The following is a 256,696-nucleotide window of genomic DNA, read 5'->3' as shown; positions in this document are numbered from 1 at the left end:
TCACAAATGCTGGGGTTTGGAGATCCGGATCAGGACCTGTGGGCTTAACTGGCTTAATAGATTAGAAGTTAAAGCTTGGGTGCCTTGTGAACGCTCCTGCTCATCTGGGCCTTACCTGGAAAAGTAGCACGGCTTCTGTGGGTACTAGTGGCCTGAGACACAAAACTCAGAATTGGAGTCAGAACCAAATAAATATATCAAGGTTTTTACCAAGGTAGAGGAGGGATACAGGAGGTAGAAGAGGAAGAGAAATATTAGAACACAAGGTCATGCAATGAAATTGGAGGAAAGTTTCAGAGGAAATTTGAGGGGAAAAATAATTACTTCACAAAAAGGGTACTGGATGAGTGGAATAGCTTCCCATCAGAGGTGGCAGTGGCTAATACAGGAGAGCAATTTAAACATGCTTGTGATAGACCTAAAGTTAGCCTTACAAAGAACTAAGGATCAAATAGCTACTCTTTGTATCACTGGTTTCACAAAGAAATATACTGGTGTCATTCTTTTGGAAAAAACTGTGAAATGTCATAACAAAGTCGATCACCTTGGTAAGGTGGAATTCCACACTTTATATGCGTCATTTACTAGAGGGACAGCAACAAGCCATCAAGACCTACACATCAAGCCATGAGATAGGGAGAGAGGGGACATGTTTCCTTAGGGGGAGATGCTACCTTACTCCAGCACAATGGCAAATCATTTTTATTTTATGCAAGCTACTGAAACCATTTTAAAGTTTAAGAAATTATGTGATTACAGACACTGCAATCCTAAGTCAAGTCATAACCTTAATCAAATTATTGGAAAAGCAGGCCATGGAAACCCATTCCATTAAGATCCTGCCACACAGTTTTTGTGCTTACCTTAATGCCAGTGAAAGTTTGGATCTCTTCAGCTATGGATGCAGCAGAGCGTTGGCAACTTTAATGCACCATGCGCCTTAGTAGCCATTGACCCAGCTTTACGTGGTTGTCCGTTGTTGTTCCTAAACGCTTCCACTTTCTCATAATATCACTTACAGTTCACCATCTAAAATCCAGCAGGCATGAAATTTCACAAACCATCTTATAGCAAAGTTGGCATCCTATCACAGAACCACGCTAGAAGTCACTGCGCTCCTCAGGACAACCTATTTTGTATCACAAATGTTTGCAAATGGAGACTGCATGGTTAGGCGCTTGATTTTATACAGCTCTGGCAACCAGTCTGATTGAAACACCTCAATTCAGTAATTAACAAGTGTGACCAAATACTTTTGTCCATACAGTGTATGTTTGTCAGTTACCATGTATATCTACATCCAGTTAGCATGCTTAGCTGCATATTAATATCCAGTTTGAGGTTGTAATGTTGCATGTAGAATGCTTACAGCAATGGAAACATCGAGAAAGGAAAAGTTTAAATTGTGATGTGCCCATGGTTTGGTGAGAGCCCAAAAATTGTAAAATCACCACAATGATTGTTATTTTTTCGGGTTAATGTAAAAGGTTTAAATCAATACAGAAAGAAACTCAAGTGGGAATGTCCTTATTTGGCAACATCAAGATGACCTATGCCACGCAGTGTGTCATACCAATGTTTAGCACACTCACTGTTTGATCTTCTGCTGTCAGATGTAGAAGAAGTTCAGGACTTTGGTGGTAGCAGATGAAGTGAATATGAAGGAAGCATTTCAATACCTCAGCAGTTCTCCAAAGAATTCCTCAGCAGTTCTCCCATTCAATGATCCGAAACGGGACCTCAATCTGTCAAAGCCTGATCTAATATGAGCAAAAAGGACCTCCAAAGCCACTTACACACATGTCCATATAATCTTAGTGATCTCAGTGAGGAACAAGGGAAGAAGCTTCATCAAGATACAAAAGTGATGGAGGAAACTCACAAGAAATGTATCAAGGCAAATGGCACATTCAGAAACATGATGGCAGATTAATGATGAAGCCTCCAACATGATTATCCTGGTGATAACCCACATAAAAAAAAAAATCGCACCAACAGCATTTTACTATGCATTAATTGTACTTTTCCACATCAGCATATATGTTTATCTGTTATACCCCTGATGAAGTCACAGTGAGTGACGAAACGCGTTGGGCCAATCAAAACATTTGACATGCCTCTTTGACGTCACGGGATTTCCCGCATGTTCGTGTACACAACCAGCACGGCTGGCTCCGGTGAGCGTTTTATCTGGAGAAGCACATGACGGGACACAGAAGGGATTTTTAAAAAGATACCTTTTGAGGACTATTACTTCACATGGAATGTGAGTTATTATTTTTAAATGTTCAAAATTAAAGCTATTTTATCTAACGTACTACACTATCATATGCATCTTGTCTTCCCCTCCCCCTATGTTTCAATACATGAGCACATTTAACATCACATGCTCCGGTGGAGATGGAAGCCGTTTGAACGCCATAGTGTGTATATCGATAACCATATGAAGGTTAAATACTCTTTGGATTGATACAAATCTAGGATTCGGATAAGTTGGATTCAACTTTATTTGGACTATACAGAGACTTGAGTACAATATCACGTTTTTATCTTTGCTATCCACAGAAACTATATAACGCATTATGATATTTATGTTATTTGGTAATATCTAACAGGTATTTAAGCACTAATTTTCTGACTCAATCTGGGAAAGCCCAGTTTTGAGTGGTGTAAACATCAAAATTAGAATTCATTGCCCTAGTGTTATCTTTAATCCTCATCCCCTGTATTGCGCCGATTCCACAAACAACTTGTTTTCCATTGTATCTGAGGAGTGTCAGGAAATCCTCACCCTGTGGTTTTAATGGCAGTAAACCCAACTCCCTTTCCCCCTATCCGTAAAAAAGGCAGCTAGGAAGCGCTCACCGAATGAAACCTGCATATGGTTAATTCCAGTGAAAGTTTCTATATTTTCTGAGCTACATCAGCATATATGTTTATCTGTTATATTATACAAAATAAAATGCCATTATGTATTTCATGTGTATAATTTTGTATGATTTGAGACAATTTCAATGTGATTTATAAGCTGGCTCTACCTGACCGTTAAAAATTTGTCCTTTTTTAATGTTTTTCAATAGGGTACCAATTAACTCAAAAATTATAGCCAATCTAGCCAAAGCGTCATATTCGGAATCTGCACTACAAAGTTACTCCAAAATCACTGTTTTATGAATGGCAATAAAATTAGTGTTACCACGGTTATTTTTTCAAATTGAATCGGAGAGAGCAAATACAACAATGGCAGAGTTACATAATCCTTCATTAACACGAGATTGGAAACAAGACCTCAACTACAGACAGTGGTGTTATACCCTGCAAATCATAGGGATATTACTGCATTCATTCATTCAGAAACTCTATATCTTCCATAGAGCGGGCTTTTTAAATTAATGCTGATCAATCAGTCTTTTGGTCAAGAAATGTTGTGCTTTGTAGATTGTAGATCCAATTACAAAATTTCAGAGGCAAAATCAGAGGCATGCTCAGTGAAGTACGTGTTTGCGTTTTGCAGAGCATGCCTCTGATTTCTTTTATTTAATATATTCTTCACAATCTTCCATTGACAAATTCTCGATCAGAACAGACTAGTATGCTTAATTCCAAAGTCTCAGTTTAATTTTAGGGAGACAGCAAGTCACTCCCATCATTTAAGAGAGTTAAGAGGACTGTCAGCTTTCGGCTGCTACTCTGTCAGGGAGAATAGAATAGAATAAAACTGTGATATACAGGATCAAATAGATCCTCCCTGTTGTGATTGATTTACACTCTGGATATAATGATATCTATGATATATCAAAGTGTCATGTTGCATTAATACTTTGTAGCTGTCAAGGAATTGATATAATATACTAGTCGAGTAAGTGAGGTATTAACTCAGAGATAAAGACACGTACTCAGCAATTTTATTTCACTTTTATTTTCACTATATTTCACTCAATCACTTGCTTTTGCACAAATTTTGCTGCACCTCTTAAACTTGCAACTGCTTTCTTCGCTTTTGTTTGATATTTGTAATTTGACTGGGAGGCAGTACCTTGAACTTCTTGGATATGGAGATAGGCATTAATTTCTGAAAATAATAAGACATATTAACAAATAACAGTCCCATAATCTATACTAGTGCGATAATAACTTCTCTGGTATAATAAAAATTTATTCCAAAACTACTAGGGAGATCTTTGCCTCTCTTCTATATCACTGGACCTGTAGAATTCTTCCTTACAATACTTCTTGGGTGCCAACCATCGGCCCGTTGCAGCAATATCAGTAGACCTCTAAAAAATTTAAACATTTGTTAAAAGGTTGGAGTTTTCTTAAGCTCGTGTAAAAGGTTACTCCATAAACCAGACTGGATGCTGAGTATGAAGAGTTATTATGGTTCACATCTTATCAACCTTAAAGGTACTGGAAGCTTTGTTGAAGAGATAAAGTTCACAATCTTATATTGTGCAAGATGGCATTGTCCTTGGAGCCACCCACCCATATGCTGAAAAGGGCATGCACATAGGTTAACAAACCAAGTACTTTAGCAATAGGGACTGTCCCTTTTGTGGCGTAAGTGCTTACTTTGGGCCCCCACAAGAGCCAACATTTTTATTGCTGGTTGTTCAACTGGAGAATAGGGAAGGATGTTAACAAATGAATAATGAGCATTTGTAAAACAGTGGTCATCTTCCCCAATAGTGACAAATTATCACCCTCATCATTATCCTCATCAAATAGGTCTACAATCAACTACATTTTCATTTGTAAATAGAAGGTACACCAAGTAGATACCCGTTAGGCAGCATGTGTGACACATTGGAGAAGGTCAGCAGCAAATACATTGGAGAGGGTTAGCAGCAATACATTGGAGAGGGTCAGCATCAAAAACATTGGAGAGGGTCAGCAGCAATACATTGGAGAGGGTCAGCAACAATACATTGGAGAGGTCAGCAGCAAATGTAGTGGAGAGAGTCAACAACAAGACATTGGAGAGGATCAGCAGCAAGACATTGGAGAGGGACACCAGTGGAAGCATCAGAGCTCATTAGATGGACAGCGTCAGCATCAGTAGACATTATGGCACAATGTTAAATGGTGCAAGATGGAATTGTCCTTGGGGCCACATACATGTCTTGGACAGCTACAGGATTGACATCATATGTTTGGTGGGCAGCAGAAAAGGGTTTTAAAGTCGACAATATAATTACATTAACAGTTTTATTAGGACATAAATTGAAATGTAGACAGTATGTTTTAGATTGACAATTCAAATGTAGACAGGACTATTAGGTCGACAATAATATCCTTAACCCTAACCCTAGCCCTATCCCTAATCTTATCACTATTCCTATGCCTATCACTAACCCTATCCTTATCCCTAACCCTATCCCTATCTCACACTGCAACCTTAACACTAACCATATAATACTATTGACATTTGAACTGTCAATCTAATAATACTGTCCATTATGTGAATTGTTGATCAAATAATAATGTCTGTGCCTGAATTGTTGACCTAATGTTGTTGACTTGCATTTTTTTTTCATTTGCTAAGACAGTTGCTTTTTGAAAACATATGGAGACTCTGCCAGAGGATCAGGTGATTACCAAAGTTATACATCATCAAGGGCTTAGGAGTTGTTATTGAATCTCCCTAGCCAAGATATAAGATTTTTTGACTTTGATAATAGGAACGCCTTGTTCAGAATATATAAAAGTCTTTCATATGGTCAACCACTACACTTGATTACTGATGTGCCCATGTTTACCATAGAGGTATTTATTCTATTTAGCTGTTGAACAGCATATTATATTAGAGATGCTCAGGCTCAGTTCGCCGAGAAACAAACCCACCCGAAATTAGCATATCCAAGTACCGAGCCGAGTCGTTTTCACGTTTTATCGGAATCAAAAACATGGCAGAACGTCATTGTTAGGTCATCAAATCTCGGATGTCGCGAGTTTTGAAATCTATAAATACCACCTTCCATGGCGACCTAGCGCCATTTGAAAGAGGGACATAGAAGGGGTAGCACACTGTGTAGAGCAGTTGGGCGGCAACATAGATAGAATTGAAAGAGGATGGGGTAGCAGTGTTCAACAAAGTCTACAGTGACATTCAGGAGAGCTCCATTGCTCCATTGCTATTTCTCATTGCAGAAAAATACAAATACTAGTGCTGGCAGGCTTGGTCTAATTCTGCAGTCACATTCTACTGTGTTATATAGGTAACACACAAAGAGGAGAGCTCCATTGCTCCATTGCTAATTGTCATTGCTGAAATTCAAATACTAGACCTTGCAGGCTTCTCTTCTGACTTTTTTTCAAATTGTACGATGTTATATAGGTTACACACAAAGAGAAGAGCTCCATTGCTCCATTGCTAATTGTCATTGCTGAAATACAAATACTAGGCCTGGCAGGCTTTTCTTCTGAATTTGCAGTCAAAGTGTATGGTGTTATCAAAATGGATTCACAGCAGTACACAGAAGAGCAGGAGCACCAAGCAGCTGCTGCCACCAGTAACGATGATAGTAATCCCTGTACATCATCTGGTAAAGCCTATGTAAAAGTACATAGTGTTTTTAACTCAGATCAAACAAAAATGTAAAAAAACACCTTTTACCTTGGTCCAAAAAAAAAGAGCTGTAATCCAGGCAAAGTTATCTGCAGAAAAAAATAAAATTGCCAACAGGCCATTCTACACACGCAGTGGCAAAGAAAGAATGAGGCCTTCGCCTTTCTCTATGAGTGCTAGTTCTGCAACTGTCACTGAGCCATCTTCTTTTAAGGTCAGTTGTGACCAAGCAAGACCTTGTCATTTGGACTCCAAAAGTGGTGCCCAAATACTTTTATGTGTAAAAGCCGAGCTAGACGAAAACAGTAAGGCATTAGAGGAAAATGTATGTTCAGATTCAGAAATTACACAAATTCCTGAGGAGAGTCCATCCATGAGTGCTATGTGTAACCGTGACCATTCTGATAGTGTACCCATAAAGAAGGGCCCTTTCAGCATTTCTTCCACTTTGGAATTGCAACAGGATGAGGGGGATATTTCTGTAGCCGACGAGGGGGCTAATGAGGATGTTGATGAGGATAATGTTGTTGACATAAGACCAAAAAATCCACTTCTTAAGTGTGGAATTATTGTTACCCAAATCCAGACAACAGTTGTCTAGCCATTTGTAGCATATGTAAAGCCACAGTCAGTCGAGGTAGGGACCTTAACCTTCTAGGAACCTCATCCATATTACGCCATTTGACGCGAGTTCATGTCCAGGTGTTGGGAAAATCAGAAACTTATGCTAAAAAAAACAACAGGCAGTCCATCATCAGCTAGGACCCTTATCTCACCTACATCCCGACGCCTGCATTCTACACCCACAACACCGTCCTCGTCAATATCCTCAGTAGCGATCAGATTTAGTCTTGCATCCAAGTTGCTAAGGCTAGATGACTCTCCACTATCCTGGATTCCTCAGAAGAATTCTTGAGTGTTAGTCCCACTGCTGCTGCTGCTGCTGCTGCTGGGGGTGAAGCTTCATCCCAGAAGCAGACCAAGAAGAAGACTACTAGTAGTTTACAACAATTGACTGTTAAACAATCTTTTGCAAGAGGAAGCAAGTATGAAAGCTGTCACCTAGTCGCAAAGCGGATCACAGACGCCATGGCAACTATGCTAGTATTAGAGCTGCGTCCAATATCCACTATTAATGCAGCTGGTTTTAGACAGTTACTTAAGGTCTTGTGTCCCCGTTACCAAATTCCATCAAGACACCATTTCAGTAGAAAAGCTATTCCTCACCTCTACCAGAAGGTTCGTAAACATGTTATTATTGGGCTGCAAAATGCCATTCTACTCACTGTACACTTAACTACAGATATGTGGACAAGCGGAACTGGGCAAACTAAAGATTATATAACTGTGACAGCCCACTGGGTTGGTGATTCGTGTTCACCAGCAGGAGCAGCAGAAGCACGTACCCAAGTACGTCATATTTGTCAGAGGCAGGCTACTCTGTGTATCACCGGCTTCACTAAGAGGCATACAGCTGACAATCTGTTACAAAAACTAAGGGATGTCATTGCAACATGGCTTACCCCGCTTGGACTCTCTTAAGGATATAACATTTCTGATAACGCCACACCAATATTGTGAGAGCATTACAGCTGAGTGAATTCCATCACATTTCCTGTTTTGCTCACACAATAAACTTGGTGGTGCAGAGCTTTTAAAAAAAATGACAGGGACGTGCAGGAGATGCTGTCTTTGGCCCGTAAAATATCTGGACAGTTTCGGCAATCGGCAACAGCGTGTAGGAGATTGCAGCAGCTGCATGAGCAATTTCATTTGCCCTGCCCCCAACTGAAGCAAAAGGTGGTGACAAGGTGGAATTCCACCCTGTATATGCCTTTGCAGATGGAGGAATAGCGAAAAGCCATCCACGCTTACTCCGCAAGCCATGACATTGGCAAAACATGGGGGAATGTATTTTAGTCAAGAGCAGTGGAGAATTCTTTCCGTGTTGTGCAAGGTGCTGAAACCATTCGAAGTAGTCACCTGTGAAGTGAGTTTAGACACTGCTATCTAGAGTCAAGTGATTCTCTTAATTATACTTTTGGAAAAGCAGCTTGAGAAACTGAAGCAGGAGATCAAACAAACCAATTAAGTTAAGTATGTTGGACTTGTAGTTCAAGTACTTTATTCGCTTCACCAGGATCCAAGAGTTATCAAAATCTTGAAATCGGATCACTACATTTTGGCGACTGTGCTTGATCCTTGGTTTAAGAGCTACGTCTTCTCTTTGTTTCCAGCCGACCCAGATCTGAAGAGATGCAATGACCTCCTGATGAGCAAGATGACAGCTCAATTGTTACGTGCCAGAACGACATCTCCTCCTTCAGTTTCTGACTCAACTGCTGCTAGTAAAAAACTTAGCTTTTCCAAGAGACCCAGGTATGATGCAGATGACTCAGCACCAAATTTTGACATCTGGTCTGGTCTAAAAGAATTGACCAAAAAACTTAACACCTCTGCCGTATCTCCACCTGATTCTACTATCAGCATCCAAAGGATGGTGGAGGATTATTTTCACAACAGCATAGAATTAGACACATCAGACAGTCCCTTTTCATACTGGGAGTAAAAAAAAGGGAATTTGGAGACCCATGTACCAACTCACTTTGCACTGCCTAAGCTGCCCACCCTCCAGTGTGTACTCGGAAAGAGTTTTCAGCACAGCCGGAAACCTTGTCAGTGATCGGCGTAGGAGGCTACTTCCTCAAAATGTGGAAAAGATGATGTTCATAAAAGTGAATTTCAAGTTCCACGAGGAAGGCCTTTCCCGCCAATTACATCAAAATACTGAGTCTTCTGTAATGGTGGATTGCAGCGGTGATGAATTAATAATATGTGAGGATGATGTACACACGGATCAGGGTGAGGATGAGGCTGAGGATGATGACAACAACATCTTGACACAGAAGAGTTCATTAACAACACTGTTACTTTAGGTGCCTTAAGCCCATTGTTAGCTTGTTTTGTGGGGACCCAAACAAACCAAGCACTTCAGCCACAAGGAGAGGCACTTTTGTGGCTGAAGTGCTTGGTTTGTTAAAGTGTGCATGTCCTTTTTAAGATCCAACATAAGGGTGGGTGGGAGGACCCAAGGACAATTCCTTCTTGCACCACTTTTCTTTTCTGCCACTGCTGTGTGCCAATGTGTCCTAGATGTGCTAGGAACTGCCGTGTGTTTGAGTCATTGCTCTGTTGCTTAGCATCAAGCCAGGTCTCTGTAGTATTTGTCCGAAAGTGTTTGAAAATAATATTGTGACCTGTGAGGTGGTCAAAATTGACTGCAAATGACTTGAAATTCGTGTTATTGATGTTAATAATAATGTAGGGATAAAAAAAAGAGCAAAATTAGATGATTTTAGCATGTTTTACCAAAAATACAGATCTAAAACCAAAACACACGAGGGCGGTTTTGCCAAAACCAAAACACGAAGCTAATCCAGCTCCGAAACCAACACCAAAACCACTTCACGGGGGTCAGTTAGCATCTTTATATTATATATGACATGAGAGGAGTTCTTTTATGTATGTGTAATAGGTTTGAATAAAGTTGTTTTTATACATATTCATGAACTCATACACCTTTTCTGGCTCACGGGCTTCTTTGCATCTAACGCTATTTTCAATGATTTTTGATATTTTTTTGAGAAGTTCACAGGCTCCTCTACAGCTGCAGGTGTAATTTAGCCATCGTTCAGAGTTTATATATATTTTATATATTTTTTGGGGTTTTCTCAGATTCATATATGAGGCCCAGGTTTCTTTTCGTCTATAAAATTGCTATCGACATTTGAATTGTCCACCTTGAATTATCCAAATCATTCTGTGAATTGGCGACCTAATAATACTGTCCACACCTGAATTGTCGACCAATGTTGTTGATTTTATGAATGTTGAATAAATAAATGTTTAGGGTCAAAATTTAAAATAGTGCAAAATGAAATTGTCATTGGCCACACCCATATACCGATATGTTAAAAAGGACATCGTTTAACAAACCAAGCACTTCAGCGACAGGGGCTGTTATTGTTGTGACTGAAGTGCTTCATTTGTTTGGGCCCCCACAAAAGAGAACATTTTGGCATTTGGTTGATGAACTGGACAGAATGGATAATGATTTTATTTTTAATTATCAAATTACTAATGCGCATTTGTCTAACAGTGGTCATCTTCCTCTATGTTGATGTCACAGTCGAAGGTCTGGGAGGACCCATTCGGTCTGCTTGAATTGACGCTAGCTTCCTAGAGGCGCAGAGTCTAACGGAGAGGGATGTATTCGCCAGGGACCCCTGCAAGGGAGTTTTGACTTCTCGGCTCCCTATCCGTAGTTCGCGGTTCTCAAGGAGGGCTACAAGCGAGACCTAGAGGAGAACCTGGTAACTGGAGCAGGAAGGATGCTGATAGGAGAAATTGGGAAGAGATGTGAGAGCATCTGGTGGAGCGATGATCTGCAGGTTGATATGGCACAGAGGTCTTGTGGAGTGGGAAGCCCTTGGAGTCAGGATCTTGAGGAATTGCGACAATCTGCAGCTAGATAAGGCACAGAGGTCCTGGAGAACTTGAAAGCCTCTGGAGTCAGGATCACGTGTAGGTGTAATGATTTGCAGCTAAGTAAGGCACAGAGGTCCTGATGAGCTGGGAAGCCCCTGGAGTCAGGATCATGAGTAGGTGCAATGCAGCTAGATAAGGCACAGAGGTCCTGGAGAACTTGAAAGCCTCTGGAGTCAGGTTTACGTGTAGGTGTGATGATTTGCAGCTAAGTAAGGCACAGAGGTCCTGGGGAGCTGGGAAGCCTTTGGTGTCAGGATCAGGAGGAGGTGCGAAAATCTGCAGCTAGATAAGGCACAGAGGTCCTGGGGAGGTGGGAAGTCCCCGAAGTCAGGATCATGAAGAGGTGCGATAATCTGCTGGTGGATATGACACAGGTAAAAACCCTATCCAGTAGGATAGTGAACTGTAACACCAATGAGCAGAGAGCAAAGACCGGTAGTAACACTCTGCAACAGGATAATGAACTGTAGCACTGGAGAGCAGATAGTAGAGACTGGTAGTGACACTCTGCAGCAACAAGAGAACCGGAGCCAGACTGGAACACATCTAGACAGGTGAGAAGACCTGAAGATCTGGCACCCAGTTAAGGAGGCAGGTGCTTTAAATAGACAGGGCTGACAGGCAATTAGCCAATCAAGTGAATGCAGGGAGTATTGAAAAGACCATGTGTGCGCATGCTCAGTTCAGACCAGCAAGATGGCACCCATAGGGACCCGATGAGGAGAGGAGAGCAGCTGCAAGAGGTAGGTGTGAACACTGGACCCCGACCAAGTGTCAGCGGTTCCGGTGCCTGACAGTTGCCAATGTCAACATTCTCACCATCATCCTCATCACTGATGTCATAATCATCATCACACAACATTAATTCATCCCCACATTTTTGATCACTCACAATGTTCCCGCCTGCGCTAATCACTCTTTCAGAGTACACTTAGGAGGATGGGCAGCTTAAGTACACTATAGCTAGATTGTACAAGGGGCTCCAAATTTCCTTTTTCCCTACCGGAATTCAAAGGGACTGTCTCAGATGCTAAGTTCTACTTGATCATTAAAGCAATTCTCCACCGTTCTACTAAGACACGCTTTGTCCGATTGAGACACACTAGAGGTGTCAATACATTTAGGCAATTGTTTTAATCCTTTTTAGCCTGACCAGATGTTATAAACTTTCACATTGGTGTGCTACTGTGTTGTTGACTCATCATCAGTATCAGAAAAGGGAATTTTTTTTATGGCAGTAGCATTTGGATGAGAAGCTGAGCAAGGGAACATGTCACGTGAAACTTGAGTCAACAGCTTACTCACAAGGAGCTGTTTACACTGTTTACATCTGTGAACATTTGAGTCATTTTGAAAGAAAGACATTACATTTGACTTAAACCTAGGATCAAGCATGGTTGTCAAAATGTAGTGATCCAATTTCAAGATGCTGTAAACCCTTGGGTCCTGGCGAAGTGAAAAGAGAAAACAATCCACAAGGCCAACATACTTTGCCAAATGTCTAAGATTCATCTCCTCCTTCTGCTTCTTGAGCTGCATTTCCAGTAGTTTGATTACGGGTAAGACTTAACATTTGTTAAAATTTCAAATGGTTTCAGTAGCATAAAACATTAAGGATTCTCCAATGTGCTGGAGTAAGTTAACATGTCCCCCATCTCCCAAGCTTATGGTTTGATGTGTAGGTCTTGATGGCTTGTTGCTGTTTCTCTAGTCGTTGCTGCATATAAAGTGTGGAATTCCACCTTGTTACTACATCATGCTTCAGTTTGTAGCTGTCACGTGCACTAGGAGTCTTTGCCCAGGATATCACCAGATGATGTTCTTACCAGAGTAATATGGCTGGTACTATGGTCCTCTGGTAGCAGGGTGACAACGGAACAGGAGAATCAGCAGATGGTGAGAGAATGCTCAAGGAAAGTCTATGACTAGCAGCAACTGGTAATGACTTAGATGTATGAACACGAGGAACCAGATGGACAAGTAAACGTGAGGAGAGTCAGTGGTCTGCGTACAGCAAGTTGTACCACTGCTATAGTGAGGAGGAATGTCCAGGAGTAGAGAGGAGGTAGTGAAAGTCAGTGGTCTGCGTATAGCAAGTTGTACCACTGTCTATAGTGAAGGAATGGATTCCAGGTGCAAGTAGGTAACAGGGAAGTCAGTGGTCTGCGTACAGCAAGTTGTACCACTGCTTATGTGAGAGGATACTTGAAACTGGTGTCAATGGGAAACAGGAGTCAGTGGTCTGTGTTCAGTAAGTTGTACCACTGCTATATATATGTGAGGAGGGGCACGAGGAGATGAATGGAATGCAGAGGATACACGGGGCACACGGAACTAGATCCCACGATGATAACCACAATACAATAAAAACTGACAAGTGCTGCTTGAAGTATACAAAGTCACTATAGAGATCCAGGTAATAGGAAACAAAGTCAATAGTAACAATAGCTTCAGTAGATGGAAGACTCCGGAGATGAACACAACACAGTCCAGATGGATATGCAATACAATAGCAAAGTCAATGGAAAGTATGCATACCGCGGTTCAGGAGAGCAGGCTGTCAAGGAGACGAGCAGGGATACCTGAACGGCTGAATGCCGGCAGGAGGAGAGACCACTGGAGGATGGAAGCGGTAATCAGGTTGGTGCAGCACACGGAAGGTAACCGATAATCAACGGAGCAATACTCAGGAAGCAGTAGTAAGTAAAACTGGAAACATGATGAACACGGGAGAGTTGAGGCTGTCTGGTATCCGGCAGTAGTAGCGGAGGCAGCGGAGGAAAGGCACGCTGAACACAGGAGAGTAGAGGCGGTCTGGAATCCGGCAGTAGTAGCGAAGGCAGCGGATGGGAGACTCGCTGAACACAGGAGAGTAGAGACGGTCTGGAATCCGGCAGCAGTAGCAGATAGGAATCAGTGGAGAGCTGACACGATGAACACAGGAGAGTTGAGACGGTCTGGAAACCGGCAGTAGTAACGGAGGCAGCGGAGAGCAGACACGCTGAACACAGGAGAGTTGAGGCGGACTGGAATCCGGCAGCAGTAGCAGATAGGAATCAGCTGAGTGCAGACACGATGAACACAGGAGAGTTAAAGTGGTCTGGAAATCACAATCGTAGTAGACAGGAATCAGCTGGAGCTGAATACACGAGGAAACACAGGAACACCTTCAGAGGCTCATGGGGAATGAGACTCCAAGATCAGGCAACCAGGTAATGATTACAGGTGGTTTAAATAGGGAGGGTTGCCTGATCATCCAATCAATTAAAAGCAACAGGTACTGAAGGTTTCATAAGGGCTGCACATGCGCAGACCCTCAGGATGGCGGACGGCCACAGTTCCTAAACACAGGAGAAATGGCACTCACAGTCCGGTGAGTGACAGTAGCATGGCTGATGATATTTTTTTTGCAGCTGCTGCAATGTTCTACATGTGTTTGCTGAATGTCTAAAATGCTCAGAAATTTTATGGGCAACGAACAGCATCTCCTGCACTGACTTCTCATATTTTAAGAAATTTTGCATCACTAAGTTTATTGTGCAAAGCATGGCACGTGTTGAATTTCACCAAGTCGTAATGCACACCCAATGTTGGCTCCGTTATTTGCAATTAGGAATCTTGAGGAGGTGGGACATTTTGCTATGACTTTCCTGAGTTTTTTCAACAGATTAACACCAGTAGGTTTCTTTGAATAATCTGACATTGCGTGCTAGCGTTACTATGCAGAAAGGATGAGGAGGAGGATGGTGAAGCTACCTGCCCTGCTGCCGCTGATGGTGATACACCTACCCAGTGGGCTGTCACGGTCATTGTTTGGCCAGGGCCGCTTGTCCACATATTTATAGTTAAATGGCACGTCGATACAATGGCATTTTCTAGGAACTGAATGTATTTTTGCTTAAGCTCACAGTACGACTGAGGAATTGATTTTCTGGAGAAATGAAAGTGAGATAGCATGGATACATGACATCAACTACTCATCTAAAACCTCATGCATTAGTGGTAAAAATTGGCCGCGCATCTAATGCTAACATAGCTGACATAGGTTGCTAGTGATTTGCTATGCAACAGGATGTTGACTGTCATACCTCTTGGAGACGCTCGCTTCACAGACCATTGTGTAAAAATATGCTTAGTCGTCTTGCTTCCCTTCTGTATAGATGCACCCCCCCCCCCCCCCCACACACAGCAACAGCTGTTGCATACAAGAAAGAGTCTCTGGAATCATGAATTGCATTAGGGTAGTCGTTTGGAAATTAATAATAATAATTGGAAGCTGGACTACATACTAATAATAATGATGAAGTTGTTGACACACGATGAGGATTGCAACTGTCTATCCTTTTGCCTGGTAGATGATACTGGGCTGCTTGCACCTATACACAATTTGCCACATTTGGAAACACGACTTCAATGAACTTGCTAATGACGTAATAAGGCTGAGGTGATCAATAATAAGGCTAGATGATCAATGTCCCTACCACTACTTATTTTGGCCTGACAAAGGCTACAGATACCTTGACAAATGTCTGGGTTTAGATAAAAATATTCCAACCAGAAGAGGTGCTTTTTCTTATGCCCTGTCATGATAATGCACTTATCATGGGTGTGACGATTATGTATTATTGTTATTTTCCCTTAATATTCAGGTATTACAATGTATATTGTATGTAACCTTGTAATGTAATCTCAACGTGTGTGCTTTGCTAAATGATATGAGTCTGAACCCATACAAGTGTCAATAATCTTTTGAAATTAACCAGACCCAGTGACAAGCCCTGTGACATTCTGAAAATCAATCTGTCTAACCTCCAAAGGTGGGTTAAAAAAGTTTAAAATCTTTTGTCTAAGACAATAACGTGTGCATTTTTTAAGAGGGGACCTGTCAAAGGTGAAGTGTGCCATCCTTCTCCTACTCCTCACATCCATATTTTAACTAGTAAGTTAGTGATTCTGGTATTATTTCCTATTTTATTTCTTATTTGTGCAAGTTATCTTGTATGTGTTGCTATTAACTGTTTTGTAATTAAGTCTTAAAAACATTTTTCGGATTAAAATAAATGTAATCTAGCATATTCTCCGTGATTGTTTGTGAATTTAAAAAGCCAAGTGAGGCTCATGCTACATGTGTATGTGATTTAAGTGTGAAACATTAATAAGTGGCTATGGTGAACGCAAGGACGCCATAGTAAATTCTTTGTGGTGGAAGAAAAGGTGTTGTGGTGAAATGAGGTATTAATATTACCTCAACCAGTCTGCACCTCGTTTGTCACAAACTGTGGACTATAAAAAAATATACTTTTTCTAGGCCTCTGGTTCCCTATATTTGCCAGTCATATTTATACTTGTATATATTCTATTTGAAAGTAGTTAAAATGTATGCTTACATGTTTTTCTTATCTTGCAGACTAGTCTGTTGCTTCATCCTAGGCAAAAGGATTATTGTCCACCAGTCTTGTAAGAATGTACATCACACCAGGAGGTCTCATGTATTAAGATAGGGAAAAGGTCCACAGACAGAGCTCTATGTTTACAGAGGACTGCATTGTGTATTTAAATGTAATGTGTCTGGATTGTGATCTCTCCAGTTTAAACAAACTCTGCTGTATAGCCACAGAACAATACCTATCCTTAATTGCATCAAGAGTGGCTCATCTGCTATCTCTTTGTCCGTATGTTTAGCCAGGCAGGTCATGAAATTGCTGATGAGGACATTTTTGGGCTTAAAAGAGAGCTCCAGAGGACAGCAAATTGGCATTCACTACCGAGTATTAGCTGAAGTCAGGCTGGCGTTGAGATCTAGATCTCTGCCCCTGACATGAAAGTGACAATCGGTCCCTGGAGTACTGACTTGGCCCTGATCTACCACTCCAGGTCTTGGGGAACTGTGTGCCCGCCAAAAGCGGAGTGACAGTGACTCATGACCACTACCTTGCTAGTAGCCTCAAATGGAGAGAGGGGAAGAAGCTTGAATGGATAGACAGCAGTCCCTGAAAGTGACAAGGATACTGGTGAGGTGTTTTATACCCTGTACGTTGTCTGTGCCAGACTGTAGTGTCATTTATTGCAAGTTATTATTTAAATATGTTCATTTCTGTTTGATGCTACCATTTTGTTAAATAAACTTATTTATTTTATTTCGGATATTTGCCTGGGTGATTTTGAACCTTGGATAGGTACCGGGTAGGCCAGCTGTGCCGCACAGAGGGTTACCTTAAACTCTGTATCTTCACAGGTGTATTCATTGGTAAGTGACTAAGGTGACTCCAGTCACGGCCAGCTGTTCAGATTACTGTATCTGAGACAGGCTGGGCTTTCGTGATAATGGGCATTTTCTGGTGGTAACAATCATCATCATTCTCCACATTATCTCGACCATGTACAACACATACATTTTCATACACAATTATCCCCCTCATCCTCTTGCACATTTGCAACTTCCAAAGTAGCATACTCAATTTCTATGTGTAAATCATCATCATCATCAACAATACTACTACTACCCATACTCACATTTCCAAATGGGTGAGGACTTTTCAAAGGAGGCTGCTCTATAATGACAGTGTTGGAAATAATAAACCTCAGACTCACATATAGCACTCATGGATACCCACCTTAGTCTCTTCTCAGGATTCTGTGACTGCCTAGTTGTTCTTCAGCCTCAGTGTTATTTTCAGGCACTGATTTAACTGTTTTCGAGGTTAAAGTGACAGACCTACACTCTGAGCGACAAGGAGGTGCATGGAAAGATAAGGAAGATGCACGTGTTGTGCACTCTGTTTGGAATAGCCATTATAGTACATATACCAGTACCAGCAGTAGCAGAACCCCTACTAGTAAACACTGGGCATAGTCTGAACCTTGTCTTCCCACTACGGGGGGTGTATGGAATGTTAGTATTTTCTTTTTTTTTAAAAAAAAATCATCACATTCATCAGAAACTTGTCTCTAGCTCCTGCTCCTTGCATCAAGAGCTGATGTTTTGAGATTGGATTTTGAGGACACTTTCATCAACTTGCAAACCTGCATTTACTAATAGAGCTCATACCAGTAAAAATACTACTACTGCCAATTCTGGTATTGGCTGCTCCTGATCTGTACAGTGAGCCATGGTTGCCAAAAGGAGTAATGCTACTTGAACAGGTTGGAGCTACGTGTAGCTGCCTGCCACCACACTAGGGGAATGCCCAATGAGATAAGAAAAAAGAGGGAATATTAGCTTACAATTTTTATGACACTGCTCTACATTATACTTTCAATTTATTAAGATTGTTCCTATTTGTTAAGAAACAAAATGTATGTTTTATTAGAGGGATGTGCTGCTCAAAGACAAGAACACCCTGCTTAGTTTTTTGCACACCATCATTCCACCATTGACTGATTTCTTGGAAATTTAGGAAACCAAATCAAACGATGTGATGTGCTTTGTCCCATAAAACATGATTGTGGGAGCGTACACAGTTTGCAATATCCGACCAAATCGTGGTTTATTGTGTGATCTGCACAATATTTACATAAGTGAGTACCCAGCTTACCTCTTAAGGAGACCCAAAAATAATATACCTTATAGAGATCAGACATGAAAAGGGAATTAGCAATACAAGCAAGTAAGCAGAGTAGCAGCATTTAGTGTACAAAAGCTACTAAAACATTGGGACATAGAATGAAACATTATACATTTTAATGTTAAACATTATAAAAACAGTAGTTTTAAGAAAGATATAAAATAACTTAAGTGTTCTGACATGAGCTACATAGTTATTAAGGGAATGAAGGTGTTACATTACAAAGAAATGCTGGACAAATTGTATTTATTTAGAATAGACCTGTCTAATATGTATAAATCAGGCCAGTAAAAAAATACTCCAAAAGTTAGGAGCCAGAGTCAACTGTTAGGAACCAGCTACTAATTGTGAGTCACATTAATAAAGGTATATGCACAATATCAGGTACAATATACAATTACTGTATACAATACTAACATCGCAGAACATACTTAATATGACCAACAAATAACTTTGATCCATTATGTATTAACCATCCAAAAAGATCGGCATATTCTTCCAGCCATGCATCCAGGTACTGTACATAAAATATCAACCATGCGACTATTAAACATAAAATACCAGCCATGCATCCATACATATAAAATGCCAACCATGTGTTGCAGCGCATAGCTAGACATATGTGGGTCCAACAGCAACATTTTGTTCAGGCTTCCAGGTATTGGCTAAGAATGAATACAAACACATGTGGCTTTGACAGGGAATACACCCCCACCTCCAACTGTAGGACTCATAGCAGCTGCACCCTCTAATGCTATTAGCAATTCCTTTCCATGCATCCATACACATAAATAGGCTAGAGAGGTGGAAAAATCAGAAGAGGCCACTTTGGAACTAGCCCTTTCATCTAAAATACAGCTCAGTTTAGTTTCAATAGGTTTGTGACGCCAGATACCGAATTCCCAAAATAAACCTCCAGAAACTGGCTAGTCAAGATCTTCACATTTAACATCCCCATTTCCTTTAGAGCTGAACATGCTCACTGATATTTGGTTTCTCTCAGGTCTTATGTGCATGGTATAAGAGCAGGAGAGGGCTGTCAAATTTTAGCCTTGTGGACAAATCTATTTTATAGGTAAAAAAAATGTAGGTGGCCCAGCTCAAGGTATCACACTATGGCACTGGCCCTGAAAAGTGGTAATGGAAGATTTATTAAATGGATTTTAAAATGTATTAGTGGCCTTTCTTACAAGGATTGGATAGTATCTGTAGTTATACTTTGAGGTAGAGTGTAATTTCCACCCTTTGAAGCTCTATTAAAAATCGAATCATGTATTTGTGTGTCAAGTGAGCCTCTTATTGTGCATCTTCCATCAGAGCAAATTCACAGTTACCAAAATACCATTTAGACTACTGGTTGCATTTTGCAGCTTCATAAATGACCATTGCAGACTTAGGGCTACATTTACTAAGCTGTGGGTTTGAAAAAGTGGGGATGTTGCCTATAGCAACCAATCAGAATCTAGCTATCATTTTGTAGAAGGTACTAAATAAATGAAAGCTAGAATCTGATTGGTTGCTATAGGCAACATCCCCACTTTTTCAAACCCGCAGCTTAGTAAATCTAGCCCTTAATCTTTTCTAAAGACAGGGAAGCATCTCTGACTGTCTGATCATAACCGATGCTACAACTTCTACATCGCTGTTTCATCTCTATCATGAGCTCCTCGAAAACCTGTCCATCTACACAGGGATCTTCAGTGAGAGGATCATCATCAGCAGCAGCAGCCAATATATAGTGGCAATGATTGGAAACTTCCCACAAACTCAACCATAGCACAATCATCATCCATGGTACGCCCACGCAAATCTTCAGGTACAAGACTAAAGTAGCAGAGGACAGACTTTTTTTCAAAAATCGCACCTTCACTCCTTCAGCACTGCTCTCAATCTGGCTGAACAAACATACTTTTCCACACAAATATACTTGCAATCCTTCAAACCCGCCTCCACTTTCCACATTTGATTCCCTGCTTATCTAACTCTAACCACAGCATTTAATGTCCAAAATATCACCAACAAAAACTATTACACAATCAGATGTGACACATCACTTGATCCATCCTTTCCTCCCTGCCCAACTTCTGACCCATTGTTTTACGGTTTCACTATCACCTTTTCGGAAAACTCATATCCTGCTACAGGCTTCAATGCCACATGATCTAATGCTTCATTAATAAGATCAAACCCTCTCTATGAACCAACATCTACAAATGTCTTTTAACCTAAATAGGAGTGGAACTCTCATTGTTATGCCCCATAGCAACATTTTTAGAAGGCACTACTATTCATCCCACTTCTCAAACTCACTATTTCCAAGTTACCTTCTACTATTTCTACTATCTCCAAAATCATGCCATTTCCACCTGAGCAACATTTCCAGAATATGCCCTTTTGTGACATAAAAGGCCTCATCTCTGGACCATGCCCATAAAATGTCCTTTATTTTGTATTGCAATCTCCATCTTCTGCCCTTTTTACGGCTAGACTATCATCCTGCAATCAAACATGAAAGCAATACTCATGTGCACCCTTCTGCACTATTCTAGTGACCTCCAAATGTCATCATCTTTCATAACGTTTTTCCCATGTAAGACTTCTTCTGTGTTGATTGCCATTTATATAATGCACTTCACCGCCAAATAAGTCTCTCTTCAACTTTCACAACCATTAAACACTTTATGAAGACTCTCTTCAAAGAAGCCTTTACATCTCTGTATTCATTTTACTCCTACTCTAACTAAAGCTAGCCACTCCCACACATAGCTACACTCATTTGTCATGTGCTCATCCACACCTTTTATATTGTAAGATCATTGGGGCAATCTTTCCTATACCTTCTCTTTCAATGTCATGAATGTTACTTGATTATAACACAATCCCTGAATGTACAGCACTTTATAAATGATAAGACTAACAATAAACTAGAGATGTTCACAGGCCCTTGTGTGTTTTGGTTTTGGATCTGTATTTTTTAGAAAAATAGCTAAAATATGCTAAAATCACATAATTTTGCTAGTTTTTTGTTCCTATATTATTATTAACCTCAATAACACTAATTTCAAGTCATTTGCAGTCAATTTTGACCACCTCACAGGTCACAATATTATTTTCATACACTTTCAAACAAAGACTGCAGCAGTTCTTGCCAGTGATAAGAAGAAGGCCATTGTCATGCCTGGGCATAAGACCAAAAAATCCACCTCTTATGTGTGGAATTATTTTTACCCAAATTCTGACAACAGTTGTCTAGCCATTTGTAGCATTGTAAAGCCACAGTCTGTAGAGGTAGGAACCTTAACCATCTAGGATCCTCATCCATTTTACGCCATTTGTAGCGAGTTCATGGAAACCTCTTGGGAAAATCAGAAACTTATGCTAAAAATATAACAACAAGCAGTCCAGCATCAGCTACCTCCCTTCTCTCATCTAGATCCCAGCACCTGCAATCTACACCCCCAACACCTTCATCATCAATATCCTCACAAGTGATCGGAGTTAGTCCTACATCCAAGTTACTAATGCGAGATGACTCCTCCCCTATCCAGGACACCTTGTGTGTTAGGCCCACTGCTGCTGCTCCTGCTGACAGGGGTGGATCTTCAACCCAGAAGCAGACCAAGAAGAAGACTACTAGTAGTTTACAAGAATTGACTATTAAACAATCCAGTATGAAAGCTGTCACCCAGTCACAAAGCGGATCACAGACGCCATGGCGACTATGCTAGAATTAGATCTGTGTTCAATATCCACTATTAATGCAGCTAGTGTTAGACAATTACTTGAGGTATTGTGTCCCCGTTACCAAATTCCATCATGACAACGTTTTACTAGAAAAGCTATTCCTCACCTCTACCAGAAGGTTCGTAAAAATGTAATTATTGGGCTACAAAATGCCATTTTACCCACTGTACACTTAACCACAGATATGTGGACAAGCGGAACTGGGCAAACTATAGATTATATGTCTGTGAATCACCACTCTGTTGGTGATTCGCCTTCACCAGCAGGAACAGCAGCAGCATGTACCCAAGTACATCACATTTTTCAGAGGCAGGCTACACTGTGTATCATCTGCTTCACTAAGAGGCATATTATTATTATAATTATTATTATTATTATTATCGTAGATTTGTAAGGCACCACAGTGCTCCACAGCACCGTACAGTAGGGAAGACAAGGACATACATAAAACAAGACATACGTAAAACAAGAACAGACAAGGCAGACAAAATTAATGGAGACATGAAAACAAAGGGTATGGAGGACCCTGCTCATTAGAGAGCTTACATTCTAAGTGGAAGAGGGCATGGCTGAAACAAGAGGAGCAAGTGTGACTGAGAGTGGAGATGTGAGGGTGCATTAATGTGAATAGTGTTATCGGGGATAAGGTTACCTCTAAAAAAGAGATGGTTTTTCAAAGAGCATCTAAAGATTTGAAGGCTATGGAAAAGTCTGATTGAGCGTGGTAGGGAATTCCATAAGTGGGGAGCAGCACGGGAGAATTCTTGAAGGCGGGAGTGAGAGGTGGTTATCAGAGACGAGAAAAGGCGCAGGTCAGAGGTAATACCGCTGACTACCTGTTTGAAAAACTAAGGTATGTCATTGCAACATGGCTTATCATGCTTGGACTTTCCTGAGGATATGTGATTTCTGATAACGCCACCAATATTGTGAGAGCCTTACAGGAGGGGAATTCCATCACATTCCTTCTTTTGCTCAAACAATCAACTTGGCAGGACAGAACTTTTTAAAAAATGACAATGACATGCAGCCGATGCTGTCTGTGTCCCGAAATATTTAGGGGCATTTTCGGGATTCTGCAACAGCATATAGGAGAATGCAGCAGCTGCAAGAAGAATAGAATTTAGGGGGAATATACTTTAGTTCAGCGCAGTGGAGAATTCTTTCCGTGATTTGCAAGGTGCTGAAACCACTCAAAGTAGTCACCTGTGAAGAGAGTGCAGACACTGTTAGCTTGAGTCAAGTGATTCCCCTAATTAGACTTTTTGAAAAGCAGCAAGAGAAAATAAAGGAGGAAATGAAACAAAGTAATTACGCTAATTATGTTGGACTTGTAGATTAAGTACTTTATTCGCTTCGCCAGGGTCCAAGAGTTATCAACATCTTGAAATCGGATCATTACATTTTGGCAACTATGCTTGATCTTAAGTTTAGGAGCTGTGTTTTTTCTTTCTTTTCAACTGACCCAGATCTCAAGAGATGCAATGAGCTCCCGGTCAGCAAGCTGACAGCTCAAGTGGTACATGACACTATGACGTCTGCTACTTCAGTTTCTCTGGAAATTGCTGCTAGGAAATAACTGAACTTTCCCAAGACACCCAGTGGTGATGCAGATGAGTCTGCACAACATTTTGACATTTGGTCTGGTCTAAAGAATTGTCCAAAAATTGTGACAGCTATTCCGTAAAAGGAACTACAAATTCCATGAGGAAGGCCATTATTGGCAATTACATAAAAGTACACAGACTTCTGTGATGGTGGATTCCAGCGGGAATGAATAGTATTGTTTGAGGATGATGTACACACTGATGAGGCTGAATATGATGATGACAGTGTAGACTGCAGGTGCTGAGATCTAGCTGAGGGAGCTAGCTGATGCTGGTATGCATGGTAATATTTTGGGTAGTATGGCATGTTGGCAATTTTATGTGTTTCTACAGTAAACTTTCCCCTTTATTAGAGAGGTGTTTTTTTCTTTAAAAAGGTACAAGCTTTTTATTTACATTTTTGTTTCCCTGACTTAAAATCACTATGCACTTGAACATAGATGTTAGCACATGAAGTAGAGGGATTGGTATCATTATGACTGAGACTGGAGAGTGACAAGAACAATGCCACCCCTCCTGTTTCTGTATGCGTTATGGCACAGTAGAATGGAGACTTTTAAGAACACTAACATCCCTATTATTACAATTTCTGCTTCAGCACTGGACCCTGCCACCTCTCCTGTTTCTGAGTGAGCTAAGGCACAATAAAATGTATTTGCAGATTTAGACCAAGACTGCCAGCCCTAGTATTTCTATTTCAGCAATGACAATTAGCAAGGGAGCTCTCCACTTTGTGTGTTACCTATATAACACAGTACAATGTGACTGCAGATTTACACCAAGCCTGCCAGCCCTAGTATTTGGAATTCAGCAATGACAATTAGCAATGGAGCAATGGAGCTCTCCTCTTTGTGTGTTACTTATATAACACTGTACATTATGGGACTGCAGCTTTAGCAGACCAAGCCTACCATACCTATTAATTCTTTCTATTTCAGCAATGACAATTAGCAATGGAGCAAAGGAGCTCTCCTGAATTTCACTGTAGACTTTGAAGAACACTGCTACCCCTCCTCTTTCTATTCTACCTATGACGCTGCCCAACTGCTCTATAAACTGTCAAGAACTGTGCTACCCCTTCTGTGTCCCTCTGTGAAATGGTGCTGGATCGCCCTGGAGGCGGTACTTATAGATTCCAAAACTCGCAAGATCTGAGATCTGATGACAGAACAATGATGTTTTGCCTCATTTTCAAATACAAGGGTGCGCGAAAGTACCAAGCTGACTCGGATCTGCTAAGTTCCGGGGGTGTTCGGTTCTTGGGGAACCGAGCCTGAGCATCTCTACAATAAACAGTTATAGTACTTTTGCATTTGCAATCTACATGTTTAAGCATTCATTTGTAGATTCTACCACTAGAGGACAATGCTGCCTTCAAAATACAAGACCTTTAATGCCACTTGGCAATGATAATGTATTTGCAGTAAAATAGTCAGCAAAAGAAAGACAAAAAAAAATCAAGACTATTGTTTTTTTATATATACAAACTATTTACATTAGCAAAAACATTTGAATTGTACAAAGAGTATATATCTAATATAAAAATACTACAGGATGTGTGCTAGAGGGAAATAGTACAGATGAATTTAAAACAATATACATTGTATGATTATGTTTTCTCTTTACAAAGACTTCATTGCCAAGCATATGTATCTATATATAAACAATTATAATGGTTAAATGAAAATAATTGTACAGCACTGTTTGTTCTAAATCATTGCCATTATTCTGACACCACTCTGAAATACTGCATGCTATGAGAATCTACTGACTTAAAAGAGGTACCAAAGGGGGTTGTAACATTATTCAGTCCTTCCTACCTATTTTGCATCAACCATGCCCACTGCCCCTGTGGCAACTTAACCCCTCTCCTGCCAGTCAGGCTTCACTAAATTGCACAAAAATGTGCTTCAGAGCCCTCTGGCAACAAAAAGGTTACATTTACGTTGCTGCCTCCTTCCTAATTATGCTTTAAGAACACACAGGCACATATAAAAGAAACTTGGCTACTGTCTGGGAGCGCTCCCTTAAACACAGCCCCCTTTAATTATGTGAGGTCAACGCTTTTTTTTAAGACTGCAGCTGCCAAAAAAATCATCCACTACATAGATTGCTTAAAAAGAAAAATCCTTGCAAAGTACAGGTCCTAGAAACATCAGTATCGTTGTGCTGAAAGCAAGCACCCATTTTAAAATCACAGGGAAGATCCAACAACTGGAAGTCAAGATCATTCTTTGAAAAGAACAGGTATGTATACATTCCTTCTGTTAATGCATGTTTTTAAGAATAAGTTACAAAGGTCAGGGAACTAATTAAATTATGTAGTGTTTTCTGCTTTGCAGATGGGCATTCCACTTTTTTTTTGGAAAAAAACTGCTTCTGGAGCAGAAACAATTGTGCCCTGTAAACAGTCCTTTTACCTCATCCACCCTCATTTATTCCAAAATAAACGATAATCAGCATATGACTTTAATTAATATCCCTCTGTAACTCCACTTACTGTGTGAGGTAATAACGCAATGTAATCACCAGTATTGTGTTATATCAATGGCTCTGTTTGTTCTCTTATTATTTTTTGTAAGGCAACATGACCAGACCTGTAATGCATGGCAGAAATGTTTAGTGGTTCCTATACCGCCTGAAGAAAAAATATTCTATAAGTGTGAGTTGCATTAAAGCTGTTTGAGCTAATTTATATAATTCCACTATATTATGTGCATAAAAAAAGTATATTTTCGATATATTCTATTGTTTGTTAGTACTACTACTAGCTACTTTACCAGTTTGACAGTACAAGTCCAACTGTTACTTTAATAGAGCTAACTGTAATGTACCTCCATATAATACATATTTAAATATTGTTAGTACTGCTCCAATATATAACTGTACCTTTTGATGTGACATCCATATCACCTTATCATACTACTACAGTACAAAACAAAACTTGTTATAACTTGACACATGTAACTAATTTATAGAACTTTTCTTGTTGCCACTCTATATAGCTCCACATCTTACACGTTTCTTGTCTTCTTAAGAAATTCCAGTTTTCTTTGAAGTTTAACCTCTGTCCTTAATTAGACCTGAGGAATGGGAGGACAAGATAGAAAGATTGAGGTACTTGACAGGATGTCGATCAAGATAATGAAACTTGCCTGGGAATTAGGCAAAGATGATCAACTCTGTGTAATTGTGGGCATGTACAAAGCCCTCATCAACTAATTTCAACTGATGATGTTTCATAGTAAAAGCATCACAAAGACTAATTAAGATCTGATAGATTGTGTTCGTCACAATGAATAGGCCTCAACTGGGAGTCCTACTTGCATGATTTCAATAAGAAATATGGAAAAAAAAGTATTTTCATCTCATGTATCCATATCTATTCCACAAACATGTCTACAGTATATATTGTTGAGTGCCTCATATATAAAATACATGTGATACTCAATTGTACACTGTGTGTGTAGTAGTCAAAATTACTCTATCATCATCATCATTTATTTATATAGCGCCACTGATTCCGCAGCGCTGTACAGAGAACTCATTCACATCAGTCCCTGTCACATTGGAGCTTACAGTCTAAATTCCCTAACATACACACACACACACACACACAGAGAGGGAGACTAGGGTCAATTTTTTGATAGCAGCCAATTAACCTACAAGTATATTTTTGGAGTGTGGAAGGAAACCGGAGCACCCAGAGGAAACCCACGCAAACACAGGGAGAACATACAAACTCCACACAGATAAGGCCATGATCGGGAATTGAACTCATGACCCCAGCGCTGTGAGGCAGAAGTGCTAACCACTGCGCCACCGTGCTCTATTAAAAGAGACAATAAAATCTCAGACAAAATGGTAAAAGTTCCAAATCCTTAAAGGTTGTATTCCAGGATCATGTTACTATTTAAATTGCTAAGAAAGCTCTAGTGGGCAGTATGCTGAATGGAGAGCAAGCTGCCCACTTGTCTAGCTATAAAACAAACTGGGTATGTTAAACATTTATGAGTTGGACATACATGCTTGCATATATCTAACATACATTAGTATCACATGATGTGTGTGCAGAAAAACCTGAATACTTCTGTATTTAAAAGACAGCCTTACTGAAACAATAAAAGTTAGGGGAAGTTTAAAGCAATTTTCTAGGGACAAATATGCAAAAAAAAGTGACTTCCTTTCTGTAGCATACACTTGTGGGAATACATTTACATGCTAATCTTTTAGACCTGGCCACATTTTCACAGAAGTGCACTGAAGCTTTCACATTTGGGATGAATACTGTAGGCCCTGTCTGAAAGTCTAAATGGCTCCTAACACATAACTGGAATCCCAGACTGTCACTGACATCTGGGAAGGTCCTGAGAAGGAGGAAAAATGCTGCCGCCATCTATGGGGCATGTGACCTCCAGGCCTCATTTCAGTGACTACCTCTATGACTGCTTTTTTTTATTAACGTTTGTGTATAAGAGTTTGTTCTGAAACCTCAGTAATTACCATGTGTCAATGTAGAAATGATTAAATGCTACATTTGCATTCCTATTGCCCATCTGACACTACTCTAAGGCGGACTCCTTCATAAACAGAGCTTAGACACTGATAACCAATATATGAGACCAGGGGGTAAATGTATCAAGCTGAGAATTTCCCGGCAGGTTTGAAAAACTAATCAGATTCTAGCTATCATTTATTTAGTACATTCTACAAAATGATAGCTAGAATCTGATTGGTTGCTATAGGCAACATCTTCACTTTTCAAACCTGCCGGAAAACTCTCAGCTTGATACATTTACCCCCTGGTGTTGGAGGAACATAGGAATCAGGAAAAGTGGTACTGATTTTTTGTGACCTATAACTTCTATTATGTATGTATGTGTCACATCTTTTCCCTGTAAAGTACATGTTTATTATGATTCCAATTTTTAATTAAAAACACTAATATTTTCCTAATGGTGCAACTATTTTTCTTAATATACTTTACATATTAATAAATCACTATGTACTGTCCAACATACAAAAATACTCTTTATCCAAAGACAAAAAAACTGCACATAAGCCGAAGCAGAATTCTAAAGTTGCCACGTAAAGGTTGATCTTGTCCCTTGGTGTGAACACCAAGTAACAGGATCAGTGCCAAACTTGTCCACACACATAGGTGGTCAAATTGATCAGATCACTTCCAACATGACTGGAACCTGCTAGTGTGGTTGAACACAAGTCGATAACTGTCATCTTCCAACTGCATTTACCAAAATGCCTGATAGATTACTATGGGGACTGCCATGTTCTGCAATGCATCAAGCTTTGATAAGCTTCGAATTGCGCAGACAGGTAACGCCATCTCAGGTTGGTGTTACCTGTCATTTCCTATGGAATACTGCTGAAATCTCTTCGTCTTCGCAGAATCCGAAACAGTGTTAGTTCATTACACTTCCTCCTATCACTGGCAGCGCCAAGCAGGAGAGGGGTCACTTCGCCAGGGCTCCCAGAGTAGCCCTGACATGATGCAATCAAGCAGTGCATAAATATGCATCACTGTGATGTGCAGCGATGCATATTTAGGTGCACCGCATCTTATTGATGCAGACCTCTGTATGTACTGTGCAAGTGCAAATGCATTCCATATGCACAGGAAATTACAACATTTGGATGATATTGGGGGCCTAATATTACATACGAGAATAGTTCACAATGCTAGCGCAGCAGACAGTAAAATTTGGGCCATTGTTTTAAAGCAGGCAAACGTATGTGAACGAAAAGAAAGTCAGTATGGAGGGAATTAAAGGTGTAAGGTGGGGAAAAAGTCAAGAAAACAAAGAATTAAAATAAAATATGTAAAAGCAACAGATTTTAAAGGGTTTTGAAAAGAACAGAAAGCAGTACCAGAGACAGTAGAATATTCTATGGGAAATACAAACATATCACAAAATCATTTCCTCTTAAGATTCATCCCCAAACTTTTCTCATTAACCTATGTGTCTCTATGTATCTATCCTAGTCAAATATATATAGACCTATTAATAAAAGGAAGCAGCTGTTTATGTTTGAGACAATGAGGAGTGAAAAACTTTTTTTTTCATAGTCTCCATCGTTCTCCACATGCATAAACCCCAGCTTGCCAATTTGCTTTTCTATTCACATCTGTGTAAGCAACAAACCTATCTCTCTCCTGAATAATAGCATCAGAATCAACTCTAAAATCCTAGCTATTGGCTCCCCTCCATCTGGTATAATGACCAAGCGGGATTGATCCCAGGATGGAAGGTGAGATACAATACAAGAAGTGATGCAGACCTGATCCAAATTATTAGCTCTGAAAAAAAAATGTTCTGTCATTTTCTATCTGCACGTATAGAAGGCCTTTGACAGAGTAATGTGGCAATTCATGAATCATACCTTGCAAAAATGTTGTCTAACGGGAACTTTTTGAATGGCATTCATTCCTTATACACCTCTCCAAGTGCTAGAATAATGATCAATGGTGGTTCTTCAAGTATTCATATTTAAAATGGTACCCTACACAACTGCCCTTTGCCTCCCCTGATAGTTGTCCTGAGATTAAACCTCTAGTGGTCCTAATTAGGTCCGCTAGGTTGGAGACACTAACTTTAAATTCTCATTATTTGCTGATGATATTCTCCTTACTTTAACACAACCAGAAAGTGCTCTCCATAAATAATATCAAATGATAGATGTGTAAGTTAATCATACTTGCCAACTCTCCCGGAACGTACGGGAGACTCCCGAAATTCGGGTCAATCTCCCGCATCCCGCTGCAGCCACCGCTAAATGACACGATTCAGCCAGAATCGCGACATTTTGGCCCCGCCCCCGCGACAAAACGGCATTTTCGTTGCGGGGGGCGGGGCTAAAATGACGCGATTTGTCTTGCCCTGCCCTGCCCTGCCCCTCCCGCCCATCTCCCGGAATCAGAATACAGAAAGTAGGTAAGTATGAAGTTAATGTTTCAGGTTACAAAATCAACTTTATTAAATCAGAGGCTATGATGCTACATATCCTTGAGGAGGTCAAAATAAATCTCACCACAGCATTTAATTTCAAAATAGTAACCTAATAAAATCGGGATCTTCATTACTATGATACCCTCTATCAAGCAAAATTTCCCCACCTTGTTATATGGCTTCACTTTTATCACAGAACTTTGCCTCGCCAACACTATCTCCTGGCTGAACATTGAGACTAAAATTCTGGCTCGCTCCTCTCTTTCCCCAATCTGAGGCCTCTCTAAATTGCTTAGGCCAACCAACATTAATTTTTTTCTTTTTTTCTTTGCACTAAAGATTTGGGACTTGTGTGCCTTCAAGCAAAAAAATAACACTCACCCAGTAACTTCTCGATTACTCCCATTTGGAATAACCTATCTTTCCCTCCTAGCTTGAATCTTGGATCCATTCAGGGGGTAGGTTGTATTGCTTATCTGACAAAAGGCTCCCCTCCTATTCTTAATTTACAATCCAACAAAAAAATGCTCTGAAGGTTATTTGAATATTTACAGATTAGACACTTCACCTTTACGCTCCCTCCTCTTGAACTTTTTCAAGCTCCCTCCTCATTAGAGAAAATATGCCTCAACTCTCCCTTACATAGAGATATGATTTCTCTGTTATATAACATATAGATATTAGCACAGATTTTCAAAGTAAGCACAACATGAATAGGAAAAAGATCTCTGCCCCCCTACTGAACAGGATTATTGCAAAAAAATAGGAGACAGGACAGCTCAAACCTCTATATCAATGTCAATCAAATAGACAGCCTATAAAGTATATTACAGCTGGCACTTACTATACACCTGATAAATACAATAAAATGTTTTCTAACTCTGACCTGGCTCCCTAGAGGATTTGTTGCCACAGGTGTAGCCTGTCCAAAGATATCTCTCTTCTGGGACAAGGAATACAATCTCCTGACTTTATTACTAGAAGCACCTATCCCTAAAGATCTTTCTTGTATCTTTCTCTCAGGCTATCCTCTCCAAGACATAGGCTCGTATCTGGTAAAACTTGCCTACCACATACTGGATGCAGAAAGATCTGTAATAGGAGCTTGTTGAAATTGAAAATGGTGTGAACTTCCATCCTGTTTCTTTACTTGCATGTCGTATGAATGTAGAAGATCACTTACTACCCTACATGATAAACTGGAACTTTTCACTCCAGTTTGGACTACCTCGATTTCTCAAGAAAATCAAAAATGACTATGTTTTCTATATGTCTATTATTTTGTTTTATACTGCTGTCGGCTGGGTTGTAATCCCTTTCATTTATAGGGAGGAACACATTAGATGTAATGGGTGATGTGACAACAAGCCCCATTGCCAGTGAAAACTCTCATTCTTGCCATCAATAGGACTCTTTACCTTTTCATATGTAGACAACTGTGTTTGGTGCATAGGTGACAACCTAACCTATTTCAACCATATTTAATTTAAATGGTGAAGGACATTCATGGTTGGCAGCAGATTTCTAAGATTTCTAGAAAGATGAATTGATCTTTCTTGTCTCCAACTTCTACTGTCTCTTCACCCATACCACACAACTGGTAGCTGCACAGACATGACAGATGCCAATGACAATTAACATTTGTGGCTGATAATGCTTCTTACAGTAGCCAAACACAATTTCCCCACCACCAGCTACAATGTTTTATTCCACTACCTTATGTATAAATTGTTCCCCACACCTCTTAGATTGTTAGCCCATTTGGGCAGGGCCATTTTTTTATCTTATGTTTAATGTCATTGTAAATTATTTATCTCTATCATGATCCCCTCAACATACAGCTCTGCCATATATGTTGGCACTTAAATAAAAGATAATAACAATTTCATATGGGAGACATCAGTACAGACTACCTTACTGAATTAGAGCAGACTGGTATCTATATTGGTGTGAGGGGGTAAACGAACGATTTCTAGAGGGGGGGTTCCAAATGCCTAAAGCATTGCAGCTAGGTGTGACAAGCCCATGGATCGGGACTTAATTAGCACTCAACCAGCAACAGTCTGTCTCACACAGAGCATAATGTATGTAATACTATAGACATATATGCACAGTTATTTCCTCATACAGTGAGTGGATAGTGAATATAATACAGTATCAATGTACACTGTAGATGGTCTATAGTATAGACTCAAACTGAGAATAAAAAAAACCAAATTTTTAATATCAAACATATTGCTCTCATAGAAATAACACAAGTGGTCAGGAAGAGGTTAACATCCCATAATCAAATGAGCTGATCCACACTCTTCCACCTCATGTTAACACATTTGTCTTGCTGTTTTCCAGTCCACTGCACTGATTGAGCGCAGATTGGAAGGAGGAGTTGCAACAAGCACATCAGCTCTGATTTAGCCATTATAAAGTCTGTTGTGGCCTCAACTCTTGTAAAGCAGTGTTATAACATACCTCCCAACAGTCCCCATTTTGGTGGGATGTCCCAATTCGCTGGCTGCAAAGGGGCGGGACTTTAACAAAAGTGGAGGGAGCTTTACCCAAATTTGTGCATTTGTGGGCAGAGTTATGGGAGAACAGGGATGGGGAATATTTTGACCGAATTTCATGATGCTAAATATTGGGAGGTATGGTTATAATGACTTGAGATGCAGGCCGGCCAGGGCCAGGGGGAATTCTAGGCAACCGGGCTCAGTGTGTGCCTGACCTGTTATTTAAATGGTTATGCGTTCCTCTCTGGCTGATATTCGCATTAGAATTAATATAATATTTAATATCTACTTACAGGGCACCACATGTGGTCCCCAGCACCATACACAGAGCAAACAACAAGACAGTACATGTTATAACAGTACAATATAGTAAACAAATAATACTGTAATTTCCAACACAGCTACTAATAGCCTGGAACAAAAGTTATAGGTAATGAGAACAGAAGGGAAGAGGGCCCTGCTCACTAGAGCTTACAATCTAAAGGAAAACTGGCAGACAAATGATTGACACATGGGGTGAGCCAAAGGAAGGGGATCTGAGGACAAGAAGCAAGAGAGGGGGAGATGGAGGATGAAAAAGGATGAGGTGTACTACATGGTAAAATGGTTAAGTGGAGGACTGGTAGGATTTTCTAAATAGGTGGGTTTTCAATGACCATTTGAATTTATACAGGCAAGTTGTGAGATATGGATGACATCAGCGGGGTTGGTGGTGCTTTGGCATAGGCTGAATCTGGGACAGATATGAGGGCAGGGGGTGAGGATGGGTATTGGACAGGAACAAGCAAGAAGGGAAGGATTGCGGGAGGTTGGCGTGGAAGGATGAGGATGCAATGACAGCAGCCTGATGGAAGGCAATGTCCTGGTATGTGGAATCAATTATGGATGTGAAGTAGATGGAGGGGAGGGGAGGGTAGTAGAGGGCAGAGGGAAAAATTGAAGGTAGCGAAGAGATGATGGGGAATGGAGGACTGAGAAGAGATGACTGATTTTAAAAAGGACTCTTTTTCAGAGAGATAAAGCAGAGCTATAGAAGGAGAGAATGAATTTGAAATGCAGGAAGTCCACAAGAGAGCATGACTTCCTCAGGTATCGCTTGGCTACACAAGAGCTTTTTTGAACTCATTGGAGTCCAGGGCAGGGGTGTAGGTGCTGGTGTAGTGGGAAATAGTCAGGTCAGGGCAGAAACAGGTGAAAATAGGGAGAGAAGTGAGTCCAGTAAGGAGGAGAAAGTCTTTGGGTCAACAGAATCAAGGTTACGCTTGGTGAGATTAGCCATGGGAGGCGGAGGTGGTGAAGAGGGGACATAGAGTACCTTGCAAAAGTATTCAGACACTTCACCAACTCCCTCATTTTACTGAATAACAAATCCTAGCTGAAATTTTGCCTCTCTGATATTTTATTTCAAAGCACTTAAACTCAAAATTGTTTTTATGTTAAATTATACATTGTTTTATGTTACATAAACAACTCTGTTGTGAAACCTCTTGTGTAAAACATTGACAGCACTGCTTATAGAATAACTCACATTATAATGTGGTTAATGGCCCTTGGCAATCAAGATAAATATAGGTTTTTGTCTTTATTACCTAATTTTTAAGAGTATACACAGTCTTTCTATGCCACGACACTTCATCATGATACATTTCTGTGCTGCAAGTAGACTTCTGTATCATCATACACACTTGTACAGAGGTGTGTGCGTAGTTTATCCCCTTTCAACACTGACTAAAATACTGATGACCTAAAGCCAATTACATACTACATGTCTTAGGAATTTAGCTCTTGGCCATTCCTGTGTTTTATCAGCTTTTCTTATCAGGCTTCACTCCCCAGCCCTTACAGAGAAGCATAATCACAATTTTTTATTATATTCTCACATCTATATTTTGTTCCTCACAATCATAAGAAAACTCAGTTTAAGAGGCTGCTAGCACATATTCCACCTTATAATGAATGTATTTTCTCTAAGCTTAATCAATAAGTTTGCAAGATCTTTACCAGGAACCAAATCTTTGTGTAATTGTTTATATTTGTAAACTGCCATTTGTATCAGAGCCCCTTCTATATATTGCAAAACTATTAAAAGCTCTGGCTCAAGATCCCAAAGAGAATTAGTAGTGATCACGTGTTTCTTCCAAGGATCACTCTAAAATACCACTATGAAAACTTATAATTATACTTGTGAATATAGAGGGCTAACCAGGGCCGCCATCAGAACCCAACCCCCCCCCCCCCCCCCCCCCCCCGTGAGCGCCCCCTTCCCGATGAGCGAAAGCGCAACACAAACTTACCTGGGGGCCCGCTGTATTGCAGTCCGCTGGTCTCCGCTACTTTGCGCTGATGTCACCGTGACAGCCAGGCACTAGAATGCGATCGCAGTGGCGGAGGAATCATTGCCCTGCGATCATGTGATCTGGCTGTCACAGGCTATGTGTGCCTGCATGAGATTGTGTACATTCCTGTCTATAAATACCTGACAAATTTATATGTTTCTTTGTATGTATAGTAGTGTGTAGATGTGAAATCCAGGCCGGATTTGTGAAAAGGCCACATAGGCCTTTACATAGAGTGGCAGGTGTGGGTTTCTGCTCACTTTCACATCATCGTTTTTTGTTTTTTTCATTATTAGTGTATGAACAGTATGTTATTTGTGAAATGTAAATCCATACCTGGTTTAATCAAAAAAGAATTACAGTGTATGGGCCTGATTCATCAAGGGACCTAAACAGTGATTTTGCGCATACAAACCGCAAAATCACTCTGTGCGTACTCAAAACTGGATCATACACCAGAGAATGCATCCACGTTCATTCCTCTTCAAATGCCAAGGACACATACTAAAGCCTACGATTTCAAGCAGTGGACAGGGCGGGGAAGGGGCGTTCACCCATAGTCAATGTACAGTAAGGGCATGTCAAACTCGAGCGCATGCAGTCATGTCTGATTCAAGCTTTGGGCGTCTCTAAGGTACTTGTTTTTCTGCTCTATCTCTTGATGCAGCTGTAGGGCTAATCCTGATCAGTACTGATGACAGTCTTGTATGCATGCTATAACGTGTGTTTGCAATCTGGAGCAACTGTAAAAATGTATTTTATGCTCAGTAGACATTAGGAACATTCTAATAAATGTATTTCATGTAGAAAAAATAAATAAAAACACACTTTTTGTGCAACTGTTTTATCATTAATGCCTATATTATTAACAGGTGACATTAATTACATATTTTTTCGTTTTTTCTGTGCATTCGTTTGCAAATTTATAGTCCACCTAGGTATTGGATGTATCCTGCAGGGTCTTGTGTAGTAGATCTGAAAATCAGCGCTCGTATCTTCTGAGACAAACGCAATTTGCGCTCTGTCTGTGTGCCTTTATGAATAAGGCCCTATGTAGTTTGTGTCTATATATAATACTGTGAATTCATATCAGTGATGTAAGGTATAAACAGAAAACACTGCCAGCTGTGTGTTTGTGTATGCTGATTTGTGTACATAGTGATGCACAGTCTACAAGTATTATGTATTGCTGTCTCTCACAATTTCCTGTGAGAAATTGTGATGCCACATTTTCTTTGCATATGAAATTACACTGTTGTAATTGATTGAGGTGCAGTGCATGTCATATACAGATTGTAGTTCATGTTGAAGCAATTTTACATTTATATAACCACTAGAATATTTTGGTACTTTTAACCTAGAAAAATAAAAGTTTATATATCCTGATTCACCTTTAGCGTTCATTGCTCCAGTGAATCGAGAAGACAAGATAATCCATAAGAGTGAGATAACTCCATAATATACTCTGATTATTCATGTGGTGTGTTCTATTCAGATTAAAGCATTGATTGTATTATTGTATGCAGTGTTATTGTAAGGGAATGCAGCTCTTTTGTAGGACAGCAAAAATATGGATGCAAAGCACATTCTTTTTTTCACACACAAGCGTGCCTTTTTTATTACATAGCACATACTATTTATAGCAATCATTATGCACTGCCATGGCTCATTTGAGCAGTGACATGCTGATGTTTGGCCCATGAATGCAATGCACATGTGTGTGCAAAGGTAAAATGCTCACACAAAGTGTTGTGTCACATACTCTCTTAAATCATCTGTACATTTTTTATTTTAAAATAACTGTTAGTTTGACTATCTTTCATGAACTCTATGGGGTAGACTCAATTAGCCACGTTGTTCTTTAGAACAAAGAAACCGCGGCATTATTACCGTTACCACACTAATGTCTGTGCAGTATTACTGTTACTACAGTAATTTCTCCACTGATTTAAGCTCACAGCTCTATGAGCCGTGACCAAACATTCGCAGAGAGATTACTGTAGTAATGGTAATAATGCACGGGCCACGTTGTTTCGAACAATGTGGCTAATTGAATCTACCCCTATAACTCAAGACAGCAAAGAAACATTGGGTATTGTTCATTTCATTTTGAGTTTTTTATTATATTAATGTCGATTGATGCTCTTTCTCTATAAAAATGTGCCTAAAACAAACAAAAGTAATCCCATTAAAATTGATGGCTGAATAATGATTATTTCCACCTTCAGAAAATAATCAGAAGGTGGAAATAAAAAGGCTTTGTGGACCCCCACTGAATTAGGTATATCTCCAAATCTGTGCAATCTCCATCCCTGGGAATTAGTTTCAATATCTTGTCTCAGGAAGTAAAATCTCACCTTGTGTAGTTGTTGTACTATCCCACATTTCATATTGACAGAAATATCCTTCCATCATAGTGAAAAAAAAATTGCTTATTTCACATGTTGTTGCGCTAATCAGTGCTCAACTACAAAAAAACAGGTGCAATCATGGAAAATGATGTGCATGATGTCACAAAGCAGGAAGGAACAGCTTTAGTATCCCAGACACACATTTTCCCATGTTCATAATTTATACATCTGTACTGTTTCCTGATCTGCTCTAATTTATTTTTGCTTGCCTCACTTACCTAACTTCGCCAATAGTGAAATAGGTCACACCATTTTACTTGGTTACATGTATACTTGGTTGCTTACACATATATAATATACTGTACGTTCAACATTTCATTCTCAAAATCAATTTGCAGCTAATTCAGAGGACAGAAAAAAAAGGTTGAGGGCTCCTTCACAAACATCAACTGGGGAAATGGGTAAAAATGCATGAAAACTATCATGTATTTTAGTAATAGGTTTTTAACATGCTTTTCATATATTATATTATTATCTATTGTATCTATTGTACTGGTAGAACATGTTAACATATATAAGAAAATAAGCCATTCTACATTCCAAAATCGTTAAGTATGTTGATAACATTTTAGAGTGCAATAGTGGAAATGGCACAATCAACTCCCATTTTACTTTTTATATTTTATTTTGTTTTAATCTTTTTTTATATTATTTATATTATATATAAAAACAAAAGAAAAGAACAACAATAGGAACATTGGATATGAAAAGTATCTTGTATGTTTGCAAGCTATTTAATAAATATTTAATGTTTGCATTACTTTATACATTAATAGATTTAACATGATATAGTATGTAAATAGCACATTCTCAATAAAATTTCACATCATGCAATGCATATTTATAACATATTAGGTCATACTTGCCTACTTTAAGGCAGTGCAGTCCGGGAGAGGGGCGAGACTAGAGGGCGGGAGAGACGGGACGCGTTCAGTCCTGTCGTTTTGGCCCCGCCAAATACTCTGACTAGAATACTCTAAAGAGTATTCTAGTCATGAATATTAACAGCCAAATCATGACAGTTATTCAACCATGTTTCAACAACACCAGTGAAATCAAAACTGGAAAAAAATCAAATAGCTAAAGCTCTGTCATTTAGCTTTCAGACTGTGACTTTTGTTTATTTTGTGGGTGGATTTCATTGAAGTCGCTAATTCTATTTTTAACTGTTGCAAATACATCTAACTGACAGCTTCTATAACCTTCATTCCCTCCTATTCAATGCACTCACTACTAACCCTGTTTCCCTATGTGACCTACATGCTCCACTATATTCTAATTTGTCCTTCCCTAAACACTGCTCCAGCCATCTCAGAAACATGTTCCTAAGCATAGCAGCTCCCCTTTCATTTAGGTGCAATTCATCTTTAGACTAATTACTTTGAACACCATCATGTTTAACCATATGTCCTTGCACACTTTATCTAAGGTGGGCGATAATTGATCAGAGGAAAATGCAGGATTTATAGATAGGGGTTTACACTCCACGTCGCTGGTGGCTATCATCATCATCATCATCATCATCATTTATTTATATAGCGCCACTAATTCCGCAGCGCTGTACAGAGAACTCACTCACATCAGTCCCTGCCCCATTGGAGCTTACAGTCTAAATTCCCTACTATAGACACACACTCACACACAGAGACAGACAGACAGAGAGGGAGAGACTAGGGTCAATTTTTTCATTGCAGCCAATTACCCTACCAGTATGTTTTTGGAGTGTGGGAGGAAACCGGAGCACCCGGAGGAAACCCACGCAAACACAGGGAGAACATACAAACTCCACACAGATAAGGCCATGGTTGGGAATCGAACTCATGACCCCAGTGCTGTGAGGCAGACGTGCTAACCACTAGGCCACTGTGCTGCCCTGGCTATTATTTTAGATAGCGCTAAGCTGCTCTCCAACTATTCTAACCTACTTCAGATACACAGGCAATGCTGCATACACAACTGTTAGCTGTACGCAGCACCCCCTTCATGAGCAGAGCTGTGTGAAGTGGGACTCGGGGCTGACCCACCAGAATCAGGACATTTGGCAGACTGTCCTGCTCTCTCCTACCTGTTCTTGCTGTTTGCACTACTTGTTGCCTCTCTCCGTGTCTTAAGCTCAGTTGTTTTTGTATGGATCCTAGAATGATGGGTCCCTGTTTTGAAAACGGACAGGTATATGAGATACAGAAAGCCTAGCAATGAGTGAACACTGTATAGGGCTCCCTCCCTCTATGCAGTACAACATTAAATCAACCATGTTTCATTATTAGTTCCCCTTCCTTGTAACCAGCCCAACTGTAAATTAATTTAATTCCCCTTTAATAACAAAAGACTTATTTCTCCCAAACAACCCCGACATTATATTACTAGTATTCACATGCTTATGGAGCAGCTGTCCAGGCTTTAATAAATTGATAAATTTCTCCATTACTATATCTCTTATCGCTGCAAAATAGAGGCGATAAGAGATGATAGCTAACAGCCAAAATTTGTGAAGGGTTAAATTAAATATAAATAAAAAGCTTGGCTTTTCACCACAATGTAATAATGTCCTGGAGGAGTAAGAGTTACCTATTGCTTTGCTGGGCTAGTCTATACATGCATTATATTGAAAAATACACATAGAAGCTCCAAAAGTATCTCTGTAAATAAGTTTTTATCAATTTGCAAATAGAAAACAATATATTGGAAAATTATATTTAAAATAGGCTGTTCGTCAGCTATTCTAAAAGGTATGCCACACCATACAACGACACAAAAATATCACAAAATATTGAAGTCGGAAAGCAGTTACCGTATATACTCGAGTATAAGCCGAGTTTTTCAGCACATTTTTTGTGCTGAAAAAGCCCCCCCTCGGCTTATACTCGAGTGATGCTCCAGGACAATGAAAAGTCCCTGCTTGAGGTGGCCGGGGGCAGCAGAGTGAGGTGCCGTACTGAGCGCAATGCAGGCTGCAGCAGAGCGGGCAAGGTGGGTGGTGCAGGTGCGGCCTGTGCAGAGTGACCTCTGACATCACATCACACTGCGCAGAGCCACGTCGGGAACTGCTGAGCACTCGCTCAGACGCTCTCTCTACTACCTCCGAGGATTACCGTCTTCGGCGTGGAATTAGCGCTGTTGTTTCACACGGGGATCCCCTTTTCTGCCACCTAGGATACATCTTAAGAGAATCGCTGGACTTCCCTACCTCTTTGTGGACTATCAAATTCATAAGACTGTTCTTACGGGACCTACTAGATAGACTTCATCACGTTATTAGCAGCTCAGCCGGGCTCAATCACGGAAGTACCCACTGGATACATTATGCCATGCACTGGACATTGGTTTCTTTTATATATAAATTTTAACCTTGTGCCTTATTTACGTGGTAGCATTATCACAATTTTATCATAATTCTATTGCATTTCTCCTCTTTTGATTGCATTTATCCTCTTATATTATGTTAAATTAAAAGTCTGGTCAATTTTCATATCTACATTTGTGTTTTTCTATTTCTCACCAGTATATTAACTATCAGACCATACTTTTTTTCTATATGATCTAAATTTGTATATTTTGTTTGCACCAAATGTAAGGCAGCCACCCCTCCCCCATCATATATTATCCTTATAGTGATTCAAACCCATTATTCATGCCAGAGGACAATTGAGCGCTATTATTATAAAGATTCAGCTGCAGTCTAATCCCAAAATCCCGTTGATTTATATTATTATTTATTTATGAAATAGCAGCAATCTCCCTCTCTCCTTCATTAGTCTAGCAATCTCCCTTATTTCAACTAGCCCACATTACACTGTTACATTGTAGTGTGGGGAAGTGATATAGTGTGGGGAGGTAGCACAAGGATGTAGGGCATGATTCAGACCTTATCGAGGGGCCAGCATTCAGTTAAGTTATCTATTTTTATTTTTGAAATTTACCAGTAGCTGATGCATTTCCCACCCTAGGCTTATACTCGAGTCAATAAGTTTTCCCAGTTTTTTGTGGTAAAATTAGGTGCCTCGGCTTATATTCTGGTCGACTTATACTGGAGTATATACGGTAATAATATCTTAATAAAGAAATCTTTATCTAGAGAATATCTTTCTAATGTGTACTACAAATTAATAAATGTTCATTTTAAATGTAATGATTTTAACAATATAGTTGGAGCCATTTTCTTTAGCTAATGATTTTGCTATATTTGCAGTAGGTAGATTTAATATATTAATAGCCTTCAAGCTTGACGCTTTCGATAATTTTTTATATCTTTCTATATGTTGTGATCTTTTTCCTGGTTCATACATGTGCAGTACACCTGAAAAGCTTTATTTAGGTGTGTATATATATATATATATATATATATATATATATATATATATATATATTTTTATATATATATGAATAGAGGTGTGTCCTGAATGATGAGTATAATTATTTTGTATAATGTACAGGGGTGAGGGTGGAATTAAATATTTTGGGGAAACAATTTTTATCTGGATCTTGTTGTTTTGCGTACTGTAACGCAGCTCTCAATATGCGGTCCTTTTATCTGGCTATGACCAAAGCAATTAGGGTGACAAGGGGCTTTGTTGCTAAGTGTGGTGTCAGGGTCTTGATGCTTAAGAAGCTGAATTATACAGATGAGTCGTTCTTCAACTGTTTGTACTGTGCATATATGTTTTCTGCATGGCAACCATTGTTAGTGCCGTACTGCTTATGACAAAATCTGTATCTATATGTATGCTCCTTTATTTCCCAAACTCAGGGGTACTGCAGGAGTATATAACTGCAGTGTGGACATTGAATACTGGTTGTATTGTTCCCATACACTGTGGAACTAGTAGCGCTATATAAATAGCTGATAATGACGATGATGACCATCCCCAGGGAAACCTTTAATGAGACTTCACCTTTGGCATTTCTAGTCTTTTGTGGTCTTACGTACTACACCATAATCACTCTCTTGCTAGAAATCTGTATTACATCTATCAGGGCCGGACTGGCCATCTGGCACTTCTGGCATTTGCCAGAAGGGCCGATGGCTGTATGGGCCGGTCCGGTCCCTGCGCTTCCAGTCCTTTTTTTTTTTTTTTTTTTTAAACTTCCGCGCGGCCGCGCTATGTGACGTCATGACGTCACGCAGCCGTCTAGCTGCCGTCGGTCTGTTGAGCGCGCAGGTTGTTGAGGTGAGTTGGTGTGTCCGGGGATAGTGACAGGTACTGCAGGGGAGGAGGGGGGAATGAGTAAAAATAACTGCAGGGAGACTGTATGGGAGAAGTGATTGAAAATGTCTGCAGGGGGAAGGGGGGTGTGAGGGACAATGTCTGCAGGGGGAGGGGGAGTGTGAGGGACATGTCTGCAGGGGGAAGGGGGGGTGTGAGGGACAATGTCTGCAGGGGGAGGGGGAGTGTGAGGGACATGTCTGCAGGGGGAAGGGGGGGTGTGAGGGACATGTCTGCAGGGGGAAGGGGGGGTGTGAGGGACAATGTCTGCAGAGGGAAGGGGGGGGGTGTGAGGGACAATGTCTGCAGGGGGAGGGGGAGTGTGAGGGACATGTCTGCAGGGGGAAGGGGGGGTGTGAGGGACAATGTCTGCAGAGGGAAGGGGGGGGGTGTGAGGGACAATGTCTGCAGGAGGAAGGGGGAGTGTGAGGGACAATGTCTGCAGGGGGAGGGGGAGTGTGAGGGACATGTCTGCAGGGGGAAGGGGGGGTGTGAGGGACAATGTCTGCAGAGGGAAGGGGGGGGGGTGTGAGGGACAATGTCTGCAGGAGGAAGGGGGAGTGTGAGGGACAATGTCTGCAGGGGAAGGGGGGGTGTGAGGGACAATGTCTGCAGGGGGAAGGGGGAGTGTGAGGGACAATGTCTGCAGAGGGAAGGGGGGGGTGTGAGGGACAATGTCTGCAGAGGGAAGGGGGGGGTGTGAGGGACAATGTCTGCAGGAGGAAGGGGGGGTGTGAGGGACAATGTCTGCAGAGGGAAGGGGGGGGTGTGAGGGACAATGTCTGCAGAGGGAAGGGGGGGGGGTGTGAGGGACAATGTCTGCAGGAGGAAGGGGGGGTGTGAGGGACAATGTCTGCAGGGGAAGGGGGGGTGTGAGGGACAATGTCTGCAGGGGGAAGGGGGGAGTGTGAGGGACAATGTCTGCAGGGGGAAGGGGGGTGTGAGGGACAATGTCTGCAGGGGGAAGGGGGAGTGTGAGGGACAATGTCTGCAGAGGGAAGGGGGGGTGTGAGGGACAATGTCTGCAGGGGAAGGGGGGGTGTGAGGGACAATGTCTGCAGGGGGAAGGGGGAGTGTGAGGGACAATGTCTGCAGAGGGAAGGGGGGGGTGTGAGGGACAATGTCTGCAGGAGGAAGGGGGGGGGTGTGAGGGACAATGTCTGCAGGAGGAAGGGGGGGTGTGAGGGACAATGTCTGCAGAGGGAAGGGGGGGTGTGAGGGACAATGTCTGCAGAGGGAAGGGGGGGGTGTGAGGGACAATGTCTGCAGGAGGAAGGGGGCGTGTGAGGGACAATGTCTGCAGGGGAAGGGGGGGTGTGAGGGACAATGTCTGCAGGGGGAAGGGGGGAGTGTGAGGGACAATGTCTGCAGGGGGAAGGGGGGTGTGAGGGACAATGTCTGCAGGGAGAGGGGGGGTGTGAGGGACAATGTCTGCAGCGGGAAGGGGGGGTGTGAGGGACAATGTCTGCAGGGGGAAGGGGGTGTCTGGGGGACAATGTCTGCAAGGGGAAGGGGGGTGAAGGACAATGTCTGCAGGGGGAAGGGGGGGTGAGTGACAATGTCTGCAGGGAGATTGGGGGGGTGAGTGACAATGTCTGCAGGGGGATTGGGGGGGGTTGATTGACAATGTCTGCAGGGGGAATTGGGGGTGAAAATGTCTGCATGGGGGCAATGGCTGTAGGAGCGGAAAAATAAAAAATTGCCAATGTGTGTGGGGGTACAGTATATGACTGTAATGTATGTGGAGCGACAGTATATGACTGTAATGTGTGTGGGTGGACAGTATATGACTGTAATGTGTGTGGGTGGACAGTATATGACTGTAATGTGTGTGGGGGGGGACAGTATATGACTGTAATGTGTGTGGGGGACAGTATATGACTATAATGTGTGCTATTAAGTGAATGTGGGGCTGTTTGGGGAAAATTAGGTATATTTATTAAATTAAATTATAAATTATTTAATGCCTGAGATGGTTGGGAAATGGTTATTTTTATTAAATATAAATGCTATTTAATTTCTTGCTGGGGTTGATTGGAGGGAGGGAAAGCAGTTTATTTATTAAATGAGAATACTATTAATTTAATGTTGGGGCTGGTTGTAGGGAAATAGGTCTATTTATTAAATGTATATACTATTTAATGTCAGGGCTAGTTGGAGGGAAATAGATGTATTTATCAAATGTGAATACTATCATTTTAATGTTGGGGCTGGAGTAAGGCCTAATTTTAAAACGTAGGTGTTATATTGATTTAACACCGCTGCTGGTTGGAGTTTTCTAAATTTCATGTAACCATTTTTTTTTTTCAAATGGGGCCCCCAACATTCCAGGATCCAGACAAGCAGCAACTGATCTAAAGACACCAGCAGCCACAAGTGGAGACAATGACAAGGCAGGTAAGAGAGACCAGGACATTCTGCCAACTGCCCTGAATTTGGTGGGTGACTGTCCCGCTTAGTCAGGATTTGGTGTTAGTACAAGGACAATTGGGAGGTATGTACTGCTTCACATTGTACTGCTTGTGAAGGCAGAACTGTGTGCTCCTAATAGTGCTCACAGTATTGCCTGTGTATTTGTTGAAAATGTGTCTAATAACCAAATTACATCATAGGAGCCCCTCTGTCTTAAGTGCCTAGGGCCCCCTGAGCCTAAGTCTAGCTCTGGTTAGCAGGAGGGAGCGGATAGCTACTCCCAGTTCCTGGATAGGACACAGCCTGCAGAGAAAGCCGAGGAGCTCTAAGTCTTATGAGATTTATTAATCTTGTGAGACTAAGAGCTTCCCTGCTCACTCTACAGGAAGTTCCCACTCTGATGGATGTCAGCAGCATCAGAAGCATAGATAAGTGCAGTGGGCTGGGGGTGTTGTAATGTGTTTCTGGGGTGGGGTGTGGTATGATAGGGAGGGCCTGATAAATGTAATGTTTTATTATAATGTATGTATCAATGTCCCACGTTGACCATGCCCCCAACATAATGTGGGTACGCCCCTTCTGGCGCCGCTGCTGCGCAGCGGCACACAGTTTTGTCCTGCTCATCAACAGGGATGGGCCTGTATACTTGAAATGCCAGGGCTGATTTTTAGTCCCAGTCCGGCCCTGACATCTATATATACATGGACTACATTGGATAAATTGAAAATAACAATTTATTTTACAATCATGTTTCTGTTATTTATTATATAGTGCTCTGTGTAACTAGTGTGCACTTTGCACTATAAAAAAAAGACCACAAATATGTGGTCCTCCTGATATAGTGAAAACCATTTACAGGCTAGTCAGAACAGGGCTAGAGACTCTGTACGGAGGGAGGCTGCAAAAGACAGCATGTCCCTTTCCCTCCATGAGGCTACCAACCACCTCGGGCTGCTGCGGGGCCAGGCAGGGGTGGGCTGACAAATTTCAGCCGGGGGGGGCGCACAGGCAATGACACGGCCGCATAGCGTGTCATGTGATGGTAATATTCAGTTTATGCGGATGGCACCACTTGCATCCATGGGGGAGGAGGGTTGGCGGCCAGCCCAAACAGCGGTTAGACTGAGCGGCCCATTGGGCAGATGCCCCCCTTCCCCCCTGGCCCAGCCCGCCTCTTGGGGCCAGGGCTATTAACAAGATTAGGATCCCTGGAGAAACAATTGTAAATAACAATTTTAAAATAAACTTTTTTGAACTAAAGTGACACCTGAAAACCTTATTTACCACTTTGTATCAAGTAAGATCCTCTTTCTTGATTTGATGTAGTTCAAATCAGTGGTCGAAGTGGAACTTCGGAAGTGGCAGTATGGAAATTTAGAAGTGGCGTAATGGAAATTGTAATCGGAATGTAAGGGAGTGGAATGTCATAGTTTTACAATTAAAGCAGTAGGAGAAGTGTCAGTATAGCATGCCACTGTGTACTGTATTTTTTTAGTAACAAAAAGAAAAGTAAAAACCCTAAACAATTCTCATAATAAATGACCCATCTACTCACTACGAACCACTGATGTGAAATGATGAAAGCAGGATTCACCGAGACTCCCCCTCACTGCTAGCCAATCACCAATTGCTTGTGATTGGCTGGCAGTGAAATTGAGTGTGGGATCATTTTGCAGTGGTAGGCTGTAATGCGTAGGTGGGATGTCTTTTTTTGGAAGTTTTTTTACCTCTTTGGACTACATTGGATCAATAAGAAAATATTTTATTTCCACTTTGGACTACAAATCAAGAAAGAAGATATAGTTTATTATATTTTTAAAAGTGGTGGTTTTGGAATGTCTTTTATACAATTAAAGTTTATTTGAAAATTGTGTCTGTGTGGGGATAGTGGGATGGGGAAGGTATAAGGTGGCTGTGATTGGTGCATATAACATAGTAGTGAAGTAAGATTTATAACAATATATATAAATTTAGAGGAAGAGACCACAGTGATTTGTTTGCATAGTATGAGCTCTGTGTGCCCTCCCAAACCTGTCTCATGAGCTACTGTGTAAATGAGCATATACAATGTACACTTAGCTGTTCATATCAGTTGTCTAATATTACTTAAGTTCAGTGATTCTTTACAGCTGTGCTCCTGAGCATGTTTATTATTTCATAGGGCTTTTATGGGCTTAGCTGCATTGTATTTTCTCACATTTTAAACTTGATAATTATCTTTTTACCTCAATCTTGTTTACTTATTTGTATAAATGTTGTGTGCTGGTTTAATTAACTTTTTTGGGGGGGACTTAACCAGTCAGTTTTTGGAGGTTTTTCGATTTACTACAGGCCAAACCGCTATTAAAACAACCAGAATGAACATTTTTTAAAAAGACCACTTTACAAATCTCAGCCAAAACAAAAGAGGTGGTTGTGAGAGGTGAGATTGCTCAAACTGCATGCTGCTTGTGATAGCTGGCCATTCAGAACATAAGAGGAAGCACTATTGACAATGATGACATTTCCTGATTAGCTGGGTAGTGGGAGGAGCACACAGTGGTGTCTTGGGAAATAATTCTGTCACTGTGGGTATGGTCCTGGACTGTACACGTGGGTAATGCTTTTCCTCACTTAAACTTTCCTCTGTCCTGGCTATCTCTTGGTTGTCGGCATAAGTAACCAGTAGGCCACAGCACAAACAGGTTTTACTCCAATGTCTGTTACGTGGAGATATCAGTCTTGTTGGGCGCCAGACCATCTCTATACTGCAAAATATAAACTTTTTTTTCACTCCTTCTCCGCCAGCACCATACTTGGGTTGCAGATAATAAAGTAATTATATACATCTCCAACCTCCTCCTGCACAGTTCTTAGGTGCTTGAAGTGCAGAGGAGGAGGAAGGAGGCACTTGAAAGAGAACATGTCCTTATGTGACATTATCCCTTCAGTAGCCCTACCTTCTTGGTGTCACCTGCTCTCTAGTTCTAGGTTGCCATTCAAGGGTAACTGGGTAACTGGACAACAACTCTCCATGCCGCGGTGAACTTCAGATTCTGATTTCTGCATGTCACTAATGGGAAATTTCCTTTCCTTCTACTTACCTGGTCTTTGACTTGTGATTTGAAGCCCTTTGTTAAAGCTTGGTTCCATGTATGGGGAGCAGTTTGACAGTGAGAAGGGCATAAGGACCCTGATTTTCCTATACTTTTAGTCAGGGGAGGCCTGTCAAATTTTAGCCGGGGTGGGGGGGGGGAGGGGTGGGGGGACCAAGACAACTCAGCAGCCTATTAGTAACATTTTAAAGGGAAAAAAATGCAGGTGACCCAGCCCAAGGTAGCCCACTGTGGGACTGGCCTAGGGGACATATAACCCCCTGCCCACCAGCCCAGCCTGCCCCTGCTTTTAGCTTGTAACCTCTTCACTGCTGAGTATTTTCTGACTCGTGTGCTGAGCCTATTTTCAATATCAGTAATTTGTTTATGCAGTAGTCATACTCTGTGACTGGATCACTTATAAATAACTTATGGTATAAATGTATTTATTTTTGATATTGTGTATATTTTGACACAGGAAATCGTTATTTCTGAGACCAGGGTAGAAAATACGTTTTTTCTGTTTTAACCTTGCTAAAGAAAATACCTTATTTCTGATGTATATATCTGGGGTTTGAACCTTTCTTTGGGAATGTGTATTCTGCAACTGTCTGAAGAAAGTATTCATGTTAATTAGTCCCTTTGACTTGCTAGTAGATTTCCTGCCTCTGAAATAAAAAGCAGGAAATCACAGCAATGTTTTTAAGATATCACAGATAAGTGTTAATATTGTTAGCTTTGAATTGCATGTAAATTCATGTTTGGATAAATAGGTTACATCCTGATTCTAAAAATAGCTCAGACCTCGAGGGGGTTGGCTAACCCAGTGAGGCTGTGTTCAAATGTGTATAAAAACAGCACTGTTTTGTATTAAAAGTTGTTCTTCTTGTTTCATTTGACCTGATCACTGGTACCTTTAACCAATGACGAGCAAATAAACATTATTTGCTTCAAAGACCTGCTTGAAAATATCATCCATGCTGAAAATCCTGAGACCTACAGATTAGACCCAAAATCGAATCCGTCCCCGCATGTTTCTGAGATTTGGACCCAGCTTTTCCGGTACCACAGCTCTGTCTGCTACCCTGCAGTTCTGGGCACTGTGATAGGCCAGGGGGGATCCATCCACAACAACCCTGATCCATAGTAAGAGGTCAGGAGTACCAGCCCAGGTACACCAGCAAAGGGGTACCCCAGCAGTGACAGTTACCCAGAAGAAACCCGGTATTGGTTGCCGGTTAAGGAGTCCAGTGGTGGCAGCATTGTAAGCCCCTCCTACTGTGGAAAGAGGGTGCACTTGGGATAACGTAAGGGAACGATGGCAAAGTAAGCCAAGCCGGGTACCAGTAGCGACAGACACGGTGACATAGGCGGTCCATCCTGTCACGTACACATTTTACGTTTTGTTTTTTTTAGGAGACTTCGAAATTTCAGAAAATACCATTAGTTTGCTTATATTTCCTGAGAAAGCAAAGAAAATTTACCCAAAATGCTTTTTTATTGCAATTGTAATAAAGTATGCATTTATTTCTAAACACCACCAAGAATTATTTTGCCTTTCCATTAATTAGTTTACCTTTCCAAAACAGCAAAAAGCAGCATGCTACACATATGTTTTCATAATTAAACCTGCAGTTATAAATGATAAAGCTTTTGTTTTTGCTAGTTTGAATGAAATGTATAAAATGGTAAGGAATAATATGGGTTACGGAATACTATTATGAAAACTAGACAAATTACCACATTGACTTGTAGTACCCCTGAGTTTATTAAAACTAGGATGGGGGAGATCTGGGTATTATAACCCTCCATCCATGGATTCTTAAAGCTTTCTGTAGTGTAGGGTGTTATTGTCTGGTGATCACCAGACAATAACTACTAACGGGGCACGTCATTTGAAAAGAGAGAACTAGCCTCTTTCTAAGAGCTAGGATGGGGAATATCTGGGCATCACATCACCTATACCCCATTCCTGGGCTGCTTAGTGTTTTCTGTAGTGCGACTCCCGTCTTTCAAATGAGGGTATATCTGAGTTTATTGAAGCCAGGATGTCATCAATCTCTGTCTTCTCCTGACCCAACCCACAGATATTACCAGTGCGGTATGGGTAGCATGATATTTTACATTTTGAACCCCATCATTGCTAAAGATGTGTGAGACTCGTCTTTAGCATTTTATGGCTATATGTGGAGGATGAGTCCCCCTCCTCCTATGCAGGCCCATCTTTTCCATTTGGCACGATGGGCAGGTGCCCGGGGGCCCCACGGGGCATGAGGGCCCCATAGGCAGGGCTCTTAATTAGAATAAATAATCCTGCAAAAGAAATAACCTGCAAAAAAAACCTTCAAGGGTCACTGAACAAGTACATCTATCTATCTCTATCTCTATATATCTATATCTGTATCTCTATACATCTATATATATATATATATATAGAGGCCCCGGTTCACTGCTCTGCCCGGGGGCCCATAATGTTGTTAAGATGGCCCTGCTCCTATGCCCTGAATGGTTTAATGATCCCTGTTTCTTGTACGTTCAAATATAAATTTATTTTTCTGTTTGTTATAGTTTATTAATGTTATTGCTCTATGCAGGTTTGTATTGTATATTTTTACATATCTGTAATAGTAAAAATGTTATGAAATATCCTATGATTGCATATCTGATTCCTTGAATTCAGTTTTTCCTTACTGCTGCACTCCTGAACATGTGGTAATGTACTTTATTATTGGCCTTTTGTGGACTTAGCTGCAGTGTATTGTCTTACAATTTCAAGACTAATTGTCTTTTTTCACCTAAATCGTGTTTACTTATTTACATAAAAATTGTGTACTGGTTTCATTGAGGTTTTCTGGGGGACTGGACTGTCTTTCTTTTTGTGAAGCTGCGTACTTTGGTTTCCAAAATGCATTAAAGCAATCACACATTTTTGTGATATTTACATGTTGCTATGAACAGGAATCTGTGGATTTAATGTGCAGTTGTTATGAAGACTGTCACTAGCTTCCAGTTATCTGTAGATGTTTCCTCCATCACGATTCAGGTAGTGGAAAAATACAAACACAAGTCAAAGCACAGATTCTTTCATACATTGTTCTAGCAGATTCTACAGTTCTATTTAATAACTCAATGTTTAGACACACCCTACTGCAGTCCACAGGTACAGATATGCATATATGTTAACAGACATGACCCCATAATGATACAGTTCAGTGATGTATACAGGAAGTCACTGCCCAAAAAGACAGACAGTCTTTCAGCAGAGTAGGGCTTGTGAACAGTGAGACTGTTGTATTAAACAAACATACCCTTCCATGCCTACCCTACTCTCAGGCCCTCCCCCTAAAACAAAATATAACACAAAGACCCTCCTTTCAACACAATGGCACATTCAGTACACAGACAACCTGAGCCACTGCTGTACATTTGCAATAAAATTAGCAAAAAACGATAAAGGAAGACACAAGTAGGGTTAAGTAGAGCTAGAAAAGTACATTACATAATTTTGCTTACAGTCATAGAAGAAATGGTGCAATATTTAATGGGAGCGCCATAGATAACAACTGATGATCATATAAAGCAGCATAAAGTGTAAATCAAGACAGGAGGACAGGCTACAGGTACATTTGGTTTTATTCATCACATTGGAAAATAATTAAACACCCACAAAAAAAAAATAATAATATTTTGTCATAATGACTTTGCTGTAACCTTAATATCATTTTAAATTACTATTTCAATGCTGAAGCATCAGTGCAGGTCCATCTTTCATTTGAAACATTTTTTTTTATTATTTGCAACATATTCTACAGAGCTGTACAACATTGTAACGTGTAACAGAAATCACAGACAAACATACTCTGCAACAAGAAGTCTGGGAGTTTGTAACCACATGAGCTTACTAGCTTAATGGAATAGGGAAAACGTGTGATAGACAGAGACGGTCTCTGTCAGACCATTCACTGAAGAGGAGAAACTGAACAATGGATTAGAAGAAACCTCCACAAATAACAGGAGCACACCTGAGCGGAAAAGAAGGTCGCAAACAACATGAGTTATAAAACAGAGGAGTAAAGGAGAAGATGGGGCCTACAATGAAAAATAAAAACTACAGGAATGAAAACAAAACCACGGAAACAATTTGCTAATGAAAAATAACCTGTGGATGGGTTCATGGCATAGTTGTCTACTCTCCCGGAATGTCCGGGAGAGTCCCGAATTTTTGGGAGTTCTCCCGAACTCCCGAAAGAGAAGGCAAAAATCCCGGATCCAGCTGTCCTCATTGTTATAGATGGTGGGGGCGGGGCTAAACGCACCATCGTGGCCCCGCCCCCTGCTGCGATTGGCTAGAATTGCTTAAGATTGAAGAGGCAGAGCCTAAAGATGCACCACACGTGGCCACGCCCCCCTCGACGGACCCCCTCCCCCTGCCTTCAAAAGTAGGTAAGTATGGTTCATGGTGAAGTACAAAGAATGCTGTAGATAATATTATGGAAGCTCATTTAGGGCTTGATTCATTAAGGCAAGCTAAGCAATGTAAATTACATTTTTTTTAAAAAAAAATCCACGTAAATCGAGAATACACACGTCCGTATTCATCTAGGAGCTGATCTGAGGAAATGACTCTTGTTGAATACGGGTCTAGGTATGCTCTGCTCTGACATACAACACACTGCAGTCTAATACATATGTGGAATATAAAGTTCCAAAAGAGCGCACAGAAAAAAAAAATTTTTTTCCATGCAATACTTCTATCTATCTATCTATCTTCTAATCTCTCCTGTACATAAATGCATTTTTACAGTTGTTCTTGATTGCAAAAACATGTTCTAGCATACATACATGACCGTGATCAATATTAGTTGACACTTACACCTGACCTGGGGCTGTGGCAAGTGATAACTCAGAAAAACATGTATCTTAGACATGCTCAAAGCTTGAATCGGACATTGCTATGTGCATCTCATTCCCTCCCCATTCCGCCTATGAAATTGTAAACTATCCTAAGCGTTTCCTGAGGTATGGTCTGGTTCTGGGCATGCGCAGTGCAATTTTATGCAAAATATGCCACATATCGCCGCTTATGTTCCTTAACGAATTAGTCCCTTATTGTTCAGAAAAAACATATATGTAGAATGAGTCATATATATTTCAAGATGCATCCAGTTAAAAAAAAGTATTTTCGCCAGGTGTATATACTTCTAACAATAGAGTAGAGATGCGACTTGTCAGTGTTAGTAGTAAACACTAAAGTCACATTACCCTATTTGTACACAATATAATAATGTAATGTAATGATGTAAAGAATTCTCATATACAGAATATTGTCTTGACAGCTATTAATAAATACGAAAGTGTAATTAATTACAAGCATGTCTACATCTGTTATTTACCCCTTTAAAATCAAATGAGAATATTTTTTCCTGCAGTATTTTAAATGTAAATATCAATTAAGTATTGCTAATAGGTGGCTGTGACATTAACAACTATAGCTGTGAATTTAACAACTCCATTTCAGCTGGAGGGATCAATACACAATCAGCCAATCAGAAGTGGCGAGATAGTGCTGTAGATAGTCATCTTCACTGTGTATGGGTCTACCAGTCCTCCAGTACATGCAAGAGATATGCCTCCTGAATTACATACTTGGAAATGTGTCAACATCTAATTATGATGCACTTACGTGAATACGCCCTTACTGTAATCAACTTATACTTGCTCCCCCTTTGGAAGCGCCATATACCACGATTTAAACATTTGTGCTTAGATTTCTGCCCAAGCCCATAGGTTGGGCACAACACAGGTGTTCAGAGCAAGAGGATGGTATTTGCAGTAGAGCAGAACAAAAGATTGTGCAGCCTCAGGGGATAAGTTTTAAGGGTGTTCCTTGCAAAGTATGAAGTAGACCCGCCGGTGCTCTTAGGTCTGTGGGGCAATGCAGAAATAAGAGTTCCATTTGCATAGTGAGTGACTATTGAAAGTATATAAAGGGGTTGAGAGGGGCCTTCTTTGCTGCATAAACAGGCTTTTAGCTATTTCCCCTCCACAGAGCAGTATAACAGTAATGATTATTTTTAAAGTATGTATTGTCACTATTGATTATCTTTTAAATAATTATATCCCTAACGTGCCAGGGGTCTCTCCAACCAAATTGCTCTACAATCCTCAGCCTCACCCACATCCTCCTATCACCCCCACATACATACACCCCTAGCCCCCCCCCCCTCGTTCTCTACAAAACACCCATCTCTCCCTCCCTGAATCTCAACACATCTTCCCCCAACCCCCGGTTCTCTCCAAGACACCACTCTTCACCCCTGCCCTGAACATTGAATAGAAATATTAAAGCATATAATACTCTGACCTATTAATACTGACTGGGGACAGAGCACATATCGTGGTAGGTATGAATTTATTATGGTACGTCTAGGTCTCCTTACAATTTTGCTTTGAGACCCAGACATTTCTTGTTCTGGACAAGTCTGCCAAGGGCATAGTGGCATTAAGTGTAACATTAGATTGACCTCCAGTATTATGGACATTGTTTTGTTAATTTGAAAAGAAAACATAAGTCGTGGTTTGCTTGCACTATGTCTCTTGGACTGTGCCTCAATAAGAGTTTACCTTACAGCTACAAAAGCATTATTTGTTTAATTCATATCATAAGCAACAGTTGCAAACAGTGAGTGAAAGACAACAGGCAGAGGAGTATGTTATAATACTTGGCTTCAAAATGTTTTAGGGCTCAAAGAGTACATTGAAGCCTCTCATCTGCCAACCATTCTGATGCAACAGAAAACCTGCTAAAAAAAAACCCACAGAAGTGATCAAAAATGGCAGTACCTGCTGCCATTTTTAATCACTTCTTTTGCACATCTATCACTGTCACTATTGTTTTAAAAATTGCGCTATTTGTGGCACCTTAGCCATTTTAGGGAAGATTTTTAATTTTTTTTCAATAAAGTATTTTGTTTTAATCATTATTATATCAATCAATGAGTGCCCCTAGTTTCCATGTTCCCGTTCTTTGCTTTTTGTCACAAACCTGATACACAGTAATCACTATACACAGATCACACACAAGATAGACACTGTTACACACTAACATGCCTCCCTCCCAACCAACTTTTCTCTAACATGCCCAACAGCTTTACTATCCCACACCCAACTCTGCCCACCAACTTTTTCTTGCCTACCAGATTTTCTCACACATGTCATCCACGGGCTGACAACCAGCTTTTCTTACACAAACCACCCTACCTACCAGCTTTTGCCTCACATGCCACTCTGTCCACCAGCTTTATCTCCCATGCCACCGTCTGACCACCAGCTTTTCTCACACATGCTCCTGATATATACAGACAGAGCAGCAGGAAGGACCAACCCTGCTGCTCTATCAGCCTAGTTGCTGAGTTGGCAGCTTTTCATTAACCCCTCTTGTGTCCAGACCTCTGCATTGTGGAGGTGCTGGGTGGGCACTCAGTGACACCCCCCCAAATCCTGGTGCCCTAGGAAGCTGCCTTAAGCTGCCAAATGGTAGCACTGTTTTGTTGCACATTCAGAAATGGCCATTGTGACTGGATCACGTATCAATAACTTATGGTATAAATTTATTAGAAGGAAATAGCGCAGGGCGCTTTTTTATATTATTGCAAATTAACTTCTTTTTGATATTGTGTGTATGTTGGTAAAGGAAATATCTTTATTTCTGAGACCAGTGGAAGAAATTTGTTTTGTGTTTTAACTTTGCTAGAGGAAATGCATTATTTATTAGGTATATAGCTGATGCAATAAGCATTTGTTTAGGAAGTCTTTTGTGTAATTTGTGGTAGGGAAAAGACTTGTTTGGGGGTTTGTAACTTTTTTTGGGAATGTGTTTTCTGCAACTGTCTGTAGAAAGGACCCATGTTAATCTCATGTTAATTAGACTTTTTGATGTGTGAGGGTCCAGCACCTGAAGGCACAGGCTTTAATTAGACTTGCTGTTAGATTTTCTCTGTGTCTAAAACAAGATGCAGGAAATCACAGCAAGTTTTAGAATATCACCGATAAGTGTAAATATTATTAGCTTTGCATTGCATGTAAATCCATGTTAGGGTAAACATATTGCATCCTGATTCTAAAAAGAGCTCAGACCTCAGGGGGCTGGCTTACCCTGTCCAAAAACTGTATAAAAAGCACTGTTCTCTATTGAAAATCGTACTTCTTGTTTCATCTGACCAGCTCCCTGGTACCTTCAACCAGGGTGAGCAAATAGAAATCACTTGCTTCAAAGGCCAACTTGGAAACTTATCTGTCCCTGTCCTGTGACCTACAGATTGGACCCAACTCTAATCCATTCCCAGCTTTTTCAGAGGTTTGGACCCAGCGTTACAGTACCACCGCTCTGCCTGCTACCCAGCAGCTCTGGCCAGTGTGATAGGCCAGGGGGGATCCATTCATGGCAACCCTGATCCATAGGAAGAGGTCAGAGGAAGAGGGGTACCAGCCCAGGTACACCAGTAACGGGGTACACTAGCAGCATCAGTTACCCAGAAGAAACCCGGTTCTGGATGCCGGTAAGGAGTCCAGTGGTGGCAATATTTATAAGCCCCTCCTACTGTGGTTAGAGGGTGCTTTTGGGATACTGAAAGGGAACTGTGGCAAAGTAAGCCCAGCCGGTTTCCAGCAACAATAGACAGGGTGGCATAGGAGGTCCATCCTGTCACAGCCATACTGTCTTAAAAATGGGACAATGAGTCCCTTGGAAACCCTCTGTTAATCTTGTATTCTTTTTACAACCAGATGCATATAATGTGAACATAATAGCTTAGACAAAAGGGAAATTGCTTGTGAACTCCTAACAGGGCAATCAATAATATAAATTCAATCTCATAAATAATTAAGAATAAATTATATATTTGGAATGCATTTAAAGAATATGGCATAACTTACATTTACATAGAAATGTTAATTTTCTAAGAAAACAAAAACAGGTTTAGGTGAGGAGTCTTCATAAAGTCAATGTTGCAAGTGTAGGGAACGCTGTAAGTGACTGATCCTCTCACTCTGGGGTATATTTATTACACATGGAAAAGCCCAATCTCTAAGGTTTTTACTGGAGTTATGGCTTTTCCCTATGTATCAAAGACTACCACTGTTCTATGAAAAGCATGGGGAAGCCTATTTAATGTACATGTACCGTTGGAGTACAAGTACTGTCACAACCCTCCATTCGTTATTGACATCTCAGGATGGCGATAGCAGAAGATAATGAAAGGAAAAATGCTTTATATATTTGAATGCAGCATTTTTTCTGAAGCGAAATATTTAAAAATAATATTGTTTTTATTTTTTAGATATTGTTAATCCTTTTATTTTTGTATGTCTCCACAAGGCTAAGCTTTCAGTTCCAGAGTCAGCTAGCTGTGTCATCCATACGCATATACTCAGGTGATATTTTAATAACAAGCTGCGGCAATAACAGAAATTTAGAACAATCAGAGTGTCTCTCTCTCTCTCTCATGGTTCATTGAGTTTAATAGGGTTTACAATGAGTTGCATTGCAGAAATATTTTAGTGTAATCCTTTCTCTCTCTTGCAGATTTCCCAATTGCTTATAAATATGATGACAATCTGATTGCTGTTTATTATTCATCCTTTATTTATATGCACATATTACAAACATCTAAAAGTACAATTATATTTAGCTAAACATGGCTAATATGTTGAAGCAGAAGTATTGTAATTGTCTGTAATATTTCTCAGTCACAAACCTTTTGTATATTTTTCCCACTCCCAATTTCACTCTCACCCTGTGTGTCAATACTTTCCTTTTCTTTTCCCTCTTTCAATCTTTCCCACGCTCTGCTTTTCCTCCCTACTCCTCACATCTGTTCCTAATCTTTTTTCCCATGTTCTCCTTTTTCTTCTCCTCCTTTCCTCCCTGCACACTTCTTCTTGCCTCTAAGGCCCAGCTAACTGAGTTTGTATTTGTAGCCAGCTCTAAAACCTTGCTCCAGGATGTCTGAAGCTCCCTAGGTTTAACCTTTGAGCTGTCAGGCGCTTCCAGATTTCAACTTTCACTCATTTTGTCTATGTATATGTAATATATTCAGTCTCCCATACTATAGATATTCCAGATAATGAAGTTGGTATGAGTTCATCATCATCACCATTTATTTATATAGCGCCACTAATTCCGCAGCGCTGTACAGGGAACTCACTCACATCAGTCCCTGCCCCATTGGGGCTTACAATCTAAATTTCTTAACACACACACACAGACACATACTAGGGTCAATTTGTTAGCAGCCAATTAACCTACCAGTATGTTTTTTGGAGTGTGGAAGGAAACTGGAGCACCTGGAGGAAACCCATGTAAACACGGGAAGAACATACAAACTCCTCACAGATAAGGCCATAGTCGGGAATTGAACTCATGACTTCAGTGCTGTCAGGCAGAAGTGCTAACCACTGAGTCACCGTGCTGTTCCAACACAACTTACCTGACCTCTGCACATCCAGGTGCTGCTTGCTCACAAAAGAAATATTAGTTATCAACTCTATGTAGGGGGGAATTGAATCGGTCGCATTACTGCTGAAAGTGACGCGGCCTGCACTCTATTGCCGTTAATACAGTCATTTCAACACGAATGTCCACGGAGACACATGTAATGGTAGGAAACTCGGCTCATTTTTCTTCGCACTCCATAGAGGTGCACAGAAAAATTAGTGAAGATTTGAACCGTAATCCAATGTGCACAACCGAACATCGCAATGATTTTCGCATAGCACACTATCTCCCCCTATGTATTTTATTTCCAATATATAATGTACAATAATGCAAGAGTGTAACTATAAATGACATCATTTTTATTAGGCCCCACCCCATAAAGATACTCTCATTGTTTATGACTAAAGACAGATCTATATCTGCTATTAATACACAACAGTTACAGCTTTACCAACCTGACATGACAGCTTAGTAGAATGTGAAAAGCCGAGCATATCGTAATATAATAGTATAAGGAGACAGGAAAAACACAATATTTCTTAATAGAATAGTAGAAGAAGATGGTATTGGATACATATGAAGCAGATGAAAAGAGCGGCCTCAGAAAGATTTTAGGATGACAGTTTAATAAAATATTCAGAGGGGCAAAGTCCATATAACAGTACAAGAATATGGCTCTTAATGCATATGAAGCAATTAAAATGAGCAGCCCCAGATCAGGGGTTGAAGTGGGCTGATATACGGTGGTATGCCATACGTGTCTTCTGCTACTGCCCTTATTGTAAAACTATCACATTCCATTCACTTATATTCCCATTACATTTTACATACTGCCACTTCTAAATTTCCACTTTGACCACTGCCTAGCATTTCTTAATATTAATAGTACAAGAAGATAGTAGTACTGCCCTTGTGTCCTCCTACCAACCCTTATGTTGTAGGTTACACAGGACATTCTTAGTTGTCTTTTTTGCTGCCAAAGTTGAATGATGCATAAATAGATTATTCTTCTGCTAGACTAATGGCTGCTCCTGGGCATATTTTCTTGTGGATTAAGGAATGCAATGGCAACATGTTTGCTAACCATTGGAAAGGTTCTTTGCTGGCAAACTTACAAAATAGTAAAAATAGTCACATCTATTGTAAAAAGGGGTACAGAAGCTTAAAAAAAGGGGGACTCATAGCCTTATTGTCAGCCAAAACCAGCGGCTGCCTGGGCTGTGCGGCAGAGGGGGCATCTGCCCCCAGGGCCAGTCCCATATTGTGTTATCTTGGGCTTGGTCACTGGGCTACCTGCAGTTTTTCTCTTTACCATGTTCCTAATATGCTGCCGAGGCTAAAGTTTGTCAGCCAGGCCTTGACCAAAAACATTGCTGTGGTGAATGTTATCTAAAATTTAGTACGGCCACAAATTATCATATTGTTTACTAATTTCTATTTTTTCTTACTGACAAGAAAACTTTGACATTTTTCTACTGACTGTTAATAAAGGTAATGATGGCTTCAAGCATGAATGATAATAGTTATTTCATTACAATAAAGAAGTCTTGAAGAACATTGAAGTATTAGGATTTAATTAACATATATGCCATCACTCTGTAGGCCCATTCCATTCAGTTCACAACAACTTCATGTGCGACAGGCGCGGGCTGGCAAGATGCAGCCCGGGGGGCGCACAGGCGGCCGCATCACATGACACGTGATGCGGCCGCGTCATGTGACACGCCCGCCCGTGCGCTGAGGTGGCCGTATCGCGTGTCATGTGATGCGGCCGCCGGTAATAATTAGGTTATAGTGCAGCCAGGTGGGGGGAAGGGGGAGCTGGGCAGCCGGCCCTAACAATGGATAAACTGAGCGGCCCGGGGGACCAATGCCCCCCGGGCCAGCCCACCCCTGATGTGTGACCACCACAGTAAGCTTAATAATCCTCAACATTTAATATTAAATACTCTAAACTTTATGTAAAAATATGTGGCAAATTAATCTAAAGCATACTTGCCAAGTGTTTGCAACGCAGTGCTGTTTTATTCGATGCTGCATTCTCTGTTTACTTGTGTACAGCCATCCCCACTAACAGCAATGAATGCACTTGTTAATGAATGTCTAGCGTGATCACATGTGACATGCATTGTCACTGTCAATTATTATATTTATGATTATTATTATTATTATTATTATTATTATTATTATTATTATCATCATTTATTGTATGTAATCATTAACATCAGTCCCTGATCTAATGGAGTTTACAATATAAATTCCCTACCACACACATACACTAGAGTCCATTTTATCAGAAGCTAATTAACCTACCAGTATGTTATTGGGCTGTGGGGGGAAACCGGAGCACCCGGAGGAAACTCACACATGGGGAGAACATACAAACACCACATTGCTGGGAGGCTCCTAACCACTGTACCACCATGATGTACATTTAACATTACGGCAGTAGGTAACTGGCCATATTAAACATTTTAATTACTAAAGCAGTTCCAGTGAAGCCGCTGAAAATTAATTACAGTAATATAAGCTTTTTAGACTGTTCTCCCAATCACCTGCATGTTAAAAATTAAATATAGTTTTATTTAAATCCGTTTAGAGCTGTTCCTTATTTACCCCTCTGACACCACAGACCTATCTAATTGGTATAATCTATTTTACAATGTGTATCATTAATTAGGTCCGTACAAACCAAATCTCAAATGTATCTTGACTCTCTAATCTCTGACAGAGTAGGTTGAAATCAGAGCATGTGTCTGGCTGAGCTGCCTCCATCCAGATATAATAATCATTTTGACATCTGGAGCAGATCATATCTGCCAAAGACTCTATCCCAGTCTACACTAAGATAGATAAGAGCCATGGAGATACAGGAAGAGGTTACACAGAATTACTTGGGGAGCTGTAGGGTGAGGTTAGATAGAGTAACAGAGGCTATTGCAGGGACAGTTATTATAGCAAAGATTTGTGATTATACTATATTAATAGGTAATCATTATTTGAAAATGACATAAGAGGCAACATAAACATAAAACTGCCTTACAGTTATTTTTAAGTTTAAAAACATTTTTATATATATATATATATATATATATATATATATACATACACACACACACACACACACACACACACACACACTACAGTTTTTATTGAGGGCTACACAGAGCATCCAAGGCCTTTAGGTGTCCTAGCATACAGAAAGCTATTTAGACCACAACGAGAAAAAAGAGTTCAACTGCAGCTGTTTGGCAATCATGACATACAAAAAAAACATTATTAATGAGCAGTTTATTCTACAGTTGCAATGAAGAGAGTTGCTAAATAAAATAATTCCAGGGCGATATAGGGAAAGACAGGTCATTTTAAATGTACTTGATTTGCTAAATGTGCTAGATTTTAGGCCAATTTATGGAAACAATTCTCTACAAAACAAGAATCCCTACATATTCTAGATTGAAGGTCATATGTCTCTATTTAAATATATATTGATTGTGCATTGTTCATAGGAATTACATAAATTGCTAATTTATATGGTATAAAAAGCTTCTCTTTTACAGGTCACTGACAACAAACTTAAGGAGCCAAATTATTCCACAATATAAATATAGTTCTCAGAAAAAGAAGACAAAGAATACATAGACAAAAAGCATTGTAAAGGTTGGTGGAGATGCCTAAACACACTTTGGGTTAGTAGTCCCTGGAAGAAGGCCAGAGGGATAGCGTCATGGTGAAACTGGGAGTTAGAGCTGAGCCGAAGAAGACCGATTGTCATGGCAATTATTTGGGGACTGCTGGCTTTAGCATTCACCATGACTACAGTAAGGACTTCAGGTTTCAAAAGACTCAGAAATCAGAGTTCAGAAGGTGAGAGATCAATAACTTTTTCATCTCTGTAATTTCAAAATGTGAAAAGTATTTATTTATGTGGAATGGACTAAAGTCGGCCACACATGGGGAAAGGTCAAATTGAACTGATCTTGTCATTCAGAGGATGAGCCAACTGACAAGATTGCAGATTACATCTCTACTTCCTCTCTGTTGTGTCCAATCAAGTACAAACCATACAGAGTTGTATCATAATTCTGGGGTCCCATGTGTTACAGAGGTGGGCAAATTTTGTTGAATGTTTGTGGATTAGTGCACTTGTGCAGCCAACTGTAGCCTTACTAATATAGTCAAATTAAAAATGTTACCACCTTTGCACATCAGCCCTTAATTTACTGTCTTCATGTAGCAAAGAGGGGAGGTCTATCTGCCATCAACTGTTGGGAGCTGAACAGTGCAGGTTATCTGAATGCAATTCACAGACTAGGAGGACTCCATCTAGGCTGATTAATACCAAAAAAGTAGTTCTAGTAAACTGCAGTGGCAGCCATTGTTTTGTAGTCCAGCATCTGGCTTCAGGTGACAATGGAGTCTTACGATGAGGGACTTCAACCTATTTGCTATATGACAAGTGTAAATATAGAAATAGGGGGTTGTCCAAGAGTGTGCAGCACTTTTTAATTGAAACTTCATGAAACACATAACACATGATGGCATAATTATATACTAACCTCTAAACTTTGTAACAAAGGAATAATGTATTTTGTTCACTGTCCACAGCCTGCCACATACAAAGTCATAAAGCAAATATTATTTCTGAGGCCTGTGACTTGAATAGGAAACAACTTTTCTATCCAGAAAATACTTACACCAATGTGGCAAAAATATTATAATTGAATGCATTTTATTGACTGGTAAAAGAAATAAGCTGTGGTCCTTGCCCATCAGGCATTTAGACAAGTGTAGAATATTCTGACATCACTATTACCATAGGATTCAATAAACCCATAGTGAATGTTGCCATGGGTACATAGCAAGTGCCTGTGTTTATGTACCATGAAGGATCTCTAGGAGTTGGTAAAACTGAGACATATTGGATCTCTATGTGTAGAGATGTCAACTAATAATCAGGGGGGCAATTCATTGAGAGTAGTAGAGAGCTGTGCCATGTTATCATAGACACATGACACATAACATCAATAGCATTGCCAAAGAAAAATGTGATTAAAGCATTGCTCAGAGTAATCTAGTTTTACAAAGGAAACTGTACAAAACATGTTATTTTCAAAGAATATAATTTGTCTATATGTCAGTAATATTGTTTCATCTGATGCAGAGCTAAAGGATAATCATTGGTCAATAACTTCAGAAACTGGATAATATTAAAATTATCTGAGTAATATTGGCTTGATCTATTTACTCATTTTAATCATATGCAATCACACTTGGTTCTCCTATGCAATCACGCTTAGTTAATGTAAAATTTTAAAAATAAATAAATTGTATGTGCATTTTCAGCAAAATTGTCAACCCACGTGCTGGTCACACACCCTGTGATGTGATGTATGATCCCTGAGAATAATAAGATTGCAATTTACTTATTTTTTTTTAATTTGTTACTAATTTATATAGCACAGTCATATATGTGGTTTTAAATGTGAATAACAAGAGAACTTAATCACTTATTGCTTAAAATAATAATACATTTTTAAAGCCTGGACAGATTGAGAAAGCAAAATAATCAGTAGGAACATTTTGATAATAATTACCCTTATATTATAAATTAATTATTACAGAATTGTGTCTGGTCACCCTATCCTTTATGATTCATTTTGGTCGTTGATTTGACAATATCATACACCTTGGCTAATATTCATCCTTTTGTCTTTTGATAATTTCTAAATTATAATAATTTATAGAGAAAAACAATTACTAATGTTAAATATATCTACTATTAGAAGACATGTATCCAAAAAAGGACTAACCCTTCATACATGCTACAGCAACAGTACACCTTGATGCTAGGAGAAACCTTAGACATTTTTTCTACCATTAGTACAGTTTGGTCCTATAATCATTTTGTAAGTTGTACTTGCTATTGTGCTTGACGTGGTGCCTTGTAATTCAGCCCAAGTCACTGCATCGTTGGGATGACAGCAGCCAGTGAAGTCCTCTCCTCTGACCCAGCAGATTTCCTCTCCTGTCTGAGCCATTATGAGATCGCCTTCCCTGCCCAGGTGGACCAGAGTGGGAACTTCTTGACCTACGACCTTCGCCGAGCACCTCCCAGCTTCCGCAGATCTCGGCGGAGCATCCCTGATGAGTCCGAGCGTCAAGTCTTCTATCGGTTACAAGCTCACAGGTCTAGCTTTCTGCTCAATCTTACTTTACAAACAGATCTACTGGGACAACACTTCACTGTCGAGTACTGGAAGAGTGGGGGACTGGATTGGAAGCATGAGCTGTATGAGGACTGTCATTACATTGGGCACATACAAGACCAGCAGTTGAGCTCCAAGGTGGCCATTAGCAACTGCAATGGACTGGTGAGGATAGGGTTAAACATTAACAGGAGAACTGAACAAGTTTGATGCTGTTCATAACTGTAGGCAACATGTTTCGCTGGTGGGCAGGGAGTGATTTTGCAGAAAATTTTTATCCATCTGCAATATTGCATTTCATGGAGCAAAACTAAAGGGTTAGGGATACTGATGACCAAAGAGGCCCCATTAAAATTATGTATTTAATAAGCTAATGAGTCAACCTTGGCTGTCTTTTTCTATGCCAAGCAAAATTAATAGACTGAGTCAAGTTCCCCTCAAATTTATCTTTAATTTTTTTTCTTCCCCCAAGCATCACTTACTTTTGATATAGAATGTTTGTATTATATAGCTCTCTTTGTTTTTTAGCTCTAGTTCCTGTAGGTGCTGAGATGTCTTGGATCTTTTCAGATGACACATTGTTTTTTTGTTTTGAGGCTCAAAATATCCAAAGAGGGTCATTATTTGCTTCATTCTTAAATATAATGATTTTCTCTTGGAGGAGTAACTGGGCTTACTCTAATAACATAGCTAATAAATTGGTTTGTTGAATCTAAACTTGGACTCCAGTCCCTTTGTTATCACCTCTTTGGTCTTTTTCTTCCCTTTTTCTAACCCAGCTCGGAGTGATAGTGTCAGGGGAGGATGAATATATCATTGAACCACTACCTCAGGGTGGAAACTATAACAAGACCAGTGATGGGACCCCTCATGTGGTGTACAAGCGCTCTTCCTTGCAAAGACAGCACCTGGATGCCGCCTGTGGTGTAATAGGTAACAATTTTTGCAACATATTTTTTGGCATTCTTGGCAGAATCAATTCATACACGTACTTTATACTGAGCTCCATACTTTATACTAGTTACTTACTTATCTTAATTGCCACTTGTCACTACAAGCTGCGTGAGAGAGGGAGAATGCTGGGTCCCGGCGCTGCGCGGATTGGTAAGTTTATGTTTTGTTTGTTATTTTTCTGGCTGGCCGCGGCAGAGGGGACAGAGTGAGAGGGAGCGTGACAGAGGCCAGAGGAGGGGGACAGAGGGCAGAGGAGGGGGACAGTGTGACACAGGGCAGAGGAGAGGGACAGAGGTCAGAGAAGGGGGCAGCGTGACAGAGGCCAGAGGAGGGGGACAGCCTGACAGAGGGCAGAGGGCAGAGGAGGGGGACCGCGTGACAGAGGCCAGAGGAGGGGGACAGAGGGCAGAGGAGGGGGACAGCATGACAGAGGGCAGAGGAGGGGGACAGCGTGACAGAGGGCAGAGGAGGGGGAGAGCGTGACAGAGGCCAGAGGAGGGGGACAGAAGCCACAGGAGGGGGCAGCGTGACAGAGGGCAGAGGAGGGGGAGAGCATGACAGAGGGCAGAGGGGGACAGTGTGAGAGGGGGCAGTGTGAGAGGGCAGAGGGGGCAGCCTGACTGGATGCAGAGGGGGCAGTGTGTCTGGATGCAGAGGGGGCATTTTTGCATACAACTAAATAAGTATTTCTGCCCTAACCTAAATACTTGTTACATTTTTTTGACCCAACTACTACTAAAACAGGACTGCTCAGTAATTATTTTGGAGGGGTGCCTTGAAAAAATTATGTATACTCTAAGGGTGCCGCGAACTGCAAAAGTTTGAGAACCACTGCTTTAGACCTTTTTTTGAAAATGTATGTAGGCATGGAGATCCATGGTTTTACAATACATAACTCCACATTGGCATATAGATTCATTCAATTGCTTATCAGTGTGCCAACATGCAATGTATCTGAGTATTAGAGTTTGTTTCCAAACATTTCATCATCATATAGAAACTTTGTTTTGCTTCCTTCCAGATGATAAACCCTGGAAGGATCGCCATTGGTGGCTAAGAAACCCAAGGCCTCCACCTTTAAGACCAGCATCAAATCACACACAACGTGGACCTCTGCCATTTAAGCGATCAGTGAGCACAGAGAGATATGTGGAGACATTGGTTGTTGCTGACAAAATGATGATTGGTTATCATGGGAGAAGGGACATTGAGCAATATATCCTGGCTATCATGAACATTGTAAGTATTACATCATACTCATGGAACAGATAATACCCCATCTGCAGAGTTATAACTCATTACATTTACCACATGTTCAGTCTTCTTTTTGCAGTAATTTTAAGACTGATCTTTTCTTGTTTCCTGGAGGTCAGGTTGCCAAACTTTTCCATGACTCAAGTCTGGGGAACATTGTGAACATTATGGTGACACGGCTAATCCTTTTAACAGAAGACCAGGTGAATTAAATATATATATATATATATATAAATAGAAATTGATAGAAACTAAACTAGACTTAAACCAACCAGATTTTACTGTTACCCATTCATATCAAACTGGGTTGTTTCCAATGTATTGAATGTACTTTAAATATCACTATGGCTTTGGGATGTGTTTTCAAGTGCCAAGCACTTCTGTTTTCCATTTTTGTGTCCCTTTGCACAATCTCTCAAACTTAGTCTATGGGGTGTATTTATGAAAAGACAAAGCGCCCTTTTGCCAGCAAACACAGGGTTATTGGTGGCATAGGGAAGCCTATTTTTGAAATATTGGTATATCAGGATAACATTAGCAGAACAAAAACATTATAAAAGCTTTTTTTTCTTAGAATAAAGCAGTGCATTTATGTTTAAAACATATTTCATTATTAAGATAAATCAAAGAATGTTATTAGTTTATGTTTAAAAACCATTATATATGTTGTATATTATATATAATTTTGTTTATATGTTAGTTTGTGTTTTTGTTTTCTTAATACTTTGTTTAATTTAAAAATCATTTAGCAAATCTTGGCTTTCAGTTTCATTGTGTTCGCATGAGCCGGCAACTATTGAGACTAGCTAGGCATAGTAATAAGTTAGCTATTACCCCTGCAAGCCAGGCCGTGTATGCAGGCCAACAGTATTTTTTTTTATAAATGTGGGCAATCTAATTTTATAAATATTACAGTAATTGCCACAATGGGGGAATATTGATAGCATTTTGCTACACCATGGCAACCAAACAAAGACGTTTTTTCATTATTTAACTTTACTACTAATAATAATTAATAATAGTTTAATAATAGCTAATTGCCAATTGACTGCTGTGCAATCTTGGTAAAAGAGCCTTAAGGGGGTGACTTGGATGCAAGGGCATTTGTCCTTCATAATTTTGCTCATCATGTAAGTAAGCACATCCAGAAACAAAATAAGTATTCTACTTTGAGATGCAAAATTATGACATCTTGCTTTGGGTTACACATATCGTTGAAATGCATTCCTTCCCAAGCGTAAATAGCGTGTCTGCACACAACAAGTGCATTCTTTCTAATTAATAATGTGGGTTGCTGCTTATTTGCCCCAGGTGCATCTATATGCTATATTTAAGGTTGTACGTATCTAAAGTGCCGCCAAACTCGAAATGCAGACATGGTAATGTAAGAGTTCAGATGCATATTTGCGCATATGCAAACAGGTAATTTTTACCTTTATCTCTAAATCACATCCTTAATGCTCAAAATTTATCACATTGACCACTCAGGGTATTTCTTCCAGTAACTTGACAATAAAATTATGTTTGCATCCCATACAATCAAAATAGTATAATTTATTATGTAAATATCATGTATTATTAACACATTACCTCATTTAACAGCCCACCCTGGAGATCAATCATCATGCAGGAAAGTCCCTTGACAGTTTCTGCCGATGGCAAAAGTCCATTGTTAGCCGCAATGGAAATGCAATCACAGAGAGCGGGATTGCTGATCATGACACAGCTGTCTTGATAACCAGGTATATAAACTATAAATGGAGGTTAGAAATGTAAGTAATCAGTTACTTGTACTGCTCGAGATGCTATTTGGGTCGTATAATCGGCATTATAGGATACCAGAGCTCAGTTTTAGATATACTATTCTAAATATCTTACCTAAGTATAATGGATTTCAACTACTATCATGTACATTGAACCACAGTCATCCAAAGCTTTAAAATCATAAAAATAATAGAGTGCTATAATAATACCATTCTTTCAAGCATCCATATAGTAGCACTAACTATCCAGTTTATGGTGACTGTGTTTATATGTTTTTCTTTTAGATATGACATTTGCATTTACAAAAACAAGCCATGTGGAACACTAGGTAAGATATAAAATATTACATTGCTTTTTTCCGTCACCACAGTCAGAGAGTTCTCAGTTAATCATTTTTCTTCTTCAATGAAATTATTTATTGGCAATAGGTGTCTTTCTGTCCTTCTGTAAGGCTGAAAAGTCATCTTGATTGAATGATAACAGTTAAATGGAGTAACAAAAATACTTGTATATGTGATGTTTATAATATAATAAATTGTTTCATCTAAAAATCCCAAAGTTTTCATTTTTATAAAGTAAGATTTTTATACAAGAAGAATAGAGCTAATAATAATTACCTGAGACCAACACACAGATGAGAAAGCCATTTTGTGGACTAAAGGAATTCTGAGTGATATGAAGATACTAGTTCCAAGCAAACGGCAAAGAGCAAATACAAAACATACGTTCTAGAGCAATTGACTAAAAAACTACCAGGATGGATCAAAGAGTTTAAGAACTGGAGCATGTTACATAGTGTTTAAAGTGGGCTGCCATGCTTGCGCCCAGATCATTTGTGTTATCTGTATTTGATCTTCTCCGTTACCACTTAGGTTTGGCACCAGTGGGCGGCATGTGTGAACGAGAGAGGAGCTGCAGTATAAATGAAGATATTGGCCTGGCTACAGCCTTTACTATTGCACACGAGGTGGGACACACGTGAGTGATTTCCATGTATTGTTTTTTTGTCTTCTCTCACCGATCACTATCGCTGAAGCAAACAGCAGGTTAATCACTGTCTATAGTGTCTAAAATAATATTTTCTTCCTCTGCCAACCTCAGTTTATAACTTGGAAAGTAATTGTCAAGGTGAGTAAATCTTTCATTGCAAAATTATTCATATCTTTTGAAAACTGTAAGCTGGTCATTTTATTTTATTTGCCTATCTCTATCAGTTCTACATATACAGCCTTTTTTATATGGGATGTTATGATTGTTTTTTTGAAGTTTGCAACATTGTGTTGCCTATGCCGGTAGCAAATATGCCTTCCTGGCAGGTGTATATAAATTATAGTGGAAGAACCAATGAATAATTCATTAATATAGATCTTTAGAGTTAATGTATAAACATTGTCTAAAACAGGGCTAATATAGTTACCCTTTAAAAGATCAGGCAATAAAGATGAGTAATATAAGCTAGTTAGAGCTGCAACATGGTAATGTGTTGTAAGTTCAAAATGTCTTTACAATTCAAATCAACCTGGTCTGCTGGGGCTAACATCAGCTTCTAATGAAGGTTGGAGAGTCTGAAGTACATGATCTGGAGGAAAAGAAAACCAGGGTCGGACATTATAGCTGGTAAAAAGTCACCACATAAGTAATGAAGCTACTTACCAAATCATTAGTGCCACCAAGTGCCAACTGAAACTCTTCGGCAATTTGTTATTTTAACCCTTAATGAACACAGCCATGTGCAAATATTGGTAAATCTTATGCACTGACTGGACAAGTGGTGACTAAAGGGTAAATTTATCAAGCTGCAGGTTTGAAAAAGTTGAGATGTTGCCTATAGCAACCAATCAGATTCTAGTTATCATTTATTTAGTACATGTTGCTGGGCACTTGCACTGAGTAGTACCCTCTGCCTTTCGGTTACCATCAACCTAATCAAATTGCACATCACTGTGCCAGGTTGGGGTAGACTTCACAAACAACCACAGTTTGTACATTGGTGCCAATAATCCAGTGAGTATCACCACTATTTATATTTTGTCAATTTTAGTGGTTGCAATCCTCTTTACTGAGCTTTTCCTGACTCCAGTTCACAACATTTCCATGACAATTAGATTGTATCTGTTAGAGTAAAGCAAATACATCTTATGAGTACCTTATCTGAGAATTGCACACCAATCAGTTTTGCTAACTGATTGGTGTGCTTTCATTTAAGAAAGTTCCCTTTCTATAAGTATGGCATCCCCTTTAGCTGAAAATAAAGAGCTATTAATTATATTTGTGAAAATTAGCAAACTTTTGTTTTTCTCTCTCTTTTTAAACTTGCTTATTGAATTTACAGGGGCTTTAACAGGTTTCTATGCCTTTAAGGTCTTTTCAACAGTAAGAGTTTAAGCTGTAATATAAGTTAGGTCACTCTAACTCCCCTATAGGTAGTGCTTCAGCTTTACTTAAAGCTTGAAACCTTAACAATAAAAGAATGCAAATGATATGCAAATATCAGCATGGTGGCTTAGTGGTTAGCACTTCTGCCTCACAGCACTGTGGTCATGAGTTTTATTCCCAACAATGTCCTTATCTGTGTGGAGTTTGTATGTTCTCCCCTTGTTTACGTGGCTTTCCTCCGGGTGCTCCTGTTTCCACCCACACTCCAAAAACATACTAGTAGGTTAATTGGCTGCTATCAAATTGACCTTAGTCTCTCTCTCTGTCTGTGTGTGTGTATGTATATTAGGGAATTTAGACTGTAAGCTCGAACAGGGCAGGGATTGATGTGAATGAGTTTTCTGTACAGCGCTGCGTAATAAGTGGCGCTATATAAATAACTGGGGATGATGATGACGATGAAATATAAGTGCTAACACTATTCTGTATAGTCTTTTATGCTTAACGCAAGGTCAAAAAGTTTAATCATGATATACGTGCCTGTCTTTCCCAACCCCACCCCCCCCCCCCCCCCGTTCCCCCTCCTTAACCCGTTTTGTTTCCTGTCTCTTTCCTACCCCTTCCTTCTACTATAAAACTTTAAAATAAGAGGGGACATCTTGTTGTCTTAACACAGTTGGTTTTTACTTGTTGTTGGCTCTTTTCTATGCTGTTTCCTCTTGTAACAAATAAAGAGTTTAAAAAAAAAAAAAGTTTAATCATTAAAGTAACATAAATGTATTCACAATCAGAAACACATTATTAGGGAATTCTTCAATTTTTCATTCATATTCGGTAGTTCCTGTCCCAGTGCAATCTACCCTGACTGTCAGAGAGCTGAAGCAGAAATAACAGAGAAGGAAATAGCCAACACCATTACAAATATGGAAACCAGCAAAGCTCAGATTCCAGAAGGCTTCACAGCCACCTTTTTCAAAGTTTCCAAAATATACTCATCCTCCATTTGACTCTCTTATTTATCAGTATCCAGAAATACAACCCTCTTTTCAAACAAGCTTATGAGGGCAGAATAAATTATTACTAAAGAAGGGAAAGAACCAACTAACTTCACCGATTATGGGCCTATATTGCTGTTGAACACAGACGTCAATATTAAAGCCAACATCCTTGTGACTCAACTGAATTCAGTATTAACCTAGCTAGTTAATAACAATGAAGTTGTATCGAGAGACAGATGCAAGACAACAAAAGATGATTGGTCAGTCTTGTTCACACCATTAACTCAAATAAAATTTGTCTGGATGGAGATAATGTGTATTATAGGATCAGTTGTCCTTCATGCTTAAGACACTGCAGCAATTTAGGTTTGTGTGCAATTTCCACAAGGACATAAAAGCCTTACATTTCATCCCTTTGGCTAAAGTTTTGTTGAATGAGACCTCTTCAAAACCCCTAAAAATAACCAATGGTACAAAACAGGGGTGTCTGGTTTCATCTCTACAGACATCAAAGGGATTTTGGTCTGGCGATTACAAAATATTTTTGTTTTCCGACAATGAACTGCTTACGTTATCATTCCCCTCACATGACTACCAAATCTATACAAAATTATCGTAACATATAGGGCAATCTGTACATATGGGGCTATAATATTAATTACTCTAAGATTAAGTCCCACCCCACCTCATCTGGAACTTCTGAAATCCAATTTAAATTTGCCTGGTGGCAAAAGCAACTTAGATCCTGACTGGGGAGAAGAGTTGTGAACAAAATGAACCTGCTGCCAAGAATTCTTTACTTATTCCAAACACCGCTAGTTAAGGTGCCTGAAGTCACTTTGGATCAGCTGCATAAATGGTTTGTGCAATTTGTCTGGAAGAATAAAATCCCAACAAAAGATTTCCCAAATTTAAGACAGTCAAAGATGAATGGAGGTTGGCACTTACAACGCATAAATCTGTACGAGCTGGCCTCCCACCTTAGCCAGTCAATGACATGGTATGCCCCTAAACACACCCTGAGTTGAATAGAGCTGAAAACTACTATTAGCAAGGGGACATCTGCACTATCTATTGGGGATGACCTCAAAGCACAGGTGTCCATCAGCCCTTGTGCACCCAATTATTAACTTCTTATGTTAAATATGAGACTACTGTACGCAGCACTTCAAATTTATCTCACATCCCTCCCTTCTACCATATGGGACAACCCTAAATTTCCTCCTCTGTAATCACTAGTCCTCTCTACTCCATGTCTCAATAAAGGTGTCAGTCACTTTGCTGATAGATGAGGCCAATGCAACCAAAAATGTTAGGTGGAGTCACAGCAATGGTAGGTGTAAAAGTGGGCAAAGCATGCTAGTGGAATTGAATATGTGGGGAATATCATGGGAAACGTTTTGTATGTGGAAATGAGAGGTGGTTACCAGAGATGAGACAAGGTGAAGGTCAGAGGTAGATTTAAGAGTGCGGAAGGAAGAGTATTTTGATATGAGATTTGAGATGAGGGTGAGTAATTTGAATTGTATTATGGAGGACACAGGGAGCAAGTGTAGGGATTTGCAAAATGATGTGGAACAGAGAAAGAGGAAGATCAGTTTTGCAGCAGCATTTAGGATGGATTGAAGTGTGCAGATATGAGTGTCAGGAATGCCAGATAGCAGGAGATTTCAGTAGTCAAGACGGGAGTGTTATGCCCACAGGAGTAATAACCCAATCAGTCAGGATTTACACATGCTTTCTCTAGGGTGCCGAGTCTAACAAACCTCTGGGTTTTCACCAAGAACCGTCACTAGGTGGAGTGGGCTTTGCTGTGGAAGTTCGCAGGTCATGGTCCATAGAGAAACCCCTGACGTAAAAGAAGATAATTTGGAGAAGCTGCGGTAGAAAGGTGCCAATTGCCAGAGGAGGAAGCACAACAGGTATTGAGGCTCAGAGGAAAAATCCAAACCAATGTCAGGATAGCTGGGTCTGATACACAATCGGGCTGTGCAGTACAAGGGAGAATGGAGAAGCCGGAGTTAGGACAGAGGCCAAGTTCAAATGCTGAAAAGCTCAGAATACATGGTACTGAAGAAAGAACGTAGTCAGGAAGCCTGGTCATACACTGCATAACTGAAACACAAGCACAGGATACACATGAACAAACTGAACGCTCGGAACAAAGAGCTGTGTCAGACGCTGACAGAAACTGTTGCTCTGACACAAATCCTGTGTCAGAGCTGGGCTACATAACAAGGAGATCTGTATTCCTCGCCTAGGCAGTCACATGACCACACTGCAGATATCAAAAGTTGGGCTGCACGATCGGCAGCAGCTCAGGAGCAGGAGCTGGGACAGGTAAGTCTCTTACAGGGAGATGATGAGAGGAGAGAATGGATAAGAGTTTTGGTAGCATATTGCATAAGAAAAGGGTGTACTCTGTCAATGTTTTTAAGGTAGAATCAACAGGACTGAGAGAGAGCTGGATTTGAGGACTAAAGCAGAGAGTGGAGTGTGACACCAAGACAGGAGACTGAGGAAATTGTGGTGTTATTGACAGTCACTGAGATGTGAGAGGAGGTGGTGATTCTGGCAGAAGGGAATATAATAAGCTCTGTTTTGGACATGTTGAGCTTTAGGTAGTGTTGGGAAATCCATGTGGAGATAGCTGAAAGACAGTTGGTTACACAAAACAGTACAGAATAGAGAGGTCAGGGGAAGAGATATAGATTTGGGTGTCATCAGCAAAGAGTTGGTACTGGAGGCCAAATGAGTGAATTAGTGCCTCTACAGAAGAGGTGTACAATGAAAAAAGTAAGAGGCCGAGAACAGAGCCTTGTGGGAACCCAACAGTAGTGGGAGTGGAGGGGAGGATGTGCCAGAGCTAGAAACACTAAAGTAGCGGTTCGATAGGTAGGAAATGAACCAGGAAACAAATGTGTCACGAAGACCAATGAAGTGAAGGGTGTGTAGGAGAAGAGGATAATAAACAGTATCAAAATTAGAAGAGAGATCCAGGAGAATGGGTGTGGAGAAATTACCCTTAGATTGCGGTAAGTAGATCATTGATCACTTTTGTGAGAGTAGTTTCAGTGGAATGTTGGGGGTGGATTGCAGAGAGTGGAGATTGGAATGAGAGTAGAGCAGGTAATCCAGCAGGAAGCAGAAGACACGAGCAGGAGAGCTAGGAGTCTGTAGCGGGTATGGGAACCGCCGATGAGCAGAGCAGGTAATCCAGCAGGAAACTGAAGACACGAGCAGGACACAGGAAACACCTTCAGAGACTCACAGGGAGTGAGAATCAAGATCAGGCAATGATACAAAGGCCACAGGTGCCTTAAATAGGGAGAGGTGATTGATCCACCAATTAAGTTAAAAGCAAGGTCATAAGAGTTCAGGGACCCTGCACATGCGCAGTCCTATCAAGATGGCGGACGGCCGCGGCTCAGGACAGGCACCGGCAGGAAGGAGAGAGAACCACGCACAAGAGCAGAGGCACTCACGGTCCGGTGAGTGACAGGTTTCTTTAGAATTGGTGAGATGAGCGCATGTCTAATGGTTAATGGAAATGTGCCATTGGAGAGAGACAGGTTGAAGATGTGAGCTAGAGGTGGGCATGCAGTGGAGGAGAAGAAGCGAAGAAGTTAAATATCTTGTCGAATGATGTTGAATTTGTCTTTTAAGTAGGCGGCAAAATCATGGCCTGAGGGAGGAAGGGGGTGGAGGTGGAGGTGCAGGTGCAGGTGGGCAGAGAAGTGAGTTGAAGGTGACAAAGAGACGACGTGGGTTAGAAGACTTGGTGGATGTTAGAGAATTGAAGAATGTTTGTTTGGCAATTGAAAGGGCAATGCTGTAAGATGAAAGGATGAATTTATAGTGGAGAAAACCAGGATAGAAGTGAGATTTCCACCAGTGGCACTTTGTAGTGTGGGAGTACTTCTGCAGGAAGCATGTCTGTTTGGTTTTCCATGGTTGAGGTTTGGATCGTCAGAGTCTGTATGTGGTAGCTGGAGCTACATTGTCTTAGACTGAAGTGAGTGTTTTGTTGTAGAAAGAGGCGGCCTGATTAAGGCAGGACAATGCAGTTATAGGAGAAATAAATTTTAATGAAGATGAGAAGTGGATTAGGTTAAGAGTAGTTAGGTGTTGTTGTGTACGTGTGGATTTGGGTGCAGGGAGAAAAGCATGAGGTAATGTGAGGCTGAAGGATAGGAGGTTGTGGTCGGAGAGTGGGAATGCTAAGTTGGTAAAACTAGAGATAGAGAAGTAGTGGGAGAAGACAAGGTCAAGGGAGGGTGCATCACAATGGGTGGAAGATGAAGTCCACTGGGAGAGACCAAAGGAGGAAGTAACTAAAAGAAGTTTAGTGGTAGATGAGACAGTGGGATTATCAATTGAAATGTTGATATCGCCTATATGAGAGTAGGCAGGTCAAGGGATAGGAGATAAGTGAGTTAGGCCATAAAGTTGTCAAGTAATTGGGAAACCTGAACCTTGGGGGCGATAAATCACAGCAACATGAAGGTCGAGAGAATAAAATAGATGGTAGTGTGGACTTCAAAGAAATAAAATTAGAGTGTGGATTCAGAGGGTATGACTTGAGAGATGCAACTTGGAGAGAGTAGAATGCCTGCTCCACCACCTTGTGTGTTCTGGGTCTGGGGGTAAGGCTGAGGGAGAGTCCATCATAAGAGAGTGCTGTAGGGGATGTAGTGTCAGAGACGGTAAGCCAAGTGTTTGTAACGGCAAGAAGGTTGAGGGATTTAGAAATTAATTGATCAAGAGTGCATTCAAGTTTGTTACATACAGATCTGGCATTCCATAGTGTACGGTAGAAGGGAAGAGAGGGTAGTGGAGATATGTGGATAAGGTTGGTGGTATTGCAAGTACGGGGTGGAAGGAAATGTTTGGAATAGAGAGAGGAGTGTGAGCAGAGAGTGAGGATTGTATGTAGTCCAGGGTTAGGTGAGATGTCACCAGCAGTCATGAGAAGGAGCAGGGTGAGGAAAAGGACATGCAAGGAGGATTTTTGGGTTTAAGGTTTATTTCTATTTATGTAGGCTGGTGAGTGTGGTGGGTGCAGTAGACAAAACAACTCATGTGTGCAGACTAGTGAGTGGGGAAGTAGAGAAGGAGAAATCACAATAGGGGACAGAGAAATAGGATATTTGAATTCATGTGATTGCCATTATCAGATAGATCATTCTAATTGTGGTCTCATTCATCATCAAACTCCCACTGGTTCGAAAGCCTTCCTAGCCGTATAAAAGAAAAAAAATCACATTGCCTCTGTCTACCTGTACGCAAACATTGCCTTTACTCCAAAGAAGTTCCACTCTCCCAAAACCCTCTTATATTTTAAACATTAGTGTGATTACTTGCAAACACTAGCATCTGCAATTTTAAAAAATGATTAAACAGAAATACTCCCATGAATACATCATGCAAACTATATTGCAAGACTATTGAAGTTATATGCAGTGTAATGCTGCTCTGACTTAATGGGTTAACCCTTCCCCACAGGTATGAGTAAAGTTAAACAAGGGATAGTCTAAGCGCAAAATTGTGTAAGAGAGAACACGTGTAAGAGAGAGGTAAATGAAAAAAGGTTGTCTAAGTCTTGTACTCATATATCTTAGTATTGGAATCAAGAATGCATTTGCATACATCAATTCTTGATTCCAATAATAAAATATTTGAGTATAAGTTAAATATCCTTATTTTACTCACTTCTCTCTTATACATTTGTGCACTTAGACTATCCCTTGTCTAATGTCCTGAAATAGCCTAGTCAAAACCGAGATCTCAATCTTAAAATTGCTGTCCACTAATGATCACCATCCAACCTGATGAACCTTAAACAACTTTTCCAAGAAAAATTGGCTAAAATTGCAGTGTCTAGATATTAAAAACTGATACACTTACCAATATAGAGCTATAATTGCTGCTAAAGGTGTATTAACTTTTGAGAAAATAAATAATGTTGACTGCATTTATCTCTGCATTTATACACAGTGGGCCTGATTCATTAAGGAAAGGAAAGCAAAAATGAGAGTAACTTTGCAAAACCATGTTGCATTGGAGGGGGAGGCAAGTTTAAAATGTGATGGCAGATTTATAGTAAGTGTAAGACATGTTCTAGATCACCTTTAAATTTCAATGCACAAATAAAGCAAATTTGCACCCCTTGCATTTTAACATGGTTTTGTCCAGGAGAAACCTACTAATTTTTTATGCCTTACTTTCCTTAATGAATCAGGCCCAGTATATTTCTACATATTTATAAAAGCATGTTTGTGGATGTACATATGTTTTTTTTACACATTTTTACATATAATATAATGTATAATTGTCATATGTTTTAGACAATTGCTATCCTACTTTTTTATTTAAATAATAGAACTGAAATAATTAATCTGTGTTAGTCCCATTATGCATCTCTCCCTTATTTCACCAACCTCTTTTCCCATCACTATCCTCTTCCCACTCATAATTACAATTTCCCCTCCTTAAGCTCTTTAACTCCTCTCTCATTCTTATGCCTCGCTTGTCACCCTTCCATCTTTCAATCCCTTCATCCTCCCCCTTATTTAATCATCCTCCTTCAGCATTATTCCCCTAGTATCATTCCCCCTTTCTCCCCACAATATAGCAGTCTCCCTTCTTCAGAATTCAGCCCATCACATGTGCAGAGCAGATTTTTTCTGTAGAACTGATAACATAAGTAATGCCAGAACGCTACTTAAATGATCAGTTCTGGACATGTGTAGACTTGTAATGGCAGTGTCTTAATTAACTCTTTAAATAACGCTCAAACTCACTTATGGTTCAAGCAAAATATATTATTCAGGGTAACTTATCTGCATAGAGCATAACTACTTACGTAGTTTTTTAAACATCTCTAAACTACTAATTGCTTTTGCACATTTTGTGATATTTTATTATCCACCTCTAACTGTGCAATCTTAAATCGCTGAGTGTCACAACTTTCTGGTGACAAGGGGTTAATCAAAATTTCTCAATATCTCTCTTTAGATTTGGCATGAATCATGATGGTATTGGTAATGGCTGTGGATCTCGAGGTCAAGAGACAGCCAAGCTCATGGCAGCTCACATTACTATGAAGACCAACCCATTTGTGTGGTCTGCTTGTAGTCGGGACTATATCACCAGTTTCTTAGAGTAAGTAACTTCATAAGTTTCTCCTACAATCTATTACCATTTATTTCTAGTTCTGGTCTATCTTGTCTTACAAAAATTAAAATGTTTCCTTTGTACAATTTACTTTCATAGGTTGCACTATTACGTACAAAATGTGAGATTTAGACTTACATTTTAGTAGATGACAGGGAATAGATTTAATTAATGTATTGCATAAACAAAGCTGCAAATATAGTCCCACTCTGTTTATAACCTCACATCAAAATGTACAGTATAGATTACCAAGGGAAATAATTCAATATAATGAAGAAGAATTAAGTGGATGATAAGTAAGTAGCTATTGGAGTAGTTCAATGGCAGTGAGAGACTTGCTGAAGACCCTAGTTTGGTGCCATCGCTTTGTGACTTTACACATTATTTTGTCTTCCTATACCCCAGACCCCAAAAACTTAATTGTAAGCCAGGCATGGGCTGGCAAGTTTAAGCCCAGGGGGCGCACAGGCAGCCGCATCACGTGACACGCAAAGCGGCCGCGTAATTGATGACGCGCCCGCATCGCGTATCGTGTGATACGGCCGCCTGTGCGCTGACGCGGCCGCATCGCATGTCATGTGATGTGGTCGAAGGTAATAAATAGGTAATATTGCATCCAGGGAAGGGGGGGTGCCGACCCTAACAGCGGTTGGACTGAGCGGCCCGGGGGGGGCGCTGCCCCCCGCCCAGCCCGCCCCTGTTGTAAGCTCTTTATGGCAGGAATGCTCTTCCTGACAAATTCTGTGTACATTATTGTGCAAATGTGTATGTATTATCCATATAAAAACAACACATAAAAATAAATAAGTTCTATAAGTAAACTATGTCTCATATAGAAATGCATTTGACACCACAATCCTTCCATATTAATTTGATCGAGTCTGGCATCACTACCCTGTTTTTTTGTAGACTTGTTCCACAAGTTGAGCAAAACACTTATCACCGCACCAAGCTTAACCCCTTGTTGATTCGAGAAATCTTCTCATCTCATCATTTGGGGAGGTGCTCCTACACAGTATAAACATATATACCAGAAAAGGAAGGAGAGGGGGGAATGGGATAGGGAAAGTGTGTATATAGGGCACTCTTTTAATATTTGGTGTAAAATAAGTTTCTGTTAAGAGTAATATCTTTATAAGAATACAAGAAAATACAATTAGCGAAATAATAAAAACACTAAGTGAATGAACATATTTACCAAAGACACATGGTGTACATACTGTTAAGAAGTAGTAAAAATACTACTGTGCTGTCTCACTGTGTTCTAGAAATAATGAATTAGTTACAGTGTAGCGATATCACATAAACTTCATATGTGTGATATTCTCAATATACATAGATATGTTAGTCTCGCTCAGTCATAAATCAGATATTCCATGGTATATTGGTCTGTATGAGCAATAAGACACTATGTATCTTTTTCCTACCACTGTATACATCCTATCAAAGACCTCATACTCACTCCTAGTGGTGAGTCTCAGTATTGTACTGGTGGCTGGTTATATAACTATTACAATGTGATGACATATACATTTACCACCACTCTCCTATACTCAGACATATATACGTGGGTTAGGCAATTTCTCCCAAATTAGTTAAGAGCTTTGAATAGCCCATCCAATATAATAAGGTATAGTGTTTTGGGTTTCAGTCAGTGGCTTAATATTAGGCACCCCCTAACAGATTATATCTATTTATCCTACAGTTTATCTGCTTAGAAATGTACTTTGTTGTCTATTAGGGGCCTATTAGTGTGAGTCACTTAATAATGTTGTTGCCTCTTGCAGACAGACTAAAGTAATATACAGCGTGACCCCGCTAGACTAATAGAGAAGAGTGCTATAGTAGACTAAATGCATTATGTTGATCTAGTATTGTCAAGTATAGCACTCAGTTTGCACTCAGTATCTTAATATAAGGCACCACCTAATAGAATCTGTCCATTTCTCATGCAGTTAGTCTGCTGTTAGATGTGCTCTGTTCTCTATCTTAAGCCTGTTGTCAGCTGGGCTGGAGAGTCATTATAGCGTGAGTCGCTTGATATTTTTACTGTCGCTTTCAGACTATCTATAGCTATTGATAAAATAGTAAACATCAGTGAGCTCAGCTAACGCCAACGCGCGTTTCGCTAAGAGCTTTATTGATGAAGCTATTAGCCAAACAGCATTGCATCCGTGTTTTTTTTTACTCTCTAACTAAATGGATAGATCAGGGTTGATCAGTAAATATAGCTTATTTAGAATTTAGCAAAACATTTGGTTAAAGGACAGGGGACATAGGGACATAGAGTTAGACACATTTTATGTGTAAACCCAAGACATACAATGTGTCTAAAATAAAAAAGATGTATTTAGGTATGTATGGAAAACTACTCATATTACATTAAATGTGTCTGCTAAATGAAGATACTTTTAAGTGTTTCATATGCTTTGTGTATAATATGCTTTAAATGTATCATCATGTGGTTGAGTGCCAGTCATCACAGTCAAGTTGATGATGATGACCGGTGTTTTAATGATGAAAAGTAAAAGATCTAAATCAATCATTAAAAGCAAAAAACGGGGTACCCCACCCCCAAAAATGTGCTACCATCTTAGCCTGGTAGGGTAAAGGAAACTTCTGGATGGGGTCCCTCTGAAATTGCCACTATCAGAATTAGGCTATGACAGGCTGGGCTGGTGACACTATGACAGTGAAACCTGCAGCATGGGGTCCCCCTGTCATAATATCACTCAACCCCAGCCTGTTCAGCAGGGAACTGAATTTCCTAGGGAAATAGAGCAAATCAGCCTCTTACAAATGTTTTATATATTTTAAATCCCATTGGTTTATAAGCTGAACAATTGAAGAGAATACCCCACAGATTTAGATGACTAATAAATGGGTAATAGAGGGTGTGATGATCATCATCAGCGCATCATTTTCACCAGGGGTAATTCCACCTCTTTCCGCATCTCTAAGCGTAAACAGTAGTAACTCTAAGATGCACTTACGAATTTTTCATGTTCATGGAAATATGTATTGCACACAAAAAACAGACTTGTGCCCATTCGCTCTAAAGGAGGCCCAGAGCGTTATAGTTATTTAATGGTGTTGAAGGACTGATAACCAGTGGAGTTCTTCAAGGATCACTGCTGGCTCCTGTTTTGTTTAATGTAATTATTAGTGATATTACTTGTGGTCTGCATGGAATCTTTTGCATATGATTTGTAACAGGGCTAGTATTCTAGAATGGGTAAAACAAATGAATAGTGATTTAGAGAAAATAGAGGCTTGGCCTAAACTGTGGAATTCTAAATGCAATACAACAAAATGTCAAATAATGTATACATGACGCAAAAGTCTACAAGCAAGTTTCAGATGATATGAAGACAATTAAGCAGTATAGTTCAGCATTGGACTACTATAGTGTAGTCCAGCCAGTAGAATACTTGGTTGCTTAGGAAAGAGAAGGGCTAGTAAAATGTGCATGGACTACATAGTGCGAAGCATATCAGGAAAGACATTAAGAGCTAAAAATGTACAGGGTAGACAAGAGAAGGAGCAGAGCTGATATAAACATCAATGTCATCAAATGATTGAATGGTAGGAAATGTGTAGTTCATTCATTCTTTTTATAATTAATTGAATATGTACTTGGCATTCGAAGTTCCAGCGCAGGTCCTATATATTCTGTATCATCAATAATAATGGGTGAAATTTCCTTCTAATGTTGTAAATACACCGGAAAGCTTTATGTTGGTGCAGTTCCACTGTAATTAGAACATGGAGATGTTCTCTTGGCATTTTATGCTTTGTACATAGACACATATAATGAAACCTTCTCTCCCTCTGTCCACAGTTCAGGACTGGGCCTCTGTTTGAACAATGCTCCCCCACGGCAGGATTTTATTTATCCCACACAAGCTCCAGGACAGGCCTACGATGCAGATGATCAATGTCGTTTCCAGCATGGAATTAAATCCCGCCAGTGTAAATACGGGGTAGAGTCCTTTCCTATATTGTCTTGCCAATTTAGGGAACTGGAATTTAGTGCTGACATTTAAATCTTTTGTTAACAGATCATAGCATTTTCTATCTGAATGATTTTAAAAAATTAAATAGATTTTTTCATTAAACACATATTGTGTTATGTACAGTACAACAATAACCAACTTTTTTCATGACTGTTGTAATGGGAGGGGGGCTGGGCTGTCATTTGACTCTGTATTATTTAAAACTTTATTTCATTGCTTAATTCTGACTTAACTTGCTCTTTGTCGTTACTGTGTTTGGTAATTGTTCTACATGTTGACCTGTCTCCTACACACACTGGACATATCTGCAAATGTAAGTCATGAACAATACTCAGGTTGTGTCTCATTGATGCCTAGGCTAATATATTGTATTCTGATTTAGTGCACAAAATGGATATCTCCACTATGTGCAGGTGACAGGCAAACTTTAATAATTTTGGTATCATTGTATGATTTTTCTGTAATTTCTATTGCATGAAAATTGATAATAGCTCACTCTGCCCTTATTCCTGGGTGGAGCAAAGTAAAAGTTAAAGCTGGCAACACACTGTCCAGTGCTGGCATTCAGCCTCAGCGATGAGTGACAGGCTCATCTTCCAAATTATCCAATTATGTTGGTGGCCAAATTGGACAGATCCTCACTCAGGCTGAGCAAGCAGGTCACATTAGGACCAATTAGTGTGATCAACAGCTGGCCGAGCGGGTTTTTGACCATGTCTAAAAATGACCCAGGTGCTTTGTTGATGCTAATGTATGTGTGGCCTTTATATGACTTTGTAAAATCACATTTACAATATAGTATATTATAATGAGTTAAAGCATATAAAAAAATATCTCCTCACTTTTAATCGAGAGTTTGAAGAGCTTTTACTAACACATCTATATCAAAGTCTCCCTGCACCAAATGGTGCAATGTTTCCATTGAGCGCTTCCATAGATGTACATTTAGTTTCTACCAAGCACTAAAGCTTCTGAACATTGCAGGCAATTTACAAAATGAAGCCAAGTATAGAGAAGTGACCACTTGTTAGAAAGTGTGTGTGTGTTTACAGGTTCATTCAGTTACATTATTTTTGGACTGTCAGGGGGGTATTCAATTGTCAGCGGGTGTCAGTGTCAAACAGCTTTTAATAGGTTTTAAAATGCACTTTTAAAATAACACCCATGTGTACGGAGCCTTATGGTTGAAAGTTCGTTCACACCTACACGCTCCTTTCATTTGCCTAAAAAGTGTATTAATAATAAGATGAATACTTTCCTATGGTCTTGTTACCATCATTGCACTCTTAAAAATGTTACAACTTGGCACATCCTAATTTTCATATGTTAACACGTGCAACCAGTATAATAGATTGTATTGGTAAAGGTTCATGGAAGATGCACTAGAATATGTTTAAAATTGGCTTTTTTTTATACATTTTTATGCATTTTATTAAGTTTCCCAGCACCTTTGTCATAACAAGCAATGAGAGCAAGATTTAATATCAGCATCAGTCAAACTCCAATATGAACTATTTTGCAGAGAGCTGCAACATTAATGTAACAATGTAAAACAGTAACCTAGTCTTTACCTGTCTGACAAGTCCTAATGTAGTGAATAGAGAAGTGAGAAGGATTTGAAACCAAATTGATACACTCCAGCTGAAATCTCCAGCTCACCAAAGAGTAAGAAATAAGTCTAATATATTCTTCTTTGTTTTACCAAAAGCCAGCAGAAAAGTTAAATACTAATGAACTAGTGAGCGCCATGCAGATTATATTGCTGATCATTGTTGGCTTGCTGTGCACTCACTCTAGTATAGAAATCCCAGCATTGCCACCAAGATAGCTGCACATGACATTAGAAAATTTAAATATTTACAATGGAGAACACCCTTAACCTATTCTATCAAAAACATAGAAATTCAAAGTCCTAAAATTAAATAGATATTCCCAACACAGAGTTTGAGTTTAAGGATGGGGACTTTTTTTGTAATCAGCCAGGCAGCATTGAAATCATGGAGACAAGGGAGTACTAGATTCAGGGAGACCAGATTCCACCCTGATGTATATTAGACAATGTAGAACTTCCTCTCTTCTGTACATTATTCAGAATTCTCTATTTGCTGCTGGAGTACGGTGAGGACAAGTAGGACATTCCCTGAATGAATTCCTGCAGCAGATATCACTTGCAATAGCTACCACTGTGTATCTGCCATAGATGACCCAAGTAAACGGGCCAAGAAACCTGTTTAGAGTGATAAAATAAACAATTTAAGAAAAAAGTTTGTGGAGCCCCCAAGAGAGCAGAGTCATCTGGACTAATTCTCTCTTTGCCTTCCCTAAAATCCAGCCATTTAATGAAGTGTATTTTCTGTTTGCAGGAAGTTTGCAGTGAATTGTGGTGTTTAAGCAAAACCAGTCGTTGCATCACTAACAGCATCCCAGCTGCTGAGGGCACTATCTGCCAGACAAACACCATTGAAAAGGGGGTAAGTAATGCTATCCAAATAAAGTAACTTTCAAAACCATAGTTCATGTTGATGAGAAAGTAACTCCCTATAGTAGACTGACAATATATGGATATATGTGATTAAGAACCTTCTGGATTTTGACACTGAAATTTTGTATCTTCTTTTAATTTCCTATAGTTTAGACTAGAGTTACCCGGTTAACAGGATTAGTAATAGGAAGTAACAGGTGGCACCTTAAAGGATGCATACAGTGACTTTTTCAAGTTGAGCAAAATTTAAGTTGTCCTGGCTTTTGATTTTAAAAATATGATCATCTACATATAACAATTGGATAAAAGGAATATAGGTCAAGATTTGTATGTTTCTATTCCAAGGATTTAAACCAAATACAAGATAATATAGCAAAGGACAGGGATTAGAGACCATAACATTTACGGGATACATGACTTGGACAAGAGGACAATCCTGTAACGACTATGCTCTCTCCTCAGTGGTGTTATAAGAGGGAATGTGTTCCATTTGGGACACGTCCCGAGGGTGTGGATGGAGCTTGGGGGCCCTGGTCTTCATGGGGAGAGTGCAGCAGGACCTGTGGAGGGGGAGTATCTTCCTCTATTCGCCACTGTGACAGCCCTAGGTAAGTCATATCAGCTTCAGATATTATCTATATTGTATATAAAGTTATCCTCTTGTTATACATTGATATACCTCCATAGGAAATTACTTTACCAGAAATTTTGTTTGGAACCAAGTCCCTAAGATATCAGGGGGTAAACGTATTGATCTGTGTTTCTGGCAAAATGCCAATATTCTGCAATATTGCCAGGCAAAGTTAAAACGGCTTTGACTTTAAACAAACTGCTTCTTTAAATTTGCCCGGCAAAGTCACTGAATAGCGGCAATTTGCCAGAAGCGCAGATTAATACATTTACCCCCAGAATTGGAAATATATTAGTTATTACTTGCTTATTACTAATATAATTGGGAAAAACATAATTATGTCTTCCAACTCTACATTGGATTTCAGGCCAACTATTGGAGGAAAATATTGCTTGGGAGAGAGGAGGAGATACCGGTCATGCAATATTGATGTGAGTATGGTAGAATAAATTCAGATGCATACAAAATGGGCTCACTCCAATACACACATAGATGGTACACGCATTAATTCTTGAACATTTATGAACATTTTTTATTATTTAATAAGATTATGGCCTTATATCTAACATGCTGTCATTTGTTCAATTTAAAAAACAAGAAAATCATATGAAAAACTCAATACATCATACAGCAATAATATCAAATTCACTTTGTGTTTTGTCCTTCAGAATGCAGCGTGGTACATTTTGGTCCATCAGCAGACATTTATTATATCTAATACATTTCTAGACAAAACAGGAAAGTTATGTTTACATTTTGTGCATACAGATCTGTCTATGTAAAATATAGATGTACCACAGACCTTGTAAACATTTAGGAGCAGCACCTCTAGATGACAATAGGAGAATATTTCAAGCTGTTTTCAATAAACATTTTTTTATTACTCCTGACCTTTCATCTTCTTTGTGCTTGCCACACATATCTACAGCAGCTCTAAAATGTGTCTTCAACAACTGAATTTATTTTATTTGGTAAGTTACTTGTAAAGTGCTCCTTATACACTGGACTCCAACAATCAAATGGAGACAACTATACAACTAGCTTCCTTCTTGTTGCTTTCAGTCAATAAGCTGTCATTAAACCAGGAGCCTAATTAACTCTCCAGCACAAACTCTAGAAAATGAGTAAGCAGTAGAGTGTAAGTGCTACCAAAATTGAGCATCTGGCCTATGTACTATCAATTAGAATGCATGCCTGCATTGTATTCTAGCTGTAAAAATTGAGGTCTGCATTGTATATTAGCCATCAATATGGAAATCTGAATTTTATATTTTTTCATCAGAATGGAGATGTGTATTTTATAATATCTATTAAATAGAGGTTATATTTGCCATCAGAGCGAGTATCTCCTTTATTATTTTGTAACCAGATTGGGTCCTAAATTGTATGCTATCCATCAAAATGGGGTATACTTGGCAAATTTACCAGAACTATGAGCTCTGTATTGTGTCCTGGCCCCTGGAATAAGTGTCTGTATTGGATATTACCATTCAGAATTTGGTCTGTGTTCTATACATGCCACAAAAATCGAGTCTTGCCACCCAAACAGGCTCTGTTTTGTAGACATGTTCCTAGAATGGTTCTACATTTTATACTAGTTAATACATTGGCCCTGTATTTTTCGATCACATTGGCATACCTCTAAACTTTGGACTGCCAGGAATGGGACAGAGAGCAAGGCCATGTCGCAGTGGGGGTGTGGAAACATCTCAAAGGGGCCATGGCCAACCAGGGGGCGTACCTAGCACTTTTTTTTATCCTCCTTCTCCTTCCTCTCAACCCCCATTTATTGCGTGCAACCCCCATTCATTGCTGATCTGCTATGCATTATTTAGAGAAAAAAAGGAATGCTGGAAATTGTTTTTCAGTATACCTTTCTAATATGTTTCAAGTTATGTAACTTAATTACTTAGAGGAGTAGGGATATTTCAATGTGCTGCTGTTGTCACACATAGGGTCAGATTCAATTCAGCACAAGGTAATGAGATGTGTCTCCGGAACAGTCCGCAAATTTTTACAGAAATGTTTGCCAATTTTTTTTCATGTTCCATAGTAGTGCACAGAAAAATGAGCTGAAGTTTCTTGCCGGCAATTGGTGCTTCTGAACATTGAAGCGATGTTCAGCGGCACCTCGCAGAGAATTGAATTTGCCCCATAGTATTTGCTTTAACTCTAGATGATTTGTATGTCTCTTGTTCTGGAGACACTATCATTTACATTGCCTATCCCAGCTGGTATCAATTAATTTATTAATTGTAGTATAGTCCAATCGAAAACTTGCACTGTACCACAGTCACACGCTCACATGGACCTGAATCTGTGCGGAGGAACCCTCAGGGTGATAACATGGTGCATAAATTCCTCTGCACACCAAATAGGTTTATATTGCTTTTTTACAAGCTTTTTTTCTTGCTAGCTTTAGGTCTGATCACATAGACCCTCACTTTTGGAACTACCCTCTCCACAAGTAACTGTTTCTAGGACTTTCATTTATGTTCATCAGCTATTCTAAGTCACTCCCACCCTTGTGCCTTTTTTAGTCTAATTTACCCTATACTACCTGCTTGCTTCAGAACTAAATCGATAAGCACTGTCCTCAAAATGGGTTTTACCTCTCACCAATATGCACTTTATAACTCCCCTCATCAATGATTCCTGGCTAGTTGTCCATAACCAAAGTCAAATAAGGCAGAAAGCCATTCAACACTCTGTTATTAGCGTTACTTCTGCCAGTTACACAAATTTTGTCAACATCACCCCAGATACAGTACAGACCACTGTCTAGGATACTCACTAATCAGTAATCAGAGGTGAGTTATCAGCTTTACCTCTCACTTTTTTTTGGAACAGTCGCATAAGCTACACCAAAAGCGATGATTTTCTGACAAAATTTAAACAAATTGTGGACCATTATGACCCCAAATATATTTATAGAGTGTGAGTATGTATGTGTATATCACAACCAGCCAGTGTGTATATGTCAACCAGCCAGACATTAATTAACTTAAATGCATTCACATTTAATAAGTAGACCAATGTTCCCCCCAGTCAGTGCTAACATAACAAATATAATGATATTAATATTAAAAAATACATAGTTGTTAGTACAAACAAAAATGTTGTTTTGTTTATCTATAATTATTCTAAACTGTTAACTGTGATAAACAAGAAATTGAATAACTAAATTTAACTTTTTTAAGGAGTGTCCAGCTGGGTCACATGACTTCCGGGAGATGCAATGTGCAGAATTTGACAATGTAGCATTTCGGGGGAAATACTATTCCTGGAAAAGTTACAAAGGAGGTAAGTATCTCCAGTAGGGTAATGGTCTGTGCCCTGCCAAAAAATATGAAAATCAACCATTATTTGAGCACAAAAATAGTCAAGATACACTAAACAATATTCACCAAAAACAACATATCTGTCTGTATGTGTATATATATATATATATATAAAAGAAGTTTGTTTGTTTGATTATTTGTTGGCGAATATCTTCCTCAGCTCTCAACGTAAAGCTGAAAAATCTTACATAGTTATTTAGTGTCGACAACGCCACAATGCAAAAAGCGACAGAGCTATATTGAAAACATAATTTTTTGGTTGGAAACAATTGTTTGACTTAGCAGGAAACCTTGCGACCACACAACATAACGACAACACGACAAAGCAACAAATCTTATTTTCTAAATAGCATTTTTGGTCTATTTACCAAATAATTGGCTAATACACAAAAACTCCTACACATTATAAATCTTGCGCAATGCCGGGTGACCCTGCAAGTATTTTATATATATATATATATATATATATATATATATATATATATATATATATATATATAGCTCAGTAATCTGTGTTGCACAATCATGAATAAAAATAGTAAATTTGTCAGGGCAGATAGGATGACACATATAAAACAAAACAAAATGTTTCCATACAAAAAGTATGGACAAAAAGGACATTTTAATGCAATACTTTTTTTTGCTGTTGTCTAGTACAAAAAGAGAATCTTGACAGGAAAGACTTTTAACAAAGGTGACATCTTAAGTTAATTTTACTAATTTATTTCTTCTTAGTCGTTGTGATAGAATAAACCCCATATAATAACAGAGGAGTTAGATTAGCATTCCATTGCACAATATAGTTTGTAGTATTCTAATTTATAATAGAGAGAGGGAGAGAGTGGGTGTGTGTGTAACTTGTGTCTGTATGACGTTGTACCACTATTTAATTCACTTTATATTCTATTTTAATTTGATACATAATCATTATGCAAAACTGCAAAAATGCAAATGGTGTTTTCCCCCCTTTTGTGATTTTATGGCCCCTTGTTATGTGATTGCTTCCAGGACCCGAGAGCCCGCTTTAGCCCAGATGCTATTTCCCCTTCACTAACTTGCAAATGGCTGGTGTAGAGGTGACAGCAAGCATTCCCCTTAGGCTGTGCATGCAGCACTGGTTTCAGTTGATACTGTGTGTACAGACTAAGAGGTGTGTGATCCTGCATGTACCCCCAACCGCCTACAGTCCAGCTCAGTGTGGCTATTAATGGGTCGATGGGGTCAGTAACCAATCTGCCCAGGGCCGTCTTTCCCATTGGGCACAATGGGAAGGTGCCCGGGGGCCCTGCAGCCCAGGGGGGCCCGTCGGAGACAGCAAAAAAAAAAAAAAAAAACCTGGAAAAAAAAAGACAATTCTTACCTTGCGGTCAGCTGGCGATCCGGCTCCCTCCATGGTCTCCTCCTCCGTATGGCGCTCGTCATCACGCCCGCCCGAAATCCATTGCGGAGCGCGACGGAGGAGGAGACCAGGGAGGGAGCCGGATCGCCAGCTGACTGCAGGGTAAGTATTGTCTTTTTTTTTTTCCCAGGTTTTTTTTTTTTGCTGCCTCCGACGGCCCCCCTGGGCTGCAGGCCCCATATATATAATCATTTTTTTTTTTTTTGTATATATAGGGGCCCCGGTGCATTGCTGTGCCCGGGGGCCCAAGATGTTCTTAAGAGGGCCCTGAATCTGCCCCACCATTATTGCCACCATCATCACTAATATGTACATGCTTCCCTCTCAGGGACCTTGTTTGTGAACATTCCTGCATCAGAAAGCTCATAAGTTAGGTTGTTAAGATGGCTGTCATTCTGCTGCCTCTGCTGAAAGGAGCCAGCTGGATAGGGATGTTCCTTGTTATTTTCCCTAGGTAAGGGCTATGGCTCTGTAATGGTATAACTTATTTAAGACATAAATTAGGTTCAGTAAATCTCCAATAGCCACATTTGTGCTGAAAGCATGCGTGTAACATTTCTTACCACACGTGACTGACCCTTACTGTGTCACATACAATCAGTAAGCTGTGCAAAAATATACTTCCAAGCTTTCCATTAGTTACTGCATCATGAATACTTGTGAATGTTCATAACAACATTTTTCTGCACTGACAGCAAAAGTGAACAGCCGACAACAACTGGACAATGAAGTTAAATGTAACCTTGCTTTATCAAGTATTCTGCATCTGCCCTTCTCCCCTACAAAAATAGTGTTCTGTGTTCTTTCTCTTTTCACACCCATCTGTCATGCCCCCCTCCTGGATTCACCCAGCCAGTGTTCTGAACACACCACCCCCTCCTCTTACAGCCTTGCTGGGGAATTTTTCCCCTGGGAGATTCCACACATTGATTCTAATGTGAAAGATTTAGCTAAAATGCTCAACTCAGCGCATTCCTGCAGGGAGAGTGCAGAGGTGCAAAGGGGAAATGAGGCCAGAAGCAAAGCTTAATGCACACCAGATGCAACTAAATTCCTCCAGAGATCAGAAGTCCAGAGAACCGTTTTAATACAGGGTGAAACTATAGGGCTCCCCATATTGATATCCAAAGATCAGTATGTGCTGTTTTTAGATTTTAACATAATCATTACTTTTGAAGTATTTGGATTACAACAGATAATACATTTGTAGTCAACCAAATCCATATAATGCATAAACCACATCTGGACTTGGAATGAACAGGCTTCTCTGTCACAGAGAATGAGGCCCAAGACTATTTTGAGTTAGACCAGGCAACGAGACACCTGTTGTAGAGGTTTGGGAAATATCTCACAAACTAGTTTTACTGAAAGAGTAGACTTTATCACCACAAATATAGAATTAAAAAGACATACTGTCTTTTTAACATAAAATAGTGTTGCTGATGTTAAACATTACATAAGCATTTTTCTACTTCAGGCTTATGCGATGAAACAAGGTATTGAGACTGTGTCATCCACCTTGTACCTTACTCCGCAGTTGCTTTTGGTGCTATGTTTGCTTGGGGTAAAGAATACTGTGCCCTGATGTGGGAAGGGCAGAAGAGGACAACAAGACAGAACCCCTGCCAAACTGTTCTGATTTTGTGGGACTTTCGAGCTCTCACTTTATTGCTCAGCTGATGGGGATGGGGTTCCAGAGCCAGCCATTCCTTAACAAAGAGTTGGCTTCAGATAGAGTCTTAGAAAGGGACTGTAGGAGATCAGACATAAGTGGACAGACTGCAGGCCAGTGTAGCAGTGCAAGTTGTGTACAACAAACTTGAATATGGCAGGCTACAGGGAGAGAGAACATTGACTAACAATGGGAGAGGAATGTGATGAAACAAAGTATTGAAACTGATCCATGCACAAGGTACCTTGTTTTGCACAAGGCACAGTGACTTTTAGTTCTATGTTCTCCAAGTGTTCCCATGTGTGAAGTTAGTTGGGTACCAGGCACTTTCAATAGAAGTTAAGCCCGCCAAGGACCCTCTTGCATCACATGTCAGGGACATGACGTTTATGTTGTGTGTAAATGTAATTTTAATGTTTGATATTTACAATGTTCTTGAAAAATGTAATATAATATAATGCATGTACCCAATTTGTTGTATGTGTGTTTTAGGATCCAGGGAGTTTCTGGTGACTGAAACCTGGAGACTGAGAAACAATCTCAGGGGTTAAACTGGGGGAGGTAACTCGCCCTCACCAGGCAACAAGGTTGAAAGGGCATTGTTCCCTTTGAGTACTATCCATTATCTTAGAGTGCTCCCTTTCAGAGCTGAAGGAACTGGTCTTAGCTGCAACCAGGGGAAACCAGGTGATAGACCTCCCTGCTGGCCAAGGCTGTAGGTTACACTCTCAAATATGACTGAAGCCAAGGCATCATCCCACCCTCTCCCAATGAGGGTGGGAAATGGGGGGGGGGGGTGGGGGATTTAAAAGTCCCATCCCAAGGGAGGCAATGAAGATTGGTATGGAAGTTCAGTCAGCAGTGATTTTATGAAGGACTGGGGATTGTGGTTCCCGCAGGTCTGAACTGTCATGTCCTGTGGGCAGACAAAGGCAAATGGTATCAAATTGGAATTCTAAACAGGATGTGATTGATGCAGATCTACTATCAGAAGAAATGACTCCAAGATACCAAATCATTTGTAAATTCTTCCTGTGGCCTAACTTTGCAGTGGAAACACAATTTTACAAACCCAACACAGACCCGATTTTATTATTAATAAATCCAATACAAATTTACAGATTTATAGATACCAAACAGCATAGGTCCAGGGCACTAACTGAGCTGAAACTGATTTCCTCTCCTCTGCTCGGCAGAAAGCTTTATTTGACATATGTGCTGCTCTTCATCATACTTTTTATGAATATGTGGTTGATCACTAATAATATTAATTGCAAGTTGCATAGGTCCAGTGCATTAGCTGAACTGAAACTGATCTCCTCTCCTTCTCTGCATGGCAGACAGCTTTATTTGACATATGGGCTGCTCTTCATCATACTTTTTATGAATATGTGGTTGATCATTAATTATATTAATTGTAAGTTGCATTTTGGAAACTGAATTATATTTTTCTATATAAAATATAGCAAGCCATCAACCTTGTGTAAGACAACATGCTGAGCGGTTCTTAAAAGTCTATTCAGGTGTCAAAACTCCATCCTTTTAACACAGAGGTGGGCAGAGCCATCAAATAAACACACACCAATACTTCTGGCTTCACATTTTACACCTTAGTTTACAGAGTAGCTCAAATTATCAATGGATTCATTTGAAATACAATATTTACACAGCCGTCACTAATGCTTCATTCCCCCCAGTTATGTTATTGGTTAATCCTTATAACTGTAATTCCTCTATGTTCACTACACATGCTAAAAAAATATGTATACAAGATAGATTCCATTTATTTTCAGCCAATGGCTAGGTTCACTGTGGGCATTGAGGTAAGAAAGTTAATACAAATAATGCTTACATAAAGAACATTTTGTGACATTGAGACTGAAGTCTGTGGTATTGCTGCTTCTGCTGTCAAGTAATATAAATTGTTTTGATTGTAGGTGGAGTGAAGGCTTGTTCATTGAACTGCTTAGCTGAGGGCTTTAACTTCTACACTGAGAGAGCCGCAGCTGTAATCGATGGGACCCCTTGTAGACAGGATTCCTATGATGTTTGTGTTAATGGGGAGTGCAAGGTAAGTACTTGATGATACTAGTTGGGAACAATAGGCAGTAGGATTATTTGATTATATGAAATATTAAATTAGAATTTAAACTTCTAAAAACAGTTGGAATAAATTATTACAAGAAGTAGATCTAAAATGAAAGATGTGTTAAAAGAGATACATCTAACTTTACATGTTACTGTAAAAATATGAATTAGGACATAAATGAAGTGAATGGACACAATTCATTTTCAAACATAAGTCCCATTATATGCTGTATTTTGCATAAAATTGCTTTGCGTATGCTCAGAAACTGACCTTATGCCAGTGAACATAAGTGCATATATGAGGTTCAGTGGGGAGGTGGGGGGGTGTTCGAGCGCCCAAAACGCAGCAGGGTAAAAGGGCTCCTGTTCTCGTGTGCCGGGTATTCGTTTTACTGTAAGGTAAAGGGGAAAATATGGGAGAGGCAGCTCCACAAGGTGAGTGCACCATGGGAGCAGCCCTCGCCGGATTATACTCATGGAAGTGTGTCTATGACGGCGACTCCCTCTATTCCTGCGGCTTCAGGAGTTCTCACTCCGAAGACCTTGTCTGATGACCAGTGCCTGTAAAACAAGGGAGACCAAGACACACAGAACAATCCCTTCCCCAACACCCCAGGTACTCTGGAGAAAGAAGCTTCTTTCGTCATCCACGCAAGCCTTGAAGAAGTCTGAGTTAGAGACACATCTTTTATTAAAGTTAAAAAGATGCACACATGACACACATTCTGCAATCAAGAATAATATTTTTGATAAACATTATGTAACTGTAGTTATACTTTTACTATGCTATGTTGCTGATGATTATTTTTTATCACTGTACCTACTCATTAGTTACTGTCTCACTCATTTTATGTGTAATGCTATATTGGCCTCAGCTTAATGTTTGAGGTCTATTTAGATACAGTGCTTGGTCTGTGCACTGAATGGCTTGATCTTATCCAATTTGGCTACCTACATGTGTGGCTAAATTGAACACTGTTCTTGTCACTTAGCATTCTGGCTAAGTAACAGGATCGACTAGTGTTGGATTGCGAAAGACCTGATGAGTTAATTGGACATTTATTGCTTACATGTTGTTGGCCCACTTCCTTTATTTAGTATTATGTATCCTGACAAATCATCTTTGAAACACATGTTGAAATCAGAGGATTGCTGCAAATTTTGTTTATGTACATTTAGTATGATCTCAGGGTTTGTACATTCCAGTTCCCTGTACTGGTGCTCTGCTCAATATTTCAGTTATCTTTTGGGCAGCTTAGTTACATAATTTATATCATGGATTTTTTACATTCATAAATGAGTATTTACTTTAGCAACTTTAATTTTACTGGATCGTTGGACCGATTCATTTCTTTTTGAATAGATTCACACTATTGGATCTTGTTGGAAAATATACTTTGCAGAATGTGTCCCACCTCAACATACCTGGTGGGGGGGATTGGTATAAATTCACAGTTAGTTTAGTCTCATCTCTTTATTAACACACTGTCTCCATCCAAGTTGTGTGCCAATTCCTGAGGGACCACTACAGGACGCACCGTACCTTTCTTCCCCTCACATGTCCTCAGCCGTCCGGGTCCACTGGAACTCTGTCACTCCACGGGCCTCCGCTCATGGCCCGAGCCCCGGCTATTAAACCCGCCTTGTCCTGTGCTCAGGACTATAGGTGCCCTTCCGGACGGATAGATGGGCTTTGTAAGCCACTCTCAGTAACTTACCCACTTAACTATCAAGGGACCAAATGTCCCCTATGCTACCCAGGGACCTAGCGTCCTGCTAGACCAGGGCCTAAGGCCCACTACCAACTATAAGTGCCTACTGCCCTGCTAAGCACCAGGACCTACTGTCCCTCTAACCACAAGGACCCAATGTCCTTTTTACAACTACAGGGCTGCAGCCCTGCTACTCTGTCAGGAGGCTAGTGCTCCCCTAATTTAGAGGTCTGCGCCTCTCTACACTGAAGGGCCTTGCGCCCTGCTATGCTCTCAAGGGCCTTGCGCCCTGCTATGCTCTCAAGGGCCTTGCACCCTGCTACACTCTCAAGGGCCTTGCGCAGTGCTACGCTCTCAAGGGCCTTGTGTCCGAAATTTACCTCAAGGCCTTCTGCCCTGTCTCGCACCAGAGGCCTTGCCCCTTCCTAGCTATGGGCCTTGTGCCCAGATAAACCCTAGAACCTGCTGCCTATCCTCACTGGGGCCTAAAGCCCAGACTAGCCTATGGGCCTTGTGCCCTGCCTGAACCAAGGTCCTAGTGCCCTGCCTGAACCAAGGGCATTGTGCCCTGCCTGAACCAAGGGTCTTGTGCCCTGCCTGAACCAATGGCCTAGTGCCCGGCCTGAACCAAGGGTCTTGTGCCCTGCCTGAAGCAAGGGCCTCGTGCCCTGCCTACACCACGGGCCTCGTGCCCTGCCTACACTAAGGGCCTCATGTCCTTTCTACACTAAGGGCCTAGTGCCCTGTCTACACTAAGGGCCTCGTGCCCTGTCTACACTAAGGGCCTCGTGCCTGATAATAAAACCTACCTAATGCCTAACTGCCCTGGGCCTTATGCCCACCTAGAGCAGCACGGGCCTAGTACCCGGAACATGCCCACGGGCCTTATGCCCGACCTAACCGACTATCTTTATAACCACCTGCTCCGCTCAGAAATCTATGCTTGCCTCGCCGTCTTCTGGTCTTCCAGACCTCTCCAGCCGACGGCGCCTCTTTTCCGCTTCAGCACTTGTGTTCCTGCTGTCTTCTTGGCGGGGGCACTCTTAGCCCTTACAAGGGCACCACACCGGCTAGCTCTCCTTTGGCTTGATACCGGCATCTTCTTTCTTCTTTCCGGTAGGCTTCTTTTGCGGCGTCTCCCTTTCTTCAGGTGCCGCTCCAGCGACGTCCATCTCGCTCCGCCGCCGGACTGTTCTGACAAGATGGAGGCACCCAACGGGTTATAAAGCCGTCGCCGTGAGCCCTGATTGGCTTGCAATGGCACCAAAAGTTCAAATGGCCAGAGGCAAGTCAGCATTAACTCGCCTGTCTTGCCACTGATTGGCCAGCAGCGGGAAGTGAGCCCTGATTGGCTCACTTGCCCGCGGCCACTGGGACCTGCAAGGAAAGGAATGCCGCTGGAATGCCGGAACGGTGAGTAGCTTCCTTCTTCTTCCTGTTTCACCCTCTTAACGGGCACCTCATACACGGGGCATCTCTCCACACATGCAATTCAAGTCTAAATGCAAATGGCACTTCCGACAGCCTACGATTTGAAGGGGGAGGGAAAGGTATATATACATAGCCAGTGTACAGAATGGGCATGCCAAATCGAGCACACATACATTTGTTCAATTCAAACTCTGGGCAACTCTTGAGTATATGTGTTTTTGTCATATCACTTGTACCAGCTACAGGGCAGGTGTAAGTGCTGACTGATAGTGATGATTGACGCATTTGTATGCCAGAACATGTGTTTGCAATTCAGAGAAACTGTAAAGATGCAATTCATGTACAGTAGGCATTAAGAACATCCTGATATATGTATAGAATGCTTAACAGTTGATATAATAATTATAACCACCTAGCTCTTATCCTTAACACTATAATATAACTATATAATTTATAATATAAATAAAGGACACCACACATAATTTGTTGGCAATTAAAAAGTAATTTATTTAACCAAATAAACACACAGTATGGTGGGGGGGAACACTGTAAGCAGATCGGCAAAGTATCAGTGCCAATCCGGATGTCCAATCGCGGGTCACTTACCTTCTGGACATCAATGACTTATACACCACTTTTACCCATATCATTTCTCTTAGGGACAATAATCCAAGGCATTCCGGAACCTGAACACTTCTGGGCTAATCATAGCACACTCACACCCTCAGATGCAGTAGTTGCACCTAACCTAAGCCAACTATTCAAAGGGAAATGGGTTCCAAATGCCTCAATACAATTAATGTGCACCCCACCAACCCTGCTTGCTGACTGTACAGTGTTCTCTTGCAAAACCAAAAGCTGCACCAGCCGTAGAACCATGACCCTATCAATAGAGCTTGGACACCACGGAGCTTCACACACCACCGGGTACCAAGCATAGAGGATGGGGGAGCACCTCCCCACCGTGGGCAAAACCAAAGGATGGCGAACTCCAGAGCCTGCAAACAGGAATGGGAGGAAAGGCAGCTTTACCTGGATTCAAGTCCACTCCTCCAACTTTATATCCTTTCTTTTAAGTCTTACACCAATGACACCCACATTGGGCGTACCCAGACCTTACCTTGTTATTTAACCCTTAGTGAGGGCCAAACTAATTATGTACACAAATCTCAGCTTTTAATTTCCCTCGGGTGTAATTCCATCCCTCAGTTATAATTTCATATAAAAAAAAACCCAACAAAAACATTTTTTTATGTAGTTTTATTAATGATTATAGTAGTAAGAATTAATGTATTTTTTTTACTGCAATCTGATGGTACTTTATATTGCATATGTGCATTGTACATATCCTACAGTTTGTTTTGTCTGTCTGCATACGGCAAGTACCATATAGCTGGAGCGTACATCTGCATACGGCAAGTACCATGTAGCTGGAGCGTACATATACCATATTCAAATGGGAACATTTCTTAATATACGCTTGTACTTGAATATGGGAGTTTGTGTGTGCAATTTCCGTACAATTTTAGATAATGCAAATTGTGTTCACATTGCGTTCCAAGATGAATCAGGCCCAACTTGTTTTATTAGTTTCATACAAATAATATATAAGTTATCAGTGTTGTAAAATATCTAGTGAGGCGTACACAATCTACACACAAACTATTTTACACAATAAGGCTCATGTAGAGTATGTGCATTTTTTTGAGTAAAATGTACATTTCCATACTTTTCACCGCCACTAAAATGCAGACTTAGCTGAATCTTTGCACTTATGACTCCTTACTATTTGAGAGGCGGAACAAGGGAGGAGAGGGATGAGCCAGCATAGAGCAAGTATAGTAAGTACGTGTTTACGTAATTGCGGAAAAATCAGAGGTGGAGCCAGTTACAGATATGCCTGTCAAGAGGTATATTTGTTGTGGGTGCTCAACCCCTGGCAAAAGATCCATAACCCCCCAAGTGATCTAAGCACCAGCACTCATAGCCTGAAGTGGTTATCGCTATTGTGAGGGGAGGAACAGCAGGTGTCCACTCCACAAAAGCCACCACCAGCACTGGGATATGACAGGACTGATCACATTATATCAGGAAAGCCTGCAGCATAATTCAGACCCAGCCTCTTCAGCATGGGCTTCCCTCTAGAGACAAACAACTTAATGCTGAAAGTACTGGGGCTCCATCCAACAAGCGGAGTACTTAAATAGTAAAATGTTGCACTACTGGTCCCAGTAAGCCCTGGCAGCAGTAATCTGTTTACTCATGCTGGCACTTGAACTACAAATGCAAACATAAGCCATGGCTGCAAAAGCATTTTGGCACTTGTAGAAATACAAGCGCCAGCATGGCCCACTGTAAAAAAACACAGGCGCAGGGAAAAAATTATTTATTTATATAAATACTCCCCCATTTCCCCATTCACCAATTCATTAATCACCAAATACCAGAGTCATCCTCTTCTTTTGTCAAGTTTTTAATCCACAGGAAGAAAATAACTAGTGGACAGCTCTCAGCTGCTTCTTTCAAGGGCCTGTTAGCAAATAACCAACACAGAGTGACTTTCTCAGTGAGGTTTATTGTGGCTAGACCCCACATGGGATCTAACCACTCAGACAGGCTTTTTGACATTTTTATGGATATTTTGTAAATCCTGTATCACTCCTTAAGGTTTACACAGCACAGGGTTTGTAAATTTCATACTAAATATGACCACGGACTCACATGCACTTTGTTGCATGGTGCATTTTAGTGATATCATATTGTGTTCTTTACTTATTCCCTACTGGAAGGCAGGTCAAATTAAATGAATGTGAGACCTGACTTAGGCCTCCATCGCATGGCAGAGCTACAGTTATAGATTAATGTTGAAATGTGACAGTAGCTGCTATTTTAGTTACTGTTGGTTCCAATTTAAATTGGGTTGGGTACTAACGACTCCATATACCCCGACTGCAATTTCTGTCAAGTCTCTTTTACAAGCTGTTGGGGGAAAACACTATCGGTAAGCCCTCCATCGGTCTTCTCATGTAGGGCAAATTGCAGTCGAGGTATATGGAGTCAGTGAAGTGACTACCACTGTTTAAATTAGCTCTTAATGGCTTGATGACAATGGGAATTGGTCAGTAAGATGTAAACAATCTCCAGTCATATTTGGGTGAAACTCAGTAATATGTGCCTAATGTAGAAATTATGTTAACAAGAATAAAATGTATTCAATTCCATGTTTACACTTCACTGCAAAAATCTATACATACTAAATAAAATATATACAAGCCCTTTAAATTCCATATTTTGCTTGTTCATGTCTGCAAATTAAACGCATAACGCATACACACAATGTTTGAGCGCCCTCTCTGCATGGTTATTCCTTCCATTACAAACATATAGGGCCTGATTCATCAAGGCATGTATTCTAAGCGCAATCCTCGTTCAATATAATACGCACATATTTAGGCTTTGCCTACTCCCAAATTCATCAAGGCACGGATCTCAAGATACGGGCGTAGGTCTGCTGTGCTCTACTACACAATATGCTGCAGGATACATCCAATACCTACGTGGATTATAAATTCACAAAAAAACGCACAGGAAAAAAAATACTGAATTAATGTCAACTGTTAATAATAAAGGGATTAATGATAAAACAGTTAAAAAAAGTGATTTATTTATTTTTTTTCCTTCATATTTCCCCTCCATGAAAAACATTTATTAGAATGTTATTAAGGTCTACTGAGCATAAAATACGTTTTTACAGTTGCTCATGATTGCAAACACATGAAATAGTATGCAAACGAAACTGTCAATACTATTGATCAAGACTTACACTAGCCCAATTGCTGGAGCTAGAGATACGGCAGAAAAACAAGCAACTTAAAGACGCTCAGACGAGCTGGATTCGGACTGCGTGCACTTGAGTTTGGCACGCCCCTACTGTAAATTGACTATGGCAAAACGCCCATTCCTCGTCCCGTTCACTCCCTGAAATTGTAGGCTGTAGTAAGTGTTCTTTGCGTATGAACACACAGAGAACAAGGCTGTGTTCACTGATGTATCTCCTGGTCCTGGGCATGCGCAGAGTGATTTTGTGGATGATTTGCTCAAAATCAGCAGATAGGTGCCTTGATGAATCAGGCCCATAGTTCCTATGTACAGTTTTGCCAAAGATATGTTGATTGCTCCTACAAAGTCACAGATGTTTCTGTGTTCCTATGCAAATGCTACGAAAAAAGTTAAAAAAACACTATGACCAAATATTTTATATTACTAAAGACTTTTCCCCAACACAATTCCGCCCTTTTATCCATATAAACTAAAACAGTAATAACAAATTATGCATATATCCACCAATATCCCTTTTACTCAGATATTCATTACAGCTTATCTATGCCATAATAGTTTAGTCTATAACTATAAATTCACATCATTCAGGTAATTTACTCATAAAAGAAGTAGTAACAGATTTATAATAGTTATAATATATAGAATATACCATTATGGTAGGTAATAAATGGAAACCACATATTCTAAACTATCAGGCAATACTTGATAATCCGCAATATATTTTTTCTTTGTAATCTAGCATGTAGAACTGTCTTGATTTCTTTAATATTAGCATGTGGGTTGTGATCGGATCTTGGGATCTGATGCCAAGGAAGACAAATGTCGAGTGTGTGCTGGTGATGGAAACACATGCGAGACAGTCGAGGGAATCTTCAACCAATCACTTCATGGAACAGGTGAGAGGTTATACTCAATTTTATGGGCTAACTAAAGTTGTCCATACATGGGCAGATCAGGCTGCTTGGCCCATGCCCTGTGGAAATCCAAATTGGACAGATCCAACCATTTGACATTCAGCCCAAACATCTGGACCATTGCACACACTGTCTTTGGGGTTATTACCCAACAAGATTCTCTGCCATTTAACATTTGATAGAGCCTAATTAATCAGATACCTAATAATGATAGTAATTATTTATTTATATAGCACCCTTCTCCAAATAGGACTCAAAGCACTTTTATTGTTGCATAGAGTGAGGCAGCCATCATGGGGCACTCAGGTGCTTATCTGTGGAATCATGCACAACAGTACCTGCCCCATTGGACCTTACAGTCTAAATTCCCTATCAGACACACACACTAGGGTCTATTTTTGTCAGAAGCCAATAAACTTAACAATATATTTTTGAACTGTGTGGGAGAAAAGAGGAGTACCCAGAGACACAAACACAGGGAGAACATACTTCACAGAAATAGGGCCATGGTGGGAATCAAACCCATGACCCAAGCGCTGTGAGGCAGCAATGTTAACCACCGTGACACTGCCTAAAACAAACAAATTGGTCATCCAAATCACATATTCCATAACAATCTTAACAGCAGAGTGATCATTTGATTAACATGTCTTCAGTGGATTAGTTGCACAGTGATCTTGTAAAATATTTCAGAGAAAATGTATATATATATCTGTATTTGTCGTATGTAAGAGTGTGACAATCAGATGCAGTGTGAATGTGGTGTTGAGCTTATATGATTGAGTGTTATGTCCAACAACTCTTTTACAGCTTATTCCCCCTTTCTCCCTCCCCCATTTCTCAAGGATATGAGGAGGTAGTCTGGATTCCAAAAGGCTCTGTCCATATTGACATTCGACAACTCAATGTATCACAAAACTACCTGGGTAAGTAGAATTAATATCTACACACTGTTAAAGTAACTGAGGCCTTTAACACCATTAACTCAGTACATCTAGGTTGATTAAACTGGTATTGAGATAATGAGCCAAATAATTTAAAAAGAAAACCCTTAATCATGCAGTCAATTTAAAACACAATGCTATCGGCTTTCAATAGCTGTGTTCTTTTTACTGGTCAAGCATTGAGTGTCCATATTAGGGATATCCACCTCTGACGCAGATAAATATTTTTGGTTAATGATGGTGTCTATAACACTGTTATCATCATCATAGTCTATTTGTGATGAGCTACAAACCAAACCTCTGCAGCGTTGGACAGACAGAGTTACAAATCATACAAACTGCAGTTGCACAAAAAAACAACAAGTACAGACAAGGAAAAGAATGGAGGTGCAGACATTAGACAAAGGGTAGAGAGGGCCCTGCTCACGCAAGTTTAAAGTCTAGAGGAAGTAGTATCAGGTAGGGGGTAGGATAAGTTAGAATGAAGAGGTGGTTTTGAGAGAGTGCTTGATACTGCTAACCATGAGAGATACTAAAGAAAGGGTAGTGAAACTAGGAGGTGGGAAGGTGATGAGCTCCATGTTGGACATTTTGAGTTTTAGGTAGCATTGGGACATCCTGATGGAGATGGCAGAGAGGCAGTTGGGCACCCAGAATAAAAGAGGAGGAGACAGGTAAAGTTTTGTGTCATCTGAATAGAGGTTATAGTGGAGGCTGAAGGAGCATATTAGTTCATTGAGAGAATAGGTATAAAGAGGGAAAGTCAGGTGGCCAATAACATTGAGGAACTCCAAAAGATATGATAAAATGATAGAGGGAGGGGAGGATGTGCCAAAAGAATAGAAAGGAGCGTTCAGAAATTAGGAGAAGAACCAAAATACTTGCTGTGGAAGCTAGGGGAAGGAAGGGTGTTGAGAAGAAAAATGTTGTCAACTGATTTACTGAGACAGGGCCAATTAAATCAGTTTATCAGTTTATTGAACATGGATGACATCTGGGTCTGCACTTTGTATACTGCAGTGAATTGATGTAGGGCATACACATAGCAGGGGATTTTGGCTGCAATGTGACACCAGACATCACATTGCCAGTTATTCTGGTAAGAAATCCCCGCTCATTTTTCCTCGCACTTCTAAGGGGTCTGAAGAAAAATGAGTAGAGATTCCATCCTCGTCATCAGCGCAATGTGTCTCTGTCGAATTTTCCAGAAGAGACTTTGCAATTAATTGAATCTCCACCTTAGTCTGAAACACTGATGCATACCACATACCCCAAAGGGTGCATTATGGACTGCAAGGAAATTGTTATGTAGCCCATGGGAAGCAGCACAGATACAGGGGGCCCAGCATGTTGACACTGAAACACTACTGTAGTGTTTTTGTCCCAACAACCCAGGTCCCCTGTATCTATCTTTCATTGTATGGGAGTGTGAACTGACCATTTGTCAGTGAGGTCAGTGTGTCGGCAAATCAGAATGAACAAGCAACATTCTGATTCACTGCCAGACCATCCCTGTACTGCTACAGGGCTTAGTCTGGTCATATTTACTAAACTGCAGGTTTGAAAAAGTGGCCTATAGCAACCAATCAGAGTTTAGCTGTCATTTTGTAGAATGGACTAAATACATGATAACTAGAAGCTGATTGGTTGCTATAGGCAATATCTCCACTTTTTCAAACCCCCCAGTTTAGCAAATATACCCCTAAGTCACGCTGCTTAGTAGGTCAGGTATGTAATGTGCAGGGCAATGTGTTGCTACAAGGGGCAAAGGGAAATATATTTTTACAGAGGTAACTAAAGGGGTTGCATTACTACAGAGATCTGCCTCTCTGTTGCTACAGAGAAAAATTAAATGTGCCTCAATGTGTGAAGAAGCAGAAAAACCTTTAGAACTGCACTGTGCAAAAATGTAATCTTCACGTCAAAGCCCAAACTCTGACTTCTTTAGTTCCTCCACTTTAAATTTAAATAAAGTTTTTATATTTTTCTTCTAAAATACTGCTTGGTTTAGCTCTATTCATGGCTTAAATAAATCATGACAGTGAGGCAGAGCCATAACTAGAAATAGACGATTTAGTGCCCTAGGCAATACAGAACACTGGCGAATCGCTTCTCCCCTCTCTCCACTAATAACTAATAGGTGCTTTCATGCAAAATGAAACGTTGCATATTTTCCAGTTTACACCCATAGTTTCATAGTGAAAAGGCAATTAAAAAGGATACACAAAGTCTTATAAAGAAATTCCAATATATATATTATGTATTTGCAGTTTTAAAAGTATATTGTTTAACAACTGGATAATTAAATTAAATATAACAAAACAATAATTACGATATTTTTATTCCAGCCCTGAAAGCAGAGGAAGGGGGTGAATATTTTATTAATGGCAAGCTTACCCCAGACACACCAAAGAGATTTGATGCAGGTGGGACAACCTTCCACTACAGAAGACCGCAGGATGAGCCAGAGTCATTAGAGGCTTTAGGACCTACTAATGCAACAATAGTTGTGATGGTAATTGCCATTTACTTCAATAAGGAAATAGATGAGATATGGGTGCATGGTATTTTTTGCTTTTTCTAATTCTTCATTACTTTTTGTTACTTTTCAGATGTTTGTGATTTATGAATAACCTATACAAGCAAATTTATGCTATTAATATCTAGTGCTCCATGGGCTCTATGCATCAGCAGTTGCGGTGCTGCTAAATATGCATCGCTGCACATCACAGTGATGCATATTTATGCACCGCTAAGATGCACTATGGCGAAGTGACCCCTCTCGTGTGAACCTTTTTTCCCTATTTACCAGCAGCCTAGCGCTGCCAGTGATAGGAGGAGGTGCTGTGGGCATCATTGTATCAGATTCTGCGAAGCCAGACAGTCTTCAGTAGAATCCCATAGGAAATGACAGGTATTATTATTATTATTATTATTATTATCATTTATTTGTTAGGCGCCACAAGGTATCCGCAGCGCCGCACACAGTATACTAACAGTAGACTATACAGGGTGAAACCATACAGAACAATGAACAAAAAGTACCAATACTTCAGAAACTCCGGCTAGTCATATGCAGTAAAGACGGAGCGGAAGAACAGTTAAGGAGACAGGAGGGGAGGGGGCCCTGCTCATACAAGCTTACATCCTAAGGGAGGGTAAACAGACCAGGTACAAGAGGAGCCAGTTGAGGCAAGAGGAGAGAAGGGAGGACGAGCAAAGGGGGGAGATGTGGGTTAAGTAGATGGTTGGTAGGCTTTGAGGAAGAGGTGAGTTTTGAGTGCACGTTTGAAGGAGCACAGATTAGGAGAGAGATGGATGGAACGAGGGAGGTCGTTCCAGAGAAGGGGGGCTGCACGGGAAAAGTCTTGGATTCTGGAGTAGGAAGAGGTGATAAGGGTGGAGGAGAGGCAGCGGTCGTTGGCCAAGCACAGGAAGTGGGCATGAGTGTGAATGGAGAGGAGGTTACAGATATAAGGGGCAGTAGAGTTGGAGAGAGCCTTGTAAGTGGTGGTGAGGAGTTTGAAAAGGATTCTGTAGGGGAAGGGGAGCCAGTGTAAGGCAAGGCAGAGAGGGGAGGCAGAGGAGGAGCGGCGTGAGAGGAAGATGAGTCTTGCGGCCGCATTGAGTATAGAGCGGAGGGGGGAGAGACGGGAGTGGGGGAGGCCAGTGAGGAGGAGGTTACAATAATCAAGGCGGGAGATGATGAGTGCGTGGATGATAGTTTTGGTGACATCCTGAGAGAGAAAAGGACGGATGCGGGCGATGTTGCGTAGTTGGAAGCGACAGGCTTGGGCAAGGGAATGAATGTGGGGGGCAAAAGAGAGAGAGGAGTCGTGGGTGACACCCAGGCAGCGAAGTTGGGTGACAGAGGAGATGGTGGTGTTGTTGACGACAATAGAGAGGTCATCGTGGGATGGGAGACTGGGCGGAGGAAAGACAATGAGTTCAGTTTTAGAGATATTGATTTTTAGAAAGCGCTCGGACATCCAGTAGGAGATGGCGGAGAGGCAGTTGGATACCCGATACATCATTCTGAGATGGCGTTACCTGTCTGTGCAATGCACAGCTTTTCAAAGCTTGATGCATTGCAGAATATCACAGTACCCATATTAATCTATGAGGACTGTGATGCTGCACGGTGTTACTCTAAACAGAGGAGATTTCTGTGAAATCTCCTCCGTTAGGAGGTTAATGCATAGCAAACATATTTAAAATATGTGGAAACAGACATCTTTTAAGTGAAAAATTAGCTTGATGCATAGACCCCCATGTGTGTTAAATATAAAACTGAAACACTCAAAGGACTGTGAGCTAATGATAACCCATAGCATGGCATTATGTGTGAATTTTCCTTATATGCCCACTATGTCTCTCTTGATCATTCCACATGAGATTATATATTTTCCTGTCTCTTGCAGGTTATGGTGAGAGAGGAGCTGTCTGGCATTCGCTACAAGTTTAATTCCCCAATCAGCAGAGACACACAGGGTGGGTACACTTGGCATCTCACCCCGTGGACCAAGTGCTCTGCTCTATGTGCTGGGGGTAAGCTAAAGAACTATTAGTGATAGAGACTTTAGCAGTGTCCCAGACAATACTGGATTCCAACTTTACTATCTCTGCAGGGGTGCAGTTGCAGCAGGTCGTATGTAAGAAACTGGCAGATGGAGCTATTATCTCTGATGACATGTGTGGTGCACGGCAGAGGATGCAGGAGAAGCAACGTCCATGTAATACTGAGCCTTGTCCCCCTGAGTGAGTGAGCCCCAGGGAGACTTATCTGTATATTGCTTGTGTACAGGTGCTTGACAATGGGATATTTTTTCATCAAGAGTGTGAATTATATAGGAGTAATAATTTTAAGGGTCTATATATATTAAAGTGTGGTCTATTGCACCAGTTTGTCTGTACATCCAATATGCATGATCAATGTGGTTTGGGAACTCAATGAAAAATGTTTGGCACATTTGAAAAGTAGGTTATAAATTGGTGACATACTGTTACATTTGACCTGGATTAATTTTAGAGATGGGCGGGTCCGCTTCCCCGAGAACCGAACCCACCCGAACTTTGGGTATCCGAGCACCGAGCTGAGTAGCTCGGTACTCTCCCGCCCGCTCTGAATCCAAATCGAGGCCGAACGTCATCGTGACGTCGTCGGATCTCGGGGCTCGGTTCTCCCGATACTTCAACATTATAAATACACGCCTCCACAGCAATCCATCGCCATTTGACAGAGGGAGAGAGCAGGGTGTAGTCACAGGCTGATTAGAGCAGGGACAGAGAATCCAATATTCTGATTCCAATTGTTGTAACAAAAATCGCTAGAGAAGAGAGGAGGATAGAGGTTTTTTTTCTTTTCAATATTTGGCACTCTCCAGTGCTTTTGGGGTGTCCCCCATAATTGTGCATAAATATTTCTGGCTGTCAAAATTACTATCTGTCAGCAGTATCTACCAACTATTTTTTAACACTCCCCAGTGCTTTTGGGGTGTCCCCCATAATTGTGCATAAATATTTCTGGCTGTCAAAATTACTATCTGTCAGCAGTATCTACCATCTAATTTTTTGCACTCCCCAGTGCTTTGGGCTCAGAATGGATTCAAAGCAGTCCACATATGATCAGAATGAGCAACCAGGTTCTGTCACCAGTCCTGATGTTAGTGTTCCCAGTACGTCATCTGGGCAAGGCGATGTCAAACTACACATTGTTTCGAAATCAGTCCAAAAAACAAAAACCCCAAAAAAATTTACTGTGTTTAAGGGAAAAAGGAGTGTTACTGAGCAAAAGTTAAGTGCCGATAAAAAAAAAATTGCCAACATGCCATTTTACACACGCAGTGGCAAAGAGAGAATGAGGCCTTCACCTTTGGCTATTAGTGGCAGATCCCAAAAGTTACCGAGCCTACAATTGGTGCACAACTACTGTTACTCGTCAAAGCCGAGCTGCAGATAACAGTAAGGCATTAGAGGATAATGTTTGCTTTGATTCAGAAATGAAACCAATCCCTGTGGAGAGTCCATCCAACAGTGGGATGTCTAATCGTGAGCATTCTGCTGATGTGTGCCTTAATAGCCCGAGTGTAGCCGGTGATACACAAATTAAGGATGCCACTTTGGAATTAGAAGAGGTTGAGGGGGAGATTTGTGTAAGCGACGAGGGAGCTAATGAGGATGTTGATGAGGATGAGGTTGTTTGTGTAAGTCCTGCACCAGTGGCAGCAGTTCTGGCACGTGACAAGAAAAAGGCCATTGTCATGCCTGGGCATAAAACAAAAAAATCCACTTCTTATGTGTGGAATTATTTCTACCCAAATCCAGACAACAATTGTATAGCCATTTATAGTGTATGTCAAGCCACAGTCAGTCGAAAGAGGGACCTTAACCATCTTGGAACCTCGTCTATGTTATGCCATTTAACCAGAGTTCATGGCAAAGTGTTGGGAAAAGCTGAAAGTTCTTCCCAAAAAATTACAAGCACTCCATCATCAGCTAAGACCCTCCGCTCACCGACATCCCGACTGCTACAAAATACACCCACCACACCATCCTCATCAATATGCTCAGTAGCGCTCGGAGTTAGCCCGGCATCCCACTTATTAAGGTTGGATGACTCCTGCACTATTATTGATTCCTCTGAAGAAAGCATTAGTCCCACTGCTGCTGCTGCTGTTGCTGCTGCTGGGGGTGAATTGTCAGCCCAGAGGCAGGTCAAGAAAATGAGCAGTCCTACATTTCAGCAATTAACTGTGAAACAATCATTTGCTAGGGGAAGCAAATATGACAGCAGTCACCCAGTCGCCAAGAGAATCACAGACGCCATGGCTGCAATGTTAGTGTTAGATCTGCATCCAATCTCCACAATAAATGCAGCTGGTTTTTCACAGTTAATTGAGGTTTTGTGTCCGCGTTACAGAATTCCATTGCGACACCATTTCTCCCGTAAAGCAATTCCACAACTATACCAAAGAGTGTGTAAAAATGTAGAGATTGCACTGAAAAATGCCATTCTGCCTACTGTCCACTTAACCACAGATATGTGGACAAGTGGAAGTGGGCAAACCAAAGACTATATGACTGTGACAGCCCACTGGGTTGGTCATTTACCTTCACCAGCAGGAACAGCAGCAGCATGTACACCACTATGTAACATTTGTCACAGACAAGCCACTCTTTGTATCACCAGCTTCACTAGCATACAGCTGACAATTTGTTACGCAAACTGAGAGATGTGATTGATACATGGCTTATACTACTTGGACTCTCCCCAGGGTATGTCATTTCTGATAACGCCAAGAATATAGTGCGAGCATTAGAGCTGGGTGATTTCCAACACATTCCCTGTTTTGCTCACACCATCAAATTGGTGGTGCAGAGCTTCCTACAAAATAACCGTGAGGTGCAGGAGATGCTTTCGGTGGCCCGTAAGAATTCAGGCCATTTCAGGCATTCTGCCACAGCATGTAGGAGATTGCAGCAGCTCCAAGAGCAGTTTAACTTGCCCTGCCACCAACTTAAGCAAGAGGTGGTAACTAGGTGGAATTCCACCCTGTACATGCTTCAGAGGATGGAGGAACAGCGCAAAGCCATCCAAGCGTATTGCACAAGCCATGACATTGGGAAAGGAGGGGGCATGTATTTCACTCTTGCACAGTGGGGAATCCTTTCAGTGCTGTGCAAGGTGCTGAAACCATTTGAAGTTGTGACGTGTGAAGTGAGTGCAGATTCTGCTAGTTTGAGCCAAGTCATTCCTTTAATTAGGCTATTGGAAAAGCAGCTTGAGAAACTGAAGGAGGAGATGAAAGCAAGCAATTCCGCAAAGTATGTTGGCCTTGTCGATCAAGTACTCAATTCGCTTCACAATGATCCTCGAGTTATTAAGATCTTGAACTCGGATCAGTACGTTTTGGCCACTGTGCTTGATCCGAGGTTTAAGACCTACATTGAGTCTCTACTTGTAAATGAGCGAGATGTGAACTTTTGCAAGGAGCTATTGCTCAACAAGTTGGCCGCTGAACTGGGCCTCGGCTTGACAACGTGTCCTCCTTCACTTTCTCAAGCTGCTGCTGCTCGTAAAAAATTAAATTTCCCAAAAAGAAGCAGGGAAGACGCAGGGGGCAGACCAGAACAATTTAACATTATTATTATTATTATTCTTTATTTATATGGCGCCACAAGGTGTCCGCAGCGCCGTACAATATACAGTACAGACAGAATACAAGGGTATGACAGTACAGAGTAGAACAAGTATCACCAAGACTTCAATATCTCCAAGCAAAGCAAATAGAGTGGTGTAGGAGAAGAAGAAATGGTATTGAGACAGAAGGGAAGAGGGCCCTGCTCAAAGGAGCTTACATATTAAGGGGAGGGGAGAACATCTGGGCTGGTTTGAAGGATTTTTCAAAAAAATGTGTTACTTTGCCCATAACTCCATCCAATACGAGTATAAACATGCAAAGGATGGTGGAGGATTACTTTCAAGAGGTAGTTGATATGGAAATGTCAGACAGTCCCTTTGCTTACTGGGAAGAAAAGCAGGCCATTTGGAAACCCATGTACAAACTTGCTTTGCAATACTTAAGCTGCCCACCCTCCAGTGTGTACTCTGAACGAGTGTTCAGCACAGCAGGGAACTTAGTCAGTGATCGCCGTAGAAGGTTACTTCCCAAAAATGTGGCGAAAATGATGTTTATAAAAATGAACTACATCTTCCATGAGGAAGGCATTCACCATCCAAGACATCCAAGCACTGACTGTTCTCTAATGGTGGATTCAAGCGGCGATGAATTGATAGTCTGTGATGATGACGTACACACTGATGAGGGTGAGGATGAAGCTGAAGATGATGACGATAACATCTTTTTAAAACTTTATATGTAAGTGTAGGGTGCAATCTACCCCCAAAGAGGAAAGGGACTTGTGGCATTTCCATATCACGTACCCTCTTGAAAGGCTGCTGTTTGGGCAATTTATCCTTAAGGGTAGGGTGTCATAGACAGAGTGACCCCAAACTGGCTTTGTCCATTTCTCTTAATATTGTACAGTCTATAACGGCCGAATTTTTTTGTATTTTCGACAAGTGGAGGGGGGCCTAGAGAGCCAGAAACCAAACTTGCTTTGTCCATTTCAATTAATATTGTACAGTCTATAACGGCTGAATTTTTTTGTATTTTTGACAAGTGGAGGGGGGCCTAGAGAGACAGAAACCAAACTGGCTTTGTCTATTTCAATTAATATTGTACAGTCTATAACGGCTGAATTTTTTTGTATTTTCGACAAGTGGAGGGGGGCCTAGAGAGCCAGAAACCAAACTGGCTTTGACCATTTCAATTAATATTGTACAGTCTATAAGGGCTGAATTTTTTTGTTTTTTAAATAAGTGGAGGGGGGCCTATAGAGACAGAAAGCAAACTGCCTTTTTCCATTTCTTTACATATTTAACTATAAGTGTAGGGTGTAATATACATCCAAAAATGATGGCTGCATTGCCAATATGCATAGATGGAGAGGAAGACAATCTGTTTTGTGTGTAGAATAAATGAAAGCCTACCTACCAGGAATTAAACTGTTTTTTGGATGATTTATTACCTCTACAATTAGATTACTTATCTATGAAACTAAATTGGGTTATTTTAGGCCCAAAACCATTGATTTTCCAACAAAATAGCAAAACAAAACCAAAACCAAAACACGACGGTAATCCAGATCCAAAACCGAATCCAAAACCAAAACATGGGGGTCAGTGACCATCTCTAATTAATTTAAAACTTTCCATTTTCTCCAAATATACTGCTCATCGCACCTTAATACTATTTCACATAAATCTGTAAAGTAAGGAGACATTCGGGCTAGCAATATATCAATATTTAATTTACTTTGTTTATAACATTTATTTGTGTGCATATTTATGTACAATGTGCATTATTTGACCCTAAAAGTCGCAACTTATTTAAAACAAAATGATGTCCACTACCTCCAAGGTTATTTAAGCTTTAGCTTTATTTGAGCTGTTTAATAGCTTTGTAGAGCGCTTTGAAATATGCACAGGCTCCACCCCTTACTAATCATTTAAATATCATGTTCAACAAACTGAGATCAGTTTTTTAGGATTTGGGCAACTAGTCATGAATTGGGAGAATAGTTATGTGCAATGTTGTGCATGTTCTACAACATTGAGGAATGCCCAGCTCTACTCATTATGAAATACTCCAGACCTGGCCATCCTGTGGCTCTCTAGGTGTTGTAAAACTACAAGCCCCAGCATACTTTGCCCATAGATAGCCAACCTATTCCTGTCATGGCATTCTGGAACTTGTAGTTTCACAACATCTGGAGAGCCACAGGATGGCCCGGCCTGATATACACAATGGACCTGATTCATTAAGGAGAGCAAAGCAAAATAAAGGAGTAACTTTGCACCTTGGCAAAACCATGTTGTATTGGAGGAGGTAAATTTAAAAAATTGGGACAGATTTATAGTTTGGATAGGGCATGTCCTAAATCAATTTTAAATTTCAGTGTAAAAATAAAGCTATCAAGTATTTGTGTTTTACATGAAAAAAAAAGGCAGTATTTTCTTTATGTGCAAAATAATAAACTAATATGCACCCCTTGCATTGTAACCATAGTTGCCTACACTCCCGGAATTTCCAGGAGACTCCCGAATTTCTAAGAGTCCTCCCGGGCTCCCGGGAGAGAGCAGGGCATCCTCCCGGATACTAAAATACCTCTATATTAATGTTCCGGGGGTGGGGCTTATAACAGAATCACACGTCATTGTGTCCCGTCCCCTGCTGTAATTGGACAAAAACTGTGATGCCCATTTAGGGGCCAAATGACACAACCCCCTGGGCCCCCAACATGCCCACCTCCCCCGATCTCCCGGAGTACCTCTTGCCAAAGTTGGCAAGTATGATTGCAACATGGTTTGTCCAGGACCAAATTTACTCCTTTGTGTGACTTGCTCGTATGTTCTTTCTGCAATGAACATAATTTTACCAGTCAAATTCATAAACAGGTACATATAAATAAGCACCCCTTTCTTCAACTAGTTGACTGACAGCAATCATAGGCCTCTTGATCTGTATCTGTTCATAACTGACCCTAGTGTCCAAGGAGTGGATGAAGAGGGCACCTTATTAGAAATATATAATTTTCATTTTGCAGAAGGACTTCAGCTTTACACCAGCTCAGCATTGGTGGCATTCGGATATCATTTACACTTTTAATGGGACTCATTTCACACCTCCATATCACACCTCAGCAGAGATGCACCTTTCTATGCACACTCCAAGCAATGTCCCAGCAATGTCCCGATGTCTCCTCACTCTCATGAGTAAAATAATCTATAAAAAATGCAAAACCAAGCAGTATTTTAGGTGAAAAATAGAAAGGTTTATTTTATTATAAAGAGTGTTATAAAAGTGATAGGATGTTAAATTTTATTATGACATTATACACATTTGCACTGTGTGCCCCTTCAGAAGCTTCCACTTCTCTGCACACGTATGTGTACTTCTAGGTTGCAGTGACATCTAGGACCTTATTAAGAGTCGGACGCAAAGTCCGTTTAAGAAGTGTAGGAGTGGGAGTGTGCCGCAGCTTGGTAGGGTAATACCCTACCGAGCTGCGAGCAGTTCCTGCAGCTAGCTAACGCTTGCGCCACCTTATTTCTGCCGCACAGCTTTAGCCCTGTTTTGACGTGTGTTGCGTCTGCGCCTCACTGCGACTAGGATGTATTTACATGGTCACGCCTTACACAATTCCACGTTCCTCCCATTCTCTCATAGTGAGTTGCAAGCTGTCGCAAGTGTTAATTTCGTCCAAGATGTAGGCTGATTTTGTGCTTTGTGCACATGCGTGGTAGTGCTTTTTGGTTAGATGCGCCTAAAACGGACTTTGCGTCCGACTCTAAATGAGGTCCCTAGTGAGAATGAAGGGTAGGTGTGCATCATGAAATGCACTGAGTGCGCCATCCATGTGCATGGTGCAAAAAAGGGAATTTGTGGTGCACTTCAGAAATGATCTCTACTAATTAGAAAGATATTGTGATCAAAAACTGCTTCCCTACATAGACGCCAAGATGCTTCTTGGCAGCTATCTAGTGAAGCATTTTTTTTACCTTAACGGACAGTTGTATATTCTGTTAATGTACAGTTTTTCAAAAGTAGCTGATCTGTAGAGTATACAGTACATGGAAGACTACATTTCAAAGAACAATACAGCTAATATCAACAGAAGCCATATCCTACCTTATTTCCAGAGTCCCTCTTCTCACGTGCACTCTTTTCTTAAAGAGGTCTTAACAAGCCCTATTACATCATAACATTGCAAAGAGCATAGATTGTAAACTTGCGAGCAGGGCCCTCTCACCTCTTTGTCTGTTTTACCCAGTTTGTTTATTACTTTACTGTGTTTGTCCCCAATTGTAAAGCGCTATGGAATATGTTGACGCTATATAATGATGATGATGAAAGAGCGCTACACATTTCTTTATTGAACTGTCATTTGAGGAGAGGATTGCTCTCTAGTTACAAACAGATAGCATCTGATTACTTCACAGTGCCTAACTCACATATTCAACCTGTCCTTCTTCACTGGCACCTTCTCCTCCTTTCTCAAAAACACGCTTATCTCTCCTGTGCACAAGAAACCCTCTCTTGACTCTACCTCGCTCTCTAGCTACTGCCCCTTTGCTTCCAAACTACTTGAGCAGCTTGTATACAATCTACAATGAACTACTCATGACTAAATTGAAGGGTCACTTCTCCCTGCTCATCATCCTTGACCACTGTGCCACTTTCGATACAGTCAACCACCCTCTTCTCCTTGACACCCTTCACTTCCTTGGCCTTCACAGCAGTGTTTCTCCTGGTTTACCTGCTACCTTTCAGTGCCTTTACTACTGACATATGCTTACCTCCACTTCCTCTATCTGTTGAAGCCCCTCAAGGCTCTGTCCCTTGCCCTTCGCTTTTCTCTCTTTACACAACTTCTCTTGCTGAACTTCTTTGACCTCCTCTACCAATTCTTTACTGATGACAAACAAATCTAATTGATCTCCTCTGACATCCATCTCTCTTATGCCATGTGTAGAACTGTCTCTTTGTCTTCTCCATCTGGATGTCCCAATTCTATCTAAAGCTCAATATGTCCAAAACAGAGCTTATCATCTCTTCCCCTCCTGTAGTGTTACAACTCCTGCAACCCTTAACTGTAGACAATATCATTATCTCCCTATTCCCTAACCCTGGTGTTTTAGTGTAATCCTTGCCTATGCCTCCAGCCTTGTTCTACAAATCTTGTACTCTCTAGTCACCCCTTTCCCATCTTAACTGCTGCAACTTCTACTATCTGGCCTTTCTTTCACACATCTTCCTCCTCTACAATCTGTCCTAAATGCTACAGCAAGACTGATCTTCCTCTCTTGCTGCAAATCCCTGCCCTAGCTCCCTATTTCCTCCAGAATTCAATTCAAGCTTCTCACAGTCACCAACTCCTCCCTTCAAAGATCTCTGACTTTGACTCCTTCTTCCTTTCTTCAATCTGAGCTATGCCTCTCCTGCTCTCTGGTACCCACCTTTCACTCCTGCCGTTTATTCTACCCCCTCCTGATACTACTCCCTCTGCATGTTTCATCAGCTCCAGTTGCATGCCCACTCCATGTCCTTCTAACTCTTACCGTTTCAGCATTTCCTTCTCCCTCTAGATTGTAAGCTCTCCTGAGCAGGGCCCTTTCTACCATTTGTCTCACATCTGCACCACCTTCATTAAACTCATCTGTACTTGTTCTTCTTTTATGTGCAATTGCATTTTGTATCATTTGTAATTTTGAATGTCTGGCGCTGTTGAGTCTAGCAAATAAACAAATATTCTAATCACTAAATACATATAAGCTAGAGTTTTTAATATATAATGTATAGTATGTATGTAATGTATAGTAGAGAAACAGGTAAGTGCTGTGAAGATGATACTCTTTTTCACATTTGATTGAGAAGCAATTAAAGGTTGTTTTTTTACTTTTTGACAAACCCTTCTTAAAATTAATCTTCAACCATGTTATCTGCCCCACTTATATTCATTGCCCTCCAGCACCCACAAAAGGCATATCTGTGGATATATCTACATCTAATTGTTTCACAATTACATACTTTACTTTGCTTATGCTTGCTCACCATCATTCTGCCTCACTAGGTGTAAAGAGAGACAAGTTAAAAAAAAACGCAAATATGAATATATGGAAGAATGCGTGTGCATTTTTGGTGCATATGCGCAGTACGGAAATGCATATCTTACACGCAAAACAGTTTACATATATGTAACTATTTTTGAGTCCCTTAGACAGCAAGGACTGTAAGCTGTAAGCTGCATTTCACGTCAATATGTAAATGGTTTTGAAGGGTTTTGATACAGATAGGTGAATGCAGTGATGTAATATCTTTTAGTAAGTACAATCTGAAATTATAAATGGGTGTAAAGTGGGAGATAAGTTAGCTGTATATCTTTGAAAGTATTTGCTTCCCGATGTGTATAACACATTACAAAACTTGTGTTTATCAATTTCCATGTGTACTAAAAACTGTCTCTATAATAGGTGGTCAGTTGGTGGATGGTCTGAGTGCAGCCGGAGCTGTAACTCCGGTGTGCGCACTCGCAGTGTTATCTGCCAACGTAAAGTATCAACGGGGAAGGAGAAATCTCTGGATGATAGCAACTGTACACCACCTCGTCCTACCATGCTGGAGCCCTGCAACACCAAGGCATGCCCACCAGAATGGGTGGCACTGGACTGGTCTGAGGTAACACGCTGTGCTTAAAGTGGAAATGTGAGGAATTCATTTTCTTGGATTGTGCACAAAGTACTGTAGCCTGCAAGAGTCTATGGGCCTGAGTCATTAAGGAAAGTAAGACAAAAAAAGGAGTAAATGTTCTCCTGGCCAAACCATGTTGCAATGCAAGGGGGTGAAAATTAGATTTTTATTTTGCACGTAAAATAAATACTGGCTGTTTTTTCATTTTGCACACAAATACTTGACAGCTGTATTTGTACACTGAAATTTAAAGTTGATCTAAGGCATGCCCTTTCACAACTATAAATCTTACCCACATTTAAAATTTACCTCCCCCTCAAATGAAAAATGGTTTTGCCAAGGTGGAAGATTACTCCTTTTTTATGCTTTGCTCTGGCCCTATAATTCTAACCTCTGTGCACAAACATCAGCATTGTAATAAAGCGTCCTCTTGTTTGTGTGTTGCAAAGGTTAAGTGCAGGATATCTAGCTTAAGCCGGATCACTCCCTGATGTGGTTATTTTAGAGTAAAACTACAGAGTGCATTAATCTTTGATAATCAATGTGCACAGTTTGTGAAATAACACTGTGTTAGCTGCAGTGCTGTGACTGCAACAAGGTATGTGTCTCAGCTGGCTTCATATAGTGTGAAATACTTGTCTCCAAATGTTTATATCAATGAAAACAAGGAGATGAGAAAGATATCATGATATGACAGGCTTAGGTCCATTTGTTGCTATGGGCAAGAAAAAAATTAGTAAGCAGCACCGTTTTGGCAGCGCTGACCTATACAGCAGCCGCGGCGCTGCCAAAGAAGCGTCCGCGGCGGTGCTGTATACAATACAGCACCGCCGCGGATGCTTCTTTTACAGCGCCGTGGCTGCTGTATAGGACAGTGCCGATATGGTGGGCACTGAGTTAGCGCAAGGGGGGGGGGTTTCTGGAGACTCAGAAACCCCCCCTGCGTGCGCCACTGCATTAACCAGATAAAAAGATTCATTTTAAAAACAGAATATACACGTACCAGAAGTACAAATTAGTCAAGCATTGAATGGACAATGAAATGGCTCCTACATCGACAAAGCTCCGTAGGCAGCCTGGATCCAAACCACCTCTATGCGTTTTATCTATGCAGACTTCGTCAGGAGGGGTAGATCCACACCCAAATAGAATACCTTTTATAGGCTCAAACCAAATTAATCACAGCTGAGTATCAAAAATCACTGTGAGACATGCCAATGCATAATATAAACATTAAAAGATGGATAATAGTGCACAAATACAATAATAGTGTATCAGTTACATTGAAGACATGATTAGTAGGTGGACTAACAAAATATATATAGAGAAATTTTACATATCAGAGCCAGCATTTAAAATATATATATATATATTTGTCCCTACAGTGCACTCCAAGCTGTGGTCCCGGGTACAGACACAGAGTTGTCCTTTGCAAGGCAGGAGACAATGATAACACCTTACCCCCTGCCCAATGCCGAGCTGATGACAAGCCTGCAACTACCATGAGATGTACCCTGCAGAGGTGTCCTCCACCACGCTGGGTGACAGGTGATTGGGCTGAGGTATGGTTTACAAAATAAAAATGATTACATCCTTCACATACTTTATTTCCAGTCTGCTAAATACCTACTGCAATGTTTATTTAAACCATTGTTTGTCTCAGTGTTCAGCCCAGTGTGGACTTGGGCAACAGAGACGATCTGTACAATGTGTGAGCCACACAGGGCAGCCGTCAGTGGAATGCATAGAGTCCCTGCGCCCCTCTGCTATGCAGCAGTGTGAAAACAAATGTGAGGCTGGACCTTCTGACAGCCCAGATGGTAAGACCCTCTCAGTTTCTCCAGAAAATCTTACATGTCTTTGCAGTTCTTCCTCTATTTTTTCGTCGTTACTTTCACTCAGTTATTATTTCCTCTTATGTGCCCCACTTCTGTGCCCCAGTCTCTCTTCCCTCCCACAGCATGACACTCACCTCCTATATACATTTTTTCCTCCTTCCTACATGCATCAATAGACCATTTTCTCCTGTTCTCCCTGCCTCTAATATTATTTCCTCTTACTCTCTCTACAGAATGTAAGGATGTCAACAAAGTAGCCTACTGCCCCCTGGTGCTCAAATTTAAGTTCTGCAGCCGACCCTACTTCAGACAGATGTGTTGCCGGACCTGTCAGGGCCATTGACTCTAATCAAGAGAGTCCTATTCTTTTATCTTTCTTAAGTTCTTTCAACCACCTCCCACCTTTCTTTTTGTTTTCTCAGACTTTGCTCTCCTCACTCCAAAACTTTTTCTAGTCAACTTTCCTCTTTTTTTTTATTTGTAACTATTGCTCTGCTGTTTTCACTGCTATTGCTCTACACTATATTTTTATTTTTAATTTCCCAAACTTACTTTTCTCTTTATCCTTCCTGTTACTGCAGTCTCAAACCCTTTTCACTCCCTCATACTTTGTTTCCTCTTTTTCTACTCCACTCTTCACTTCCTCCTGTTTGACTCATCCTCCTTCTTTTTCACATATAGTCTGACATGCTCTGAATTTTCTTTCTTATATCCAGTCTCATCCAATGTCCATGTTTGCCTATTTTTCACATCTCTTGATTCTTGGGGCACAGGCATACTATAAATAACACAATTAACACTTCACTATCAAGGACACTACTGCTGGAAAGCATGAGGTAGTGTCCGTGGTTTATTGATGGCTTAATAGAAACAGATATTTGTAATTCTAGAAGAGCTATTAGAGATTGTCTCTATTTTATGGGATCCATTTTGAATTATCCACTAGGTCAAAAAGACATGGTAGAGGACAATATTGCTAAAGATTCTGGGTTCTGCAAACATCAATAGAAAGTTCCTGTCTCACCCAGGTGTAGACTTAAACAACACTTGTGGATTCCTGGACTTAATGTTGTGTGATATAAACTAAATAATTCTAATATTCTTTACATTTTCAATTTCTAAATCTTTAGGGAATTATTATCAAGTTCTGGATATTACCTCAGGTACCCCTAAGGACATCAGCAAAAAAAGAATTATCCTAGCTGCAAATTGGGTGGGGTTAAAAATGGTACAATCATGTTTGCCAGTAGATAGTAAACAGGGGGCCAGATATGTAAACTGTATTAGGCAGTACATTAGCATGCCCAATTACAACTCCTGAATAGTACATACAACTTCATTTGCGGACATTTGGGCCATTCACTTATGGCCACTAATTAATTGTAGCCAAATTTTACATAATATATGTCCATTGGTGCTGCTTGGGCTACTTATATAATGCAGATTTTTATTTGTTATTTACCTGAAAATACTCTCTATGTGATTACACATATTTCTTCACATATTCATTTAATAATATGGTGCCAAATTTATATAAATAAGGGATAATAGTAATTTAAAAATGGTGCAAAGTTTATGTAACTATAACAACCAATGGAAAATAAGATCTTATATGCCTCCAGGTAAACAATGATGAAAGCTAATATCCAAGTGGTTGTTACAGGTTACAGCAAATTTGTTCTCCCTGACCCTTGTTATTAACTATGCCTGTGGTGCACATATACAAAATCAGAAATGTAAAACTGTCCTTCGTCTCAGGGCATTCGTGCTCCATTTTCATCCTTAACTTTATGTTTTGTAAAGATTCATTAGGAGCAACTGCAACTAGCGGTGCACCAAATCCCCAATTTGGTTCAGGATTGGGCCAAATACTAAGAGCTTATAGCAAGTCTTGGTTTGGCTGAATTCATCAAATTTAATTTGTAAGAGAGTTGTAACTTCCATGAGCTAGAGTTACATATAGTATTTTATCATGCATACTCATGCCACTAACGTTACTATTGCAAGTAAAGTTTGGTTGGTATTTGGTTGAATTTTTTTCAGTGTTTAAAAAAATCCTTAAATATGGATTTGGTACATCACTAACTACAATTCTGTAAAATAATTTCCATACAGCCTGCTTTCATTTACATGGTTGTGGAAAAAGAGACCATAGTGCACATACAGTTATGAGTGGTGCTTTTTTTATGCATTTTTTTTTTTATTAATATCACAACTACTTGAGTGTAACGGTTTTGTTTCATTTTACTTGTAAGGGTTTGGTTTACTTTGTAGCTGACTGCTTGATTATGGCAACAAATTTGTGTCATTGTTTCTTGCTAAAGAGCATTGAACAGTTCATATGACAAAATGAAGTTCTTTAATTGGATATCTGAGTACACCTACTCTTTCTCCGGAGCAAACAGCAAGATCCAAATCTAAAAAAACCCCTGACATTTTAGATATTTCACCAATATTCTTCCAATTATGTGAATGTATAACATAAACGTATCAGTTGATGTAACAGGTAGCTTGTGTGAAGTATTCCTTCTAGGGTATGTATTTTGTCATTAGTTGCTGTGATGCTTTAATGGGAAAATGATTTAGTTTTTGAACACAGATAAAAAGGGAGGAGGTAAATTTAAAAAACCACAGCATCAGATTAGGTAGAATAACATTGATACTTATTTTTGTCAATTTCAAGTTGGAAGCTACATAAAATAACCGTTATGTGTTAACCCTAAAAGGTGCTATATTGCTTTCTGCTAAGTTTATTGTTTCCTAAAGTTCTATAGCTATAAGTGCAAAAACAAGTATAGATACATTTCTTTATTATACTTAATGTTTTTATGGTGGCTACATCTTTTTTTAACATCTTAAGATATTACTTATTGTGATGGAATTACATACATACCCACAATCTTTTGTCAGAGTATATTCTTTTTAGGCACCAATTGAACAAATAATTTGTTGCAACTTAAACCCTGCTGTAACTCTTTGTGATAATTAGACTGCTTTCAGACTGAAATAATCCTTTGTGTCTTTGCTGAAAACTCAGGTCTCCTGTTCAAAGCCTATTGCTACTGTTTGTGATGAACAAAATGTTGTACAAGATACATTCAGAAATATACATATTTTACACTCTTACACTCTGTTAGGTCATTTACATTTAAGATTATGTTAAAAAAAAAAATTATCTGACGTTAAGCCTTAAATGTATTTTCTCTCCCTGCTTCTCACTAATAAATAATGTTAATGTAAATCATTTAACCCCTATCCTCATGGAGAGAAAATAAATATATTGGTTTGTAGATGGCTGCAAATTGAAAGTTTGACTTACACAGGGTGAGGAACCTTATTCATTTCAGTGTTGCAATAAACCATTTTTTTCAGTATGTAGACACACAGTTATGGTGAAATAAGGACCATCTTTGTCCATCTGGAGGCAAATGGGTTTTTTTTTTTTTTATTTCAAACAATACTAATTTTCCTTGAAATAACATTACCAGAACAGATTTAAAGAGGATGATTAATGACCTATTTGTTAAAAAAAACAGATGTATAAATAGGAAACTAAAATCTCCTTTGTCTCAGTGAATCTGCATTGTGATTCTTTTATTAGTCTGTAATCTGAAGAGATGGCGTATAACTGGGATGTGATGGTGTAGTGTAACCAACTGGCTGGGCTAATGCAAACAACAGCAGGATGAGAGTTTTCACAATATGATAAACACTGTAATCTTGCAGCACTACAAGCAATCCTCTTCTGTTAGCGAGATGGTTACCATATGCCTTCCCATAGATCATCATCATTTAATTATATAGCACCAGAACCCTGCAGCACTGTACAGAGAACTCACTCACATCAGTTCCTGCCCCATTGGGGATTACAGTCTAAATTGCCTATCACACAGACTAGGGTAAATTTTTTAGTAGCCAATTAACCTACCAGTATGTTTTTGGAGTGTGGGAGGAAACAGGAGCACCCACAGGAAACTCACGCAAACACAGGGAGAACATACAAACTCCTCACAGATAAGGCCATGGTCGGGAATTGAACTCATGACCCAAATGCTGTAAGGCAGAAGTGCTAACCACTTAGCCACCATGCTGCCAGATACAGTTCATCCCTCTGACCGGGGTATATTAAAATCTGATTTAGCAAAATCGCATCTTGTTTTGCTGTTTCTGATGCATTTTCAAACTTAGGGTAATGTTTTAGTGTCATTTCTCTTTGAAAACATTAAATCTGAAACTTGAAATAGAGGAAACGCAAGTTGTGTGCTTTGCAATGAAATTAGTACAGCAATGTAGTAATGTACTAAGAACAATGTTCTGTTTTCACATGTAAAATAAGACGTGGTTATCCAAAGTTTCATAGGGGTGATTATACTGGAATTTATTCAAATTGCATCCTCCTTGAGCAATCTGTCTATAAATTATGAAATAAACCCCAAAAATCCTGAATGCTCGGGTGATGAGTGTATATAATACAAACCACTTTTTACATTTCTAAAATCCCTAGTCAGCCCTAGCGTGTTAGAACTGACTTCCACTAACGTGGGGGATGGGGGCAACAAGAGTAGGGCCCCCTGCCAGTTGATACCAGCACCAGCCTGGTCAACATGGGGCTGTTTCCTCCTCCTAAAAACTACCAGCTCTGCTCTGAGAACTCTGGAGCTCAGGTAGCCCTTGGCAGTTGGTCCTGGGATCAGGGGCTGACCTAGACTTTATGGTTAGGGGGGGGCAATTTTGCATAATCACACCCCTCCTTTACTCTGATTGGCTGACCCGCCTTAAACCCCGCCTTCCGCTCGCGATTGAACCCACCCCTTCCCGTTTTGCTTACTGCTGCTGGGGGGGGGGCGAATGCCCCGATCACCCCCCCGGATCCGCCACTGCCTGGAATAATGTAAAATATTAACACCCATGGGGGTATGTGACAGAATAATAAATAATAAAGGCGCTAGGTGAGATGTGAATCCAAAAATCCAAAGTGTATACAGACACAAATCTGAGTGAGAATAAAAAAAAAATCACACACTGTGGGCAGCTTCTCAATCTTAGCACTTATTTGCAAGTGCCCAAGCACCTTAAAGACATGAGATGGAGAAAAGAAGCGCCGCACATTGTCTACCTAAACCAAAACAATCAATTATTTTCCAAACACAAATAGTGTAGCCTCGTACCAAGTGGTAAGAACAATAACAGCTTATCTGGTGATTGTAATCCCTTCTGGATAACTTGAAAGTTGTATCTTCTTAATATACAATATACAATATAGCAACCAATCAGAATCTAGCTGTAATTTTGTAGAATGTACTAAATAAATGATAGCTAGAATCTGATTGGTTGATATAGGCAACATCTCCACTTTTTCAAACCCGCAGTTTAGTAAATATACCCCTTGGAGTGGCAACTTTAGTGTAATGTGAAAGAGTTCACAAGACCAGTGCCCAATCTTCTAAAATAATAATAAATAAAGTAATAGTAATAGTAATAAGTAAATTGTAAACAAATACACATTTGTGAGACAAAATTGAATTACATAAAACAACCCCCATATGGAAATTCTTTGCAATTCAAAAGGAAATCTTGTGAAGTATTTTGTTATTCTAAGCGTAATTGGGTATGAACATTAAAATAAATATATGGAGCAAACTTCTCAAGAGGAACACCAAGTACTGAATCATTTTGTCCTGAAATAGCTGTCAGTGTCAATAGCCACTCAGCGAATCACAAGTGGTTAACATTGCTGGCCGCGATATGACCGGCTGGCAAGTGGGATACCTTATATTCCAAAAAAAAAAACCTTAACCCCTGTCTGTGTTTACTTTATTCTGCTACAGTAGTATAGTGTACCAGGATCTTACCCCTACCATTCTTACACACTGACCACATGTGGTCTTATCCCCACTATAACAGGGGGACCCCATCATCATCATCAGGTATTTATATAGCGCCACTAATTCCACAGGGCTGTACAGAGAACTCTCTCACATCAGTCCCCGCCCCTTTGGAGCTTACAGTCTAAATTCCCTAACGTACACACACACATATCGAGAGAGAGACTAGAGTCAATTTTGATAGCTGCCAATTAACCTACCAGTATGTTTTTGGAGTGTGGGAGGAGACTGGAGCACCCGGAGGAAACCCACGCAAACACAGGGAGAACATACAAACTCCACATAGATAAGGCCATGGTCAGCAATCAAACTCATGACTCTAGTGCTGTGAAGCAGAAGTGCTAACCACTGAGCCACCGTGCTGCAGGATTCCCTGTTGTAGTGTTATCCAGGCCAGCTTGTCAAGTGTGGTTTTGGTTTCTTCTCTAGCAGGGGGAGCCGATGATTGTTGTCCTGTTGGTTTAGTAGATCCAGGTCAGAATGTATATAAGCATGTGGATTTTAAAAGGGGCATGTACATGCTCATCATTTTCACACCATATTTTACCATGCGGTTTGGTGTTTTCAAGACAGACAGACATTGAATGCAGTTTTAGAAATATGACACGTTCTGTAGTTTTTATTTAAAACCTCATTCAGAAACAGATTTTAATACATTACTGGCTTCAGTATGAAATGTATGTATAGAAAGAGTACATGAGGTTACCAGCAGCTGCTATTCACTAGTGGCAGATCTGCCGGACATTCAGGGCCATTGTGGTTTCAACAGACATGGTTTAATAACATGTACAGGCGGTCAGCAAGCCAGCAGAAGTGTTGCTCAACTTAAGCCACATCTGCTAGTTGTCTGATGATGACACCAAAGGAACTGTACTAATGACAGTTTGCATCATTTCCCCAAACTATGCCAGTTTTTATTACACGTATAAAATGCTGCTGAATGTGTCTTTTCCCCCTTACTTATTATAGGAAATAAGGTGGAGGCAGACCATTAATGGTATATAACTTAGCAGAGTATTGCCAGGCTCCATAGCAAAGTTTGGGTAGGGGCCTGTCAATACAGCTGTAACCTCACTGGCAAGAACTCACTTTGCTCTAAAAAGGGCAGAGAAGGAGCCTCTTCTGTACATTTGCAAAAGAGGACTCTGCTCTTTTCATCACAGAGCAGTATCCTGGGTTGGGGGTGATGTGGGGGCCCAGGGGTCTGGGTGGGGTATCCTGCAGCGGTCCTCAGACTGGGGGAGGGAGCACGGGCATTGCCGGGGCCCCTCTCACCCCTCTGGGCCCCTTATCAGCATGGTAGTTCTGCCACTGTAACTTAGGTCATTTTCATTTACCCATATACCACTACTACATATGATAATGTTCTGTTCCTTTTAACCCAATTAAGTTTCCATTTGCAATAATCTGGGCTGAATGAATGAACTACTGTTAAAGATGACTTCAGCCCAGGCAATTGTAAATAAAAAATTAGCGGGAAAACAGAAGCCGAAAATTGCTATATGGTAGAAAGGCGTCATGCTGGTTAGTCCCAATTTATAATTCCTTATTTGTCAAAGCCCTATTTTTTTCTGTTTATAAACCCATGACTTCCTGATACCCACCATTAACATATTTTGCTACTAATACTAATACAGGGAAGAAGGATGTATATTTGCAAATCTGGGCATAATAAATATTCTTTTAGGCCGCATAATATCCCCAAAATATGAATGTCCTTTTTTCTACTCTTCAGTCTTTCATCTACACATGTACATACCCCACCCCAAGCAAAATAATATTTTCGAAAAGCTGAAAATTAGAAAGAAGGAAGTGGCTGACTGACAGAGAGAGGAACTTTAGCAATAACTAATTTTCACTAAGCTGCGAACAGACTTCTTCAATCAACACTTGGATTATGATGGCATTTTAGGGTCCAGAGGACTTAACACAGCAGAAGCAGAATCAAGCCAGAAGGAATACAACTGACAATGGTAGTATGCTAATTATTTGTGCAACACAGAATAGAAAACATACTGTAGCTCTCAAATACTGCAGCTCTCAAATGACAGGCATGAAAGCTAAACTAATGTAAGCATCATAAATATGGATGAGAGTGAGGACATGTGATTTCAGAGAAACCACTGAATCACGGTAAAATGGTAGTGAATTATCTTTCATTCCTATACATGCGTAGATTGTCAACAGGTTGTCGTGTCTGCAGAATGGACTGTGTAACAAAGGGAGGGTTATAGAAATAAGATTATCTCAATTTGTCTGTATCTAGTCAGTGCAAACAGCAACTTTACATTTGAGTGTCATAGTCATATTTGTCTTTACTTTGTGATTATCAGCTTTGTCACAGAGAAAACCACACTGTTTTTTCATACATTTTTATAGCACTAAACTTTTCAATCGACAAGTTTGTTTCTTGATAGTGAGATATATGAATCTGAGGCAAACCTTTTTTTTGTCATAATAAAGGTGATTCATCCAAAGGTTGGTTACAATTTGTATAATGCCCTCTGGAAATGTTTGTCAGTTTTACAAACAGGCAAAATTGAATTTCAAGTTGGTTACTTATTTTGTGTATTTTGCTAAACAATTTTGTATAAGAGGAAGCTCTTCAGCAACTTGAGTAACAAACATCCAACATACTTTTCCATTCCTTCTATATAGTACATTGTATAATACAAATTTTGAATGTTATATTTATACTTAGATTATGTCCTCCTGGTGATAGATTGCTAGATACAAAAGAAGGTGCAATCTGTTTGTAGTCGATATAACCTGCAACAGGAAACACTGCAGTTCTGCCCTAAATATGCTGGTTCAGTGATTACTACAGGTATTTCCTTTAGAGAAATGAGAGAACAGACCTTGCTGATGTCGTGATGTTGTAATGTAGGTATATTGCTGAAGACCTTAATTATTTCAGGTCCTTCATACCAGCAACAATCCCTTCCACCACAATGGAAGTCATTTACAAATTGGAAAAATGTAGATGCACAGCACATTTTTATGTTAAATGTCAGATATATCTGTTTGACTCCCATGCCCTGGTGCATACTCCATTCCTGTTTCTGATGTTAAGCACACACAGATGCTATGGGAGACATTTGGGAGATAGGTAACCACATGCTGGACAAAGGCCTGCATGCTATCACTTCTGGATCATCCACTTCATTCATTACAACATTTCTATCTAAAATCATTGGAGCTTTGTTTAGATCTTTATGAAATCATGAGAGAAAGAAGATACCAGGGTTGCTTTATTTTATGTGTCATAAATGTAGATGTTGATGTATGTATATATAATATATATATATATATATATATATATATATATATCATTATCATCACCATTTATTTATATATATAAATAACTGATGATGATTAGAGTGCCGCTGATTCCGCAGTACTGTACAGATAACTCATTCACATCAGTCACTACCCCATTGATGCTTACAGTCTAAATCTTCTGACATACACACACACACAGAGAGAGAGAGAGAGAGAGAGAGAGAGAGAGAGAGAGAGAGACTAGGGTCAATTTGGTAGCAGCCAATTAACCTACAAGTATGTTTTTTGGAGTGTGGGAGCACCCGGAGGAAACCCACGCAAACACGGGGAGAACATACAAACTCCACACAGATAAGGCCATGGTCGGGAAATGAACTCATGACCCCAGTGCTGTGAACCAGAAGTGCTAACCACTTAGCCACTGTGCTGCCCCATATATATATATTTATATATATATATATATATATATATATATATATATATATATATATATTTATATATATATATATATATATATATGCATTAATGCTCTGCATATAAATTAAGGCTAGATGGCACAAAAGTGATCATATTGAAATAAGTGGGTCAGACCCGAGTACTGCTGTAAATATCAGGTAATTTTGCTGTGGATTTGGCCTTCCACTAAAACAGTAAAGTCTCTTTCTGTCCAATATCAAGCACATTACTATGGTGAGCCATAATTTTTTTTTTTTGTGTGTTGTCCATCATTAGAGCCCAAATTGTCCCTCTTTTTCATATTTACTACAAAAAAAAATTATATCCACTTTGTTGCTGGCTAATTACTTTTAGATTTTGTCATTTGCAGTATTCACAGTGTTGCAAGTTAAATTTATTTTACAGTGACATCAAGAAGTCTGTGGAGATGTGTGGACGTCTCTGTCCATCTACATATCTTCCAATCTATCATATGGCCAAAAAGAAGCACAACAAGATTTGTAGAAAATGTTTTCGTTTTGTTTGTGATAATAGGCATAACAATGTTCGACAGAAGAACTTAGCACTGTGTAGATCTTGTTCCTGGTAATTGTGAGTAAACTGAGGCTGTATTGGGAGGTGGAGGAGAGGGTGGATATGAGGTGCAGGATATGGCATGAACAGATGTCTTGTCAGATGGTGGCAATTCAGTTAGTATTGGTGAACAAAGGAGAAAGTTGAAGGTGGCAAAGAGACAACGGGGGTTGGCCAGCATGGTGGATATTAGAAACATGTAGGTTTGCTTGGTGAGAAAGAGGGTGGTGCTGTAAGAGGACTCATTTGTAGTGAAGGAAGACAGTGTTGGAACGAGATTGCCTTCAGTGGTGCCCAGCAGTGTGCAGAGCATGCATGTGGCGGCTGGAATTACCTTGGTGACTGTGCTCTTATAGCAAGAAACATTCATGTCAGGTGAAGATCTTTAAAATGTTCTTTCCCTTCTCCCATCCACACAAAATTCTATATTTTTTTTACTTTTGGCATAACTTTGAAATTGAACTTAATGTGTTACCATGAACAGAAGATTGTCAGTGCAGCCCTGTTCATGGTGAAGTTTTCAATTGATTAATTTTATTTAATTCTAAGTAACTCACCTTAAAGACAATATTGGCCCAGGGCAACATTTGTAATGTATTTCTCTCAGGTCATCTGTCTTTTGCTCATCGTATTCTGGTGTCTACCACTGTATACTGCGCCTTGTGATATGTTATCTACTACTGTTTAAAACGTCATGAATGGTATAAGATAGCAACAAAGATTTGATTACTATAACACATAATCATTGGCTGCCTAAAGTAGGTGTTTTGTGCAATCATACCACCCTATGTATCATAGTTGTAACCCTTGATTCATGACAGCCAGAGCAAATGATTCAAGATTATTAGTTTTACCTCACATTGTTTCAGCTGTATGCTGTCATATTTCTGAGTAATGTAGAGTAAGTGGCTAATTTTTGCACACTTACTTGCATAGGCAAATCAGCAATGTCTGAAAAAGCAATTAAAAAAGAAGACATGGAGCGAATCTGTAAATGACAATGTCAGCCTGAATTTGTGCACCAAGATGGAGTAAATCTTTCCCATATTGATGGACAGGACAGGGTGAGAGAATAGTCATCATTTCATAGCATGGACTAGGCAAAATATGTGCCTTAAGATATATAAGGGGAGATTCAACTCTAAAAAAATCCGCAAGGTGTCTCAGTAACACCTCGCTCAGATTTTTTTCACATAAATATCCCTCATTTTTGCTTGCACTTCATAGAGGAGAGCAAGAATGAGCGGATATATTTACCGTATAAACACAAAAAGCACTGGTGCAGAGTATGACCTAAGTGATAGAAAGGATAGAGTAGGGGTGAAATAAAAGAAAAAATGATGGAGACAAAAATAAGGATATAAAAACTGTATTATAAACAACAAAAAAACACACAAAAACCAGTGCACTGGTACATCTCATGGTATATCAAAATGACCAAACATGAATCATAACATATTAATATAGGTTGACTGACTTAACAGCTACAACCGTGCTGTAACATGCAATCCTGTGTTGTCAGAATGCATTCAAATATAATAATACCTTAGTAAAAAATGTAGAGCAAGCAAAAAGTATATAAAGGAAAAATCTCTGTCAACATAAAAGGTAGTTACTCAATGAATTGGTGCAAAAAATTCTGAGGAATAACTTGTGTAAAGCAGGTGAGAGTGGAACATAAACACTCCTTTACAATGGATAGCGCATCAACGCAATCATGTCTTGATTGATAGTAACCTGGCTAACATAAAACAAATGCAATCCAAAAACATATATGAATGTGGGACAGAAATCACTCGCCCACGCAATCTGATAATGATATGTTGAAAGAGGATGTTACCAGTACTTTGCCGGCGTTCAATGGCGATTTTCCGCCTATTTGCTGACTGTCCAATACAGTGTGTCCTCTCTGTCAATAATGTGCTTGGAGAAGATCTTACCAGTAGTGTGCTGGTGTTCAATGGCGATATTCCGCTTAGCTCATAGCTGTCCAGTATGCTGTACACTGTAGCCTATCTTTGGGCTTCCCAGTGGGCGGATAGACGTATAAATGGTAAAAATTCCTCAGAACATCGCGGTCAATTGAATTCCCCCCATAGATCGACAAAAAACGAGATCCCTTTTTTACAAAACAGGATATTTAAATGAGGTGGCAATGCAGATATTTGAAGCCATATCTGCCTTTCACAGGGCTTTTAGTACCTCAATTCAGCCTTAAAAATATGCCAGAATGAAGTTGCAATACATGATTTTAACTATCCAAAACAAGAACATTGTAAAAATTAAAACTAATGAAAGGGCTGGACAAATGTTACAGTAGGTAGTACTGTGTGATGACATTTTTCACTTGTCCTGGCCATGCGAACAAAACAACCAATTTCCTCCTGATAGTGTGGCCTTCCCATCCTATAGTGCTGCCAAAACACCTGTATCCTGCAAGGTTTGAAGACATAGGTGCATGCTTCTCCCATATACATCTACTTTGGCATTTTCCAGAATACTGCAGGAAGGGAATTGGGTGGGCACTTTTCTTGGGTGGGAATTGAAAATGTACTACCTGTTATGTATCTGAAAATGTACTACCTGCCAGGGACATCTTAACAAGATTATGGGCCCCTGGGCAAAGCAGTGCACCGGGGCCCCTACATATATAGATATATATATAGATATAGATGTATAGAGATACAGATATAGATATATAGAGATAGAGATAGATAGATGTACTTGCTCAGTGACCCTTGAAGGTTTTTTTTGCAGGTTTTTTCTTTTGCAGGATTATTTATTCTAATTAAGAGCCCTGCCTATGGGGTCCCATTGCCCATGGGGCCCCCGGGCACCTGCCCATCGTGCCCAATGGAAAAGATGGCCCTGCTACCTGCTATATATCAACATGCAATTGTGCAAACATAAATAAGCTACAATATATAAATGAAATACCTGGCAAATGAGCACAATGTAAACTCATTTTATAATTAGTTTCACACCACCAAAGATATGTACATGTTCACTTCCAAAGGAAGTGAAGTACTAAATATAAAACCGGAAAAATTAATTGGGCAGATTTATTAAAAAAGATTAGAACCAGGGCCGGATTTACCGCTAGGCAACCTAGGCACCTGCCTGGGGCCTAGCAGCTCTCTGGGGGCCCAGACGGGGGGGTCAAGGGAGAAAAAAAAAAAATTGTCCCCTCCCCCGACTCGCGACCACCTCCTTGGCATCCTTACACAGGAAGTGGAGAGTCCTGCGTTCCACTGTGGAATTGTTTCAGGGAGGCGGGGGGGGATGGGGGGGCTGGGGGGGGCGTGGTTGGGGTTGGGGGGGGGGGCAAACCAATATCTTGTCTAGGGCACCATGAGGTCTAAATCCGGCTCTGATTAGACCTGAACCTAGTACAGTTTAGAAAATGAATGCTAAAGTTTGGTTGCTATGAGTTCCCTTTTGGAACTTTGAGTACTTTGAATTCACAATTTTGTATACTGTATATTCAAATATTTATTGATTAATTGAAAGTGTAGGTGTTTTGACACACCGTTACTGTACAATGACTATGGACATATGCCCCTTCCATACCACATTCCCTCCCTAAAATTGTAGGCTGTGGTAAGTATCCTTTGCACGTGAAGATGAGTTGGAAGTTGTTGTGTTCTGTGGCGTATGATCTGGTTCTGGGCATGCGCAGAGTAATTATGTGCATTATATACAGAAATTCGCCAGTTGCACTCATTGATGAATCAGATCTTTGGCCATAACTAAAATAGCACAATACAAGGGCAGCCATCCAATTAAGTCTCTGCTGTCATCTTAGCACCGATCTATTCCTTTGGCACTGCTATGGTGTTACACTAAGCCTCCAGCAGTGGGACTCAGTACAAAAATGAGTATTGGTAAATGACCTCCCACAATACATTTATCCTTATAAAATGCTTGAAATATAGTAGTCTAACATAAAGGTTTCTCCTATTTTTTTCAGCCCAGACTAATTAAGTCAATTTCCACCGATCCTTAGGGGTTTCAACACCCAGATTCCTTCTTCTGTTTCTTTATTATTCTCTTACTATTTCATGGTATCGTGATGACTCCTCTTTGGTTCTTGTTCTTTTTTTTATATGGGTGACTTGCCACACCAATTATCAATATGTCTCTTGTGCAATATCTCCCACCATACAGCACCTACAAAGATGGCCTCCCACTTGACCTATTCTTAGCCAGAAAAACCTTAATTTCAGAAGTTTTTCTTTCATATTACCCCTACATCATTTTCCCCTGTATGTGTACATGATCTGCTTTCCTACTGACTGCTTTATCATGCCTTATGACTTGGTTTCATGTGACATCTATACTGAGACCAACTACTAATTTTAGCCAGAATTATCATACCACTGCCCAGATATAATTTTGTGGTTGACCTCCACATCATCAACACAAAACAAGACAAACGCAGCTATCCAAGGTGATCCCTTTATAAGGACCTCTAATCCCCCCCATCAGATATAATTTCCATTAACATTTATTCAGTTAATGTGTATTTGGATACACAAAATACTCACGGTATAAAGGAATATTTCTTCATTACAAGTTTAACATTTCTACTTTTGCTAACTGTCTCACTAGTTTTACCATCACAATATCATTACTTTGTTGTACCTTAACTTTATACTTTTATAAATCTTGACTGTTAACCTTAATGCATATTTGCTAACTTTTTAAATCTGTCCTCCAGTAAATTCCAGAGGACAGTTCATGTGGCAGGGGGTAAGAGGGGGCGCGGTGATGTTGTATCCATATATCATAACGAATTTCGTTAGTTCTGTGACTCTGAAACAAAATATTCAGTCTCAGAACAAACTAACAAATTATTCCATCTAGAGCACTCTCTACATTTAGTCACCAGGACATGTTCATTGCCGGCATCAGTTGAAAATACCATGACCCTGTAAACTCTATGGAGATGCACACACACTACATGATCAGAAGTGATTGGAACAAGATTATTAAACAGACCAACCAAATTGGCACTTTGGAACGACTGTCGTCCATTGTGTAAGTATACACAGTAACGCATTATTATTATTATTATTATTATTTATTTATAAGGCGCCACAAGGTTTCCACAGCGCCGAACACAGAACAAACAATGGACAGTACAGGGAATAACAGTACAGAACAATAAACGAGTAATACCAAGACTTCAGATGCTCCAGGAAAAGCAAAAATATTGAGGTTGGAGCAGAAGAGAAGGTAGAGAGACAGGAGGGAGAAGGGCCCTGCTCATAAGAGCTTACATCCTAAAGGGAGGGCAAACAGACAATCGGCACAGAGGGAGTCAGAGGAGGGGAGCAAGCGCACCCTTTTCAAAGGAGGAGCCAGGAGATGAGAGCGAGCAAGGAAAGAGGGTTAAGTGGAGGGCAGGTAAGCTTTGAGGAAGAGATGAGTTTTGAGTGCCCGTTTGAAGGAGCACAAGTTAGGGGATAGACGGATGGAGCGAGGGAGGTCTTTCCAGTGCAAGGGGGCAGCTCGGGAGAAGTCTTTAATTCTGGAGTGGGATGAGGTTATTAGAGTGGGGGAGAGGTGACGGTCATTGGCCGAGCGCAGGGACCGGGCAGGAGTGTGGATAGAGAGGAGATTGGAGATATAGGGGGCAGTAGACTGGGAGAGGGCCTTGTAGGTGAGGGTAAGAAGTTTGAAAAGGATTCGATAGGGAAAGGGGAGCCAGTGAAGGGCAAGGCAGAGAGGGGAGGCAGAAGAGGAGCGGCGAGAAAGGAAGATAAGCCTCGCCGCCGCATTGAGTATAGAACGAAGGGGGGCAAGGCGAGAGCGGGGGAGGCCGGTGAGGAGAAGATTACAGTAGTCCAGCCGGGAAATGATGAGCGCGCGGATAATAGTTTTGGTAGCTTCATTGGATAGGAAGGGCCGAATGCGGGCAATGTTGCGAAGTTGAAAGCAACAGGATTGGACAAGAGATTGGATTTAGGGGGTAAAAGAGAGGAAGGAGTCGAGGGTGACGCCCAGGCAGCGTAGTTGGGGGACGGAGGAGATGGTGGAGTTGTTAACAGTGATGGAGAGATATAGATGGGATAAGGACTTAGACGGAGGTAAAACAATGAGTTCAGTTTTTTCAATGTTGATTTTGAGAAAGCGAGAGGACATCCAAGAAGAGATGGCAGAGAGGCAGTCAGATACCCGAGAGAGGAGGGCGGGGGAAAGATCAGGAGAAGAGATGTAAAGTTGAATATCATCGGCGTATAGGTGATACTGAAGGCCGAATGAGGTGATGAGAGCACCGAGGGAGGAAGTATAGAGTGAGAAAAGTAGAGGGCCAAGAACAGAGCCCTGAGGGACTCCTACAGGGAGGGCAAAGGGGAGAGGATGAACCGGACATAGATACAGAGAAAGAGGGGTTGGCGAGATAAGAGGTGAACCATGTAAGGACAGAGCCAGAGAGACAGAGAGAGTGAAGTGTCTGCAAGAGGAGGGGGTGGTCCACGGTGTCAAAGGCTGCGGATAGGTCCAGGAGGATGAGCAGGGAGAAGTGACCCCTGGATTTAGCAGAGAGGAGATCATTAGTTACATTAGTCAGGGCAGTTTCAGTAGAGTGGAGGGGGCGGAAGCCAGATTGGAGAGGGTCAAGGAGGAAATTGTCAGAGAGGTGACAGGTGAGGCGGTTGCAAACAGTTCGCTCGAGAAGTTTAGAGGCGTAGGGGAGAAGAGAAATGAGGCGGTAGTTGGCGAGTGTGGTGCGATCGAGATTAGGTTTTTTTAGAATAGGAGAGATGAGGGCATGTTTGAAGGAGGAGGGGACGATACCAGTGGAGAGAGACAGGTTGCAGAGGTGAGCTAAGTAAGCGCAGACAGTGTGGGAGAAGGAGCGAAGAAGGTGAGAGGGGATGGGATCCAGGTGACGGGGGAGAAGAAAGAATGAGTGAGTGGACTTCATTGCCCGTAGTAGGGCGGAAGGAGTCCCAGGGTGGGATAAGTTGGGAGGGAGGAGCAAAGAGAGGGGCAGGAGAGGAAAGGGAGGAGGAGATATCGAGTCGAATGGTCTCAATGTTGGAGGAGAAAAAGGAGGCAAAATCTGTAGCAGAGAGGGAGAGTGGGATAGCAGAAGGGGGAGGGGTGAGGAGAGAGGTGAAAGTGGCAAAGAGGCGGCGGGGATTAGAGGACTGAGAAGAAATGAGGGACTTAAAGAAAGATTATTGAGAGAGGTAGAGGGCGAAGCAGTAGGAGGAGAGGATAAACTTGAAGTGGAGAAAGTCAGCCAGGGAGCGAGATTTCCTCCAAAGGCTTTCAGCAGCACGAGTGCACTTCTGGATGAAGCGGGTGAAATTAGAGTGCCAGGGTTGGGGAATTAAGGGGCGGCAGCAGACAGAAGTGGCAGGGGCAACAGCGTTCAAGGCAGTGGTGAGAGAGTGGTTGTAGAGAGAGGTGGCGTTATCAGGGCAGACCAGGGAGGGAAGAGGGGATAGTAGAGTTTCAAGAGAGGAGGAAAAGGGAGTAGGGTCAACAGCAGCAAGATTACGCCTAGTGAGGGTAGTTTTAGGGAGAGGGGAAGCAGGGGAAGAGGACAGATTGAAGGAGAGTAGATAGTGGTCAGAGACTTGGAAGTAAGAGTTGGAGAAGTCAGAGATATCACATAGATGAGAGAAGACAAGGTCAAGGGAGTGACCAAGGCAGTGTGTGGGGGAACAGATCCACTGCGTGAGGCCAAGGGAGGAAGAATGGGCAAGAAGTTTAATGGAGGCAGGGTCAGAGGGGAGATCAATAGGGATGTTAAAGTCTCCAAGTATGATGGAGGGGAGGTCAGAGGAGTGGGGAAGCCAAGCAGCAAAGTTGTCGAGAAAGAGGGAAGTGGGGCCAGGGGGGGCGGTATAAGACTGAGACACGGAGGTGAATGGGTGAGAAGAGGCGGATAGAATGGACTTCAAAGGAGGAGAAAGAGAGGGAAGGTTCAGAGGGAATGACCCAAAAGGTGCAGTTAGGGGAAATCACCTGGACGGTCATCCGGTCTGGTGGAGTGGGTGAATAAAAGGCCACCGTGGGAGAGAGCAGCGGGGGAAGCAGTGTCAGCTGACTAGAGCCAGGTTTCGATGATAGCAAGGAGGTTAAAAGAGTTGGAGATGAAGAGGTCATGGTTAGCCGGCAGTTTGTTGTGGATAGATCTAGAGTTCCAGAGGGCACAGGAGAACGGGGGGGAGTGAAGAGGAGTGATGTGGAGGAGATTGGCAGGGATGATGGAGCGAGGGGGAGCATTAAGGTAGGGATGGGGAGGGAGGCTAGGCGAGAGGATGGGAATAGGACAAGGGCGTGGAGGCATGGTGAGAGACTGGAGACAATGGGTGGTGGAAGAAGCAGGAGGGGGAGTCAGAGAGGAGAGGTAGTGGTGAGGACAACAATAGGCAAGCGGTTGTGCAGCAGGCTGGTAATACAATGAATAAAAGTAATAAATGTAACAGGAATAAAATGGAATAAAATGAATAACAGTAATAAAAATAAGGAGAAAAAGTTGCAGGCAAAAACAATTACAATTAGGTATCGCTAAAGAAAAAAGGACATGGTGAAATACTAGGCAAAAACAATAGTAAGCGCAGTGAAAGCAAAAAGGCAATGCTAAAGACACAATACCAGGCAGAGAGGACAGGGAACACTAGGTACAGGTGGTGATTGATCACTAGTAGTCCAGAACAGGAGAGTCCAAAGCAGGAGAGTCCACAGGAATCGGTGCCCTCAAGGTGGAGAGCAGGAACACAGGTGAGTCCATGGGAAAAGTTCCAGAGGGTCCAGGGAGGGGTGCATTTTGAGTCCAGGAGCGAGTCCAGGGGTCCAGGGAAAGTCCTGGGTAGCATGCACAGGGGTAAAATATGGTCCGGATGGGTGAGAATATCCAGAGGGGAGCAGCAAATGAGGGACTCTAGGTGGTGGGACCAATAGGTAGCCAGCGGGGCAGGTGGGTCGGATGGTGGTAAGGTGGCAGAGAGGAAGCCGTGAAAGGGACCAGGTAAATACTGGGGTGGAGAGAGGAATGGGGCAGATGGAGCCCACAATAGATAGGCTAGGAGAGGAGGATCACTAGGCATCCGCTATCACTGGGCATCCGTGGGGACAGGCAGCGGCAGCAGGGAGAGACACATGGCCCTGGAGTGAATGGAGGCAGCGGAGAAGAGCAAGCCCGAGCCGCGGCCTAAAGTAACTGAAGCCGGCTGAGCGGAGGAGGTGCAGCATCAGGAGCTGGAACGACGAGAAGCTGCAGAGTCAGGCGTTGGAGCGACAAGGAGGAAGAGGAAGCAGGACATCGAATCAGGACACCAGAGCAGGAGACAACGGAGGCAGCAGGCCATCAGAGGGGGACACAGCAGGAACAACTTGCAGCTTGAGGAGGAGAGGCCCAATCCGCATCCTGGAGTGGCAGCGTTAGTTATTACTCAGCGTCGTCGGGATCCGATCAGCAGGCGGCGGCAGAACACTGGAATGCAAGCCTAGGACGTAAGGCAGGAGGACGATTGTTGGCAGGAGACCGCAGGAGAAGAGGTGAGAGGATCGCCCATAGAGTAGGTCCGAGCCGGGGGCTGTAGTGGGCGGCGGCAGCCGATGGACGGAGTGTCCAGAGGAGGATCACATCACAAATATCGCCCATGGATGGGCAGACGAGCAGCCGTGGTAGGCAGAGAGATAGGCTGAACGGTCATTTATTGGGTGATTGGCACGATAATCTGTTGAAAAACCTCCAATGTGTACGCAGCCTTACATTTCTGACCTTAAGATTAGAGTGTTTAGAGAATAGCTACTAATGTATTAGCATTTACATTTACATATCATCATCATCATCATTTATATAGAGCCACTGATTCCGCAGCGTTGTACAGAGAACTCATTCACATCAGTCCCTGCCCCATTGGAGCTTAGTCTAAATTCCCTAACATACACACACAGACAGACAGAGAGACAGAGGGAGAGACTAGGGTCAATTTTGATAGCAGCCAATTAACCTACTAGTATGTTTTTGGAGTGTGGGAGGAAACTGGAGCACACGGAGGAAACCCACGGAAACACGGGGAGAACATACAAACTCCACACAGAAAGGTCATGGTCGGGAATTAAACTCATGACCCCAGCGCTGTGAGGCAGAAGTGCTAACCACTGAGCCACCGTGCTGCCCACATCATTTGTATCTTCATATCCTTAAAGTCTCTTAAATTTAAATGATGTAGGAATTAGGAGAACCATTATTTTAGAGCATAAACTCTCAGTGTTAAGGAAACCTTAGCAACTTGATAAGGTCTCCTTGAAGCCAACAAAAGAGTTTAGAGCATTTTAACGGTCTTTTCACCTATCTCACTCTGCATATTCACTACTGGCTGTAGCCTTCACATGCAGCACATACTGCTTTATCTCATGTCAACTATTACTGAACCACAGTATTGTAACATTATCTACTTAATAATCATGATTGCATAAGATATACAGTAGTAGTTACTTAAACTATGTAAGACTTTCTAAGCATTGACAAATATAGCATGATCTTGCATATATTGGAAATAAAGAAAACTAAAAATAAATAATTTATGTGTAACACTAAGGACTACTTTTGAGTCTGAAGCATACTGCTCTCTGAACGTAAGCATAAAAATCATGTTACAAACAAAATGTATTTACATGTGTATGTTGAACCACACGCATCTCAGAATTCATCCAACTCAAAAACAGCAGTATTTCTGTGTCAAGCGTACAAATTCATATACTAATGCCCCACGATAGGTTCAACATGTTTAGTAGCTTATTAGAAAGTTGCATTACCCTCTTTGTGCACAATATAATAATGTAATGAAGTGTCATGTAAACGAGGGAGAATTGTGTCTGGACAATAAATGTGCATTTCCCATTTCTATTTAAAATGTAATGAAGTCCAAATACCCAACACGTCTGTTGTTTATTGCTTTAAAAATCAAATGGAAATCCTCTTCCCAGCAGTAGTCCAAATGGAAACGGCAAACAAGCAATCTAGAATACTGTATTTTACATCTATAGCCACAATGTTAATGAATTAAGTACTACAGCTGATTAGAAGTGCTGATGGTGTCATTATCATTATCATCATGAATCTTTGCACCAGGCCAGGGATACCTGTAAATAATACGCTTCCTAAAAACATATGTGTGGATGCTTCCAACTCAAAATAGAGGCCCTATAATTAGTAAATGTACTACGGCCAACAAAGTAATAAATACACAATTACTAGCATAATGCAGAATCTCCCCTATTCTATAAGTGTTGGGAAATTATGGCCCTGGGACCTACATGTGGCTCTTATGAGGTCCACATGTATCTCATTTCACCAGGAACATTTCCCACCCCCTCCTTGTCCTCTTTAGTGGTTCTAAAACCAAAGCATCAACATCTTGCATCCATATACCAGCGTAATACATGCCTTGCTCTCCTTAATGACTCAGGTAAGTAATGTCTGTTCCAGTACAGATTGTCAGATTTCAGCCAATTCAGGTGAAAAGTCTAGGATAAGGTTGTGTATTCTATTGATGGAGAACTGCCCTTTAGTGTCTTTAGTTTTGATCAGTGAAATGAGGCAGTACTGATCAATGTAGCTTGTTCAAAATGCATCACAACAATCCTTGAAGTCTCCTCTCTTAAGTTAGAATTACTATAGTACATAGTTGCCTATTCTCCTGGAATGTCTGGGAATCTTCCACAGTTTTGGGAGATCTCCCGAACTCCCGGGAGAGCAGGGAAACCTCCCAAATCCTGCCCTCTTCGTTTGTGAGCGGCTGGGCTAATCACGTCATCATGGTCCCGCCCCCTACTATAGTAGGCTGAAATTGGTATTGCATATCAGGGTTGGGCATAATTATGCTATTAGCATGACCACAACCCCAAGACATGGCCAACTTTGGAGATCTCACGGAGGGGAGATTTCCAAAGTTGTCAAGTATGCTATAGTATTTTACCTTCGAATCTATGTGCATGGAGATGTATTTTGCTTAATGATAGCACTAGTCATGTCTGATGTGAATTTGTTGGTGTTAGTAATCTAGCAGGTGGCTTCCATTTATTTTGTCCACTGACTGTAAATCAAATGATAAAAACTAAAATATCTCCCATTCCTTACTATTTCTTATCTGTAAATGAATATACATTAATATAACAAAAACACTATAGTGGTCATTTTTCTAAATGTTTCATCAAAGATCTGAATTTCTCATTGTATTTTTGGTATTCACATTGTATCACTCTGAAAGAATCTAAGATGAACACATTTTCATATCATATATTTTAGTTGTCTTGTACAGCAATGATATTCAGTACATCTTCTCACCCCTTTGTTTTACGTTCACTCTTAATTCACTAGTATTATTTCAATTACAGGAAAGACTCCCTGTATTATTGGAATCCTTTCCATTAGGCAGAAGTACTACACAGGGATGGTTGCTGTCCCCGCTACAAGTCCCATTAGCAATAGAATCATTTCAGTTAAATCTCAAATACAAATAGATGGTTGGATATTTGACATATGTCACTATATGCAGATGACCCACGATGAGATGTAAAATGTCTCTTGCTGAATCTATTAAAAGTCTTTGGGGCTCTTTCTGAGCTGAGAGTTATTAAATTGGTTCTAATCCTATTTCTTCACTTAAATCTTTAAATACCTGAGCATTACCATCCACAAAGACCCTGATCATTTTTTTCCTCCTGAACATAGTTTCAGCTATTGACAAGTTAACTCACAAACTTTGTTCCAGAGCAACACTTAGATTATAATTAGGTGCATAAATATATTCAAAATGTGTTTTTTTTTTGCTGAATCAGCTATATCTATGTAAAGCTGCCCCTGTGCCTTCCTGCAAATACGCTATACAAATTTAGATAAGAGGATTTCAATGTTCCCCTCGAAAGAGGAAATGAGACAAACCTCATGAAATTGTTGTTATTTTATACCAGTAAGAACATAGTGATATTTTTTTGGGGCCTATGATGGATGCTTCTACAGCTTAAGAAAGCATCTTTTGAACAACTATTGATAAATAATACTTTATTTAATTAACTCCTATTATCTATTAGTGCCAAAATGTGGTTTGAGTGGATGTGTCTATATGTTTTCTTCATTTTCTCATAATGTATAAGTAAAGGCTGTTAAATAAATACAGCAAAACCCCAAAAATGTAAGTTTTAACACACTATATATGTATACACATGTGTGTATACATATATATATATATATATATATATATATATATATATATACATATGTTTACATATGCATACATACATATGTATGTATATACATATATACATATGTATGTATATATATATATATATATATATATATATAATTATATATATATATATATATATATATATATATATATATATATATATATATATTCTACAGTAAGTGGCATGTTTAATATTTTTAATTTCAAAACTTTGACAGCTAAGTGTCATGTCTAAAATGACATAAGTGGCCAGTAGAAATGTTGATTATATGGGTGCCATTAGTGTCAGTGAGGGACTATGTAGAAGGCAGATGCGGTTGTGGACTTCACGGAGATCAGTGTGAAGAATGGCCCCACAAGCCCCTAGTGTACAAAACAGCTCCAACTTGCATACAGCTTGCATTTACAGAATAGTCCTAAATTATCCAGTTTAAAATAAGGGCTCAGATATACCCAATAAGCAACAAAGCCACTTCCCCTAAAATGTTGGCTTGTTGAGGTTAGTAATTGTATGTGTTTAGATAAAATATTCCCTACAGGCTGCACGCTTCTAAAACAAGTGTTTGAAACAAAAGTAGTTTTAGTCATTAGCAGAAACAAAGTATGATGTAATGAAAACATCACCTGTCTCTCATTAAGACACTCTCACATCGATCCTCTAAAAGATGAGTGACTGGGCATTCTTACAAGTTTCCCTGTAGGAAACAGACTTTTTTCAAGGCTGACGTTTCTCATCAGTTATGTTCTTCTTGGGCTTCAGTCAGACTCTATGGGGTATATTTACTAAAATGCGGGTTTGAAAAAGTGGAGATGTTGCCTATAGCAACCAATCAGATTCTAGTTATCATGTGTTTAGTACATTCTACAAAATAACAGCTAGAATCTTCACACTCACAGTTAAGTAAATATACTCCTATGTCTGATGGATCCCAGCTCTCAGGGACAGACCTCCAGTTTGCTTTCATATGTGCCTGTAACTTTGCTCTGGACTCCCGCCTCCAGCAGGCCACATAACAGCTCCATCATGCACTCTCTGCTGAGCTAGCCTTGAATGTTGTATCATCTTCCTTAAGACTTATTCTTTGTACAGGTGCAACACCTAGAAACCTTGGACCTCATTTAGAGTTAGACGCAAAGCCCGATTTAGGCGCATCTAACCAAACAACACTACCACGCATATGCAGAAAGCTCCAAATTCGCCTGCATCTTGGACGCAATTAACACTTGCGACAGCTTGCGACTTACTACAAGAGAATGGGAGGAACGCGGAATTGTGAAGGTGTGATCATGTAAATACATCCTAGTCACAGTGAGCCGCAGACGCAACACACGTCAAAACAGGGCTAAAGCTGTGCGGCAGGAAGTAGATGGCGCAAGAGTTAGTTAGCTGCAGGAGTTCGATAGGGTATTAAGACTGGGACGCAACTGGGGTTGCTTGCCACTCGTAATACCCTATCAAGCTGCGGCACACTCCCACTCCTACACTTCTTACACAGACTTTGCGTCCGACTCTAAATGAGGTCCCTTGTGTGCACTTTGGATCGATCCTTCCAGCCAGCAAGTTACAATATCACAATATACTTTACACCTTGGCAAATCAGCCATTTCACAACTCCAGAGGTCACAAAAAGTAACTTCTGTCCCATGTGATTGTCACAATACCCTAATACCCAAGAGTACTTATACAGCTCCATATGACCAACAGTATACATTTTTTCCCAACACCGTCTACTGGTGCTGCATAGAAAAGTACTAGGGCTGACAAGTACAGGCAGTGAAAATATCTGTTATTAGCCTGGGCTGTCATAAGATGCTTGTCCTCTGCCTCCTTATTAAGTGAATTTCTATTGGTTGGTTAAATTCACAAAATAAGAGGAGTACTGGAAGCCTATGAAAGCACTGGCTACAAGCTAGTATAAACTGTCTATTGTTTGATGCCCCCCTCCCATTAAGTTATAACTCCATAAGCCAGAAATAACAGAAATAAACAGAAATAAACATAAATACTCAGAGAGAGACGTGTTTGTGGCAACAAAAGGTTAAAGCTTTTATTAAATATGGATTAGAATTTTGAAAATGGTGACAAAAAACATCACTGCGAGACTCTAGCCCCAGCCTTAACCATAAACATTAGGAGCACCCCAACAACACCTGGCTATTCGCTGTCTTAATATTCCCAGGTGGTCTAATGTAACAGGATGTGGGGCACAGACATGACCTGTCCACATGACGTTACTGTGCATGTGCAAACCGTACACTTCTTCTCCCACGTTCTCTTCATGAGAAGCATCGTGAGTAACTCTGTTTAATACCCTGGATAAGTGTATATAACTAGCAACACCTATAACTGTACTACGCGGTTGTATAGTACATCTACTGCATTGGACTGTTCAATACTTGTGTACAAGCACCGCTGTCAGTAGCCCTGTATGTGTTCAATCTGCACTACCTCTGTGTACCATCAATAAACCAATAGCTTGGTTAGGTTCACCGCTGTGTGGACTAACATCCATATCCAATACATGCTGGCACCTTTACAGACACCATAAGGTTCTGCCAGTAAGGAAACCTCATCCACCAAGGGTGGTATCATGTTCTTCAGCTGCAATCGAGGGGAAGTGACCCCTTGGCCACCACTTGCCCCACTCATGGCTGTAGGTTGCAGGGCATTTCCTGCCCAGCTCTGACCTGTCTACATCAAAACACATGTTAGTAAATAAAAATATTCCTAGAAAATGCATCTAGTAGGTAGGGAATTTCAAAATCTAGCAATAGATCTATCCATTCTATTTTCCCTTCCCACTAAATAGTCAATATTGTGGGGCAAGTAAAACCCTGCCCTGTCCATCTTTTCACCACCAATTTCCTTTTATGTCCATTGTCATTGTGTCTGGTCGAGCTGCTTCTCCCTTTTTCCATCCCCCTTTCTTGTTCCACCTTTTCTATTAAACATTTTTACCTTATGTAGCAGTGGAATAGGGGTGGGGGGGATAGACCTATTATTCAGGAAGCACTTCAGGAAGCATGTCTACTTCTCTCCACTTGGGGGACAAACTAACCTAGAAATGAGCCTAGGTAGGTTCAAAGAGAGGTGGAAAAATGCAAAAGTGTAAATGTTACAATAATGCCAAACTCCTCCCACTTTATATCCACCCCTTTTATTAAGTAACATTTTTCAGGGTTTTTTTTCCCTCTAAAATATTGCTTGGTTTAGCACTTATGGCTCAAAATAATCGAGAGTGAGGAGACATCAATATATGTAAAAGGTTTGTGTGTATGAAGTATTTCCTTACATTGACTAAAGTACCCCTAGAAACGCACTTCTCTACTGAAGTGCTATTGGAAAGTACAAAATTCAAATAAAACGCGGATTCTGCTAGCTGAGAACATGTGGATTAAAAATGTCTCTGCTCCCTTCTGCAAATCAATAAATGCAACTGACAATGCATTCTCTTCACTACTTCATCTAGTTTCAATAGTTTTGCACTGTAAAATGAAATCTTGTTTATGCATTGCTTCATCACATAATGAGGAACACAGTTCTTAATTGGCAAGGACTGCTCTCGCTCCACCCAACTCATCCTTCTTGCAGGTGCAAATTTCTGCTCTACCACAAACTTCGCTATCTTGTCTAGCTGCAAATTTCTGGGAGAGCAAGAATATTAGAAAATGAACTGGAACATGTTGTATCTGCCTTGAAACCCAAACAAAACAAGTTGCTGGAAATAGGGAGGCTGCTCAGGTCAGGGAAGATGTATTGTATAGTGCGCATCACATGTAACCATTGATAGAGGTAGTGGACAAAGAAGACAGTGGGAAGATTGCACTGCTTCTAAATGCAGGGAAATAATCATAAATAACAGGCGATGCTTATCAAATTTGACACTTGATATGGCCCCTTTAAGACAGTTATACACTTTGAGTCATCATGTATGTCAGTTAGACAAGGAAGGAGAACATGCAACAGATCCTGCAAATCTGATTGCACAACCAGTCTCATTTCCTCCATAACACCTCTTACAAAATGAATATGCAGATATGTGTTTCATTAAACACAAATATACAGTTGCTACTTTCTGTCCATATTACTTTCACTATGATTACTTGCTTTTTTAACTATTTATTTTGAAAAATAGCACTGATATACAAACAGGAATCAACAATTAGTACAATGCAAAAACAGGCATAGGTAGATAACAATGCAAAAGCAAACAATCGAATAAAAACAACAAAAACAAAACCACATTGTCATAGGAGAAACAAATGAGGAACAATTGTTGCACCAATTGCTCAAACTCTATAACATTTTCCAAAAATATGTGGTGGGAGAGGGAGGGAGAGACACTGGTCATCGCCGAAGGAGGAAAATAGAGTGCACATGAAAGTACTTCACAAAAACTCGGGAAGGGGGACAACTCCGAGGATCAGACAACATAGGAGCCGCTCACCAATGGGGACCAAAGAGGGTTCACTTAAAAGGGAGGGAGCTGGTGAAGGAGTTAAGGGGTTACAAGTAAAGCCAAGGAGCCCAAATCTGGTGGAATTTATCATGCTTATCGTGTAAATGGTGTGTGATCTGTTCCATCTGGGCAATAAACCAGATATAGGAGCGTAGGGCCGCCATAGTGGGTGGCTCATCTTGTTTCCATGACTTGGCCACTAAGCATCGCACTGCAGCAAGGATGTGGCAAACTAATTTTGCGGATTGTAGTTCATCGTCAGTCAAGGGATAGGAGAGGATAAAGGACCACAGGTCTTTCCGGACAGGACACGGAAATAGGGAGGAGAGGAGGGTCCTAACTCGGTCCAAAAAGGAGGATATTTTAGGGCAGGTCCACCATATATGTAGAAAAGATCCCATCTGGCCGCAACCCTGCCAGCATAATGAAAAGATAGAGGGAAACATATTAGCAAGCTTGTCGGGGGTAAAGTACCATCTATAGTATACTTTATATGCGTTCTCCTTGATCAAGGTGAAGATGGAGCTGGTGGCAATCTTATAATCTCCCAATAATCCTCCTCGGCGGTGGGGGCCCAGATCCCTCTCCCACTCCCTCTCGTGTCTCCCGCCGGAAGGCAAAAGTGCGTCAAGGGTTAAGCTGTAGATATAAGAAATCATACCTCTACTCAAGTGTGAGGAGAGTTTCAAAGGTGGAAGTAGGGGTGGGGGGAGGAGCACCCCTGGGGAGAGAACCCACAAAGTACTGCAGCTGAAAATACTCGTAGAATTTAGGATGGGGATTTGGATACTTAGAATGCAGATCATCCCACAAATCGGACACAAGAAGTAGACCAGGCACTAGAGAAAGCTGAAGAGAACCCAGGAGGGAAGGCAGGATTTCTCCAGAGAAGTATGATAGGAGGGGAGGAAGGCTAGATATTGAGGTGGGGTCGGCAGGTCTCCCAGATCGAAGCTGAGAATGACAGGGTGGGGTAACAGCCAGTAAGGGGCGATCTAGCTTGTTTTGGGAGACCCCCATATGCAGGAAAGGAATGGAAGTTTGAGGTAGGCTGATTCAATGTCAACCCATGACAGTGTTGCCGGGGGAGGCTAGAATCTGACTCAAGTGAGCAACCCAATAGTAATTCTTCAAATCCAGAAAGCCCCTACCACCACACTTAGTGGGCCTCTTTAGGAGAGCCAGCTTGACCCTAGGAGACAGACAAACCTAGAAAGGCATTTTTGGATAGAAGAAAGTTCAGAAAGGGGAACTCTAACAGGAAGGGTCCAAAAGTAGTAAAGAAACTTAGGAAGGAGATTCATCTTGACATAAATGATCCTGCCCAGCCACGAGATAATCAATGAGCGCCAGGAGAAGAGTTCCGACTTGTTTTTTGCAAAAAGGCCCGGATAATTCTCCTGATACAGGGAGTTATAGTAGTCGGTGATAAAAACTTCTAGATATTTAATTTTCTTACTTTGCCATCAGAAGTTAAAGCGGGAGGTGAGGGCTAGCCCTTCTTGGCTGGAGATATTAAGCAGAAGGGCTTCCGATTTAGCAATGTTAATCTTATAGCCAGAAAGGCGCCCATAATGATGTAGGATATTGAAGAGTCCTGGGAGCGACATTCCCGGCTGTTGGAGAGTCAAGAGGACATCATCCGTGAAGAGAGAAAGCTTACTTTCCAAGTCCCCGTCTGCACACCCTGTATGTCAGGGCAAGCTCGGATAGAGGCAGCAAGAGGCTCTATAATGAGGGCAAAGATAAGAGGGGAGAGTGGGCAACCTTGACGGGTACCGTTGGAGATGGTAATAAGGTCAGAAGGAGAACCGTTGATCATGACTCTTGCAGAGGTCTTGAAAATACAGAGCTTGGATACCAGTAAGGAGGTTGCCAGAGATACCAAATGCCTATAAGGCTCGGAACATAAAGCTCCAGGAGATCCTGTCAAAAGCCTTCTCAGCGTCAAGAGAGAGAATAATGGCCGAAGCCTTCCTTGTATTTATTGACATGAATCAGATCAACGGTCCTCCTGGTATTATCTCTGGCCTGGCGGCCTGGAATGAAGCCAGCCTGGTCATAATGGACAAGGGAGGGAAGCACCGAATTTAATCTATTAGACAAAATTTTATCATATATTGGACGTCTGTTTTTAGCAGGGAGATAGGGCGGTAACTAGCATAGTCATAAACATCTTTATCCTCTTTATACATAACTGAGATCCGAGCCTCCAAGCAATCCCTGGACCAAAAACCTCCAGCCAGGATTGAATTGAAGAGAGTGTGCAAACGAGGAACCAGGAGCTCAGCAAGCTTCTTGTAATAGACAGCCGTGAAGCCGTCGGGCCCCGGAGCCCTACCTGACTTTTGGGACTTTACAGCCTGTTCAACTTCATCCCTGGTAATCTCGGCCCCCAGGAGAGCAATAGCCTGCGGGGAGAGTTTCAGGAGCCTAGCAGAAGAGAGAAAAGAACCAATCAACTGCAAGTGCTGTTGGGTGCACATGGGATCTGAAGGTTGAAGGAGGTTATAAAGTTTAGTATAGTAGGATTGGAAAGCAGAACGAATCCGCTGGGGGTCATAATGTAAAACTCCCACGGAGTCCCTGACAGCCAGTAGATTCCGGGCAGCAATCTTGGCTCTAAGTTTGGTAGCCAGCAGTCTATCAGCCTTGTCATCCTTCTCATAATAGCGCTGGTTGAGCCACTTCACTTATTGCCAACCTGGTGGGATAGTAAAAGATTAAGAGAGGCTAGGGCAATAAGATGACCCCGAATTACAGCCTTGTGAGCGTCCCAGAGGGTCCTAAGGGAAATATCGCTTGTCTTAAAATACTGAGAGAATATAGATGGGTAATGGTTTCCTTGTCATGTAGGAGAGATTCTTTAAGTCTCCAGGTTGCTTTGGGATGGCGCTGGGTGAGGGAGGTGAGTACAACCGAAACAGGGGCATGATCCAACCAAGTAATAGGGAAAATTTGGGAGGAGCCATGGCTAAGCAGGATCATATCAATCCTGTGATAGGTATTATGGGGGAGGAGAAGAAGGTGTAGTCCCTGGCCAAGGGATCTAATACTCTCCACAAAACGTATAAATTATGGAGTTTCAGAAAAGCCTTTAGAGCTCCGGTATTGTGGGCATCTCTCCTGAGGGGAGGGGAGTAGGGGGTGGGGTGCGGTCTACAGTCAGGGCTAAGACAGCATTGAAGTCACCAGCAACAATAAGCTCGCCCTGGTGGACATGTGCAAGCAGAGAGCCCAATTTTTTGAAGAATTTATGTTGATCAATGTTAGGTGCATAAAGCTTCTGTCACGGGCACTAGGAGTCTTTACCCAGGGATCACCAGGTGATAGGCTTACCAGAGCAGTATAGGTGGTAATATGGTACTCTGGTAGCAGGGTGATCACGGAACAGGAAATAGCAGATGAGGAGATGCTCAGGAAAGTCTATGACTAGCAGCACTGGCAATATGGAGGTAGTAATACACGAGGAACTGTATGGACAAAGGACACGTGAAGGTAGTCAGTGGTCTGCGGTAGCAAGTTGTACCACTGCTATAGTGAGGAGGAATGTCCAACAGAAACGAGGAGGTGATGAGAGTCAGCGGTCTGCGGATAGCAAGTTGTACCGCTGTCTGAGTGAAGGAATGGAATCCAAGTGGAGGTATCCGGGGGGTCAGTGGTCTGCGTTAGCAAGTTGTACCACTGCTATGTGAGAGGATACTGGAGCAGGTGAAACTGGAAACAGGGGTCAGTGGTCTGCCACTAGCAAGTTGTACCACTGAATATATATATGTGAGGAGGTGCATGGGGAGAGACTGCAACACAATATATACACGGGCACCTTGACTTTGATCCACAGTAATATGCACAATATAAATGTATAAATGACTGAACAACACTGCCAATATAGAAAGTCTCTTGAAGTAATCCAGCATGAGATAACACAGTCAATGATGGCAATAGACTCAGCGGATAGTACACTCCAGAGGAGAACCAACACAGTCCAGCAAGGTATGCAATACACAGCACAGTCAATGGGAAGTATGCATACCGTGGTTCAGGAGAAGGCAGTCAGACAGAAGTGCAGAGATACCTGAACGGCAGGAGGCCGGCAGGATGCAAAGTCCCTGGATGGGTGAAGCGGTGGTCTAGCAGGTGCAGCGCACAGGTAGGTAGACCAGCAGGGAATCCAGGAAGGCGTGGAGAGCGGATCAGCAGTAGATGGATGCGTAGCGCTGAGAAGTAACAGCAGCGGGTCTCTGCGGGAACACGGAGGTAGCCAATAGCAACCAGCAGGTGCAGTAACAATAGGACACCAGAGCAGAGTTGAACTGGAACAGTTGATCACGGAGAGTAGCGGGTAGCAATAGTGGCAGCAGACTCAAGGAAACACGGTAGAGTTGACAAGGACTGAAGACTGAAGCGCACAGAGGCGGCGGATAGGAATCAGCTACACAGTCACGATGAAACACAGACGGGTTGCAGGTTGAAGACTGTAGTGCACGGAGGCAGCGGATAGGAATCAGCTAGCAGTCACGATGATGAAACACAGACGAGTTGCAGGTTGAAGCCTGTAGTGCACGGAGGCAGCGGATAGGAATCAGCTGGCAGTCACAATCATGAACAGGTGAGTGGATGTGGATGAAGGACTGTAGTGCACGGAGGCAGCGGATAGGCATCAGCTAACAGTCCCAATGATACATGGTAGAGTTGAAGTGATTAGAAGACTGTAGTGCACGGAGGCAGCGGATAGGAATCAGCTCACAGTCACGATGATACAGTAGATGGTAGAAGTGGTATGGGAACCACAGTAGTAGAAGTGGTTTGGAAACCACAGAGGTAGAAGTGGTTTGGAAACCACAGGAATCAGCTGGGCTGAATAAACGAGGAAACACAGGAACACCTTCAGAGACTCATGGGGAATGAGACTCCAAGATCAGGCAATGTGGTGATGACCACAGGTGCTTAATATAGGGAGGTTGCCTGATCTGCCAATTAAGTTAAAGGAACATACACTGGAGGTATAGAAAGGGCTGCGCATGCGCAGTCCCTCAGGATGGAGGACGGCCACGGTTCCTAAATGTCCGGGAAGAAGCACTCACAGTCCGGTGAGTGACAGTACCCCCCCTTTTAAAGGTGGGCACAGAACGCCTGGAACCGGGCTTGTCCGGATTTTTGGAATAAAACTTCTTCAGAAGGGCAGGAGCATTAAGATCTTCAGCTTTGATCCATGAACGCTCTTCAGGACCAAAGCCCTTCCAATGAACGAGGAAACGGAGGACTCCTCGCGAAATTTTTGCATCCAATACCTCAGTAATCTCGAAATCCTCCTCCTGATGAACTTGAACTGGCTGCGGTGCTGAGGGAGGAGTCGAGAAACGGTTGATGATGAGAGGTTTGAGCAAGGACACATGGAAGGCATTGGAAATCCGAAGATTCTTAGGAAGAAGAAGTTTAACACATACTGGATTGATAACTTGAATGATCCTATATGGACCAATAAAACGAGGGGCGAATTTCATAGATGGAACCTTCAAACGAATATTTTTGGTAGATAACCAGACACGATCTCCAATTTTTAGTGGTGGAATAGCCCGCCTCTTCTTATCTGCGAAAGACTTATATTTATTAGATGTCTTCTTTAAACAGGTTTTGACCTGAGACCAGATATTTTTGAAGGTTTGACAAGCAGTCTCCACAGCAGGAACTTGGGTGGGCGGGAGGGCAGGAAATTCCGGAAAAGACGGATGGTGACCGTAGACCACAAAGAATGGAGTTTTGGATGATGACTCATGGTACATGTTGTTATGGGCGAATTCAGCCCAAGGGAGCAATTCTACCCAGTTGTCTTGGTTGGCTGAAGAGAACATCCTAATAAAAGTCTCAAGATCTTGATTGACTCGTTCCGTTTGTCCGTTAGATTGCGGATGGTAAGACGATGAGAGTGCTAATCGTATGCCCAAGGTTTTACAAAGGGCCCGCCAGAATCTGGAAACGAATTGTACTCCTCTATCCGACACAATCTCAGACGGACATCCATGGATGCGGAAGATTTCTTTAATGAAATGTTCAGCCAGAGTAGACGAGGAAGGTAAACCGGACAGAGGGACGAAATGAGCCATCTTCGAAAATCTGTCTACCACTACCCAAATAGTATTGTGATTCTTACTTGGTGGCAAATCAGTAACGAAATCCATACTAATATGGGTCCAAGGCTTGGACGGAATGGGTAGTGGTCGCAGCAACCCTGCTGGAGTTCTGCGGGAGGATTTGAACTGAGAACATAAATCACAGGAAGCAATAAACTCTTTGACGTCTCTCCTCATTGAAGGCCACCAGTAACTACGAGAGAGAATCTCAAAGGTCTTGTGTTCACCGGCGTGTCCAGAAAAACGAGAGGCATGGAACCACGAAAGGATTTTCCTCCTCAGAGTAGGAGGCACAAGGGTCTTCCCAAATGGTAGCATTTTGGTGGATGAAGCAGCCAGAGAAATACATTTGGGGTCTAGAATAGCATGGTTGGGAACCTCTTCTACATCAGAGGACGTCACAAAAGCTCGAGATAGAGCGTCAGCTTTCTTGTTCTTAGCGGCTGGTTTGAAGGTTATAATTAATTCAAAACGGGAAAAGAAAAGAGACCATCTTGCTTGACGAGGGTTCAAGCATTGAGCAGATTGCAAATATGACAAGTTCTTATGATCCGTGAAGATCGTCACCGGATGGCGAGCTCCTTCCAACAAGTATCTCCATTCCTCTAATGCAGCTTTGATGGCCAGCAACTCCTTGTCCCCGATAGTATAATTTTTCTCTGCGGGCAGAAGACCCCGAGAGTAGAAGGCACAAGGATGTAATTTTTGTTGCTCCGAGCGTTGGGAGAGAATAGCTCCTAAGCCCACATTAGAGGCATCTACTTCTAGGAAGAAGGGGAGTGTCACATCAGGCTGTCGCAGAATGGGAGCAGATGAGAAGGCCTCTTTAAGGATTTGAAAGGCTTGGAGAGCCTCAGATGACCATTGCTTAGTATTAGCCCCTTTCCGAGTTAGGGCCACAATGGGAGATGCAATGGATGAAAAGTCTTGAATGAAGCGTCTATAGTAATTGGCAAAACCTAAAAAACGCTGGATGGCACGAAGAGTAGTTGGCTGAGGCCAATGTAGTACAGCATTTACTTTGTCTGGATCCATCTTCAGGCCAACTCCGGAAACTATATACCCCAAGAATGGAATCTGGGGTAACTCGAATGAACATTTTTCCAATTTACAGAACAACGAGTTTTTCCGTAGTCTGGAGAGGACCTCTGCCACATGTTGGTGATGAGAAGGCAGGTCCTGTGAGAAGATCAATATGTCGTCTAGGTAGACAACGACACATACATATAATAAGTCCCGAAAGATCTCATTGATGAAACCCTGGAAAACAGCGGGGGCATTACACAGCCCGAAGGGCATTACTAAATATTCGTAATGCCCATCTCTGGTGTTAAACGCGGTCTTCCATTCGTCACCGGAACGGATTCTAATTAAATTGTAAGCACCACGAAGATCCAACTTAGTAAATATCCGAGCTCCCTTGATGCGATCAAATAGCTCAGTGATCAGCGGAATGGGATACCGATTCTTGATAGTAATGGCGTTGAGTCCACGAAAATCTATACAAGGGCGTAATGATCCATCCTTCTTTTTGACGAAGAAGAACCCAGCTCCAGCGGGAGAGGTGGAAGGTCGAATGAACCCACGCTGGAGATTCTCCTGTATGTACTCAGATGTGGCTTGAGTTTCAGGTAACGAGAGAGGATAGACCCGACCCCTGGGAGGAGTCTTGCCAGGTAGAAGGTCGATCGGACAATCCCAAGAACGATGAGGAGGAAGACGTTCAGACTGAGCTTTATCAAACACATCGGAAAATGAAGCATACTGAGGAGAGAGTCCCGGGGAGGAAGATGAGATGGAAGATCGCTGTACTTTAAGAGGAATAACTTGAGAGAGACAACGATGGTGACATTCAGACCCCCAAGACGTAACTTGAGGGGTGCGCCAGTCAATCTGGGGAGAGTGACACTGAAGCCATGGAAGGCCTAAGACAATCGGACTTGTCGTAACTGGAAGAATTAAAAACGAAATTTCTTCATGGTGTAGTACACCAATCTGAAGGGTTACTGGAGACGTACTCTGGGTGATGAGACCATTGATGAGGCGTGATCCATCTATAGCCGTCACAGTAATGGGTGTTTTTAAAGTGATCACTGGTAGGGACCATTGATTCACTAGTGATTTAGAAATGAAATTTCCTGCTGCTCCGGAATCAATCAATGCCTGTGACTCAAAGGATTTGGTAGCAAAGGAAATCGTAACATCAAAAGCGCAGACTTTAGATTTCATAGACAATGGAGAGGACTCCAGGGACCCTAACTTCACCTCTCCAGAACTAGTTAGGGCCTGGCATTTCCCGATCTCTTAGGGCAAGAGCTGAGCATATGCGTGGAATCAGCACAATAGATACAGAGTCTATTCTTTACTCTTCGTTTCCTTTCCTCTGAAGATAATTTGGAACGTCCTATCTCCATGGGAATCACAGAGGATGGAGCTGGACGAAATTGAGGGTTTAAACGAAGAGGTGCTTTGACAGCTGTTGTTTTCTCAGACTCTCTTTCACGAAATCTCATATCTACACGATGGCAAAGAGAGATCAAATCTTCTAGTGACGAAGGAAGCTCTTGGGTAGTCAGTGCATCTTTAATTTTATCGGAGAGCCCCTGCCAGAAGGCGGCGACTAATGCTTCAGTGTTCCACTGAAGTTCAGAGGCTAAGATCCTAAATTGAATGACATACTGTCCTACTGTATGGGAGCCTTGTCGCAAATGAAGAATGCTGGAAGCAGCGGAGGTCACACGACCTGGTTCATCGAACACACTTCGGAACGTGGAAATGAATTTGGCACTATCTTGTAGAATTGGATCGTTTCTTTCCCACAGGGGGGAGGCCCAAGCCAGGGCTTGTCCCGAAAACAATGAGATAAGATAGGCCACTCTGGAACGATGGGTAGAAAAATTTTGAGGTTGGAGTTCAAAATGGACTGAACATTGGTTAAGGAAACCTCTACAAGTTTTGGGGTCCCCGTCATATTTTGACGGAGTAGGCAGGTGAAGCGTAGGAGCTGTAGACACCTGGGATGGCACTGGGGAAACGGAGGAAAGCACAGGAGCTTCAATATTAGCTGTAACAGTCTGTCCAGATGTTCCTTGGGAGGTTAATGATTGGTAACATTGAAGTAACAGCTGTTGGCGAGCATCCTGTTGCTCCACACGGCTGACCAGATGCTGCAGCATCTCTTTAGCGGTAGGTTCCGTATCTGGGTCTGTCATGGCCTGATCTTACTGTCACGGGCACTAGGAGTCTTTACCCAGGGATCACCAGGTGATAGGCTTACCAGAGCAGTATAGGTGGTAATATGGTACTCTGGTAGCAGGGTGATCACGGAACAGGAAATAGCAGATGATGAGATGCTCAGGAAAGTCTATGACTAGCAGCACTGGCAATATGGAGGTAGTAATACACGAGGAACTGTATGGACAAAGGACACGTGAAGGTAGTCAGTGGTCTGCGGTAGCAAGTTGTACCACTGCTATAGTGAGGAGGAATGTCCAACAGAAACGAGGAGGTGATGAGAGTCAGCGGTCTGCGGATAGCAAGTTGTACCGCTGTCTGAGTGAAGGAATGGAATCCAAGTGGAGGTATCCGGGGGGTCAGTGGTCTGCGTTAGCAAGTTGTACCACTGCTATGTGAGAGGATACTGGAGCAGGTGAAACTGGAAACAGGGGTCAGTGGTCTGCCACTAGCAAGTTGTACCACTGAATATATATATGTGAGGAGGTGCATGGGGAGAGACTGCAACACAATATATACACGGGCACCTTGACTTTGATCCACAGTAATATGCACAATATAAATGTATAAATGACTGAACAACACTGCCAATATAGAAAGTCTCTTGAAGTAATCCAGCATGAGATAACACAGTCAATGATGGCAATAGACTCAGCGGATAGTACACTCCAGAGGAGAACCAACACAGTCCAGCAAGGTATGCAATACACAGCACAGTCAATGGGAAGTATGCATACCGTGGTTCAGGAGAAGGCAGTCAGACAGAAGTGCAGAGATACCTGAACGGCAGGAGGCCGGCAGGATGCAAAGTCCCTGGATGGGTGAAGCGGTGGTCTAGCAGGTGCAGCGCACAGGTAGGTAGACCAGCAGGGAATCCAGGAAGGCGTGGAGAGCGGATCAGCAGTAGATGGATGCGTAGCGCTGAGAAGTAACAGCAGCGGGTCTCTGCGGGAACACGGAGGTAGCCAATAGCAACCAGCAGGTGCAGTAACAATAGGACACCAGAGCAGAGTTGAACTGGAACAGTTGATCACGGAGAGTAGCGGGTAGCAATAGTGGCAGCAGACTCAAGGAAACACGGTAGAGTTGACAAGGACTGAAGACTGAAGCGCACAGAGGCGGCGGATAGGAATCAGCTACACAGTCACGATGAAACACAGACGGGTTGCAGGTTGAAGACTGTAGTGCACGGAGGCAGCGGATAGGAATCAGCTAGCAGTCACGATGATGAAACACAGACGAGTTGCAGGTTGAAGCCTGTAGTGCACGGAGGCAGCGGATAGGAATCAGCTGGCAGTCACAATCATGAACAGGTGAGTGGATGTGGATGAAGGACTGTAGTGCACGGAGGCAGCGGATAGGCATCAGCTAACAGTCCCAATGATACATGGTAGAGTTGAAGTGATTAGAAGACTGTAGTGCACGGAGGCAGCGGATAGGAATCAGCTCACAGTCACGATGATACAGTAGATGGTAGAAGTGGTATGGGAACCACAGTAGTAGAAGTGGTTTGGAAACCACAGAGGTAGAAGTGGTTTGGAAACCACAGGAATCAGCTGGGCTGAATAAACGAGGAAACACAGGAACACCTTCAGAGACTCATGGGGAATGAGACTCCAAGATCAGGCAATGTGGTGATGACCACAGGTGCTTAATATAGGGAGGTTGCCTGATCTGCCAATTAAGTTAAAGGAACATACACTGGAGGTATAGAAAGGGCTGCGCATGCGCAGTCCCTCAGGATGGAGGACGGCCACGGTTCCTAAATGTCCGGGAAGAAGCACTCACAGTCCGGTGAGTGACAGCTTCACTAGGGTGCAGGGGAGGTTATTTAAAGAGCCTATGAGGATCAGGAACCTACCTTCTCTATCCTTATGGCAGTCAAGAAGGTAAAAAGTTAGATGGCGCGTAAACAAGATTGCAACGCCTCGTATCTTCTGCCTAAGATCGCAAGCATGATAATGTGTTTCTTGTAGGAATATCAGGTCTCCTTTAAGAGACTGGAGAGATGAATGAAGCTTGACTCGTTTCTGAGGGGAGTTGAGGCCCATGACATTATAGGAGATAAGGTTGAGGGTCATGAGAAAGTCAGCAGTCGGAAAGCAGGAGACCAAAATAGGAAAGAGGTGTCAAGGGCAAAAAAAGCGGGATAGGACAGGATAAGCGACGACCAGTAAGGAGGGGAAGAGAAGGACTGGAGGTTAAGGGTAAAAAGGGGCCGACATAGTGAACCAAAATTCACTTGTCGCAATTGCTGCATAAGGACAGAACATGATGAACAAGTCATCAGGGGGACCAGCATAGAGCCCAAGGCTCCAAGGGGATGTAAGTCTAACTACGGTCATGAACGGAGGGACAGGAGACCAAAAAGGAGATCCCGAGTGGCCAAAATAGAGTGTATGAACTATGGAGGAGGAGAGGAGGGGAAGGAAAAAAAGGAAAGTACCAAACCCTTAAGTAGAGAAGAAAAAGGGGAGCAAAGGGGAAGTAAAAAAGGGGAAAAATCACCAAAATTAAACAAATTATGTGGAACATAAAACTAATCAATAGCCAGACGCAGATCGCGATGTCTGCATCAGAAGCATTAGGTCGTGGTCAGGTGTAAAAGCTGCGAGGAGGCAAACAAACAAACAGAACAGAACAACAACAACAACAAAAGAAAAAATCCCCAAAAAACAAAAAGAGTGAGAGGACAAACAAACAGATCAAAAAAACAAAAAAAATTAAATAAAAGTGAATAAATCAGAACATCACAATTACTTAGCAGAAAAAGAAACAGGAGTAGTAGTCTGCTCATCTTCATTGTCGCATTAGGAACACATTATAGGTCCATGAGAGGGGAGTGAGGTGATAAGTTCAGGGTATGCAGCGTGGGGAAGGAGTGAGAGGCAGCAGAGTGCCACTTCTTAAAACAACAGGGGACAGGGTAACAGTCAGTAGAAGGTATTACAATGTCCGGCGGCAGCAGTGCTGTCAAAAGGTGCGGGGAGATGGAGGGTGAAGACAACTGAAGACGTGACATCCTTGAATTCTACATCCAACAACAGAGCTATGCCAAAGTCGAGGCAGGTGCAAGGGCCATTGCTGGTCATGTGCAGGGGAGTGCAAACAAAGGCAAATTGCACTTGAAGGAGGAGCAGGAAGGGGAACAAGGTGGTCAGGGATCTGTAGGTTGCAGCTTTGAGTGGCGAGGAACAGTCGACCATTCTCTATGCGGGGCTCGTTGGACTCTCGGTATGGAGGGCCCTGGAACATTGGCGAGAGCCTGAGAGTTTTTCGGAGAAGTATGCTGCAATCCTGCAGAGGAGATTGTATGCTTAACTCAGGGTTTTGGCTGACAGTTGTTGGATGCCAGAGATAAAGGCAAAAGGGAAACCCCCAGCGGTATCTATTATTGTTCTCCCTAAGGACTGAAGTGACGGGCTGGAGTTCTCATCTCCGAGCCAAAGTGGAAAGAGGTCTTGAAATATTTGGAGGGTTAGACCCTCGTAGGTTAGGGAAGGGAGCTTGTAAGACAGCTTCTTTGGTCGTGAAAAAATAAAGACAGAGGATAACGGCTCTGGGCACAGATTGATCAGATGGGTTTGGTTTAAGGGTCCTGTGGGATCTGTCCACTAGGAACTGATCATCCGGAACTTCTGGTGCAAGCTGCGAGAACAATTTCCGGAGGAAGGGATCAAGGTGCACAGATTCAATGGACTCTGCGACGCCTTTAATTCAGAGGTTGTTTCTCCGGGCTCTATTGTCCATATCCTCTTGGCGGTCATGGATAGCATTGAGCTCCTGGTGAAATTGAAAGAGGTCATCAGCCGTAGATTCCTGAAATGAGACAATGTCCTCCATCTTCCTTTCGATGTGGTCCGGAGAGCGGACACCTCTGATCGCAAACTATGAAGAGCATGTTGAACTTCAGTATGGACAGAGGAACGAAGTTCTTTCATTACCATATCAAAGAGAGGAAGTCCTTTTTGGTAACTGGGGTGGACACATCCTCGTCAGATTCAGAGTCCTCAAAGGAGTGGGGAGAAGCCGCTTGTTCGTTTCCAGAGACTGAGAAGGTCTTATTAGGGTAATATTGGGGGATACTCTTAGAATTAAGTTTTTTGTTTTTCAGCATGGTCAGGTAAAGTAGGGGTGGAGGCAGAGAGAGGAAATGGGGGGTGGGGGGGAAGGTCAAATACAGTGTAGGCCGTCAGAGTAGAAAATTCGATCAGAAAAGGCCACTCGGAATTGAGGTGACACTTACATTACAGAAACATAACAGTTGAGATCACCGGCCTTCCTGAATGAACCGGATGTGGTATTAAAACATGAGTGCGGACCCGTGGTACTGTATGGAAGACGGGTAAGGAAGTTGGGAAGAGAACAAAACAAACTTGGGCAGTCCAGAATTATGATTGCACACAGGGAATGCACCAGAACAGTCTGAAGACTAGAGAAATAGAACAAGTGTAGAGATTGTTTCAGCCTCAGTAATGCCAGTCAATATAGTTGAGGGAAAAAGACCATCAAACAGAACTGAGCAACACTCCGTGATACTGCCTGCACAGCCACTTAGTGGAGCACAGCTGCACAGTATATGGAAGTATATCCTTGCAGTGCTGCACAGAAGGCTGCTGAGCATGCGCGGGCGCATGCTCAGCAGCTCTCTCACATTTTTTGTTTTTTGGGGTTTTTTTGGGTGGGGAGGAAACCCCCTCCTAACAATCCTGCGTGCGACCCTGATAGGGGGTTACTCTAACATATTCGCAGGGCTGGAGAGGTCACTGCAGACCAATAATTGAAGCCAGCCACCATCCACTTGTAATGTTTGACTGCGCAGATATTTTGGTCAATATTTTCCTCGCTTGTAGTCTATGACGGAAATATGAACAGCCGAATGGGAAAAAAATGTCACATCAAATTTCTGCCTACTAACTTATATGGAACAACACCTCAATCAATTACAAGTTGTACTCTTTTCACATAAAATAATGATGTTGAGCCTCGTGTCTTAAATATCTTGGGGTTACTTTTAGTTCAAGTGCCAAAACTTTCTTCATTTTTATTTTTGATATATGTGCTCATATTCATGCAGCACCATAATGAAATGCATCTAGAGGTAACATAATACATCCCACAGAAAATAGTGGGTGCTCGTTTCTGTAAGAACAAGCATAACTGCACAAAAATAGGCACATTGCATCATGAAAGAAGAAATAGTTTTTGTGATGCATGTTTTCAGTTTGTAAATTACTCCTACAGTATGATTCTACCAGACGCACTGACACACTGGGGATCTTATTAAAGGCTGTGCATGCAATGAGTAATCTAATTTCTGCTTTCTCTGTACACAGCTAGTAAGACTCAGAGGGACTCTCCACACACTGGTCCTGATTCATTAAGGAAAGTTAGGTAAAAAATAGAGTAAGTAGTCTCCTGGACAGAACCATGTTACAATGCAAAAGATGCAATTTAGTTTTTATATTTTTCTATTTTGCACATAAGTTAAATAGGTTTTTTTGTGTGTGTGTTCTTTTGTGAGTTTGTGTTCTTTTGTGAGTTTATATTCCACAAAGGCATTGGACATATCCTGCAGTGTCTTGTCAATTAGAGCAGAGCAGACCTACACCCTTCTTCATCACCACATATATCTTCAGGTCCACTCCTTGTTGAACTTGGGTGTGCGTATACCCGATTTACGTGTGTTTTAAAACAAATGCATATTTCGCTCGGTATGCTCCCCTTAATGAATCAGACCCACTATGAGTTAGCTAGTGGCATGCATATGTGTAGTTTTTAAAGCAAAGGCTATGTCTTGTCAGTCATAGCTATTAGTCGGCACTTACACCTGCCCTGTAGCCAGGGCCGGATTAAGGGAATGGAGGCCCCTGGGCTAAGGGGGCCTCCATTCCCCCGTGAGGGCCGCACCCCGTGATCCGAGCCGCCCCCCCGGTGAGCAGAGCCGCCCCCAAGGCACTTACCTCCTTTTCCTGGCATTCCAGTCCTTCCCCGGCACGCTGTACGCTGTTTACTGAGGAGATCTCGTGAGAGTGAGACTCACGAGGTCTCCTCAGTAAGAAGACTACATCGCGCCGGGGAAGGACCGCAGTGAAAGTGCTCAGCAGCATTGATCCCCCCCGCCCCTGACCAATCAATAATGCTGTGGAGCACTTTCAAGGGCCCCCTGGATGCCCAAGGCCCCTGGGCTGTAGCCCAGTTAGCCCTAGGGTTAATCCGGCCCTGCCTGTAGCAGGTGCAAATGAGACAGCTGAAACTAAGCCTACTTACGATAATTAGCCGCATCTATGCCCTTATTATACATTGACTACTTTAGTCCGTCCCTTTCCTCCCCCATTCTGCCCCTCAAGTCTTTGGCTGTTGAAAGTGTCGTTTGCACTCAGACAACAATTGCATGCAAATGTGCCTATTGGCGTAAGGTCCGTTTCTGACATGAGCGGTCTTCTCATGGTCATGCAAGATATGCTACACAAATGGACATATGTCCGAACATGAGTCAGGCCCAAGGTCTCTGGGATGAGGTAAAGAAATTATGGAGAAGTAAAACAATGACCACTTTTGGAATGGTGATCTCTGCAAGCAAATTTACCAGAGTCATCATAAAGTCCTTTAACAAAAATATTGTATGCATTCAACACTTAATATTTACATTATACATTAAATGAAAAACAAAGTCTGGCTCCATAAGTTAATTGTAAATTAATTTTGTCCTCATAATGAATAAATAATGATTACTCCCGATACTTCATAAGACAATGGTGCCTCCTCCCGTATTCTGAATGACAAGACAGCCTGTCTTTTATCTTGCAGTTTTGTTGGCAGTTTGGAGCTTACTTTTTAGTAAATCTACCCTTTAGTGTCAATTCAACATGTTCTTATATGGGCTCAGAAAACAATCACATCTAAGCTTATGTTGTTGCCTGCAGACATGTGCTATTCAGTGGCTGATCCGGGGGTTGGGGGGGGGGGCGATTGGGGCAATTGCCCCCCCCTAGCAGGGACTTGCTGCCGACGGCTACACAGTATGTGCAGGTCCGTTTGGTAGTGACAGGCAAGGACAGTGTGCTGCCCGGCTGCACTGATTGTGTTTAAAACACAATCAGAGCAGCTGGGCAGCACACTGTCCCTGCCTGTCACTGCCGAGCGGACCTGCACATAGTGTGCAGCCGCCGGGGCAGCCTTAGATGCCAGAAAGGGGGCGGGGCCTAAATCCCTTTCCCCCTTAAATCGCCCCGGGTACACAAATTTTCTAGATCTGCCCCTGGTGCTATTTATAATAAACATTAACAACAAAAAACAACATTTTTGATATTTGTGTTTAGTTTCGTACAGATGTACATTGACACAACACTCTTAATGCTTTTATGTGAGTCCTCACTCACATCACTACTCTGCTCCTTCCTCTAAAACCATTGCTTGCCTGCATTCCACTCCTCACATAATGATATCGTCCCTTGTGGCTGGATCACATAGAAATAACTTATTGTAAATCGCTGTATATCATTGCAAATGTACTGATTTTGATTATATTGTGTTGTATTTCAGGTTAGGAAATTTATTGATTTCTTATTTGTTATGCTAGGTTTGAGGAAGTCTGTTTTGCTGAAAGCAGAAAATGCTAAGTAAGTCTTTTCAGCTCAGAAGTGACAAACAACTGCTTTAGCCTGAAGTCCCAGCAGGAGGTCATTACCTTAATCATGAATTGTGAGAGAGCCAGGAAACTTCCTAACAATGTAGACAGCAAATTTGAGGAAATCATAGGTTGATGTGAAAGTTAAATTGTGTTAAATGCAAGATAGATGAATACATAAATAATGCAACCAACAATTTATTTAGGAAATTGATGTAAATTTTGTTAAAATTGCGTTAACTCACGTCTAGAGAAATATCACATCCCGATGTTAAATTATCTGATGTGATATCAGACATTTTGGTGCCTGGTCAGATCAGGGGCTGGGCTACCCCCTGACAACATGCGTGTCAGAATCTGTATAAAAAAAAGCGCTGTTTTACCCTGTAATGTAACATTTCTATCTGTAACTTCTGGATGATCACCAGTACCTCAAACTGGTGTCGAACAGTCCTTGTCAGGAGTCTTGAGCAATAAACCATCACTGCTTGAAGATTTTGCGTGGGACTATTACCTGTTGTATCCTGTGACCAACAGATAAGAGCTTACACTCTAATCTATTCCCCCGGCTGTCCTGTGTTGAACCCAGCATCTCTGTGTCAACGCTAGGCCCAGTAGTCCTGAATCATAGTAAGTGCTCAGGAGGTACCAGCCAGCCCATAGCAAAGAGCCATTACAGCAGCTATACCAACTACCCCAGAAGTAAGCGTGGGTGTCGCAAAGGAGCCCAGTAGTGGCAGCCGAATTCTACTACAACTGTTGCACAATTGGCATCCACAGCCGACTAGTGTCTGGTAGCAAGGTGACACCAGTAGGAGTGGTCAGTAACAGTTGATTACTGACAATGAGAAAGAAACCAAGATAAACTGTGCAGAAAGAGCATCCCTCCGTTCCTCCTTTCCACCTAGAGACCGAGTGGCGAAGTAAGCCCATCCGGTCACATGCCTGTATTAGCAGTCCTGTCCATACTAATCTTATCACAATAGTAAACAAGTTACTGCCTCCCACAGATCGGTACACTAATCATCTGCTGCAAACATTCTATTCATCTGATTGGCTAATAAACAGGGCAAAGGTGGAAGACTAGGAGATGAAGATTGAGTAAAATAAGGTGCTCCGACTCTAGTCAAATACACCCTCCAAAAAATGTCATACCTTATGGCATACCTCCCAACTATCCTAATTTAGGTGGGACAGTTCCGATTTACCTTTGCCCCAACTCCCATGAAGTTAGGATGTATGTCCCTCGCTCACTATGGTGAGCAAGGGACATCACCATAGTGAGCAGGTGGCAAAAATGCAAAGCTTTTCTAGGGCAAATAAGAGTGGCTGGGGGAGCACTAGCACTTTGAAACCCTGACCATGCTCCTCTTGGGTGCTTGCAGCCGCAAGGCATTGTTCCATTTGCCTTAGTGGCAATGTTTGGAGTTTGCTTGTGGGGTTAATAAAAGTAAACAAAATGTATAACAGAAAAGTTGATAAAATTAATACACACCAATTTTATATAAATGTAAATTTGTGCCTGAAATTGAGACCACTGTTCTTCAGTACTTGCTGTTTAGCCTCAAGGCCCTTGGAGCAGGAGCAGAGGGTTGCCTCTCTCCTTGTTGTCCTATTTGTGTGGATTGTTTTGTGTTGTGAACTCTGTACACAAGGTCAGCTGCAGTTAATTCACATCTGAACTGTGCTCTTGTCTGTGTTTCTGCCCTTGTCTGTGACCTTTGTGCTTTCACAGTATTACTCATTGTCTTGTCACAGTTTTTACCTGACATAATTATTGTCTGTCCCAGTTCAGTTTGTCTTGTGTGTTGTGTCTTGTCAGCCCTTGCTTACTTGCTTTGTCTGTGTAGCTTACTTCCTTGTCCAGCTATCCTTATCAGATCTTACTCAGTCCTAGGCCTGTCACCTTATCCTGACCTGCTGTAGTTGCGAGTTTGTCATGCAGTCAATTCCTGGGGACATCTGCGTATCCAAAAGCAAGTTCTAAGGACTGCTGCACATGCCAAGGAAGGGAACTTAGTTTTTTGTGTTTTGAGGTCTTTCTCCCTTCCTAGTCCCTGTTTGTCCCTGAACCTGTATTGCTGTTAATCCTTGTTGTGCCTTGTCCTGCTGATACTCTATTGATACTCTGGTTAGGAACTCAAGCCTGTCTACCTGTTACGTTTTCTTTAACCCTCGTCCAACTACTTACTTACTCTGGAATATTGATCCTGGCCTGTGTGCTGATCTTCTATTCATTTATTCCTTGCTTGCCGTAGTTCTGTATGGCTTCTCTGCCTATCAGCAATATATATTATTGCCTCTTCTGTGTCTGTTTAAGCTAGTTCCCATAAATATTTATTTGGATTCCTTGTCCCCTCTGTTGTTGATCAGCAGTTCCCTGTTGATTATTACAATTAAAAAAATTATGACATACTATTAAACATAATTTCTAATAAAGTGCCCAAGTTGTAGAATTAATACAGCAATTACTGGAGGATTTGAGGGGGCAAGGAGTGGTCAATCGAGTCATTTTGGCCAAAATTACGCGGTTCACCATGAACGTGTCATTTTGGCTAGCAAATTGCAGGATGCGGGAGACTTGCCTGCTCTCCCGGGAGTCCTGGAGACTTACCCGGATTTTGGGAGTCTCCCGGACATTCTGAGAAAGTTGCCAAGTATGAAAAAGCCCTCTATCCCAATATGATGACAAAATATAAACCAATCTATCTAAAATGCACTAGTATGAAATAAAAGTTATTCTCAGTGAAAAATGAGGTGAGGTCATAGCAGGTAAAACGTGTCTGATCTTGGAGGCATTAAAGCTATGCAGGTATTTCGTATATTGTCCATGCATCAGAGATGGAACTAGTGATCTGTGGGCCCAGGTGCAGGGAAGTGGGGAGGAGGGCCCAGGGCCCACAGCTCGCTAGTTCCCCATGCAGCGGGTCCCATTATCTCCATTGACCCCCGATGCACCAATGGTAGTACCGCCACTGCCATGCATGTAACAAAAGGAAAAGTGATTACTTTTGCCCAAAAAAGACCCACTAATAATGCAGTCCTTGTTGGTTTATGAAAGCCTTCTGGTCTCAAGTACACAAAAAGTTTAGGAAGCTCAGCTCATTTTATTTTGCACAAAATCTCTGCACCTATAGGTGAGATAAGAATATATGAGATAAGAGAACATATGCCACAATTGTACATTTTAAAGTTTTAGAAACATTAGATCATGTGTGCATATATATGAGCTTCCATAAAAATTACACCTAGATGGCACAAAAGGTGTCTGGTGCCATTCAAAGTAATGCCTGTCCTCTTCACTGCCACATGAAAGAGTGATAGAAAAGTCACCAATACCTCTGGATTCGTCAGATGAATTGCATTGTATACTCATTAGATGGGGCTACATTGTATTACTACAGATTATAATTCTATCAAATTTCACTAACTGTATCCAACTGCACTCACAGCTGGGCAATACAGACATGGAGCAGTACATGTGTTGTTGATATTTTTTACCCATATGTTCATATTCCTGCATGCATATCTTAAGATTGGTGAGATACTATATTTAGGATGGGCATACTGTGGCCCTGATTCAGAGTGAGACGTACGCCCATTCGTGTAGTAGAATAACAGAGGGCTGGAATTAGCCCGAAGTGATATAAACGCTGGAGGTGCATGTAGATGAAAAGTATAAGGTATAGCATAAGCTAATTAACTGGGTGTAGTGGGAAGTGAGTCAGTTAGTCAGAAGGGATGTAGGGGGAAGGCTTATATTTTAGGAAGGCTTATAACGTATGGGAAGAACAGTTAACTTCCTCTTGCAGTCTGGAGAGTTTCCCCACCCACCCAGTCCCTGTTTTTAGTATGTATTTAGTATTAAAGTGTGTATTTGTTTGTCTTGTCAGTTGAGTGAATTTCATAAATAAAGGTTTAGTAGTGGCGGTAAGCAGCCCAATCAGCAGCCAATTTGGTGACATTCAAGGCGTGGTAGGCACTCTCCCCTAAATGGATTGGGCAATTAGTCAGAATAGCCCTTTGGGGCTAGAGGCTCCGCTTAGGCGAGCGGGCCTCAGCTAATGTGCCAAATGGGGAAGATTGGCATTTAACGCCTAGACTTGTTCAAATAAATTTGGACAGAGATTACAATTTACAGGTGTGGCCTGGGGGCTGATTGGTCTGCTTATATTTGCCACCTCTTTTCAGCATATTTATCTTTCAATAAATTTCTGACCTTTTATTTTGCTAAAACAAGTCTCTGTGTCTTTATTTTATGTTGGTAAGTTAACTCTTGTGGAGGTATCCATGGTAAAAGGTAAAAAGATGTCACCCATAAGCGGTTTATATCTTTTTGTTTTTAGCTCTGCACATGCTAATGTACTCAACTAAAGTTATACAGACCTTCAACTCTTTGCCACTTCCTTATGCCTGTAGAGGTGTGACTGGGGAGGGAAGGGGTGTTCTAAAATAGGCAATGTTCAGTAAGGTCATGTTCAAGCAATATTGTACGGATTCAGACTGGAATGTAGATACAACTGAAAAACGGTTTTATTTGCGAGGGTTCAGGGCCAGGGGAGGGCTGGCAAATTGTAGCCTAGGGGGCAAGACTCGACTCAACAGCCTATTAGGAACATTTTAAAGGAAAAAGTTCAGGTAGCCCAGTGAACCAGCCCAAGGTAGCCAATAATGTATGTGTTATGTGCGAAACAGCCTATACACATATTTAACATTACAAACTACCCAACAGAACAGAAAAAAAAACCTGTAGATTAAGCACAACATTTATTATATCTTATATGGATAAAGCTGACCTCAAAGCAACATTGGATGATGTAATTAATTAAGTTTATAAAACACAGTCGTGTGATTATACCTGGTTATACCTTTTGCCATGAAGACCGGTATGCAGCCTTATTTGCCTACCGGTACCTCTATTGGATTCGGAATCACTCAGGCAAAAGACTGCTGGGAGTAAAACACAAACAGTATCAAAAAAACAGTAAAAATTTCAAGGGGTTTCACTGCTCTCAAAGCCTACTTGACTACCCTGCTCTAATGGGGCTATATTCACCAAACTGCCGAGCATCAATCCAGATGATTAGACACACTGGCACTCAAATTGGGCGCAACCTGGGTTTGGTATTAAATGCACATATTTTAGGTTTTGCGGACTCCAGAATTCATCAAGGCATGGATCCTATGATACGTGCATTGTTGAATCTCTTTGCATTCCAATACGGAGTGGACAGGACTGCGTTCATGGATCTGGGCATGCACAGAGAAATTTTGCATACAACACACTCAAAATTGGCAGATACGTGCCTTGATGAATCAGGCCCACTGTGCTCTTCTACCACTAAATTAGAGACCAAGCTTACAGTCTTCCCGCGTTTGGCAAGTGTACAGATTGACTAAGTTCCCAGTGTCTTTGAGGATCCCAGGGAGCCGCTCCGCTCCAGTGGTCAGTCTGACATTTACTTCCCGAGTCACAGCACTTTTGGTAAATAGTAAGAAGGTCTAATGGTGTCTAATGAACCCACCTGGAAACATTTAAGAACTGAATATACATTTAAAACATACCCCTTAACAAACAAGTTTAGACGAGAGGGGATGTCACTTAGGTTTGCCTTTTATTTTTCATGTCTGCACCCTCTCTCACCACATATAGTCAGAGCTCCCATATATCCCTCCCTCCTCACTACAAACATTTTGGCAGGCATATCATTGCAACACTATTGCATTTCTTTGGAAAACTGTCTCCAATCATGTCTGTAGAATGTTTCATCTTAAATCATGTCTGGACAAACGTATGTGAATATTAGGAGAATCTTTAGTTAAAAACTTGCGAGACACCCAAAAATTCTAAGAGGCGGGAGCCATACACATCATCATCAATATTTATTTATATAGCACCAGCAAATGCTATAGCACTTTACAATTGGGGATAAACACAGTAATAAACAATATTGAGTAAAACAGACAAAACGGTAAGAGGACTCTGCTTGCAAGCTTACAATTTATACATTGGCAGTAATTAATGCCAACCTGTGTCCACACAAATAAATACAAACCATCCTGTTTTCTGATTACACTCAGTTGTGTCTCCACAAAAGCCTTACACACTAGTCTGCTTTCCCCACAAAACAATTACACACCAAACTGTTAGCACCAAAAGCCTTACACCAGCCTATATGGATAAAAAAAAATACACTACACTAATCTGTGTGCCCACACAAATGCAATAAACTGTCCTTTGTGTACTCAAAAAAAAGCACATTACACTATCCTCCTTGCACCCATATAAAGCACATTGCATCATTGATTGTGTGTCCCTATTAAAAATAAAATCACCATTCTGTTCCCCACATTCTGTTCTGTATATATGCATCTTAGTGTTTGCAATAATAAAAGCAGTTCACAATACTGACACCTTAGAATTGGTACCTAGCATTTAGCTCTTATAGACACGGCTCTGTTGCATTGGAGATAGGGAGATGCCATCTATTGAATAACAGCAGTGTAAAGGCTAATTGCACAGATCAGGGACTTTTACTGGTCGTCAAGTCGCATATTTTTATTTTATCACATTTATTTTGAATTTTGTAGAAAAACAAAAAAACAACAAAAATAATTATAAAAAGAAATAAATAAGGTTTCATTAAATGACAAAACATACAATAATGAAATCCATATAATTAGGATATTGAGGTAGTAAGACTAATACAATATAAATATTAATATGATATTCTTATATGATATACAGGTCACATATTTTAAGTGTCTAGGTGACCAGGATTTATCCAGCCCTGATATAGGTATCCTTTTGTGATAACATATAAGTTTAAGTTACTAAAATTTGTATATAACTACTAAGTGATGCAATATCTTAGCTAGCCAGCAGGGTAGGTTTTGAGATAATAAGTTATTGATATGTGCTTACGGAAACCAAGAATATTCAAGAGGACATCTAATTGGGAAACTCTTTTTAATGTGATGGTCTTCTTCACAAAAAAACTGCATGCATGTTAATATTTGTTATATACAGTAAGACATCTGTGATGATTATGTTTACAAGATGAGTTCCTCCAAAGTATTTGCATTTCATTAAAAAACAGCTTGGGAGATTTTTATGATGATTATAGACAATAACAAACAAAAATATGAAAACTGTAAATAGGGTTGCTATTGCTATGGCCAAAACCAGACATGGGTGTCAAATGCCTGCACAGCAGGACAGCACACCACATTTTCCTATACTTACAGTTTGCTTAAACAACTAATACTGACCACAGGTTTTAAAAGAGATGATAAAATTGTGTTGGTGGATGACTAACACTTAATTTATATTACAGTTCAAGAAATGATGTAGATGATAATCATAAAAACCTTGACATGTTTTAAATGATGAACCCTTCAATAATAATGTCATATGGAACCTTATTCACTTACTCTACTCACCATTACCTACACTCCCCAATTCACCCTTAATTCATTCTCTCCAGTAATTGAAGACGAAGTCTCTGCACTCATCTTATCATCTCACCCTACAACCTGTCCATTAGACCCTATTCCTTTCCAACTTCTCCGCTCCCTCTACTCCACTGCATGCCCACCTCTAACTCATCTCTTCAATCTGCCTCTCTCCACTGACACATTTCCATCCTCCTTTAAACATGCACTCATCTCACCTATTCTAAAGAAACCATCTCCTGATCCAGCTTTTCTCTCCAACTACCGACCTATTTTTCTCCTCCCCTTTGCCTCCAAACTACTTGAGCGATTAGTGTACAAACGCCTGTCTCACTTTCTCTCCTCTCATTCCATTTTCGACTCTCTGCAGTAAGGCTTCCGCCCCCAACATTCCACTGAAACTGCTCTCACAAAGTGACCAATGATTTACTTACTGCAAAATCTAAGGGTACCGTATTTCCCCATGTATAAGGCGCACCCCTGTATAAGACGCACCTTCATTTTGGGGCCCAAAATTTTAAAAAAGATGTATTACACAAGGTTATTGAACTGAAGCTATTCCCGAGAGTTGCTGTGTTTTGTAAGCTCACCTTCCCAAACTCATTAGCATCTTGTGTAGGCAGTGGAAAGCTTTCCCTCGCTGAACACACTGAGCTGGAGGCGCCAGCGGGACCTTTGTTCTTTTGGAATACCAAAACTTGGAAACAAAAAAGGAGTTTGTTCACAGAGTGAGCTGATCGGTTCTGCGGGTACAAGTATCGAGGTGGGTGAACCCTCATACTTGTCTTGGATGAAGTGCAGGCAGCAGAGCGGACACCACCGTGTAGGACCCCGGCCGTGTAGGACCTTCGCTTCCTGTGAGGTGGCAGTGGCGGGGCAGTGACTCCTCTCTCTCCTCAGACCGCAATCAACGCTCAGGCCCGTGATTGACACACCGCGGAGACCCGAAAAGGTGCAGGGAGAGAAAACGGTTAGATTGATTAGTATTTATAGGGTGTATTGGGTACTCTTCGGTACCGGATCCGCATCAACGCAGGTGGAGAGTGGTGTGATCATTGTCCCGTTATTCCACTGTGGGTGGGGGTGGTAAGTGGTGCCAGTCCAACAGGGGTCTTCTTCTTCTTCATTCTGGAGGGAGGTAAAAAGCGCTGGCACTGTATAAGACGCACCCACCTTTTTAGACCCAAAATTATTGGGAAAAAGGTGCGTCTTATACATGGGGAAATACGGTAATTTCTCTGTACTCATTCTCCTGGACTCTCTGCAGCTTTTGATATTGTTGATCACCCTCTTCTCCTACACACCCTTCACTCCACTGGCCTTTGTGACACAGTTCTTTCCTGGTTCACTTCCTACCTATCGAACCGCTCCTTTAGTGTTTCTACCTCTGGCACATCCTCCAATCCACTCCCACTATCTATTGGGGTCCCACAAGGCTCTGTTCTTGGCCCTATACTTTTTTCATTGTACACCTCTTTTGGGACACTATTTCGCTTATTCGGCCTCCAATACCACCACTACTCTGATGGCACCCAAATCTATATCTCTTCCCCTGACCTCTCTTCTTCTGTACTATCTAGTGTAATCAACTATCTTTCTGCTATCTCCACATAAATGTCCCAACGCTACCTAAAGTTCAACATGACTGAGCTTATTATCTTCCCTTCTGCCAGAGTCACCACCTTCCCTCAGATCTCCATCTCTGTCAATAACACCACAATTTCCTTAGTCTCCCAAGTCCGCTGCCTATTCACACTAATGCACCCTCACAACTATCCCAATCTCCACTTTAAGCCACACTAGCTCCTCTTGTTTCAGGTGTGCCCTCTTCCACTTAGAATGTAAGCTCTCTAATGAGCAGGCGCATCCATACCCTTTGTTTTCATGTCTACATTTATATTGTCTACCTTGTGTGTCCCAGTTTTAGGTATGTACTGTTTTCCTCCTGTATGGCGCTGCGGAGTACTGTGGTGCCTTACAAATCTATGATAATAATAATAATAACTAGGCTGAATGTCATTGTTCCTGAGGGATTAAAATCGTATGCCTAATCCAAATGTGGTAAAATGGCAGACGTTATATTTTCATTGTGCACATGTGCCTGTCAGCAAAGACAGGCCAGCAGAGGATGCTGCACAGCCAATCTAATTGTATTTAAAACACAATCAGAGCAGTCGGGCAGGATTCTCTGCCTCTCAGCCAACAGGCAAATGTATTGAGTGTGTGGCCGCAGGCAACCCGTCTCTGTCAGGATCCGCCACTGGTCTTAGTATTTGGTAATTATGAAGTTTTGAGCTGTAAATTCTGTAACAGTTGTATTGGCCAGTTTAAAGTGCTGACGTTCATGATTAACTCCTCCAGTAGCTTGTATTTTGGGACAGAATGAAGAAAAAATGGAGAAGGGGATATGCAATGGGTTTAGGGAATGGAGGGAGAACCTAGGTCATGACAGAAGCATCACTGTCCACATGTAATTGAAAGAACATAGCTTAGAGAAGTATTAATAGCTTTTGTTCTCTATCACTTTATGGGACAACAAATAAAGGCAACAGTCCTTATAAATGACGCTGAGCCAATATTACCTTGGAAAAAAGTAGAGATGGTCACTGACCCCTGTGTTTTGGTTTTGGATTCGGTTTTGGATCTGGATTACCGTCGTGTTTTGGTTTTGGTTTTGGTTTTGCAAAACCGCCATTGCGTGTTTTGGTTTTGGTTTTGGTTTTGTTTGGTTTTGTTTTGCTATTTTGTTGGAAAATACATGTTTTTGTGCCTAAAATAACCCAATTTAGTGCTCCAACTGTTTTAGAGATAAGTAATCTAATTATTGAGGTAATAAATCATCCAAAAAAACTGTTTAATTCTTCGTTGGTAGGCCTTCATTTATTCTACACACAAAACAGATTGTCTTCCTCTCCATCTATGCATATTGGCAATGCAGCCATCGTCTTTGGATGTATATTACACCCTACACTTATAGTTAAATATGTAAAGAAATGGAAAAAGACAGTTTGCTTTCTGTCTCTATAGGCCCCCCTCCACTTTTTTAAAAAAACAAAAAATTCAGCCATTATAGACTGTACAATATTAATTGACATGGAGAAAGCCAGTTTGGTTTCTGTCTCTCTAGGCCCCCCTCCACTTGTATAAAATACTAATAAATTCAGCCGTTATATACTGTACAATATAAATTGAAATGGACAAAGGCACTTTGGTATCTGTCTGCATCAGATCCTCTCTTCACTAGGAGTAAAATAGAAAACTATTCAGCCGTTATATAATCTAGAATATAAATAGAAATTGAGAACGGCAATTTGGTATCTGTCTGCATCATAATCATCAACATCATCATTAGCGCCCTCGTCGCCTACACAAATCTCCCCCTCATCCTCTTCTAATTCCAAAGTGGCATCCTTAATTTGGGTATCACCGGCTACACTCGGGCTATTAAGGCACACATCAGCAGAATGCTCACGATTAGACATCCCACTGTTGGATGGACTCTCCACAGGGATTGTTGTCATTTGTGAATCAGAGCAAATATTCTCCTGTAATGCCTCACTGTTATCTTGCAGCTCGGCTTTGACGCGTAACAGTAGTTGTGCACCAATTGTAGGCTGGGTAACTTTTTGGGATCTGCCACTAATACCCAAAGGTGAAGGCCTCATTCTCTCTTTGCCACTGCGTGTGTAGAATGGCATGCTTGCAATTTTTTTTTTATCGTCACTTAACTTTTGCTCAGTTACACTTCTTTTTCGCTTCAATACAGTAAATTTTTTTTTGTTTTTTGTTTTTTGCACTAATTTGGAAACACTCTGTTGTTTGACATCGCCTTGGCCAGATGACGTACTGGGAACACTAACATCAGGACTGGTGACAGAACCTGGTTGCTCATTCAGATCATATGTGGACTGCTTTGAATCCATTCTGAGCGCAAACCACTGGGGAGTGCTAAAAATTATTTAGTAGATACTGCTGACAGTTATGAATTTTGACAGCCAGAAATATTAATGCACATTTAGGGAGGACACCCCAAAAGCACTGAGGAGTGCTAAAAATTATTTAGTAGATACTGCTGACAGATATGACTTTTGACAGCCAGAAATATTAATGCACAATTAGGGAGGACACCCCAAAAGCACTGAGGAGTGCTAAAAATTATTTAGTAGATACTGCTGACAGATATGACTTTTGACAGCCAGAAATATTAATGCACAATTAGGGAGGACACCCCAAAAGCACTGAGGAGTGCTAAAAATTATTTAGTAGATACTGCTGACAGATATGACTTTTGACAGCCAGAAATATTAATGCACAATTAGGGAGGACACCCCAAAAGCACTGAGGAGTGCTAAAAATTATTTAGTAGATACTGCTGACAGATATGACTTTTGACAGCCAGAAATATTAATGCACAATTAGGGAGGACACCCCAAAAGCACTGAGGAGTGCTAAAAATTATTTAGTAGATACTGCTGACAGATATGACTTTTGACAGCCAGAAATATTAATGCACAATTAGGGAGGACACCCCAAAAGCACTGAGGAGTGCTAAAAATTATTTAGTAGATACTGCTGACAGAAATGACTTTTGACAGCCAGAAATATTTATGCACAATTATGGGGGACACCCCAAAAGTGCTGGGGAGTGCCAAATATGAAGAAAAAATAATAAACCTCTATCCTCCTCTCTGCACTAGCGATTTTGGTTAGAGCAATTGCAAGAACAATATTGTATTCTCTGTCCCTGCTCTAATTAGCCTATGACTACACCCTGCTCTCTCCCTCTGTCAAATGGGGATGGATTGCTGTGGAGGCGTGTATTTATAAAGTTGAAGTATCGCGAGAACCGAGCCCCGAGATCCGGCGACGTCACAATGACGTTCGGCCTCGATTTGGATTCGGAACGGGCGGGAGAGTACCGAGCTGCTCAGCTCGGTACTCGGATACCCAAAGTTCGGGTGGGTTCGGTTCTCGGAGAACCGGACCCGCCCATCTCTAGAAAAAAATAGGTTGCTGATACTTACTACCACAATACCAATATAGTAACACAATACATAATCCAGTGCTCAAGATCAAAGAAAATTAGAATATATAAAAATAGCATACACTGTTAACCAAAAAACATGTAAAAAATGTTGATAGCGCATATAAATAACACATTTATGCCAATCCAGATCTTGTCATGGCAAAGTCTAAATAGTAACTATCTTGCACCAACACAATACACCTGATAATACTTGGAACATATTCACTTATAAAAAAAGACCCTAAAGATGGAATATGGTGTCTTTAAAATTAAATCTTAGGTCAGTAAATCGCTGGAAACAGCCATTCACCTCAATCTTCATGTAGCGCAGAGATGTTAATTATTTGCAACACAGAAAATAGCCACGGTAAACAAGTATTCAAATCTATAGGTCGCTCCCAATGTCTATTGATAAAATAATAAATTGTGTCCATAGATACATGTGGCTCCTACTTGGTTTCTAAAAGCGCAATGAATTGGTCCAAATCCTATGCAGCCATCACCTATAGTTCTAGCACTGATTTACGATTGTGAAAAGATAATTGTATCGGCAGGAATCCCCCACAGTAACAGTCTATCAATCCTGAAATAGTATACACTGGGAGATTACGCTGTCCTCAAAACTCTTCTGTTATAAATGCTACAATAGATTCCTCTCCATCTTGCACATAATACGATGTCATTTACGTACAGGGGTCTATTTATAGATCCAGCGTAGTAGCTCTCAATATGTACTGCTGCAAAGCGTAGCGGTACATAAATAAGCATCACTGCAATTTACTATGCCGGGGCTCCAGAGATGACGTTACATTGCTGCAAAAAAGCTTCGCTTTTCCTATGCTAAGTATTTTACCTAATACTGTTTTCCCCATAGAGGTCTACAGGGACAGCGGTAAGTGCCGGTAATTATGTTAATGCAGGAGAAATCTATTTTTTCTTCAGCGTGAACCCTTTCATGAATTAAAACATGTGGTGAGAGAGAAACACCAGCATTTTGCCTCTTCACCATTTGTTGAATAGGCCTTCAGGACAAAAGAATAAACATTCCAACTAACTTCATGTGATCCATATGGAGAGTTCACACAAGCTTCCTGGTTGAAAGTATGGGTGCTATAGCAGGCTTACTGCAGATCTAGATCCGATCCCATGATGTAGAGGCCAACAATGTTATCCGAACTTGGTATCACAACCGGGGCGCCGTAATACACATAACAGAGTACAAGCCCATGTAAAATAAATTTTACAATATTTTGTACATTTTTTTTTTACTACCAATCTAGGCATAAGATAAATCAGTGTAACTCTTCATATAAGACTGTATTAGTTTCTCTCTTTTTTGTAACAGATAATATGCACTTCAATGTACAGTATGTTTTAGGATTATACAGGGCTGGTGCAAAGTTTCTAGGTGCCCTGGGCAGCCTACCACTTCCTTCTCCCCCCAAGAACCTCTTCACAACCCCTTTATACACACACACACACACACACACACACACACACACCTGACTTTTGTAAAATTAAAATATTAACACCTACTTTCACCTAGCTGTTTGGCAAAGCTGCAGTACAGATGCACTGGTGTTTAGAAGCATTGATGTCTGATACAGAAGGGGCAGGCGTAGGATTTTCAGAGGGGGTTCCAAATGTTAGGTAACAAAAAACAACTTGTTACAATAAGCCAACAACAGACACATTTTGTAATTATTTGTTTGAGTCCCTGTTTATACGTTATGCACTTGTTTAAAGGCACTTGGAACTTGGAAAACACCTAAAATGGCGTATGAGAGACCTGGAAATTTTGTACTACTTGGGAATATTATTCATCACAAAAGATTGACTTTGTTGTTCCAGATACATCTGTGGCCATGAGCTGGCTAGCAAATTAGGAACATTTTAAAGGAAATAAATGCAGTTAGCCCAGTGACCTAATTTTAAATGCTCTTGTAAGAAGCTTAAAATTTTAGCCAGTTTAGGAGATAATCTTTAATTTAGTGTTCAGCTTGGTATTGTGATTTATGAATTTGAATGTGCATTATATTTTATTGATTTTATATTGACTAAATGTATACATTTTTTACATGCTTTTTGTGCGAATCCTTATAAGTCCATATCCTTTGCACTCCCTATAAAGTATTATAATTTGCATTTGATATGTTAGAGTAATCCCCATTTAGGATCAGCAGGTTATCAATTTATAGTGATATATGTGAAAGTGTTCTAACTTTATTTTTTGTTTATTTGTGTGCTTAAGTTTATTTTTATTTTTAGTTTGTTATTTATGTCTCTCATATACACACACACACACACACACACACACACACACACACACATTTCTCATACACACTGTCTTTCATACACATACACACTTACACACAAGGCTCAAGCAGTGCAGATAGGAGGTATGTCTGTGCTCAGATTCACTGAGTGACTGTGTGATGTCACTCAGCCAATAGAAGCAGTGCAGAGGCTGCCTAGAAGTTCCTTGTTGAACAGGAAAATCCCCTGTATGACAGTCCTCTTCTCCACTTCCTGGTAGTCCAGGATGTGTTAGATTCTAGGGGGTGGTCCTATGGATCCACCCCTGGTTGACACCACATGGTGCACTTACTGTATGGGAAAAATGGGGAAGTACTCTAGGCAGCTGCTTTAAGCTGACTAATGGCAGCTGGGCCTCGGAATATATACTATCTCTTATTGATGATGATGATGATGATGATAATGCAATTACACAAATATAATGAAAATTTCATACAGCTTCTATTTTCTATTCTTTTCCTCAGAATCACTGTCTTTTTGCTTCCCTCAGCCTGTCAAATCTCTGTTTGTAGTGTCCTGTGGTACTCTTTCTACAGATTTCTCTCTGGAAAGATGATAGACTTGAAGGGAATTGAGTGGAAGAATTAGGTGGAATAAGAGGAGAAAGTTGTTTAGGATCGGGAGTAGTAGCAAATAGACAATAGGGATGGAGGGAAAGGAGTACAAAGGGGCAGGTGGCGTGTGAGGAGAGATTTTTATTAGGATGGGGCTGAATTTTGAGGGAGCACTTTTGAAAAGGTGAATTTTGAGGTAGCACTTGAGGAAATGGGGAGCTTGTCTGTTGTGTATAAAAAAGGAGAAGAGTCACTGGAGTGTTGTATGGTTTAAGGTGCACAGAAAACAGAGTGGACAATCAGTACTGAGAGCATTGTACTGAGATGCAAGAGCAGGGGGATTGTGGAGTCCAGCAGCTTAGGCAGGTCCTGTAACTGGAGGGCCCATGCTGGAGTAGTTGAAAATTCAGAAGGGTTAGGTGTAGGAGGGTATAGCAGATGAGGTGAGGATGTCAAGATAGAGGGAGGGCCTTAATGTGGCAGAGGAGTGATGTCACTTATGCCCCAAAATGGCCCAATGGGGTTCAGTGCTCCATGCAAGCTCCAGGAGCTGTAGGGAAGCTACAGTTGGGTGGACACATTACCAGGCTGCCTTTCACATTAACATAGTGTGGACTCTTCACTGCGAACTTCATGAGGGAAGCTCTCCGAGGCCAGGATTGCAATGCTAGAAGGTCACTGGGGCCTTTTGCAGGTATGATAGGGTGTAGATGCGACAACATGCCCGGTGTCCATTAAGGCCTCTGGATGGTGCAGGTCCAAGTAACAGCCTTACATCTCATTGTGATTTGGACCACCAAAAATGATACTGTATGATAGAGGGCAGATGCGCATACAGATAAAGTCATGTTTCTGTAGAGACATCCAGACAGTGCATGCAAAGTCACAGCTACAGATACCAGATTTACTTCAGACCAACAAGAAGTGTAGATTGCATGGTGCAGGCCCAAGTTGTGAGAGCACTTAATTTGTGGATATATCTTCAGACCTGTTTAGGTACAGGGATGCAGAGGTCACAATGGAGTTGTTAGGAGGTCACTGGGGAGGTTCAGCATGAATGTTCGGACATAGTTGTTCCGACAGATAAATCTGTCTGTGCTTAATATCCATTGAAGCCTCTGGAGGATGCAAGTCCAAGTCACAGCCTTCAATCGTAGTTGTAATTCAGACCAACAAAGGCCAGAAGATCACAGTGGTGACCTGAGTGAGAAGATTAGTATGTCATTCTGTTTAGGGAAAGGGAATCCCCAATCTAAGTGAATTAAAGATGAAGCTGGGTGGGGCTCACACAAGACAAGATTAACTGGCAAGGATAGTGAAACTCATTGGGTAAAGGAGCTAAACTGAGTTGGCACTCCTGTATATCCCCCAAACACTCCTATACCTGTAGGATGACACTCCTTTGCACCACTGCAATAATCTCTCACAGCCTTTGCAAATTTTAAGAAGTTTTATATTTGCAATAAAATTATTATGTGGGATGTTAAGTACAGAGCGGATCTCAAACTGCTGTCCGCATGCCTGACAATATTTGACACATACCTTTTTTACAGAGCACCGCTGTCCAGATGATTGACATAATGGGTGGTCCTGAGGAACGCTGTAGCAGCTGGCACACTACTGTGGCCAACATACACTTCATCATCATCATCATCACCATCATTTATTTATATAGCGCCACCAATTCCACAGTGCTGTATAGAGAATATTTGTCAGTAACATCAGTCCCTGCCCAAATGGAACTTACAGTCTAAATTCCTTAACACACACACACACTTGTGGTAATTTTGTCAGCAGCCAATTAACCTACCAGTATGTTTTTGGAGTGTGGGAGGAAATTGGAGCACCCAGAGGAAACCCACACAAACACAGGAAGAACATACAAACTCCGCACAAACAAGGCTGTGGTGAGAAATCTCACTGTACCAAGAGAGTGTTACAAACAGAAAAGTATACTACTTACACGCATCAGCATTTTTTATTTGGCACACAAAAATGAAGATGGAGGAGGATGTGAGGATGGCAGATAGAGTTAATTCTGCAGCTTAGCTGAATGAATGTCTTCCCTCATTGATGGACAACTTGAACATAGCGTGCACAAGATTTACCACAATCTTTCAAAATGGCCTTATATTATATCTCTATTTTGTCTCTATTTTTCTAGGGCAGCAAAGAAAGGTATCATTGGCAGAGCCAAAATGTCAAGCAAAGTGGAGTTGATGATATGGTGCTTCTTTCCAAAATCACAGAGGATGCCATAGTGGAAAACCTCAAGAAAAGATACATGGATGACTACATTTTTGTATCCTTCCCTAGCCCAACCTTATGTACATAAAGCATATATATTGAACTATTTCTTTGGGGGACTCACTATTTAAAATTAGTTTAAAGGTTAGTTTATCTTATTTAATTAGTAATTATGTTAGCGGTCTGACAGGTCATTTTTTTGTTTTGTTATTTTATATAAAATTGAGATACAAGTTACATTACAGAAGATTTGCTGTACACAGTATAAAAAAACACCAATCTAAGGTCCAGCCGCTGCTACTACAGAATTTGTGCTACCTTATGAATAAATAAATAATAAGAATCATATATAGAAATGGATAATGACATAAAAGTTTGTTGGAGAAGGTGCAGGCATGTGGCAGAGGGTAGAGAGGACCCTGATTGTGAGAGCTCTTAATATACATGTACGTAATAATGTTTCCTTTTAATGTTTTTCATTTTTTCATGAACACACAACATCGAAAATATTAACTGCACCATCATAAGATCATTTAAAGCATAGCAATAGGGTGTGCACTGTGTTAATTAGCTGTGTTGCTTGTGTGGGAGGGAGAAGTTGAAGAGAGAAGCTGTGGTTTATACAAACAAGAGTCCTTAAATGGACAAGACAAAGACAGGGGAGGAAGGAAGAGGTAGCCTTGTGCAGCCCGTTATTTATGACTATGACACATCCAACAGGAAAGCACAAATATATGTCAACATAATGTACATAATTTTTTTTGCATATATCAGTGTTTTAAAAATGATTTACTAATGTGTCATTCAGATCTGTGTCACTTTCTGTGCACAGACTTGGTGGAAAAGTATTAGCTTCTATTTTGCTAATCTAAAAAGAAAACCATAGGGCCTGATTCATTATGGAAAGGAAAGCGAAAAGATGAGTAAATTTGAACCTTGGCAACACCATGTTGCAATGCAAGGGGTGCAAATGTTATTTTGCACATAAGTAAAATACTGGCTGTTTTTTCATGTAGAATGCAAATACTTGATTTATATATTGAAAAAAAAAAAGTAGTAAATGTTCTCTAATGCAAGGGGTGCAAATTAGTGTTTTATTTTGCACATAATTAAATACTGGCTGTTTTGTAATCTAGCACACAAATACTTGATAGCTTCATTTTCACACTGATATTAAAAGTTGATCTAGGACATGCCCTACCCCAATTATAAATCTGTCCTCACATATTAAATTTACCTCCCCCTCCAATGCAACATGGTTTTGTCAAGGTTCAGAGTTACTTATTTTTTTTTGCTTTACTGTCCTTAATGAATCCAGCCTAGATAAATATGCAGTAGTGCAAAAAAATAAATCACATATGAGGTTGGTGGCTCATCATTAACAATTATTTGGATCATAGATGTGTGTGTATATATTAGTCAGTGTATTTAGTAGTGAGATCTCATACTAATCATTTGAATCCCAGTCTACTATCACTAACTTTTTATGTAATTGAATTGTCTTACAATAAGCTCCCCTGTTGTTCTATAACTTTCCATGTTCTTGTATTGCTGTTTAATATTTTTGTCCTTCACTGTTACACTGCTATCATATTCAGCAAATGTGCATTTTTGAGCATGGATAACTAATAAAATTGAGCAAATGTATAATTTTTAGTTGGTAATCTGGCTTTTAATTGGACTTTCAATGATAATTTTCTATTTATTTTGTGGCCTTTTTCTTTATATTAATTCAAGAGTTGCCACATATTTTTTATGTTGATAGGCTAAATTAATTATTTAAAATCAAAAATATGACTCACAGTGCCTAAAGGAGCAGACACAATTAGGGTCAGATTCGACCAAGAAACAGACCAGAAGGTCACAACTAGTAGTATCAGTATACAGCAACCAGTAAAAATGTGGATGATCACATTTATAATAGATCTCTTAATTTATTTTGCATTGTTTTAGATCATTGGTATAACCCACATAACAATAATTGTATTATATAATTGAATATGGTCACATCACAAGTAAAAATTGTGGATGTGAGAACCCTCAGGAAAGAACTTGTATGTATGTCTAGCAAAATAGCCTACTATGTCAGCTTTTGTTTTTCTCATGTTGACATCAATAAAAAAAATATATCCAAGATGTTCTCTGTTCAGAAGTTCCTTAAGTATGATATTTCTGTTAAACTCAGGGTCATTCCTTCCATGAGTATAGATAAGATCCTCATCTCAGTAGGCACAATCCTAGTGTTCTTACATTGCCTACTGGCACCTAACTTGCATATGCATCCACCTTAGCATTGCTTCATTCACTGACCATGCTCTGAAATAATTGTTCGCACACACGTGGAATATGCAAGAAATGTACTTTTAAGTTTCACATACAAAACTGTTGATGATTGTGCACAAGCAAACTTTACAAGCCGGACCCGGCTTGCAAAGGTAAGGTTAACCCTTACCCTAGCCCTAAATTCTAACTCCCAACCCCAACCCTAACCTTAACTACAAACCCTAACCCTAACTCCGAATCCTAACCCTAACTCCTAACCCCTAAAATAATACTTACATTGAATGAAGATGAATTAGTGGCGCTATATAAATGAATAGATGATGACGATGATGATGATGATGATGAATGGCAGCCAGGTCCGCCCATTGGCTCTTTAAGAGGAGTTGCGTTTTGACGTGACGTCATTTTCCTCAGTTGGCAACACATTGGGTTGTCGCATCACTTCATCTGTGTCATGGTAAGTCGTTTTTTTTTCTTCAGGTCAGGATAGTAGTCTTCGGAGTTGTCATGTTGTAGTCACTGTCGGGGTAGTCAGTATCGTTAAATGGTACTACTCCGGCATAAATGTGCTGATGCTCATATGTCTGCTGGGGGGGGGGGGTTCCTAGTGCCTGGAAACCCCCTTCCAGCCTGGGGCACAATGCTTGAGGCGGCTGGACGATGCACCCGGGAACAAGCCATTAATAATAATTTTTTAAATTGGCCTTTGTTTTATATATTAAATAAGGAGTCTTCGGTATAATATCCTTTAAACCCGGAATCTCATTAATAATGACCAATGTCATTTAATGACCCCTTCAATCGACTTATAATGTGAGTTGTACTGTATAATAAATGAGACTTCCATTGTTTCATTTCTATTTTGATTTTTTCTTCTTTAGTAGTTAACAAAGAACTTCTATCTTGATCATGAATTAATTTTTAATGTTATAATTTAATTGATTTTCATTATATCCATTCGTTAAAAACTGTGTTTTCATGATCTCTGCTTGCTCCACAAAAATATGTGATTCTGTGCAATTTCTCCTAATTCTTTGAAATTGACTAGTTGGAACATCATTTAACCATTTAAAATAATGATTACTTTACACAGAAATATAAGAGTTGGAGTCCGTTGGTTTATCATAATTGGAGGTACACAATTTATCTTCTTTTACGAAGATCTTTAAATCTAAAAAATGGACTTCCTTTTTGCTTTTTTTAAAATCACAAATTTATATTAAGACCATTGTTGTTCGATCCTTCACAAAATATGGCAAGGGAATTTTCATCCCCTTGCCATATAAACAACACATCGTCTATATACCTCTGCCAGGAAACCAGGTTCGCCCCTATGGTGGGGTTATTCCATATAACCATATGTTCCCACCATCCCATAAAAATGTTCGCATAACTGGGGACGAAACTAGTTTTCATGGCGGTGCCTTGTTTTTGCACAGGAGTAGTAAAATGCCATTATTTGGCCACAAATAGAATTTAATTTTGACAACGGCTCACGGATTGCCCTTGTAAGGTTATTAATACCACTATTCGTTTGCACCAATGAATTGTCAATTCTCTCTATGGTGGTACATAATTGCATTTGGTTGTCCTGTATATTCCACAAATATCGAAAACCTTTCCTAAGCTGCCTTTGGATCCCACTCAGAGAGTCCTGGTGGAAGGCAACCAAATTCGCCTGCACCTCACTAGATTGGCGTATGGATTCAGCCAAATTAGGGGCAGATGACTGTTGTCCTTGGCTTGGTAGTGCATTTTCAGGAGAGACTGGTGGTGCAGACTCAGCATGCTGCGGCATCCATATCCTCGGTGTCTCCAATTGTGCCACTAGATTCTTGGGCTTGGGATGTTCCTTTGAAAAAAACCAAAAACATTAATAACCATTACCTGTACAAAAGTTACAGGTGCTTTTCATTACAGGAAAATGATTCATAGCATTTTTACCCTTCCCCCACCACTACAACATAGGTGGATTTACCTTGCAAGGAGTCATCCTAATTCTGGGTAGGGACTGCTTGCGCTGGGGGTGTCTGCTTTTGGGCAAAGGCTGTGTGTGCAACAATGTAAATTGTTTGATATTATTATATTTTTCATGTGCAAAAACATTCAGCAACAAAAAAAATAGAAAAATACAAATGCTCAGACTTCTGTTTGCAATGTGCAGAAATAACACTTACATGCTGTAGAATTACTGTTTGAACATAAAGGATAAACATTATAGAGTACTCACCAGTCTTAGTTTGAGACACAGATCTGCCGTCGATGCCCATGAGGAGCTCAGTAGGAATTAACTGTTTGAATTCCTCCTCATAAGATGTGTAGGTCATCATATGAGCAGGCCCACCTCCAGTTTCAGCAGCTGCTCGCCTCTCCTCTGCCATCTTCTTTTTTACTCTTTTTAATGTAACTGATGCGTTTGCAGCAGTTGTCAATACTTCTCTTAATCTGGGCCACCGCATTAACAGCATCACATGATTGCGTACTTGCCAACATTGGCAATTAGTGTTCCGGGAGATCGGGGAGAGGTGGGCGTGTTGGGGGCGGGGCCCTGCAGGTCACTTCATTTGGCCCATTACCAGCAATTTTTTGGGAACCAATTACAGTAGGGGCGGGGCCACAATGGGGCGTGATTCGCATCATAAGCTCTGCGCCCCCCCCCCCCCCCCGCCACCTTACTATTGAGTTCTTTGGGATTGGGGAGGTTTGCCTGCTCTCTCTGGAGTGCGGGAGGACTCCCAGAAATTCGGGAGTCTCCTGGACATTACGGAAGAGTAGGCAACTATGCATTATTGTGACAGCTACAAAAGTGGAAGCTGCTAAAATCAATTTATAGGCCATAACAGGTGCTTGAAAGGGTGGGGTTATCCTGCAAGGAACATACACACAACATTTTTTCCCCCAGCACACTGCTATAGCCAGCAACAGATCTGCCATTTCTACTGTAGATAAAAATGCAAAAGTCTTTGTTGCACACATTTGCAAATGTATGTTTAAGCCATCCGCCACGCCAAGGCGCTTTTGCTAATAGGATGGTCCTACTCTAAACAATGAGAGTCCCATATATTGTGACAGCAGCTGCTTTTTTTCTATCAAAGGTGGTCTTTTTGCAAGGCTCCCCAAAATCCTCTCATACACTGGGACTAAATTGTGTATGAGGGCACAATTCTCAGCAGAACAAATTCACACATTTTGCCCGTACTTAGTTTTGCCCACAGAAGAGTCTGCCTCTTCCTCTTGCTCCTCCTCACTTCCTAGCTCCTCTCTCAGTTCCTCTCCACTCTCCCTAGCCTCCTCACCTCTCTTGACAGACAAACACAGAGGGAAAAGACAAACAAAAAAAAGAAATAGACTGACAATAAAAACACAGGGGAAAGACAAAACAACAAATAAATACACTCACAAACCAAGGACAGGGGAAATACAGTAAACAGCAAAAAACAACACTCACCAAAAGAAAAATATTAATAAACACATACAAAATAAGACAAACAAGGACAACTAAACAATATAAGAATGAAAAAAAAAACCACAAACCTCACTTTCTACACTCCTCAACACACATTAAACTCTCTCCAACACTGTCACCTGCTCTCTCTAACTCCTGAAACCCCTATCAACTCAAAAAAGTAAGTACCTTGCTTTTTATAATATTAGTGAGCTCAAAATCATGCGTGTTTTCCATTAAAAACTTGCAACCAATCAGAAAGGAGTATTGGTTTGAAAATGGCAATTTTCAGCTAAACACGGGTTTAAATCGCCACAAATCACGAGAGATGATTTGGTATTTCAGACTAAAACTCACTACTTAATACATATGGCGATTTTGCACTTAAAATCGCCGGTTATCTCTCGCGAATTGCAGCAATTTTAAATTGCTGAAATAATCACAGTTTGATACATTTACCCCCACAGGTAAATGTATTAAACTACGGATTTTGCAAGTTGACGATATTCGGTGACTTTCCAGGGGACATTTAAATGGCTATGTCTTCAAAGGCAAAACTTGTTTTAAATTTCTCCTGCAAACTTGCCGAATATCAGCGACTTGCAAAATCCACAGTTTGATACATTTACCCCAGATGTTTACAAATCATACGATTCTACTTTAAAAATTGTCTTTCATGCTTTGTAATATTGTTCATTGTATACATTGTACTGTTCTTGTTTAACTATTTGACTTGTGAAAATAATACAAATTTTTCTTTTCAAAAAAAAATATGTAAATATCCCCTTTTAACAACCCAGAGACTGTTCCTGTAGACATGAATCAGGGATGAAATTGGACTTTGACTCTTCTATAAAGGCTCACACTCGCTAGAGGCATGTGTAAAACTGAATAGTCAATAACAGAATTTTTGTAAGAAATTATTTGAAGGAAAGATCAACAAATGCAGGTAGTCATAAGCATCAGTGGGAACTTCTCAGCCTGAGATTTCAGCAGTGTGTTACACTTGTAGAGTGGATGGAGGGATTAACATTCATTACTGGTTATGATATGCACTACCCCCACGATTGGTACTGTTATTCACTTTGAAGTCAATCCCTGCTTCTGTCAGGCAAGTATAAGACCCAGCTGAAATCTCTGGGTCAGAAAAATCCAACCTTTGGCAATAAATGGTTGTTAAGAATGAAAAAGTCTGCAAAATATATCAGTATATTCTGAGAGGCTCATGTTAAGTTGAACGCAAATTATGTTCTTGGCATTCTTGGTGCTTTTTACATCTGATCATGCGCAGAAACCACTAATTTTGAAATCAGTGCTTTATGTGCTTGTCTAGAAGTATTTTATGACAAGAGCGCAATTTGGGTTCAACTTAACATGAGCCACTGAGTCTGTCAAGGTAATATTATTTCTATATATACATGTAGAATACTGCATTTGGGTACATGTCATGATGGGCTGATTGCAGTGATATATTGCTACAGTGTACCACATGAAATATCTCTAGGGCTCCCATGATTTTCATTTTGGAATGAAAAACTGGGATATTTGTGACCAGAATTAGCCACTTTATATTTCATTTTGGACCCAAATGAGGTTAAACAATTATAAGTGCATATTTCCACTTACCCTGTTAATTTTTACACTTAATAGGCCTGAGTCATTAAGGTGAGCAAAGTATAAAAAAGAGTAACTTTGCACCTGGGTAAAATCAAGTTGCTTTGGAAGTGGAGGTAAATTTAAAATATAGGGACAGCTTTATAGTTGAGGTAGGGCATGTCCTAGATTAAATTTCAGTGTAAAAAGAAAGCTATCAAGTATTTCTGTGCTAGATTAAAAAACAGCCAGTATTTAATTATGTGCAAAGTAATAAAATAATTTGCACCTCTTGCATTGTAACATGGTTTGTCCTGGAAAACATTTACTCCTCTTTTTGCCTTACTTTCCTTAATGACTCAGGCCCAAAAAGTTATGGGCATATGTAAATTTTTCAATATATACATCTTCATGCAACAAATATGAGTCCATATCTAGATTTGTTTATATCATAGATTTGTGTCCCCTTACGTTAGGAAATGCGGGTTGGGGATGGGTAATTCTAACTTGGGTACAGTAAAAGCATGTTCACGCAAGTGTAGCACGCCCCTTGGAAATAGCTAGGTGTCTCAGAAGAGGCTTATATCATACAGGTACTTGAGGGCTGGTTCAGTAATATGCAATGATGATTGTTGTGGGTGTAGAAAGACTGGAGTCACAATTTTCAGGAGTGAAACAACACATGTTTACTCAGCATGACAAAAATAACTAGAATGCAGAACACAGAACAGGAACTTCCCAGCATGCATAATGAATGACCTCACTTCCTGCCAGGCACTGGCAGGTCATACATTAACATCTTAAACCTTCCCTTTTAGATATATACAATAGGTTAGGCCTAGAGCAGGGGTGGGCAAACCTGTCCTCAAGGGCCATATCCAGTTCATGTTTTTAGGATTTCTTTAATCATGTACAGCTGAGTTAATCTATTTGGCTGGGTCAGTAATTATCCCACCTGTTTCTACAGACAGAAATCCTAAAAACATGAACTGGATATGGCCCTTGAGGACAGGTTTGCCCACCCCTGGCCTAGAGTGACAGTGGGATAGTATGGAGCTGCAAGCTAATGGGAGAAAGGGCCATGGAAGAAGTAACACTAAGCTACTAAATCTTGGAATTTCGGGTTAGGCTTAGATACCCAACCAGACCTCGTGATGATAGGAAACGTCACTGGTTAATGATTGCCCAAAAGCCAACCTGAGCAGTCAGGCAGGACAAGTGATAGTCTTGAGTCTGAAAGTATGTTCACGGGTCTGTCAGATTTTGACTCCTGTGAAGTGTGAATGAGTTCAAGGTCAACCATAGTTGGATTGGTTGCTGGAGGAACTTCCTCAGGCACACTCAGCAGGTGGTGATGGTTCTGTTCATAAGTGGCTAATAGGTAGTCAATCTCAAACCACACTGAATAAGAGTCCACAAAAACTAGATGTTCCTTTCCTCTCCATTCAAAAATGTCTGCAGCAGTCACAGGCCAGAGCACGTCCCCAATCCTGTGTCAGTGCAAAGTTTCTTTTGGCTGATGTGCTTTGAGAGCATTGCAGGGACCACATATGGAGACTTCTCTTTCAATGTCACTGAGTATGTTCTTCTATTTCTCAGTACATCTAAGTACCTCATTTAAGCATATTATTCTTGCTGACTTACATACTCTACTGGGTACACTGAGTTCTTTCACGGAACTTCAGCTCTCCTCAGGGTAAACTAGAGGTGTATGGGTGTAATTATTGAGGGTAGTAATTAGAGACAACTCTGTTTAACAGCAGGCCCAGATTTACATTTCTAGGATCATCTAGGACACGTTATTCTGTCCCTTCTCCTATAAAACTTATCTCTGAAAGAGGGCTTCATGGTTCCACCTCACCTGTGTGAGATAAATACACAGAACTAATTCAGCTAATTGAGCCATTGGTTAAATGTTTAGAATGTATAAATAATAGATTCAGAATATACAAAATAAGAACAATTTAATATAGAATGCTACCCCTGCAACTTTACCCATCTAGGACAAGACCTATGTGGTCTTTGCATATAAAGATTTGTTGGAAAAATAGTTTTAGTGTATGAGTGAAAACTTCAGCTAGAGGAGATCTTGCTGCTCTGGAGAAAAGTTGTTTGGTCTGTTACGTTGTGTGGGCATGTGCAAGATTTCTTTCCAGGGCCTGAACTGTCTCCTGATTGGATTTAACTTCCTTTTGTTCACATGCACCTGGAAAATGTCTGTACATTTCTCAAATAACAATATAGTTATTTAGGATTGATCCTATTTCATTCATTACCTCTTAAAATTGGTATTACATTTTGTGTTTTTATTCCTGTTTTTGTTACTAAAATGTCTCATTCATCATTGTGTCTTACTGCAGCATTTACTGCTATGTGATGCTGAACTTTGTATCTTTTTCACATACTTTTTCACTACTTGTTATTATATCTGATTGCATAACATGTACATCTAAAAATTTTAACTCTTTCCTTCACTCTGCAACCAGACATATATAGGTTCTGTATTAATCTCTGTTAATCCATTTAAGCAGATGCCCTATTTCACAGACCGAGAAATCGAATTATATCAAGGGGCCGTAAGTCATTCTTCCTTCTATGTTTTATTTTGTGTATGTTTTGTCCATGAAGATTTGATGAGGGTGTTTTAATTTTCATGCACAATATGTCAGTACAAACTGTTTTCTGTTTATGACCTGTCAAGCATTCAGGAAATCATCAGATACTGCACCTTGAACAGGACATACCACAAGTGCAAAACAATCACCAATGTGTATCTGTCCTAAGGAGCAATGATCCCTGCTCTTAGACAGTTGTGTGTGTGTGTGTGTGTGTGTGTGTGTGTGTGTGTGTGTGTGTGTGTGTGTGTGTGTATCTATATATGTTATGTAAGGTGTGCGTGCACTTTAAAATATATGTATTTTTATATATACAATTATAGTGCCTGCATACCAAAATCCCATACATGTGACATTCCATACTTTTTAACTTGTCTTATTTATATATTCATGAAAAAAAATCTCATATGCAGCGACTGGTGGAGAAAATTGGAGATTAATGAAAGTGAACTAGGACATGTAGTTAAAAGGGTTTGCTGTTGGGAGAAGGCACTCTAAAAGTAATTATAAAATACATTGTATATGGAGCAGCTTTATTTGTCAGATGGTACTAAAAACGATGTCAAGTTGTGAATTTATTTCTTTTTCAGGCTCAGTATGAGAATCCCCCACATATCTACGCATTAACAGACAACATGTATCGCAATATGCTGATTGATGGAGAGAACCAATGTGTCATCATCAGGTGAGATTATGCTAGAATTTCAGTGTTGATCTTCAAGAACAGGTGGTGGAACCTGGTGTGGTCTTCTGCTGCTGTAGCCCATCCACTTCAAGTTTCAATGTACTGTGCATTAAGAGATGCTCTTTTGTATATCACACAGCATGGTTTTTTCAGTCACTGTCTCCTTCCTGTTAGCTTGAACCAGCCTGGCCAATCCCCTCTGATCTCTCTAACAAGACATTTTCACCTATAAAACTGCCGCTCGCTGAATGTGTTTTGTTTTCCACACCATTCTCTGTAAACTCCAGGGATGAATGAATGCATGATAATCCCAGGAGTTCAGCAGTTTTTGAGATTCTCAACCACCTAATGTGGCAACTAAAATCTTTCCAAGGTCAAAATCACTTAGCTTATATTTATTTCTCAGTCTATTATTTGGTCTTAACAATAAATGAAAACATTGAGCATGTTTTTATGCATTGAGTTGCTGCCACATGATTGGCTATTTAGGACTTTAGGACTTAGACAAATTAGGGCTCAGTCAGCAATTCTAATATAAAACATGTATTGGTGGGTGTGGCTAAGTGAAATGTTCAGCATATTGGGCCAAATTCATTAAGGAAATTAAGGCATAAAAAGGAGTACATTTGCTCCTGGACCAACCATGTTACAATGCAAATTAATTAATTTATTGTATTGCACGTAAAGAAAATACTGGCTGTTTTTTCATGTAGCACACAAATACTTGATAGCTTTTTTTATGCTGAAATGTAAATTGATCTAGGACATACCGTAACCCAACTATAAATCTGTCCCAACATTTTAGATTTACCACCCCCACCAATGCAACATGGTTTTGCCAAGGTGCAAAGTCACTCTTTTTTTTGCTTTCCTTTCCTAAATGAATCAGGCCCATTATGTCAGCGATACCCTCACATAATATGCTGTACATTCCTCATTTCCACCCTCATGTACACATCTAAAACCATTATCCATTGCCAATCCATTCTGCCATGGGCAACCACTGGTCCACTTTTGCTAGTCTCCTATATATCTGAAGCCAATTTCCATCTACTTCATTTTTTAATTTAATGATATATTTAAATATATGTCTTGTTCTCTTATTTGAGCAGGTTGATACTGTATATCTACAGCTGCAATTATGAACTCCCTCCTGCTGAGTTAGCTGCTAGTCAGGGTCAGGTAAGGTCATATGTAAAGATGTGGTAACAACATGATAACAGGGACAGATGTACAGTTTAGGATAAAGGAAAGAAGGTCTGAATGCGAGGGCTAATGTAGTCTTGATTCAACTATTGCACTCCAGCATGACTGTTTAAAGCTTTGGATTGTAATACTTTCAATTTCAGATGAGGTGAGTATTTACAATTCTGCAATGTTGACACATTAGTAACATTTTGTGCTTTATGAACCAATGTACATATACATCTATGTACTAACGTAGTCAAAGTGCTCCATGTTTGGCTATGTGTAGGAATTGTTCTGCATGATAACGAATGCAAGCTGTAGCTCAACCCCGATTCCTCCTCTAGGCACTCCCCTCTCCAGACAGCCAATCAGAGGGACTGAGTGGAAATGCGCCACTCTTTCCTCCATACTTGTCTTAGCATATAGACCTCTTTATAGGTATAATGATTAGTGAGGAAAGTAACCATATATATTTTATATTTTACTTTTGTCATTTTAGTGGTGAAAGTGGAGCAGGAAAAACTGTGGCTGCTAAATACATCATGGGCTATATATCCAAAGTGTCGGGAGGAGGCAGCAAAGTACAGGTATCCTGAATGTTCATCAGTCATTATGTGGCTCTATTTAATTAAGATAGAATTGAGACATTTTGTGATATTAAAAGCACTTTCCATCTTCAGATTACTTTATTGTTTGGCTTGTATACATACTCCTGCAACTTTTACTAAATACATTGCTTTTTAACTATATATATATACAGCAGTGACTGGTAACACTTCAAGGTCCACAGCTATAACAAATAAATCTGACAATTCAATATAACTTTGGGGTAACTAGATTTTCCTCTAGCTTTTTAAAGTTATATATAAGGCTAGATCAGACAATGCAATTCTGAGAGGTTTCAGTCTTATTCTCCATTTTATGAACTGCCAAGCATCACCCATGGCTCCAACTCTAACTGAATAAGTGATAGGGCTGCAGATGAAGCTCATTGGGGCTTACAATAGAGAGTAAGGGGCAGATTCAATTGGGCGCTCATTTTTGGTTGCATCTCTATGGGGCGCAAGCAAAAATAAGTGTTACTTCTATGGCCATTCCGGAGACACCTAGTGCGGATTTTTACAATTGAATTCCCCCTAAGAGTTGTGTTCAACAGTGCACACAGAGAAACACTTGGAATAGTTGCAATAGTTGGATAAAATAGTGAGGAACAGCAGAGGACTTGCATGATATACTAATAAGAGGTTCGCCTATAGATGAGCAAGATTTTACTGTCTGATCTGTAACATTTCAGAAACTCATCATTTTCATTCATCCTTGTAGATTTATGTACTAATATCTGGGCTTAATTTGTGCTTGAATGCACAGGAACACAGGTTTCATTTTTAAAGTAATTTTTAATGTCCTACTAACATTTGAGCTCCACTTGTTTTTTTTTTAATCTGAGTTCCAAACCTTTTCTATAAATTAAGCAATGCTAACAACATACAATTTTACAGAAAGTACAATGGCTGTGGTTTCTTATGAAGTTTTAAATCCATGATGTTGAATGGTTTATTTTTTTATGTGTTAGTTGTTTCTGACAATGTCAAACACATTCTACATGAATTTGTGTAAGCCATTGATTGCCTTCTCCTTCCATAAAATGTGTGTGCAAAAATGTGCTACTGTATCATTACATGGCAGTGATGGACATTCAGATACACATACAGCTATAGAAATCACATTTCACAATATGTCTTTATTTTCCAGCATGTTAAAGACATAATCCTCCAGTCTAATCCTCTTCTGGAAGCATTTGGCAATGCTAAGACAGTCAGAAACAACAATTCAAGTCGATTTGTAAGTTGTGGAAATGTTGGATTTATAAACAGATAACGTTATCAGTGTTCTGCAAATATGTATAATTATATTTAAAGTAATTTAACAACATTCAACATGATTACAAATTACATAAACTGCATAACAGAGTGATGTAAAAAAAAGTTGGAGAAATAAAATAAATGTGTTAGGAAGGTATGAATGAGTAAAATTAGTGTTCTAGGCAGAGAAAGAAATGTAAAGCACATTAGGTGGTAAATGTATCAAATTGCAATTCTGGCAAGTCGCCAATATGGGTGGAGTATGCAATTCCTGCACTGGAATTGTTGGCACTTAACCTGTGATTAGCATCATTGTCAACGTCAGCCAATCAATCACACTATCGACATTGTGAACCTGTCAGCACAATGGAACTGTCGGCAAATAGCCTGCCCACGTGTTCATGTCGACAGGTTAAGTGCCGCCATTTCCAGTGTCGGAATTATGACCGCTACAGCGGGCTATGCAGATTTGCAAATAATATTAATAGTAACTAACCCTCAATATTTAGTAACTTACAGAGGCATGTATAACATGACGCAAAAGTAAAAGACCTGCAAAATGTCTACAAGTTTTTACAGCTAACAAATTTGATGTTTATATAGGGTAAATACTTTGAGATACAATTCAGCCGTGGGGGGGAACCTGATGGAGGCAAAATATCTAATTTTCTTCTGGAAAAATCCCGCGTTGTCAATCAGAATGAGAGCGAACGCAACTTTCATGTATTCTATCAGGTAAATAAAATTTACAGAACATTTTTGCTGTTACAGTGTACCCTGAAGTCTTTATATATTAAGACTAAGAAGTATCACTATGAGTTTGTCAGTATAGTAATTTTCCAGTGTTCAGGATGATGACAGGATTGTGCTGTAACATTTAAATGTACATGGAAAAAAATGTAGTGTGTATTTTCTCTTCTGTGGATGACCCGTTACCCCGTCTTGACATCTACAGTTGATAGAGGGAGCATCACAAGAACAGAAACAAAATCTGGGCATCATGACTCCTGATTACTATTTCTACTTAAATCAGTCTGACACTTATAAAGTGGATGGGACCAATGATAAGAGTGATTTCCTTGAGATGATGGTAAGTATTTTTCGCTTCTACTGCATATCAATAATATGTATATAATATGTGCTATATGAACATAACTCCTTTCTCTCTCTCATGTTTTGTTCATGGCGTTGTCCTCGTCTGGTGTTCACATAGAACGCCATGCAAGTCATTGGTATTACATGGGAAGAGCAGCAGCTGGTCCTACAGATAACGGCGGGCATCTTGCATCTGGGGAATGTCAGCTTCCAAGAGCAGGGAAATTACGCTATGATAGAATGTACTGACCGTGAGTAGCACTTTGTCAGACCTTCTTTCCGAAAGCGACATGTTACATTAATAAGACAAGGGAGGAAAAATGTAGCCTTCTAGTTCCAGTCAGTCAAATCTATGAGTTAAATGTATCTTTTAAGGGGACATGAAATTGCCCTATTGAGATTTATAGAAATTACCAACACAAAAGTTTGATGCAAACATCAATCTTTAAGCGCCGTGGATACCCGACCCCTGGCTTTTTGTAAGCCATGCATCTCATTGGCATCGGTGCCCATCTGATAGAAAGAGAAGCTTCCAGCATGTGTCAATACTGTCTTGTCTACCCACATACAGTTTCCAGGTGCTCGTCATGTATGCAAAATGTCATGCAGTAAGGCTACCCTTAAAGAGTATGACTGATATAAATTAATAACCACTTGGATTTTATAGTCATGCAAATTCTGCTTGTGAATATGACAGTGGATCATGTTTAGTGACAATAATCTTTAAATTGGACTGTAATCATCAGTCAGAAATTAATACAATTCATCCATAAGTATTATTATTATTATAATTATTATTATCATTATTAGATGTAAAAAAAAGAATTCATTATTAGCTGCTGGAAATACATTGCCAGAGTCTATATTGAAGTTATTTTCAGTTATCTATGAAAAACTATGTTCAAAGTCCAAACTTCATGCCAGAAAGAAATAATTTTAAATGTATCTGGAGACTTAAGTTAGGTAGGTGAAATGTATTAATCCAGTTTGGCAAACATATTTGAAGTTATAGCAAATGGTATATATAATACATCAATGGTATATATAATACATGTAAAAGAGCATAACTCAAAGGAAGATTTGATTGTGGTATAAAATGTGCTATTAAATATTAAAATATATTTTTTCTCTAGCTGCTTTGGAATAAAACTTTGGCCTTTGTGGACGAGTAATCATATTGTTTCATGTCCTATCTCATTGTGTTTCAGTCTTGGCCTTTCCGGCCTACTTGCTTGGCATAGACAAAGATCGTCTAAATGGAAAACTCACCAGCCGAAAGATGGACAGTAAATGGGGAGGACGCTCAGAGTCCATCACAGTCACTCTAAATGTGGAGCAAGCCACTTACACCCGGGATGCCCTGGCTAAGGCTCTATATGCACGGGTGTTTGATTTCCTGGTGGAGGTGAGCAATCAGGAAGGGAACAGGTTCTGACTGAGATATCACAATATAGACTGCACAAACATCAGGTTAGATATCTCAAACTAAAAAACACAAGTCAATTCAGGTATATTTTAATGACAAAACTCAATGGCTTTGTTAATAGATATATGAGAATTGCAACTATACGGGGTATGTCTATTAAATAACGAGACTGATTAAATAACTCACCTTTATTTATTGGTATTACAAATTTAATGTTTCTCCCCTTCAATATACTCCCCATTTGCACTAATACATCGCTGTAATCTTGTTTTCCACTGGTCGAAGGCATGGAGCAAATCAATTTCTGTCACTTGTTTCAACATATCTGCCGTTTTCTTCTTTACACCATCAACTGACTCAAAATGTGTCCCTTTAAGCACTGATTTAACTTTTGGGAAAAGATAACAATTGCAAGGTGCTAAATCGGGCAAATATGGAGGATGTTCAAGTGTAGTAATGTGTTTGTCGGTCAAAAACTGCTTCACAGAAAGTGCTGTGTGAGCAGGCGCATTGTCCTGGTGAAGAAAGAAACCATTTTTCCACAGTTGCAGCCGTTTCTTTCTGACTCTTTCTCTCAGCTTTTGCAAAACTTCCTTATAATAATGCTGATTAACTGTTGTGCCTTCTGGAACCCATTCTTCCAAAATTACACCCTCGATATCGAAAAAAAACAATGAGCATTGTTTGGAATTTTGACTTGCTTTGACGAGCTTTTTCATTCTTGGTAATGACGCTGTTTTCCAGTGCATTGACTGTTTTTTGGTTTCAGGATCGTACTGGAAGATCCAGGTCTCATCACAAGTAATTACTTTATGAAACAGGTTTGGATCTGTGTTAAGTTTCTGCAGAATGTCAAAACAATAATCCTTGCGACGTTCTTTTTGCTCTGGTGTAAGAACCCTTGGGACCATCTTGCACAAACTTTCGTAATGTTAAGATCCTCACGCAAATTGTTCCATACGGTGTCTTTATCCAATGTTCACGGATTCAGCTATCATTCGAACACGAGTCGGCGGTCTTTTCGAACAACCTGACTGATTTTTTTCTACATTTTCTTCGGTTCTTAAAGTGCAAGGTCATCCAGGGCGTTCATCATCTTCGATATTCTCACGTCCCTCGCTAAATATTTTGTGCCACTCAAACACACGAGCACGAGACAGGCAATCATTCCCATAGGCCCTAGTAAGCATTTGAAAACATTCTGTTGGTGTTTTGTGCAATTTTATTAAAAAATTTAATTTCACATGTTGTTCAACTTTTAAACTTAGCATTTTTTCAGCACTCTACAGAAAACACAACCAAACTAAATGGCGACTCACAGTCAACTGAACGTTATAGTGTGTTGCAGCTTGTCATGCAGGTTCAGACAGGTTCAAGGCTACTACGTATGCAGTTATAACCGGTTTGTTTACTAGATGGAATCACAATCTCGTTATTTAATAGACATACCCCGTACACATAAAATTAATCCTTGGTGACAAACAGTGAACTCAAAGGAGAATTAGGCCTTCCCGAACTAGAGACAAATATACCAAATGCCAGTTTTTATTTATTGGAACTTGTAAAAATCCTTCCATCCCATTACTGTTATGTGTTTACTTTTTACATTTTCATACTTTTTCATATACAACAGGACTGACAAATCACATAAAAAGATACAGAAAGTAAAAGAGGGACATTTTCAGGAAAGTGGAAAGGAAGAGGTGATATTGCCCATAGCAACCAACCTTATGTTTGCTTTCATTTGTAAACTGCATTAGAAAAATGTTAAAATCTGATTTGCTCCCATTTTACCTTTGCACCAACCTCCTTACATATGTCCTCATTGGGTCACATATTTAACTATCATCCCAATGATGGCAGGACCACCTGGCAAAATATACAGTCATGGCCAAAAGTTTTGAGAATGCCGCAAATATTATTTTTCACAAAGTCTGCTGCCTCAGTTTTTATGATGGCAATTTGCATATACTCCAGAATGTCATGAAGAGTGATCAGATGAATTGAAATTAATTTCAAAGTCCCACTTTGCCATGATAATGAACTTTTTTCCAAAAACAACTTGTGACTGGATCACTTATAAATAACTTATGGTATAAATGTATTTAAAGGAAATAGCGCAGGGTGCTTATTTATACACTTACCAATGAACTTATTTTTGATATTGTGTATATTTTGATATAGGAAATTGTTAATTTCTGAGACCAGGGTAGAAAATTAGCTTTTTCTGTTTTAACCTTGCTAAAGGAAATGCCTTATTTCTGATGTATATATTTGATGCAATGAGCCTTTGTTTAGAAAGTCTTTTGTGTATTGTGTTGTGGGGAAATGACTTGTTTGGGGTTTATACCTTTCCTGGGGAATGTGTATTCTGCAACTGTTGGAAGAAAGCTCTCATGCTAATCGGACTTTTTGATGCGTGAGGGTCCACTTGAAGACAGGAAGGTTTAATTAAAACCTTTCTACTAGATTTCCTGTGTCTAAAAACAAGATGCAGGACATCACAGAATTTTTAAGATATCACAGATTGTTAGCTTTGCAATGCATGTAAACTTCCCTTTACAATGCAGCGCTGCTTGAAATTTAATCGCCGAACACACTGAACACGCGGGTGTTGAAAAACCCGCACGTTCATACATTTACCCCTAGATGTCTAAACTGAACAAAATTCACATCAATATTTGATTTCCTAAATTACTTGCTGTTACTTTCAGATAAGTTTCCTATCTCTCCAAGACACAGAATGAAAAGGTAACAACCCCTGCCCCCCTTGTGCGTTTAAGCCAAGAAGATGTGTTGGTCATTTAGATGAAAAGGTTTAATTAGCATGGGACTTCCTTTAGAACAGTTACAAAAACAAATTTCCTCCAACATGGCATACAGTCTCAGAAATCAGTACATTTTCAATAGAAAATCAGTACATTTGGAATATTATACAACGGCGCACTGTTGTACTAATTGAAATGCATTTATACAATAAGTTATTTGTGAACCAGCCACACTCAGGCAGGCATTTTCCAGCTAATTTGAAAATGCACAAATTGCATTCACTTTGCATTCCAATATGAATCAGGCCCAGAATGATTATTTCATAGATGGGCAACAGGTGACCCGAGAGACGCATATGGCTCTCTGTGCCTTCACCTGCGGCCCCCAGCTCTTTCTCGCTTTAGACTCATCTGTACTTATTTCCCCCGGCAGCTTGAACTCTTATTGTATGCTTCATGCCCCACCAAGCTTAACCCCTGGACAAAGCTTATTAACATTAGTTAGTGGGAAGGCTGAGAGGTGTTTTAGAGCAAGTGGGAAATATGAGAGGCATTTTAGAATAAAGTGGGGCATTGCTGTCTCACAGTGCTGGGTTCAAATCCGGCCAGGGCATTATCTGTGTGGAATTTGGAAGTTCTCCCTGTGTTTGCGTGGGTTTTCCACACAGTTGTTTTTGGTAGTTTATTCTAATCATGTTTTTATATTGTTGTTTTTCTTAGTCAATTAATAAGGCCATGCAGAAACCCAATGAAGAATACAGCATTGGAGTGCTGGATATATATGGATTTGAAATATTCCAGGTACATCTCTTTACTCTCTATGTATATGCTTTTAAACCTGCCACATCTGGTTGTACTTCACTGCACATGATTTTGCCTGATACGAAGGTCATGCAGTCATGAAGGTCATGAAGTGTGCAGGGATAGAACATTCACAGGAGCACAAAGTATTTCAGGAAAATAAGGTGCGCTGACCTTGTGGAAAGAAGTGACCTGTCCACCTGTGTAAGTGTATAATGAAGCTGGGTGGTCACTAAATAGGTCACAAATCTGAGATAGGTGAAATGAGAGAGTCTTTGTTGCAAACACACAAGGTTTTAAAAGATTGTATGTACAGAATGAAATCATTATATCTAGAGAGGCAAATACAAGCAGTACACAAGTAAGAGGTATCATGATTCAAGGTTTGCCATTCACAGGATCGCCAGGTCAAGATGAAAGTATACAGATACTCAGGATTAGAATCAAGGTTATAAGGTTATCAGATGTGCAGGATATCTTGGACTGCATTAAAGTGTCACCATCAACTCTCTTACTAGTTCAATGATCTGGCCCAGACTTCTGGGACAGTCAGGATTTTAAGAACCAGCCACATGTACAGTTCATCAACTGCCGAGGAATGCACCAGAGTGGCTTAACTGCTGCATTGCTGAAATAGTAGGAAACCAAAATACAGCATCAACCTTGGTGATAGTATGGTACTGCACCAAAATCCTTAGTCCATAGACACCAGGGGGCAAATGTATTACCCTGAAGATTTTGCAAGTCGCCGATATCAGTGACTTTGCAGGGGAAATTTAAAATGACACTGTCTTTAAAGGCAAAACTTGCCTTTGAAGTCATTTATTTTGAAGTCGCCGAATATCATCGACTTCAAAATCCGCAGCTTAACACATTTACCCCCAGGACTCCGAGTTCTAACGAGTGAGAACAAGCCTGCATGTGACAGGGGCAGTTTCAAAATGTGGAGAGGGAAATGGATGAAATATCAGATATCAGCATGCATCATATTATAACCAACCACCTTAGTTCTATAGGACTTATTTATACAGCACCTTAGTTCTCAGGAAGGAAATCATTAATAAGTGTTAACCACCATATATCTTGTCTCTTCTAGAAAAATGGCTTTGAACAATTCTGTATCAACTTCGTGAATGAAAAACTGCAGCAGATCTTCATTGAGTTGACATTAAAGGCTGAACAGGTAAAATATGTGACTCTGAATTTGAACGCAGGTAGTAAATAGCTTAAGTTGTTAATTTCATTTATAACAAGTAAAGGGTGCAAATATAATGAGTGCATTCACTGTGTCACATTAAAATACATTCTACTGCAGGGTGTAAATGCATGCAATTGTAATGTCACTATTGCAAGTTTTAATGTGCATTTAGAATGTGCTTAGAAGGCATTTCATAAGTTTAGTAAACACAGATCCACAAATGTAGCAACTGATGTGAATGTTTACATATTCTCTGTGCAGTGCTGCATAATATGATTGGTGCTATATAAATGAATGATATTATTAAAAACAGTATAATAGTCTCCTTATAGCCAACCTTAGGGTATCTGCTTCAGGTTTAATGCTTTATACTGAACTGGACCTATACTGAGGCCCCGCTTCACTGTCACCCCAGTTTTGGCAGGCACACACAACCACAACTGCAGTGAAGGTGGATAAAGGAAGAAAATTGCCATTCCTTCACTGTCCTTCAGTCCAGTAGAAGCCATAAGCCTTCACCAGTCCTGACATATAGGTTCACAATCTATATAATTAAATCACTTGGTCTCTCCTAGTGGCATCTGGAGATCCGAAACTAATATAATTTCCTGTGTATTTTTTAGTTGGCCCTCTGCATGCATCGTCCCTGTACAAACTGTTGCCAATACTTACTACACTTATGTAGCTGGCTGTGTTCGGAGTAGTCATGGCACGGTCACTCAGTAGCAGCTCATTCACAGACATAGGGTCTGATTCATCAAGGAAAGGAAAGGAAAAAATATGAGTAACTTTGGACCTTGGCAAAACCATGTTGTTTTGGAGGGGGAGGTAAAGTTAAAATGTGAGGACAGATTTATAATTGTCCTAGATCAACTTTTAATGTCAGTGTAAAAATAAAGTTATTAAATATTTGCATCCTACATGAAAAAACAGCCAGTATTTGCTTATGTGCAAAATAATAAACTTATTTGAACCCCTTGCATTGCCACATGGGTTTGCCAAGGTTCAAAGTTGCTCATTTTCTTGCTTTATTTTCCTTAATGAATCAGGCCCATAGTATTTGTACAAGCATGAGAACAACAAGCTCTACAAGCATGTTTAAGCACACTTTATATGTAACATAGGCTTACAGTTAAACATGGGTGTATATCCAGAAGTACTGCAGTAAGCCTACATCAGACACTTTCTTGTAGTCAAAATGATTTACTGCAAATAGCAAGTTTGGTTGAGTCACAAAGTGTTGCTTATTCACATAGTGTAAGATATTATCAAATAACAACTGGTAATTAATATATGGGGAGTTATACTTACACAGAAGCAGCTACTAAGGAGTGTTTGTGCCAGCCACATTCTTAACACCACTCACATGCATATCTACTGGGCCGCCAAGAGGAATTTCAGGCCCTGGAACAGCAACTTATTGGGGCCACTTCTATAGCTGCTGCCTTGTGTTGGAGCCCTCAAATGTCCCTGCCAATTGTAGCTTGTTTTGAGAAGTTTTAAATGAGGTGCATTGAAATAAAGTGTTTTGAAAATAAAGCAGTGCAATTAATTAAACAATAATAAAACATACGCAATAAAACCTTTGCAAAAAATGTCCTAATGATATTTTCACGCACATTTTGTAGAAACAGGATTTTAGATTTAGAAAATGTAACCATAAGTCACCATGGGTAATAAGAAAAATAAGAAAGACAAATTATATGCAGAAGCAGAACAGTTCTCTCCTTTTTCACCAAAAGACAGATGAGGTTCCCAGAACAATACTTCATCAATAAAGTGCAATAAAGGAAAGGAAACATACATCAGACTTTACATTAGTATTCAGTTCACCTTAAATGCCAATAATATGTTATTAAAAACTCAAGTAAAATATGGTGTGATTCGTGTGCACAAATTCTAAGTTGTACTTTATTTTTTCAGGAAGAATATGTTGCGGAAGGTATAAAATGGTCCCCTATTGATTACTTCAATAACAAGGTGGTGTGTGACCTCATTGAGAACAAGTTGGTGAGTTAAGAGACTGTCGTGCACTTGGGTCAGTAGAAGTTATTAGACACATGGAGACTTTTCTCACATCACATGTAAAGTACATGTAAAGAATTAACTTGAATTAGTTCTAAAGGAATTAAATATAAACATGAATGTGTATATGATATCAGGTATAATAAAGCGTAATACGGTGATGATGATTTGTGTTCATAATCCTTTATCCTCTCAGAATCCTCCAGGTATTATGAGTGTGCTGGATGATGTGTGTGCCACTATGCATGCCACAGGTGGCGGCGCAGATCAGACCCTATTACAGAAACTCCAGGCAGCTGTGGGGAACCATGAACACTTCAACAACTGGAATTCTGGCTTTGTTATTCACCACTATGCAGGGAAGGTAAATATCATCAATACAAGGTATAGAAACAAGTTAGGGAAAATAATGGCAAAGATCTATCTTACAGGGAGCCTAGCATATCTTGTGTAGTAATCTATTATATAGTCAAGGGTCCAACAAATATATGATCATGAGCACTGGGATATAGTGAGATCAATTAAGTGCAATTAAGGCATTGACATAGTAACAAGGATTGCAGGCCTGACTAATCCTTAGGTGGACGCCTGAACATATAACAATTGTTCCCTCAGGTTTCATATGATGTTGAGGGCTTCTGTGAGCGGAATAGAGATGTTCTGTTTATAGACCTCATTGAACTGATGCAGAGCAGTGAACAGTAAGTAAAATACATCTCCCTAACCAGCATTACGTTCTGTACTGTCCTTGACATTCAAAGCCTCAATATGTAATTGACTTAAAGTTTTCAGTGGATCACAAGGTATCAGATGGACTGCTCTAAAGCACTGAGCACATAACTCTTTTTAAAACTCTTTTTAAATCCTTCCCAGCCGATTGCTATGAAAAACAGCATTTATCAGTCAAATTAATAGCAAAGTATGTCTACAATCCCTTTACCCCGACCAGCTACTATATATATATATTGGGACACTGGCACACTTCTGGTGATGCACACACAAACAGGGTCTTGCTTTTTTACTTTGCTTTATTGTCAGGACCGCAAAGTGATTGACAACATAAAGCTCCACACACTTTCTTGTGACCCGAACACTAAATCAGCAGACACTAGCTCTCTAGACACCCGCTGACTTATTCAGCATCGGTCACCCTGAACAATGAACAACTCAGGTTTAATTAGTTTACATTCCTCCCACAGCCCTAGCTTGATAGACAGGTGACACTCCCACCTTGCCTTCTCGTCACATGCTCTGCTTGACTAGCCATTCTGTCAGTTAGCTGTAGAAAAAGATACTTTCAAATCATTTCAAAACATGTAAGTTAAATCAGACTCTTTACTATTATTTTGTCACATATATGTCCTCCACCTGTATCTCTTTAACCAGGTGCACTACTGTACAAATGTGTAACTATGTTTGCAGCCTTGCTTTGCAGATTGCCAGCTAAATACCTAGCTCCTCTCTTAGAAGTCTATGGCAAACCACTCCCTTTGTTATATATCGCTCCTCCCTGAGGTTACAGTGCTAAAAGCCAGCGGGTTACCTTGATATTACCTTCTGGTTCTTCTGCATTTACCGCAATGGTGTATGATCTGTTATTAACAAGAATTCTTTGCCAAGGAGATAATAGCGCAGAGCTTCTGTAGCCCATTTTATGGCTAGACATTCCTTCTCCACGGTTACATATTTATGTTTATGTAACTTCTAAATGAGATACAGGACAGGATTTTCTCCGTTCTTTTCCTGTGTTAAGACTGCATCTAAGCTGACACCAGAGGCATCGGTTTGGAGGAAGAACCTCCGAGTAAAGCAACGTGCTTGTAGTACTGGAGATGAACATAGGGCTAAGCGAAGATCTGGCCAACCAACCTCTGCAGAGTCAGACCAGGCTAACCTGCCTGGACAACTTTTCTTTAATATGTCCGTAAGTGGAGCAGCTCTAGTGGCGGAATGGCTTATGAAATGTCTGTAGTATCCTAATAAGCATAGGAAGGTTCTTAACTGCGCGCAATTTATTTTTGACTGCTTCCACCTTGTCTAGTTGGGGATTTACTTGCCCTTGTCTGGCAATGTACCCTAGATATTTGGGTTCTCTCATAGCTAAGGCACACTTTTCTGGATTAGCTGTTAATCCTGCAGACTGCAATGAAGCTAAGACCGCTTCGACTTTCGCCAGATGTGACTTCCAGTCTAGGATATAAATCACTATGTCATCAAAATAAGAAGCTGTATGAGGATATAGCAATTTTTTCATGGCCATTTGGAAGGTGACAGGTGCCCCATGTAACCCAAAGGGTAGGACTTTATATTGGAAGACACCATCAGGGGTGGAAAATGTGGTCTTTGGCTTGGCTATGGAAGTAAAGGAACTTGCCAATACCCCTTGGTTAAGTCCAGAAGTCAGATACTTACTACCAGCTAGATTTTCTACCAGTTCAAACACACGTGGCATTGAGTAGGCATTGATCTGGGACATGCTGTTTAGCTGGTTGAAGTCATTGCAAAACATAATACTCCCATTGGGTTTTGGGGTAAGCACATTTGGGTTGTTCCACTCACTAGTAGATTCCTCAACCATGTCCAGTTGTACCATCTCCACAATCTCCTTTCTCATGTCAGCCACCTGGCTCCGAGAATGTCTTACAACTTTTGCTTTACAACAAGTCCTGGCGGAGGAACAATTTCGTATTCGATTAAAGTAGTGCGCCCAGGAATGAGAGAAGATACCTGACCCCTCTTCTGGCGTATCATTTCCTCAGTCTGCTATTTTTGCCTAACAGATAAAGCTGGCTCTATGGGAACATCAGACTTTTCAATAACAGTGTTCACTACCCGAGGAGAGGGATCCTCATCATACCAAGGTTTAACAAGTTTGGCATAATATAGTCAGGCACTGTTCCTATTCACCTTCACCTTCACGGGGACAGAAGCCACCCTGCTGTCCCATCCTTCTTGGCTGTTTCCTGGTCCGGCCGGCGGCTCCCAGTGCGCATGGTGCCTGTTACCAGACAATGGAGTGTGCTTCTCCCCGGTGGTCAGTAACATCACTGAGCGCCTAATTTGAGTCTCTCTATAAAGCTGACCCTTTGCTGCAAGATTATTGGGTCTCATTTCCTGCTCCAGAGTATGTACTGTATTCTACTTAACTCCTGGTTTAACTTCAGCTATTGCTCCTGATCATTCTCTTTGGAATCTGATTTAGCTCACCTGCTTATATAGTTTGATCTTGGTAATTTCTGACCACCCCTTTGGCATACAATTTGGGCTTTTTCGTTATCTTGGTTGTGACCCTGTCATTCCAGACTACCCTTTACATTCTGATCCTGCTCCTGATTTGATCTCAAGACCTGGCTTATACGTCCCACGCAGCCAAGTCCATACCTACTTGCTGGGGTCCCTGGTAAGTACAGGGGGAGTATAGGATTCCACACCTCTTTGCTTAGTAGCTCCAAGTACTGCTAGTTATTTACCATCAAGTATCCCAGTGTTTGTGACAGAAATATTTAGGGCTAGATTTACTAAGCTGCGGGTTTGAAAAAGTGGGGATGTTGCCTATAGCAACCAATCAGACTCTAGCTATCATTTTGTAGAAGGTACTAAATAAATGAAAGCTAGAATCTGATTGGTTGCTATAGGCAACATCCCCACTTTTTCAAACCCGCAGCTTAGTAAATCTAGCCCTTAGACTTCATATGGACCTTGCCAGTGGGTGCAGAGTTTGCTTTCCTGAGTTGAGACAAAGACTTGGACTTGTCCCCAGGCTTGAAAGATCGAACTACAGCAGTTTTAGCATAACTTTGCTTTTGCCGTTCCTGAGCCTCTTTTACATGTTTGTTGCACAATGGGCCCTATCTTTTCCAGCCTCTCATACATTTGGATCACAAATTGTACCAGATTTGTCTCTTTGGGGCCTTTTTGCTCTTACCCTTACTTCAACATATCCAAGATACCCCTTGGCTGTCTCCTGAGCAATAACTCAATAACTAAACCCTGTTGAGACTTGAGGTACCTCACGGATGGCAAACATCAAATATGGGATAATATAGTGTGTCCCAAGCTTTTTTCTCCAGGACCACGGCTTTCCTCAGCATGTGCTTTAATGTACAGTTAAAGCACTCCACCAATTTGTCCGTTTGTGGATGGTACACCGAGGTGTGAAGAGCCATCACCCCTAACAATTTGCACATGTCCTTCATCATCTTGGACATGAATGTGGTGCTCTGAAAGTTTTCTTCAGAATTCCCAAACATTTAAACATCAATAGCAGCTCTTTAGCTATGGTGCTGGACTTTATGTTCTGTAGGGAAACTGCCTCTGAATATCAGGTTGCATAGTCAAGTACCACAAATATATATTGGTGCCCACAAGCGGATTTCTCCAGTAGCCCCAAAAAGTTAATAGCTATATGCTCAAAAGGGACTAGTACTTGGCATTAGTATGAGAGGTTCCCTGTATATGGGTTTGGGACAGGTTCTCAGACAAATGGGACATGACCGCCAATATGTTTTCACTGCCATATTTACACCGGGCCAAGAAAACCTAAGCAGAACTTGTTCCCATGTTTTATCTTCCCCCAGGTGTCTCCCACCTTTAGGACTCTGTGCTTATTCTAAATTTAAACTGCTGCTGGTTTCTGTGATACATCTGTGTATATCCTTACTTCTCCCAGATATTGGACTCATGCTTTGTTCCATCATCCTGCACCTCCTTTTGTGACCCAGACCTGATTGCTCCTTGGTATATTGTGGATCTACCGGCTTCTGACTCCTGGGTTGCCTGCCCCTCATTTTCCCTGCTCTCCCATGGATCATTCAGTGCCTCGTGCTTCCTGGCTAACTTGTGCCTTGTGCCTTCTGACTAACCTGTTAATTCAGAACTAAAAGAAAAAAGACCGCACTAGGTAGTCAATTTCACTTCCACTCTGATGATAGCGCTAATAAGGCTGGGATAGTAATAACTATCCACATATGGGAAGGGTGCACCCGATCATGAACACTAGTGACCACAATTGCGCTTTCTAATTGTGGTAACCTGTTAATTCAGTCTACTGGTGCCTGCACTTCATCTGCTAAACCTGGTAACCGAAATCTGCACTTTACCTATTGTGCCTGGTCACCAGCTCATCTGCTATTCCTGGTAACCAGCATTAGCAAGTACTTTTGTTCCTGTCTGCAATACATCTAACCAGCATTATCAAGTACTTTTGTTCCTGTCTGCAAATATATATTACCAGCATTACCTGTTGTACTTATGGACTTATGATAGCTGTATTACCATTGACTGCAATCGGTTATAACCTGTGTGACAGGTGTTCAAAATTTACTGCACTCTGCATTTATAACTATTCTTCGTGGTTTTTGTGGTGGGAACCGTAACCCCCATGTGTATATGTTGCTTTTAACACTAGAGGTACATGAATCAGAGAAATCATTAACTGCTTTACCTTTTCCCCTTGTATAATACCAACTCCATACAGAAAATTATTTTTAATAGCAAAATATGGTATGCATTCTGCAGGCTGGGCTGCTTTTGCTACACCATTCACCTCAGTCACACTTTTAAATGCATATTGACACAGAGCACTACTTACCGTCTCCTGTCTGTATTGTGTAATCCCCAGTGATCTAGTGGTAACCAGAAGTGGGGCATAGTCTGTCCGTCTGCTTTGCGCGGACCAGAAGTTCGCCTTTTGTGCCGTTTACATGTGACCGTTATGGGAGAAAGATGTGTCAGCCATAGTGGTGTCTTTTACTGTGTCCATCCCAAAATATTACTGTGGTAATCGTTTTCACGATTACCACAAATTCCACAACGAGGAGGCTTACAAATAAAACCCGAATTTACAAAGCCCGATTTTGTAGGCCCCCTTGCTGTCAGATTTATTATCATCGTTAAACCGTACCCAACCCAAATATTAAGTGACCGGAGGTTCTCTACCACTATTGTCATAAGAGATCTATCCCTCAACACTATTTACCCTCACGACAGTATTCTGGACAGTATTACCAAATTGCAAAACATTTGACAATATAAGTTTATACCTGTTTGCTGACTGACATTATACCTGTGAGTACCTGCATATACCATCTGCTGCCAGTTCTATAATAAAACCAAAATCTTGGTTAAGTTGAAAACTTGTGTGTGGCTTAACATTCTTACCCAACACTGCTGCTGAAACCTTTACAGACCACCACAAAGATTCTGCCAGTATTTCTAAAATTGCATAATTAAGCTGGTCATCAGCAAAGTCCTTCAAAGGAAATAAAGTTTTTATTGCGGACCATCCATATCCTCCCCAACAGACGGGGAGGTCTTAACCAATGTTACCAGCCAGCACTGCTTTTGACTGTCCAGGCCTCATTGAATAGAGACATTTTGGTGGAATTCTTGCCGTGACCCCTAGGATAGCATTTCAGATTGGCAGTTCCCAAAGATCAAGGTTCAGACACTGTGGTTTCCTAGGCAGATTTGGGCTTCCGCATATCGGGCTGGAATTGCTCACAAAGGACTTCTTAAAACAGTGGGAAGTCTCACCCCAGAATAAGTGGATACGGCAGCTTAAGCGCCGTTTTTAAGTGTGGAAGAAGTGTTCTCTCATATTCCTCAATTGTCCCATATATGCAAAGGACTTTCAACCTAGGCAGAGCAGAGCTGGAAACCAGAGTCAACCAAATCTAAGACAAGATTTTCACTTGGAACAAACCAGGACTTCTTGATGTGGAACTCATAATACAACAGCTTGAATAAGCAGGCCCAACATCCGCAACAGAACAGTCCATAGATTCTGGTAGTTGAGGACATTCAGCTCAAAAGTGGCCTGGCTCACCCCATTCAAAGCACTTTGGATTAATTATCTTTGTCACCTGCCCTCTGTCAATAGCAGTTTTACCATTAGTCTCAGCTTTGGCATGAAGGCAGATGCTTTGGTCCTTGGTCATAACACCACGCATGGTAGCTCTGGGCTTCAGACTGGCCACGAATCCCTGATGTGAGCCAATATATCAGACTTTAAGCATGGATAATCAGAGGCCTGGCCCTTATCTAAATCCATATAAGCTTGCTGACATTTTCTGCAGAGGCAGATCAGGTAATACTATTCTGTCACATCTCATCTGGACAAACTCTTTCCATAAGAACCTGGTGTTTTCCTCCTGTGCCTCTGCAACTCGTATCACCTGAGCTTGCTGCTCTTGTTGTGCAGCAGCTACATTTACATTCCTCCATGTTAATGTCAAAGCGTGTTGGGTAGCGGAATCTTGCTTCCTTAAGCATTCCACTTCAAACACCACTTGTGACATGCTCACACTTCTGGTGATGCACACACAAACAACTTCTTGCTTTTTTACTTTGCATGATTGTCAAGATGGTAAAGTAATTGACAACATAAAGCTCCACACACTTTCTTGTGACCCTAGCGCTAAATTAACAGAGACCAGCTCTCTAGATACCGGCTGACTTATTCAACATCGGTCACCATGAACAATGAACAACTCAGGTTGTAATAGTTTACATTCCTCCCACAACAGCCCTAGCTTGATAGACAAGTGACACTCTCACCTTGCCTTTAAAAGGAGTTCTCATCAGGTGCTCTACTTGATTAGCCTCAGTGCTGACTCACCCTGCCAGTTAGCTTTGGAAAAAGACACTTTCAAACCATTTCAAAACATGTAAGTTAAATCAGACCATTTATTATTATTTTGTCACACATATGTTCTCCACCTGTATCTCTTTAACCTAGGTGTACTAATGAACAAATGTGTAATTCTGTTTTCAGCCTTGCTCTGCAGATTGCCAGCTAAATCCTTGTTAGGACTCTGATATGCTTTCAGAGGTGCCTCTCATCTTAAATTGTATCTGGCCTGCAGAACCTCTATGCTTCCAGAGGTGCTGTTGTTTTGCCATTGGATATTTCCACCTCGGTTGCAGGAGTTAACCTCCTTCACTGATTATCACCGGCACCTGTTCTACTGCCATATATACCCGCTCCAAACATTGCACCTTGCAGTTCATCAATTGTTTGTTGCTTCTGGTCCCTGTCAGTACTCCTGTGAATTGTGTCAGTTATCCTAATTATCTAACTTCTGCCTGGTCCACTGTTTTGCACCTTTTTCCTATGACCTAGACCTTGGCTTCATTTGACTCCTGTCTACTCCCTGGTATTGTTTGCGGAACTTCTGGGTTCTGACCCTGGCTTGCCCGACCTTCCTATTGCCTGATTCTCCCGTGGATCATCCAGTGCCTCATGCCTCCTGGCTAACCTGTGCCTCGTGCCTGCTGCTTCATCTACTAACCTGGTAACTTGAATCTGAACTTCACCATTTGTACCTGATAAAGTATCTTCTGCTTCATCTATTAAACCTGGTAACCTGAATCTGCACTTCACTCCAGTATCTCCTATTCCTGTGGTTAACCAGGTAGTCCAGTCTCCTTGTACCTGTACTCCCTCTGTTATACCCGAATACCAGCATTACCAAGTCTTTAGTTTTTGTTTGATCCGGTGTGCCTTTGTATTGCGACCTGATTCTGTCAAATACATTGCCCTTTCCATTAAACTAGTGCTCGACTATTGTGCATTAACCCCTGCCTGCCTGACTCTGAGTTCTGCTATACAACTCACCAGCATTCCCTGTTGTGCCTATGGACTTCTGATACTTATATTAACATTGACTGCATTTTGATATTACCTTTGTGACCTGTGTTCAAAATAAAGACATTCCATTTGCAGTAACTACCAATACTTTGCATTGTATTCATACTGGGTGCCTTAATAATACCTAAGTTCTCTCTTAGAAGTGTATGGCAAACTACTTACTTGGAGCATGAGTAACACATACAAGGATATCAAAATCAAGTCATATGACAAAGGGCAATTACAAGAATATTAAGGGTAGCCAAAGGTGTCACTGAAGGGGTACAAAGCAACTGGGGAAGAGGTGGGAGAGAAGAAGGAAACAAGAGGAAGGAGAGCCCTGATTGTAAGAACATACAATCTAAAATACTAATCTATCTCTGTTCCTGGTACTCCCCCTGTTCTGCATGCAGGTGAAGTTCACACATTTTTTTGTATGCCTTATGTAATATGTTATGCTAATTAGACTTATATTGGGGTGCTGTGAGTTATCAAAGCCAGAAAATTTTTTACACATTAAATTGCAATATACTCTATTTGCAGTGAAAAGGTGAATTATTTGTAAAATCAAAGTACTTATTTAAAGGTTTTAAAAATACACATAAAATGATAAAATGTTAAGGGCGCTAATAAAATATTAACAGAATTGCAGAATTAGATTACTTCGGTTGAAATAGTAGTTGACATAAAATCAATTATATCTCTCTATGTCCTTATTCACCTTTGTGACAGAATGGACCTCCTATGCCACCCTGTCTGTTGTGTTGCTGGGGAATGGCTGGGCTTGCCTTTCCACCGACCCCTTTCTTTATCCCAAATGTGCCCCTCTTGTCGCAGTAGGAGGAGCCTGCTGCCACCACTAGGCTCCTTAGCGACACCTAGAACCGCATCTTTCTGGGTAATTCTCGCTGCTAGTGTACCCCCTTGCTTGTATACCTGAGCTGGTACCCCTGACCACCTGCCTTCAGATCACGGTTGCTGTGTATGGTTCCCCCTGGCCTATCACACTGGCCAGAACTGCAGGGTAGCGGGCAAAGCTTGGACATTGGGACGCAACTTCAGAACAGCCGGATAATGGATTAGATTGGGTCTAATCTGTAGGTCACAGGAATTATGGCAGGTAAGTAGGCATCAAAGAGGGTTCCTTAAGCAGTGATGTTTATTAGCTCAGGAAGTCCTGAAAAGGACAGTTACATACACTAGTTTGAGGTACTAGTGATATCCAGAAAGTACAGATGGTATAATGCCACATGGTTAAACAGTGCTTGTTTTATACAGTTGTGGACACAGCCTGGCAGGGGGTAAACAAGTCCCCTGACCCGACCAGGCACCGAAGCATCTAATATAACATCAGATGATTTAACATCAGGATGTGATATTTCTCTAGACATGAATTTACACATTTAACTTCAAAATTAACTTAAAATTAACAGCAATCTGTGATATCCTACATTACTTGTACCCTGAGTCTACATTGTTCAGACAGGCTCCTGTCTCTCTAACAAGATGTGACAACAGGTAACGAACTCCTGCTTGGCCTTCAGGCTAAAGCAATTTTTTATCACTTCTGCGATGAAAAGACTTGCTTAGCATTTCATGCTATCAGCAAAACAGACTTCCTCTGACCTGACATAATACATTAGAAATCAATACATTTTCTATACCGAAATACACACAATATAAAAAAATATCTGAACATTTCTAATACACAGTATCCAAAATCAGTATATTTGCAGTGACATAAATTGGCACAATATGCTAATAATTTAAATATATTTATACAATAAGTAATTTATAAGTGATCCAGCCACAATCTTGTAACAATGTTAATTTTGTTTCTCCCCAGCCAATTCATACAGAGTCTTTTCCCAGAGAAACTGGACTCAGACAAGAAAAGTAGGCCGAGTACTGCAAGCTCAAAAATCAAGGTACTAGCAAAACAAAAATGATTTGCTGTTGTGTAAGCAGCCACCCCATACATCCCAACAGTCTGTAATCTTTGAGTGCATACATAGGCATGGCTTTGTGAGGATGTGGGTGTGGTTCATGCTGATCTGACCTTTGTTTGGGTATATATGTGGTATGCATGGATTATAGTACGGGCTTATTTTGGCCTGAATTTGCTTTTTAAAATATGTAGTTATGCTACCTAGTGTTGTGTACACCTGGGGAAATCATGTTATTGTTTTATCACTAATTATGTTATAGAGGGCATTTCCTTTTTATATTTAAAATGCCAGTGACTATATAATTAAATAATGCACATAAAATTTATCTAAACCTGGAAAGATATGTTGATATGTTGCAGAACAATGGAAATTGTATTGTAGCCTTTCTTTAGTGTATGCGTAGAGCCAAATAATGTGTTTGTTTATCCAAGGTATTCCTGGGCCTTGTGGTCCGGGCCGCTCATGCTGTGTCTTTATAAAAGCTTGCATGTGTATAGAAATATTTTAAGATAACTGTATACCTTGGGAAAAAATAATAAACACATTGTACATATAATTATAATAAACTATGCAAGGAATGAAAGCCTGGATCATTTACATAAATTGGGTTAACTTTTTTTGGCAGGTTTTGTAAACATTACTTTTATTATTCATATAGTTGCAACATATTCTGCAGCACTGTACAAGCAGAAAACATTATTTAGGCACAGTGGACTATGCCCCAGTTAGTGGAGCTCACAAAACTTATTTCACTACCATGCACACACACCATCTAGGTAGATTAATCCAATGAACCTACCATTATGACTCTGACCCTAGGTCAGAATTGAAGTGCTCCAAGGAAGTAATACTTTACACTGTTCCACCCCTTAGATTACATAAAGATGTATTTACTATGTAATTTAATATTTAATTCACCACAGCCCAAACATAGCGTATCTGAGTCATATAATATATATCAACATTGGGTATATACAACCCAGCACATACAGATAATAGCACATGGGGGAACTATAGCAAAAAATCTATTATTTTCCAGCTTTACAAAAATTAGTCGGTGGGGGGGGGGGGGGGGGGGGGAAGAACTACAGTAGGGCAATTCATTATTGTTTTTCTAAATGGTAGCCATCACTCTGAGAAAGTTGGGGCTTCTTCCCATAACTATGGGAGGTAAGATAATTATAACCATAATTTTCTTGCAGGGATGGTTGATAGGTAATTTATTTTGCTTGATATAATATTACATTAAATTATTTAAAAGCCCTTTAAACGTGTGAGGTCTGTGAATGCCCCTTTTTCTGGATTGTATGCCGTAATAACATGATCTCTTTCTTTGTTGCAGAAACAAGCCAATGACCTTGTAAATACACTGATGAAGTGCACACCTCATTATATCCGTTGCATCAAACCAAATGAGACGAAAAGGTCTAAAGACTGGGAAGAAAGCAGGTCAGGATAGACAGAGTGTGGATAGAAATAGATGCCTCTTTCTCCAAATCCTTTAGATTTCATTTGAAATGTCAGTATCAACCCTTGTGAATTGCAGAGTCAAACATCAAGTGGAGTATCTGGGCCTGAAGGAGAACATCCGTGTACGTCGTGCTGGTTTTGCCTATCGAAGGGTTTTCAATAAATTCCTACAAAGGTAGGAGACACTAGTCAGGCTCCTAAGTGCTCATATGCACTTTCTAACATATGATAATATCATATAAGAGCTATTGTTCTTTGTTGTCAGATATGCCATCCTAACACAGGAAACATGGCCAAGGTGGAGAGGGGATGAGCGGCAAGGAGTACAGCATCTCTTGAGATCAGTAAATATGGATGCTGATCAGTACCAAATGGGAAAATCCAAGGTGTTTGTCAAGAATCCAGAATCGGTATGTTATAGGAATACCCTCCCTCATTGTGTCAGTCTGTAATGGGAAGGATGCAATGTTTTATGTGTCTAAAACAGTCATATGGATTTTGCATTACGTTTCTTATATATGACAACACTGCACACAACAAAGACAAACAGGAAATTCTAAAGAGGCTGTAAATATTATCACTTTATAAAGAAACAACCTTTATAAATGTAACAAATATTATTCTGGAGGCACTAAAGTAGGAAAACACCAACATCTCATAAAATGTATGATCCCCAAGTTCAAAACAAGAATGTTATAACTCCTACTACATACTAACAAATCTATGAGAAAATATAAATTAAACTACATATGGTATCTCTTTATGAGGAGAAGAACCGTATGTAATGAAACATTAGGCGGTAGTGTAACAGTGTTACATTTTTAATGCAGAGTATTTTCTCATACTCTTCTATTCTATCATCTATATTTTGCAGTTTTTTTTATATCAAAACATAGCAAGCCCACAAGGCTAAATATGTACCAATAACAGAATAGTCCATGAAGTACATTACAATGTAGAAAAAACTCCTTGTTACTCTTTGTACTGTATGAACCTAAAATTTCTGTGATAGCACCTTTCTAGTGTACTAAAATATTTACATTTGCATATTGAAAGGGACTATACAGGAGAAAGTGTTGTGACATTATTATGATAAGATGAACCTGTGTGGTTGTATACCATTCCCCCCCCCCCCTTTTTCCTAATGAATATGATAAGACTGCATTGAGTGCACTGTTATCATTTTCATGGTATCCCTCTGGCTATGACAGTGCCTGATGTCTTTGGGGGTCAGTCACCTATCAATCTGTGCAAGCTGCCAATCCCTGGGCAGATATGTGATTATAAAAATGGCTACAAAGGGATGACAAATAGGGGCAGATTCAATTAGCCGCGAGGTGCTACTGGACATTGCCTCGAAGTCCGGCTGTGCACGTTGCTGGCCAATACGGTACTAAATCTCTGCTCCTTTTCTCCTCGTAGCTCCATGGAGCTCTAAGGAAAGGAAGCAGAGATTTTAGTAAAAACACTGAGGCTATGTGTCGCCACGTACTATTCCGGAGACACATTGCACCAAATTGACTTCCCCATGGAAATGAAATAACAGGTTCCTTGAAAATGCCAGAACAGTATACAGTGGCTGTAGGGAAAATTTAATTTAGAATTTTTTCAGCTACAACACAATATGTCAGCTGAATCAAGGCTGAGGAGGTTTTATTGTCTGCTAATGTAACCCATAAGGATAGAGAAGTAGGGAAACTAACTATGGTATGTTGTATGTCTGCTAACTGTGTACTATTTGGAAAGGCTGTGTACTGAAAGACAATTTATGAAAATAGGGAGGGAGCAAAAAACAGTTCAACAGCCAGAGTATGGTCCATAAATGGTCTTCTGTATCTTTCTGTTGATCTAATCAGACTTCTTAAATTTACAGCTCTTCTTATTGGAGGAAATGAGAGAGAGAAAATTTGACACCTTTGCCAGAACCATCCAGAAAGCTTGGAGAAGATACATTGCTAAGAGGAAGTATGAGCAGATGAGGGAAGAAGGTGAGGGGAGATTAATATTTATTTTAAAGACATTTACTGCAGTTCAACTTCTTTACCGAAATGTACCTTTAAGTACAGTATGTCAGGGATTCTTTAATGATCTAGTATGAAAGGAAAAACATTTTACCCAAGAATTCCAGAGATGTTTTGCTCTGATTGTTTACCTCCCAATCCTAAAATAAACAGTTGCTGCTAACATCACAGGTAATTTATTGAATAAGATCACTGACTATGAATGTAATATTGCCAAATTTCTCCTTTTAAAATCAAAGTGTAGAAAAAGATGTCTGAATGATTTCCTAAGGTTTCTGGCATTCAATAATATGCTAGATTGCAGATTTCATCAGATTTCACTCTCCTCCAAAGTATTGTTTTCGGGTCACTGAGATAAATCAATGTGGAAGTCATTACTTTCACCTGCCTCTCATTAGGACTCAGTCCCAGCATTCCTTATACTTTAATAATTGTCCCTCTTTTGAGTCTAACGAATAGGCCTATGGATGCAATCAAAGTGTATTTTTTGGTTCTTACTGTAACAATATTGTGTGTATGTATTTAAGTGAAATTCGTGTTTTGTGATATTTGTAGTTGCATACCTTAAGTTGTGTATTAACTTGTACAAAAAAGGCTGGCGATCTGCATATGTCTGCAAACATGCTTAAAATGGTCTTCATTTGGCTGAATTAATACATGTAAAAAAAGAGTGATGTCTTGATCATGACATTGACAGAAGGTGGTCCTTAGGCAGAATGGACTACAGAGGGGCAGATTCAGCATCAACATTTTAAGTAAAATCAGGTTATAACTTTTAGTGAAAGTGTCCAATAATAACTTTTATGTGACAAAATGCCTTTTAAGGCAAAAACATCGTGGGGAACAATTTTTATAAAAATGTATCTTAATCATAGTTTTCCATCATGAGATTGCAAATGTCTATTACATTTGTATCAGAAAAAAAGAATAATACTCAGATATATTCCTGAATTTAATAACTACCAGAGTAATAAAATTACTAAACGATGAGAGATTAGATTGCAAGCTTGCGGGCAGGGCCTTCTTACCTCTCTGTCTGTATTACCAAGTATTGTTTTATTATTGTTTTATTGTTTGTTACCAATGTTATGCACTACAGAATTTGTTGGGACTATATAAATCAATGTTGATGATGATTATTGCTATAAAGCTGGTAGTGAATACAGCCTTTCCTGAAAACATTTCTATTTATTCTTTTTTGTTACACAAGCCTCCAACATTTTGTTTGGGTACAAGGAACGCCGCAGAAATAGCATAAATCGCAATTTTGTGGGGGATTATTTGGGAATGGAGGATAAGCCAGAGCTCCGTCAGTTCATGGCTAAGCGGGAAAGGATAGACTTCGCTGACTCCATCAACAAATATGACAGACGGTTTAAGGTGAGGACATTACGCCCATAAGCGCTCTTTAAAGTTTGACAAACCATTTTGTGTTGCAAATATATGTATTTCTGTATTGCACAAGTGCACCAAAATGCATTCATATTTACATTTGTGAGTATCTTAAACTTTGGTTCCTGACACATGGGATGAATTGTCTGTGTGTAATAATAAAAAGTAGACAAAAAATGTAAGAGCCTTTGGATGCGGCATGGTAATGGCACCAAACACACCAGATCGAGTGTATTAAGAATATTAAACACTATTGTGATTTTTGTGTATACCAATAGTGTTAAAGAGTAAAGTGTGTTTTCATTACACAATTTTGGTTCATTGATACAAGCACAATAATGTTAGCATGCCAAGGGATATGTGAACATTGTTGCTGATCAGGTGTTTCTCTTCATAACAGCATTGTGCCTATCTGTAGATGGGCAGTTTCAGCCTTATTATGCTCCACGCCACAAGGCTAGGGAATTCCTAAGGATCATTTCAGGAACAGGACAATATATTCACTTGCCCTCTCCAGTCTCTTCATACTAATCCAACCGATCTTCTGTGTGAAAATATGGGACAAGATATTTGCAGTAAAGATCGTTAAAGAAATAATTTGTAAAAACTATGGAACACAGTGGAGTTAACGTAGGCATCACAGTGCTGCACTTTTGACACAGTGTTGAGCCCATACCTAGACTAGTCCAAGCTGCTCTAAAAAGGAGAACATTTTCTTCTGGACAAACCATGTTACAATGCAAGGGGTGCAAATTAGTTTGTTATTGAGCACATAAGTTAAATACAGTGTTTTCTTTCATGTAGCACACAAATACTTGATAGCTTTAATTTGAGACTGAAATTTAATGCCAATCTAGGACATGCCCTACCCCAACTGTAAATCTGTCCCCTCATTATAACCCCCCCCCCCTTCAAAGCAACATGGTTTTGCCAAGGAGCAAAGTTACTTAGATTTTTTCACTTTACTTTGCTTAATGAATCAGGACCAGAGTCTATGTACTAAGGCAAATATTTAGTGAAGGGTGGCATATTTTGACTGTTTCCTCCATATTTGCCTCCTCTGTAGCTCCACTCTGACTTTTCAACTCATGACAGAACTAGAATGCATGCATGGTAATAAGATTTATCATTTCCATGCAGCATGTACACTGCCCCCTCTCTTCCTCTGTGACAAATTCCCCCACCATGTCAGAGGTGATAGAGGTCAGCTCTATCCATTTGTAGAGCAGAGCTATGCTGTATGTATTTAAGGAACTTTTCTTACATTTGTTGCGACTCTACTCCAAAAATGTACTTACAGAGAGCCCTTAGTATCCATATGGAAAGAACATTTGTTGCCATATCCCCTCCATTTGACTGTGTTCTATAAAACAAACAAAGTAAGATAAGAAATGGTTGGCAATATCATGGGTGGATAAAGTGGCTAGCACCTGATCTAACAGTAATACCACTGTCTCCCATCCCTATAGTTACATAGTCATAAAGTAAAAAAAAGACAGTAGATGCAAAAAGCATTGCAGAATGTTACAAAAACATTGTTTAAGTGTGCCTCCATGCACCATAGTTATAGATTAATGGTCACATGTAGAATATTTTACAAATTACATTAGAAGAGTAAAATACTCAACAGTACAGACATGTCAAAGTATAAGAGCATGATCTGATTTGCGCATTTTTTTGCTGAACACCTTTATCCTGAATGAATGTTCTTCCCCACTGACACAATCTTCACACTGATGTATAAAAACGCTCTCAGATCCTGTAACTTATTCATTCTCAACACCAAGCAGATAATAATACAGTCTCAATGTCTCTCAGGGACTACTCTGAGCACTCAAGTTGTGACACACAGTTCAGTGAACGAAGTTCTGCACTATCCTCATCTCTTAGATGACACACTTGCTCTAGTTTAATACTCCCTTTCATTTCACTTGGGATTGCTGTAGCTTTGTCGGTTTCTATCTCTCTCAGGACTATGGCATATTCTCAACTTGATTCATCTCGGATCTCAGGAACATCTCATACTAGTGCAACCAATCCTCTCCACAGACAAAGACCAACTATCCCCTCTGTAGCTTGAAACTCACAACTCCTGTCCGCATCAAGCATCACACACATCTACGCCCCCCCCATAAAAAGAAAAAAAACAGTTAAATAAAAATATATCGATATTGAGATGCAGTTAGATTTCATCTGAGGAACATGGTTATATGGATGTTTCACATCATCTGTAAGTAACAGATCCTTTCTCTACTGACAGTCAATAAAGAGGGATCTGATTCTCACTCCTAAATACCTTTACTTGATTGGGCGCGAGAAGGTGAAGAAGGGACCCGAGAAAGGCCAGATCAAGGAGGTTCTGAAGAAAAAAGTGGAAATCCAGTGCATTAAAACTATTTCTTTAAGGTACGTAAAGATATGTATACTCAGCACATCACATATTCAAGAATTGTGGTAAAAGTCTTACTAAAAACATTATTTTCGTGCTTCTTAAAGGTCTTTTCATTAAAAGTGAATTATCTTGTTGCTAGCATTTATAAAAAGAGAAGTGTTCATTTAGTGACCTTGCTTGCATGGAACATGGCAATGGCAGGCATATTTATGCAGATTGCTAACCAACGACTACTTTTCTACCTACATTGCTTCTTTTTTCTGAAAACAGCACCCGCCAAGATGACTTCTTCATCTTGCATGAGGCAGAGCATGATACCCTGCTGGAATCGGTTTTCAAAACAGAACTGATTAGCCTGATGCACAAGCGGTATGAGGAGACAACCAAGAGTAAACTGGCTCTGAACTTCGCCGACACGTAAGAGCTATAAGCGTTTTCCAGTTGTGGTGACTTAGGTTTGTGAATGCATGTAAGAACATGGATGAGACTGATCCTCAGGAACACAGCATCAGATCTTGCATGCCGAGAATAATCAACAAGAATGATGCTGTGGTAATACAAGTGCTTGGTTGATAGGAATAACCTGATCTCCCATTTGTTTTTAGCTTATTTATATTGTTGCAGGAAAAAGTTTAAAACATGTGATAGCTTCATGTTCTGTTTGTGGTTTCCACTTAATGTCCATAATTACCATGTTTTCTGCAGACTACAGATTAGAGTAAAGAGAGAAGGCTGGGGAGGTGGCGGCACTCGAAGCATCTCATTCCTCAGGGGACAAGGGGACATTGCCTTGCTGAAACCAGGAGGAAAGGTCCTGCAAGTCAGTATTGGGGATGGATTGCCCAAAAACTCCAGTAAGTATGATAATACTGGCAAAATAAATAGAGAATAAGAATGAAGGAAAGTGATTTGGTGTCAGGGAAATGCTGCATCACACTCCCCTTTTACTCTGGTCATCGGTCAGTCACTGCAGAAGTGAGCACAGTGGCTTATACAGTGAGAGAAGTAGGGGGGCCTCTATGATCTAAACTGAATGTTATATATATATATATATATATATATATATATATATATATATATATATATATATATATATATATGAATGTTATTAAATTATATATAATATGGTTGTCCCACATAATATATCTTTGAGAATTTTTAGTATGTAAATACAATAGTCAAACCTTTGGAAACTTCTGCTACTTTAGACAGGTGGCAGGCAATGACAAATTTTGCCTACCCCAGTGGCCAGTCAGGTAGTGCACTCTATGTCACTGAGTCTGTGGCTAACAAACTAAGAGGTGTTTAGCACGAACGCACGTTTGCAGATCAGATCTGTCTATCATGTCCATATGAGTGACAAGCAGGAAAATTGAGTGGATTACAGAGCAACAGACAGCAGTTGCAAATTTTAGCCTTTGGCCTACAGTGCATGAGCAGTGGCCAATCTCTTAAGGTGATTTTAGGTACCACATAAAAAAACTTTCACATTAAGTTTATTATATGGTTGGCTGCATACCAGTGTAACCTATGGTTCTCCAGCAATTTTGGAACTACAAGTTCCAGTTTGCCATATGGAAGGACATGCAGGGCTTTATAGTTCCACAATAATGAAGAGCTAGATACTGAAGAGCTAGAGGCACTGATAAAAGTGAAGTGTCATTGATTGAAGGCCCATCTATCTTGCAGTTTATATTCAGGTCTGTCTGCTTTGCCACCATAGCTTCTCTGGTGGAGTGCAGGGGAGTGGAGTCCATCCACATGGAAAGTTTGCATTGCTATATAAAGTTAACATGGTGGGCCTGATTCATTAAGGAAAGTAAAGCAAAAAATGAGTAACTTTGCACCTTGGCAAAACCATGTTGCATTAGAGCGGGAGACAAATTTAACATGTGATGGCAGATTTCTAGTTGGGGTAAGGCATGTTCTAGATCAACTTTAAACTTCAGTGTACAAATAAAGCTATCAATTATTTGTGTGCTACATGAAAGAAAACATAGTATGTAACGTATGTGCAAAATAATAAACTAATTGGCACCCCTTGCATTGTAACATGGTTTTGTCCAAGAGACTGATATTGTAAGGCCTCTCATTATAATGAAAAAAACCCTGTCTCAGTCTGTAAAAGTCCATCTGTCACCTAAATAGAATTGAAGCAACTGTTTTATAACTAATCTTTCTGAAAACGCAATATGTGCGTTCACTAGGAAGGAACCAGTGATATCCCTGAGGTACTCTTTGGAAGTTGTCTTGTTACAGGCTCAGATAATATTCATGAGAATGTAGACTATGAATTCCAAATAACTCAACTTAGTGTATGTAAAGGATTCAAAACATTGTAGCAAATTAGAGCCATGGGTCCACAGATCTGTGGCCTCCCATTATATAGTCTCAGAGTATGGTGATGGGGCCAGGAATCTTTTTGCCTGATTGGTGCCACATCCACCCAGTCACCTCACTATAGCAATCAAATATGAATGCAGTTATTTCGATGTGGAAATATATTATGCCACCAGAGAGAGCCCGTTGAAAGGCATTAGTAATAAACATAGTGTAAAAAATGGTAAAAAGGTAAAAAAAATAATAGTAAAAGCATGTAATGTATATTGTCTTTATCCCAATAACTGGAAGTATTCTACAAGACTCATCAGCTATTTTGCAGCTACAAGTGCTAGCATGCCCTCTAGCGAGGCATGCAGTGCTTTGTAGTTCTACAGTACAATAGACACAATGACAAAAGTAAAATGCCAACCATTGTTTACAGTCCCACTTACCTTGCTTGTAGTGTATTCTGTACCTTCTTCAGTGTGGTGTGTCTGCTCCACATAGTACTATGTATCCGCCCACATGGTCTTGTACATCCGCCCACATGGTTTAGGAGCTGCCAAGGGACACAAAGTCTCTCTTCTGGAGTGCAGATGTGTCATTTCTGTGTCAACCTCAACTGTGGAACCGCAGAGGCAACAAGTGTTTCAGCTGCCAAGTAAGAGCAATTGAAAATAAATAAATCAGGGGGCTTACTGACCCAGCCTGGGCTAGGGGGCCCCATGAGAGAGGGAGGCCCAGGGCATGTGCCCCCTGGGCCCCTCCCTTAATCCTCTCTGAGCGGAGGAGACTCATAACATGAGCTCCTTCTGAAATCAATTATTGCAAAATGGCCAGTAACTGAACCTCTGGGGGAGGGGTAAATAGGTGAAGTGAGAACTTTAACTCTACACCTCTAGGGTGGTGCCAACCTGAGAAAAGGTTTTTAAATGGCCTCATGGGAGGAATGGACTTGTTCGGAGTGATATGGAAAAACAAGAGGTAATCAAGAGGGAGATATAGACACACACATATAAGTTGATATACAGTAGGTAAACATATAGCATATCTATATAAATAAATATAGTGTATATAAAGAGTAAAGCCCTACAGATAAAACTGTTAATATCGAACAAAATATGAAAACAAATAATATTACATTTGTCTTCACTTAATCCCATATAGCGGGCATGACAATGTAGACTTAAATCATGTGTCGCCATTGAAAGGCACAAGCCGAGTAAATCTCCCAGTTGCAACAATTAGACAGTGCTCTAGTGATATATGAAGTCAGATCAACCATGTAATAATGATAATAATGTAAATAAAAAAAGAAATGGAGCCACTGCAGTCACCACATAAATCTTCCAATTGTATTTAAAAGGAATTGCAGGCGCAGCAATAGCGCCAAAGAGGAATAAGGGAGAATGGTCGCTAGGCGGCCCGATAAAAGTGACATGAAGAATGGGGGTGCAGACAACGAAGTCCGTCCTATTTTGTTACACCTGAGCAGTGCAGGTTACCAATAAGGGAAAGGAGGGGGCAGAGGGCGAGACAGGAGGCAGGACAAGATGAGGGTAGATAAAGTAGAGGAGTAAGGAAGTTTATTATACATAATTTTTCAGTCTGGGACGACGGTTGGTCGACCTATATCTAAGGATGAGCGGGCTCGGATTCCGCTAATCCGAGCCCACCCGAACAGTGGGGATCCGACGGGATCCGAGCACTGTTCGGGTATTTCCGGCGGCAATCCAAAACGAGGCTATGACATCCAAGTCTCGCGAGACTCGGATGTCATAAATTCCCCGCTTGCGGCCGCCATCTTCATTTGGACTGAGATCAGGGAAGAGGGAGGTTGTAGGGTAGTGGTGCTCCTGTGTGATCAGTCCAGTGGTGCTTTATGCTTTTGTCCTGTGGTCTGTGCTCCTGAGTCCAGTGGTGCTTTGGCCAGTGCTCTGTCCTGCTGACTCCAGTGGTGCTTTTGTCCTGTGCTTTGTTCTGCTAAGTCCATAGTAATTTTATAATTATTAAAAAATCATAAAAAAATAAATAAAAAAAAAAACAATTATACAAAAATAATTTGAAATAAATATAAAAAAATAATTTAAAAAGTATAAAAAAAATTCTTCTGCAATATATTCTTGCAGTCCAGAAATATTAGTACTGCAATACCTACGTTCACTGTTCTTGCAGTCCAGAAATATTAGTAATGCAATATTTACCTACGTTCACTGTTCTTGCAGTCCAGAAATATTAGTACTGCTAAATTAAAATACGTTCACTGTTCTTGCAGTCCAGAAATATTAGTACTGCAATATTTACCTACGTTCACTGTTCTTGCAGTCCAGAAATATTAGTACTGCAATATTTACCTACGTTCACTGTTCTTGCAGTCCAGAAATATTAGTACTGCTAAATTAAAATACGTTCACTGTTCTTGCAGTCCAGAAATATTAGTACTGCAATATTTACCTACGTTCACTGTTCTTGCAGTCCAGAAATATTAGTACTGCTAAATTAAAATACGTTCACTGTTCTTGCAGTCCAGAAATATTAGTACTGCAATATTTACCTACGTTCACTGTTCTTGCAGTCCAGAAATATTAGTACTGCAATATTTACCTACGTTCACTGTTCTTGCAGTCCAGAAATATTAGTACTGCTAAATTAAAATACGTTCACTATTCTTGCAGTCCAGAAATATTAGTACTGCTAAATTAAAATACGTTCACTTTTCTTGCAGTCCAGAAATATTAGTACTGCAATATTTACCTACGTTCACTGTTCTTGCAGTCCAGAAATATTAGTACCAGAGATTTAACTATAATGAAGTACAAAAATTTGGAGGATAAAGTAGGGAAAGATCAAGACCCACTTCCTCCTAATGCTGAAGCTGCTGCCACTAGTCATGACATAGACGATGAAATGCCATCAACGTCATCTGCCAAGGGCGATGCCCAATCTCCTAGTGGAGGGCATGTAAAATCCAAAAAGCCAAAGTTCGCTAAAATTAGCAAAAAAAGAAAATTGAAATCATCTGAGGAGAAACGTAAACTTGCCAATATGCCATTTACGACACGGAGTGGCAAGGAACGGCTTAGGCCCTGGCCCGTGTTCATGACCAGTGGTTCAGCTTCACCCAAGGATCTAAGCCCTCCTCCTCCCCCCCTCTAAAAAAAATGAAGAGACTTAAGCTGTCATCAACAACACAGAAAACAACTCTGCCTTCTAAAGAGATGGCACCACAAATCCCCAAGGCGAGACCAAGGGTGTTGGTGGTTGCGAAGCCTGACCTTCCCATCACTGTACGGGAAGATGTGGCTCCTTCCACCATTTGCAGCACGCCCTCTGCATATGCTGGAAGGATCACCCACAGTCCAGTTACAGATTTGGCTAATGAAGGTGTCAATGTTGTACACCGGGAGGAGGACATTTATGTAGCTGGCGCTGAGGAGGAACTTGACGATGCTGATGTGGTTATCTTAAATGAGGCACCAGGGGGGAAACAGTTGTTGTCCATGGGATGAAAAAGCCCATCGTCATGCCTGGTTAGAAGACCAAAAAATCCACCTCTTCGGTTTGGAGTTATTTTATCCCAATCCGGACAACAAATGTATGGCCATATGTACCTTATGTAAAGCTCAAATAAGCAGGGGTAAGTATCTTGGCCACCTAGGGACATCCTCCCTTATACGTCACCTGAAGAACCTTCATAATTCAGTGTTTAGTTCAGGACCTGTAGCTAGGACCGTCAGCAGTCCAGGGACACCTAAATCCCTTGGTCCTGTTGTATACACACCACCAACACCCTCCTCGTCAACTTCCTCCACGATCTCCATCAGAGATAGTCCTGCAGGCCATGTCACCGGCATGACTGCGTCCTCTTCAATCCGGGATTCTTTCGGGGAATCCTGCAGCGGTACGCCTACTACTGCCGCTGCTGCTGCCGGAAGTTGGTCATCTTCCCAGAGGGGACGTCGTAAGAACGCTACGTCTTTCACCAAACAGTTGACCATACAACAGTCGTTTGCCATGAGCACAAAGTACGACAGTAGTCACCCTATTGCAAAGTGGATAACTGTGGCTGTAACAGCTATGTTGGTGTTAGATGTGCGTCCGGTGTCCGCCATCAGTGGAGTGGGATTTAGACGGTTGATGGAGGTATTGTGTCCCCGGTACCAAATCCCGTCTAGATTCCACTTCACTAGGCAGGCGATACCCGGGATGTACAGAGAAGTACGAAAAAGTGTCCTCAGTGCTCTGAAAAATGCAGTTGTACCCACTGTCCACTTAACCACGGACATGTTGACAAGTGGTTCAGGGCAAACTAAGGACTATATGACTGTGACAGCCCACTGGGTAGATGCATCGCCTTCCGCAGCAACAGCAGCAGCTGCATCAGTAGCAGGATCTCCACAATGACTGCTCGTTCCAAGGCAGGCAACGATGTGTATCACCGGTTTTAATAAGAGGCACAACGCTGACAACCTCTTAGAGAAACTGAGGGAAAAATTCTCGCAGTGTCTTACCCCACTTAGAATCTCATGGGGATTTGTGGTGTCAGACCACGCCAGTAACATTGTGCGGGCATTACATATGGGCAATTTCCAGCACGTCCCATGTTTTGCCCACACCATAAATTTGGTGGTGCAGCATTACCTGAAGAGTGACAGGGGTGTGCAGGAGATGCTTGCGGTGGCCCGCAAAATTGCTGGACACTTTTGGCATTCTGCCAGTGCCTACCGCAGACTCGAGCAACATCAAAAAAGGCTGAACCTGCCCTGCCATCACCTCAAACAAGAGGTTGTGACGCACTGGAACTCCAACCTCTATATGCTTCAGAGGATGGAGGAGCAGCAAAAGGCCATTCAAGCCTACACAGCCACCTACGACATAGGCAAAGGAGTGGGGATGCGCCTGAGTCAAGTGCAGTGGAGACTAATTTCCGTGTTGTGCAAGGTTCTCCAGCCGTTTGAACTTGCCACACGAGAAGTCAGTTCCGACACTGCTAGCTTGAGTCAGGTGATTCCCCTGATGAGGCTGTTGCAGAAGCAGCTGGAGAAAGTGAGGGAGGAGCTGGTAAAGCATTGCGATTCAACAAAGTATGTAGCTCTTGTGGATGAAGCCCTTCGTACGCTTTGCCAGGATCCGAGGGTGGTCAGTCTTTTAAAGTCAGAGGAATACATTCTGGCCATCGTGCTGGATCCTCAGTTTAAAGCGTATGTTGTGTCTCTGTTTCCGGCGGACACAAGTCTACAGCGGTGCAAAGACCTGCTGGTCAGGAGATTGTCCTCTGAAGAGGACCGTGACATGCCAACAGCTCCTCCTTCATTTTCTTCAACACCTGTGGCTGCGAGGAAAAATCTCAGTTTTCCTTAAAGACCCGCTGGCGGGGATGCTGAGAACATCTGGTCCGGACTGAAGGACCTGCCAACCATTGCAGACATGTCTACTGTCAATGCATTGGATGCTGTCACCATTGAAAAAATGGTGGAGGATTACTTTGCTGACACCATCCAAGTAGACATGTCAGACAGTCTTTATTTTTACTGGCAGGAAAAAAAGGCAGTTTGGAAGCCCCTGTACAAACTGGCTATATTTTACCTGAGTTGTCCCCCCTCCAGTGTGTACTCGGAAAGTGTTTTTAGTGCAGCGGGGAACCTGGTCAGTGAGCGGCGAAGGAGGTTGCTTCCGCAAAACGTTGAAAAAATGATGTTCATAAAAATGAATTATCAATTCTTCAATCAAGAACAGCACTGGCCTTCAGAGACTACAGAGGGACCTGTGGTTGTGGAGTCCAGCGGGGACGAATTGATAATGTGTGAGGATGAGGAAGTACACACTGAAGGGGGCAAGGAATCAGAGGATGAGGATGAGGACGACATCTTGCCTCAGTAGAGCCAGTTTAGTTTGTACAAGGAGAGATGAATTGCTTTTTTGGTGTGGGGGCCCAAACAAACCAATCATTTCAGCCACAGTAGTTTGGTAGGCCCTGTCGCTGAAATGATTGGTTTGTTAAAGTGTGCATGTACTATTTAAACAACATCAGGGTGGGTGGGAGAGCCCAAGAACAATTCCATCCTGCACCTCTAGCAAACTCTTGCAAACTGCCATCCTGTCTGCCACTGCACAGCCACTCCTAGATGGGCCACGTGTTTGTGCCGCCCACTTGTGTCGCTTAGCTTAGACATCCAGCTACCTCGGTGCAACCTTTTGGACTAAAAACAATATTGTGAGGTGTGAGGTTTTCAGAATAGACTGTAAATTAGTGGAAATGAATGTTATTGAGGTTAATAATAGTGTAGGAGTGAAAAATAACAAAAAATATGGATTTTAGCACTTTTTATGCTTTTTTTAAAAAAAATCAGAACCCAAAACCCAAAATCAGAACCAAAACCTTTCGTGGGGTGTTTTGACAAAACAAATCAGAACCCAAAACCTCAAGCTAATCAGAACCCAAAACCCCAAAAGTGGCCGGTGCACACCCTTACCTATATCCCTTATAAGATTTGGAGAGTGAAAATCATGTAGAGCCACAGAATACACAGGCAATTAACTCTTACCACCAACTATTTCATGTACATAACAATGGTTTTTTAAGGTACAAATTGGGATTTCAGTTTACACACCCTTAAAAAATTTTTTAATCTGGTAGCCCTCTAGATATTTTTCATGAACATTTACTTAGGCATGTTAAGTGGTTTACTTATCCAAGAGCCTACTCTAGTTTAACATAGGATAAGCTTTGTCCCTTGATGTGGTTACAAATAAAAAAGATATATAGTGAGGAGGCCATATACCAACTAGGCGATAGGGACACTGTAGTCAGAGCTCATGAATTATCAAACTATTTACAAACACTAATGAGGTCTGAAATGGAGCGAAGTTAATTTTCTTATAGTATCTATAATATAGTGGCTGTTATGTGCAAAACCGATGTTTTCCGGTATTGTTAATTACTGCAAATTTACACCATATTATTCAGTCCCCAGGATGTTTGATGCAACATTCCTTACATAAAGATGGTGTCTTAACTACCTTGCAGTACAGGAGGGGTTTAGCTTGGCCAGTATAGATGTAGTCAATATGTACCTGAAGATACGGTCATGGTAGTTTGATCTTTTCTACTTTTGCAGTTTAACCAATTGTTGAGATGATGTGATGGGAATCCACATCCACAAATCTGTTTCAGTCTAGATGGGAAGAGGACTGTGTAGACTGTGTATATTCTGTTAATAAACCATTTGCTAATAACATCCATATGTTAAATAGAATTATAAATTATATCTTTCTGATACCAGGAATTCATGACATTTATGGCTTATTATAGTTCCAACAATGTGGATATACATTTCACTTCTCATCTTGACATAGAGGAGATTTGTTGACTTGAGCTACTTGACTATAATCATTGTAATTATCAATAGGATTGTAGGAAGCAAAGTCTTTGTTTTCTTTAATATCTACAATCCACATCATACAATCTAAGCTATACCATACAGTTAGTTATTACATCTACCTCACAATAATCTTATTAAGGAGGATTTTAAGTCATGGATCTCTGGAGGAGTTTTAAAGAATATGTCAAATCTCTAGTTAAGAATATGATTACCAATTGTATTAATTGTCACACAACCTACGTAGTGTATGCTGCACTGTGCCCCTGTGAATTATTTGCACATCAGTTGGACTATGCAATCAATAATGGTCAGAATACAGAAGCACAAGAAGTCTTTGTCTTAGGTAAAAGGGTACTCAGATTAATTAAACACTTTTTAAGATGTCATGAGGACAATCTGGAATTATTGTCATTTTTGGAGCTGGAGAATGTACTCTTAGTCCAGAAATGTACTCAAAAAGAAAGGTAAGCTGATATAATTAACTAATATGATGAGACCACTGGAACTTAACTAAAATAATTAACTATTTCTCTTTTTACGGTAGGATCTTGCTGCTGGTCAGATATATGAAGTTAGAATTGGACATTTTTTTGGACATTTCCCTAGTTCCTATTCTTATCCTTATCAATCCCCTGTTCTCTCCTTTACTCTCTACTGCTTGTGGCTTTGACCTTGTATATCAATGTCAATGTTTTTGTATATAACTCTGTTTGGTTGACTTCACTCCTTTTTATGTTCTACGCCTTAATTTGGTCATTATTTTCCTTTCCCTTTATCCTATTCTGAACATAAATACTTTTATTTTATACCTAGAACCTACAAGAAAAGAAAGATATGAAAAACGAGCAAACAGACCACCACCAAATCGCCCTGCCCCTGCACCTCCAGGTGAGTCCTGTCAGCAACCAATTCTCACTTCTTTTTATCCAACTCAAGGCTTAATCCTATTTGCCTTTTACAGGATCTTGTAGAAATGGGGCTGCTCAGTTCAATGCAGGAAAATCACGGACCCCCACTTATTCCCAGGCAAACCGACAGGTCAGAGCACCACCAGCTGCTGCTCTCCCTCGACAGTCTGCCCCTAGGAAAAGTCGCGCACCCTCGGATCACAATATGGAATTCCTCAATGTTCCCGATCAGGGTGTAGCTGGGTAAGTGGATGTAATATATGTTTTCTATCCAGTTATCGTTGCAGAAGAACTTCAAAAATACATCCTGCCCACCATCCGTTAACTCTATGTAATTCTGGTGATGGGTATGTGGCGATCTAGAATGAGATTTCAAAGAAATGTAATATTTTGACTGGAGGTATCCTATAATGTAAATATATTACCTGAAACAAACTAAACCTAAAACACAAGCTACCTTTGCTCAAAAAATGTCATATAGTCTTGGAGGACTGGTTAAATAAAATATTTATGTTCCAGCAACAATCATAGATAAAAGCATCCACTATAACACATATCTGTGTAAACAAAATACAGATGGACTTATATAAAAGATCTACTAATAACATTCTCAAATACATATGTGTAAGATGTTCAATTCTGTTCATATTTGCTATTTTCTATGTTATTAACCATTTTCTTTAAATAGAGACTAATGCTGGCCACATACACAATTACCTAGTCACACAGCCCAAGAGTTGAGCAACAGAATTACTGTCCAATTTAGCCACACATGCTGATGGCCAAATTGAATAAGATCCGTTTGTTACATAGTCCAAGCGGACACATCACTTCCAGCATCATAGGGACCTGTTAGAGCAGTGATTAGCAGTTATCTTCCAGCCACATTTACTAACATGTCCTTCAAAGATAATATGAATTTTGAAAGGATCAGTTTTGGGTATTGCCTTTGTTGTGTCATCACACATTAAAGAGGAAATTTCCCAATATTGCCTTTTAGATAGCAGCTTGTGTGGCCAGTATAAAAGAGACGGACTACAATGTCCTTCAATGGGATTACTATTGGAAAGTCTGCTGTATGCAAGAAAAATGTTCCCTCTCATTCACAACTATATGTAAATTATCTTCAGTTAGGTTCCTGAAACAATTACATATATATTTGTCATTAGTATTTTTTTTAGGTAAGCTAGCTTGTATTTAAGGGTGAGTGGTCATTTAACCATGCAAAATAATGTAATAGTTTAGGATGCATGGTGGCACATTGGCACAGTGATTAGCATTGTTGTCTTACAGCGTGTGGTCATGGGTTCGATTCCAACCTGAGTACTATGTGTGTGTAGTTTGTATATTCTCCCGTGTTTGTGACACTTCAAAATCATACTGGTAGGTTAATTGGCTTCTGACAAACTGGACCCTAGTATATTTGTATGTGTGAATGTGTGTTTGTTGGGAATTTAGACTGTAAGCTCCAATGGAACAGGGCCTAATGTGATTGATTACATATTCTCTGTACAGTGCTGTGTAATATTGTGGTGTTATATAAATAAATAATAATTATATTATAAGAATAAAAAATGGAAGGGGTAAAAGTGCTCAAATAAGTAAAATAAAAAGACCTCAGAAAGCACTTGAGAATGATGGTACTGTGTCAATATCACAAGCTATAAATTGAAAACAGCTATTCGTCACAATTGAAAAACTATTGCAGACAGACACAATAATTCAGGGAATAAAATTGGATTAAAGATTCTTATTAATGATTTCATTGAAGCAATGGAGTTCAGTTATAGAAATACTATACATTTATGATATTTCTTAATATAGTCGGATAAAGCTATGGAAATTAAATAATAATAATTATGAGCTTTGTACTTAGTAGTTCCTAGTGCTATTTTGAATCTCTAACAGATAACATATAGCAAAGGAGAACAAAATGGCCAATCTTCTTTACAGTTCTGTTACATATTCTAAGATTAGCTTTATGTGTCATAAATGAATGTGGCTATTTTATTTTATCTAGTATGAAACTATAAATAAACAATACAGCTATTTCAGGTATAAGCAATGTACGCAACATTATCAATCCCTTCTGCTTTGTTGCACTTTTTAAACACTCTTTAAGAGTTTAAAAGGGGAACTATATCCTATAATTAGAATTCAAATTAGAATTAGGATTTGTTGTAACTGTGTGGACATAAATAATATTTCACAGAGGAAGTAATTTTTAACATATTGGCATTTCCGTATCAAGTGTATTATATTGCTGTTGATATTGTATTATTCTGCAAGGTAAATAAAGTATAAATTATAGACCAATAGAATGGTGCCACCTAGTGACAATAATAAAAAGCCATAGATCTACACTAATCTATAGAATGTTTATTGGTATCTTGTTTAATTTTTATGTTTTGTTCTTTTCATACTTATATTAGCCTAATTGTCTAATAGTCTAATTCTTTTGTTTGATATTTTCATTGTCACTGGAAATGTCTGTCACACAGCGGCTACAATACCTACAAATGCACACGCTGTTGCACATTAGCACCAGCTGTTATGTCCTTTATATACACTGGTCCTAACTCTCTAACAAGTATTGAAATTCTAATTCTATAAGCATACAATAATATAGTACACATAACATGAGACACTTATACTGCATGTGTAGAAATGATACAGTCTTAAGACAGAAAAAAGACAGAAAAGACATGAAAGTCACAAGACGTAACATATTTGTTATATTTTTGTGCACCTGGGGCCTGATTCATTAAGGATCTTAACTTGAGAAACTTCTTATTTCAGTCTCCTAGACAAAACCATGTTGCAATGCAAGGGGTGCAAATTAGGATTTTGTTTTGCACATAAGTTAAATACAGACTGTTTTTTCATGTAGCACACAAATATCAACTTTAAATTTCAGTGTACAAATAAGCTATCAAGTATTTGTGTCCTACATGAAAAAACAGGCAGTATTTAACTTATGTGCAAAATAAAATCCTAATTTGCACCCCTTGCATTGTAACGTGGTTTTGTCCAGGAGACTGAAATAAGAAGTTTCTTAAGTTAAGATCCTTAATGAATCAGGCCCCTGCTCTTTATCTAATATTGCACAATGACATCACAGAGCGCACCACACTCAGTCCCTACACTACAGCAAAATCTGAAGAGCCAGGGGATAGGGCCAGTGCATTAAAGTGCCCAATATAGCCCTGCCTGGCACCTAGAGAAACAGAGGCACTCTTGTTTGAAAGAGTGGAGTCCCAGCTTTCAAACAATGTCCCCCCTTAGAAGTTGTCAATAACATCCTACATCACAGAAAACATTAAGCTTTCCAGGGATGGAGGTTATAATGCTCAGATCGTGCCCATACTGGCTCAAATAAACTCAGGGGTCCCTTCATTTGATGCAGAAGGTTGTCTAATATTGTAAATGGTACGCCCTGTTGGACTATCTATATTGTTCCCACATTTTACTCATTTCATCCAAGACAGTACAAACTTACAAACACTGTATTATCATTCTGTAGAATCAGGATTTTTGTTGTTTTGGAAAAGTAGATAGATGCTAAAGCAAGAACTACAAAGTATTTATTAGTAGAATTAAAAAAAATATATACACATTTGCTTTTAGTTTTAATTTTTTGCAATTTCAATTAAAAAAACAAACACTTGTCAGAAGGTATAAGCAAACTAATGGTATTTTCAAAGTCTTCTGAGGAAATGAAACCAGCCCAAAAAGTGCCAAAATAGGCTCAGCAAAAGAGTGAGAAAAGCCTCAGTGGCGGAGGAGTTTAAAATGTCTATTGCTATTCAATTAGTAACCACTTTGTGGTGGATTTACTACTCTTTTAACATTAGAATGTAAATTGTAAGGCAAAGTAACAGTCTTCAAGTCTGGTACTTATGGTGTGATCTGCAGCTCCAGAATGCAAGTGGCACAGAAAGTTTCCCATTCGCGTCAATGAGATTTTTTTTAGCATTTTTAAAATAAAATTAATGGGATATTAAATTGATATTAAATTGAATGGGAGAAGCTCCACTACTATATATATATATATATATATATATATATATATATATATATATATATATATAAAAAATATGGCAGTGTGCCACTCCCAAAATTCTTCAACCAGCCCCAGCGCTAGTCTACTTAGACTGGTTTCCACTAACTTAAGAAGCATAGTCCTTGTAATTTGCCAAGGGTTTTTTTAAAATTCCCACTCATTATATAAATATTATTCAAATATATAATAATTAAAAAATTAAAAATGTACATTTTTAAAAGTAAAGTTTCATTAAATAAAACACTCCATGAATTCAACCATTGATCCCTACTAATAGTAATGACCCATTTATAGATGCACCATATTAAGTAATTTTGTGTTAGCTTTGTGTGTATACTTTTTCTTTAAAATTCTGTGTTCCTTTTTATATGTCACAGGACCATCCATAAACACATCCATACATATGTACACTGCAAGGTACTGTCAGTAAATTTTGTGAAAGTCATTTGACTTATGATAACATATATCTGCTTGCCATTCCCTGATAGCCTCATTTGCATTACAGGGTGCTAAGGAAAAAAAGTATAGGGCAGAGACCACTACCTGGAGTGGGCCGTCCCAAACCTCAGGTCAAGCCTGTGGGACCTCGCTGTAGAGCTATTTATCAGTACATAGGACAAGATGTTGATGAACTCAGCTTTAATGTTAATGATGTCATTGATATTCTGTTGGAAGGTAAGTGGCATGTTGGAGTGAACATATTTATTTATTTGCAAACGCTAAATTTATCTACCTTAAAACTTAAAAAAATCGATAATCTGTTACAGTTATTCCTACCGTTTTAAAATATCACAATTTATTTTTATTAAATCCTAAATACTGACTCTATCATTCTTATTGCAGATAATTTGTTACAGGTATTACTCATTTCCCCTTGCATGTACCTTTTCCTCAATGGGAAATATAATTATGACCCTGCAGTGCTGCCAAGCGGTGTCCCCTGCAATAAAACAGAAGTATTTCAGAGAATTTAAAACAGTTTTATCTATTGCAATGGAACACTCATTAAATATCTGTAAAATAACAGTAATTTATTAGTGCAATTGGTTTTATTAGCAGAAATAAAAACATCAACATAGAGTCCAACTGATGCTCTGAAATTAGCCATGTATTCAAGTACTGCTTCATTGCTAAAGTCACGTCAAGACCTGTTTCATCCCAAACAATACAGAACAGTGGCACTCTAATCACATGTTTAGCAATTTGACAATATGCCTAAATACATATCATCATCATCATCAACATCATCAACATATATTTATATAGCAGCACAAGCAACAAATATAGTAATAAAACAATACTGGATAATACAGAGAGGAAAGAGGACCCCCTGCTCGCAAGCTTACAGCCTATGGGATGTACAATGCTTTTATGCCCAATTCTGATTGTTGCTTTAGTTAATCTATAAATAGCCAGACTAAGGGTCACTTGATCTACTGGAAACCAAATGGCATTTCTATCAGCTTATCAATTCATTTTTGTAACACACGGTGATGAGACTTTGACCATTGCATTTCAGATCCCTCTGGCTGGTGGAAAGGAAGATTTCATGGAAAGGAAGGATTGTTCCCAGGCAACTATGTGCAGAGAATATGATATCACAATATCGACATAGATGAAGAAAAGTGCTATACCATCCTCTAGAAACAATTTTAATCTCTTGTATAAAGTCATATGAAACTTCTGGAAAATAAACATTTTCACATTATTTGTATACAATTTGGAAGCCATGTAAGTTAACATATGTGTGTGTATATTATACATATAAATAAAACAATACAAATATGGACACAATTGGTGCTCCACTAGGTTAAAACAAAATTATAATTTGTATGTGCAGGTAGCTGCACCACTTCAAAACCTGGTAGGTTATTCCAGACCTATACCAAATAGTTCCAAAAAGAAGAATATGAAGTAGGCGCCTTAAATATATTCAAGATAATTCACAATATATGCGTACAAGTAAAAGGAATATAGCAGACACTTCAACAACCGGTATTTGTTGGTTAGATGATCCTTCTGGATATCAGAGTCCTCTCATGGATACAGGGATAAATAGAAAAAAATCACACAATAATGTAATCAACTTTAGATATGCGGAACCCTCCACCAAAGCACTCCAATGCAAGTGTGCGTACCAGAGAGAAAAGATGTAAAAGCATATCTGTCGTCTTGATGTGTCCTTATCCAGATGTATCCAGTTTCCCTTGGTTCTCACTCCCTGCATTCACTTGCTGGTATATATACACATACACAATAGTTGAAGTGAAAATTTAGAAGTGCTGGTATGGAACTTTGAAATGAACGGCCGGCGGCCTGGGGGCCATCTAGGCCCGCTGAAGGTTTAGGGATTTTGAAATTAATTTTAGATGTATTTTAACAATATATAGTGTAGTATAAAACATATTAAATGATGATGTAAAGCTGTCCACCCTGTGTCCCTCACCTCTCCTGTATCCAATTATCTTTCCTCTGTGTCCCTCCACCTCTCTCTCCTGTCAGCTTTGTGTGATTACATTTTCCCTCATATCTCCATAATATTATAATAAAACTTTCCAAAATATCTCCCTTATATCTTCCATGTTACCCTTTATCTTTCCCTTATCTGTTTCTTTTCTCTGTTCCTGTGTGTCCTTATCTTCATTGCAGGTATTTCCCTCTCTCCCTCCCTACCTGCTCTACCCTGTGCCTCACATCCTGCTTGTCTCGCTCCTCCCTTACTACTTCATCCTATCTATCCCTGCTCCTATTATTCCCTTTTACTAGTTAATTCACACTGTGCCCTCAATCGTCACACTGTGCCCCCTCCCTCCATATATTTTTCTCTCTCTCTGTGCCCCCCTCCATCTCTCTCTGTTCCCCCGTCCATCTCTTTCTCTGTGCCCCCTCCATCTGTCTCTCTCTCACTCTCTCTGCCCCCCTCCATCTCTCTCTGTGACCCCCCCTCCATATCTGTCTCTCTGTGCCCCCCTCCATATCTCTCTCTCTCTCTCTCTGTGCCCCCCTCCTTCCATACATATCTCTCTCTCTCTTTCTCTCTCTGTGCCCCCTCCATCTCTCTCTCTCTCTCTGTGCCCCCCTCTATCTCTCTCTCTCTCTATCTCTGTTCCCCCTCCATCTCTTTCTCTCTGTTCCCCCCTCCATCTGTCTCTCTCTCTGTCCCCCTCCATCTCTCTCTCATACTTTCGCTATGTCCCCCCCTCCATCTCTCTCTCTCTCTGTTCCCCCCTCTATCTCTCTCTCTGCATTCCCCCCTCCATCTCTCTCTCTCTCTGTGTTCCCCTCTCCATCTCTCTCTCACTTTCTCTCTGTGTTCCCCCCTCCATCTCTCTCTCACTTTCTCTCTGCCCCCCCTCCATCTCTCTCTCTCTCTCTTTGTGCCCCCCTCCATATCTCTCTCTCTCTGTTTCCCCCTCCATATCACTCTCTGAGCCCCCTCCATATGTCTTTCTCTCTCTCTCTCTGTGCCCCCCTCCATCTCTCTCGCTCTTTCTCTGTCTTTCTCTTTGCCCCCTCCATATCTCTCTCTCTGTGCCCCCCTTCATCTCTCTCTCTCTCTGTGCTCCCTCCATATTTCTCTCTCACTCACTCTGTGCCTCCCTCCATATCACTCTCTCTCTCTCTGTGCCCACCAGGGCCGGATTAAGGCAATGGAAGCCCCCAGGTAAGGGTACCGTGAGAGCCCCCCCCCCCTGATTTATATACAGCACTTACCTGGTTCTCTTCTCTCTCTGCAGCCTGCAGGCTCCTTTTTTTTCATGTCCTACTGTCCATGCTGGAGATCTTGTGTGATCTTGTGTGAGTCATAGTCTCGCGAGACTTTCCCTCTAGCAGTGCAATATGCACCGCGGCTGCATGGACAGCAGGGCAGCTAACAGCATCAGATTTGCTGTTAACTGCGCCTGCCTAGAATGAATGGGAGGCCGCCCCCATCACCAGCAATATCACATGAAAATATTTGTTATGGCCCCCCAGCTGCCCGAGGCCCCTGGTCTATAGCCCACAAAAACCATTAGGTTAATCTGGCTCTTGAGCCCCCCCTCCCTATCTCCCTCTTTCTCTCTGTGCACCCTTCTAGCTCTCTCTCTCTCTCTCTCTCTCTCTCTCTCTCTGTGCCTCCCCTTCATATCTCTCTCTCTTTCTCTGTGCCCCCTTCCATATCTCTCTCCCTCTCTCTTTCTCTGTGCTCACCTATAATATCTCTCTCTCTCTCTCTCTGTGCCCCCCTCCATATCTTTCTCTCAATGCCCCCCTCTATATCTCTCCCTCTGTGACCCCCCTCCATATCTCTCTCTCTCTCTGTGCCCCTCTCCATATCTCTCTCTCTCTCTGTGCCCCCCTCCAAATTTCTCTCTCTCTCTGTGCCCCCTCCATATCTCTCTCTCTCTGCCCCCCTCCATAGCTCTCTCTCTGTGCCCCCCCTCCATATCTCTCTCTCTCTGTGCCCCCCTCCATATCTCTCTCTCTGTGCCCCCCTCCATATCTCTCTCTCTGTGCCCCCCTCCATATCTCTCTCTCTGTGCCCCCCTCCATATCTCTCTCTCTCTGTGCCCCCCTCCATATCTCTCTCTCTGTGCCCCCCTCCATATCTCTCTCTCTGTGCCCCCCTCCATATCTCTCTCTCTCTGTGCCCCCTCCATATCTCTTTCTCTGTGCCCCCTCCATATTTCTCTCTCTGTGCCTCCCCCCTCCATATCTCTCTATCTGTGTCCCCCTCTATATCTCTCTCTGACCCCCCCCCCTCCATATCTCTCTCACTGTGCCCTCATTAATCACTCTGACCATCTCCATTCTATACTTACTTTTTTATGACCTTCTTTTTTCTTTCGTCTTCTCCTTTTCAGCTCTGCCCTCTGTGTTCTTTTCTTCAGTGCTGCATCCGATGACTGCTCTTCTGGCTGCTCTCTGCTCCTTGCTGCAGTCTCACTGCTGACTATCGGGTGTGACATCATCACGTCCCAACAGTCAGAATGCAGCAGAGAGCAGCCAGAAGAGCAGCCGATGGATGCAGCACAAGCGGGGTCGGCAGGTGGAGCAGTCATGGTGCTCCACCCACCTTGTCTGCCCTGCTTACCGCCGGCAAGATGATAAGTTCTGTTTTGGACATATTGAGCTTTATGTAGCATTGGTATATCCATGTGGTGATGGCAGAGAGACAGCTGTTTACACAAGATATTACAGTGCGGGAAAGCTTAGGGTAGGAAATACATATTTGGGTGTTGTCAGTGTATGGGTGGTACTGGAGGCCCAATAAGCAAATAGGTCCCCAACAGAAAAGATATATATGATAAAAAAAGAAGAGAACCCAGAACAGAGCCTTGTTGGACCCCAACAGATAGTGGGCGTGGAGGGAAGGATGCAGTGACTGTACCATTCTCACACAAACACTCGCATTCAACTTCTTCTTTCACAGCTTATCACTATACACAGCATCTCATATACACAGTAATCCCCAATTTATGAAAATATAAATACTATTTCCCTCAGGGTGCTACATATGTATAGGCACAAAATGTCCTCCATTAAAAGTATAGGATAAGACCCAAAGACTGCCAACTCGGAGCTGATGCAAAGGTCAAGCCCTTTTGTGGAGTGAAAATGCCCAGGTGCCCCAGTTACATAGCAAGGAATATCCCTTTATTTCACTTCAAAAATAGCTGCAAAATAGGGGTACCTGTGAGCCTAAAAATAACAGCTTGTGTAAACATCTACCTCCCTTCTGCAAATGCACTGTGTTACCCATTGTAAAATAACCCCAGTCTCTATATTAATATGCATAACACAGTCTATATTACTTATTCTCTATGTAGAACATTGAAAGTAGATTTCCTAAAGTAAAATGCCATTAACAGTCAAACACTTTGGCATAGCTATTGTGTCTTGGGTTCCATTTGTACCAGAGCAGCGTTCTTGTGGAATTTGTGGGCCTGATTGAAGTCTGAACGCAACTTGCTCATAAATTGCATTTCAAAGAGAGCACAGAATTTGTACTCAAGATACCTTTCAATTTGAATCTGGGTGTAAGTACACTCTGGTTGAACAGTACTTAGCGTACATAGAAACACACAACAGATTGTAGTATACACACATGTGTATGTACAATTAAAGGTCACCTCAGAAGTCTGCAAGCATGGGTAGGAGGTTGGAATTTGATGTAACATATACTTACTGTACTTACTTGTATTTACTGTTTCAATCATAAACATTTTCCAGATACACACATCTGCAAAACTAGGTGCAAGTGGGAGGTTTTCCCCAAATATTGATGACTTGTTGTGGTTCTGAAGATTTTGTGATTCGTAAATGAGCCTCAAAGACTAAGACACTAACATAAATAAAAGACAATTTTATTGGCAGTTTAATGCTCAGAAGGTATTATTATGGTGAAAAGCAACAAGTCATGCAAATTATACCCAATTCCATATACAATAAAGGCATCAATCTGACATCATAGTCCATATTCCATCAATATACCATAAACAACAAGGTGTAATGTACTGAAATGACCACCAGATGTCACTTAAACGAAGAATATTGTTAGAAGAAACTTCCCTATTACTTGTATAATTAGAAAATGCTGAAAAAAGACCATGAAGTTCAAACTTCCATAAATTCTAATTATGTTGAAGAAGGCAAAATACCAACCAGTGTGATGCGTGTCAATTTAGCCTCACAGGAGAAAAAAGATATACTTTCTGATCCCTAATTACCTGGATCAATCACCCTCATACTATTTCTTCTAATAAAGACATCCAATTCATTTTTAAATACTGTAAGTGAATTTGCCATTCCCACCTCATGTGGTAAGGAATTCATCAGTTTAACTTATACTTATGGTGAAACTCGCTTTCTTCCATTTGCAATTGATGTCTCTTTGTCCTGTGGGGTACTTGGTACAAAATGTTTGTTATGCAAATCTTTGCGTTGATCTCAAATATATTCATATTAATTAGATCACCTCTAAATTTTGACTCTGAAATAACTGCACTACACTGACACTCTAATTGTCAAATACAGTAACCGGAGGAAAGCAATGTTAACCCACTTGTGACATCTGGGGAATACTGAAGAGCTCCAAGAGATCATTGTGAGTTCTGGTTCTCTCAAGGTGATAAGGAACAACACTTAGTCGATTCAGTGAGTACAGGAAGTGGTCTTTGAGCAGGTTACCTGATTTCCTAGAATTGAAGAAAAACTGTGGCTTTACCATCTATTACTATGGGCAGTGTTTGGTTAGGCAGTGATCTCCTCCATTAGGATCCAAACACACAATTAATGCTGTATCGCTGCAAACTGCAGCCATGCATATTTAGGTACCGCTAAGATGCACCATGCCGGGGATTGGAGCCCCGGCAAAGTGACCCCATAATGAGATCTTTTTTTCCTAGTTACCGGCTTAGCGCTGCCGGTGATAGAAAGAAGTGTTCTGCGCATGCACACAGCACTCTCACTGTCCCGGATTCTGCGATGCCTAAGAGGCTTAGCAGAATCCCATTGGAAATGACAGATAACGCCATCCTGAGATGGCATTATTTGTCTGCGCAATGCACAGCTTATCAAAAGCTTGATGCAATGTAGAACATTGCAGTCCCCATAGTAATCTATGGGGACTGCGATGCTGAACGGGATTTTCCTAAACGGAGGAGATTTATGTGAAATCTCCTTCGATATGCATTTAATGCATAGCAAATATACTTAAAAGTGGCTAAAACTACTGTTTCCACATCTTTTAAGTGTCAAAAATGCTTGATGCATAGACCCCACAGTATGTTAAGCTGACCAACTCACAACAGTCTTCCCATTGTGGTCAGTCCTAATATGATCAAATGCTATGCTTCTTTATCTGGGCTAAAGGCTTACCTGCATACAGCTTTTAAAGGCAAGTCTTTCCTAAGCAATAACAGCCATGGGAGACCTGGGACTCACCCAACACCAGATGGAATTAATGCAAAGAATGGGGAGCAAGAGAGATGGGACTTAAATTGTATAAACAAATAAAGAAGACATAGATCCTCTGCACTCTCTATGTAGGTAAGCTTCCTGCCCCGAGCCTTGCTGTCACGGGCACTAGGAGTTTCTACCCAGGATTCACCAGGTGTGATTATGCTTACCAGAGGGGCGGAGTTTATCACAGGGATCCTCTGGGCAGTATGGTGAATGGTTGGAACAGTACAACAACTTAGGATAAGGAATGTCAATGGAGAGTCAGCGACTTGCAGCTATGCAGCAGGAGAGTCAGCGACTTGCAACTATGCAGCAGGAGGGTCAGCGACTTGCAGCTATATGGCAGAGGTAGGTATAACAACTGATGTGCAGTGAAGACTCGTGGCAGTGCAGGAGGGTAGCGGGGAGAGTCTGTGGTTTGCGGATAGCAAGTTGTACCACTGCTGTGATGGGAAGAGTTGTCCAGGTGCAGGTAGGAGCGGGAGCGTCAGTGGTCTGCGGATAGCAAGTTGTATCACTGCTGTGATGGGAAGAGTTGTCCAGGTGCAGGTAGGTAGCGGGGGCGTCAGTGGTCTGCGGATAGCAAGTTGTATCACTGCTGTGATGGGAAGAGTTGTCCAGGTGCAGGTAGGTAGCGGGGGCGTCAGTGGTCTGCGGATAGCAAGTTGTACCACTGCTGTGATGGGAAGAGTTGTCCAGGTGCAGGTAGGTAGCGGGAGCGTCAGTGGTCTGCGGATAGCAAGTTGTACCACTGCAGTGATGGGAAGACTTGTCCAGGTGCAGGTAGGTAGCGGGAGCATCAGTGGTCTGTGGATAGCAAGTTGTACCACTGCGGTGATGGGAAGACTTGTCCAGGTGCAGGTAGGTAGCGGGAGCGTCAGTGGTCTGCGGATAGCAAGTTGTATCACTGCGGTGATGGGAAGACTTGTCCAGGTGCAGGTAGGTAGCGGGAGCGTCAGTGGTCTGCGGATAGCAAGTTGTACCACTGCGGTGATGGGAAGACTTGTCCAGGTGCAGGTAGGTGGCGAAATAGCGGGTAGTCTGTAGCGGCAAGTATACCACTGATGAGCAAAGAGGACTTGTCCACAGCAAAACCGATCACATGAGCAGAACACAGGAAACACCTAGGAGTCTCAAGGGAATGAGAACCAAGAACAGGCAACGATACTAAGGACACAGGTGCCTTAAATAGTGAGTGGTGATTGATTCACCAATAGGATTAAAAGCAAGGTTTTAAGTTCAAGAGTCCTGCACATGCACAATCCAGTCAAGATGGCGGACTGCCGCCGCTTAGTACAGGCATCTGCAGGAATGAGAGAGAGCCACATACCAGACCAGAGGCACTAACCGTCTGGTGAGTGACACTTGCTTTGGACCTGACTACTGTCTGGAAAACTGACTACTCTGACCCTTGGCTTGGACCTGATTACTCTCCAGACTCCTGCCTGCCCTGACCCTTGGTTTGGGCATTGACCACTCCTTGGAGGCTGCCTGATTTCCAGAAAGACATTACAAGAGGCCAGTGTCAGTACCTGCATTTCTTGTCTACAATAAAGTACCACTTTACTGGTGTCTTCAATATATTTAGTGTCAGGGTTAGCTCTGGGGTATAATCCCATATTACTACATGTCCCTGGGAGCAACCAAGGACCAGTGGGAATTTCTAACTCTAAAGGAAAGGGGACTGCTATTATTATTATTATTATTATTATTATCTTTTATTTATAAGGTGCCACAAAGGGTCTGCAGTGCATGACATATACAGAAAGCAGTGATCTATAACACATAACATGATACATGAATAACAAAATACAAAAACCAGACATACTGATTTAATAGAAAATACAGGTAACATGCTTATGCAGATCAAATTATTTGCAGGACAGTGAGCAAGAGTGATGGTAATAACCAGCGAGAAGTAGACCTAGGCTTAAGAAACAGGGCTAGGAAAGCAGTCCAAGAGGTACACAGGGTGATGGAATATTAGAATTAGAACACAAGGAAAGAGGGGCCTGCTCGTGAGAACTTACATACTAAAGGAAAGGGGGAGAAACAAATAGGGTGGTACTGACTGGGTGAGTGGAGGGTGAAGCTGGGACAAGGGAGTTAGGAGGAAGTCTTAAGGGCACGCTTGAAGCCTTTGAGAGTAGAGGCTACCCTGAAGGGCCATTTGAGATCATTCCACAAATGGGGAGAATTCTTGGCGATGGAAGTGGGAAGAGGTGATCAGTGAAGTTATGAGGCTGTGGTTATTGGCAGACCGGAGGGGGCAATGAGGAGTGTAGGTAGATTGGGGGGAGATTGATCGAGATCTTTGCAGGTGAGCGTGAGGAGTTTAAAATTAATTCTGTAGGCCATGGGGAGCCAATGTAGTGACAGGAGGACAGCAGAGACAGAGTGGCGAGAGAGAAAAATGAGAAGGGCAGTAGCATTAAGGATGGACTTAAGAGGTGCAAGGTCAGGTAGGCCAGAGAAAAGCAGGTTACAGTAGTCAAGGCAAAAGATTACAAGCGAGTGAATAATAGTTTTGGTGGCTTCTATTTTAGATATATTCCAGAGGTGGAAGTAGCAGGATTTTGAGAGGGACAGAATTGAGGTTTGAAGGAGAGGGAGCAGTCTAGGATGACTCCAAGGTATTGGACAGAAAGAAGGGTAGTATTATTAACAGAAATAGAGAGGGGGAGAGACCTGGAAGTGCGAAGATGATTAGGTCAGACTTATTATATATTATATTTTAAGAAAGTGTGGGGACACCCAAGATGAGATGGCCAAGAGACAGCAGGAGGCACGAGACATAAGGGAAGGAGAGAAGTAAGGGAATGAAAGATAGATTTGGGTATCATCAGCATAGAGGTGGTGATGGTGGAAATGGAGGCCAAAAGAGCGGATGAGGACACCAATGAAGGAGGTGTAGAGGGAGAAAAACAAGGGGACAATAATGGAACCTAGGGGAACTCTGACAGGTAAGGGAAGTGGGGGGCATGTGGAGTCATGTGTAGAGACTGAAAAGGAACAGAGGCCTATAGATTTGAGAGTTTGCAAAAGGAGGGAGTGGTCAATGGTATCGAAGGCAGCAGACACGTCAAGAAGGAGAAGAATGGACATGTGCCCTTTAGATTTAGCAAAGAGAAGCAGTTAGTGAGGGCAGTTTCGGTGGAGTGGAAGGGGTGAAAACCGTATTGGAGTGGGTCAAGGAGTAAGTCAGAAGAGAGAAAGGAGGTGAGATGGCTGTAGACACCCCATTCGAGAAATATTGGAGAAGCAGCGCTCATAGACAGTCAGGTAAGACAATTAATATGTATGCATATAGTATATTAAATGAAAAGATTTCTTTAATTTTTAACTAAAAAACTGACAGATTGGACACATTAGTATAGAAAAAAACAATACAATAAAATTCATAATCAGAAAGCAGAAACAAAACAGAAGCAAATAATTTCCAAGTTCAATTTGGCCTGGATAATGGAATAACATATGAAGTGTTAAAAATTCTAATTTGGGATCCCAACTGAAAGTTTCCGAACTTAATACTTCTCTAAATTTCACTGGAAAGTCTCATATTGATCTGATGTCCAAAAAATGAAATGACATGAGTCCTGAAAACTGAGAAACATGGGAGGTACTCTGCCCAGAGTACTTGCGGTATGGCTGAGGCAGGGGCTGGGATTCACTGTGTGCTGATCCTAGTGAGGTAGCCGAGCCTTGATCTCGCATGCTCGTTAGAAAATTCTCCTTGTGCAATATAGTAATGGTCCACCGTGGAACGCACGCTACTTCCTACTTCCTGTTAGGCGCTGTGATGTGGACACGACCGGTTTCGTCACTCCTGTGACTTTTTCAAGGGATATCTAGTTAATATCTGATGTTGAATGGTTCTCATAGCCGGGATTGGCCACCATAGTTGGGTGTTTTACATACACAATCAGATGATAGTGAAACTCCACCTTAAAGTACAAATATGTCCTTTTACCAAGGTGGCTCAAAAGGATGAATAATCAATTGATTTATTTGAAATAATAATAAATAAATCGATACATGCAGTTCCAGGCAGAAAATTTATTTTTAAAGAGATTTGAAAGAAAATAAATATTAATATTAAAAATATATATATATAAATAAAAATAAAAGATAAAAATAAAAATGTAAATAAAAATAAAACATGAAGCAAAAATTAAATAAAATAAAAATAAATATAAAAAAGATAAAAATAAAAATATATAAAAAAAGTAAAAGATAAAAATGTAAATAAAAATAAAACATGAAGCAAAAATTTAATTAAATTAAAATAAATATAAAGAAATATAAAAATAAAAAAAAATCATAAGGGTATGAAATGAAAATGAAATAATTACAAATTACAATGTACATTAGTCACAGAGAAGAATAGACTACAGCCACATATATATAGCTATACATATACATATATGTATGTGTAAAAATATGTAAATAATTGTAAAAAGCAATAAATTGAGTTCTGTATAATCGCTACATATGTTTCCACTGGGTTTTAATATTCATGTACGTCCCATATTCCTAGTAGTGAATGAGCAAGAAAAATATACATTATATGGAGATAGACGTTTTCTGTATCATTGGCCTCTTTGGATTGGAAAACATTCAGTAGGCATAGGGCTTGATCGATGGTCTAAAGACTCCTATTACTCCGGTCACTTACAGTACCAGGTATTCCCCTGTCCTACTCAGGCAAGGTACTAACATGGCTCACGCCATTTTGCTTCCAAGGTCGGAAGGGTTTGGGCTGATGGTAAAGTGGTTTGACCATAGGTTTCAGAGGTTGGTCTTAATCTCCCCTTTTGCTTCTAAATGCACCCCAATATCTCAAAATCAATGTTTAATCCATTGGGGGCCAATGTTTGTAACTCAAAAATGTATTTAATGTCTTCCTTGTTAATTTTCTTTGAGAAGTCACCACCCCTCCAGTCCCTTTTGATTGTTTTGATGGCCATGAAGGACAGAAATATGTTGTCTTTATTGTGTTTTAGGGGGTGAGGAGAAGAGAAGGGTCTGGATTTCATCTGCAGATACCGGAGTGAAACAAGAGAAGGAAAGTGGACTAGCAAGTGGGAGGAGGGAAAGGAGATTGCGTCCACAGGGTAGGGTGGGACAAAGTGGGAAGGGAGGAGGGAGAGGGTGGGGCAAGAAGGGATTGCTGGGAGATGTCATAATGTTTTGACTCAATTTTGTAGGTGAGGTGGGTTGCAAAGTCAATAGCAGAGGGGAGTGGGAGTGGGGGATGGGAGAGGAGGGAGTTGAAGGTGGCAAAAAGGTGATGGGTTTTGGAAGATTGGGAGGAAATGAAAGCCTTAAAGAAGGATTGTTTAGAGAGTGATAGGGCCAAACTGTAAGAGGCAAGTATGAAACTGAAGTGGAGGAAGACTACATGAGTGCGTAACTTTCTCCAGAGCCGTTCTACACTGCGGGAGCATTTTTGAAGATAGCAGGTAGAATATAGGAAGGTTGGACAAGGGAAAGAGAGGGACAGAAGGAGAGGACAGAAGTGAGAGAGGAGCAAAACATAATAATGTTAGAGATAAACATGGATGGTGAGAGTTTAGAAGAGAGGTTAGGTAACGCTGAGAACAGGAAAGGTGAGTAGAGTGAAAGACTGCAGGAAGAAGGAGAGAAATGAGGAAAAAAAGATTTAAGAGGTTCAGCAAGGGAATGGGAATTGGTTAGGACAGTAAAGATAAGGGATGGGTGAGTAAAATGGGTTAGACAGTGACATTACGCAGGTATGAGAGGGATTATATAACATTAGGCATAGTGGAAGGTGCACTGAGGTGGCTGTGTATAATCACTGTGCAAGGGTTAAATTAAATGGTAGAGTTGCCGGTTCCTGCCATTGCCGCTTTAAATTTTGAAATGTCCATGTCCCTCTGTTTGATGAAGTACAACTCAAGTGCCGACATGCTTTATCTTTGCAATTTATAGCAGTCTGCATGGAGACTCGTTGTAAATGTTCTTTGTGTGTTTTCATGTAAGTCTGCATTTTATCATTGTCACTCTTGTTGTAATCAGAATTTCTTTGTCTATATAGTCATTGATGCTCACACTGTTGTCGGGATAATGTACCCAACCATTGAGATCAACTGTGATTGCTGTTGTCATCTCTTTTTGGCTGCTGGACCATCTGTGCCCAACTGTCAGTACACTGCACATGTTTGTGTCAGAGTTACAGAAACTGCCTACTCTATTAACCACAGTCAGGGTGCAGTAAAGTGTTCTTCACATCCGTCATTACCCTGCTCAATTTTGATCAATTGTTCCTTCCTACTCACTTATTTCCTACCCCTAGCTAATCCACATTCATCCACATCTCCTACATCCCTCCATCATGCACCTACTCAATTTACACTCTCTTTCGCCTTTTCACTTTAACCACTCTTCTCTCTAAACTCCTTTTCTCCAGCATCCCATTTTTTTCTCCCCCATTATTATTTCATCTTCAATATTTTTCTCCTTCCTAGTCTGTAACATATCATAACATAACATAACATAACTTGTTTTGTGTATAGAAAAGACTCATCATCTCATTTTGCAATCTGTCCCCTTGACCCTCCCAACTTCACTCCCTTGCCCATCATGATAATTCTTTCTTGGTTCATTTCCTACTTACTGCTCTTTTAGTGTCTCTACCTCTGGCACAGCCTTCCTTCCACTCCAACTATCTCATGGGATTTCACAAGACTCTACTTTTATCACTTGGGGAACTAATTTGCTAATTTGGCCTCCAGTACTACCCCTATGCTGACATCCAATTCTAAATCTCCTCTCTTGACCTATCCCCTTCTGTACTATCTTGTGTAACCAAATGCCTCTCTCTGCTATCTCCACATGGATGTTCCAATGCTAGATAAAGCTCAATATGTCCAAAACAGAACTTATCACCTTCTCTTTACGCAGAGTCACCATCTCCACTCAAATCTCCTATCGCATAACACCCCAGATTTCTCAGTCACCCAATCCTGCTACATTGGTGTCAACACTTTACTCCACCCTCTGCTTTATTCCTCTCATCCAGTCTCTCCCCCAGTACTGTCACCTTCATCTTAGAAATACTGCCAGAATACACCAGTTTCTTAAACAAAATGCTACCAAAATGCTAATCCATTCTCATCATCTCCTGTCTTGACTACTGCAACCTCCTACTATCTGGCATTCCCCTCATCCATCTATCTCCAATTCAATTAATCTTAAATGCTGCTGCAAGACAAATCTTCCACTCTCACCGCTCCACATCTGCAACTTTGAAAATTTTGACACTGGCTCCCTGTGTTGTCCAGAACAAATTCAAATTACTCACCTTTACTTATAAAGCCCTCAACAACACCAACTCTTCATAAATCTCAAGACTCTCCCTCTCACCTGGGCCTCATCCCTGGTAATCACAGGTCACTCCCGCCAACAAGATTTCTCCCATCCTGTTAACATCTTCTGGAATTCCTTACCATGCCCAATCAGACTTTCCCACAGTAATTTAGGTACCAGAAATATTGTCAGCATATTTATATGAGCATTTAAGTGCAAATCGTGAACACATGGCAACTAAATAAATCTAGTAGGTGCTGAACATAAAGGTTATTAAATTGAGAAATCAGTTTACGTAAAATTATATAAAGATAGTGAAAATTGTCCACCCACAGCAGAGGAAAGTCAAATACGTTTTGCACCAGGGTCTAGGCAGAATATAAATGATTTATCTGCATGTATTGAAGGTCCATATTATTGACCAAATTTGGTAACTATTGTTGCACCCCACAGGATACTCACAGGTTAATATGCTGTAAGCTAGGTCAGACAGATTTAATGCAGTATAAATAATATTATTTTTTTGTGAGGACCAATGTTAGAATTTAACTTGTGTGTACCAGTATGTGAGTTGCTGCGCAGCTCTTTGTCTACAAGGCAGTGAGGACTGTATCACATGGAGAGAGCGAGCCCGTCTGTGATGAAACAGGAGCATCCAGCCATTTGATACAAGGGCTAAGCAGATGTAACTCCACTCCAGACCACCACAGTCCTAGATTCTCAATTATTATTCAGAGACTGCAAGTCTGCAACCGTAGGAGTTGTTTATCTCTCCAAAAATTGTCAAGGCATTCCATGTTGAAGGCTGGTGCCATCTTTAATTTTTTTTCCAAAGCCATTACATTCTCCCAGAAAAAATCGAAGATGGCACCAGCCTTTGTGTGAAATGCCTCTGTTCCCAGAGGAAAGTGTACACAGGGAGGATCCAGATGGGTCTGAAAATGTTACAGCAGCTTGCAGAATCACAGTAAGTGTGAGCTGACTGCAGACTCTTGGACTAAGGTACCTGCCTTTTCCGAACCAGCACCTGGTATTGTGATATTGTGTGCACATGACAAAAGCAGGGAGAGTTGGACACATTTCCCACCTTGCTGAGTCATCTGTAAGAAAATATTAGAGAAAATTGATCCATCCATTATTCCTATAAACCAGACCTGCAAAAGAAACTCGCACAAGGCCTTTAGCTCTGTTATGGTTCCCTCCCTTTTATAATACTGGGGTAGCTCAAGGAACCTGGAGTGCAGTGTGGTTTTTTTTGATCTGTGTGATAAGATGCTCTGATATGTTATTGCCTTTTTCTGTGATGTAGACAAATATATAAGTAGATGCATTGTATAAACCATAAAGAAAAAGTTTTTGCGTTCTGGTATACTTGCCTGGATGTGAACCTTATTTGGAATAGTTAACAGAGTGGTAATAATAAAACTGTGCGTGCTGCCATCGACTAATAGACTAATACAGAGGCCTTGTGCTGATGTGACCTGGGGTACACACCAGGGCCCTCCTAGCTTGTGTTTCAACATAAAACTCCGCCCATCAGCCATGAAAATCATAGGTTTACTTGCTATATTCACAAGCAGTAGTTATTACTTACCATTTAATGATCCACAGTTATGTTTGATGAAGATTATTCCACTTTGTACTATATAGTTTCATTTTTACTATGGGTCTTTATAGATCAATAGGGAAGCCAAATAGAGCTGATGTCTCACTCTCAATTAATTGAATTGACACAAAACATGCATTAGATCAATTCAAGACTCATTTTATTACAACAGACGGTCCTAAGTTTTTAGGATATTCCTTTCTTGGTTACTTCAGTCATCACTGATTCTGTGGGCAAGTATATAGGACCCCAAAGTTCTACCTTTAATAAACATACATGCATAGTTAATGTTTATGCTCATTATACAGAGCTGCTAGCATTTTTAAGAAAGGTTCCTGTCCAGTGAGAATACTTACTCTATATTAGCGATGTGCACCGGCGACTTTTGGTGTCTCATGTTTTGTGTTTTGGATTCGGATTTGCTTGAGGTTTTGGGTTCGGATTTGTTTCGCAAAACACCTGCCGAAAGGTTTTGGTTCGGATTTAAGGTTTTGGATTCGAATTTTTTTTGAAAAAAGCATAAAAAGTTAAAAAATCAAGTTTTTGGG

General features: G+C 40.7%; 2 protein-coding genes across 3 annotated transcripts; both read left to right on the top strand.

Annotated features, from left to right (window-relative positions):
• The first annotated feature begins 25,933 nt into the window (after positions 1–25,933).
• ADAMTS10 (ADAM metallopeptidase with thrombospondin type 1 motif 10) lies at positions 25,934–124,814 on the top strand. Of its 2 annotated transcripts, XM_075204674.1 has the most exons (25): positions 25,934–26,276; positions 62,997–63,303; positions 65,393–65,810; positions 66,425–66,578; positions 67,621–67,838; positions 67,973–68,056; positions 69,456–69,595; positions 69,902–69,945; positions 70,490–70,595; positions 80,009–80,155; positions 84,009–84,150; positions 86,547–86,654; positions 87,128–87,273; positions 87,664–87,727; positions 90,497–90,599; positions 95,646–95,779; positions 103,552–103,675; positions 104,539–104,619; positions 106,986–107,152; positions 109,059–109,185; positions 109,266–109,395; positions 119,234–119,438; positions 120,836–121,012; positions 121,114–121,270; positions 121,522–124,814. In XM_075204674.1, the coding sequence occupies exons 2-25, from the start codon at positions 63,164–63,166 to the stop codon at positions 121,629–121,631; spliced, it is 3,426 nt and encodes a 1,141-aa protein (XP_075060775.1). In that variant the 5' UTR covers positions 25,934–26,276; positions 62,997–63,163; the 3' UTR covers positions 121,632–124,814. The 2 variants fall into 2 exon arrangements, with proteins under 2 accessions (XP_075060775.1, XP_075060776.1); XM_075204675.1 differs by lacking the exon at positions 25,934–26,276 and having other exon boundaries at positions 63,221–63,303; positions 65,455–65,810.
• A 4,030-nt stretch (positions 124,815–128,844) lies between these two features.
• On the top strand, positions 128,845–240,988 carry MYO1F (myosin IF). Its single transcript, XM_075204673.1, has 28 exons — positions 128,845–129,146; positions 183,675–183,812; positions 193,565–193,654; positions 194,284–194,378; positions 196,066–196,153; positions 197,319–197,408; positions 198,032–198,163; positions 198,384–198,518; positions 198,642–198,774; positions 199,732–199,928; positions 203,438–203,518; positions 204,615–204,701; positions 206,640–206,726; positions 206,938–207,105; positions 207,357–207,442; positions 217,217–217,298; positions 218,662–218,768; positions 218,866–218,964; positions 219,055–219,199; positions 220,663–220,777; positions 222,021–222,190; positions 224,463–224,608; positions 224,865–225,011; positions 225,300–225,448; positions 235,112–235,186; positions 235,260–235,449; positions 239,775–239,944; positions 240,789–240,988. The coding sequence occupies exons 1-28, from the start codon at positions 129,144–129,146 to the stop codon at positions 240,863–240,865; spliced, it is 3,282 nt and encodes a 1,093-aa protein (XP_075060774.1). The 5' UTR covers positions 128,845–129,143; the 3' UTR covers positions 240,866–240,988.
• Positions 240,989–256,696: the final 15,708 nt, after the last annotated feature.

Source organism: Mixophyes fleayi, chromosome 1 (assembly GCF_038048845.1).
Source record: "Mixophyes fleayi isolate aMixFle1 chromosome 1, aMixFle1.hap1, whole genome shotgun sequence".
NCBI classification, from domain to species: Eukaryota; Metazoa; Chordata; class Amphibia; order Anura; family Limnodynastidae; genus Mixophyes; species Mixophyes fleayi.
The sequence above is the reverse complement of the archived record's forward strand: the minus strand, read 5'-3'. Positions and strand labels throughout refer to the sequence as shown.

Excerpts from the sequence above, each read along its gene's own strand:
- ADAMTS10 (XM_075204674.1), top strand. The coding sequence starts at position 63,164 with ATGGTGAAACTGGGAGTTAGAGCTGAGCCGAAGAAGACCGATTGTCAT. Across the intron at positions 69,946-70,489 it reads CAAGCCATGTGGAACACTAG|GTTTGGCACCAGTGGGCGGC; the intron begins GTAAGATATAAA and ends GTTACCACTTAG. Across the intron at positions 103,676-104,538 it reads CCAATCACTTCATGGAACAG|GATATGAGGAGGTAGTCTGG; the intron begins GTGAGAGGTTAT and ends CCATTTCTCAAG.
- MYO1F (XM_075204673.1), top strand. Across the intron at positions 183,813-193,564 it reads ACATGGATGACTACATTTTT|ACATATATAGGTTCTGTATT; the intron begins GTATCCTTCCCT and ends CTCTGCAACCAG. Across the intron at positions 225,449-235,111 it reads TGGATTGCCCAAAAACTCCA|AACCTACAAGAAAAGAAAGA; the intron begins GTAAGTATGATA and ends TTTTATACCTAG.